Consider the following 254,256-nt stretch of genomic DNA (forward strand, 5'->3'; position numbering starts at 1 on the left):
TGAAATTGAACTGAAATTGAATTGAAAAAAAATAGCAAGCCAGCTACTTAACCCTGTTGCCCAAAGCTAACGTTATAAGCAGCCAGGTAGCTTAATCTGGCTAGTGAGGCTCGACCGTACCGGGTTATATGCTGTAAAGCTAGCCACAATAAGGATTAGGCACAATAGTGGAATTTGCGTTTTGCCTTCAAAATAAATGTATGTCATTGACAGTGATGCAAATGAATAGAAATAGTATAATTATGCCATACTTTTATTTTGAAGGCTAATCGCAAAGTCCACTATTGTGGCTAATCCTTATTGTGGCTAGCTTCACATAGATGGGTTCGACCACCATTAATCAAATAAGAATTGTCTTATAAATGAGGGTTATATTAGATGACACCAGGCTTTATTGTTAGCTAGCTAACTATACCTAGTGAAACAGATGTCGTTTTGCTATGTGTTTGGGAAAGAACATCAGGTGCTAGCTAGCTAGCATTTTTTTATGACCAGCACTGTAGGTGTGCAATACAACTCTACCAGCATCATAGCATTCGTATCGATAAATCATTGTGATATATGAAATAGGAGTGATAGTGTAATCAATGTATAATAACTACTTAAATTAATGACCGCGTTAAATTATGTGACGTGCAGTCATATTCAGGTCCTAACAAGGCAAATAAAATAACTTTTTTGGGTCAGTGTGGTGTGTGTAACTGACACGAACAATCGTTGGTTATATCATATTCTGGCATACAATCTGTAGCTATACACACCAGCATACTCCCTTAACATTTCGGGAGGGGCAGAGAAGCTTGGCACTTGGTGCTAATATTAAAGTAATACTAAAATCAGCTATTTAGCATGATACATAAACCATAGTGCAAAGTCACTAACGTTACTTTATTATGATCTGGTATATGACATTTCGCCACCCCTCGAGACAAGCTAGATACTGTTGCGTCACCGACAGCTCATCAGCGACCTGGCTGCATTTTTCAGACACTCCTTTGCTGTGACATGGTATTTAAAATTGACATTAGTGTACAAGTTAACTAGCCTACAAAAGCATCTAAAAGCACGCTAAACAGCACCGTTTGACAGCTAAATGCCTAGCCCAATGGTCACACCGTGTTGCACACAAACAAAAACAAAGTGGTGTAACCAAACAGGTGCCAAAGGCAGAACGGGTGTTGTATGAAAACTAGGAGCTGGCTAGTATCGTTAACCAATGTAGCTGGCTAGTTAGTGAGAGTGGTGGTGACCCATCAAACACACCAGCTACTAGGGGGAGATTACTACAATTGCTTCTAGCACAAGATTACGAAGTGGACTGTTCAAAAGGCAGACACATGTCAACATGTAGGTAATATACGGCATATTTTGCAGAAGCCGTGCAACATAATCCAAATACTTTAAAATATTTACATGTTGGTTTATTTTGAAAATAAAAAATTATCAGGTTAGCTACTCAGAAAGAATCAGCTGATACAACCATGACTTAGTAGACTCCACGATTTCCTCATTCGCTGTGACGCCTCCTTTCGACCAATCTTCTTCTTTAGGATTTGGTTGGCGGATCGCATCCAACTTTCAGGTGCATACAGCGCTGCCTACTGTACTCGTGTGTGAGGCCATTCACGCATACCTACATTAAATTGTTGATACGGTAATACACATTTGGGGAAAAGGAAAATTGCCCTCACAACTATTAGCTCTCTATAAAAAAAATCACCACCCCATTCCACAATTTAACCCTATCTAATCTTACTCCAGAACAATGGTCTGAGAGGACAAAACAATACCGCTCTACTGTTCCGCAGTAAATCCTCACAATCCCAAGTATTTCTCAGCTGCCACAAGTTCTATTTTCTGTGACTTCCGATCCAGTTCTGCAGTACAATTGACAACCATGGCTATTAATGCTAAAATGCCCACCTTACTGAAGCACATATTCTTCCTATAACTCTCTCTTGGTCTCTACCCTACTTACAAGAATCCTCTCAGTATCACTCACCTTCGACCAATCTGCAAAAATTATCCGTGCGAACGTTCCCACAAGCATCTCGTCATTATTTCCAGTATCTATGACCAGAGAGGAATAGGTGACGTGAGAGGGTTAACTCCAATGATTTATATATACACTAGACGACTAACTGGGGCACTGTTATGAAGCCACGACACCTCCATCTTGGCCCTCCCCACTGTTGTAAAAAATGTTTTGGAAGCTATAGAAATGCATTTTGTAATGTCTACATTTGTTTTTGCCATGTCTATTTCATTAAAGCATATAGCATACTTTCTATTTTATGTGAGCTAAACATTAAAAAATACACTACCGTTCAAAAGTTTGGGGTCACTTAGAAATGTCCTTGTTTTCCATGAAAACATAGATGAAATGAGTTGCAAAATGAATAGGAAATATAGTCAAGACGTTGACAAGGTTATAAATAATGATTTTTAATTGAAATAATAATTGTGTCTTCAAACTTTGCTTTTGTCAAAGAATGCTCCATTTGCAGCAATTAAAGCCTTGCAGACCTTTGGCATTCTAGTTGTCAATTTGCTGAGGTAATCTGAAAATATTTCACCCCATGCATCCTGAAGTACCTCCCATAAATTGGATTGGCTTGATGGGAACTTCTTACGTACCATACGGTCAAGCTGCTCCCACAATAGCTCAATATGGTTGAGATCCGGTGACTGTGCTGACCACTCCATTATAGACAGAATACCAGCTGACTGCTTCTTCCCTAAATAGTTATTGCATAGTTTGGAGCTGTGCTTTGGGTCATTGTCCTGTCGTAGGTGGAAATTGGATTCCAATTAAGCGCCGTCCTCAGGGTATGGCATGGTGTTGCAAAATGGAGTGATAGCCTTCCTTCTTCAATATCCTTTTTACCCTGTACAAATCTCCCACTTTACCACCATCAAAGCACCCCCAGAACACATTGCCTCCACCATGCTTGACAGGTGGCGTCAAGCACTCCTCCAGCATCTTTTCATTTTTTCTGCATCTCACGAATGTTCCTCTTTGTGATCCGAACACCTCAAACTTAGATTAGTCTGTCCATAACACTTTTTTCCAATCTTCCTCTGTCCAGTGTCTGTGTTCTTTTGCCCATCTTAATCTTTTCTTTTTATTGGCCAGTCTGAGATATGGATTTTTCTTTGCAACTCTGCCTAGAAGGCCAGCATCCCGGAGTCGCCTCTTCACTGTTGACATTGAGACTGGTGTTTTGAGGGTACTATTTAATGAAGCTGCCAGTTGAGGACTTGTGAGGCATCTGTTTCTCAAACTAGACACTCTAATGTACTTGTCCTCTTGCTCAGTTATGCACCGGGGCCTCCCACTCCTCTTCCTATTTTGGTTAAAGCCAGTTTGCGCTGTTCTGTGAAGGGAGTAGTACACAGCGTTGTACGAGATCTTCAGTTTCTTGGTAATTTCTCACATGGAATAGCCTTCATTTCTCAGAATAAGAACAGACTGACGAGTTTCAGAAGAAAGGTCTTTGTTTCTGGCCATTTTGAGCCTGTAATCGAATCCACAAATGCTGATGCTCCAGATACTCAACTAGTCTAAAGAAGGCCAGTTTTATTGCTTTTTTAATAAGCACAACAGTTTTCAGCTGTGCTAACATAATTGCAAAAGGGTTTTCTAATGATCAATTAGCCTTTTAAAATGATAAACTTGGATTAGCTAACACAACATGCCGTTGGAACACAGGAGTGATGGTTGCTGATATTGGGCCTCTGTACGCCTATGTAGATATTACACAAAAAATCTGCCGTTTCCAGCTACAATAGTCATTTACATTTACATTTACATTTACATTACATTTAAGTCATTTAGCAGACGCTCTTATCCAGAGCGACTTACAAAATGGCGCATTCACCTTATGATATCCAGTGGAACAACCACTTTACAATAGTGCATCTAAATCTTTTAAGGGGGGGGGGTTAGAAGGATTACTTTATCCTATCCTAGGTATTCCTTAAAGAGGTGGGGTTTCAGGTGTCTCCGGAAGGTGGTGATTGACTCCGCTGTCCTGGCGTTGTGAGGGAGCTTGTTCCACCATTGGGGTGCCAGAGCAGCGAACAGTTTTGACTGTGCTTCCTCAGAGGTAGGGGGGCCAGCAGGCCAGTGGTGGATGAACGCAGTGCCCTTGTTTGGGTGTAGGGCCTGATCAGAGCCTGAAGGTATGGAGGTGCCGTTCCCTTCACAGCTCCGTAGGCAATCACCATGGTCTTGTAGCGGATGCGAGCTTCAACTGGAAGCCAGTGGAGAGAGCGGAGGAGCGGGGTGACGTGAGAGAACTTGGGAAGGTTGAACACCAGACGGGCTGCGGCGTTCTGGATGAGTTGTAGGGGTTTAATGGCACAGGCAGGGAGCCCAGCCAACAGCGAGTTGCAGTAATCCAGACGGGAGATGACAAGTGCCTGGATTAGGACCTGCGCCGCTTCCTGTGTGAGGCAGGGTCGTACTCTGCGAATGTTGTAGAGCATGAACCTACAGGATCGGGTCACCGCCTTGATGTTAGTGGAGAACGACAGGGTGTTGTCCAGGATCACGCCAAGGTTCTTAGCACTCTGGGAGGAGGACACAAGGGAGTTGTCAACCGTGATGGCGAGATCATGGAACGGGCAGTCCTTCCCCGGGAGGAAGAGCAGCTCCGTCTTGCCGAGGTTCAGCTTGAGCTGGTGATCCGTCATCCACACTGATATGTCTGACAGACATGCAGAGATGCGATTCGCCGCCTGCTTATCAGAAGGGGGAAAGGAGAAGATTAATTGTGTGTCGTCTGCATAGCAATGATAGGAGAGACCATGTGAGGATATGACAGAGCCAAGTGACTTGGTGTATAGCGAGAATAGGAGAGGGCCTAGAACAGAGCCCTGGGGGACACCAGTGGTGAGAGCGCATGGTGCGGAGACAGATTCTCGCCACGCCACCTGGTAGGAGCGACCTGTCAGGTAGGACGCAATCCAAGCGTGGGCCGCGCCGGAGATGCCCAACTCGGAGAGGGTGGAGAGGAGGATCTGATGGTTCACAGTATCAAAGGCAGCAGATAGGTCTAGAAGGATGAGAGCAGAGGAGAGAGAGTTAGCTTTAGCAGTGCGGAGAGCCTCCGTGACACAGAGAAGAGCAGTCTCAGTTGAATGCCCAGTCTTGAAACCTGACTGATTAGGATCAAGAAGGTCATTCTGAGAGAGATAGCAGGAGAGCTGGCCAAGGACGGCACGTTCAAGAGTTTTGGAGAGAAAAGAAAGAAGGGATACTGGTCTGTAGTTGTTGACATCGGAGGGATCGAGTGTAGGTTTTTTCAGAAGGGGTGCAACTCTCGCTCTCTTGAAGACGGAAGGGACGTAGCCAGCGGTCAAGGATGAGTTGATGAGCGAGGTGAGGAAGGGGAGAAGGTCTCCGGAAATGGTCTGGAGAAGAGAGGAGGGGATAGGGTCAAGTGGGCAGGTTGTTGGGCGGCCGGCCGTCACAAGACGCGAGATTTCATCTGGAGAGAGAGGGGAGAAAGAGGTCAAAGCACAGGGTAGGGCAGTGTGAGCAGGACCAGCGGTGTCGTTTGACTTAGCAAACGAGGATCGGATATCGTCAACCTTCTTTTCAAAATGGTTGACGAAGTCATCCGCAGAGAGGGAGGAGGGGGGGAGGGGGAGGAGGATTCAGGAGGGAGGAGAAGGTAGCAAAGAGCTTCCTAGGGTTAGAGGCAGATGCTTGGAATTTAGAGTGGTAGAAAGTGGCTTTAGCAGCAGAGACAGAAGAGGAGAATGTAGAGAGGAGGGAGTGAAAGGATGCCAGGTCCGCAGGGAGGCGAGTTTTCCTCCATTTCCGCTCGGCTGCCCGGAGCCTTGTTCTGTGAGCTCGTAGTGAGTCGTCGAGCCACGGAGCAGGAGGGGAGGACCGAGCCGGCCTGGAGGATAGGGGACAGAGAAAATCAAAGGATGCAGAAAGGGAGGAGAGGAGGGTTGAGGAGGCAGAATCAGGAGATAGGTTGGAGAAGGTTTGAGCAGAGGGAAGAGATGATAGGATGGAAGAGGAGAGAGTAGCGGGAGAGAGAGAGCGAAGGTTGGGACGGCGCAATACCATCCGAGTAGGGGCAGAGTGAGAAGTGTTGGATGAGAGCAAGAGGGAAAAGGATACAAGGTAGTGGTCGGAGATTTGGAGGGGAGTTGCAATGAGATTAGTGGAAGAACAGCATCTAGTAAAGATGAGGTCAAGCGTATTGCCTGCCTTGTGAGTAGGGGGGGAAGGTGAGAGGGTGAGGTCAAAAGAGGAGAGGAGTGGAAAGAAGGAGGCAGAGAGGAATGAGTCAAAGGTAGACGTGGGGAGGTTAAAGTCACCCAGAACTGTGAGAGGTGAGCCATCCTCAGGAAAGGAACTTATCAAGGCGTCAAGCTCATTGATGAACTCTCCAAGGGAACCTGGAGGGCGATAAATGATAAGGATGTTAAGCTTGAAAGGGCTGGTAACTGTGACAGCATGGAATTCAAATGAGGAGATAGACAGATGGGTCAGGGGAGAAAGAGAGAATGTCCACTTGGGAGAGATGAGGATTCCAGTGCCACCACCCCGCTGGCTCGATGCTCTAGGGGTATGCGAGAACACGTGGGCAGACGAAGAGAGAGCAGTAGGAGTAGCATTTACAACATTAACAATGTCTACAGTATATTTCTGATCAATTTGATGTTATTTTAATGGACCAAAAAATTGCTTTTCTTTCAAAAACAAGGAAATTACTAAGTGACCCCAAACTTTTGAATGGTAGTGTATATATACTGCTCAAAAAATAAAGGGAACACTTAAACAACACATCCTAGATCTGAATGAAAGAAATGATCTTATTAAATACTTTTTTCTTTACACAGTTGAATGTGCTGACAACAAAATCACACAAAAATAATCAATGGAAATCCAATTTATCAACCCATGGAGGTCTGGATTTGGAGTCACACTCAAAATTAAAGTGGAAAACCACACTACAGGCTGATCCAACTTTGATGTAATGTCCTTAAAACAAGTCAAAATGAGGCTCAGTAGTGTGTGTGGCCTCCACGTGCCTGTATGACCTCCCTACAACGCCTGGGCATGCTCCTGATGAGGTGGCGGATGGTCTCCTGAGGGATCTCCTCCCAGACCTGGACTAAAGCATCCGCCAACTCCTGGACAGTCTGTGGTGCAACGTGGCGTTGGTGGATGGAGCGAGACATGATGTCCCAGATGTGCTCAATTGAATTCAGGTCTGGGGAACGGGCGGGCCAGTCCATAGCATCAATGCCTTCCTCTTGCAGGAACTGCTGACACACTCCAGCCACATGAGGTCTAGCATTGTCTTGCATTAGGAGGAACCCAGGGCCAACCACACCAGCATATGGTCTCACAAGGGGTCTGAGGATCTCATCTCGGTACCTAATGGCAGTCAGGCTACCTCTGGCGAGCACATGGAGGGCTGTGCGGCCCCCCAAAGAAATGCCACCCCACACCATGACTGACCCACCGCCAAACCGGTCATGCTGGAGGATGTTGCAGGCAGCAGAACGTTCTCCACGGCGTCTCCAGACTCTGTCACGTCTGTCACATGTGCTTAGTGTGAACCTGCTTCATCTGTGAAGAGCACAGGGCGCCAATGGCGAATTTGCCAATCTTGGTTTTCTCTGGCAAATGCCAAACGTCCTGCACGGTGTTGGGCTGTAAGCACAACCCCCACCTGTGGATGTCGGGCCCTCATACCACCCTCACGGAGTCTGTTTCTGACCGTTTGAGCAGACGCATGCACATTTGTGGCCTGCTGGAGGTCATTTTGCAGGGCTCTGGCAGTGCTCCTCCTGCTCTTCCTTGCGCAAAGGCGGAGGTAGCGGTCCTGCTGCTGGGTTGTTGCCCTCCTACGGCCTCCTCCACGTCTCCTGATGTACTGGCCTGTCTCCTGGTAGCGCCTCCATGCTCTGGACACTACGCTGACAGACACAGCAAACCTTCTTGCCACAGCTCGCATTGATGTGCCATCCTGGATGAGCTGCACTACCTGAGCCACTTGTGTGGGTTTTAGACTCCGTCTCATGCTACCACTAGAGTGAAAGCACCGCCAGCATTCAAAAGTGACCAAAACATCAGCCAGGAAGCATAGGAACCGAGAAGTGGTCTGTGGTCACCACCTGCAGAACCACTCCTTTATTGGGGGTGTCTTGCTAATTGCCTATAATTTCCACCTGTTGTCTATTTCATTTGCACAACAGCATGTGAAATGTATTGTCAATCAGTGTTGCTTCCTAAGTGGACAGTTTGATTTCACAGAAGTGTGATTGACTTGGAGTTACATTGTGTTGTTTAAGTGTTCCCTTTATTTTTTTGAGCAGTGTATATTTTTATAAGTACTAATGTTACTGTCCCCACTACAACAAATAAATACTTAGATATCCCTGCATGTAATTTTGTCCTTTGTCCTATTTCATTTAATTGAAATACTGTAGAATTTAATTCATTCCTATGGAGGACTGCGTCTTCTGAGGAGTGCCAATATGGCCGACCAGTGGCTTCAAAACCTCTCACGGGTCAAAAAATAGCATTAGCAATCCAGGGTTTATATACATGATTGGTTTACTCCCCCCAAAATCTGTCCACAAAAATAAGACCAGGAAGTGAGGAATTTTTGTATGGAGGTCAATGAGAGATCATTTGTTACGTGAGACTTATTTGATCGAATATCATTTTTGCAATGGCTACAGTAGGTTGTTTCGAAAGCACAGATATAAGTAGACACGTGGCATTTTGGCAACTTTGAAAAAAATCGCTTTATATTGGAGTTGTGCATGTTTTTCCACACTTGTGTTTGCCCTCTCATTGGCTAGAATGGTCCCACCTGATCTCGCCTTCTCCCGCCTGCCTTCCATCTTTGAGGACTATCTTGTCAATTTAATAGATCATCTTTGGTAAAGCCTATATTTGACCAATGGTCTGAGAGGATCCATACATTTTAATAACAATAATAATAATAAATTACATTTTTATAGCATTTTTCATAGAATCTCAAAGCTCTTCAAAAGCAAAAAACAAACAAGCGATATATCATGACAGGTTAACCAATAGGCCAGGTCTTTGAAAGCTGCATCCTCCCCGAAGATGGAGATGGTTAGTTCATGGCTTGAGTGAAGGGACCCTGACAAAGTTCTTGGTCTTTAATCCATACCAATAACACCTGCAGCAGGGTCGATAGAAACCAAAAGCTTAGGGCAAAAGCATAGAGGAAGAGGGGAAGCCTGAAAACCAGATGCTTCCAGTTTCTAATGACACCAGGAGTTTATTTTACACCTGCTACTGCTACATTAGGTAATGGTGCTTCAAGACAACTGGGAACTCAGAAAAAACAAGGCCAAATCATCCAAGTCAGTGATCGTCAAGTCAGGAAGTCTGACTTGGATGACCATTCAAAGCGATTTTTCCAAGTCAGAGCTCGTTTTTTCCCAGAGTTCCCAGTTGTCTTGAAGTTGGAAGTCATAGATTTCCGAGTTCCGAGTTGTTATGAACGTAGCATTAGACTGGATTATAGGCGCAGCCAATGATATCTTACGACAGGTAAACAAGGCTTTGAAGCAATGTGAAAACCCAGATCAAAGCCAATCAAGCCAGATCAGTGCATCTAGAATGTTGCTGGTCACAACGTGGCATCAGAGGCGGCAAGTGCCATGGGCGGCATTCTAGTGAAATGGGGGGCCAATAGAAAATCCCAGCTCAGCACAAACTCATCACATGCTATGGTGCATCATGGGGAGCTTTGTTAAAGCGGTCGTTACTTCATTTGAATCTATTGCATCTAATGCAATTCTTACTCCAGCTGATAGAGTATAATCTTCATATTGGTTGTCATAAAGACCCCATTTGGATTTTCTAATGTCATTCAATGTCGTCATTGAGATCCAGGTCATAAGATAAAACAAAAGAGGAACATCAGAGAGATAGACTGAATATGACAACAAGTCAATCACTAATATAAGAGGCAAAACACACACACACAATCATGTCATATGACTTTGTCACCTGTATGTGATGGACTTTACGTTCAGATTTGTATTTAAATAAATCAAACAGACAAGCTGCAAAAGTCGTACGTAAAGAGGTGTGTTCTTCTGTCAAGTCAAGTCTAGTCAAGACACATGAACATGTGTGTGTGCCAACAGTCAAAGACTGACACATTGTCACTCCCTATGTTTACAACACTGAGCACAGTAGTTAAGGCCTGGCACTATTTTGTTCTTGTGGCCTTCGCCTCTAATCGCCTGCTCTGACCTCAAAAGCTCAAAAGAGTACTAGTCAACAGTCATACAACCCTTCACCTCACTTATAAGTATACTACCAGCCTAGGACCTTTGACCCTCTCTCACAGCTTGGCTAATCACAACTCTCCTCCTTCCTTTAACCCACTTTTTAATGCGAATTAAGCTCAAAATTGCGCAATAGGCCTACATTCCATTTAATGAGAGAAAGAGATAGACATCTTTCTGTTTCATTGTTTCAGCCAGGGGTAAAAGTAATTTTACTGAGAATGTAAATTGAGATCTATTTATCTTCATTGGGTGTTAAAAGTGAGGTGTCCAGTGGAAATGGTTAGACAAGATCACTCTGACCAAACCTGTTTTTGAATGAGGCATTGAGTCAGCCTTTCACTCAGTATTTGAGACAAAGTGAACAGCCCATATACATTCTTAGCGTCTCAGAAATCATAGATACATTAGATTTAGATTTCTTTGTAGAAGGACTAGACTAGAAGTTTCTTTGTGTTTGTCCTCTCAGATGAATGGGTGAAGATGGTGCTACAGCTCCATCTAGAGGTGAGATGGGTGATACAAGAAAGGTTCTCAGATGAATAACCTCACCCCAAGGAAGGTTCTCAGATAATAACATCACCAGTGGAGGCTGGTGGGAGGAGCTATAAGAGGATGGGCTCATTAAAATGGATGTATTGGAATAAATGGAAGGGTATCAAACACATCAAACATATGGAATCAAGAGGGCGCCGACAGAGAGGGTCGCCTCGCTTCTAGTCCTTTAAAAACTATGCAGTATTTTGTTTTTTATGTACTATTTCTTACATTGTTAGCCCAGAAAATCTTAAGTGTTATTATATACAGCCGGGAAGAACTATTGGATATCAGAGCAACGTCAACTTACCAGCACTAGGACCAGGAATACAACTTTCTCGAAGCGGATCCTTTGTTCGAACCACCCAAGGCATTCGAATTGTTTCCAGAGGCTGACCCAAAACAACGTCTCCGCAGGAGAGATAGACGGAGCGGCCTTCTGGTCAGACTTTGGAGGCGCGCACACCACCGACCGCTTCTGAGTATTTTACTCACTAATGTCTAGTCTCTAGATAACAAGGTAGACAAAATTAGGGCTAGGGTTGCTTTCCAGAGAGACATCCGGGATTGTAACATACTCTGTTTCACGGAAACATGGTTCTCTGGGGACATGTTGTCGGAGTCAATACAGCCACCGGGAAATTTTGTGCGTCGCGCCGACAGGAATAAATATCTCTCAGGGAAGAAGGGCGGGTTGTATGTTTCATGATTAATGACACGTGATGTAATTGTAACAACATACAGGAACTCAAGTCCTTCTGTTCACCAGACCAAGAATTCCTTACAATCAAATGTCGTCCGTATTATCTCCCAAGAGAATTCTCGTTGGTTATTGTCACTGCGGTGTATATCCCCCCCAAGCCGACACCACGGCAGCCCTCAAGGAACTCCACTGGACTCTATGCAAACTGGAAACCATATATCCAGAGGCTGCAATTATTGTAGCTGGGGATCTTATCAAAGCAAATTTGAGAACAAGGCTACCTAAATTCTATCAGCTTATTGATTGTAGTACCCGGGCTGCCAGAACACTGGATCAATGCTACTCTAACTTCCGCGATGCATACAAGGCCCTCCCCTGCCCTTCTTTTGGCAAATCCAAGTCCATTTTGCTTCTACCCTCCTATAGGCAGAAACTCAAACAGGATGTACCCGTGACTAGGACCTTTCAACGCTGGTCTGACCAATCGGAATTCACACTTCAAGATTGTTTTGATCATGCGGACTGGGACATGTTCCGGATAGCCTCAGAGAATAATATAGATTTATACGCTGGTTCAGCTAGTGAGTTTATAAGGAAGTGCATGGGAGATGTTGTTCCCACTTAAAATCTACCCTAACCAGAAACCGTGGATAGATGGCGGAATTCGCGCAAAACTGAAAGCATTTAACCATGGGAAAATGACCGGGAATTGACCGAATACAAACAGTGTAGTTATTCCCTCCGCAAGGCAATCAAACAAGCAAAACGTCAGTATAGGGACAAAGTGGAGTCGCAATTCAATGGCTCAGACACGAGACGTATGTGGCAGGGTCTCAGGCAATCACGGACTACAAAAAGAAAACCAGCCACGTCACGGACACCAACGTCTTGCTTCCAGACATACTAATCACCTTCTTTGCTCGCTTTGCGGATAATACCGTGCCACCGACGCGGCCCCCTACCAAGAACTGCACCCCCCCCCCTCTCCTTCTCCGTGGCCAATGTAAGACATTTAAACGTGTTAACCCTCGTAAGGCTGCCCTGGATCTCAACCATGCCCTCTGCGATTGGTCCTGGACTACCTAACGAGCCGCCCCCAGGTGGTGAAGGTAGGAAACAACATCTCCACTTCGCTGATCCTCAACACTGGAGCCCCACAAGAGTGTGTTCTCAGCCCCCTCCTGTACTCCCTGTTCACCCATGACTGCGTGGCCACTCGATCATGAAATTTGCAGACGACACAACAGTAGTAGGCTTCATCACCACCAACAACAAAACAGCCTGTAGGGATGAGGTGAGGGCACTCGGAGTGTGGTATCAGGAAAATAACCTCTCACTCAACGTCAACAAAACAAAGAAGATGATCGTGGACTTCAGAAAACAGCAGAGGGAGCACACCCCTATCCACATCGACGGGACAGCAGCGGAGAAGGTGAAAAGTTTCAAGTTCCTCGGCGTACTCATCACGTACAAACTGAAATGGTCCACCCACACAGATAGTATGGTTAAGAAGGCGCAACAGTGCCTCTTCAACCTCAGCAGGCTGAAGAAATTTGGCTTGTCACCTAAAACCCCCACAAACTTTTACAGATGCACAATTGAGAGCATCCTGTCGGGCTGTATCTCCGCCTGGTACGGCATCTGCACCACCCACAACCACAGGGCTCTCCAGAGGGTGGTTCAGTCTGCACAATGCATCACCGGGGGCAAACTACCTGCCCTCCAGGACACCTACAGCACCCGATGTCACAGGAAGGCCAAAAAGATCATCAAGGACAACAACCACCCGAGCCACTGCCTGTTCACCCCGGTACCATCCAGAAGGTGAGGTCAGTACAGGTGCATCGAAGCTGGGACCGTGAGACTGAAAAATAGCTTCTATCTCAAGGCCATCAGACTGTTGAACAGCCATCACTAGCACAGAGAGGCTGCTGCCTACATACAGACTTGAAATCATTGGCCACTCTAACAAATGGATCACTAATCTCTTCATTAATGCCACTTTAATAATGATGTTTACATATCTTACTCATCCCAGATGAATATATTGTATTTTATACCATCCATTGCATCTCGTCTATGCCGGTCGGTCATGGCCCATCTATATATTTAAATGTACATATTCTTATTCCATCCCTTTACTTAGATTTGTGTGTATTAGCTAGTTGTTGTGGAATTGTTAGATTACTTGTTAGATATTGCTGCATTGTTGGAACTAGAAGCACAAGCATTTCACTATATGCACAATAACATCTGCTAACCATGTGATTTGATTTGAATCCCCATGTTTGACTCCATTACAATGAGCCGTCCTCCCACCAGCCTCCACTGAACCTCACCCCAGCCAGTTCATCCATCAGATGGTGAATAATGGAGCCTGTGTACACAAAGCATTTCAGTCAGAGTAACTGCTGATCTAGGATCAGTTTTGCCTTTTAAATAATAATGAATAAATGGCAGGGCCGGACACATTTTGTGTTGAAAAAATGTGAAGTTTTATAATGCTATTCTACACATTTTGTCATGAGGCTATGAGAAAATGTTGTTTTAGGGCTAATTACATTTTTTGGGTTGGGGGCCTCCTAGACGTTGGGGGCCCAGGGGCGTTTGCCCTGCATGTCCATTTGGGAATCCAGGCCTGAGACCCTATGTGAATATGGACCCTGAATATGTCAATCATGTCATCGTTATGCCACTTTTCACCAGCTAAGAGAGTGTTTATGTCACTTCTACTCCTGCTCCTCCCCTCTGGCGTTCGACGTTTGACGTCGCCGGTATACTAACCACCGGTCCTGGGATCCATCATTATGCACACCTGGCATCCATCATTACGCGCACCTGCAGAACATCATGATACTCACCTGGACTCCATTACCTTCCTGATTAACTCCCGTATATCTGTCACTACCTTGGGTTCCTTCCTCTGTCAGTATTGTTCATGCATAAACGCCACTGTTATGTTGTCTCGTTTCATGTTTTATTAGACGTTGCACCTGCTTCTCGACTCACAGCGTCTCCGTTAGTTTCAATGAAGAGTGTGTGGGCTAGGCCCCGTTTTTCTATATATCCGCCTGAATGACATGCTCAAAGTAAACTGCCTGTTGCTCAGGCCCTGAAGCCAGGATATGCATATAATTGGTACCATTGGAAAGAACACACTTTGAAGTTTGTAGAAATGTAAAAATAATGTAGGAGAATATAACACAAAAGATATGGTAGGAGAAAAACCAACCAGAATTATTTTTTGAGAGACGATGCTCTTACAATGGCAAGTATAAGGGTATACTCAATTCTAGCTCCAAGGATGCAATTCCCATAGCTTCCACAGGGGGTCAGCAGTCCATGTTCAAGGTTTCAGGCTTGTAACTTCCAAAACGAATAAGAAATATCAGTTTTAGTACAGGGACACAGTCTTGGAAATTCGTGTTTGCGCACGCCATGAAGACAAGACACACCTGCTAAAATCGGTTTCCTATTGAACATACTTCTTTCCGTAAGAAATATTATAGTTTGATTACATTTTAGGGTATCTGAGGAGTAAATAGAAATGTATTTTGACTTGTTGAAAGAAAGTTTAGGGGTAGATTTTCAGGATCCTTTCTCTGCATGTTGAACGAGTGGATTACTCAAATTGATGGCGCCAGCTAAACAGACTTTGTGGGATAAAGGATTTTATCTTACAAAATGACACTACATGTAAAAGCTGGGACCCTTTGGATGACAAATCAGAGGAAGATTTTCAAAAAGTAAGTGAATATTTAATCATTATTTGTTAATTTATGAAACCTGTGCCGGTGGAAAAATATTTTGGCGCGCCGCCCTCAAACAATCGCATGGCAGTGCAGTTAGATTAACAAGAATTTAAGCTTTCAACTGATATGACACTTGTATGTACCTAAATGTTTAATATCCATAATTTTTATGATTACTTATTTGAATTGCACGCCCTCCAGTTTCACCGGAAGTTGATTATTTCACTTATAATTCACTGTATCACAATGCCAGTGGGTCAGAAGTTTACATACACTAAGTGGACTGTGCCTTTAAACAGCTTGGAAAATTCCAGAAAATGATGTCATGGCTTTAGAAGCTTCTGATAGGCTAATTGACATCATTTGGGTCAATAGGAGGTGTACCTGTGGATGTATTTCAAGGCCTACCTTCAAACCCTGTGCCTCTTTGCTTGACATCATGGGAAAATCAAAAGAAATCAGCCAAGACCTCAAAAAAAATGTTGTAGACCTCCACAAGTCTGGTTCATCCTTGGGAGCAAGTTTTTTCTGAGGTCTTGGCTGATTTCTTTTGATTTTCCATGATGTCAAGCAGAGGCACTGAGTTTAGGGACTTCTCCTTAGTATCTGGGTCATTCAGGTGGTTGTCTAGGATATAGGGTTGTGGACCGTTCCATCAATATAGGATCATAAATAAATAAATGAAATGTATAATTTATTTCAAAAATGTAGTTCCCCATGATAGGACAATAAATAAGTTAAATGTATAGTTTATTTTAAAACGCTGTTCCACCATGATAGGATAATAAATAAATAACAATCATTATAAAAAGTATATCCATCATATGAACAACATTGAAAGCTCTTTCTCAAACCCCGATCACAGCAATACATTGGTTCTGGGATATACAACCATTTTCTTTCTCACTCAACGCCACTCTTTCCCAAACATAAAAAAACACACACCACACCATCCACACATACTGTGCCTTCTGTTTACTGAGTTTTTATCTTCACCATGTTGAATTAGTGCTTTTGTGTTCCAATTCGTTATATTTGTTGATATATAGAAAAGCTATATTTTTTGTTGTATTATTACAATCCATAACCAGGCTAGAATTGGGTTTTATTGTTATCCTCGTCTATAAAAACTTTGTGTAGTCTTTGTGTCTCTGAAAAACTGGTTATCAATATATAGTTTATCAACGAAGAGAGCTACTCGTTTCCCTTTTAACCTATTTTCCTTGAAAATTGGATAGAGAACTTTACGCCGTTTGCAATTTCCTTCGGGAACTTGTCATTCATGCCAATTTGGGTCCCAGAAAGTATTTTACCCTGGCTTTTAACCATTATTTTATCTTTAAGGGAAGCAAATTTGGCAACGATTGGGCATTCATACCTCTGCCCTCTCTGTCCGAAGCGCTGTACACGTTCGAGTTTGATTTTGTCGATAGCTTCGCGTGGAATCTGAAGCGCTGTAAGGAGGAACTCTCTAACTACAGATTCAGGAACTTCTCCTTCTTTCTCTTGGATACCTGTAAGTACCAGATTCTCTCTCATGGATCTAGTCAAGTAAGGCTTCTCTCAGAATGGTGTTTTCCTTTTAAAGTTCATTAACTTTGGTTTCAATCTTATTGACTGTCCCTTTTAGCTTGTTTGTATCTTTCTCCAATGTCGCAGTTTTTTCATCACTCATCTCGAGGCTTGCCTTCAACTCTTTTATATTCTTACTGACTAATTAAATTATACCCAGTTTGTCATTTATTGATTTTAACAGATTGGTTTCGATCTTTACCATTCCCGGTGGTATTAAATCGTCTGTGTCTGTAGAAGATTCACGTTTTTGTTTTGAAATAGGTTCCCCTGTCTTCCTCTCCGTCATGTTTGGGTGTTGCTTGTTTTTGTAATATTTGTCAATACATTTCTCTAGTCTTATGATTTGTTTTGTGATTCAGATTGAAGGTTATCACCCACCATATTGTGTAGTGCTAATATTTTGTTTAAATTACCAGTATTGAATATCACGTTTGTATCTTGAAGTGCTCTACATAACTACATGCAATGTGCCATCTTCCTGCACTGTTTTTTTAAAATGGTGGCCCACACTGATATTATTTTACCAGGCTGGCTCTCTCTCTGACACACACCAAGAACAGAGCTTTAATTTAACTATGAATACATATACAGCACCAACCTGGTGAACAGCTACAGGGGAGAGGAGATGAATGAGTTAATTGTAAGCTGGGGATGATCAGATGACTGTAATGGTATGAGGGCCAGGAAACCAGGGTTAACACCCCTACAATAAGTGCCATGGGATCTTCAGTGACATCAGAAAGTCAGGACACCCTTTTAACATCCCATCTGAAAGACAGCACTCTACACAGGGAATTGTCCCCAATCACAGCCCTGGGGTATTGCAAAAATTCTTTAGACCAGAAGAAAGGGTGCCTCCTGCTGGCCCTCCAACAGCATCTGGTCTCCCATCCAGGGACTGACTAGAACAAACCCTGCTTAGCTTCAGAAGCAAGCCAGCAGTGGGATACAGGCTGGTATGCTGCTGGCTGTGACTGTTCGTTGTGTAATAAGCTCACATAATATGAACTCTGATTTAAAAGGACGTAATTGTCGACATGACCACCCACACATACCAGTTGATGTTGTACTCCTCGTTCTGACAAAAGTAAAGAATAATACAATCAATGACTTCTGATATGGGTAGAAAACAGTTGGGGTTGCATGCAACAGACAGTATTCTTCTCCTCAGTATATTCATGTTCATTTGTATTTGTATTTATTATGGATCCCCATTAGCTGCTTCCAAAGCAGCAGCTACTCTTCCTGGAGTCCAGCAAAATTAAAGCAGTTACAATACATTCACAAAATTAAAGCAATTACAATACATTCACAGATGTCACAACACACTATGTTCCCTCAGGCCCCTACTGTGTGTGTGTGTGTGTGTGTGTGTGTGTGTGCCAATGTTTGTGTTGCTTCACAGTTCCCACTGTTCCATCAGGTGTTTTTTTATCTGTTTTTTAAATCAAATTGTACTGCTTGCGTCAGTTACTTGATGTGGAATAGAGTTCCATGTAGTCATGGCTCTATGTAGTACTGTGTGCCTCCCATAGTCTGTTCTGGACTTGGGGACTGTGAAGAGACCTCTTGTGGCATGTCTTGTGGGGTATACATGGGTGTCCGAGCTGTGTGCCAGTAGTTTAGACAGACAGCATTCAACATGTCATAACATGTCACCTCTCATAAATAAAAGTAGTGATGAAGTCAATCTCTCCTCCACTTTCAGCCAGGAGAAATTGATATGCATATTATTAATATAGCTCTCTGTGTACTGCCCTGTTCTGAGCCAATTGCAATTTTCTAAGTCCTTTTTTGTGGCACCTGACCACACAACTGAACAGTAGTCAAGGTGCGACAAAACTAGGGCCTGTAGGACCTACCTTGTTGATAGTGTTGTTAAGAACGCAGAGCTTTGCTTTATTATAGACAGACTTCTCCCCATCTTAGCTACTACTGCATTAATATGTTTTGACCATGACAGTTTACAATCTAGTGTTACTCCAAGCAGTTTAGTCATCTCAACTTGCTCAATTTCCCCATTATTTATTACAAGATTTAGTTGAGGTTTAGGGTTTAGTGAGTGTTTTGTTCCAAATACATTACTTTTAGTTTTAGAAATATTTAGGGCTGACTTATTCCTTGCCACCCACTCTGAAACTAACTGCAGCTCTTTGTTGAGTGTTGCAGTCATTTCAGTTGCTGTAGTAGCTGACGTGTATAATGTTGAGAAACTCTGGCTTTACTCAAAGTCAGTGGCATGTCGTTAAACAAGCAAGGGGCCTAAACAGCTACCCTGGGGAATTCCTGATACTAACTGGATTATATTTGATCGGCTTCCATCAAAGAACACCCTCTGTGTTCTGTTAGACAAGTAACTCTTTATCCACTTTATAGCAGGGGGTGTAAAGCCATAACACATACGTTTTTCCAGCAGCAGACTATGATCAATAATGTCAAAAGCTGCACTGAAGTCTAACAAGACAGCCCCAAAATAATTTTATTATCAATTTCTCTCAGCCAATCATCAGTAATGTGTGTAAGTGCTGTGCGTGTTGAGTGTCCTTCCCTATAATAAGCATGCTGAAATTCTGTTGTCAATTTCTTTACTCTAAAACACATTTCTTTCCAGAAGTTTACTAAGGGTTGGTAACAGGCTGATTGGTTGGCTATTTGAGCCAGTAAAGGGGTCTTTACTGTTCTTGGGTAACGGAATGACTAGCTTCCCTCCTTGCCTAAGGGCACATGCTCTCTAGTAGGCTTAAATTGAAGATGTGGCAAATAGAAGTGGCAATATCGTCTGCTATTATCCTCAGTATTTTTCCATCTAGATTGTCTGACCCTGGTGGCTTGTCATTGTTGATAGACAACAATAATATTTTCACCTCTTCGCCACTGAATTTACGGAACTCAAAAGTACAATTCCTGTCTTTCATAATTTGGTCCGATATACTTGGATGTGTAGTGTCAGTGTTTGTTGCTGGCATGTCATCCCTAAGTTTGCTTATCTTGCCAATGAAAAAGTCATTAAAGTAGTTTGCAATATCAGTGGGCTTTGTGATGAATGAGCCATCTGATTTAATAAATGAAGGAGCCGAGTTGCCTTTTTTCCCCAAAATTTCACTTAAGGTGCCCCAAAGCTTTTTACTATCATTCTTTATGTAATTTATCTTTGTTTCATAGTGTAGTTTATTTTTATTTTTATTTAGTTTAGTCACATGATTTCTTCATTTGCAGTACGTTTGCCAATAAGTTGGGCTGCCAGACTTAATTGTACCTTTTGCCTCATCCCTCTCAACCATACAATTTTTCAATTCCTCATCAAGCCAAGGGGATTTAACAGTTTTTACAGTCATTTTCTTAATAGTGCGTGCTTATTAGTAACTGAGAATAAGTAGTTTCATAAAGTGCAGCGTCTGGTTGCTCCTCATTAATTGACTCGTATGACGGAAACGTGGAGGTTTGTATTCTAGGAGTGAAGATATTTGAAAGTCATTTCCAGATGATAATAGGCTACACTGATAAGTCGTGCTTGGCTACCACATGTATAGGTGTCCCCATAATATTTAAATTGATGAAGTGTGATCATAGCCTAATCATTACAATGGTGACGAGGATGATTACCTACAGTGTGTATCACGAATGCAGATGGAGCTCGTAGAAAGAGAGGAACATTTTGACCATGTAGCACAGCAGCTAGCAAGCAGTGATGAGGAGAGTGCTGACAAGAACGAAGCACTGGCGCTAGTGTGGGGCGTCAAGAAATTCCACACATACAGTGCATTCAGAAAGCATTCAGACCCCTTGACTTTTTCCACATTTTGTTACATTACAGCCTTATTCTAAAATTGATTAAATAACTTTTTTCCTCATCAATCTACACACAATACCCCATAATGACAAAGCAAAAACAGGTTTTTAGAAATTTGTGCAAATGTATAAAAAAATGTAAAAAGGTTTATATGACATTTACACAAGTATTCAGATACTTTACTCAGTACTTTGTTGAAGCACCTTTGGCAGCGATTACAGCCTCGAGTCTTCTTAGGTATGTCGCTACTGTCACGTCCTGACCAGTAAAAGGGGTTATTTGTTATTGTAGTTTGGTCAGGGCGTGGCAGGGGGGTGTTTGTTTTGTGTGGTTCGGGTTTTTTGGTTTATGTTCTATATTTTCTATTTCTATGTGTATATCTAGTTTTCTATTTCAATGTTTTTTTTTGGCAATGACCTCCAATTAGTGGCAGCTGGTTGTCGTTGTCTCTAATTGGAGGCCATATTTAGTTGGGTTTGTTTTCACTTGTGTTTTGTGGGTGGTTATTTTCTGTATAGCCTGGGAGCCTAATGGAGCCTTACAGCCTGTTATCGTCATTTGTTTATTTTGATTAAGTGTTTTCTTTAAATAAAATTAAGAAGATGAGCACTTTACCCGCTGCGCCTTGGTCCAATCCTTACGACGCCGTTGACAGCTACAAGCTTGGCACACCTGTATATGGGGAGTTTCTCACATTCTTCACTGCAGATCCTCTCAAGCTTTGCCAGGTTGGATGGGGAGCATTGCTGCACAGCTATTTTCAGGTCTCTCCAGAAATGTTCGACTGGGCTCTGGCTGGGCCACTCAAGAACATTCAGAGACTCGAAGCCATTCCTGCATTCTCTTGGCTGTTTGCTAAGGGTAGATGTCCTGTTGGAAGGTGAACCTTCGCCCCAGTCCGAGGTCCTGAGCACTCTGGAGCAAGTTTTTATCAAGGATCTCTCCACGTTCATCTTTCCCTTGATCCTAACTAGTCTACCAGTCCCTGCCGCTGAAAAACATCCCCACAGCATGATGCTGCCACCACCATGCTTCACCGTAGGGATGGTGCCAGGCTTCCTCCAGCTGTGACGCTTGGAAATCGGTCCAAAGAGTTCAATCTTGGTTTCAAATCATGTCCAATCAATTGAATTTACCAGAGGTGGACTCCAATTAAGTTGTAGAAACATCTCAAGGATGATCAATGGAAACAGGATGTTAGCAAAGGGTCAGAATACTTATGTAAATAAGGTTTTTCTGTTTAAAAAATAATAATAATGTAATACATTTTAGAATAAGGCTGTGACATAACGTGTCATTTTCTGCCTGCTTCATAAATAGACAGTTCCGTTTTAGATCGCAACTGGCTACTCCCCTCTGTTAGTGTTAGGCAATAAGGTTCAAGCGTTTTATTTGCACTCATCTCATTTTCAGAAAATTGCATATTTTAATATTTCTTTAACAAGAAAAACATTGGATTGATTCGTAATCCAGCATTGATGCACTGATTATTCAATTCACTTGAATAATCAAGTAATCAAGAGAGGACTGACCACTGACTCTGTTTGGTTTTTTTTTTTATTGGTGTACTTTCTGATAAGTTCAGGGAAAGGGAACGACAGTAAAAAAGCTGTTGCTTTCCATTTTCAGTCCAAAGAAAGGCATGACAGTGGCCAGGTTATAGCGATACACCTTGTTCCTTGCCAGTCATATGTATGACATTGAGTTTAAGCCGATGTCCCTCCACACAAATGCAGATGGATTATCCAGACTGCCCTGTACAAGAGAAAGACAAAGGAGTGTGGATGCAGTGGACATTTTCCATACCTCTCATCTTGAGGTACTACCTGTCACAAGCACAGTTATCAAACAGGAGACAAGGAAAGATGTGACATTGTCAAAAGAACATACCTAAACCATGTCAGGATGGCCAGCTATAGGCAGAAAGGAGCTGACACCGTATTTCCAGCGGAGAATTGAAATTACAAGCAAACAAAACCTAAGACTGTTCAAGTTCAAATTAAAGATGCAAAATAACTACAACAAGTTCTGGAAAATGTATTGGGTTTTGGTTTGGTAAAAGTAACTGTGATTGTACATGGGAGGGAATGTTATGTTCTGTTAATTACTGATGTCCCCTTTAAGAACGGAGCGCCCTTGGTAATGCTTAGTTTTTTAAAATTTATTTTATTTAACCTTTATTTAACCCTTGTGTAGTCTTAACATTATGTATACTCCCCTTGTCCTAAGGGTCAAAATGATCCGCCTTCACTAAACCCCTAAAATGAAGCAGCTTAATTTAATTTTAAACCCCAAATCTATTTTGCATGAAGAAACAACCTGTCATTCATCACAAACTTTGTGAATATCTGGGTTTTCCCTCTTCACAATGCAGAAAGACTGCATTTAATCAGTGGACACCACTCCTTTTTATTACAATTGTTTTCTTTACTAAAGTAGAGGTTTATTATTATTATTATTGCTAAAGCTACTGCATAGGTGTAAACATACATTTTATTTGCAAGAAATAGCACTTGTATAGCCTAAGAAAGTAGCAGAAATGTGCCAAACGTAGTTTGAATGCATTTTATTGAAGGGAAACAATAACAGTTATTGGATAATCAAATTGCTGAAGGAGGAGGTAAAGTGTGTGGAGGTGAGTGTACATTTGTGCACATTTGTATATTTAAATCTTGCTAGTTTTTTATATTAAAAATTTGTTTTAACTCTTCTTTAGAATTTACAACAAGAAGACGGTCATGAGACATCTTGGTCACCATAGCAACAGTTGACAGGCAACAGTTGACAAGTACTGCTAAGTACAACAACAAAAATTTGGCAACATAGCGATATATTCTTATATACTGTACAATGAGGAATTAAACTACAAAATACTAGTCTTCTCCCATTTGAACCATTGCCCCCAACCACAAGGTGTATAAACAACAACAATAAATAAGAATAAAATACTAGATAAAAAACAAAAATGTGATGACCATAAATCAATCAACTCTAATTAGCACATTTTAACATTTTACATTTTAGTCATTTAGCAGACACTCTTATCCAGAGCGACTTACTGTAGTGAATGCATACATTTCATGCATTTAAAAAAAAAAATGTACAGGCCCCCCGTGGGAATCGAACCCACAACCCTGGCGTTGCACACACCATGCTGGCGTTGCAAACACCATGCTCTACCAACTGAGCCACAGGGAAGACGGTCATGAGCACATGTAGGACAATATGCAAGTGTGTGTGCATGGACTCTGCAGATGTATTTCTCACATGTGCAGCACATAGTATTTGTTTAACAGTCCTTCTTTGGGGGGCAGAATTGGCATCTCCTCCTCTTGCCTATCCCAGCTGCAGCTTCAGGTGGATCAGGACAAGATTCAGCCCCATGAACAGCTTTCACAAGTGCTGCAGAGGCTGCTGTGCGGGGGAGACACACACTTCTTTGAATGTGTGGGGTTACAAGTGCCTTTCCCAGCTGCTCCAGGAACACCCTCCTCCTGTTCTGCTTATCAAGCATCCAGGTAGGGTTGATCTTGTTTCATATCACAAAGGATATGAGGACACATCAATGATGTTATGGAAGATGACCAGGGGCCAGCGGGCAGTCATCCTCCTGCAGCTGTAAGTTCACTCACCTTGTCCAATCACCTTGTCCAGGTTGTCCACGCCTCCTTTGTTGTGGTTGTAGTCCAGGATGATGGCAGGCTTCCTGTCCTCACGATCACTGATCTCAGCCATTTTGTGCAGAGTGCTCAGGAGGACCACATTCTTCTTCCTCTTTGGGAGGTAAGAAACTAGAGTGGTGGTGGGGGTGTAGGCAAATGTTGATGAGAAGGCCTCTCTCCCCCTTGTTGCGAGGAGTTCAGGGGGAGCTCAGGCTAGTTGTTTCTAACTGTGCCAACCATGGTGATCTTCCTCTTCAGGAGCTGCTGACTGAGTTCAAAAGGGGTGAAGAAACTGTCACCCCTGACATTGTGCCCCTTCAGTCCATCTGTCACATCAAGCAAAACCCGCATCCCCTGGTTCTTCTCCAGGCCTCCACTGGTCGGCTTTCCTTTGTAGACTTGCATCTTCCAAGCGTAGCTGGATTGTGCGTCACAAGCCACACATATCTTGATGCCATACTTTGCTGGCTTGCTGGGCATATACTGCCGGAAAGGACAGCGACCTTTTGACAAAAGAGATTACTATCAGTAATTAGTATCAGTGTCACAGAAAACAATCACATAAATCAATGATATTACAGCAATTCATAATAAAATTAACAGTGAAAATCATTTACATTAAAGATATGAAAATAAAAATGTACCTCTGAATGGAACCAGTTCATCCACTGTTACTTCAGGCTCAGGGTTGTAGAGGTATGGCAGACGCTCCACCCACTTCTCCCAGACCTCTCTTATTGCCGCCAGTTTGTCTCTCACAGGTCTTGCAGGTCTTGACTCACGGTTATCAAATCACACCATTTTTGAGAAAGTGTGAAAGACTTTTAGTGGCATCGTGGCATGGAAAATTGCACTTCCACTCTCTGCATCCCAAAGACTACATGTAGCCTCGCCTCAGGACCTATACACACCCGCTAAGATTAGCAGCCCTATGTAGGCACGCAGGTCAATCTCATACATCCTTGTCTCCATATTTACGGAAACCCTCCAAATGTGTCATCTCCAGGATGATTTTTCTGATGGCTGGTGTGATGAACATGTAGAATGTTGAGGTGATGTCCTGGGCATGGGCAACTGCATGTCTTGTGGGCCCTGGGGTCATCCTTATGACATTTTGTGCTGCCATCCTGCCCTGGTTGTCCTGCCCATGTTATTTTGCTGTTCTTTGGCAAGAATGTCTCTCTTTCAGCTTGGGGGATTTCTTCTTCATCTGAAGATGATGCATCGTGCTCTGGGTTGTATTCTTCCCCATCTTCTTCTTCAGATACCTCCTCTTCTAAATCATTGTTCTCTTGTTCCTCCTGGACATCTGAAAAAATCTGATATATGACCTGTTGGGCACTGAAACGTGCACTCTTGGCTTTAGCAAAGAGAGAACTGGGGGGGACTGTCATCTGCAGCACCTTTATAGCCTCTGACTGCATTCCCCATTATTGAAGCATTGTTTACAAAATATTTATTTTGTCTGAAATTGTTTTTATTTTGTCTGTGAACTTGAATCATGTGTGGGGTCGTGGAGGGGAGATGCTGCACATGCACAGGAAGGTTTTAGTTTTGTCTGAGTTCAATCAGTAGTACACAATTTCAATTTCTTGTATATATATATATATGTGTGTGTGTGTGTGTGTGTGTGTGTGTGTGTGTGTGTGTGTGTGTGTGTGTGTGTGTGTGTGTGTGTGTGTGTGTGTGTGTGTGTGCGTGTGCGTGCGTGTGTGTCTTTGTGGTTTTTGTGGTGTGTAAATGATTTAGAACTGCCGGGTCAAAAATTACCCTAAGACAAAGACAAGCTTTCATGGAAATATGAACAAAGGCGATGTTTCACTTTTTCTAATGTTGGGGTCACTCTAGGAAAAGTTGTACAATTTCAAATTGAAAAAAATATAATTTAGGGGATTTTCTCTGCTGTTAAACATGGTGGTGGGTCATTTTTTACCCTTAAGACAACACAATGGTTAACTAGGTAAGTCAATTAAGAACAAATTCTCATTTACAATGACGGCCTACCCCGGCCAAACCCGGACGATGCTGGGCCAATTGTGCACCACACTATGGGACTCCAAATCACGGCCGGATGTGATATAGTTATTCTTGTATTACTAACTAGCTTCAGTAAATGTGAAGCTCCAGTTCACTTCCTTGTTTTCGGGAGTCTTTCTTATTATACCCTTTAGTAATGAGAGCTAAGACACTACACTTATTTCTATGGTCTGCCTACCCCAATCGTCTCTCCCTTGCTGGCTCGCCTGCTATGAAAAATGCTAGTGTGTGTTTGGTCTTCGGTCTGTTGTGAGTGGAATGCTCAGCTTACTCATTTACAGCCCCTACTTCAGTGAACATACGGGAGACATTGCAAGCTAAGAAATTGCAATACAGCATTGCCATAGCCTATTCATATTTTGATTACCAATGCACACGGGTCTGCCTGGTGCCCGACATGCCTACCTATGCCAGTCATGGCTAGAAGGGATCCAGCTTTTGTAAAATTAACGTCAGATTAGACTTTTTTTTAGCAGGTTAGTGTAATTAACGTAGCAGGTTAAGGGGAATTAGAATAAGGTTAGGAAAAGGGTTAGGGTTAGCTAAAATAAGAAAATATAAAAACACTTTCAAGCTGGATCCCTTCTAGCCATGACTACCTATACCTGTACGTGCCCCTCCCATATTTGTCTCTCCCTCACTAGATCTTTCTTTGCTGTGAAAGATATGAGAGTTTGTGTTCTTGAAGTAGCCTCCAGCAACTAGTTTTCTCCGTTGCAAAAATACTAGCGGAATCTAATCTTGACACCCAGAAATGGGAGTCGACGGGCAAGGATTCGAGGAATCGATTATTTTGGAGTCGACTCTCCTCACTATAGCGGAGTGGAACTGACATTCCACAGAGTTGCATTATTTTACATAGAATGTATAGAGCCCTGACTTGATTATCCCTTTTATACCATGGCTATAGCCTACTTGCTCACAAACACACACACATGGATATGTTTCTAATAATAATAATAATAATAATAATACGCTACAGAAAATAATTTCATTACATTAGTCCCGCATAAAGTTGTCACCCTCACAAAAAAGTCTGACAGGAATCCTGCAGGAATTCAACCTTAACCTCCAGCAGAGGAGGCGGCTCCGGTTCGGGGTGTAACCCCCGCTCCACCCGCTGATCCTTCTGCTTTAGTACCACCGGACCGTGGATCGTCGTCGGAGGAACCGGACTGTATATCATCGCTGGAGGTTCTGTGCTGCAGGCCGCTGCTGGAGGTTCCGGGCTGCAGGCCATCGCCGGAGGCTCCGGACTGGGGAGCGTCGCCGGAGGCTCCGGACTGGGTAGCGTCGCCGGAGGCTCCGGACTGGGGAGCGTCGCCGGAGGCTCCGGACTGGGGAGCGTCGCCGGAGGCTCCGGACTGGGGAGCGTCATTATAAGTTCCGGACTAGGGACCGTTGCTGCAGGCTCCATGCCATGGATCATCAATACAGGTTCCGTGCCATGGATCATCACTGGAGGCTTCGTGCCATGGATCCTCTCTACAGGCTTCGTGCCATGGATCCTCTCTACAGGCTTCGTGCCATGGATTATCCCTACAGGCTTCTTGCCATGGATTATCCCTACAGGCTCCGGACCATGGATAATCCCTACAGGCTTCTTGCCATGGATTATCCCTACAGGCTCCGGGCCATGGATTACTTCTGGAGGCTTCGTGCCATGGAACATCCCTACAGGCTCCGGGCCATGGATCATCACTACAGGCTTCGTGCCATGGATTACCACTGGAGGCTTTTCTCGTGGAGCTGGAACAGGTCTCACCGGACTGGAGAGACGCACTGAGGACCGGGTGCGCAGAGCAGGCACCGTCTGTACTGGGCTATGGAGGCACACTGGAGGGAGAGTGCGAGAAGCAGGCACATGCTCACCACAATAAGCACGGGGAGTTGGCTCAGGTCTTACCCCTGGCACAGCCAAACTACCCATGTGCCCCCCCAAAAAATTTTTGGGGGCTGCCTCTCGTTCTTCCCCGGTAGGCTACGATACCTGTCTATTACCTGCCCCCAAGTCCAGTTTCTCCTTTCGGTCCACTCCTTCATTGACCAGGTATCCATCTCTGCCGGGGCACGCCGCTTGATCCAATCGTGTTGGGTAGTTCTGTAACGTGCGTCGTATAGAGGGGACCAAGGCGCGGCGTGTTGAGTGCTCATAATTATTCTTTAATGAAAAACGAAACACTTTGCAAAGAACCCAAAATGACAGCAAACAGTTCCGTCAGGAAACAGACAACAAAACAGAAAACAACTACCCACAAACACAATAGAAAAAACCCCAACTTAAATATGAACTCCAATTATTGGCAACAAGGACCAGCTGCCTCCAATTGGAGATTAACCCAAAAAATCCCAACATAGAAATAGAAACCTAGAACATAACATAGAAATAGAAAACATAGAAAACCACCCAAAAACACCCCCTGTCACGCCCTGACCTACTCTACTATAGAAAATGACATCTTACAAGGGTCAGGATGTGACACCAAGACTCGAATTGAGGGGGTATGAGAGGGTATGCCAAAGGCAAAGTTTGAGATTTTGATGAAAATAAAACTGATCCAATTATATAAAGTGATCTATAACAGCGCTTTGGTCCGCAATGCTTTATGCGAGAAACAATCTGTAAAATACCTGGGGAATGACTCCGATGCATATGAGGATATTATTGTTTAATTTCTTTGACATTCAGAAGCTGAGCTACAACCTTCTATTGCTGAGGATACCAAAAATTGACTTACCTTGGTAAGTAATCTAATTCTGTCACTATCAATTGATTAAGATATTCAATTTCTGTACAATAGAAGATGTTTAAACCTAGACAGCTTTTAGGGAAACACTTGTGACCTTCTCTCGTTGGGTTAAGCCACAGAAGAAGACTAGCCTGCAGTTAAAGTTTAAATTTTTCTGCATCGGTAGACCTACTTTGTCTGGGGTGGAAAGCAGTGGTGGAAAAAGTGCTCAATTGTCATACTTGAGTACAAGTAAAGATACCTTAATAGAAAATGACTCAAGTGAAAGTCACCCAGTAAAATACTACTTGAGTAAAAGTCTAAAAGTATTTGGTTTTAAATATACTTCTCAAAAGTATCAAAAGTAAATATAATTGCTAAAATATACTTAAGTATCAAAAGTCAAAGTATAAAGAGTTTAAAATTCCTTATATTAAGCTAATCTTTTTAATTTACGGATAGCCAGGGGTACACTCCAACACTCAGACATAATTTACAAACAAAGCTTTTGTGCTTCGTTAGTCAGTGAGTCCGCAAGATCAGACGCAGTAGGAATGACCAGGGATGTTGTCTTGATTAGTGCGTGAATTGGACCATTTTCCTGTCCTGCTAAGCATTAAAAATGTAACAAGTCAACTCAAATTTTATTGGTCACATACACATATTTAGACTATGTTATTGCGGGTGTAGTGAAATGCTTGTATTCCTAGCTCCAACAGTGTAGTAGTATCTAACAATTCACAACAATACACACAAATCTAAAAGAGAAAGAATGGAATTAAGAAATATAAATATGAGGACGAGTAATGTCGGAGTGGCATTGATTAGATTACAGTATATACATATGAAATGAGTAAAACAGTATGTAAACATTATTAAAGTGACGAGTGTTCCATTATAAAAGTGACCAGTGATTCTATGTCTATGTCTATTGGGCAGCAGCATCTAAGGTGCAGGGTTGAGTAACCGGGTAGTAGCCGGCTAGTGATGGCTATTTAACAGTTTGATGGCCTTGAGATAGATGTTTTTCAGTCTCTCAGTCCCAGCTCTGATGCACTTGTACTGACCTCGCCTTCTGGATGATAGCGGTGTGAACAGGCCGTGGATCGGGTGATTGATGTCCGTGATAATCTTTTTGGACTTCCTGTGACATCGGATGCTGTAGGTGTCCTGGAGGGCAGGCTGTGTGCCCCCAGTGATGCGTTGGGCAGACCTCACCACCCTCTGGAGAGCCCTGCAGTTGCGGGCGGTGCAGTTGCCGTACCAGGCGGTGATACAGCTCGACAGGATACTCTCAATTCTGCATCTGTAAAGGTTTGTGACGGTCAAGCCAAACGTCTTCAGCTTCCAGAGGTTGAAGAGGCGCTGTTGCGCCTTCTTCACCACACTGTCTGTGTGGCTGGACCATTTCAGATTGTCAGTGATGTGTACGCCGGGGAGCTGTCCCGTCGGTCCCGTCTAGTACTTTTGGTTGTCAGGAAAAAGGTATTGAGTACATAATTGTCTTTAGGAATGTAGTGAAGTAAAAGTAAAAGTAGTCAAAAATATAAATAGTAAAGTAAAGTATAGATACCCCAAAAAACTATTTAAGTACTAATGTAAAGCATTTTTACTGAAGTACTTTACACCACTGCTCGAATTTACATACAGAATAATATAATAATAGGCCTAACTTTTGAAAGTACCATGCTCAGATTCCTAATGATGTCTCAGATTAAATTATTTGCAAACAGGGACAGCTGCAAACAAGACACACTGATTTGGCACTAGAGAAATATGATAAGATGAACCCATAGGCCTATCTCTCTGTCCATTCTTAGCCTGTCATTTAGGTAATTTGTATGGTATTAAAAAAGATTCTGCTAATATGTGAAATGACGTAGAATTGCATGAAATGTTTATAAAAGGCTATTTTTTATTGGACCTGCAAATATGATGATAGATTCATGCAATGTTTTACTATGAAGGAGATCTTTCCACCCCTAACTTTCTGGCCCTGTGCGCTATCAAAATTCCTGTGTTGCCATATAATTCTTACAGGACAAAGAACAGTTACTAAAACTGAATATCTAAGGCTCTGGTCTGTCCAAGAAGAAAGGGTAAACTGTAGTGTTCTCTGTATCCACTTTGTTTTAATTATTATTTTGGGTATAGGGAAGGGTCACTTTTTTTTTCAAGCGTTCAGGGAGTGTTTAGGTGCCATCCATTTTCATTTCAGAGGGGTCTGATTTTCTTAATGTAACCCTTATTATATACTGAAAGAAATCTATAAATGCAATATGCAACAATTTCAACGATTTTACTGAGTTATAGTTCATGTAAGGAAGTCAGTCAATTGAAAAAGTTTAATTAGAACCTAATCTATGGATTTTACAGGACTGGGGCGCAGCCAGTAGGTGGGTCTGGGAGGGGATAGGCCCACCTACTGGGGGGCCAGGCCCAGCCAATCAGAATGAGTTTTTCCCCACAAAAGGGCTTTATTACAGACAGAAATACTCAGTTTCATCAGCTGTCTTGGTGGCAGGTCTGAGACGATCCCACAGGTGAAGAAGCTGCATGTGGAGGTCCTGGGCTGGCGTGGTTACACGTGGTCTGTAGTTGTGAGGCCAGTTGGACGTACTGCCAAATTGTCTAAAACGACATTGCTTATGGTAGAGAAATGAACATACAATTATCTGGCAACAGCTCTGTCTGGCATTGCTGCATTCAGCATGCCAATTGCACACTCCCTCAACTTCAGACATCTGTGCCATTGTGTTGTGTGACAAAACTGCACATTTTAGAGTGGCCTTTTATTGTCCCCAGCACAAGGTGCACCTGTGTAATTATCATGCTATTTAATCAGCTTCTTGATATGCCACACCTGTCAGGTGGATGGATTATCTTGGCAAAGGAGAAATGCTCACTAACAAGAATGTAAACAAATTTGTGTAACGAATTTGAGAGAAATAAGCTTTTTGTGCTTATGGAACATTTCTGGGATATTTTATTTAATCTCATGAAACATGGGACCAACACTTTACATGTTGCATTTATATTTTTGTTCAGTACAAATAAAATTCACTCCCTAACCAGTCTCAAGTTTGACCTCCTGTGGTGGTTCTCGAGCGAGCTTAGTTTTGAAGTAAGATCGGCCACCTGTTTTTCCAACTTTTCGGTCATTGTTTTGACTGTGATGACAATATCTTCCACTGTGCTAATTTGTTCCTCTGCTTCATCCAAACGCGTGGAGTTGGCCTGAAGGTCACATTTAAGCTCACTAATCCCTGTTAGGACACCTTTGAGTTTGGTAGAAAAGTCTGCCCTCATGGCAGAGATGGCTTCCAAGACCCCTTTGCTCTGGTTCTGGTTCAGGTCATCGACATTGTTGGTTGCCATGTCGGACACCTCGTGGTGTGAGGGGCTAGCTGAGCATGTAGGGCTAAATGGGTTAGCAGAGCTAGCTGAATTATCAGGGCTAACTGGCCTAGCCAACTCGTTGCGAGTTGTTCTTTGTTTTAGGAGAACCATGTTTGAGTCCATTTATAACGGTTGTAGATACGCCTAAAATTGTCCAAGGAAATTGCTGTTTGTGTTACGAGTATTTAAAAGGAGAGATTACAAGAATTTAGCCGAAGTTGGCAGGAGAGGCCCAAAAACACATCAGCTCAGTTCAATGCCATAACCACGCCCTCGGTTGAGCTGTTCTGCTTCAGCAGGGAAAAATATAATTTGGCGATTATCCCACAGCCAGTCTTTCAGTACACCGTTGGCCAATGTTGCATTTTTTGTGTGTTGTTTTCACCTCTCCCCTCCTCTATCTCATCAACATCATTGACAGTTTTATGTCTCTTGGTTGATGATTGATCATCATCCTCGGAAGTAAATCAAAACATAGAGCAAAAGCCTCCATTGTAGCAGCTACTGTTAGCTATGGTTTTCTTTCCAATCAACGGTTTCTTTGTGTTCTTTTGAATTCATCAGAATTCTATAGCCATTTAATTCTACCGTGACGATATATCGAACTTAGGGATGAATATTTTCCCGAAAATCTACCAAGTTTTAATACTGGGAATAATTCATATTTATCCCTAGAGTCCCAAGAAATGCAGCAAATATCATGCTAATTTAACCATTTAAAACCAAGATATGGCAACTATGCCAGGGTTCTCCCAAAGCAGCAAGTAAAATGTATATTTAGTAATGATACAGTAACTTCCCCAATGACATTGTTGGGACTTGCGAAACAGGCCATTTATAAATTCAGAGCATTATCATATTCCTCAATTAATTCAGTGCATTTCAGCAGTAGGCCTGGGCTATCTCGACACAGAGCGCACTCAGGACACACAAATCACTTCTCGAGTAGGCCATAGCATTGTCCAATCATACAAACTTCGTAATGGCAGTCGAACAAAAGTCAAATGACTAAAGTTGGTAAGCTTGCTAGATAACCTCCAACGAATGACAGAATATCCCCTATTTGGCAAAATAGAGTTGATGATTATACAGATAGCAGATCAGCTCATGAATAATGGGAAGATTAAATTGTTTAAATATCAAGGTATCTTAACGGGAACCAACTCTGTTAAAAATAATATTCTTATCTACTCTCATACCGTTTGTTGATCAAACATTCTCTACCGAAGCGCTCATGGGCAGCAATACGATATTATGACAGGTGTCCTGTAGATTCTGGGTCCTGTACTTTCTACTGTTTACATTAACCATATAACATTTTACCTGCTCTTGTATGCCAATGATACTGTTGTGTATGCTATTGCCCCCAAGGTTGACTAGGCTCTATCTGAACTACAGTCTGCTTTTATTGTATTACAGATTACAATGAAATTAGTATTGAATGCAGGTAAAACTAAGTACATGTTATTTTGTAATACAATAAAAGCAGACTGTAGTTCAGATAGAGCCTAGTTAACCATGGGGCAATAGCATACACAACAGTATCATCGGCATACAAGCGCATAAATATAAGCGCATAAAAATAACTCTGATGATTTAAGCACATGTACTTTGGATGGTGTCCATATTGATCGTGTCCCTGCTTAAAAATATCTGGGCATTTGAATAGATGAAAATCTGTCTTTTATAAAGCATACCGAGGAGTTAAGAAGCTGAGAATAAAAATGGCCTTATATAGAAATATAGGCTACCTGTGTCCTGCATAACTTCATAAGGATGGACACGAGGACCAGGAGGGGATCTGCAGCTCACCGCCATGTGCCAGAGGAGAAGTATGTTGCTCTGCAGGATGTTTCAAGGATGGGGTCCAACAATGCAGCAAGAGAGGCATTCCGTGTGCGGGAGATCTTCACCTCCTACTTCTTTGAAGAGGGTGCTCTTCACTGACAACACCATAGACTGCACTATGCACAACCAAAGGAGCCATCCACATTGCAATAATATTATTCTTCAATTTAGTTAGCTGTGTCAACTGCAGTTAATCAATTCCCAGTTTCTCTCCCTTTGATTTTTCTACTTCTCAGGTGAGGGTAATGTTTAGGTTAGGGTGTGATGTCTGTGCAAAAACAAAACAGGCTATTTTAAGTCACCCATATTGAAAAAATTTAGAACAACTAGACAACCTATAACCCACACACTCATGTATCAATCCGACTTGTCACGCCTGCTCCCGCTCCCCCTCTCTGGCGCTTGAGGGCGCCAGGCGGCCCATCATTATGCACACCTGTCACCATCGTTACGCGCATCAGCACTTCATGGGAATCACCTGGACTCTATTACCTTATTGATTGCCACCCCTATATCTGTCACTTCCTCAGTTTCTTCCCACTGTCTGCATTGTCGTTTTGTTCCCCCTGTCCAGACGCTGTCCTTGTTTTGTTCCATGTCCGTTATTTATTAAATATTCACACCCTGTACTTGCTTCTCGTCTCCCAGCATCTGTCCTCACATGATTGATAGATTGTGTTGTGCAGTAAAGCAGGCTCAGGTGTATAACTGTGGCTCCTTACACCTTCAAAGAATAGGCAAGAGGGAGCCAGCCATGGAGAATAGTAAGACACTTAATTATTTCTATAACTACGCTATATTGTTTGTCCTCGTGTGTCTGTGCATGTTTTTCAGCATAAAGTACTCTGCGGTCACTTAGTGTGGACACCAGGTGAGGTCACACACACAGATTCCTGTTGAACACTGTCTCTTTAACTACCTTATTTTCCTCAATACCAATCTCTCTCCTTCACTTCATCCCTCTCTCCCCTTCTCCCTAAATCCTCTAGGTTATATCAGCTGTGTCGGTGAACCCCTCCCGCATCTGAACTGGCTACATAGAGGGCACAGCAAGATCAGAGGTGAGAGGTCACTTGGTCGGGTCAACAGGAAATATTATTAAAGAGATGCTTTACATTGAAATTCAGATAGAGATGTACAGTAGTATTCTCAGAGTTAATGATCCATGGTCAGTTTAGCATTTCACCTCCTGATGATTATGATGACTGACCGTTGTCATGACGTTGCCCTCTTTGAGTACAGGGAGCACAGTTGACCCCCTCCCCCTTGCACCATCCCCCTACCTACCTCTCCCTACCCAGGCCCTGTGAAGGTGGTCGTAAATTCCAAAGGAAATGTCCTGCCTAACAGGCCACAGTTGAGACAGAGAGGGGTTTCATAGAGAGACAAAGGAAATTCTTCCAACTCACAGAATTGGAGAACCGAACGACATTTATGTTCTGGAGAAGGTATAAAAGATCGGTGAAGAATCCAGCTACGAACTGGTCCGCTTGGTACAATTTTGTGATACCCATTGGAGACAATAGTACCATATTAACATACTAAGGTTTATATAATAGCCTCAGCTATGGGACTTGCATCTAAATGGTTGTATAAAATGTATTAATAAGGATCAAGCTATTTGGAACTACACCACGTGCTTAACTTTTAGACTATCGACAGAATAAGAACAAGTCTTTGATATTAATTATTAGTCTGCAGCTAAGTACTCGATATCATCAAACGCGAAGACCGACAAAACATCCATTCTATAACGACATTAATGAATGTCACTTTGAAAGATCCATTCTAACAGAGAGAGAACGCGGACAAAACTCTCCAACACAACAGAACTCTCCAACAAGGATCCCGACACACACTGAGCGTAAATATATATTGATTGCAATTGTTCCCGAATGAGTAAGCGTTCATGTGCAAAGGATTAGCATATCAATTATTAATATTAATGAACTCTGTGTGCCTTCTCAGCTGCCCTTTATGACCCTTTGTTTTAACCTGTTAGGGCTAGGGGGCAGTATTGACACGGCCGGATAAAAAACGTACCCGATTTAATCTGCTTACTACTCCTGCCCAGTAACTAGAATATGCATATAATTATTGGCTTTGGATAGAAAACACCCTAAAGTTTCTAAAACTGTTTGAATGGTGTCTGTGAGTATAACAGAACTCATATGGCAGTCAAAACCCCGAGACAGATCGAAACAGGAAGTGGAATTCTGAATTGCGAACTCAACTTCATCACGTTGCCTATTAATCACACCGTGAGCTATGGTTCATTGAGCACTTCCTATTGCTTCCACTAGATGTCCCCAGTCTTTACAAAGTGGTTTGAGTCTCCTACTGTTAAAACTGAATGAATGAGACGCTGTGGAACGTGGTCACACGGAGAGGGCCATCACCATTATGACGCCGGCGCCCCTGGTTACCCTCCCCTTTCGAAACGTTTTGAAACACAATGCAATCGTCCCCCTCAAATCTTATTGGCTCTCTTGTTGAAAAACGCCCTGAAGATTTATGTTATACAACATTTGACATGTTTGAACGAACCTAAATGGGAAAAAAATGCATTTTCTCGAAATGGCTGTCCCGCAGCCGACGGAGCATTTTGATCAGCCTTCAGACGCGCTAACAAGAACAAGCTCTTGGAACATAAAGGAGTAATTTTTTCGAACGAAAATACATTTGTTGTGGACCTGGGATTCCTGGAAGTGCTTTCTGATGAAGACAACCAAAGGTAAGGGATTATTGACAATAGTATACAAGACTAGATGTGATATGCGATTGTTCCAAGATGGCGCTGACCTGTAACGTTAGCCTATTTTTCAGAGTATCGCATCCCCTTTCATCGCAAAGTATGATTACCCAGTAAAGTTAATATTAAATCTGGCATTACAGGTGCTTTCAAGAGATATTCATCTATAAATCTTAGAATGACAATATTACATTTTAAAAATGTTTTCGAATAGTAATTTAGTAAATTGTAGCTCTGTTTCATCGGATGCATTTGAGGGAAAATAGTTAGTCAACGTTACGCACCGATGTAAAATGCTGTTTTTATATATAAATATGAACTTTATCGAACAAAAGAATGCATGTATTGTGTAACATGATGTCCTAGGTGTGTCATCTGATGAAGATTGTCAAAGGTTAGTGCTGCATTTAGCTGTTTTTTGGTTATTTGTGATGCATGTGGTTGGTCGGAAAATGGCTATGTGGCTACTTTTACGATATACTCCTCTAACATAATCTAATGTTTTGCTTTTGCTGTAAAGCCTTTTTGAAATCGGACGACGTGGTTCGATTCAGGAGAGGTGTATCTATAAAACGATATAATTTGAAAAAAATTTTTTTTTAAAGTATTACATTTTGTTATGCTAATGGTTTATGATTTTTCGCTGGATGTCGCCGCACAGGGGTTAATCAGTTTAATCGCGTAATAATAATTACAGGGAGTTAATTGATAAACATGTCTTCAGTTAATGGTGCCCAAAGACACGACACCGTGTTAGAATAAAAAGAAACAAGGCTTAAACAAGCTCTCATCTGTCTCTCGTCTGCACGTATGTTTTGATGTGAGAGAGGATGCCAACCCCCAGTCAAGTCATCGCCATCTCACCTGCTCTTAAGATAACTTTTGGGCTGACTGGCAGCCCAAGGCTGGTTAGGAGACACCACTAGAGACACTATTATGTAATTGTGATGAACTGAAAGAATATTAGGGTAGCACTGTAAATCATTAATCATATGCTGTCTTCCCTGCTCTTCTGTTCTTACCTCTTTCCCTTTCTGTCTTTTCCACCTCTCTCACCACCTCTTTCTTCCTGTTTTTATAATGCACACCAGATGTGCATTGAAGTACAGATTGAACTTGTATTTATAATATTAGAATTATAATATGTATAATGCATGTATTATGTATTTATAACACTTGGATAATGAACTTCTTTCAATAAAGCGTCTCACATTCTCTACAGCTTGAAATTACGTCTCTCATTTGAGTAAATACTACACCTATCCTGTGTTTATCAGATCAATGCAGATGAAGGAAATTAGATATTGAGATGAACCGGTTTTCGAGTATTTACATGATGCATAGGAAGTGTAGTGTACTGTTTAAAAAAAATACTATATATGAATTACAAATCAGCCTTTAACTTGTTGAATCATGTTTCTAGTCTATTGCATAGTTACAATGTGTAACACTGTTGAATTGTATAATTGTAATACATACATGCAGACACAGCATCATTCAAAGACTGGAATTTGATACTCCTGGTATTGGATATGACTGAAAAAGAATCTCAAAAACATTCATACCAGAACTGCACCTTTATTAGCAAAGGTAGAGTACATGATCAGTGAATATATGAAATGTACAGGCTACAATGGGGAGGGGGGGGATCTCATGCATGGTAATAACTACGTGTATATATACACGACTTGCATCCTTGGCACAAAATTATATTATATTCTACTCAATCCATAGTTTTCATTAATGTCATTCAGACTGTTTTGAAGTTGATACAACTGGCTATGATAGCTGAGGTTCATAGCTAGGTTCTGAACTAATATGTATACCAAACGTTTTAGGGTCCATACACAGATCGGCTACATAGCTAGCTACACATCCATAGGCATACAGGTATTTTTTATCCTCCACACAATAAGAAAGAAAATAGTTAGCTAGCTATGTTACTTCATCTGCAATGCATAGCAAATATCAGCAAGGCAAGCTTACAAAATTTTACATTCAATTTGCAGTAAATGTTTTAGCTAGCTAGATTCTTTACATCCACTGTTTCACAAGACGACATCCTGGTTTGCTGGTTGTTTCAGGAGACTCTAAAACATTAAACAACCAGAATTACAATTTCATACTCATGTCACAACACCCATAAAGCTAGGCAGCTAGCTGGCTAATGTTAGCTAGTCAGCTAGATTCCTAAATAGCGATTTTCGTAAATTAACTTAATGACAAAAAATTATGCATGATCGTCTGTCTCTACATTAACTAACATATTCCTCTGAACTGTAATTTTTTTTCATGATATGTTATGACGTTATAATTACTTACATTTGCTTCCATCCTAATATTTTTGTCAGCCATCTTTGCTGAAGAAAGTCTTCAGCGTTGGGTCTCATCGCGTCAAATTCGTTATGGGAACCACTCGATATGATGGGTCATCGCCCAGCAGTCGCTGTTGGTGATTTGCATAAAGTTGGGAAAAGTTTAACTTCTTCACTGCGTAAAGGTCCCCCGCACTCTCTGCTTTCCTTCCATTGCAAATTAATGGGAAGCTTTGTTTCACCGCGCGGCACCACGTGCTAGTGAACAAGAGGCATTAGTCTCCTCACTCCTCTGCCGCCTGCCTCCACTGCATTGTTCCTAACACCAGTTTAAATCAATATAGCTTTTTTCAGGTTCAGGTCATGGCTCGGGCTTCAGCTCACCGGGCTTGGGTCGGACTGGGATCGAATTTTCAGGTCTGATGAGAACTCTAAACTGCATTTGGGTCTTGTGTGGCCCAGCAGTTTCAATTATGTGTGTGCTTTGAATTTATGTTGACTTTGTGTGAAGTAAACACGCTACGCCAAAGGCTTCCATGCGACAACCTGTTGGGTAAATGTGCTATTGTATTTTTTGCCAATCTGCTGCTGCACATGTTGTGGACTTTGTGGAATTGCATTAGTGCGACATTGGGGAAAAATGTTGTAATTTCCACAGTTTTGTCACTACATTTTTTGAGGAAACGTGAAGAGTGGTGCCAGGACTGTCCCTGGATCCTGGTTACCCATGTTAATCCCTATACCGTCCGTTATAGGGAAATAATGCATTCTTTTGAATGCCCTTCAAGCCAATCAGAAAAGAGTATTCAACAATGCCATGGTATAATTGTTTTTAAATAACATTCATAAAACCTTTTCTGAATGTTACAAACGTTTTCTTGTGGTTTTCATGGAAAGTTTTCTTAAGGTTCAATTTGAGAACATGACTTCAAATAGAACCATGAGGAAAGCTGTTCTGAGAACCATATGTTTCTTAGAGCTTGGTGAGAGTGTGGTTGTTGTATGGTTATTTTGCATACAACCTTCCCACAACGTTCTGGGAATGGATAGTTGCAGGATAGTTGCTTTGCTTTGGAACATTCTCAGCCAGTTGCGATTTTAGTATGTAAATCTTGGTGGGGCCTTTTTTTTTTTATAAAGTGGGATGCATGCCAGCAAAACCACTAACACTACACAACACTAAACAATACATTAATTGCACTATAACAGTGACAAACAGTGCCCACAAAATGTTAGGGCCTACATAAAGCTGCCTTACAAGCCCAGCCCAACATCTTACCACTGCTACACCTGGCTATCAGCGGAGCCTTGTCTGGCAGCGAAACAGTTCATTCAGCCTCATTTACTGCCTTTAATAAAACATAGCTGATATGGCTGACTTGCTTAAACATACAGTGGGGAGAACAAGTATTTGATACACTGCCGATTTTGCAGGTTTTCCTACTTACAAAGCATGTAGAGGTCTGTAATTTTTTATCATAGGTACACTTCAACTGTGAGAGACGGAATCTAAAACAAAAATCCAGAAAATCACATTGTATGATTTTTAAGTAATTCATTAGCATTTTATTGCATGACATAAGTATTTGATCACCTACCAACCAGTAAGAATTCCGGCTCTCACAGACCTGTTAGTTTTTCTTTAAGAAGCCCTCCTGTTCTCCACTCATTACCTGTATTAACTGCACCTGTTTGAACTCGTTACCTCTATTAAAGACACCTGTCCACACACTCAATCAAACAGACTCCAACCTCTCCACAATGGCCAAGACCAGAGAGCTGTGTAAGGACATCAGGGATAAAATTGTAGACCTGCACAAGGCTGGAATGGGCTACAGGACAATAGGCAAGCAGCTTGGTGAGAAGGCAACAACTGTTGGCGCAATTATTAGAAAATGGAAGAAGTTCAAGATGACGGTCAATCACCCTCGGTCTGGGGCTCCATGCAAGATCTCACCTCGTGGGGCATCAATGATCATGAGGCAGGTGAGGGATCAGCCCAGAACTACACGGCAGGACCTGGTCAATGACCTGAAGAGAGCTGGGACCACAGTCTCAAAGAAAACCATTAGTAACACACTACGCCGTCATGGATTAAAATCCTGCAGCGCACGCAAGGTCCCCCTGCTCAAGCCAGCGCATGTCCAGGCCCATCTGAAGTTTGCCAATGACCATCTGGATGATCCAGAGGAGGAATGGGAGAAGGTCATGTGGTCTGATGAGTCAAAAATAGAGCTTTTTGGTCTAAACTCCACTCGCCGTGTTTGGAGGAAGAAGAAGTATGAGTACCACCCCAAGAACACCATCCCAACCGTGAAGCATAGAGGTGGAAACATCATTCTTTGGGGATGCTTATCTGCAAAGAGGACAGGACGACTGCACCGTATTGAGGGGAGGATGGATGGGGCCATGTATCGCGAGATCTTGGCCAACAACCTCCTTCCCTCAGTAAGAGCATTGAAGATGGGTCGTGGCTGGGTCTTCCAGCATGACAACGACCCGAAACACACAGCCAGGGCAACTAAGGAGTGGCTCCGTAAGAAGCATCTCAAGGTCCTGGAGTGGCCTAGCCAGTCTCCAGACCTGAACCCAATAGAAAATCTTTGGAGGGAGCTGAAAGTCCGTATTGCCCAGCGACAGCCCCAAAACCTGAAGGATCTGGAGAAGGTTTGTATGGAGGAGTGGGCCAAAATCCCTGCTGCAGTGTGTGCAAACCTGGTCAAGAACTACAGGAAACGTATGATCTCTGTAATTGCAAACAAAGGTTTCTGTACCAAATATTAAGTTCTGCTTTTCTGATGTATCAAATACTTATGTCATGCAATAAAATGCAAATGAATTACTTAAAAATCATACAATGTGATTTTCTGGATTTTTGTTTTAGATTCCGTGTCTCACAGTTGAAGTGTTCCTATGATAAAAACTACAGACCTCTACATGCTTTGTAAGTAGGAAAACCTGCAAAATCGGCAGTGTATCAAATACTTGTTCTCCCCACTGTATGTGGTTTCTAATGACAATTGAGATGTACAAACTATGGCATAAGGGGATGACAAGGGGATAAGAGGCAATCCATAATTTCAATTAAGACATTAATGAGCGAGCTAGGATGACGTAGTCAATATAACTATTTGTTTAGCACTTTTGAAATGTACAGCGACAGAATTCAGAACATGGGCCATTCTTACTGTCTTCTTCCTGTACACCAAGTCAGAACCGTAGGATAAATAAAGGGGGCATATAAGCAGACAATGAAAGCTCTTACAAAATTCAATGATTACATTTCTCTAAAACATGTTATAAACTACATGTGCACCAAGTCAGAACAGTAGGCGAAATTAAGAGGGGTAAATAGACTATTAGGGTAATAAATTATTAGGGTGAGGCGCATGGGCTACCAACAGATTAATCAAATCAAATGTATTTATATAGCCCTTCTTAACATCAGCTGATAATTCTGTACAGAAACCCAGCCTAAAACCCCAAACGGCAAGCAATGCAGGTGTAGAGGCACGGTGGCTAGGAAAAGCTCCCTAGAAAGGCCAAAATAATGCATTTTTTTGTTGCAAAAAATGTGGGGCTCAAAACCCTAAATGTGGGGTCCTGCCCGGAATGACGGGTCACCACTGTCCTCAGCACATTTAAAGAACTTGACAAAAAAAGTAATGGTATTTCATTACTTCAACAGAACATTTCCTAAAAGTTCAAACATGGCTACATTTCATTTCAATCTTGGTAATGTTTGAGGAACGTTCTCTAACTGGTTATTTTGTGGGAATTTCAGTACTTTAGCATAAAGTTTCCGACAGTACATCGGCATAACATTTCCCAATGGTTCTATTTAAAGGCATGTTCTCAAATTGTTCCAATAATGTTAACCTCTCTAGGGTAGGGGGCAGTATTTTCACATCCGGATAAAAAACGTACCCGATTTAATCTGGTTATTACTACTGCCCAGAAACTAGAATATGCATATAATTGTTTGATTTGGATAGAAAACACCCTAAAGTTTCTAAAACTGTTTGAATGGTGTCTGTAAGTATAACAGAACTCATATGGCAGGCCAAAACCTGAGAAGATTCTGTACAGGAAGTGCCCTCTCTGACCATTTCTTGGCCTTCTACACCCTCTTTATCGAAAACAGAGGATCTCTGCTGTAACGTGACACTTTCTAAGACTCCCATAGGCTCTCAGAAGGCGCCAGAACGTTGAATGATGACTTTGCAGCCCCTGGCTGAAAAACAGTAGCGCATTTGGATAGTGGTCGATCTGAGAACAATAAGACGGGCGCGCCCATGCACGTGAAGAGTCCATTTTACATTTTCAGTCTTTGAACGAAAAAGACGTCTCCCGGTCGGAATATTATCGCTATTTTACGGAAAAAAAATCGCATAAAAATTGATTTTAAACAGCGTTTGACATGCTTCGAAGTATGGTAATGGAATATTTTCTATTTTTTTGTCACGATACGCGTCTGCGCGTCACCGTTCGGATAGTGTCTTGAACGCAAGAACAAAACAGAGGATATTTGAACATAACAATGGATTATTTTGAACCAAAACAACATTTGTGGATGAAGTAACAGTCCTGGGAGTGCATTCTGACGAAGAACACCAAAGGGAATCCAATTTTTCCTATAGTAATTCTGAGTTTAGTGAATGCCAAACTTGGTGGGTGTCAAATTAGCTAACCCGTGATGGCGAGCTATCTACTCAGAATATTGCAAAATGTGCTTTTGCCGAAAAGCTATTTTAAAATCTGACACCGCGATTGCATAAAGGAGTTCTGTATCTATAATTCTTAAAATAATTGTTATGTTTTTTGTGAACGTTTATCGTGAGTAATTTTGTAAATTCACCGGAAGTTTGCGGGGGGTATGCTAGTTCTGAACGTCACATGCTAATGTAAAAAGCTGGTTTTTGATATAAATATGAACTTGATGAACAAAACATGCATGTATTGTATAACATAATGTCCTAGGAGTGTCATCTGATGAAGATCATCAAAGGTTAGTGCTGCATTTAGCTGTGGTTTTGGTTTTTGTGACATTATATGCTAGCCTTGAAAAATGGGTGTCTGATTATTTCTGGCTGGGTACTCTGCTGACATAATCTAATGTTTTGCTTTCGTTGTAAAGCCTTTTTGAAATCGGACAATGTGGTTAGATTAACGAGAGTCTTGTCTTTAAAATGGTGTAAAATAGTCATATGTTTGAGAAATTGAAGTAATAGCATTTCTAAGGTATTTGAATATCGCGCCACTCGATTCCACTGGCTGTTGACTAGGTGGGACGATTTCGTCCCACATACCCTGGAAACATTGTTCTATTGTAGGCATTTCAGTACTTGAGCATAAAGTTTCCTACAAGTTTCTTCATGGTTCTATTTAAAGTCATGTTCTCAAATTGTTCTAAGGACATTAAGAAACAACGGTCTTCTGTGGGAATTTCAGTACTTCAGTATGTTTTCCCAGTGGGGTAAAGTACTTAAGTAAAAATACTTTAAAGTACTACTTAAGTAGTTTTTTTGGGGTATCCGTACTTTACTATTTATATTTTGTCAACTTTAACTTTTACTTCACTATATTCCTAAAGAAAATAATGTACTTTTTACTTCATACATTTTCCATGACACCCAAAAGTATTCGTTACATTTCAAATGCTTAGCAGAACAGGAAAATGGTCAAATATACACATCTTGAGAACATCCCAGGGCAGTATGGACTCACTAAACACAAATGCTTCATTTGTAAATAATGTCTAAGTGTTAGAGTGTGCCCTTGGCTATCCGTAAATAAAATTTAAAATAAAATTGTGCAGTCTGGTTTGCGTAATATAAGAAATGTGAAATTATTTATACTTTAACTTTTGATACTTAAGAATATATAGACAGAAACTAAAACAGGAAACACCCGTGCTCAGGTCTGTTCAATGCTGGTCCGACCAATCTGATTCCATGCTTCAAGATTGCTTCGATCACGTGGACTGGGATATGTTCCAGATAGCCTCAGACAACAACATTGATTTATACGCTGATTCGGTGAGCGAGTTTATTAGCAAGTGCATCGGTGATGTTGTACCCACGGTGACTATTAAAACCTTCCCCAACCAGAAACCGCGGATTGATGGCAGCATTCACGCAAAACTGAAAGTGCGAACCACTGCTTTTAATCATGGCAAGGCGACCGGAAACATGACCGAATACAAACAGTGTAGCTATTCCCTCCGCAAGGCAATCAAACAAGCTAAGCGTCAGTACAGAGACAAAGTAGAGTTGCAATTAACCTGTTAGGGCTAGGGGGCAGTATTGACACGGCTGGATAAAAAACGTACCCGATTTAATCTGGTTACTACTCCTGCCCAGTAACTACAATATGCATATAATTATTGGCTTTGGATAGAAAACACCCTAAAGTTTCTAAAACTGTTTGAATGGTGTCTGTGAGTATAACAGAACTAATTTGGCAGGCCAAAACCTGAGAAGATTCCATGCAGGAAGTGGCCTGTCTGACAATTTCTTGCCCTTCTTGATTATCTCTATCCATTACAGAGGATCTCTGCTGTTACGTGACACTTCCTACGGCTCCCATGGGATCTCAGAAGGCGGCAAAAAGCTGAATCGTGGCTTTGTAGGCTCTGGTTGAAAAAAAGTAGCGCGTTTGGGTAGTGGCTGGTTACAGTACTGTGAGACTCAGGCGCGTGCCCGAGTCGACCTCATGCTTTGTTTTCTTTTGTCTGTTTACCTAAACGCAGATTCCCGGTCGGAATATTATCGCTTTTTTACGAGAAAAATGGCATAAAAATGGATTTTAAACAGCGGTTGACATGCTTCGAAGTACGGTAATGGAATATCTAGACATTTTTTGTCACGAATTGCGCCATGCTCGTGACCCTTATTTACACTTTGTTCGTGCGTTCAAGACACTATCCAAAACGCCGCTATTTTGATATAAGGATGGATTATTTTGGACCAAACCAACATTTGTTATTGAAGTAGCAGTCCTGGGAGTGCATTCTGACGAAGAACACCAAAGGTAATCAAACTTTTGTAATAGTAAATCGGAGTTTGGTCAGGGCAAAACTTGGTGGGTGTCTAAATAGCTAGCCGTGATGGCTGGGCTATGTACTCAGAATATTGCAAAATGTGCTTTCACCGAAAAGCTATTTTAAAATCGGACACCTCGATTGAACAAAGGAGTTCTGTATCTATAATTCTTAAAATAATTATGTTTTTTTGTGAACGTTTATCGTGAGTAATTTAGTAAATTCACCGGAGGTTTGCTAGTTCTGAACGTCACATGCTAATGTAAAAAGCTGTTTTTTATATAAATATGAACTTGATTGAACAAAACATGCATGTATTGTATAACATAATGTCCTAGGTGTGTCATCTGATGAAGATCATCAAAGGTTAGTGCTGCATTTAGCTGTCTTCTGGGTTTTTGTGACATTATATGCTAGCTTGAAAAAATGGGTGTCTGATTATTTCTGGCTGGGTACTCTGCTGACATAATCTAATGTTTTGCTTTCGTTGTAAAGCCTTTTTGAAATCGGACAGTGTGGTTAGATTAACGAGAGTCTTGTCTTTAAAATGGTGTAAAATAGTCATATGTTTGAGAAATTGAAGTAATAGCATTTCTAAGGTATTTGAAAATCGCGCCACGGGATTACACTGGCTGTTGCGTAGGTGGGACGATTTCGTCCCGCCTAGCCCAGAGAGGTTAAACGGCTCAGATATGAGACGTATGTGGCAGGGTCGACAGTCAATCATGGATTACAAAAAGAAAACCAGCCCCGTCGCGGACACCGACGTCTTGCTCCCAGACAAACTAAACAACTTCTTTGCTCGCCTTGAGGACAGTACAGTCCCACTGACATGGCCCGCTACCAAAACGTGCGGGCTCGCCTTAACCGCAGCCAACGTGAGTAAAACATTGAAACGTTTTAACCCTCGCAAGGCTGCCAGCTCAGACGGCATCCCTAGCCACATCCTCAGAGCATGCGCGGACCAGCTGGCTGGTGTGTTTATGGACATATTCAATCAATCCCTATCCCAGTCTGCTGTTCCCACATGATTCAAGAGGGCCACCATTGTTCATGTTCCCAAGAAAGCTAAGGTAACTGAGCTAAATGACTCACCCCGTAGCACTCACTTCCGTCATCATAAAGTACTTTGAGAGACTAGTCAAGGGTCATATCACCTCCACCCTACCTGACACCCTAGACCCACTCCAATTTGTTTACTGCACCAATAGGTCCACAGACGACGCAATCGCAATCACACTGCACACTGCCCTAACCCATCTGGACAAGAGGAATACCTATGTAAGAATGCTGTTCATCGATTACAGCTCAGCATTTAACACCATAGTACCCTCCAAACTCGTCATTAAGCTCAAGACCCTGGGTCTCGACCCCGCCCTGTGCAATTGGGTCCTGGACTTTCTGACGGACTGTCTCCAGGTGGTGAGTGTAGGAAACAACATCTCCACCCCGCTGATCCTCAACAGTGGGGCCCCACAAGGGTGCGTTCTCAGCCCTCTCCTGTACTCCCTACAGTGGTAGGCTTGATTACCAACAATGACGAGATGGCCTACAGGGAGGAGGTGAGTGCCCTCGGAGTGTGGTGTCAGGAAAATAACCTCACACTCAACGTCCAAAAAACCAAGGAGATGATCGTGGACTTCAGGAAACAGCAGAGGGAGCACCCCCATATCCACATCAACGGGACAATAGTGGAGAAAGTGGAAAGTTTTAAGTTCCTCGGCGTACACATCACGGACAAACTGAAATGGTCCACCCACATAGACAGCATGGTGAAGAAGGCGCAACAGCGCCTGTTCAACCTCAGCAGGCTGAAGAAATTTGGCTTGTCACCAAAAACACAAACTTTTACAGATGCACAATTGAGAGCATCCTGTCGGACTGTATCACCGCCTGCTACGGCAACTGCTCCGCCCACAACCGCAAGGCTCTCCAGAGGGTAGTGAGGTCTGCACAACTCATCACCGGGGGCAAACTACCTGCCCTCTAGGACACCTACACCACCCGATGTCACAGGAAGGCCAAAAAGGTCATCAAGGACAACAACCACCCGAGCCACTGCCTGTTCACCCTGCTATCATCCAGAAGGCGAGGTCAGTACAGGTGCATCAAAGCGGGGACCGAGAGACTGAAAAACAGCTTCTATCTCAAGGCCATTGAATTGTTGAACAGCCATCACTAACATTGAGAGGCTGCTGCCAACATGCCGACTCAAATCTCTGGCCACTTTAATAATAACTAAAAATTAGATGTAATAAATGTATCACTAGTCACTTAAAAACAATGCCACTTTATATAATGTTTACATACCCTACATTACTCATCTCATATGTATATACTGTACTCTATACCATCTACTGCATTTTGCCTATGCCGCACAGCCATCGCTCATCCATATATTTATATGTACATATTCTTATTCATTCCTTTACACTTGTGTGTATAAGGTAGTTGTTGTGAAATTGTTAGATTACTTGTTAGATATTACTGCGCGGTCGGAACTAGAAGCACAAGCATTTCGCTACACTCGCATTAACATATGCTAACCGTGTGTATGTGACCAATAACATTTGATTTGATTTATTTAAAACCAAATACTTTTACACTTTTACTCAAGTTGTATTTTACTGGGTGATTTTCACTTTTACTTGAGGCATTTTCTATTAAGCTGTCTTTACTTTTACTCAAGGATGACAATAGTGTACTTTTCCCACCTCTGCGTTTCCCACAGGTTTCCTCGTGGTTCTATTTAAAGTCATGTTTTTCCTAGCCACCGTGCTTCTACACCTGCATTGCTTGCTGTTTGGGGTTTTAGGCTGGGTTTCTGTACAGCACTTTGAGATATCAACTGATGTAAGAAGGGCTATATAAATACATTTGATTTGATTTGATTTTCAAATGGTTCCAAGAATGTTTTTTCTTAACGATTTACTGTGGGCATTTCAGTACTTCAGCATAACGTTCCCTACAGTTTTCCTCAATGTTCTATTTTAAATAATGTTCTGAAATTTTTCAGAGAACCCTAACAAAACATTTCCTAAAACCACAGAGAACGTTCTAAGAATAATATTAAAAACATATACATTCTGTTCTCAGCATCAACAAAGCTTCTCTAGCCTCTATCTTGTTAAGCATGTTCAGGTGTGTTGGCCGCACCCGCTAATTGGCCACATCTGATCTTAATAAGCGCTTGTTTCCTTTGAAATGTGGTTTGTTTACATAGACTAAAATGAACAGCTTTGTATGGGTAAAAAAAACATGGTATGCTAGCTCTATCCTGGTGGTGCACTTGGCTAATTCCATGGATAGACAACAGAACATTATAGATTTGAAACTCACTGACGCTGTGTCAAAATAAAAATAAATGTGTTTGCATAATTAATGCCTAAGGAAATGCATTTTGTCCTATCATATGTCCTATTCGTGCTTGGAATTCAAAAACATTAACCCCAAATAAGCTAGCAGTGTTATTAAAAGTCTTATTGGAACATTCAGTGATAGTTTTAAGTAATTATTGAAAAACCTACAAATAACCCATCATTTCTGTTTTCAGATCGTTAATAAAACATTGAAGGAAATCCTTCAACGATCCAGAGTAAAATGTTCTCAGAACCTCCCTACCACCTAAAAATAAACGTTCCCAGAACAGGCAAAAATGTAACTTCTGTTCTCAGAACGTTTATAAAACAGTCAGTTTACCGGTCTCAATGCTGTGAGTACAGGCCTCGGTGTAACGCTCATTCTTTCGACAATAAACGCGAATCCGACCATCACCCATGGTGAGACAAAACCGCGACTCGTCAGTGAAGAGCACTTTTTGCCAGTCCTGTCTGGTCCAGCGACGGTGGGTTTGTGCCCATAGGTCCTCAATGAGGAACGCCCAGCCCACCACTTCTTCCCCGTCAGACAGCGCATCACATTTAGCACCTTCTTACACTTTCCCACCACTCTCTCAATGGGTTCTGCCCAGGTCAGTCTAGTGTCAAAATATACCCCAAGGAACCTGAAGGCCCCCACCCTCTCCAAGTTTCTACTATATAACCTCAAGCATATCGCATCTCCCACCTTCTTCCTGGTAAAGAACACTGAGTTCTCTACAGAGAACCTGAATCCCCACATTAATTCCCACCGCTCTACCTAATCAATTGCTTCCTGTACCTTCCTGACTATGTATGGCACATTTCTTCCCCTCTTCCATAAGGCACCATCTGCAAATAATGACCTCCAAATATCCTGCTGTACCTGAGAGTAAACATCATCGATCATGATTGAGAACAGAGGACTAATCACGCTCCCCTGTGGTGTACCGTTATCCACCAGGTAGCTGCCTGATAGTGACTTTCCCACCCTCACCTGGATAGACCTTCCAAAAAAGAAATCCTTTATCCAGTTGTACGTTCTTCCTCCAACCCCCATAATATCAAGCATGATTAACAATCCCTCTTTCCACATCATATCATACACTTTCTCCATATTAAAAAACACAGCTACAACAGTCTCCTTGTTCACCTGAGCCTTCCTGACCTCTGCTTCTAAGCAGAGCACTGGGTCCATAGTTCTCCTTCCCTTCCTGAACCCACTCTGATGTGGCAATACTAGCCCCCTGCTCTCCAGGAAGTAAGTTAGCCTCTCCGTAATCATACGTTCCATAATCTTACATACATGTGATGTTAAAGCTATTGGCCGATAGCTTGTTGGCCTCGTTGGGTCCTTCCCAGGCTTCTGGAATGGTACCACTACTGCCTCCTTCCAACTGCCTGGTAGTTTCCCCCTCCTCCCACACTCTGTTGTACAACACCAATACCTTATCCACTACCTCATCACTAAGATGGGCCAACATAACGTAGCACACCTCATCTTTCCCAGGTGAGGTTAACCCAGTCTTACCTATTGCCCTTTTTACCTCTGCCATGGTAAATGGTGCATTCAACACATAATTTACATCCTCCCTCCTATCCAGCACTCCAGGATGCTCCTCTCTCATTCTCTCTCTCCCCCTCTGGCAAATTTGCCAAGTTATGCACATCAACAAACACTTTGGCCATCATATCTGCCTTCTCATCTGTTACTGCCACATACTTCCCACTCGCCTCTGACCTCACTCATCCTCTTAATCAGCCCCACTCTTCTCCCACAGGTGTACACCCTTCCAATAGTGTCACAAAAACGACGCCAACATTACCTCTTTCTCTCCCTCAGCAACCTAATCAACTGTTGGGGCTGATTATCCAGCCAATCGCATACTGGATCGACTTATTATCCTCAGCTGGGCTCCATTAGCCTTCCAACAGATAAGGTGCCGGAAAGGCGAGGCAACAGGACTTGCCACCTCCAGTGCCACAGTCTGTGATAGGAGAAAATGGAGGATGGATCAACAACATTGTAGTCACTCCACAATACTACATTTTAGTCATTTAGCAGACACTTTTATCCAGAGCAACTTACAGTAGTGAATGCATACATTTCATTTCATAGATTTTTTTTTTCCCTGTGCTGGCCCCCGGTGGGAATCAAACCCACAACCCTGGCATTGCAAACATCATGCTCTACCAACTGAGCTACAGGAAAGGCTGGATTGACAGAGTGAAAATAAGGAAACCTGTACAGAATAAAAATATTCCAAAACATGCATCCGGTTTGCAATAAGGCACTAAAGTAAAACTGCAAAAAATGTGGCAATGAAGTTCATGTCCTGAATACAAAGCGTTATGTTTGGAGCAAACACAACACATCACTGAGTACCACTCTTCAAATGTTCAAGCATGGTGGTGGTTGCATGTGTATACTTGTCATCGGCAAGGACTAGGTGTAACGCATACGCTAATAATCAGGACGCAAGTATAGGGAGTGAATTTAAGAAATAAACGAACATGGAACAAAACAAGAAACACGAGTAGTGTACAGACATGAAACATATAAAAATAAACAATAACACCTGGGGGAAAAAACCAAAGGGAGTGACAGATATATAGGGGAGGTAATCAGGAAGGTGATGGAGTTCAGGTGAGTCTCATGAGCGTAGGTGGCGTAACGATGATGGCAGGTGTGCACAACCAAATAATTGAATAATGAATAATTTCTGAAGGCACCGTATTTAGTTATTAAGAGATCTCTCAATAATCATTCTCATGATAGCATATTGGTTGGTAGTAGTCAGTGACAAATATTAAAGCTAGGCTGGATGGGAGACCCTGGATGGGAGACCGAATGAATAGCTGTAGATAGATCAACTTTCGTCATGGATTTTTTTTTTGTGCTATTCAAATAACCAATTTCTGTGTTCATGCAAGTGACTGATTGAACACCTGGGAGACCCACGACCCTGAGATTATGAGTCTCATTCCCCAAACTGATTCTTGTCATTGTTGGTGTGAAACTGTTATAACATGCGTTCTCTCTCTCTTCCCTGTGATTGGTTATTAGAAAAGCACAAACAGAAACATTTCCATCACAAAATACTGCCCAGACAATTTTTTTCTGATTGTGGATATAATGTTGAAGATCTGACATTGTTTCATAGTTACAAATTCGACATAATCCTGTGGTTAAAATTTCACATTGAAAACAACAGTTGATATTTTTCAAATCCAATGTATTTTCCATGTAGATCACATCACAATACATTGCCAAATTACGTTGAAACAACGTCGATTCAACCAATTTGTGCCCAGTGGGTTGTAAGTCCATAAAACCATTAACACATTGAACACAATGCGGCCTAAAGGGATACTTCAGGATTTTGGCAATGAAGCCCTTTATCTACTTCCCCAGAGTCAGATGAACTCGTGGATAACATTTTTATATCTCTTGTCCAGAATGAAGGAAGTTAGATGCAGTTTCGCCAGCCAATGCTGACTAGCGTTAGCATAATTCATGGCAGTCTATGGGTATCTGCTAGCATTCTAGCATAGAAATTATAGAAATTATATCCACGACCATGAGTTCATCTGACTCTGGGGAAGTAGATACAGGGCCTCATTGCCAAAATCCCAAAGTATTCCTTTAAAAGCTGTTTATGGCTCCTACCCAAGACGAACACAACTCAACCCAGAGTTGTAAAGGTACATCTATCACAGATGCAGATGAAAGACCAACAGTAGCAGGGAGAGCTGGAACTGAGCTAAAGTTTTGGATTGGGTTTCAGCCTGTGGCACTTTCTAACCGAGGCCCCCATCCACTACCTGTTAGGACAGGCTCCATCAGTCATTGGCATTTCAGTCTAGTGATATGGATTGGTTATGCCTGAAACAAAAAAACATTTAGCTACACCACACCAAAGGAACTGTGGGAGAAACCACCAACAGTTTCTTGGTCTTTACCGTCTTGATCTTTTGATTACACTTTTAAATATTTTCATGATTAATTGGAGCTCATAAGTTAAACTTGTGTTGTGAGGCAAGCTGGCATTTGAACATAAAACCCTGGGAGAGTATTTAAGTATTTAGCCTTGGTCTCAATAATTCAACATCAAAAGACAATAAAGCCAAAGCAAAGACCTTATCCTTTACAAAAGCTGTCAATGAGTACATCCAAGAGCCATTACACATAACAAGGCAGATCTTTGAATTAACTGCTTATGTAAAGAGAGCTTTATAAATACATTTCATTAATTGACTGAGTTGGACCCGTGTGTGCTTCCCACCACAGGGCTTCGGGGCAGGAAATTTCAAGTCTTTGTTCGAGTGCATTGAGAAGGACCAGGATGCCAGGGGCAACCTCACCATTTCTAACTAATATTACAACATGATTGTATGGCTACACCAATGAAGCTGAGTTAATACAGTGGCAAGTAAAAGTATGTGAACCCTTTGGAAATACCTGGATTTCTGCATAAATTGGTCATAAAATTTGATCTGATCTTCATCTAAGTCACAACAATAGACAAACACAGTCTGCTTAAACTAATAACACACAAACAATTATACATTTTCATGTCTTTACTGAACACACCATGTAAACATTCACAGTGCAGGTTGGAAAAAGTATGTGAACCCTTGGATTTAATAACTGGTCGACCCTCCGTTGGCAGCAATAACCTCAGCCAAACGTTTTCTGTAGTTGCGGATCAGACCTGCACAACGGTCAGGAGGAATTTTGGACCATTCCTCTTTACAAAACTGCTTCAGTTCAGCAATATTCTTGGGATGTCTGGTGTGAACTCCTCTCTTGAGGTCATGCCACAGCATCTCAATCGGGTTGAGGTCAGGACTCTGACTGGGCCACTACAGAAGGCGTATTTTCTTCTGTTGATGCCATTCTGTTGTGGATTTACTTCTGTGTTTTGGGTCGTTGTTGCATCACCCATCTGCTGTTGAGCTTCAATTGGCGGAAAGATAGTCTTTCATTCTCCTGCAAAATGTCTTGATAAAACTTGGGAATTCATTTTTCCGTTGATGATAGCAAGCTGTCTAGGCCCTGAGGCAGCAAAGCAGCCCTAAATCATGATGCTCCCTTCCACCATACTTTACAGTTGTGATGAGGTTTGATGTTGGTGTGCTGTGCTTTTTTTTCTCCACACATAGTGTTGTGTGTTCCTTCCAAACAACTCCACTGTAGTTTCATCTGTCCACAGAATATTTTGCTAGTAGCGCTGTGGAACATCCAGGTGCACTTTTGTGAACTTCAGACTTGCAGCAATGTCTTTTTTGGACAGCATGGCTTCTTCAGTGGTGTCCTCCCATGAACACCATTCTTGTTTAGTGTTTTACGTATCATAGACTCGTCAACAGAGATGTTAGCATGTTCCAGAGATTTCTGTATGTCTTTAGCTGATTTTTCTTAACCTCATTGAGCATTCTGCGCTGTGCTCTTGCAGTCATCTTTGCAGGACGGCCACTCCTAGGGAGAGTAGCAACAGTGCTGAACTTTATCCATTTATAGACAATTTATCTTACCGTGGACTGATGAACATCAAGGCTTTTAGAGATACTTTTGTAACCTTTTCCAGCTTTATGCAAGTCAACCATTCTTAATCTTAGGTCTTCTGCGATCTCTTTTGTTTGAGGCATGGTTCACATCAGGCAGTCCTTGTGAATAGCAAAGTCAAATTTTGTGAGTGTTTTTTATAGGGCAAGGCAGCTCTAACCAACGTCTCCAATCTCGTCTCATTGATTGGACTCCAGGTTAGCTGACTCCTGACTCCAATTAGCTTGGAGAAGTCATTAGCCTAGGGGTTCACATACTTTTTCCAACCTATACTGAGAATGTTTAAATTATGTATTCAGTATAGACAAGACAAATACAATAATTTGTGTGTTATTAGTTTAAGGACACTGTTTGTCTATTGTTGTGACTTAGATGAAGATTGGATCAAATTTGATGATCAATTTATACATAAATCTAGGTAATTCCAAAGGGTTCACATACTTTTTCTTGCCACTGTATGTTCTACTGTATGTTCTTAGCTTTGCTAAGAGATTTACTACCTATTTTGAGAAATGTATGGGACAAGTTGTTGAAAGCAATTACAAAGCAATCTGTGATATTTCTTCATTGTATAATCACTGTGATAACATGCACCAGCTTTCCATCTTTGACCTTTGTAAGGCAAGAACCATTATTCAAATTTTGGTATTTTTGTCAATTACATAATTGCCATTGCCAACATGATACTTCTGATAGAAATGATGTATGACTGGAAATGGAATGACCAAGTCTTACAATGAGATTTGTCAGATAAATACTTAATTTTGAAGATGAACATCATAAAATTGAGACCATAATCAGCACCAGAGGTTTTATTTCAAAATAATTTATTTGCATATAATTGGAATGAAGCCATGTTGATACATCTGTGATGGCACTTAGTTTCATATAGATATCGTTTCTATACAGAAACCATGCATTCTTTTTCAGGACCTGGACAAAAAATGGATAAATATATTAGTAAATAAATATATTAGTGACATATCACCATATTGAAATGTTCTATTATATATAAAATACAACACTTTATTTCATTTCTGTTTTTGTCTTTCTCTTTTTGTACACAAAGTATCCAAAATATACTGACAGATCCCTTCAATTTCTATCGGGATTGTGCTCTATTAGAAAAAAGGCAGTTTCAGCTCATTATGCGTTAACAAACAAAACAATAAACACAAACAAAAAACGACCCTAAAGAGGATTATAAAATCGCCGAAAACATTTCAGAGATGTTTGATTAATTTAAGTTTTATATTTCCTTGTTCTGGTCGTTGACATAGTTATAGTGCCTTGATTTGCCTTGCTTTCAGTTTTTACTGAAAAATATTGGTTGGTTGTGGATTCCAGTGCTGGTTGGTTGTGATTTAGTCATTTCAGCTAAGGCTAGGGAACTGTAGCCTGGAATCCAGACAGGTTTTGCAATGTTCCACTGTTGTTTCAAGGGAAACAATGGTGAGTGCAGTGTTCAGTCTGGTTTAACCAGGCTATATAGGACTGTTCTCTACACAAATATATATATAACAGAAACAAAACCTGGAGTATTAGCAAGAGAAGCTGTCTCCAAAAAACATTAGAAACGAGGTATCGATATATATGGGGCTGTAATCCATGATTTTCCACTGTTTGACAGCATATGATTCCATTTTCAGATTTCTCTTGTTAGGTAAAACACATTTAATTGGGTTTAAGTTTGATGGAGGAGGACTAAAAGGCACAGGTTGATTGCATTCAAAACTGTGTTTCTTTGGTAAAATAACAAGAGCTTTAATGTATTAGGTAATTTGCTGATCTTATATCATAATAAACTTCAACCCATTGACAGGAAGTAGTGAATGCAGATCCCACAACTAACCCCTTTGACAAATTAATACAGAAGGCACAATTGAAGTAAATTGCATAGACAGACTTATCTCAATTACAAATTCAGAGTGTTACTAGATCAGACAAGGTTGTTTAAGTGCTTCCAGCTCTTTCGAAAATAGTCTGGGGATCAATAGGTTTATTCAATTAAATACTAAGGCTCCATGTTAACTGTCTGTCTTAATGCAGTCTCCTTTCACATTTTCACTAAGCAATAAAATATATTGGGGGATATAACTCCGCACATTCCAAGACTTTTCTTTAGTCCAGGGCTTTTAATCTTCTAGGATGTTTCACCAGGCTTCCATTTAAGTTAACTTAAGTTCATAAAAGGCCACAGCTTTGTTAAGTCAATGTTTGGTACACTGTGAAAAATATTTATATATGCTGATTCAACGTACAATTGGAAGGATACAAGCAGCGATAGGATTGTGAGTTTTCTCCACAAAATTTTTGTTGTGAGTTTGCTCAATGCAATTTTGGTTGAGCAAATCACAATCCTATTGAAGCTGGTCAATTTTTTTTTTTACAAGGTAGTGAATAATGTATGTTCCTAAAGTTGAATGAATTATGAATTATTATGACTTTCCTCCAGTTACATAGTAATTATGTACAGTGCATTCGGAAAGTATTCAGACCCCTTGACTTTTTGTATTACGACCCTTTGCCTGCCTTGACTTCCATTTTGCCTGCCCCTAAATACACAGGAGATAATGGGGACAAACGGGAGACACCAGGTGGGGGGTGGAGACAAGCACAAGACAGGTGAAACAGATCAGGGTGTGACACCTCGAGTCTTCTTGGGTATGACGCTACAAGCTTGGCACACCTGTATTTGGGGAGTTTCTCCCGTTCTTCTCTGCAGATCCTCTCAAGCTCTGTCAAGTTCGATGGGGAGCATCACTGCACAGCTATTTTCAGGGCTCTCCAGAGATATTCGATCGGGTTCAAGTTCGGGCTCTGGCTGGGCCACTCAAGGACATTCAGAGACTTTCCTGCATTGTCTTGGCTGTGTGCTTAGGGTCATTGTCCTGTCGGAAGGTGAACCTTCGCAAGTCTGAGGTCCTGAGCGCTCTGGAGCAGGTTTTCATCAAGGATCTCTCTGTACTTTGCTCCGACTACTGAGTAGTCTCCCAGTCCCTGCCGCTGAAAAACATCCCACAGCATGATGCTGCCACCACCATGCTTCACCGTAGGGATGGTGCCAGGATTCCTCCAGACTTGACGCCTGGCATTCAGACAAAGAGTTCAATCTTGATTTGATCAGACCAGAGAAACTTGTTTCTCATGGTCTGAGAATCCTTAAGGTGCCTTTTGGATAACTCCAAGCGGGTTGTCGTGCCTTTTATTGAGGAGTGGCTTCCGTCTGGCCACTACCATAAAGGCCTGATTGGTGGAGTGCTGCAGGAACTCTGGAGCTCTGTCAGAGTGACCATCGGGTTCTTGGTCACCTCCCTGACCAAGGTCCTTCTCCCCCGATTGCTCAGTTTGGCCAGGAGGCCAGCACTAGGAAGAGCCTTGGTTGTCCTAAACTTCTTCCATTTAAGAATGATGGAGGCCACTGCGTTCTTGGAGGCCTTCAATGCTGCAGACCTTTTTTGGTAGCCTTCCCCAGATCTGTGCTTCGACACAATCCTGTCTCGGAGCTCTACAGACAATCCCTTCGACTTCATGGCTTGGTTTTTTGCGCTGACATGCACTGTCAACTGTGGGACCTTATATAGACAGGTGTGTGCCTTTCCAAATCATGTCGAGTCAATTGAATTTACCACAGGTGGACTCCATTCAAGTTGTAGAAACATCTCAAGGATGATCAATGGAAACAGGATGCACCTGAGGTCAATTTCGAGTATTTACATTTTAATTTTTATTTTATTTAACCTTTATTTAACTAGGCAAGTCAGTTAAGAACAAATTCAAATTTTACAATGACAGCCTACACCGGCCAAACCCGGACGACGCTGGGCCAATTGTGCTCCCCCTATGAGACTCCCAATCACGGCCGGTTGTGATACAGCCTGAATTCGAACCAGGGTGTCTGTTGTGACTCCTAAAGCACTGAGATGCAGTGCCTTAGACCGCTGTTCCACTCAGGAGACCCCAGTCTCAGAGCAAAGGGTCTGAATACTTACGTAAGTGAGGTATTTTTGTTTTATTTTTAATATATTTGCTAAAATTTCGAAACACCTGTTTTCGCTTTGTCATTATGCGGTATTGTGTGTAGATTGATGAGGAACAATTGTTATTTAATCAATTTTAGAATAAGGCTGTAACGTAACAAAATGTGGAAAAAGTCAAGGGGTCTGAATACTTTCCGAATGCACTGTATATCATATTTTGCTGCAATGTTCCAAGATAAGAGCACCCTTGCTGAGCTTTAGCTGCTGGTATTTGGGAAATGGAAGGGAGAGAATATCCTTGCAGGTCGACATTGATTGGGTCGTGTACTAGGACATGTGATTAGAGGTCAGGGGTGAAGAGCAGGAGACATGGCGGATGTCCTTCCTGAGCCGAGCGAAGTTTCACTCACACTGTGTGATTTTCTGAAGGCTGACCTACCAGGGTTCAAATAGTATTTGAAATTGTTCACATACTTGGAGCATTTGCATATTTTAGCCTGACTGGAGTACATGCCAGATAGGTGGGGTTTGCACTTTTGGGAAGATTACATTGGTCCCATTGAGCCAGGCAAGCTTAATCAAGCACAGCTACAGTATTTGAAAGATGTCAAATACAGTTTGAACCCAGATCTGTCTGGTGGACCCCTCCCTCCTTCACTGGCCACCAAATCAGCACTCAGATCAAACATAATAAGTAACCACTGGCAACATGAGAAATGACATGAGCAAAACTAAAATAGCTCGTAATAATAACACATTTCAGTGAATCTGGTTCAAAATTACAGACTACATTTTTTTACCGAAACACAAAGCAAACTAAATGTGATGGAAGCAGCTGCCATTATTGAATTAACCAACACAAGTCCCCATGCTAGCCTCTAGTGACCTCTCAGGATGCACACTGCTTGTAAGGCCAGCTAAGAAAATAACTGTTTTCCCCCAATGGGGCAGGTTGCCCAGAGAGAAGCTTCTAGGCTCTTTTCTATAGCTCTGAGTACCTTTGCGATACCCATGCCACTGGAACACATTTCTGAATCTGATTTGAGGCAGGCTGGAAAGAGCAAGAAACCTCTAACTGAGCATCTATGGGGGTAAAGAGGGAAAATCACGTATTACTGAGTAGTACCTCATAATATAATCGATTAAGTACTTAACCACTCAAGGAATTAGATATCCAATTTGTCCATGTGATTTCTACTGAGAGAAATAGTAGGGGAGTTTCGTGCTGTGAATCGAGGCTCAAGTCCTGAGCAGTGAGAATTCCTAGCGGTCAATAAGTCAAACTGGGAACTTGTAATATCATGTCGGTATTGAATTCTTCGTGTAATTTACAAAACAAAACAACAACAAGGCAGAAGAGAATAAAACAAATTTCCCCTTTGTGATGTAGGAGTTGTTTTCCCAGCATCTCCCAGTCAGTCTCCATCTTGAAACAAGTACACCACTTAGCGACAACAAAAATCTAATCAAACACATTGACATACTTGAATTCAACAATGAATATGAGCAATTTCAGGTCTCTACTTGACTTGTGTTTTCATTGATTTGATGGTCAAAAGAAACAAATGTTCAAAATAATCATAATCTAACACATTTTGATCTCTGTTGACAGATGTAACTCAGCACTGACTGGGGGATTCTGGGAAGTGTAGTTTGAATGCAGGTATTTCATGTGGAATTATTTGGAAGACTTGAGAAAGATGGCCGCCGATAACATGTTTGTCCATTCCGGCTCCTGTGTACGTAGCAGCGTGAGTTTGGGGATGCACCTTTCGAGTTAGTTAGTTATCACACACCGGACTCCTCCTCTGATCCTGGAGGGAGAGAAACAGACATTAGGTTTACTTACCTCTCTAACACACAGAGAGACACTCACATGACACACAGGATGACAGGAAGAATAACACAAACGGGCCTCTTTCTAAAATATCTTTCCTCGATTAATCGCATCTTCTCTCCTTGCCTTCTTTCCCAAAATGTAATGAAATTAAACTTCCCTCCAATTCGGCTGATTTGGCGGTGAGGAGACGCAAAGAATCGCGTAAAGGCGAAGTGAGATAGAGCCATAGAATATACTAGCACATTCAAGTTAGAATACGGGAGCAGCTGTTCACATCACATGTAGCTATAATATAAGGACTGATTGAACACCCACCCTGATTGTTGTGTAATGTTTGGCAGTATAAACAAAAGTCTGTGTTGCGGTCGTGCGCTGGGCTGTGGTGACCGTGGTGGCGCTTGCTGCATGGGGGTGGGGGTCTGTCCATAGGGCCCCTCAGCCCTGGCCCCAGCAACTGGGGCTCAGAGTGGGCCTGCTGCACCCGCTTCTGCCACACTACATGGTGGGGCCCTCCACAGCAGGGCCAGTCCTCTAGGCCCCCTAGGGCCCCCATGCCCCCAGAGTCCAGAATGAAAGGCACAGGCACAGGCAGGTCAGGCGGGGGGCAGCAGTAGCTGGGGCCCTGGCCGTAGTGAATGTGGATGCTACAGTCGTCCTGCAGTTCCAGGCTCTGGTGGAAGAGCACCGAGGGGCCGTCGAGGACGCAGCCGCCGAGCCGGTCTGCCCTCCGGTGGGGGTGGCCTCCATGGCCGTGGTCCTGGTGGCAGCAGGGGACTGGGGCTACTAAGGGTGCTGGTGCTACCAGGACAGGCAGGGGGCCTGACGGGGGGCTGAGGCTAAGCTCATGGTCCTGGCCCTCTATCCCGTGGCAGTGGGCCTCCCTACTGTCTGTGTGTTCTGCCTTAGGGCACTGACAGGGGCTGTGCTTCAGAGGGCACACTGGGAAGTCCTTGTCCAGAGCCGGGGGAGAACCAGAACCAGAGCCAATAGCAACAGCAGCCCCCTGCTCCTGGTCTGACCCCCTGCCTGGCCCCTGTCCCTGGGCGTGCTCCCGCTCCCCGTCCTCTCCATAGTGGTGGTGTCTGTGGCGGTGGTAGTGGACGTGGCTAAACACAGCCTGCGGCTGCTCCTCAGGGCTCCCTCGTCCTCTGTCTCTGTTCATCACTGAGTCCAGGGACCTTGGTCTCTGGGCCCCTGCCTCCATGCTGTCCCTGCGGCCTGTCCGTCCCAAACCCGGTCCATAGTACACAAACGGATCATAGTCACTGCTCAAGGAGCTGCGGAACGTGGACCAGCTACCGTACACACCCTGCAGGGACACGTCGGTACAGTTGAGCACCGAGTCACTGGATGAACCGTGACAGGGGCCAGAGCTGGAGTCACTGGCCGGCCCGTCTGCCAGGTAGCCACTGCGCTCCGTCCGGTAGCTCCCCCCAGAGCAGCTGCCTCCCTCGCCCCCCCGGCTGTGGGCCCCCCCTTCAGAAGCGCGGGGAGCAAAGGAGGGGGTGTGGTGGAGCCTGGAACTGGAGTTGCTGCGCTGGGCGGGGCAGCCAGAGCGGTAGGCGTGACAGGAGCGGTGGGACCCGGGGCCGTAGTGGGACCCCAGAGGGTGACCTGCCGTCCTGCAGCTGCTCCCGGCCTTGTGAGGCCTCCCGGGGCCCTCTGTAGGGTGGATGTATCCACAGCCGGAGCCAAGAGGCCAGCTAGGGAGGAAGCGGAGGGTCTGGGGGTCCAGGGGTGGGGAGCTGCTGTAGTGGCCCAGGGAGGGGTAGGGGCCGGAGGGGCCACGGGGGTAGTGAGGCCTCATGGAGAAGGGGATGGGATGCTGGGGGAAGGCGTGGGGGTAGGGGTGGGCGTGCAGGAAACCCTGGCTGTGCTCGGGGGTCTGCTGCAGTCTGCTCCTCTGGGGCTGACGTGACAGCTCTGTACCTGTGGAGCATAGGAACACACACAGTAAAACAGACTACACACACACACACAGTTTGTAAAACTGGATTTTTGGTGGAAAAATGTACTTGTGCTCAAGAGTGGGTAAAATAGTCTTGTGCTTCCCCCATTCTAAGGCCTGTTGTAGGCGTCCCCTAGTGGTCATGCGATGTCATTACCCATGATGTTGTGCATGCAGAGAGGACAGGTGCGGTGCTGCAGCAACCAGGGGTCCACACACTCCTTATGGAACTCATGAGCACACGAGATGATCCTCAGGTCCTGTCCATCCAGGAACTCCTCCAGACAGATGGCACAGACGGGGCTGGAGTTGGAGCTGCTATTAGACCCCCAGCCCCCACGGTGGCGCTGTGAGCCCCCGCAGCCCTGAGAGCTGTACATTCGCGTCTCCAGACGACTGATGGCTCGCATGGTCTGCTGATGGACTGAGTCCTGTGGTCATAGAGGAAGAGGCCGTGTGGGACGGAGGTTAGAGAACTGGACTTCAGAACTGACTGAGATGTTTCAAAGTTCACATTTTGTTCCTCTCTGAGGGTTTTCTGGTGTATGTTCGAGCTGTATATACAGTGGACACTTTCTTTTGTGTTTGGTCGACAGTTAGAGTTGCATAAAACATCTTAAGTTAATGTCCCCCTTATCTTTTTGCTTAAGGTTTCCCTAACTTTAAGTCAGTTGCACAAAACATATTAAGGTGAATTTTCCCTTTAAATGAAGTGAAAAAGTTGGTTCCATGCGGTCCCTTAAGTGCTTCATTCAGTATGGATATCAATGTAAACAGTATTTGTGCAATGCAGTGTCTTAGACCGCTGCGTCACTCGGGAGGCTCTAGTCCTATTCTTTAACTTTGATTCTTGGGTGAGATGGAGAGGTGAATCCAACATGTTGATTTCCTCTGCCCTGGTTTCAAAAGGAAAACATCCACCAGCTAGCTACTTAGTTAAAGTATGTAAGGTGCACAATCCATGGCTACAAAGCTGTTGTCTAGCTATCTAGCTAGCTACTCTAGGTTCACTTGATGTGATAGAAAGTAGTAGTTGAGAAAAAAGTAACTAACATAAACGCGGTTATCTTCTGAATCTATTTGTTTCACCTATCTTGAATGTAGAAATTCTATTTTGAGATTTCCCAAAATAAATGCATCTGTTTGATGAGATGTTCAGTCAGTGAATCAGGTCGTCTCCATAGTCACCAGAGACTCTTTCTGCCATATGTTCCTTCAAACTACTGTAAAACCCTTAAATTATGCCCTTACCTAAGGAAAGGTTTGAGGGGCTCTCTGCAACACCCTTAAACAATTCCCTTAGGTAAGGGAAAATGATGCATTAAGGGAAACAGTAAGATGTTTTATGCAACCGCCCAGACCTAAACCAATTTAAGATGGCTGTATTTTGCAGAGATAAAGGCTTCAGTATTGAGACTTGTGAAAAGTGTATGTGTTGTTGACTGACTCACCCAGGTTCTGTTGGACTTGCATCGGTACCGGAAGGCAAAGATCAAAACGATGGCCAGAATAGCCAGGACTATAGTGAGCAAGATACCAACATCATAGTGGGGCTGGAAAGAGAGAGAAAGAGTGAGATGTAATTACCATTTCATAGTAGAGATTGGGAAACATGCATTTAGAGCAGACCTTTGAGGGAATGTAACTAACAACTTCCATTATGTGTCTCTTGATATGCACATATATATATATAATAATAATAATAATAATAATAATAATAATAATAATAAATACAATACAAATATATGGCTATATAATAAATAGAAAACATGTATAAAAACAAATATCATGTATTTATTATATAATAATAATAATAATATGTGATATTCGGCATTTGTGTATTCTGTTCCTTACCCATTTTGGGTCCTCTTTTTTGATGTCGATGCGGACTCTAGCCTCCTCGTTCTTGTTAACCAGTCCCATCAGCTCCTCAGCATCCTCAGCCTTCACCAGCACCACCGGAAGCGGCAGGGAGTCAGACTCATGCAGCTACACGTGTGTGTGTGTTGGGAGAAGACACACAATGGATAGAGGAGGGGAAGACAGAAAATGAATCATTGATAAAGCAGTAACACTAAAACTATTTTGTCTCTCTCCATCAGGTCAGGCTATGCTACTTTATTGTCCTCTGCTCTCTCAGACGGTCTCCACCATTCCTCACCTCGAGAGCAGCGTCGTTGTCGTCGGTGACATCGAAGATGACAGCCTGAGCACCTCTCTCCAGTGCCAGGCGAGCCTAAGGGAGACGACACAGGAGAGATGACTGTTAACATAACATGTTGTTATAAAGAGGAGAAAGAACGAGAGAGAGTGAGGAGGAAGAGAGAGAAAGCAGAGAAGGTAAAGTGAAAATCTCACAATTGGATCTCACAATAGAGTGCAAAACAAAACTCCCCTGTATTTCGAGGCAGTGTAGTAATCTTCTACTGTACATGGTTTGCATAGTCAAGACTACATAAACAAAAGATATACCAAATATATCTAACACACCTTAATCATCTAATTTGGACATTGTTCTATATATGTCCAAGGTCTTGGCTAAATGACTCTATCGTGGCATTGTCTCTAATGTCATATCGAGGGCGATCCTACTTGAAGGTGGGTAGTTAAGGTACTTGGAAAAATGGCACCCTGAAGGTCAAAGCTTATATTGGGGACGTTACAGGGCTGACCTAGCGAATTCGGGAGAGGAGGCTGGGGATGCTGTGGATGGACCCCCTGATGGGGTTTCAGGATCTATTGCCAAATTTCTGAAAATCGGGATTGCTTCTGTCTCACAGGTGATCCTAGTATAAGACCTCATTCGGTCTCCATTGCACGTGTGCGCCTGTGTACGTAGTAGGTACACTCGCCAAGGGAAATAAGACCAAGAATCATGGCAACAGTCAGGATGCTGTCCGGCACCATCCAAGACAGACCAATCTTTTGGCTTGTAGTGAGTCGGGTCAACTAAAAGTGCATCATCCAGTATGCTAAGATCAACAGTCATTGGTCCCTCGTACTGGATTTGGTTTTGAATGGCTTGTGGTAACTCAAGGAAACACTTAGCAAAAGCGTCAGGCGGTTCAATCTATGTGTCTATCCTGCCGTCGGGAAGTTGGTATAGAGCGAGGTCGTCTATGTGGACAATCGCCCCCTCTGGTACCTTAACAAAAACAGTCTGGTTGGGGAGGTTCAATTGGGTGGTTGAGTCATGGCGTTCGTAAGTCATAGTGGAGGACGCGAACGGTGTGTTAACCAACCATCGATTCCCTACCACCACCACTTGTTTTCCTGATAAACTACGACTGGGGGAGTGGCAATTTTCACGTGGGTACTGTCGCGCCAAAATCCTACATTTAGAACCGTTTTCAATCTATAGATATTCTCCAGTTCAACCTACAGCAGTATCTCTAAAAATCCCATTTCATTACGATCAATATCAACATGTATTGGGATTGCCGACCCCAGACTATAGGCCAAATGTGACTGTAACGGACTTATCGTGGTTGTAGTAGCTGAGGTCAATATGTCGTGCACCATTGAGAGTGGCACTAGATATGAGGGGATTCTATTCATGGCCAAGTGGTCCATAGAAGAGCTAACATCACAGAGAAAATCCTCCAATAACAATCGAACCAATTGGACATGGGTATAGTCAGGGTTCATGACCTCTACTAGCTTTCCTACAGACAGGAGGGTTTTGTTCAGGAAATATTCAGGAACTATAATTGTTTTAAATGATATATACACACATGTATGCACATACACAAGTGTAAAGCTATGTGATAGCTGGCAATTACATTTTTACATTTAAGTCATTTAGCAGACGCCAGCCAGTGAGTAGCTTATCCCTGCCTTGGTATCACTAATGCTAGCATACATCTCTAACAATAAACAAGCCAGCAAACGTAATAGTAGCTCAAATTCCCTGAAGTAATATAAACAACATAGTTAGGCTTGAAACCCAGTCAAAAGCCACATAACTATTTAACCAAACCCGACTGGACCTCTCTGCGTAAAATAAAAGTATACAGCAAAAATGTAACTACCTGGCATAGTGTGGATGTATAGTAGCTATAGCTACACCCTTGTAAACTTAGCGAGCTGGCTAAATAACTCAGCCAACATTAGCTATGATCCAACTTTACCATGCCAGTCATTATCACGCTAGCCATCTAGCCAGCCAGCCAGCCAGCCAGTCAGCCAGTTGATCATATGTGTAATTCCGTCGTTTTCTCATGTGCTAACAGTTCACTATCCACTGTATCCAAGTTCAAAAGACAGTTCCTCGGGGTGTAGTAGACGTGAACAAGTCAGGAAGTTCTTTCCTTGTGCATGTTTCAGCCATCTTCACAGAGTCAAATGCGCTCACCATTCTTGGTTTTGATCCACAAAGTCACTGGGTAGCGAAGGCCGTATGCCAAGCTAGCCTGACGCAGAAGTCTCTTCAGTGGGGAGAAAGCCATCCTCCTCTTGTGTAGTGTGGGAGAAAGATCCGGAAAGATCATGATTCTGGCATCTCCGTACTTGAGCTCTCCCTTTGCTCGAGCAGCAGAGAGGATGCGAACAGTGTCCTGGTACCGTAGAAATGTAATGACAAATGCCCTGGGTGCAACCTGACCAGGCAGCCGCCTCCGGGCCCTCTCGATCTCCAGTGGGTGCGCAGGGGGGGGTAGATCCAGAATTTTGGGAATCCATTCCTGTAGAAAGGAGATCGCGTCTCTTCCCTCCACGGCATCCGGGAAACCTTGAAGTCTCAAATTCGAGCGCCTTTGGAAATGTCCAACTTCTTGTATTTTTGGTCCACTTCCTCGCGGACGTCCAGGATGGCAGCCTGGTGGTCAGCATGGTCTTTTTCTAACTTTGTCACTCGTCCCTTTGTAAATTTCTGGTCTTCGTGGAGATTATCGACCAGTACATTTTGCTGAGGCGTTCAGAAAGTGTCTCTTGGATTTTGTTATACCCTTGTCCATCTCCATTCTGAACCATGCTGGTGCTTCTTCTGGGCTAGCATCCGCGGAGTCCGGAGAAGGGCTGTCAGAGAGGGGCATTTTTCATATAGGCTTTGACATATTGGGCATCTTTTGCTTTGGTGATAAAACATCTATTGTAACTTCCAACTCACTATTAACGAACAGGTAAACCGTGTCAAAATGCCTTAAAATTGTTTGAAATTTTGAGGACGCTACGCAGACGTGTGTTGTTAGAGCTTCGCCATTGTCGGAAGTCCTATGCAGACTTTTTAACAGCATTGATCACTTGCACTATGTACTTTTAATGTAATCTCAACTGCAATCCAGGTCATTTGGTTGTGCTATTAGATGAAGCACAGTGATAACACATTAAGTTGTTGTATAAATACAAAATATGTAATATTGCATTCCCATTTTAACTTCGTTCTGGTTATAAATGGTTGAAAGCGCAGTGATAACACATTCAGATGACAACTAAACCCCCAAATCTGACATTGTTTTAACATTGGAATTTGGTTACGCTTTTAGATGGTTGAAAGCATCAACTTCTGGCTGTCTTTTTGAGTGGGTGAATAAAGGGTGAAATCTCATTGATCAATGTCTCAACCAAATATTACCCACATTTTCATGTTGAAATGACGTGGTGTGTCCAGTGGAAACCGGAGGACAGGACATACACTACGGCACAACTGACCCAGCACCTCCTGTATCTTAGAGCCTAACCGATATCTTTTTTGGGGTCCGATACCGATTCTGATTTTTTGTGGGTCAAAACTTTCCGATACCGATATATCTTCCAATATTCTGTTTTACAGTGGGGAAATTAAAAAGTGTAATTTTTTTCACAAACAGAATTCTCATAAATTGGGGCGGCAGGTAGCCTAGTGGTTAAGTGTTGGACCAGTAACCGAAAGGCTAATGACATCATGAGAATGCCCCCAAGTGTTCAGACAAGCATGAGATTCCCTTTTTTCATCCTATTTATTATCGGCCAATACCGATATAGCGTTAAAAGGCCAATATCGGCCAATAATATTGGTGAACCGATATTTCGGTCGGGCTCTACTGTATCTATCCCTAGCCTTTTCCCTTTCTAAAGAGCACCTATGGGCCCTGTCCTGAAAAGTTCTATGAGGTTTGCGTTATGTTATGTTTACATGCAAATTCCCCAATGTTGGGAAAATATAGCTTTCTGAATATGAATATGGCGGTGTACTCTACAATAGCCAAAGGCATTTTAAGAGTGTCCCTGAATAAATAATTTAGATCAACCTTTTCATCAATGTCTCAACACATGCTGTGAAGAGGGTGGCATTCCTGGTTGACTGACTGAATGGCTGCCAATATCTTTAATGAAGTGGAGCCGCAAGCTGAAACAACTGATCATCCAGGTCAAACACAACACTAAACAATGTCTAGCAGGTTAACATCAGCCCCAGGTGGCAGGGAGCCAAGAGGTAAACACACACACACATGCAAACACACACACACACCACAAATCCAGGTGAAGACATCACTCAGCTAACCCATTTATCACAAGTTAATGTAAAAACCACTTAGAGGAACGGCTCCATTGAACTCCGATCACTTTTTAACACTTCAAAAACCAAAAGGGAAAGTTAATACATGACTAGAAAAAAAGTTAATACATGACTAGAAACACTCATTTCATTTGACTGTATACACAAACTGTCAAGAGCTAGAGGTGCACCCCTCCTTCCCCTGTTTCCTGAGTGGGTATTGTGAGATGTAAAAGCTGTTGAGTACTGTACAGATGCCGCATCTAAACTTGATCATCCTGTTGTTGCATGAATTTTCCTGCACAGCAGGATATGCAAACTTGAAGCGTAATCAAGGTTTAAAAAGGCTTCTTAAGTTTGTAATTTGTAATTTCAGACTTGATTTGCCCTAACAAAACATTTATCAACCCCTACAAAAAAATGACCATTAATTATAATCCACATAATATTTCACATTTCCTGTTCCTGCAGGATTATTTTTCTGCTGTGAGAAACTAGGTCAAATTAAGATATGGCATCTGTCTGTGTGTGTACATGTATTATGAGTGTCTGTGTGGGAAAGTGGGGCATACTGCATATTCTAATGGTCCAGTATTCCTCTACCTCGAGCCACTCAGATGACTAGTGTTGGGATTAAAGTTCACAGTGTCAACGGTCATAAGAAGGTCAGATAGAAAATGAACATGTACATGTATCCCTTTGTTGTAGCATCCAATGCTGGTCTACTGGCCCAAGTCAACAACCTCCAACCCATAATTTCATTAGGGCTGTAATTGTAGTATGCAGCATGAGACTAAATGGGGCGCAGCGACATGAGTAAGAAGAAGCAGAGCTTCAACATGTGGGAATCTGCTTTACCTGGAGTTCAAGAGTTCTCTACCCAGCATGAAACACACATGTCTTCTAATCGAGGTAATAAATGAAGAAAAAACTATACTTGTGGTATGGTACTGAGGACAAGCACACACACACACACACACACACACAAACACAACGACACACGCACGGGGACACAGACACACACACACTCTCTCCCTACTAAATACTTTTAAATGGCCTCGACCACAGAGCTGCAAGACTACTCCACTAAAGAACCGCAGTAGCCATTTCAGGAATACATCATAATATTCTATTATGTCATTATAGTATCACAATGTGGACCGGTGGCAGTGGTCAAATGCTGGCTAATAATCCCATAGGTTTCTGTGAAGCCACAAAGCCGGAAAGGAAACAAACTCAAATAACAGAAAGAACTCATGCTATGACATGATTAATTGGAATTATATTAAACGTTTATTTTTTTTACAATCCCTTTAACAAATGAAAACTAAATGCAGAATAAAACAAGGCAATGAGAGCCAAAATGTATGTGGAAACATTCCTGTTTTGTTATGGTCGGAGGAACAGTACTGTAACAGCCAGCTTTGTGGTTAGCAAACATCCATCCTAGTGATACAACAACATGATAGGACAGATTTGATCGGTAGATAGAAAGCACCTCCACTTGGCGTTTGAGCCAAAAACAAACTCTCCACTTGTGCCATCTTGACAGATTTAACTTCATAAAAATGTCATCAATTAAAGTCTGACAAAACCAGAGCTAGCTGTGTCAATGGTATTATAGACTTATTAATACTGTACTATTCCCACAGAGTACAATTTACATTTTTACGTTTTTGTCATATAGCAGACACTCTTATCCAGAGTAGACTTGGGCGGTATACCGTATATACCCTATACCAGGGTATTTGGAAATAGCCACGGGATGGTTTTTCAATACTGCCAATACCGTTGAAACTATTTCTTTGAAGTTTATCAATACATTTTAATATTTGTAGCTACTTTTTAAATACACTGAACAAAAATATCAACGCAACACGCAACAATTTTAATTATTTTACTGAGTTACAGTTTAGATAAGAAAACCAGTCAATTTAAAAAAATAAATTAGGCCCTAATCTATGGATTTCACATGACTGGGAATATAGATATGCATCTGTGGGTCACAGATGCCTTAAAAAATGGTAGGTGCGTGGATCAGAAAACCAGTCAGTATCTGCTGTGACCACCATTTGCTTCATGCACCACAACACATCTCCTTCGCATACAGTTGATCAGGCTGTTGATTGTTGCCCGTGGAATGTTGTCCCACTCCTCTTTAATGGTTTTGCGAAGTTGCTGGATATTGGCGGGAACTGGAACATGTCGTACACATCTATCCAGAGCATCCCGAACTTGCTCTGGTGAGCATGCAGACCATGGAAGATCCTTGCGACATGGGGCCGTGCATTATCATGCTGAAACATGAGGTGATGGCAGCGGATGAATGGCACGACAATGGCCTCAGGATATCGTCACAGTATCTGTGCATTCAAATAGCAATCAATAAAATGCAATTGTGTTTGTTGTCTGTAGCTTATGCCTGCCCATACCATATCCCCACCACCACTATGGGGCACTCTGTTCACAACGTTGACATCAGAAAACAGTTGAAACCATGATTCATCCGTGAAGAACACACTTCTCCAGCATGCCAGTCGGTTACAACGCCAAACTGCAGTCAGGTCAAGACACTTGTGAGAACAACAACCACATAGATGAGCTTCCCTGAGACGGTTTATGAAATTATGTGCAGAAATTCTTCAGTTGTGCAAACTCACAGTTTCATCAGCTGTGCGAGTGACTGGTCTCCGACGATCCCGCAGGTGAAGAAGCTGGATGTGTACTATCTGCACTCAACTTATGCAATAAGTTAGGAGATAAAGCAGATCGCTTTCTTAATTTCACCTGTCACATTATTTTACATTATGAAGCTTACAGTAGTTCCCCAGAACAGTTGAGGCAGTCACATGTTTGTTTGTAAATAGCACAATGGGAGAAAGCAGGAGTCCATCTGTGTATTGACAGGGGTAGCGTTTTATATGTCAACAATGTTTTTTGCTTCAATAGCGTGATCAGGGACGTGCAACTATAGTTTTTCTTCACAGAAAATAGTGCCACACATTTGGCAGAAATCAGCTTCATTTTAATCAGATGACAACAGAAGTGCAACGCTATTTGGCTGGCAGCCACATAAGTAAATGACTTTATAATGAACACATTTTTTTTTGCAAAAACTGTGCATTGCCATCAACGTTTATCATAGAAAGAATGTAGCCAGCTACATTTATTAATGTTTTGTTTAAAGTTAATCTCGCATTTTACCGAAGAAAAGTAGGCTGGCTTCACTGACCGAGAAAGTACCACAGAAAAGCAGCTACACATCAGTCAGAGCACTATCTAGTGATAGAATGCCCATTTGTGAATTCTCATCCGAGTGGAAAAGTGCAACTGAAGCACAAAATTACTCTGATGCTGAAAATAGACGCCCAATGGGCTTTTTGCATTTTTTTTTTTGGTGCCCCCTTGTGTACTAAGCTGGTAATAACGTAAATCTCGGGCTGAGAGAAGGACTATGACGATATGAAAATCTGGATACCACCCAACCCTAATCCAGAGTGACCTACAGGGGCAGCAGGTAGCCTAGTGGTTAGAGTGTTGGGCCAGTAACCGAAAGGTTGCTGGATCAAATCCCTGAGCTGACAAGGTAAATCAAAAATAAATCTGTTCTGCCACTGTTCCCCGGTAGGCTGTCAATGTAAATAAGAGTTTGTTCCTACTGTAGTTAAATAAAGGTTACAAATTAAACTAAGTTAAGGCACACACTGTGCCTTCAGAAAGCATTCATACCCCTTGACTTTTTCCACAGTTTGCTGTGTTACAAAAGTGGGAATAAAATGGATTTAATTGCAACTTTTTTGGTCAACGATCTACACAAAATACTCTGTAATGTTAAAGTGGATGAAAATTATAACATCAATATATCTTGATTAGATAAGTATTTAACCCCCTGAGTCAATACATGATAGAACCACTTTAGCAGCGATTACAGCTGTGAGTCTTTCTGGGTAAGTCTCTAAGAGCTTTGCACACCTGGATTGTACAATATCTGTCCATTATTCAAAAAACTCTGTGAAGTTGGTTGTTGATCATTGCCAGGTAGCCATTGTCAAGTCCTGCCATTGATTTTCAAGTCAATTTAATTTAGAACTGCAACTAGGCCACTCAGAAACCTTCAATGTCATCTTGGTAAGCAACTCCAGGGTATATTGGCCGTGTGTTTTAGATAAGTGTCCTGCTAAAAGCTAAATTTGTCTCCCAGTGTCTGGTTGAAAGCAGACTGAACCAGGTTCTCCTCTAGGATTTTGCCTGTGCTTAGCTCTATTCAGTTTCTTTTTATCCTAAAAAACGTCCTAGTCCTTGCCAATGACAAGCATACCCATACCATGATGCAGCCACCACCATGCTTGAAAATATGAAGAATGGTACTCAGTGATGTGTTGTGTTGGATTTGCCCCAAACATAACGCTTTGTATTCAGGACAAAAATGAATTTCTTTGCCAAATACTGTGAAGTGTTAATTTAGTGCGTTATTGCAAACAGGATACAGGATTTGTATTCGGTACAGTCCTCTTTTCTGTCATTTATGTTGGTATTATGAAGTAACTACAATGTTGTTGATCTATCCTCAGTTATATCCTATCATAGCCATTCAACTCTGTAACTGTTTTAAAACACCATTGGCCTCATGATGAAATCCCAGAGCAGTTCCCTTCCTTTCTGGCAACTGAGTTAGGAAGGGCGCCTGTATCTTTGTAGTGACTGGGCATATTGATACACCAATCCAAAGTGTAATTAATAACTGCACCATGCTCAAAGGGATATTCTGTCACACCCTGATCTGTTTCACCTGTGATTGTCTCCACCCCCCTCCAGGTGTCGCCCATCTTCCCCATTATCCCCTGTGTATTTATACCTGTTTTCATTTTGTCACAAGAGTATTATTGAGGTCGGGCACTGATGTTGGGTGATTAGGCCTGGCTCGCAGTCAGCTTTCCAATTCATCCCAAAGGTGTTCGATGGGGTTGAGGTCGGGGCTCTGTGCAGGACAGTCAAATTCATCCACACCGATCTCAACAAACCATTTCTTTATGGACCTCGCTTTGTGCACGGGGGCATTGTCAGGCTGAAACAGGAAAGGACCTTCCCCAACTGTTGGGAGCACAGAATCGTCTAGAATGTCATTGTATGCTGTAGAATTAACATTTCCCTTCACTGGAACTTAGGGGCCTAGCCCAAACTGGCAAGAGTGTGCAAAGCTGTCATCAAGTCAAAGGGTGGCTACTTTGAAGAATCTCAAATATAAAATATATTTTGATTTGTTTAACACTTTTTGGGTTACTACATGATTCCATATGCGTTATTTCATAGTTTTGACATCTTCACTATTATTATACAATGTATAAAATAGTACAAATAAAGAAAAACCCTGGAATGAGTAGGTGTGTCCAAACCTTTGACTGGTACTGTATATACAGAATTTACATGAGCTCTCTGCCTAGGCTGCCACTACTGTAGGTGCCATGAAAACTATAGAACCATGTGTGAGTGTGTGTGTGTGTGTCTGTGTGCGTGCGCGCGTGTGTGTGTGTGTGTGTGTGTGTGTGTTGGGCCTTCTCTGATGGAGTCACTCTGTGTTCTCAATGAATAAACCTCTGATGTTTTCATTTCACACACAGTCACACGCACGCACGCACGCACGCACACAGTTACACAGTCACACAGACAACAGACAGACTGTGTCTGAAGTTTTCCATCGCCTGACAAGATCACTCTGCTTGTTAATTTGTTATGCTGAAGTGATTGCTTTTATATGGCGTGTACGTGTGTGTGTGTGTGTGTGTGTGTTTATGGCACATAGGCCCAAGCCAACTTCATTTCATCCTGTGGCATAGTCCCTTCATCTGCAGCCAGGAGAGGGAAGAGAATGGACACACACACACACACACACACACACACACACACACACACACACACACACACACACACACACACACACACACACACACACACACACACACACACACACACACACACACACACACACACACACACACACACACACACAGCCAGACTGAATCCCACTATATAAAGCAGCGTAGCTCTAAAATGCATTGACATGTAAGATTACAGGACTGGTTTACATCTGCATGAATAGGCAATAGGCAAAGACAGCAGGGAACTCTGCGTGTAAGATCCATCTCACAGTTTGTCCAATTTTCTTAAAATAACGGCTAATAAATTATAACATTAGAAACAAACCGATTTGACAGTACAGTAGTATTATTTTGCTAACCATAATACACTTGCCATGACAACAGAGGGTTTGAGGGAAACTAGAAAAAGAGAAGGAAGAGAGAGAGGAAGAGAGAGAGAAGGAGAGAGACGCTGAAAGCATTAAAATGGGTAATGACAGGGTCCAGTGAGTAGTGAGCTGGGTCTACAGGCCTACAGGTCTGAGTTAGCAGGGTGGAAGTCTCCCTCTCTCTGTCTTCTGTCAGACAGACCGGAGACCAGGTAGGCAGGCAGGCAGCTGAAGTGAAACAGTGAAAGTGAAGAGTATAGACTACACCAGCATTATAAACATATGGCAGGTGGTTATTTGGTTTAGAACATTGAAGGAATTTAAAAGTACAATATGTAAGAATTTTTCATTAAAATAACTCTAAATGGTCATAATAAAGTGGCAAGGATCAGAGAGTGTTTAAGTTTATGAAGATTAGATAACTTCAGACCCCAGTGTTGCACCTGTAGCAGCAGCTGAAATATCACTGGGTTCGATTTGCTGGCAAATCTGGCCTGCGCGCTCTGAGAGGGATGCAATACGTAAGAGGCGTGACCATTTATCTCTCTGAGGACACAAACACAAATCAAGTAAACCTAATGCGAAAATATTTGCTACCCTAAAGCGAAAGTATTTGCTACCCTTGCATACTAGGGATATGCTTTCAACAGCAGACTGACAGCAAAATATCCACAAAAAAAGTTGGATGAAAGTTGTGGAAAGACCAGGGTGATCGGACGGAGTGGATAGCAGCTTATTCGGGAATTGAAGGACCGTAATGCCTTCATCTGCAGCCATTTTCCAGGAGAGGTTAAAGTGGAGACAATAACACACACACACACACACACACACACACACACACACACACACACACACACACACACACACACACACACACACACACACACACACACACACACACACACACACACACAGGCAGACTGAACCCCACCATATAAATCCCACCATATAAAGCAGCGTTGCTCCAAAATGCATTGACTGGTTTAAATTAGCATGAAAGCAATAGGAAAACACTGCAGGTACCTCTGCATGTAAGATCCATCTGACAGTGTCCAATATTCTTAAAATATCGCCTAAATAAATTATAACAGAAACAATGTTATTATGTGTGTATAAATGTAATGGCGTGTGTGTAGGTGGCAGGGAAGTCAGGCGCAGGAGAATCGAACTTGGTATAAATGGAGTAGTTTAATAACGTTTAACAAAACTCCAAAACCAAAGTACATAATAAATAAAAGTGGGTACAAGAACCCGTTGCGCACCAATACATAATACATGAGGATAACAAACAAACAATCTCTGACAAGGACATGAGGGGAAACAGAGGGTTAAATACACAACATGTAATGAATGGGATTGGAACCAGGTGTGTAGGAAGACAAGACAAAACCAATGGAGAATGAAAAATGGATCAATGATGGCTAGATGACCGGTGACGTCGACCGCCGAGCACCGCCCGGACAAGGAGACGCATCGACTTCGGCAGAAGTCGTGACATTAAAACCGATATGACAGTACAGTAGTATTATTTTGCTTATCATAATTTGAAGGACCGTAATGCACTCAGCTTGTAAGCTAAACTCAAAACTTGGCTAACGTTAGCTCTGCTTGAAATCTATCTATCTATCTATCTATCTATCTATCTATCTATCTATCTATCTATCTATCTATCTATCTATCTATCTATCTATCTATCTATCTATCTATCTATCTATCTATCTATCTATCTATCTATCTATCTATCTCACTTGTCATCTAATGTTAATTGTACTATGTTTCAGGAAAGAGTCATATTTTGATGACTCATTGTAGAAAGATCACAGAGGAAGCTAGCTAACTACCTAACTGAGCTAGCTAGCTAGCCAAGGTAGTTAGTGAGTTAGCTACTTTGCACAAGGTGAACTCGCTATTCAGAATCTGTCAATATGATTACAAATCACATCTTCATAGTTCCATTTCGGTCCATGCAATGTAGCTAGCTAATTACCAACTGGCTATGTAGGCGTTCATTAGTAAGCATATCAATTGTGACCATCATGTTTCATTGTATTTCAACCTTTCGTCTGGAAATGGCCAACCCTGAAATTACTCGTCACAGTCAAGGGATAAGATGTGCTTCGTAACATTAATTACAAGGAAGATACTGACTTTATCTATGATTCAATTAATATTTCACCAAATATGTTTTATCTAATTTCAGTCCAGAAGACGAAGGAAGTGGAGGCTGCTGAGGGGAGGACGGCCCATAATAATGGCTGGAACGGAGCAATGGAATGGCATCAAACACATGGAAACCATGGGTGTTTCTCAAAATGCATACTACCTTGCTCCGAGCTCACAAATTGGAGTATGGGAGGGTTGGAGTCCAGATCAAAGTATGCAAAATGGAGCACAAAGGACACTTCTCTAATCCGTACTTCGTTTGTACATATTTTGAAGCAGAAATTATGTAAAGAAATATGACGTAATCACGTAAAAATTTTGCTACATTTCTTGAAATCAATGGTGGCTATTATTTGAGCTGAACCGAGAGAAAATACACCCTGACATCGAAATTAAATGTTGTCAATTCATATCTCATATGTTGCCTGACTACAATATTAATTAATAAATACATGCTGTGTTAATTTTGGTATGTTTACCTGCATGCGTACAGTAGATCACAAGCCCATAATAAGTCAATAGGGCTAACTGGCTATCTACTAATACTGTTAGCTAGCAAGATAGCCACAAAGAATTGTTAGCTAGCTACCCACGAAGAATTGAATCTATCTTGCATAATATTAGTTTTAGGTCATTTTTGCATGTTAAACTATCTGGTTGGCTACATTATTACGATTCACATATACCTAGCTGATAGTTATGAAGTAAAACGGTTGCCTTGTGTATACTGTTGACTAACCCTGCAATGAAAACTAATGGGACTGTAGCGACTGTGTCAAAGTCTGGGGTGTGAACTATGTTTCTATTCAAGCGTTGATTGACATTGTATATGGCCCGATAGTATTGCAGAAAAGTTGAAAAAACGGACCCCTCCGACACTGTATGTTAAATTGTGACGTGTCATGACGTAACGTACAGCACACATAATGCAACTCATTCTGTATCGTACAACCTCTCTCCACCAGGTGTAGCGCTTCTCTCGCAGATTAAAAATAAGAAAGGGACAGGGACAGGGTAAGGGGGGATACCTAGTCAATTGTAAAACTGAATGCATTCATTTTTTGCGTTATCACTACAAGCCATCATGACTCTCAAAAGCCGCGACAGCCGCTGTTTACTTCTGAAGATTACTTTAGCGCCGCCCTAAAAACCAGATTCAAATTCGACACAAACCTTCAAATACGTATGTAATGACACATTATCCCTATCACGCAGTAGGTTTTGCTTCCCCACCTGTCATTTAAAAAAAGGCCTGACGGAGTTCATTGCCTTCTTTAATCATGCAGAGACAGGCAGCATGAAGGTCTCATCATTGATTTTACTGGAAAGGGGAGAAATTGTGCTTTACAATGGTATTCATATTATATTTTAGTCATTTAGCAGACGCTCTTATCCAGAGCGACTTACAGTAGTGAATGCATACATTTCATATTCATTTTTTTTTCCCATACTGGTCCCCCGTGGGAATCGAACCCACAACCCTGGCGTTGCAAACACCATGCTCTACCAACTGAGCCACACGAGACCAATATTACAGTTGACCTGGAAGTATTACGTTTTTTGGGCGCTACAATAAGGTAAATTGTACGTTACGGCGCGATATACAGAGTGCGATAGCTTACAGGATCTTGTTTCGTCTCTAGTGACATTGTTGTCCTGGCTGGAAGACGGTTCAGTGAATGGGTAAGTCCAAAGTAAGTCAATAGGGATAACTGGGTAGCTACCCATGATAAATGTACATCTACCTTACATAACACTAGTTTGAGGTCATTATTGCCTATTTAACTAGCTGGCTAGCTAGATTATTACAGTTCACATATTTAGCTGATAATTTTGGAGTAAAATGTTTGCTTTGTGTATATCTTGGAAGAAGGTTCAGTGACTGGGGAGGTGAAGCGTGAGGTAATACAGTAGGGGGTGCTTCTCAAATGTATTGTTTTATGCATTCTCCACACTCTCATCCTCAGAAGAACGTACTCGTGTTCGGAGAATGCACTTGGATGAGAGTATGGAGCACGGTAGTATGCATATTGAGAAACACCCTGTGTGTTTGATGTATTTGATACAATTCCACTCATTCTGCTCCAGCCATTACCACGAGCCCATCCTCCCCAACCTCCTGTGGACAAAGGGTATAGGCATTCAAGAATAAAGAACTGTATGTACATCTCAGACCTCCAAAGAGATATTTTGGGGGAGCAAGGTACATCTGATCAGGGGATGCGAAGAAAAAGCCCAGGACTAATAACCTAACCTATGCAAAAGACAGGAGAACTAGCAACTGCCACATTGTACAACATAAACATCACTCAGATGATAGGATGGCAAGACTGTAATGTTACTGCTACCACAGGAAATATCTAAATGGTTGGATACTAGGATGTTGAGTTGTGGGTGGTGGGGTTTGATGATCCATTGTTGTGTCTCTGTATACATTTGAATATAAACTAAACCATTGATTTGCCCGTCTTCTTTATATAATGTTTTTTTATGCAATACAGGCCCATATGTATAGTAATGAAGTGAACACTTGTAATTTGCTAAATAGTTTTCATTGCTAAAGTATGAACATTTCTGCTATTAGCTGGTTTCACGTAAGATAATCTAATATATTTCTATATTTATTTAATGTTTCAAATGCAAATTGACATGTGTGCTTTAGTTTAGACAACATCTGTGTCATGTCAAAATGCACTTCTTGAACCAATGACAGAAACAGCTGATCGAGGCATGGGACAGCCCAGGCTTCTGCAATTGAAATGAGTTTTGACCAAAGCTATAAACTATATTTGGTTTACTAGCTAATGTGCGTGAGCTGTTGTAAATGTACATTATTGAACTAAGCTTTAGTTGTGTACTGCAGTGGATGAGTTGCTTGTAGCTTGCGCTATTGTTTACATGACTATACAACTCCATAGCAAAAAATATTCTACTGTAGAAATACATGTTTTTTTTGTCACTGCTATCACTTTGCTCCACGAGAGTCCAAACATTTTCTTTCGTGAACATCAATGGTGAGTCCAATTGTGAGCAGGCACTCCGTCGGACAGGCCGTCAGTCTAGCACGCTCGTAGAGCATGGGGCACGAGATAAATTGTGTTCAAGTGCAGGCATACAATTACTCTCGCTGCCACTGGCGTCAACATTGTGCCCAAAACATTTAATAGGCATAACTTCTATAATGAATTAATTCCTGAATTAAATCTTAAGTGGACCCCATGTATTTGAATTGCAATCCTCATGGTAGTAACAAATTGTATTAACTTTACACTTCGGACTAGACTGATTCTCTCACCTGCTGACATAATAAGTGTGTGTGTGCACATGTGTGAGTCTTTGTCTGTACTGTGTGTGTGTATGCGCAAGTGAGTATATGCATGCGTACTGTGTGTGTGAGTATAGTGTGTGTGTGTGGCTGTGTGTGAGCACAGGGTGCTTGGTGCTTGCCGCTGGCTGTAGGCAGCCGAGCTGGTTGGAGGAGTAAAGGGCGTTTCACCACTTGGTATCCATTACTCACAGGGCTGCTTTGATGTGGGGCTGGGGGGAGTGGCGTGTCAGGGCAGGTAGATGCTACTCTCTCAGGAGTGCCCCGACTAGCCAAAGGGGATGGGACTGAATCATAGACCGAACCACCTCTTTCAACTCTCTCCTATTCCTACTCCCTCCAACCCCTTCCTCTCTACCCCCGACACACACGCATACCCCCTTCAAACCTCGTTACCCCTCCTCTACCTTCTCTCACCCCTCTCCAACAACCCAGATACACACTCATACCCCCCTCCAACCCCACCAACTAGGGCTGGGAATTGCCAGGGATCTCACAATACTATATTATCACAATACTTAGGTGCTGATATGATATGTATTGCGATTCTCACAACTCTGTATGTATTGTGATTCGATACTGCGATTTTATTGCGATTTGATGTTCCAAACATATTGCTCACTAACTATACGTCTGCTGCAGAGAGACAAGAAAGAGAATGAGAAAAAGAGTTTTGGTTCACTATTTCAAAAGTAGATGTGGATGAACAAGCTATAGGATGAAAAATACCGGCGTTTTGGCGCAGATACCAGCCGACTAGCCCTATCTAACACTACATACAGAAGCAAAAATAATACAAAATAATAATACTTTTAAAAAAAACATACAAATCGATACTTGGAGTCAAATATCGATATAATATAGTCCAAAAATAATATTGCGATATATAACTGTATCGATATCCCTCCCCATCACTACCCCCAACCAGGTAGGCCGTCATTGTAAATAAGAATTTGTTCTTAACTGACTTGCCTAGTTAAATAAAGGTTAAATAAAATAAAATAAAAATACTAACCCTCCTCACACGTCCTACTGTAAACCCCTGACACACACTGATAATCCTGGGCTGGTCCACCTCTCCGCTCCCCTCCCCTGGAGGAAGAGGTTCTGGCTGGAAAAAGTTATTAATGTGAGCTGAGCTGCAGATACAGTATATACATGTAACTACCAAAATAAAGCAAACACCAACATAGTGTCTTAGTAGGGTGTTGGGCCACCAGGAGTGGCCAGAACAGCTTCAATGTGCCTTGGCATAGATTCTACAAGTGTCTGCAACTCTATTAGACCATTCTTCCATGAGAAATTCCATTGTTTGGTGTTTTGTTGATGGTGGTGGAAAACGCTGTCTCAGGCACAGCTCCAGAATCTCCCATAAGTGTTCAATTGGGTTGAGATCTGGTGACTGAGACACATGCACACCTACCCACCCACCCTTTAAACGTATGTACGTACGTACATATGTAGGTATGCATGTAGGTATGTATGCATGTATGGATAGTTATGCCTCTGCTCTCTGCTCTAGTGTTCCACCCCCGTGGTCAATGGGAGCATTTCACTCTCTCTCTTTCCCTCCTTTTCTCACTACTTATTTGTCCTTCTTTCTTTGATCCCTTCCTCTCTCCCTCTTTCTTTGATCCTTCCCTCTCCTTGGCTGCCTGCCGTTTCTCCCTCTCCTCTCAACACTACAGTTGTTGGCTGTGCTATGGCTGTACAGTGACACAGATTTGCAATGCAAAACACAAGGTGATAGAGAAAGACCATTGTCATCTGATAGTGTATCACTTGTTAAACACATCCCAGATACAGACATTAAATGGCTTGGAAGTGGTATGGCTGGGGGGGAGAAGGGGGAGGCGGGGGCTCCAGAATCTCCCATAAGTGTTCGATTGGGTTGAGGTCTGGTGACTGACACACACACACACACACCCTTTAGACCTTTGAGACTCCTTATTCAAATACACTGAAATCTCTTCTTCTAACCATGGTAGCCAAAATAATGGGCAACTGGGCATTTTTATACATTACCCTAAGCATGATGGGATGTTAATAGCTTAATTAACTCAGGAACCACACCTGTGTGGAAGCACCTGCTTTCAATATACTTGTATCCCTAATTTACTAAAGTGTTTCCTTTATTTTGGCAGTTACCTGTACGTACACTATGTATGTATGTATGGATGGATGGAAGGTATGGGAGGTTACTGCTCTAATCTAGCATTACAGCCCTGGGGTCAATGGGAGCATTTCACTCTCTCCCTCTCCCCCCTCTTTTCCACTCATTCTCTTTCCTTCTGTCTCTGATCCCTTCCTCTCTCTCCCTCTTTGATCCTTCCCTCTCCTTGGCTGCCTGCCGTTTCTCCCTCTCCCTTCACGCTACAGTCTTTGGCTGTGCTATGGCTGTACAGTGACATAGATTTGAAATGCAAAACACAAGGTGATAGAGAAAGGCCATTGTCATCTGATAGCTTATCACTTGTTAAACACATCCCAGATACAGACAGAGTAATGTGACCTTTCACACGACAGACCACACCAGACACTGACACTGACTGTACCACCTCAGCACAAGCATTAGGCTAATGTACATTCTCCAATAGTGTTCTTATTTTAGTGCTATTTTTCTACTATACAACTATTACTATAACACGTAATACGCACAAAGTATTTTGAAAGAAAACAAATCCTGTCTGAATCCTACTTTGGTGTGGGGCTGTGAGTGTCAGTTTAGGGAGAGTAGCCATGCTCCTGATACCTCTCTCTGTTGACTGTTCTAATCTTAGTTGGAACACAAACACGTAACCTCTCTTCATCCTTCCATCTCTCCATACCTCCTACACAGAGAGATCAGTCTTTTCTCTCTCCTCTCCTTCATACAGGCCGTCCTGTTCCAAACTACTTTCAAATCTCTGCTGTGAAGAAACATCAAATACCACAGAGGACTTATAAACCCTCTTTATTATTTGAATTGCATTCAATCAAGAGGCTCAGCTGCCAGGGCCAGCCATTGGTTCTCTTTGAGGGGTGAAATACATTTAATTCCAGACACTAGTCTGCTACATTCCTATCAAGCTGATGAAAGGAAAAACAGTGTTTTATTCTCCATGCTGAGAGATGAACCCTTCCTGTGCCCTGATTCTCTGGGAAGTGTACACATTGGATTGGTTTAAACATGGATTAGACTTGAGGGAGTTTCCACCATATATATCATATCTGTTCTTTCCTTTTCACTCCATAAAGGGAAGTAAACAAGTGCACACTTAGGGCCGAAGGGTAGAGAATTTGGATGAAGTGTAGACAGTGTGCCTCCACCTCAGTCCAAGGCCTGGCGATGAGGCCATGCTGCTGTCTCTCTCCCACCAATGGGATGGTAGCGCTGAGACTAGGGGGAAGCCAATTAGAGCGCCATTCCTGCCCTTTCAAGAGGCAGATAATGTTCCTGTTTTCATAGAGCATCCTGCTATTTAATCATAGCTGTTGGTGAGAGCCTGACTGCCACCTCTCGTCCCACCTCCACCCTACCTGTCTCCCTCCCCCCCTCTGTCCTAGTGCGAGCTTGCCACCCCTCCCTTCTTCTAAGTGAGAGCCTGCCCCCCCTCCTATAATTCACCAATCCCCGATACACCCTAGCCAGCTATCCTCATCCCCTTCCCTCCCTCCCACTACTCCTACAGTCCTACACCAACCCCCTAACCTCTTCCCTACCCTGTAGCTACCCTCGTCCCCCTCCCTCTGTCCTCCCTCCCTCTCTCCGTTCCTGTGCTGAGCCCTCCATCTCATTCAACATCTTTTGTAAGCCGCCAGGAATTCACTCTTGGAACAGGCTGTTCTGTGAGCCGTGTCTTTCTGCAGAGCAAACACACATAAAAACCTACACGCCAACTGCAGACAGCCCAGGCAGTGACACTCACACACCCACACACTCGATATACGAGGCAAGTGGAGAGGGGCAGAGAGGCTGGAAAGCTGTAAAACACCTACGAGGCCATAAGCTTCATGCTATTATACGAGGGTTAGTAGATAAGTAGAATAACGCCCCACAAATCAACATTAGCGGGGCCAAACAGCATGGAGTTTCACCAACTTCCAGTATTCTACCACTACATAAAAAAAGCTTCTCTGTGACATTACAGGGTCGGATTAAAAGTAGAAAAAAAAACATGATTTTCAAAACCAGCAACGAGTCATATCATATTATTTTTATAATTAAATTAACCTCTCTAGGCTAGGGGGCGGTATTTTCACGTCCGGATGAAAAGCGTGCCAAAAGTAAACTGCCTGCTACTCAGGCCCAGAAGCTAGGATATGCATATTATTAGTAGATTTGGATAGAAAACACTGAAGTTTCTACAACTGTTTGAGTAATGTCTGTGAGTATAACAGAACTTATTTGGCAGGGGAAACCCCGAGGACAAACCATCCAGGAAAAAATGTTTTGAGGTCACTCTGTTTTCAATGTTTTTCTATGGGGATCGAGATTTCTAAGGCACTTGGTTGCAGTTTCTATCGCTTCCACTGGATGTCAACAGTCTTTAGAAATTGGTTGATGTTTTTCCTTTGTGTAATGAAGAAGTAAGGCAGTGCACAACGAGGGTCGAGTGAAGTGTACTGTTTGTTAGAGGCGCGCAACCTGAAAGCTCGCTCCACTTTGTTTTTGTCCTGTATTGAACACAGTTTATCCCGTCTTAAATTTTATCGATTATTTACATAAAAAAATACCTAAAGTTGTATTAGGAAAGTTGTTTGAAATGTTTGGACAAAGATTACAGGTAACTTATTAGATATTTTGTAGTCATGTTGTGCGAGTTGGAACCAGTGTTTTTCTGGATCAAACACGCCAAATAAATGGACATTTTGGATATATAACGACGGAATTAATCGAACAAAAGGACCATTTGTGATGTTTATGGGACATATTGGAGTGCCAACAGAAGAAGCTCGTCAAAGATAAGGCATGAATTATATCGTTATTTCTGAGTTTTGTGTCGCGACTGGTGGGATGAAATATGATTATCTGTGTTTGTTTGATGGGGTGCTGTCCTCAGATAATAGCATGGTTTGCTTTTGCCATAAAGCCTTTTGAAATCTGACACGGTGGCTAGATTAACAAGAAGTAAAGCTTTAATTTGGTGTATTGCACTTGTGATTGTATGAAAGTTAAATATTTCGAATAATTTAATTTGAATTTGGCGCTCTGCCATTTTACCGGATGTTGTCAAATCCATCCTGTTAACGGGATTTGATCCCTAAGAATTAAAGGAGCCCCCCCACCATTCCTGAAATTAGGTAATGCATAATCAGTTTTCCTCTTGTCATGTCAGTCATTGCATACCTTATTTAAAACTTGTCAGAAATGTCCAGATCAACTAGCCCACGACAGCTAACGTTTTTTTTTGCTAGGTTTCTTAGCTCATAGATTTTGTTGTAATGTTTAAGTCATTCCCATATCACATGAATACATATTAGAAATAGCAAAACGTATAGAATTGCAAGAAAAGTAGCTTTAAAACCGCGAAATGTTCTCTGCACCCAGTGACAAAATGTGTATAATTGCAGGAAAAAAGCTTTAAACCTGCACATTTTTCTCTCCACCAACAAGAGGGGTGTGAACAGTTTGTGTCATGAACAGTGCTTGTGCCCATAGAAATAGACGTGACGCACAGGGGGGCCGCGGGATGTTCCCCAATGTGGAAGGGGGGACCTGAAAAAGTTTGAGAACCCCTGACCTAGAGCAAGGAGACAAGCAGCAGAGCAGATCCAGAATTATCTCTGAATCACAGAGCAGGGATAACAACATAGATTGCATTAAGACCTGACTGTTAGTTTGCTCTAACCTCTTAGAGATGCTGCTGAGTGTTTGTTGTTGGGGGGAAGCATTTTAGGGTGATTCGGCTTTTTACTCTACTTTCCACTAGGTGTTCGATGCTCAACGCGCCCCTGCCCAGGCCTGAGGCTTAATGAAAGAGAGGGAGAGCGAGTGAAAGTGAAGGGATAGGAGCACAGGGGAGGGAAATGTATTTTTTTATAAGAATGTTTCTCTTAATCACATAAAGGCAGCTTAAAAACCTCCATCTGTTTACACATAGCAGTTCAAATGAGGCTCCACATGCCTCTGCACACACCCTACATCCCTCCCTCCTTTGGCCATATAAAAACAACATTCAATGAGAGAGAATCAGGCCGGGCCCTAGAGATGGATGGAGGAAGAGGAGGGAGAGAGTGACGTGAGGGAGGGAGAACTGAAGGAGAGAGGGAGGAACGGAGGGAGGGATGGAGGGAGTGAAGGAGGAAGACAAGGAAGGAGGGATAGAGGAGGAGAGGGAGGGAGTGAAGAAAGAGGGGGGAATTGTGGGCGAGAGAGAGAGTGAAGGAGGGAGGGAACTAAATAAAAGCAGATAATTGAAAAACACCGGTGGCCTGGGCTGGGCCTGGCTCTCCGACGCGACCTTGGGCAATCTCTCGCTCTCTGTTTCTGTGTTGTCTGTGTGTGACTGTTACTCTTGCGTGACTGTTACTCTTTCACCACAAAGCTTTGTGTTTGCCTTTTGCAAACGATTGAGGAATGTGTGCTGTAAGGGGGACGGTTTTTATGTTGAGTCCTGAGAGGAGAGGAGCTCAGACAGAGCAGAGCAGAAAGCTTCAGGAACAGAGCCCAGCAGCCTAACAGATTTTATGGGAAAGATGTTTCATGTGGTCAACAAAGATCTATGGAGCAAATGCTTTCCCCATTTTCTATGAGACATTCAGACATAAATACACCTGGGGGAGAACAGGGTGGGCAGTGGGATCAAACATGCAGTAGATGTTAATACGTTGTGGTTAAAACAACACTATTACAGAGCAGTTACGGAAACCGAGCTGTGATAAACGGGGTCCCTTACGTAAAACTATTTAATCAAAGTCTGAATCCAAACCCAGAGGACAAACAAGTGTGTAGTTTCGTCTTGTGTTTCATCCGAGGGTCCCTTTCCGAGTCCCAACCTGTCTGTTCCTCTCTCCAATCCAGAGGCCCTAACCCCCTTTATTCACCCTAAGAGGTACTGACTGTACCCTAGTCCGTTGGATAACACGCCCCACTTTTTCTCTCAGTCAGGACAAGACCAGGCCTGATCCAAACTAGAGAACTGAAAACCTTCAATCTTCAAACAGCATTGGGGGTCAAAGGGCTAATACTGAGTAGTAATAATAATAATAATAATAAAGTGCTTTGCCTTGCACTATAATTAATCTGTGGGATCCAGTCATTTAACATCTTTAACTGAGACGTTTACAGTTAATATGAAAAAGAGGAGATATGATCATATTTATGACTGTGCTTTTGTTTGTAACATCAGATAACACAACGTTCCAGAGAGTTTGACAGGGCAATGAGAGGATCTGATTGAATGAAGCTAGTTCTATATTTCTAGTTTTGGGTTGAATAGTGGGAACCGGGTTACCGAGATTTCCCGCTCAAACCCACTCCCTTTTCCTGGTATAAATAACTGTGAGAAACCAGTCAATTATAACAAATTATTTCTATGAACAGCATGATGTGAAATGGAACTGTTAAATTCTTTGCAATCTGGCTTCTCTACGGGCCACGGCCTACTCTCTGCTATTTGCACGATCAATCATCAACGCTTAGCATGCGGACAGATAACACATCTCAGTATGGAGCACAGTTCACAATGCATGTATCATCTCATCGTGGTAACTTTTTTTATTGTGAAAGGTAGGACTACATTTACTGCAGAATAGCCTATGCTCAGTAATATAAGGACTAAATGCACGTCCAATTTACACATCTTCATCTGGCTTGCGGGGGTCAATTTATTTTTTGATTGTAAAGATGCATTTTTTAAATTGCAGCTGCAGAATTTTAAAACAGCCTATCACTCGAATATCGCTGCTTTAAATCAGTGCGCACATTAGCACTCTCTGTCTTTCTCACTCTCCATCAATTCCAATCAAATTGCATCCAAAATAGATAGGCCTAATCCTGTTCAAGATTGAGATATACAGTCCCCGCAGCTGTAAAACAACCCCACAGCATCTTGCTGCCACAGCCATGCTTCACCGTAGGGATGGTGCCAGGTTTCCTCCAGACGTGACGGTTGGAATTCAGGCCAAAGAGTTCAATCTTGGTTTCATCAGACTACAGAATCTTGTTTCTCATGGTCTGAGAGTCCTTTAGGTGCCTTTTGGCTCCAAGTGGGCTGTCATGTGCCTTTTAATGAGAAGTAGCTTCCGTCTGAGCACTACCATAAAGGCCTGATTGGTGGAGTGCTGCAGAGATGGTTATCCTTCTGGAAGGTTCTCCCATCTCCACAGACACATTTTGGAGTTTTTTCAGAGTGACCATCGGGTTCATGGTCACCTCCCAGACCAAGGCCCTTCTCCCCCGATTGCTCAGTTTGGTCGAGCGGCCAGCTCTAGGAAGAGTCTTGGTGCTTCCAAACTTCTTCCATTTAAGAATGATGGAGGACACTGTGTTCTTGGGGACCTTCAATGCTGAAGAAATGTTTTGGTACCCATCCCTGTCACATCTGCTCTTGCTACGCCCTCTGGTGTTCGTCTGGTGTCTTCTTGACCTGCAGTTCTCCCCCTGTACTCTCTCTCTCTCCCTCTCTGTTTGATTGTGTGGTTGGAGACAGGTGTGCTGGAGTCAGAGCAGATCCCTATCAGCTGCAACTCGTTCCATAAATCAAGACCTCTACAAATACTCATTCCTGCCACTTCCACTCTGCCAGATTGTAATCTCTGCTCAGTCAGTCATTATCCTAGCCTTTTGTTCGTTATCAAGATCCTGTTTCTCTGCGGTGCTTGTTTCCCTGCCGTACACCGTTTTGTCCTCTCATTGCAGTTACTTGCTCCTGTCTCCTGTACCACATCTCACCACCCAACCACCTTGTTCTGGATTTCACTCACCACCACCACCTTGGATTCCCCTCAGGACCGGTTTACCCTGTTCAACTCAGTCAACTCCAATCTCACTCTACACTTCGGGGTTTTCTGCAACTCATCTGAGCTACCCTGGATCTGCACTCCATATCTCTCTGTGTACAATAAACATTATGGTTCATTCATCACTGCTTCCGCATCTGAGTCCGCTCTTGGGTTTCCCTGTGTTCGCTCCGCGTAACAGTACGATCTGGCCAAGAGATGAACCCAGCAGACTCCCCTACTCTTCACCAAATTCTTGTTTGGCTTCTTGAGCAACATGACCAAGCCCTGAAAACCCTGCTGGAGAACATCAAGGAGTTTTCACGGAGTCTGTCTGACCTACAGGTCCGAACCGCCGCCCAGAATTCACAACCTGTCTCCAGTTCCTCTTCTCCAGCCTTTTGTTTCCGACTCCTGAGCGTTATGATGGCAATCTTGACGTTTGCAGAGCCTTTCTTGTACAATGTTCACTAGTATTTGAGCAACAGCCCTACTCTTATGCTAGTGAATGAGCCAAGATGTATTTTTTGATTGGCTGCCTTCGGGGAGCAGTGCTCTCCTGGGCCACTTTTTAGGAGAGACAGTCATCTATCTACTTCTCCTACAGTGGATTCACTGATGAGATGAGGAAGGTCTTCGACCACCCGGTCTGTGGAAAGGATGCTGCCAAACAACTTCTGTCCCTTCGTCAAGGCTCACAGAGTGTGGATGAGATGGCATGTGAGTTCCGCACCCTCGCCGCAGAGAGCGGCTGGAATGATGAGGCCCTTCAGGGAGCATTCCGGAACGCACTCACTGAGACCCTCAAGGACAAGTTGGTGTCCAGAGAGGAGCCTCATGGACTTGACGAACTAATTTCTCTCACTATCCACATTGACAACCGTCTCCGTGAGCGTCGGAGGGAAAAGGGCGGTAGGGTTGCATGTCCCATAACGTCTGCTTCTGTGCCTTGCTCAATTTCTCCAACTGCATCACATCACCAGGCAGGTTCTAATCCTGAACCCATGCAGCTCGGCCGGACCCGTCTATCTCCAGAGGAGAGGCAGCGGCGTATCAGTACTAGCAGCTATCTATAATGTGGCCAGGTTGGTCGCCTGGTCTCCACTTGTTCCCTGCGTCCAGCAAAAGAGGGGACTCAGCAGTAGTGTGGGATATACTGTTGAGCCAAATCGCTGCCCATCATCTCTCAGACCCCTGCTTGAGGCCAACCTTGTGTGTCAGAGCCAGGCTTTTCCTCTGCCTGCTCTCATCGATTCAGACGCCGACGAGAGTTTTCTGGACCGAGGGGTTGTTAATCAGTTTGGTCTGGACCCTGTTTTGCTCGATTCACCTCCGGATGCCAACGCTCTCAATGGAAAGTTACTCTTCCGTGTTTTGGAGCGAACAGTTCCTGTTATCCTGCGTCTCTCTGGAAATCACCAGGAAAAGATCAGTTAACACATAATCGACTGTTCTCACTCACCTCTGGTTCTGGGCCATCCATGGTTAAGCTACACAACCCACAGATTGACTGGCCCACCGGAAGGGTTACTACTTGGAGTAATTGTTGTCATTCTAATTGTCTACATTCTGCCCTTCCTCCTGCCCTGTCTGCACCCCAGTACCTTCCAGAACCCCCAGACTAGTCTTCTGTTTCTCCAGAATATCAGGGTCTAGCTCCTGTATTCAGTAAGCACCACAACCCATCACGGCCGCCTCATGGCCCATACGACTGTGCTATCGAGCTTCAGCCTGGAGCTCCTCTCCCTAGTAGCAGGTTGTATAACCTCTCTCGCCCCGAGCAAGAAGCCATGGAAGAATACATCCAGGACTCCCTTGCTGTCGGACATATCAGGCCTTCTTCCTCTCCGATGGGAGCTGGATTTTTCGTTAAGAAGAAGGATAGGTCATTGAGGCCATGCATAGACTTCCGTGGGTTGAATAGTATCACTGTCAGGAACAAGTATCCCTTGCCACTTATCAGTTCGGCTTTTGCCCCCCTCCATGGTGCCACAGTGTTTACTAAACTGGACCTCCGGAATGCCTACCATCTCGTCCGCATCAGAGAAGGGGACGAGTGGAAAACGGCGTTCAACACACCACTTGGACATTTCGAGTACTTGGTTATGCCTTTTAGTCTCACTAACGCCCCTGCTGTTTTTCAGAGCCTGGTTAATGATGTCCTGAGGGCATTGGGAATTTTGTTTTTGTCTATGTGGATGACATTCTTATTTTTTCGAGGGCCGTGACGGTCACAAGCAACACGTCCACCAAGTTCTCCAAAGGCTATTGGAGAATAAGCTATTTGTCAAGGCTGAGAAATGTGACTTTCATGTTTCCTCTGTGTCCTTCTTGGGTTACATTATTGCTCAAGGACAGCTACGAATGGACCCACCACCTTGGATTCCCCTCAGGACCGGTTTACCCTGTTCAACTCAGTCAACTCCAATCTCACTCTACACTTCGGGGTTTTCTGCAACTCATCTGAGCTACCCTGGTTCTGCACTCCATATCTCTCTGTGTACAATAAACATTTTGGTTCATTCATCCCTGCTTCCACATCTTAGTCCGCTCTTGGGTTCCACTGTCTTCGCTCCGCGTCACAGTACGATCTGCCCAAGAGATGAACCCAGCAGACTCCCCTACTCTTCACAATTCCTGTTGGTCAATTTTAGAATAAAGCTGTGACATAACAAAATGTGGAAAAAGTCATTCAAGGGTTTTTCTTTATTTTTACTATTTTCTGCATTGTAGAATAATAGTGAAGACATCAAAGCTATGAAATAACACATATGGAATCGTGTAGTAACCAAAAAAGTAGCCACCCTTTGCCTTGATGATAGCTTTGCACACTCTTGGCATTCTCTCAGCTAGCTTCACAACAGTCTTGAAGGAGTTCCCATATATGCTGAGCACTTGTTGGCTGCTTTTCCTACACTCTGCGGTTCAACTCATCCCAAAACACCTCAACTGGGTTGGGTGATTGTGGAAGCCAGGTCATCTGATGCAGCACTCCATCACTCTCCTTTTTGGTCAAATAGCCCTTACACAGCCTGGAGGTGTGTTTTGGGTCATTGTCCTGTTGAAAAACAAATGATTGTCCCACTAAGCACAAACCAGATGGCGTATCACTGCAGAATGCTGTAGTAGCCATGCTGGATAAGTGTACCTTGAGTTATAAATAAATCACTGAAAGTGTCACCAGCAATACATCCCCACACCATCACACCTCCTCCTCCATGCTTCACGGTGGGAACCACACATGCGGAGATCATCCGTTCACCTACTCCGTGTCTCACAAAGACCCGGTGGTTGGAACCAAAAATCTCAAATTTGGACTCATCAGACCAAAGGACAGATTTCCAACAGTCTAATGTCCATTGCTCGTATTTCTTGGCCCAAGCAAGTCTCTTCTTCTTATTGGTGTCCTTTAGCAGTGGTTCCTTCGCAGCAATTTGATCATGAAGGCCTGATTCAAGCAGTCTCTTCTGAACAGTTGATGTTGAGATGTGTCTGTTACTTGAACACTGTGAAGCATTTCTTTGGACTGCAATTTCTGACGCTGGTAACGCTAATGAACTTATCCTCTGCAGCAGAGAACTCTGGATCTTCCGTTCCTGTGGCAGTCCTCATGAGAGCCAGTTTCATCATAGCGCTTGATGGTACATGCGACTGGACTTGAAGAAACTTTCAAAGTTCTTGACATTTTCTGGATTGACTGACCTTCATGTCATAAAGTAATGATGGACTATCGTGTCTCTTTGCTTATTTGAGCCGTTCTTGCCATAATATGGACTTTGTTTTTTATCAAATAGAGCTATCTTCTGTATACCAACCCTACCTTGTCACAACACAACTGATAGGCTCAAAGGCATTAAGAAGGAAATAAATTCCACAAATTAACTTTTAGAAAAGGCACACCTGTTAATTGAAATGCATTCCAGGTGACTACCTCATGAAGCTGGTCGAGAGAATGCCAAGAGTGTGCAAATCTGTCATCAAGGCAAAGTGTGGCTATTTTGAAGAATCCCAAATATAAAATACATTTCTGGTTACTACATGATTCCATGTGTTATGTCATAGTTTTGATGTCTTCACTATTATTCCACAATGTACAGCAGAAAATAGTAAAAAATAAAGAAAAATCCTTGAATCAGTAGGTGTGTCCAAACTTTTGACTGGTACTCTATATACAGTTGAAGTCGGAAGTTTACATACACTTAGGTTGGAGTCAATAAAACTCATTATTCAACCACTTCACAAATTTCTTGTTAACAAACTATAGTTTTGGCAAGTCGGTTAGGACATTTACTTTGTGCATGACACAAATAATTTTTCTAACAATTATTTACAGACAGATTATTTCATTTATAATTCACTGTATCACAATTCCAGTGGGTCAGAAGTTCACATACACTAAGTTGACTGTGCCTTTAAACAGCTTGGAAAATTCCAGAAAATGATGTCATGGCTTTAGAAGCTTCTGACAGGCTAATTGACATCATTTGAGTCAATTGGAGGTGTACCTGTGGATGTATTTCAAGGCCTACCTTCAAACTCAGTGCCTCTTTGCTTGACATCATGGGGAAATTAAAAGAAATCAGCCAAGACTAAATAATTTTTTTTGTAGACCTCCACAAGTCTGGTTCATCCTTGGGAGCAATTTCCAAATGCCTCAAGGTACCACGTTCATCTGTACAAACAATAGTACGCAAGTATAAACTCCATGGGACCACGCAGCCGTCATACCGCTCAGGAAGGAGACACGTTCTGTCTCGTAGAGATGAACGTAATTTGCTGCGAAAAGTGCAAATCAATCCCAGAACAATAGCAAAGGCCCTTGTGAAGATGCTGGAGGAAACAGGTACAAAGTATCTATATCCACAGTAAAATGAGTCCTATATCAACATAACCTGAAAGACCACTCAGCAAGGAAGAAGCCACTGCTCCAAAACCGCCATTCAAAAGCCAGACTACAGTTTGCAACTGCACATGGGGACAAAGATCATACTTTTTGGAGAAATGTCCTCTGATCTAATGAAACAAAAATAGATCTGTTTGGCCATAATGACCATCGTTACGTTTGAAGGAAAAAGGGGGAGGCTTGCAAGCCGAAGATTACCATCCCAACTGTGAAGCACGGGTAGTGTGTGTAAACTTCTGACCCACTGGAATTGTGATACAGTGAATTATCAGTGAAATAATCTGTCTGTAAACAATTGTTAGAAAAATTACTTGTGTCATGCACAAAGTAGATGTCCTAACCAACTTGCCAAAACCATAGTTTGTTAACAACAAATTTGTGGAGTGGTTGAAAAACGAGTTTTAACGACTCCAACCTAAGTGTATGTAAACTTCCGACTTCAACTGTATATATATATATATATACACACACACACACACAGTACTGTGCAAAGGTTTTAGGCAGGTGTGAAAAAATGCTGTAAAGTGAGAATGCTTTCAAAAATAGACATGTTAATAGTTTATATTTATCAATTAACAAAAAGCGTGAGTGAACAGAAGAAAAATCTACATCAAATCAATATTTGATGTAACCACCCTTTGCTTTCAAAACAGCATCAATTCTTCTTGGTACACTTGCACACAGTTTGAAGAAACTCAGCAGGTAGGTTGGCCCAAACATCTTGGAGAACTTACCACAGTTCTTCTGTGGATTTAAGCAGTCTCAGGTGTTTCTCTCTTTTCATGTAATCCCAGACAGACTTGATGATTTTGAGATCAGGGTTCTGTGGGGGCCATACCATCACTTAAAGGACTCCTTGTTCTTCTTTACGCAGAAGATACATTTTACATTTTAGTCATTTAGCAGATGCTCTTATCCAGAGCGACTTACATTAGTGAATGCATACATTTCATACATTATTATAAAAAAAAGTAAAAAATTGTACTGGTCCCCCGTGGAAATCGAACCCACAACCCTGGCGTTGCACACACCATGCTGGAATTGCAAACACCATGCTCTACCAACTGAGCCACAGATAGTCCTTAATGACTTTCGCTGCATGTTTGGGGTCGTTGTCATGCTGCAGAATAAAAGTGGGGCCAATTAGATGCCTCCCTGATGGTATTGCATGATGGATAAGTATCTGCCTGTACTTCTCAGCATTGAGGAGACCATTAATTCTGACAATTCCCCCAACTCCATCTGCAAAAATGCAGCCCCAAACTTGCAAGGAACCTCCACCATGCTTCACTGTTGCCTGCAGACACTCAGTGTACTGCTCTCCAGCCCTTCGGCGAACAAACTGCCTTCTGCTACATCCAAATATTTCCAATTTTGACTCATCAGTCCAGAGCACCTGCTGCCATTTTTATGCACCCCAGTTCCTGTGTTTCGTGCATAGTTGAGTAGCTTGGCCTTGTTTCCATGTCGGATGTATGGCTTTTTGGCCGCAAGTCTTCCATGAAGGCCACTTCTGACCAGATTTCTCCGGACAGTAGACGGGTGTACCAGGGTCCCACGGTTTTCTGCCATTTCTGAGCTGATGGCACCTTAGACATCTTCTGATTGCGAAGGGAAGTAAGCATGATATGTCTTTCATCTGCTGCAGTAAGTTTCCTTGGCTGACCACTGCGTCTACGGTCCTCAATGTTGCCCGTTTCTTTGTGCTTCTTCAAAAGAGCTTGGACAGCACATCTGGAAACCCCTGTGTGCCTTGAAATTTCTGCCTGGGAGAGACCCTGCTGATGCAGTATAACTACCTTGTGTCTTGTTGCAGTGCTCAGTCTTGCCATGGTGTATGACTTTTGACAGTAAACTGTCTTCAGCAACCTCACCTTGTTAGCTGAGTTTGGCTGTTCCTCACCCAGTTTTATTCCTCCTACACAGATGTTTCTGTTTCAGTTAATGATTGTATTTCAACCTACATATTGAATTGATAATCATTAGCACCTGTTTGGTATAATTGTTTAATCATACACCTGACTATATGCCTACAAAATCCCTGACTTTGTGTATGTGTACCTACAAGAATTGATACTGTTTTGAAGGCAATGGGTGGTCACACCAAATATGGATTTGATTTAGATTTTTCTTCTGTTCACTCACTTTGCATTTAGTTAATTGATAAATATAATCTATTAACATGTCTATTTTTGAAAGCATTCTTACTTTACAGCATTTTTTCACACTTGCCTAAAACTTTTGCACAGTACTGTGTATATATATATATATAAATAATATATATAATATATATATAAAGGCCCTCTATTTATTTATTTATTTTATTTATTTCACCTTTATTTAACCAGGTAGGCAAGTTGAGAACAAGTTCTCATTTACAATTGCGACCTGGCCAAGATAAAGCAAAGCAGTTCGAAAACATACAAAAACACAGAGTTACACATGGTGTAAAACAACATACAATCAATGATACAGTAGAAAAAAAAATTATAATAATAATAAAAAAATAAGACTATATACAATGTGAGCAAATGATGTGAGATATGGGAGGTAAAGGCAAAAAGGCCATGGTGGCAGAGTAAATAAAGTATAGCAAGTAAAAAACTGGAATGGTAGATTTGTAATTTGAAGAAAGTTCAAAGTTAAAATATAAATAATATGGTGCAAAGGAGCAAAATAAATAAAATAGATAAATACAGTAGGGGAAGAGGTAGTAGTTTGGGATAAATTATAGATGGGCTATGTACAGGTGCAGTGATCTGGGAGCTGCTCTGATAGCTGGTGCTTAAAGCTAGTGAGGGAGATAAGTGTTTCCAGTTTCAGAGATTTTTGTAGTTCGTTCCAGTCATTGGCAGCAGAGAACTGGAAGGAGAGACGACCAAAGGAGGAGTTGGCTTTAGGGGTGACCAGAGAGATATACCTGCTGGAGCGCGTGCTACAGGTGGGTGCTGCTATGGTGACCAGTGAGCGGAGATAAGGGGGGACTTTACCTAGCAGGGTCTTGTAGATGACCTGGAGCCAATGTGTTTGGCGACGATTATGAAGCGAAGGCCAGCCAACGAGAGCGTACAGGTCGCAGTGGTGGGTAGTATATGGGGCTTTGGTGACAAAACGGATGGCACTGTGATAGACTGCATCCAGCTTGTTGAGTAGGGTATTGGAGGCTATTTTGTAAATGACATCGCCGAAGTCGAGGATTGGTAGGATGGTCAGTTTTACGAGGGTATGTTTGGCAGCATGAGTGAAGGATGCTTTGTTGCGAAATAGGAAGCCAATTCTAGATTTAACTTTGGATTGGAGATGATTGATGTGAGTCTGGAAGGAGAGTTTACAGTCTAACCAGACACCTAGGTATTTGTAGTTGTCCACAAAGTCAGAACCGTCCAGAGAAGTGATGCTGGACAGGCGGGCGGTGCAGGCAGCGATCGGTTGAAGAGCATGCATTTAGTTTTATTTGTATTTAGGAGCAGTTGGAGACCACGGAAGGAGAGTTGTATGGCATTGAAGCTCGTCTGGAGGGTCCAAAGAAGGGCCAGAAGTATACAGAATGGTGTCGTCTGCGTAGAGGTGGATCAGAGATTCACCAGCAGCAAGAGCGACATCATTGATGTATACAGAGAAAAGAGTTGGCCCAAGAATTGAACCCTGTGGTACCCCCATAGAGACTGCCAGAGGTCCGGAAAACAGGCCCTCCGATTTGACACACTGAACTCTATCAGAGAAGTAGTTGGTGAACCAGGCGACGCAATTGTTTGAGAAACCAAGGCTACTGAGTCTGCCGATGAGGATGTGGTGATTAACAGAGTCAAAAGCTTTGGCCAGGTCAATGAATACGGCAGCACAGTATTGTTTCTTATCGATGGCGGTTACGATGTCGTTTAGGACCTTGAGCGTGGCTGAGGTGCACCCATGACCAGCTCTGAAACCAGATTGCATAGCGGAGAGGGTGCGGTGGGATTCGAAATGGTCGGTAATCTGTTTGTTGACTTGGCTTTCGAAGACCTTAGAAAGGCAGGGTAGGATGGATATAGGTCTGTAGCAATTTGGGTCAAGAGTGTCACCTCTGAAGAGGGGGATGACAGCAGCTGCTTTCCAATCTATGGGAATCTCAGATGACACGAAAGAGAGGTTGAACAGGCTAGTAATAGGGGTTGCAATAATTTCGGCAGATATATATACTGATTATACAAATGTAAAATAGGCCGTATTATATTTCTAAATGAAAATCAAATTCGCAAGCTTATAATTGTAACTTTGTAGGCCGCATGTCCTGCACCAGCATCACATGTTCTCTTCCAGCTTTATGGTTTGAATTAGGTCCGTAATTCCACTCTATATAATACAGTATAATACAATACAGTACAGTCATACAGTCTACACTCAAAAAGAGCTTGTTTAATTTATTTACCTAAGAGAGCATAACTACATCTATGGGCTTTTATGTTTTTCTGTCGTGCGTAATGTGCGGTAGTCTATATCATAGGCTATGTATTGGATAACGGCATAGTTATTTAGGATTTTTGGGGCATGGGATCATAAAATGGCTTTAATGTAGGGCTCATAAAATGTCTTTAAGCTATAGCACAACAGGCTCTGGTAGCATCAGGCTTGAATTTTCATGCCGATCAAAGCTCTAATCAAATGCAGACATTCAGTATTTATATGCTTTATATGCTTTAGAATGACGCTTCCGGTTTTTGGCGGGAAATACTGGGTTACCCGGGAGAAAAGTGATTAATTCTCAAGATGGAACATTTGAAATATTTCACCCTATTCTAGTTGTATTTTTACATAATTGTAGTACTACTCTCAGTATCACTGATAGCAAGCACTCTGTTTCCTACTGACAAGAAAATGGAATCCTCTCATGTTTGATAATGAACCATAAACTGGATCAACAGCACATGAAATGTGCTTGCATGGAAGCTCCTCCACGACTCACCAACCCCAACCCAATGAGTCTAACCCAGCGTTTCCCAAACTCGGTCCAGGAGCAAGCAGATACAGTAAACACGCGAGTGCACGTGGAGCCATTCACGCACACACTAATGCTCTCACACATGCACACTGACACGCACAAATATTGCATGCACACACACATGCACACACGCAGACGCACATACACACATAAAGACACCAAACACCCACAGACTGCTGCTGCTATTTTGGGCTGCACCTCCCGCCCCGTGGCCTTGTAGCCGTCCCACAGTTTGCATATAAAAGTTGTGCGGTGGTGCTGTCAACAAACCCAAATCTGACTGCAGACCAACAGAGCTCCATGCAATTCAGCCACCATAATTACGACAACAATAATAATGTTCTGAAAGAAGAGCAGAAGGACTGTGTGCGCCAAGAGATCTCAGCTTGCCTCTCATGTGGTGTCACAGCAGAGCCAGGACAGATGCCATGGAGAGAGAGGGAAGAGAGAATGAGTGAGGAGATGAGAGGGAGGAAGGGAGAGGATGAGAGGAGAAAGGCAAAGTGAGAGAGAAACAAGCTGCCACTCATTTATAGCCAAGAAGAGGGAAAAAGAGAGAACAGGCGATCAAACATAGATCCTTAAAAGCAGACATCTCTTCCTAAGCCTTATGTTCGTAAGAGATCTGAGGGCAAGTTTTGATTTGCCTCATCTTCACATTTGAGCCTGTATTTAGAAAAACACCAGCCAACGGCAGCAGGAGCAGGACAGGATCAGACCCGGGATTGATTTTATTAGGATCCCCATTAGCTGATGCAATGACGTCAGCTAGTCTTCCTGAGGTTCGAAACTTAACGAAAAAGACATTACAGGCAAAAAGTCTTTACAATTTACATGTGATACTATTGTTCATTTACATTTAAAACTATGTTCAAATAATATTTAAAATATTTCCAATACTTCTCAATGTCTGGAGCCACAGGTGGGGAAGGGTTTGCACTTTTGGGATGTTTCTATTGGTTACATTGCCACAGGCAAGCTCAACCAAGCAGAGATTCATGATTAGAGGTCAAACGATAATGATTTTTCAACGCCGATACCGATTCCGATTATTGGAGGGCCAAAAAAGCCGATGCCGATTAATCGGTCGATTTTTAAAATTTTATTTATTGTAATAATGACAATTACAACAATACTGAATGACCGCTTATTTTAACTTAATATAATACATCAATAAAATCAAAGTGTTGGAGAAGAAAGTAAAAGTGCAATGTGTGCCATGTAAAAAAGCTAACGTTTAAGTTCCTTGCTCAGAACATGAGAACATATGAAAGCTGGTGGTTCCTTTTAACCTGTTAGGGCTAGGGGGCAGTATTGACACAGCCGGAAAAAAAACGTACCCGATTTAATCTGGTTACTACTCCTGCCCAGTAACTAGAATATGCATATAATTATTGGCTTTGGATAGAAAACACCCTAAAGTTTCTAAAACTGTTTGAATGGTGTCTGTGAGTATAACAGAACTCATATGGCAGGCCAAAACCTGAGACGATTTCATGCAGGAAGTGGCCTGTCTGAGAAGTAGTGTTTCATCTTGGCTCTTTTTATTGAAGACTGAGGATCTGTGCAATAACGTGACACTTCCTACGGCTCCCATAGGCTCTCAGAGCCCGGGAAAAAGCTGAACGATATCGAGGCAGGCTCTGGCTGAAACACTTTATCGCTTTTGGCAAGTGGCCGCTCAGACTACTATGGGCTTAGGCGCGTGCCCGAGTCGACCGAATGCTTTCTTTTCTTTTGTCTGTTTACCTAAACGCAGATTCCCGGTCGGAATATTATCGCTTTTTTATGAGAAAAATGGCATAAAAATTGATTTTAAACAGCGGTTGACATGCTTCGAAGTACGGTAATGGAATATTTAGAATTTTTTTGTCACGAATTGCGCCATGCTCGCCACCCTTATTTACCCTTTCGGATAGTGTCTTGAACGCACGAACAAAATGCCGCTGTTTGGATATAACGATGGATTATTTTGGACCAAACCAACATTTGTTATTGAAGTAGAAGTCCTGGGAGTGCATTCTGACGAACACAGCAAAGGTAATAACATTTTTCTTATAGTAAATCTGACTTTGATGAGTGCTAAACTTGCTGGGTGTCTAAATAGCTAGCCCTGTGATGCCGGGCTATCTACTGAGAATATTGCAAAATGTGCTTTCACCGAAAAGCTATTTTAAAATCGGACATATCGAGTGCATAGAGGAGTTCTGTATCTATAATTCTTAAAATAATTGTTATGCTTTTTGTGAACGTTTATCGTGAGTAATTTTGTAAATTCACCGGCAGTGTTCGGTGGGAATGCTAGTCACATGCAAGTCACATGCTAATGTAAAAAGCTGTTTTTTGATATAAATATGAACTTGATTGAACAAAACATGCATGTATTGTATAACATAATGTCCTAGGGTTGTCATCTGATGAAGATCATCAAAGGTTAGTGCTACATTTAGCTGTGGTTTGGGTTTATGTGACATTATATGCTAGCTTGAAAAATGGGTGTCTGATTATTTCTGGCTGGGTACTCTGCTGACATAATCTAATGTTTTGCTTTCGTTGTAAAGCCTTTTTGAAATCGGACAGTGTGGTTAGATTAACGAGAGTCTTATCTTTAAAATGGTGTAAAATAGTCATATTTTAGAAAAATTTAAGGTTTGCATTTCTAAGGTATTTGAATAACGCGCCACGGGATTACACTGGCTGTTGAGTAGGCGTCCCACCTAGCCCATAGAGGTTAACATGAGTCTTCAATATTCCCAGGTAAGATTCTTTAGGTTGTAGTTATTATAGGAATTATAGGACTTTCTCTCTATACAATTTGTATTTCATATACCTTTGACTATTGGATGTTCTTATAGGCACTTTAGTATTGCCAGTGTAACAGTATAGCTTCCGTCCCTCTCCTCGCTCCTACCTGGGCTCGAACCAGGAACACATCGACAACAGCCACCCTCGAAGCAGTGTTACCCATGTAGAGGAAGGGGAAACAACTACTCCAAGTCTCAGAGCGAGTGACGTTTGAAACGCTATTAGCGCGCACCCGGCTAACTAACTAGCCATTTCACATGGGTTACACCAGCCTAATCTTGGGAGTTGATAGGCTTGAAGTCATAAACAGCGCAATGCATTGCGAAGGGCTTCTGGCAAAACGCACGAAAGTGCTATTTTGAATGAATGCTTACGAGCCTGCTGCTGCCTACCATCGCTCAGTCAGACTGCTCTATCAAATCATAGACTTAATTATAATATAATAACACACAGAAATACGAGCCTTAGGTCATTCATAATATGGTCGAATCCGGAAACTATCATCTCGAAAACAAAACGTTATTCCTGTTACATTGCACAACCTTCAGTGTTATGTCATAATTACGTAAAATTCGGACAAATTACTCAAAGTGTTGCATATACCCTGACTGCGTGCAATGAACGCAAAATGACACAATTTCACCTGGTTAATATTGTCTGCTAACCTGGATTTCATTTAGCTAAATATGCAGGTTTAAAAATATATACTTCTGTGTATTGATTTTAAGAAAGGCATTGATGTTTATGGTTAGGTACAGTCGTGCAACGATTGTGCTTTTTTCGCAAATGTGCTTTTGTTAAATCATCCCCGTTTGGCGAAGTCGGCTGTCTTTGTTAGGAAGAAATAGTCTTCACAGTTCGCAACGAGCCAGGTGGCCCAAACGGCTGCATATATCATGACTCTGTTTGCAAGAGAAGTGACACATTTTCCCTAGTTAAAAGAAATTCATGTTAGCAGGCAATATTAACTAAATATGCAGGTTTAAAAATATATACTTGGGTATTGATTTTAAGAAAAGCATTGATGTTTATGGTTGGAGCAACGTGTACCTAAGTGATTATATGCAACGCAGGACAGGCTAGATAAACTAGTAATATCATCAACCATGTGAAGTTAACTAGTGATTATGATTGATTGATTGTTTTTTATAAGATAAGTTTAATGCCAGCTAGCAACTTGCCTTGGCTTCTTACAGCATTCGTGTAACCTCGTGGAGTGCAATGTAAAGCAGGTGGTTAGAGAGTTAGACTAGTTAACCATAAGGTTGCAAGATTGAATCCCTGAGCTGACAAGGTAAACATCTGTCTTTCTGCCCCTGAACAAGGCAGTTAACCCACCGTTTCTAGGCAGCCATTGAAAATAAGAATGTGTTCTTAACTGACTTGCCTAGTTAAATAAAGGTCTTAAAAAATAAAAAATAAAAATCGGCCAAATCGGCGTCCAAAAATACCGATTTACGATTGTTATGAAAACCTGAAATCGGCCCCAATTAATCGGCCATTCCGATTAATCGGCCGACCTCTATACATGATTTGAAATTATTTCAAATAGTATGTGAACCCAGGTGTGGACAGGATAGATCCCCATAAAGAGAGTACCTGTACGGACCTAACTCTAACTGATGAGCGATCTGGGGGGTTCTGTAGTAAATATGCCCTGTGACAGCCAGAGGGAGAATTATGTAATGTGCACAACTTTAGGGTGGAACATTTCCCATCACTTTGAAGTGGCAGAATGAGTGAGAGAGAGAGACAGACACAGAGGGAGAGAGGGAGCTAGGTAAAGGAAAAGAGGGGAAGAAAGGGAGGGAGGCCTGAGGAAAAGTGTTGGCAGGAGTCCAGGTTATTAATGTGTCACTGACAGGTCATAAAAGATCAGAACGGAAAGAGAACCAGAGTGTGAAAAAGGGTGTATGTGTGATTTCTCTCTCTCTATCTCTCTCTCTCTCTCTTTGTGTGTGTGTGTGTGTACGAGAGAGAGATGGAGAGAGCAAGAAAGAGGGAGAAAGAAGGAGAAAGAATGAGAGACAGAGGAGGGAAAGAGAAACAGACACTCAGAGAGAGAAAAGGGGAGAGTGAGAGAGAGATTTGTGAGAGACAGAACCCAGAGCTTCTAATCAGTCAGTCTTCTTCTGGATATTTCTGTTCATAAAAGGCAGAGATCAGTAGAGTAGCAGTACAAGGCTAGCCTTATTAATTACAGTGTACCGTCCGACTGCAGACTGGAACACACGCGCCAGAGGCAGTCATACACACCAACACATGAATGTTCACACTGACATACATGCACACACACACCACCGCAAGGGAAGTTGTTTGAACTGAACTGAAATGACCAACACCATCTGGTTGGATCATATTATATGAACATATTATATAATATGATCATATCAATGATACACAAAAAACCTACATAGACACTACAGTTATGCTAGATAATATAGTACCCTAGTAATGAAACATTACCTTCTACATTATCTGTCTAAGGTCATCACAGAACTAGCAAATGAAAAACTTTCACTATCCATTTTACCCAAACGAGGCTCTCAAAGAACTTCCTATCATCACTGGTAGCACATGTCTAGGATTGATGACTGCCTGTGGCAGTAGCCTCTCAGCTGATCTCTAGTGAATGAAGTGAATGGCAACAATGCTGCTCCTGAAGGTGACATATGGTTAGCTGTGACCTCTAACCCCTGGATTAGGGGCTAACCATGGTTTGACCCTTAGGGGTGGGGGGAGGGGCTCAGAGAAACTAGGGCCAACCCAGACAGAGCCTACAGGGGCGGGGGGTCAGACAAGTTATGACCACACCAGAGCCCACAACCAAAGGCATTCATGGGGGATTGGAGAAGGGGGGGACTCAGGCTCAATCCAGACACATCAACACCACTGGCTTGCGTGCTTCGTGGTCATCTCCTGTCTGACCCCTTAGTGACTCCGCTTGGTATGATCCATCAATTAAGCCCGATGTGATCCACGCAGGGCCAGACTGATTACCAGGACGTGTACTCAGAGCATGCGTTGACCAGCTGGCAAGTGTCTACACTTACATTTTCAACCTGTCCCTGACCCAGTCTGTAATACCTACATGTTTCAAGCAGACCACCATAGTCCCTGTGCCCAAGAATGCCAAGGTAACCTGTCTAAATGACCCCGTAGCACTCATATCTGTAGCCATGAAATGGTTTGAATGGCTGGTCATGCCTCACATCAACAGCATCATCCCAGACACCCTGGACCCACTCCAATTCGCATAATGCCCCAACAGATCCACAGATGAGAAAATCTATATTGCATTCCACACTGCCCTCTCCCACTTGGACAAAAGGAACACAATGTGAGAATGCTGTTCATTGACTACAGCTCAGCATTCAACACCATAGTGCCCTCCAAGCTCATCCCTAAGGTAAAACACCTCTCTCTGCAACTAGATCCGGGACTTCCGGACATGCTGCTCCCAGGTGATGAGGGTAGGCAACAACACATCCGTCATGCTAACCCCCAAAACAGGGGCCCCTCAGGGGTGCGTGCTTAGTCCCCTCCTGTACTCCCTGTTCACTCACGACTGCTTGGCAAAGCATGACTCAAAAAGTCATGAAGAGGGCATGACAACGCCTCTTCTCCCTCAGGAGGCTGAAAAGATTTGTCATGGGCCCTCAGATCCTCAAAATCTTCTACAGCTGCACCATTGCGAGTATCTTGACTGGGTGCATTACCGCTTGGTATGGCAACTGCTTGGCATCCGACCGAAAAAGCACTACAGAGTGTAGTGCGCACGGCCCAATAAATCAATGGTGCCGAGCTCCCTGCCATCCAGGACCTCTATACCAGGCGGTGTCAGGATGGCCCTAAAAATCCAGCCACCCAAGTCACAGATGAAACAACAGGACCCTGAACAGTGTCGACCCCCAAATAATAAGACTGCTAAATAGTTAGGTAAATAGTTAACCAAATATCTGCATTGACCCTTTTTGCACTAACTTTTTGGACTCATCACATATGCTGCTGCTACTGTTGACTATCTGTCACTTTATTCCTAGTATATGTACATATCTACCTCAACTACCTCGTACCACTGTACATCGACTCAGTACTGGTACCCTTGTATATAGCCAAATCATTACTCATTGTGTACCTATCATTACCTTCATTGTTACCTTACTTTTCTATTATTTCTTTATTTTCTTTCTCTCTGCATTGTTGGGAAGGGCCCTTAAGTAAGCATTTCACTGTTAGTCCTCACCTGTTGTTTACGAAGCATATGACAAATATAATTTGATTTGACCTGCCCCACCCCAAAGCACACCCTTAGCATGTGTTAAGCTCACACCAGCCCCAAACACAGTTAACCCCCCCACCCCCCTAGACACACCCACAGCCGTCGGTCTGCTCCCCACACCCTCCCAGTTTACAGTCACCTGCCCCCTATAACCCTCTCCACCCCCACCCAGCACACAAGAACAGTCCTAATTTCATCTGTCAAACTCAGATAATAAAAGACTGGCGGCGGCTCCAGCTCCAGCTCCCAAACCTAAATGACTCAGAAAGGCAGGCATTCCATCCCACTTGTTTTGAAGTGAGTGTGTGTGGGACAAAAGGGAGGAATGCACTTCTACCATTGAGGAGGGAACCTGAAGTATTCCAGCACTATTGTTCTGCTTCCTACAATAGCAGAGTACAGAAAGGTGTTCTGGGATAAAAGGCTTCTCCTTTACCTTACTAATCTCCATGTTACATAGTCACTCACTCAGTCCCTGGGGTTGCTAAAGTACTGTACAGTAAGGGAAACTTTGGTACTTTTTAGATACAAGAACATCAAAAACGATTCGGTATTCAAATTTTTGTTGCTCTCGGTACTGCTGTCAAAATGTGTCTCACGTAGTATACTGGTTGAGAGGACCAAGTCCCATTATAGCGCGAGTGCACCGTGCCTTTTGCCTGCTCCACTTACTCATCGCTAGAGCACTGGGAGTCTGGGCTGCAACATGTTAGTTCCCCCACTCATGCTGCACAGAAGTTAACACACTTCAATAATGCAAAACGGCATGTAGAAATGTTAATTACTGTTCACAAAAAACAATGTCCATACAGGCTAGAACACTTTACAATGCAATAAGATACCAGTAGCTTCCAGCTTTGTAGGCTAACTTTCCTGGCTAGTTTACAGCTGAAGCTATCATCAATTCACTACCCTGGTACTCTGTCTGTGATAATATGCAAACCATAACGCAAAATATGCTGATTTCATAGCGGATTGCCACCAAACATTCATTCATTCACTTAATCGTTCTCTCTCACGTCTCCCCCAAAGCTGATCTATCTTGCTTTGGGAATGAAATCATTGCTGGTTAGAGACAGAGCACACTCTGAAAAAATAAGCTACTTCTATGCAAATGTTGTTAATCAGTACAATAAAATAAGTCCCAAATGGAAGGGAAACAGATTGTTTGTCATCTGTATCCTAATGAAATCAGCCAAAACAAGCTCAATAACTCAATGCATGCACACACTCCTAATGAATAATATGCATTCACCTGTATTGTGAATAGACCTAGGCTACATTTTGATTTACCCAGTTTATAAAGAGATTTACCATTCAAATAAATAATTACCATTATGTTGTTAAGTAGTTAAAATGGTAAAAACAAAGTCAAATTGATTGTATGATTGATTCATTAATGCATTAGCCTACATGGCTGCCTCTGAAAAAAAATTACATAAAAAATGTAATGCTATTGTAATGATATTGAACTCAAAAGATGCCCAACGATTGAACAGACCAGAAGCTGAGATGATCTATCTGGATCAAGTGCCATTCTGTGACTTTGGTTAATATGCTTTTTTTGTGTGTGTGTGGTATCCCATTCATACGCACACACACGGATGCAGGCATGCACGCACGCACGCACGCACACACACACACACACACGAACACACACACATGAGCGCGAACATACACACACACACACCTTCCCTCTCGCCCACAGTTATTCCTAGGTTGTATGGACTCTCCCTGTGCCCAGGAGGTGAACTCTTCCTGGGACGATCCCCTCTCTCTTCCCTCCTAGGTTTCTGTTACACTCCTCTCTCCTAGCATTTCACATCCACACAACAGCAAAAACCTCAGTGAGCCGTTTGCCACCAGGCAAATACACATACAGTATGAAGTGACAGTGGAAGCCTCCTCTTCAATGTGAAAGAATCACTGCTCATTTCTATTATTTCAGGTTGTATCCCATTTAAAAAGAAAAGAACAACACCAAAACATTTTTTGAAAATGTCTAATTAAAGAAAGAAATTAGAGGTCAGGCAGAGAGAGAACTTTGCTTCTTTATTTTCATGGAGCTGGGGTTGGCTGACTGGCTGTGTGCTCTGTGTTTATTCACCATTTGATGCAGCCTGAGAGCTGAGGACAGAGAAGTAGATCCAACAGATCGATGGAGGGTGGGTGAATGGAGGCTAACGGGCTATTGGGATGCCGAGATTGAAGCAGATTTACTCTCTAGTCTCTGGGTGAGCCACAGAGGACCTCTGTATTTCAAAACAAATATATATGGTGCAGAATTCATATTTACAGTGCAGAAGTCATTCTTATAGAGACTTTAGCAGTTTGCTTAATGTGTGAATATGAAATATACAAAAAACTGACCGTTCAAATCTAGAATCAGTGACTAAGGGTAATGTACTGTACGTGTAGTAGAGCCTAAGTTTATGTATTTATATAACTTAGGCTAGTAGTAGGGCCTCAGTGACATCACCCACCGCCGCTCTGTCCCCCCTCTAGTAGTATCCGTTGGACCGTTCCCACGGGAATGCACTCCCCAGTCTCCGTGGCGACAACAGAAGACTTATCGCCTGGCGCGCCTGGCCTTGGACTTCAAACACAGCAGATGCTTCACGGTTAGCCTACGACAACTGGCTCCTTTTTCTCAGTGACAAGGGGCTGGCCTAGCGCACTGACTGAAATGTTGTCTGTGTGTCTGTCTGTTAGAAATAGGTTTGAATAGTATTTTTAATAGTTTCATACTGTGCTTGATTGAGCTTGCTGTTGCAATGGCCCCAAAGAGCCCCAAAAGTGGAAACTGCACCCATGTGGCACTCCAGGCAGACTAAAGCAAACGCTCAAGGATTTGAAAGATTTGAAATAGTATTCAGGACTGCCGTCTGTTTGTCAGAGCAGAAGAGCCCCTCTTTCTGTATCGCTGATGTCATCTATTCTCTATCTATTCCAGACTGCCCCATCACCCACATCGGTTATTCTATGGTCATCACAGATCTCACACTCGAAAGCTCAGTCCCAAAACATTCAGTGGAGAGAATCAAAACAAGAGATGCCAGCCGGTTTGATTGCTGTAGGAAAAATGTCATAGAGGCTACAGTAGGTAGGTGGAACACTAGGACGATACTATGCAACAAGTAAGTGGGTGCCACAAAGTACAACTAACCTGATTTAAACCTATGCACAGCTTCAGCAACGTATGGTACATCGACAATATCCAATTTAGCTAGTCCATTCCTCGTGGAAATTTTGTACACTGCAAAAAACTGAAATTGTAGAGTAGTGAAGTGTATTCCAACTGCAGCATTGAAACTGAAGATCATAGTATTGTAATGAAGTTTAACCTTTCCATAGAATAGCGCTTGTCAGAGTGTGGAGGTCAGAGGTCAGAGTGGAGGTCAGCCCTGACAGAAAAGACAAAGACAGAACCACCACCAGAGAAAGAGAGAGACTGACCTCAGTCACAACACTGAAAGCCACGGCTCGGGGCCCAGGCTAACTCTACTTTGTTCCTTCCTCCACATTGTTTGAATACTTTTTTATTTCTGGCACTGTGGAGTCAGCTTGCTCTGGAGGAGACTGCTGCTGATGTTGGCAGGGTGTGTGTGTGTGTGCTGTGTGAGGATTGTGTGTGTATGCGTGTGTGTGTTTGTGTGTGTGGTTTGTGTGTGTGTGCGGTACGTGTGTGTTTGCGATATGTGTGTATGGTATGTGGGTGGTATGTATGTGTGTGTGTGGTATGTCTCTGTGTGTGTGTGTGTGTGTGTGTGTATGCTGGTGGTGAAGGGCAGGGAGGGGAGGCCCCTACAAAGGTTCCCATTGTTTTCTTCCATCAAAAGCCCTGTGAGCGCGGCCCGCGCGTCGCTCATAATATCATCCCGTAAACGTAATGGGAGGACCGGGACAGACGGAGGGCACTGCCTGGATCGGGAAAATACCTCCACTTGGTAAATCCGACCACAACTCTATCCTCCTGATTCCTGCTTACAAGCAAAAAATTAAACCAGGAAGCACCAGTGACTCGGTCTATAAAAAAAGTGGTCAGATGAAGCAGATGCTAATCTACAGGAATGTTTTGCTATCACAGACTGGAACATGTTCCGGGATTCTTCCAATGGCATTGAGGAGTACACCACATTCGTCACTGGCTTTATCAATAAGTGCATTGAGGACGTCGTCCCCACAGTGACTGTACGTACATACTAGAGGTCGACCGATTATGATTTTTCCGGCGCCAGTACCGATGCCGATTATTGGGGGACCAAAAAAGCCGATACCGATTAAATCGACCGATTTTTATTTATTTATTTGTAATAATGACAATTACAACAATACTGAATGAACACTTATTTTAACTTAATATAATACATAAATAAAATCAATTTAGCCTCAAATAAATAATGAAACATGTTCAATTTGGTTTAAATAATGCAAAAGCAAAGTGTTGGAGAAGAAAGTAAAAGTGCAATATGTGCCATGTAAGGAAGCTAACGTTTAAGTGCCTTGCTCAGAACATGGGAACATATGAAAGCTGGTGGTTCCTTTTAACATGAGTCTTCAATATTCCCAGGTAAGAAGTTTTAGGTTGTTGTTATTATAGGAATTATAGGACTATTTCTCTCTTATACGATTTGTATTTCATATACCTTTGACTATTGGATGTTCTTATAGGCACTTTAGTATAGCTTCCATCCCTCTCCTCGCACCTACCTGGGCTCGAACCAGGAACACATCGACAACAGCCACCCTCGAAGCAGCGTTACCCATGCAGAGCAAGGGGAACAACTACTCCAAGTCTCAGAGCGCGCACTAGCTAGCCATTTCACATCGGTTACACCAGCCTAACTGTACGTGTAGTAGAGCCTAAGTTGATGTATTTATTTATATCCCAGAAACCCTAGACCCACTACATTTTGTATACCGCCCAAACAGATCCACAGATGATGCAATCTCTATTGCACTCCACACTGCCCATTCCCACCTGGACAAAATTAACACTTATGTGAGAATGCTGTTCATTGACTACAGCTCAGCGTTCAACACCATAGTACCCTCAAAGCTCATCACTAAGCTAAGGATCCTGGGACTAAACACCTACCTTTGAAACTTCCTGACGGGCCGCCCCCAGGTGGTGAGGGTAGATAGCAACACATCTGCCACGCTGATCCTCAACACTGGAGCCTCCCAGGGGTGCATGCTCAGTCCCCTCCTGTACTCCCTGTTCACCCACGACTGCATGGCCAGGCACGACTAAAACACCATCATTAAGTTTGCAGATGATCACCGACAATGACGAGACAGCCTATAGGGAGGAGGTCAGAGACCTGGCCAGGTGGTGCCAGAATAACAACCTATCCATCAATGTAACCAAGACTAAGGAGATGATTGTGGACTACAGGAAAAGGAGCACGCCCCCATTCTCATTGACAAGGCTGTAGTGGAGCAGGTTGAGAGCTTCAAGTTCCTTGGTGTCCACATCACCAACAAACTAGAATGGTCCAAACACACCAACACAGTTGTGAAGAGGGCACGACAAAGCCTATTCCCCCTCAGGAAATTAAAACGATTTGGCATGGGTCCTGAGATCCTAAAAAGGTTCTACAGCTGCAACATCAAGACCATCCTGACTGGTTGCGTCACAGCCTGGTACGGCAATTTCTCGGCCTCCAACAGCAAGGCACTACAGAGGGTAGTGCGTACGGCCCAGTACATCACTGGGACTAAGCTGCCTGCCATCCAGGACCTCTACACCAGGCGGTGTCAGAGGAAGGCCCTAAAAATTGTCAAAGACCCCAGCCACCCCAGTCATAGACTGTTCTCTCTACTACCGCATGCCAAGCGGTACCGGAATGCCACGTCTAGGACAATGTAAGGGCTGTCTTCAGGAATGGACCAAAATGCAGCGGAGTTAGTATTCATCTTTCAATTTAATTAGAAAGAACACTATAACAAACAAACAAACAAAACAAGGAAACTGACAGCCAACAGTCCTGTCAGGTGCAAACACACTAAACAAGAAACAATTACCCACAAACCCCAGTGACAAACAACTCCTACATATGTGACTCCCAATCAGGAACAACGATTCCCAGCTGTTCCTGATCAGGAGTCACAAGACACACACCAGACTGCCACGTCCTGACCCCCAAACTACTACACCAGCTCCATCTGCTGGTCAGGACGTGACAGTACCCCCCCTCAAGGTGCAGACCCCAGAATGCACCTAACCACAACAACAAAAAACCACCAACAAACAAAATCCCCAACAAAACCCTAAAACAGTAACCCTAAACAATAAGGGAGGGAAGGGAGGGTGGCTGCCGTCAACGACGGCACTGTGCTACACCCTCCCTCCCCAACCCACCTATCCTGGAGGCGGCTCAGGCTCTGGCCGTTCAAAGCAGTCTGGGCAGTCTGGCAGCTCGGGGCAGTCTGGCAGCTCGGGGCAGTCTGGCAGCTCGGGGCAGTCGGGCAGCTCGGGGCAGTCTGGGCAGCTCGGGGCAGTCTGGGCAGCTCGGGGCATCGGGCAGCTCGGGGCAGTCAGGGCAGTCTGGCCACTCCGGGCAGTCAGGGCAGTCTGGCCACTCCGGGCAGTCAGGGCAGTCTGGCCACTCCGGCAGTTCAGGGCAGTCTGGCCACTCCGGCAGTTCAGGGCAGTCTGGCCACTCCGGCAGTTCAGCGCAGTCTGGCCACTCCGGCAGTTCAGCGCAGTCTGGCCACTCCGGCAGTTCAGGGCAGTCTGGCCACTCCGGCAGTTCAGGGCAGTCTGGCCACTCCGGCAGTTCAGCGCAGTCTGGCCACTCCGGCAGTTCAGCGCAGTCTGGCCACTCCGGCAGTTCAGCGCAGTCTGGCCACTCCGGCAGTTCAGCGCAGTCTGGCCACTCCGGCAGTTCAGCGCAGTCTGGCCACTCCGGCAGTTCAGCGCAGTCTGACCTCTCTGGCGACTGTTGACTGGCGGGCAGCTCTGGCGACTGTTGACTGGCGGGCAGCTCTGATGACGACTGTTGACTGCGGGCAGCTCGACGATGTTGACTGGCGGGCAGCTCTGATGACGACTGTTGACTGGCGGGCAGCTCTGATGACGACTGTTGACTGGCGGGCAGCTCTGATGACGACTGTTGACTGGCGGGCAGCTCTGATGACGACTGTTGACTGGCGGGCAGCTCTGATGACGACTGTTGACTGGCGGGCAGCTCTGATGACGACTGTTGACTGGCGGGCAGCTCTGATGACGACTGTTGACTGGCGGGCAGCTCTGATGACGACTTATCGGGCAGCTCTGATGACGACTGTTGACTGGCGGGCAGCTCTGATGACGACTGTTGACTGGCGGGCAGCTCTGATGACTGTTGACTGGCGAGGCTGGGTTGACACACTAGACTCCTGATGCGCGGGGCTGGTATAGGACGTGCCAGCCCGGAGACACGCACCTCCATGCTAGTGCGTCTGGCGGGAAACACCGGACCGAAAGGGCGCACTGGCGGTCTTGAGTGCAGGGTTGGCATCACCCCTTCCGGCTCGATGCTCCCCTTGCCCTGGCACCTGCGGGGCGCTGGTACTGGGCGAACTGGGCTGTGCGTCCGTATAGGCGAGATGGTGCGCACCTCAGCGTAACATGGCGCCCTCCACCTCGTACGCACCTCCCTGTAGTCACGGGTAGCTGGCTTACGGCTCTTCCCTGGCCTGGCCAAGCTACCCGTGTGCCCCCCCCAAAAAAAAATCTTGGGGCTGCCTCTCGGGTTTCCTAGCCAACCGTGTTCCAGCGTAACTTTCCCGATGGTTCCTCTGTCCAGCTGCCTCCACTCTCCTGAGTGCCTCCACCTGTTCCCATGGGAGGCGATCCCTTCCGGCCAGGATCTCTTCCCAGGTGTAGACTCCCTTGCCGTCCAGGACGTCCTCCCATGTCCATTCCTCCCTTTTTCTCTCCTGTCGCTGCTCCTTCCTCTTCCGCTGCTTGGTCCTTGTTTGGTGGGTAATTCTGTAAGGGCTGTCTTCAGGAATGGACCAAAATGCAGCGGAGTTAGTATTCATCTTTCAATTTAATTAGAAAGAACACTATAACAAACAAACAAAACAAAACAAAACAAAACAAAACAAAACAAAACAAAACAAAGAAACTGACAGCCAACAGTCCTGTCAGGTGCAAACACACTAAACAAGAAACAATTACCCACAAACCCCAGTGACAAACAACTCCTACATATGTGACTCCCAATCAGGAACAACGATTCCCAGCTGTTCCTGATCAGGAGTCACAAGACACACACCAGACTGCCACGTCCTGACCCCCAAACTACTACACCAGCTCCATCTGCTGGTCAGGACGTGACAGACAAAAAGGCTTCTCAACAGTGTTTACCCCCATGCCATAAGACTCCTGAACAGGTAATCAAATGGCTACCCCCCCCAACCCCTATTTTACGCTGCTGCTACTCTCAGTTGATTTGCAACTAATTTGCATTAGAGGTCGACCAATTATGCTTTTTCAACGCCGATACCGATTATTGGAGGACCAAAAAACGTCGATACCGATTAATCTGCCGATTTTTATTTGTAATAATGACAATTACAACAATACTGAATGAACACTTGTATATTAACTTAATATAATACATAAATAAAATCAATTTAGTCTCAAATAAATAACGAAACATGTTCAATTTGGTTTAAAAAATGCAGAAACTAAGTGTTGGAGAAGAAAGTAAAAGTGCAATATGTGTCATGTAAAAAAGCTAACGTTTAAGTTCCTTGCACAGAACATGAGAACATATGAAAGCTGGTGGTTCCTTTAAACATGAGTCTTCAATATTCCCAGTTAAGAAGTTTTTGGTTGTAGTTATTATAGGAATTATAGGACTATTTCTCTATCAAATATCAAATCATAGACTTCATATATAATATAATAAAGACAGAAATACGAGCCTTAGGTCATTAATATGGTCAAATACAGAAAAAATGATTTCGAAAACAAAACGTTTATTCTTTCAGTGAAATATGGAACCGTTCCGTATTTTATCAAACGGGTGGCAACCCTAAGTATAAATATTGCTGTTACATTGCACAACCTTCAATGTTATGTCATAATTATGTAAACATTCTGGCAAATTAATTACGGTCTTCGTTAGGAAGAAATGGTCTTCACACAGTTCGCAACGAGCCAGGCGTCCCAAACTTTTGCATATACCCGGACTTTGCTTGCACTGAACGTAAGAGAAGTGACACAATTTCCCTAGTTAATATTGACTGTTAACATGATTTTCTTTTAACTAAATATGCAGGTTTAAAAAATATATACTTGAGTATTGATTTTAAGAAAGGCGTTGATGTTTATGGTTAGGTACATTGGTGCAACGATTGTGCTTTTTTCGCGAATGCGCTTTTGTTAAATCATCACCCGTTTGGCGAAGTTGAATTAGGCTGTGATTCGATGATAAATTAACAGGCACCGCATTGATTATATGCAACACAGGACAAGCTAGTTAAACTAGTAATATCGTCAACCATGTGTAGTTAACTAGTGATTATGTTAATATTGATAGTTTTTTATAAGATAAGTTTAATGCAAGCTAGCAACTTACCTTGGCTCCTTGCTGCACTAGTGTAACAGGTGGTCAGCCTGCCACGCAGTCTCCTCGTGGATTGCAATGTAAGCGGCCATAACTGGAGTCCAAAAATGCCGATTACCGATTGTTATGAAAACTTGAAATCGGCCCTAATTAATCGGCCATTCTGATTAATGGATCGACCTCTAATTTGCATAGCTATTTATTTAATTCCAGCATTCCCTTCCAGAATTGTAATGAATTTCTTAATTTCCTACACTCATTTCCCAGCCAGCACATTTGGTTCGTTGGGAGTTGTGTGAACATTAGTGTTTGGTTATGGGAACAAAGGCATAAGTTTCCTGATTGGTAAAACTGAACGTTTTTTAAACGTTCTGAGAACGGAAGTGAAAATTTAGCCTGTTCTGGGAACGGTAATTTTTAGGTTGCAAGAAGGTTCTGAGAACGTTTTACTATGGTTCCCTCAAAGAGTTTTCTGGGAGGTTTTATTAACGTTCTGAGAACAGAAATTATAGGTTATTTGAAGGTCACAAAATATCATTCTGAGAACATGTTTAAATAAGACTTTTAATAACACTGCTACAGCAGCTTAAAAACTGTTTTGAACTATAAGCACAGATAGGACACATGGAAATTAATTTGCTTAGGTATTAATAATGCAAACACATATTTTTTATGGTGGCACTGCATCAGTGAGATTCAAATCTATAATCCTCTACTCTCTATACTTGGAATTAGTCCACTGTGCCAGCAGGATGGAACTAGCATGCAATGTTTTTTTAACGCATACCAAGCTGATCATTTTAGTCTATTCAAACAGACCCCAGTTCAAAAGAAACAAGCACTCATTAAAAGGACATTTCTAAAATGTGCAACTTTATATTCATCATCTGTCATGACTTCTGCCGAAGTCGGTTCCTCTCCTTGTTCGGGCGGTGTTCGGCGGTCGACGTCACCGGTCTTCTAGCCATCGCCGATCCATTTTTCATGTTCCATTTGTTTTGTCTGGTTGTCACACTCACCTGGTTTCAATTCCCTAATTACATGTTGTATATGTTCCCTCTGTTTCCCCCATGTCCTTGTCGGGAATTGTTTATTGTAAGTGCGTGTGCTTTATGTGACTGGTGCGATACGGGTTTTGTTGCCCATGTGTTTTGTTATTTTTGTATGCCGGTAGTTATGTACATTAAACGGCTCTGGCTATTTACCAAGTTCTGCTCTCCTGCGTTTGACTTCCATGCCACCAGTTATGCATCCCTGACATCATCTCCAGCACCACCCCAACATCAACATATGTGAAGATTGCCTACTACTTGCCTACTACTTGGTTGATGATGTTACTGTAAACATTTATCTTCCTCTATCTTTTTACTACAAAACATAGAAACGAGCAATTTTCACATACACCATATATACAAAAGTATGGGGACACACCTTCAAATTTGTGGATTCGGCTATTTCAGCCACACCCGTTGCAGACTGGTGTACACAATCGAGCACACAGCCATGTAATCTCCATAGACAAGCATTGGCAGTAGAATGGCCTTACTGAAGAGCTCAGTGACATTCAAAGTGGCAGCGCTACAGGATGCCACCTTACGAACATGTCAGTTCGTCAAATTTCTGCCCTGCAAGAGCTGCCCCGGTCAACTGTAAGTGTTGTTATTGTGAAGTGGAAACGTCTAGGAGCAACAACGGCTCAGCCGTGAAGCGGTAGGCCACACAAGCACACAGAATGGGACCGTCGAGTGCTGAAGCTCGTAAAAATTGTCTGTCTTCGGTTGCAGCACTCACTACTGAGTTCCAAACTGCCTCTGGAAGCAAAGTCAGCACCGTTTGTCGGGAGATTCATGAAATGGGTTTTCATGGCCGAGCAGCCGCACACAAACCTAAGATCACAATGCGCAATGCCAAGCGTTGGCTGGAGTGGTGTAAAGCTCACCGCTATTGGACTCTAGAGCAGTGGAGTGATGAATCATGATTCACCATCTGGCAGTCCAAAGGATGCCAGGAGAACACTACCTACCCAAATGCATAGTGCCAAATGTAAAGTTTGGTGGAGGAGGAATAATGGTCTGGGGCTGTTTTTCATAGTTCGGGCTAGGCCCCTTAGTTCCAGTGAAGGGATATCTTAACGCTACAGCATACAATGACATTCTAGATGATTCTGTGCTTCCAACTTTGTGGCAACAGTTTGGGGAAAGCCTTTTCCTGTTTCAGCATGACAATGCCCCTGTGCACAAAGTGAGGTCAATAAAGAAATGGTTTGTCGAGATCGGTGTGGAAGAACTTGACTGGCCTGCATAGAGCCCTGACCCCAAACCCATCGAACACCTTTGGGATGAATTGGAACACCGACTGCGAGCCAGGCCTAATCACCCAACATCAGTGCCAGACTTTAGTAATGGTCTTGTGGCTGAATTGAATGTTCCAACATCTAGTCTAGTGGAAAGCCTTTCCAGAAAAGTGGAGGCTGTTATAGCAGCAAAGGGGGGACCAACTCCATATTAATGTCAATGATTTTGGAATGAGAGGTTCGACGAGCAGATGTCAACATACTTCAATTAATGTAGTGTATGTTGATGTTGGGGTGGTAATGGAGATCAATATGTGTTCAGGTGTGGCTAATTAGTGGGCGTGGCCAGCACACCTGAACACACTTAACAAGATAGAGTATAGAGACAGTTTTATCTTCGCTGAGAACAGAATGTACACTGAACAAAAATATAAATGCAAACGCAACAATTTCAGTTACAGTTCATTTAACCTGTTGGGGCTAGGGGGCAGTATTGAGAATTTTGAAAAAAATATGTGCCCATTTTTAACTGCCTCCTACACCAACTCAGAAGCTAGGATATGCATATTATTACCAGATTTGGATAGAAAACACTCTGAATTTTCTAAAACTGTTTGAATGGTGTCTGTAAGTATACCAAAACTCATATGGCAGGCAAAAACCTGAGAAAAAAAATAATTTTGTGGCTGTACTATTGTTTTTGAGTCATTGTTAATAGATAACACAGTGAGAAAGGATTCATTTCGCACTTCCTACGGCTTCCACTAGATGTCAACGATCTTTATAAAGTTGTTTGAAGCGCCTATGATGAACAGAGACCGGATGACAAGGAAGAGAAGTTGACCTCCCTGGGATGTCGTCACTTCATTATTGGCTGCACCTGCGCAATCATGTGATGCGAGACATTTTTCAAAAACGTTTTTCAAGACACAGGAGAGGTCGGGTTGAAACATTACTGATGTTTCACGTTAAAAATGGCTCTAAAGATTGATGCTAAACAACGTTTGACATGTTTGAACGAACGTAAATAGATACATTTTTTTACTTTTCGCCGTGACTTCCCCCCCCCCGCGCTACTTTTTAGTAGCCTACCGAAGCGCTAACAACTTGGAGTTATTTGGACATCAATTATGAACTTTGTTGAAAGAAACCACATTTGTTGTGGACCTGGGATTCCTGGAAGTGCCAATGGATGAAGATAATCAAAGGTAAGGGATTATTGACAATAGTAATTTTGATATTACATGGTTACAAGATGGTGCTAACCTGTATAGCCTAGCCTATTGTTCTTAGCACAGCACCCGGTTTATTGCAACTTGTGATTTCCCAGTAAAGTTATTTTGAAATCTGGCAATGCAGTAGCATTTACGAAATGTTAAACTATAAATATTTGAATGACAATATTATAATTTACCAATGTTTTCGAATAGTAATTTTGTAAATTGTAACGTTATTCACCGGAAGCATTTGAGAGAAAAAAAATCAGAATTTCACCGCTACTGTAAAATGCTGTTTTTGGATATAAATATGAACTTGATGGAACAAAAAATGCATGTATTGTATAACATAATGTCCTAGGAGTGTCATCTGAGGAAGATTGTCAAAGGTTAGTGCATAATTCTAGCTGGTTATCCGCTTTTGGTGACGCCTGTCTTTGAATTGACAAAACATTACACAAAGCTATTTTCAATGTACTCTCCTAACATAACCTAACTTTATGTTTTCGCCGTAAAGCCTCTTTGAAATCGGACAATGTGGTTGGATTTAGGAGATGTTTATCTTTCAAATGGTGAGAAATAGTTGATTGTTTGAGAAATTGAAATTATTAGATTCTTGCAGTTTTGAATTTCCCGCCATGGTCTCTTGACAATGAATCCCTATACCGGGCAGGGATCCCCAAGATTAAGGAAAAATAAATTCATTAGGCCCTAATCTATGGATTTCAAATGACTGAATACAGAATTGCATTCGTCGGTCACAGATACCTTAAAAAAAAGGTAGGTGCGTGGATCACCATTTGCCTTATGCAGCGAGACCTTCGCATATACACTGCTCAAAAAAATAAAGGGAACACTTAAACAACACAATGTAACTCCAAGTCAATCACACTTCTGTGAAATCAAACTGTCCACTTAGGAAGCAACACTGATTGACAATACATTTCACATGCTGTTGTGCAAATGGAATAGACAACAGGTGGAAATTATAGGCAATTAGCAAGACACCCCCAATAAAGGAGTGGTTCGGCAGGTGGTGACCACAGACCACTTCTCAGTTCTTATGCTTCCTGGCTGATGTTTTGGTCACTTTTGAATGCTGGCGGTGCTTTCACTCTAGTGGTAGCATGAGACGGAGTCTACAACCCACACAAGTGGTTCAGGTAGTGCAGATCATCCAGGATGGCACATCAATGCGAGCTGTGGCAAGGTTTGCTGTGTCTGTCAGCGTAGTGTCCAGAGCATGGAGGCGCTACCAGGAGACAGGCCAGTACATCAGGAGACGTGGAGGAGGCCATAGGAGGGCAACAACCCAGCAGCAGGACCGCTACCTGCGCCTTTGTGCAAGGAGGAGCAGGAGGAGCACTGCCAGAGCCCTGCAAAATGACCTCCAGCAGGCCACAAATGTGCATGTGTCTGCTCAAACGGTCAGAAACAGACTCCATGAGGGTGGTATGAGGGCCTGACGTCCACAGGTGGGGGTTGTGCTTACAGCCCAACACCGTGCAGGACGTTTGGCATTTGCCAGAGAACACCAAGATTAGCAAATTCGCCACTGGCGCCCTGTGCTCTTCACAGATGAAAGCAGGTTCACACTGAGCACATGTGACAGACGTGACAGAGTCTGGAGACGCCGTGGAGAACGTTCTGCTGCCTGCAACATCCTCCAGCATGACCGGTTTGGTGGTGGGTCAGTCATGGTGTGGGGTGGCATTTCTTTGGGGGGCTGCACAGCCCTCCATGTGCTCACCAGAGGTAGCCTGACTGCCATTAGGTACCGAGATGAGATCCTCAGACCCCTTGTGAGACCATATGCTGGTGCGGTTGGCCCTGGGTTCCTCCTAATGCAAGACAATGCTAGACCTCATGTGGCTAGAGTGTGTCAGTAGTTCCTGCAAGAGGAAGGCATTGATGCTATGGACTGGCCTGCCCGTTCCCCAGACCTGAATCCAATTGAGCACATCTGGGACATCATGTCTCGCTCCATCCACCAATGCCACGTTGCACCACAGACTGTCCAGGAGTTGGCGGATGCTTTAGTCCAGGTCTGGGAGGAGATCCCTCAGGAGACCATCCCCCACCTCATCAGGAGCATGCCCAGGCGTTGTAGGGAGGTCATACAGGCACTTGGAGGCCACACACACTACTGAGCCTCATTTTGACTTGTTTTAAGGACATTACATCAAAGTTGGATCAGCCTGTAGTGTGGTTTTCCACTTTAATTTTGAGTGTGACTCCAAATCCACACCTCCATGGGTTGATACATTGGATTTCCATTGATTATTTTTGTGTGATTTTGTTGTCAGCACATTCAACTATGTAAAGAAAAAAGTATTTAATAAGATTATTTCATTCATTCAGATCTAGGATGTGTTATTTTAGTGTTCCCTTTATTTTTTTGAGCAGTATAGTTGATCAGGCTGTTGATTGTGGCCTGTGGAATGTTGTCCCACTCCTCTTCAATGGCTGTGAGAAGTTGCTTGATATTGGCAGGAGCAAGAACACGCTGTCGTACACGCCGATCCAGAGCATCCCAAACGTGCTCAATGGGTGATATGTCTGGTGAGCATGCAAGAACTGGGACATTTTCAGCTTCCTGGAATTGTGTGCAGATTCTTGTGACATGGGACCTTGCATTATCATGCTGAAACATTGAGGTGATGGCGGCAAATGAATGTCACGACAATGGGCCTCAGGATTTTGTCACAGTATCTCTGTGTATTCAAATTGCCATCGATAAAATGGAATTGTGTTTGTTGTCCGTAGCTTACGCATGTCCATACCATAACCCCACCGCCACCATGGGGTACTCTGTTCACAACGTTGACGTCAGCAAACCACTCGCCCACACGATGCCATCTGCCCGGTACCGCTGAAACCGGGATTCATCTGTGAAGAGCAAACTTCTCCATCGAAGGTGAGCATTTGCCCACTGAGCTCGGATACGACGCCAAACTGCAGTCAGGTCAAGGCCCTGGTGAGGACGATGAGCACGCAGATGAGCTACCCTGAGACAGTTTCTGACAGTTTGTGCAGAAATTATTTGGTTGTGCAAACCTACAGTTTCATCAGCTGTCCGGGTGGCTGGTGTCAGACTATCCCCCAGGTGTAGAAGCCAGATGTGGAGGTCCTGGGCTGGAGTGGTTACACGGGGTCTGTGGTTGTGAGGCCTGTTGGACGTACTACCAAATTCTCTAAAATGACGTTGGAGGTTGGCTTATGGTAGAGAAATTAACATTAAATTCTCTGGCAACAGCTCTGGTGGACATTTCTGCATTCAGCTTGCCAATTGCACGCAGCTAGCAGTTCTCAGCTGTTAGCAGTTTCTTACTGGCGATAAAAACAGATGATTGCCATAATTCTTCTGAGTCATTACTGAATTATTTAATGTAACAAATCAAACATTAAAATACAGTTATATAAGGTAAAGTAAAAATCCAAACCAATCTGTGAATGAATACCAGTATATTTTTTTACCACCCAGCCCTAACACACGCATGCACACGCACACACACACAAACGCACATTGGGAGAGCAGAAAAGACACCTGAAAGAAAGCCACAGAGACAGAGAGGAGGTTATATATGAATGTTGCGGTTGCCACAGAGAAAGAATGATGGTGATAGCATGCATTGCCTAGGGTGAAAACTATTAGTCTGCCTCAAAGAAGTGCCCCCCAGTTTGATATATCGGTAGACATGCCAGGGAAAGGAAAAGAGAAGAAGAGGGGCCACTCTTTACCTTGACCCCTCACTTTCAAAGACAGAAAAAGTGAAAAACAGATAGCAAAAAGGCTGACATGTGGTTTCCATCTATTCATATAATATGAAAAGCTCATTTGCATGTAAAGCTCTCAAACAAGTTACACATTTCCGTGGTCAAAAATGTTGTTCTATTTTCTTTGTTTTGCAATGCTTCAAAGGAACTGAACGTGCTTAAATGGATTCTGCCCAGAGCTGCAGGGGCCCCGGTGCAGCCGATGGACCGGAGAGACAGAGAGACAGGAATCTGGGGGAGAGCTGAGAGGGAGGCCAGGTGCTGCTCTGGCCTGGGTGCCCCAGAAACAGGGACGGGAAATGGGCCTGGGATGGAAAATGGGAAGGGCTGCCAGTGTGGGTCCACTCACTGTGGGAACACATCTCTGGGTCCAGGGAGAGAGAGATTGAAGACACACAGCATTAAGCTATGCGGTACGTCCTGATATAACCAAATATGGGTAGTCCCAGACTCAACACTTTTGAGCTGAGTACTGAATATTATTTTATTGTCACTTACAGATCCAGACTAATGGAACTGATTCAGACAGCCACAAAAGACAGACAGCCTTTTTGCATTTAAACCCTCAAAGCCTCAGATCGGTCCCTTTTCCAGATGTTCTCAAGAGCTTTCTGCTCTTGATTCTTCTCCCCTGAGATATAAACATTTGACTTCTTTGCTACTGAACGAAAACAGGCCAAGAAGCAAAGCAGGCCACGCGTTTCCACTCCAACCCCCGCTCAGAAACCACCAGGCAGGCAGGAACAGCCTGGGGTCAGTGTCACCCTCTGTGTGTCTGTGTATCTGTGTGTCTGTGTGTGCATTCGGTCTTCAACGAGTTCTGGAGGGCCGCACTGACAATGTTTTATATTTCCATGCCGTCAAAATATGCAAAAAAATAATCCTCTATCCATCATTTTTGGAATCTTTAATGCTGCCTGACTGTCTAGTGATTATTAGGGAGCTGGAAAGTCAAGAAACTATATGAATGTTGGCCCTTTATTCTACACAGTTTAGATTTGGTTTTAGTCATTTTAAAATGTATTGAGTTCATTCACCCCCCCCCCACACCGTATGTTTGACACTTTGGGAATATTATCACAGTATGTCGTATCCAGCCCCACTGTGAGCTAGTTACATTCATTACAAACGGAACTTCCGTAGAATGTTTAGACCATGGCCTACTGGCTGTTTTGTGATATTTGCTGGGAATTCTTTTCAGCCGGAGTTTAGCATTGTTCAGGGCGTAGTTTGAGACTGAGCAGGTGGGTCCTTGCAAAGCAGTTCATTCTGGGTAAAAAAGCAGGGCTTTTGCCTATGTCAGTGTCAGCCATTTGATGTGGTGAAAAGCTGTGGAGAAATCCTGAACCAGACATTTGCATGAAGAGAACGGTTTACAAATGCAAATGGGGAGAGATCTGCATTTGAGGCTAACATGGATATGAATCTGTTTCAGCAACACTGGCATAGATAGTCTTTAACTATGGGTGTGCTGTTCCAGGAGATGGCGATTGATGGGACACCTAACTCATGCCCCACAGTCCTACAGTAGGCTTACGTACCTCCTACATTCTGGATACATAACGGAAAAAGATAGGGGCAGCCAGACCAGCAGCACAGCCAAATAGCATGTATGCTATTGCTATTTCTCTCTGTGGTTTAAAGTAAAGTATCTCTTTCTCAAAAGGAAGAGATGTTTACTACAGCAGAGCTCCATCCTTAAGAGATAAAGCCTGATCGTAATGAAACATTTGGCATCCTCTCAGCTCAGCACTGGACTTCAAAAGCTCTGCTCATAATGAATTGTGAAATCCAAGCCACTGAAGAAAAAAAAGCTTATAGAGGACATTTGAGCAAAAAGTCGCCACAAATCAGGAATCTAGCACATCCCCAGGATGCACAGTGTCTGTTGCCAGGGATAGGAACCCTCTAGAAAAAAATAAAAAATAAAAAAGGATTACAATGAAACCTTATCCCCCAAGGTTTGTAGCTGCTTCACTTTGTTTGCTTAAAGGTCTATTCTGAACGGTGTGTGATGGTGGTGGGTGCAACATGAAGCCTGGCTCTGTGGCCGACCGACCAACGTCCTGTCTGTGTATCTATCTATCTATAGATCTGCCTGCTCGCCAGGCTGCTTTAGCAAGGCTGCACTGTAAACAAATGACTTCTGACTGGAACATGGGCTATGGCTGCTGGGGGACAGACTACACAAATGTGGGCTAACAAGCAGGCTTATGTATATTATCTATCTATAACATTTCATTTAGATTGTAGGAAAGCATCTTCATCTAAACAAACTGATCATTCTACACAACTACACAGGCAGATGTTGGCTAATACATACCTGTATTCCTGTTTGTTTAGCCAACATATACCTGTCAAAATGAAATTGTATAGATAGATAGATTTTATAATATCTATTGATCTATATAAAAAAAAATGGTGTAACCGCAGATGTAAACCTAAAACCCCACTAATTCAGCCATGAAGAAGAGAAGTGCATAGCAACGAAACCCCCCATGTCTTTAAATTCATAACATACCAACATGCAGCAATTTTTTCTTGTATTTTTTGAGCATAGATTGTGGATTTCAGGAAACAGCAGAGGGAGCACCCCCCTATCCACATCAATGGGACCACAGTGGAGAAAGAGAAAAGCTTAAAGTTTCTCGGTGTACACATCACTGACAATCTGAAATGGTCCACTCACACAGACAGTGGTGAAGTAGGTGCAACAGCGCCTCTTCAACCTCAGGAGGCTGAAGAAACTTGTCTTGGCCCCTAAGACGCTCACAAACTTTTACAGATGAACAAATGAGAGCATCCTGTCAGGCTGTATCCTCGCCTGGTACGGCAACTGTACCGCTCGCAACCGTAGGGATCTCTGGACAACGCATCACCAGGGACACATTGCCTGCCCTCCAGGACACCTACAGCACCCAATGTCACAGGAAGGCCAAAAAGATCATCAAGGACATCAGCCACCCGGCTACCACCCGGTTACTCAACCCTGCACCTTAGAGGCTGCTGACCTATACACAGTTGAAGTCAGAAGTTTACATACATTTAGGTTCGAGTCATTAAAACTCATTTTTCAACCACTCCACAAATTTCTTGTTAACAAACTATAGTTTTGGCAAGTCGGTTAGGACATCTACTTTGTGCATGACACAAGTAATTTTTCTAACAATTGTTTACAGACAGATAATATCACATATAATTCACTGTATCACAATTCCAGTGGGTCAGAAGTTTATATACACTAAGTTGACTGTGCCTTTAAACAGCTTGGAAAAGTCCAGCAAATGATGTCATTGCTTTAGAAGCTTCTGATAGGTTAATTGACATCATTTGAGTCAATTGGAGGTGTACCTGTGGATTTATTTCAAGGCCTACCTTCAAACTCAGTGCCTCAGACATTGTGTTAGCATTGGCTCCCGAAACTACGGCTAACTTCCTTCATACTGGATGCAATCTCACACATGTAACAACAATAGCAACATGGGTAATTAGCGTTATCTGTGTCTATGGCCGTATCTGTATCTGTCCTGGAGAGAAGTGGAGCAGCAGGTGTCCTGGCGCAGCACCTGGCCTTACTACCCTGGCCCAGGGTCCTGGGTACAACCAGTGACAGCTGTGGCCTCAGTGACTCACATCCAGCGCCAGGAAGCATGGGGCTCTCTGCCACATCCACCCACCCCTACCACATCACATCCCTTTACCCGGACAGATCACAGCCATGGCAGCATAACATCCTCACAATCACATTCAACGCCAGCCAACATTCTACATTCTATTAACTCAAGTCTGGATCCTTAAAGCACCGTGGATCTAAGAGTGGACAGTGCGCCAGAAAAAAAGGCAGGGGAAAAGGTTTAGCACTCTGGCTCTCCTCCATTCAAATGGATAAGGTAATCTTTATCAAGGACAACTGCCTGGTTCCAACCAAGATACGCACAGTAAACAAACAGAAAGAAATAGCAAACAACCATTGTATGCTACACAGTAGAGAACATTTCAAATATTGTACGGCACAGAGTTACAGTAGATTATAGAGCCCTGAGGAATTTTTGGGGAGGGCAGATAGTGATGGGGGAAGAAAATCTATGCAGTTACATGTCACGATTTTGAACAAAATGTTTTTTTGCCATCCTATAGCTTGTTCTCCATCTTCATTTTAAATAGTAAGCTAACGTATTCAGCACTTTTATTTCTATGACTGATCAAAACAAATGTTCTCATGCTCTCGTCTCTCTGTCGCAGAGCAAAATGTTTGGAACATCAAATCGGAATAAAATCGCAGTATCGAGTCACAATACATATAGAGTTGTGAAAATCGCATTACATATCATATCGGCACCTAAGTATTGTGATAATATCGTATTGTGAGGTCACAGGCAATTTCCAGCCCGAACAGATACAGTATGGTCCGGCAAAGAAAGCCGTTCACTTGGACAAGATACTTATTCAACTGCTCAACTGTATCATTGCCACCACTCAAACCTCCCATAGCACTTCAACAGTATGCATGGGTAAAATGGTCTTACCTTTTTGAGCAGGGGCAGACACTGAGGCACCTTGCGCTCCGGGCTTTCCAGCTTGACGATGCTGATGAAGTCAGACTCCTGGCGCTCATCTTCACTGGTGTTGCACAGGGACAGAGGGTGAGACTGGAGAGGAGAGAGATCGAACAAGGATTTAGAACCAAACCAGACATTTAACCAAACCAGAGGGACAGACGAGGAACCAAATCGGCTGTGATCTTACCAAATTGCACATTACAATAGGGAACGCAATAGTGGCTCCAAACTCTGTGGTTCTATCACGTCAGTCAGCTTTGCTTTGCTGTGACCACCAAACATATAGTAGCATAGGCCTATTGATGTATCTTTAAAACATTAGAGTACATTAAGATATCAACAGAGCAAGAGAAGATTAGAATAAGGTGTGCTCATTTAACACAAAATCCAGCTCCATGAGTGTGTACTGAATCTACTGCTAGCTGTCCATACTGATGGTGTACAGTTGATATACTGTATGCATTGAACTTGCTGGACAAGTGGGCGAAGATTTGACAATCTATGGAGAAAAGAAGGTATCCTCTCTCTCTTCTCCCAGCCACTTTCCCTTAACATGACAGGGGCTCAATTAACACATGCATGTACGCACAGAAAAATGGCCTGTAAAAATACAGCACGTTTGACACATGATGACAAGAGCAGGCATGGCATGACTGGTGGTGGTGTCTGGGACCGCGGACTGGTCTGGTACAGTTGAAGTCGGAAGTTTACATACACTTAGGTTGGAGTCATTAAAACTTGTTTTTCAACCACTCCACAAATTTCTTGTTAACAAACTATAGTTTTGGCAAGTCGGTTAGGACATCTACTTTGTGCATGACACAAGTCATTTTTCTAACAATTGTTTACAGACAGATTATTTCACTGATAATTCACTGTATCACAATTCCAGTGGGTCAGAAGTTTACATACACTATGTTGACTGTGCCTTTAAACAGCTTGGGAACTTCCAGAAAATTATATCATGGCTTTAGAAGCTTCTGATAGGCTAATTGACATCATTTGAGTCAATTGGAGGTGTACCTATGGATGTAATTCAAGGCCTACCTTCAAACCCAGTGCCTCTTTGCTTGACATCATGGGAAAATCAAAAGAAATCAGCCAAGACCTCAGAAAAAGAATTGGAGACCTCCACAAGTCTGGTTCACCCTCTACAAACAGTACGCAAGTATAAACACCATGGGACCAGGCAGCTGTCACACCGCTCAGGAAGGAGACACGTTCTGTCTCCTAGAGATGAAGATACTTTGGTGCGAAAAGTGAAAATCAATCCCAGAACAACAGCAAAGGACCTTGTGAAGATGCAGGAGGAAACAGGTAAAATAGTATCTACATCCACAGTAAAACGAGTCCTATATCGATATAACCTGAAAGGCCGCTCAGCAAGGAAGAAGCCACTGCTCCAAAACCACCATAAAAAAGCCAGACTACGGTTTGCAACTGCACATGGGGACAAAGGTCGTACTTTTTGGAGAAATGTCCTCTGGTCTGATGGAACAAAAATAGAACTGTTTGGCCATAATTCACTCATCTTATTGTGGGAAGCTCGTGGAAGGATACCTGAAATGTTTGACCCAAGTTAAACAATTTAAAGGCAACGCTACCAAATTCTAATTGAGTGTATGTAAACTTTTGACCCACTGGGAATGTGATGAAAGAAATAAAAGCTAAAATAAATAATTCTCTCTACTATTATTCTGACATTTCACATTATTGAAAAAAAGTGGTGATCCTAACTGACCTAAGACAGGGAATTTTTACAAGGATTAAATGTCATGAATTGTGAAACACTGCGTTTAAATGTATTTGGCTAAGGTGTATGTAAACTTCTGACTTCAACTGTATACATACAGGTGATAAAGGAAATGCTTTAGTAAATGAGGGATACAAAGAATATTGAAAGCAGGTGCTTCCACTAGAGGTCGGCCCATTAATCAGAATGGACGATTAATTAGGGCCGATTTCAAGTTTTCATAACAATCGGTAATCGGCATTTTTGGACACCAATCATGGCCGATTACATTGCACTCCACGAGGAGACTGCGTGGCAGGCTGACTACCTGTTATGCGAGTGCAGCAAGGAGCCAAGGTAAGGTGCTAGCTAGCATTAAACGTATCTTATAAAAAACAATCCATCTTAACATAATCAGTGGTTAACTACACATGGTTGATATTACTAGTTTATCTAGCTTGTCCTGCGTTGCATATAATCGATGCGGTGCCTGTTAATTTATCATTAAATCCCAGCCTACTTTGCCAAACAGGTGATTTAACAAGCACATACGCGAAAAAAGCACTGTCATTGCACCAATGTGTACCTAACCATAAACATCAACACCTTTCTTAAAATCAATACACAAGTATATATTTTTTAAACCTGCATATTTAGTTATTATTGCCTGCTAACATGAATTTCTTTTAACTAGAGAAATTGTGTCACTTCTCTTGGGTTCTTTGCAACAGAATCAGGGTATATGCAGCAGTTTGGGCCGCCTGGCTCGTTGCGAACTGTGTGAAGACCATTTCTTCCTAACAAAGACAGCCAACTTCGCCAAACGGGGGATGATTTAACAAAAGCGCATTTGCGAAAAAAGCACAATCGTGGCACGAATGTACCTAACCATAAACATCAATGCCTTTCTTAAAATCAATACACAGAAGTATATTTTTTTAAACCTGCATATTTAGTTCAAAGACATTCATGTTAGCAGGCAATATTAAACTAGAGAAATTGTGTCACTTCTCTTGCGTTCATTGCACGCAGTCAGGGTATATGCAACAGTTTGGGCCGCCTTGCTCGTTGCGTACAAATTTTCCAGAATTTTCCATAATTATGACATAACATTGAAGGTTGTGCAATGTAACAGCAATATTTAGACTTAGGGATGCCACCCGTTAGATAAAATACGTAACGGTTCCGTATTTCACTGAAAGAATAAACCTTTTGTTTTCGAAATTATAGTTTCCGGATTTGACCATATTAATGACCTAAGGCTCGTATTTCTGAGTGTTATTATATTATAATTAAGTCTATGATTTGATAGAGCAGTCTGACTGAGCGGTGGTAGGCAGCAGCAGGCTCGTAAGCATTCATTCAAAGAGCACTTTACTGCGTTTGCCAGCAGCTCTTTGCAATGTTTCAAGCATTGCGCTGTTTATGACTTCAAGCCTATTAACTCCTGAGATTAGGCTGGCAATACTAAAGTACCTATTAGAACATCCAATAGTCAAAGGTATATGAAATACAAATGGTATAGAGAGAAATAGTCCTATAATAACTACAACCTTAAAACTTCTTACCTGGGAATATTGAAGACTCATGTTAAAAGGAACCACCAGCTTTCATATGTTCTGATGTTCTGAGCAAGGAACTTAAACGTTAGCTTTTATACATGGCACATATTGCACTTTTACTTTCTTCTCCAACACTTGCATTATTTAACCCAAATTGAACATGTTTCATTATTTATTTGAGACAACATTTATTTTATTGATGTATTGTAATAAGTTAAAATAAAAGTGTTCATTGTTCATTCAGTATTGTTGTAATTGTCATTATTACACATATATATATATATATCTTCTGATTAATCGGTATCGGCCGTTTTTTTCCGTCCTCCAATAATCGGTATCGGCGTTGAAAAATCGTAATCGGCCGACCACTAGCTTCTACACAGGTGTGGTTCCTGAGTTAATTAAGCAATTTACATCCCATCGTGCTTAGGGTCAAGTATAAAAATGGCTAGTATTATTTTGGCTAACATGGCTAGAAGAAGAGATCTCTGTGACTTTGAAAGATTGGTCTCAAAGGAGCATAGGGGGTTTAAAAACTGTGTGTGTGTCAGTCACCAGATCTCAACCCAATTGAACACTTATGGGAGATTCTGGAGCGGCATCTGAGACAGCATTTTCCACCACCATCAACAAAACACCAAATTATAGAATTTCTCGAGGAAGAATGGTGTCGCATCCCTCCAATAGGATTCCAGATTGTAGAATCTATGCCCAGGCGCATCGAAGCTGTTCTGGCGGCTCGTGGTGGCCCAACGCCCTATTAAGACACTTTGGTGTTGTTTCCTTTATTTTGGCAGTTACCTGTATCTATATAACTGAATAGTGACACAACAAAAATAAAGCTTTTCTTTCAAATAAATCAAATCAAAAAGACAACACGCTGTCACACTTAGAGAATAAAATATCAAATCTTCATGTTACTGCCTAAGAATACTCCTTAGCCATGGTATATTCAATATATACCACATCCCCAGCCCTTATTGCTTAAATAGAAGAGAACAGTCGTAACACAATCAACTCCATGGATAAACGTTCAGTTTAGCCCATTCCCTCACATTCATTTGAAGCTAGGAGGGAAACAGGAGCTAGTCTCTGGTTGGAACCTTTGATCCCATCTGAAAGGGAGGGGATATATAGCTGCTGAAAAGCTGTATTTAAGAGCTCAAGGGGATAGCAGCCAAGTTAGTGACACAAACTGCTGGAGTCAGTCGCACACCACGACACACACGACAACCAGGCCAGGAGAGACTAGGCATCATTGATAAGCAACACATCTACACAACACTACACACCATGACATCAATCAGGGTATCGATGCATGAGAGAAACCAAGAAGATAGGCAACGCCTCCTCCAGCACGACACTACACATGGGTGACTTGCATCGAAACCCAACGATGAATTGCATTGAATTCAGCATGTTGAATAAAATTACATTTGAACATACTCAACCGGCTGTTACCGCTGTTGGTCTTTTTGTTGGTAGGAATGTGAGACAATATAGCCACAGGAAAGTAGAATTAAATCACCTAATCAAAGTGCTGGCATGCGCAGACCATGTAAACACGTGCAGGAGATCGGCAGGTATGCATGCGTGGCGTGCATGTATTTTCATCTTGTGTGCATGCTTCAGGTGATAGAAATCTTAACGCACTACCAGCGCTTTGAAAAGTTGATGTAATTATACTTTCCTGTTGTCACGCCCTGACCAGGTGAACTCGGGTATATTGGGTCAGGGTGTGTCATGTTAGGTATTTTGCATTGGTTTGTGTTTGGTTTACGTTTTAGCCTTGTGTAGGCTCTAGGTGGGTTATTTCTATGTTGGGTTCTGTCGATTCCCAATCAGAGACAGCTGTCGCTAATTGTCTCTGATTGGGATCACATTTAAGTTGCTGTTTTCCCCACGCTGTTTGTGGGGTGTTGTCTCTTTGTTTGAGCACGTAACGTATCTGCATTTTTCTTGATTTTTGTGTACATGTTTAATTCCAGTGTGTTGAATAAACATGTGTTCGCTCCCAGCTGCGTTTTGGTCCGCTTCCTCGTCACCAGGCGACGAACGTTACACCTGTGGATATATTGTGTCGCATTCCTATCTACAAAGGGACCAACCGCATGGGCAACCAACAAAGTCATTTTGTAAAATATTCTACATTCTGGCTTTTAGAGGTCATGAGAGAAAACTTTCCTCATTCAAACGCTCATTTCTGCCCGATGTAGAATTCAATCCAATTCAACATTGGGTTTCCAGGCAAATGGGTGACCAGTGCGTTTGTCATTCCGAGAGGAAAATGCCTCAATGTGACATCAACAACAAGGGCAGAAATGTAAGGCTGTCTGTCAGTGTAAATCTCTCAGCCAGATCCCGCTAGCACCCACTCTCTCCCCCACCCCACCCCACACGCTGGTCCCTTCATGTGGCTGTGGGCTCACTGGGCTGAGGTCATGGGACCATGGGACTCCCACTGATCTGATCTCACCCAGGCCCCAACGAAAATCCCCAAATTAAAAAGACCCAGGGGTGACATCAACAGCTGGCACGAACCCTGAGAAGGGATAAGGGGCCTGACGTCATGAGTCACGCACGGCTATAGCGTGTCAGAGGAAAGGAGAGAGGGAGGAGAGAGAGAGAGGAGAAAGTGAGAGGGAGCGAGAACAAGAATGAGAATAAGAGAAGAGAGAGGGAGAAAAACATCCAAAGTCAACCACCTCACGCATGGGTGGGGCCCTAGTTTATGACCACTGTACACGTGCAACAACTGATTGATTACAACTATGGACATCAGAGCACTGGCAACGTAACTAAAACTACAACACCATTGATCATTACAGAGTGACTTGTTCACTAGCGAGCCAAGAAGTCTGTCTGCACCAGATCAGGGTTAGACTAATCTAAACAACGGATCTGTCACAAACGGCCCCCTATTTAGTAGTACACTACTTTAGATCAGGGCCCATGGGGGTCTGGTCAAAAATAGTGCACTATATAGGGGACGCAGCTAACATCTGGCCTTCAGATGCAGATGCAGCTGGGTCGTCCCCAAAACACAACAATAACAGAAGCTAAATCAGAGAGAATATTGTAAACTGGATGTGAACTATGTATTTACAGAGACGGACAGGGGGAGATGTTATTGTAAACAGAGGACAGTGTGAAGTCACAGCTACAGCTGGAGACACATACTGTACACACACACGCACACACCCATATGCCGGGCCAAATCCGCCCCCTAAAATACCTTGCTCGACATGCTCTAGCTGTGTGTCTCCCATACGACAGATGGACAGAGGTTGCTACTGAAATGAAGGACCAGTCTGAGTAGCGAGGAGGAAGCTTGAACGCCTGTCCTGTCCCTGCCTTGCCCTGAGACATGGCGTTATTCCTATGGCGCCATAGGATTCTACAACCCATAGGAATCTCTAGTCTAGAGCCATGTCTGAGGGCAAGGCCCAACCTTGCCACGCTAGACTACATTATGAAGCCTGGCAGCTGCTTTCCCTATCCATGTTTACTAGGCCCAAATTAGAGACCCACAGCGGAACTTGGTCCTTTAACAAAGAAAAAGGAAGTAAAAAATAAAAAGATAATGACAACTACTACTCCGCCATCACCACACCCTGACATAGGTTTAGAGGAAATGTCTGGAAATAATATCCTTATTCAGGGTTTTAGCTTTTAATCAGGTTTCACTATCTCTTTTTATTGTATAGCCTATACCAGTAGTCCCCAAACTTTTCTTAGTCAAGATCACTTTCTGAGTCAAAATGTAAGTCGAGATCTACCGCTCAGTAATAGATAGCATGCTTTTTTTACTGGACTGATGGCCTGCATCTGAAGGTCAGTCTGAGGGGAGGGAGGGAGCAGCAGAGCTGCCTCTCGCTGAAAAAAGGGGACACAGTCTTCCAGCTGATGGTGAAACTTAAGTCCCACCAATGCATGTTGTTACTCCTATGACCAGAGAAAGTGGAATATTCCTTGATATTAAAAAATACACAAGCCGCAAATAATACCAATGCAAGCTTATTGAAACACTTTGCTATACTCACTAATTGCAGCTGCAGTGCTGGTTGGTTGTAGAGATAGTGGAAGTAGCAAATGAGCATTTTATGACTTAAAAAACTGTTGAACAAAGTGTTGACAGTGCTGAATAACAACTTAAACATGAACTTACTAATAAAACAGCAGCTATTCATTGAGTCTCTAGTCATGGTTTTAAAAGTTTTGAAATCTCACATTATCAACTTTGCTGTGCGCTCGAGGCTTCTTTTTACAGTCTATTATCACGATCGACCAGTTGGTGACCACTGGCCTATACCATATGATCATGTTACACACTTGTATATGTTCACATGCAACACAACACCTAGCAATATGGAAGTTGTGGAATTACTGATATAAAACGACTGATATCAAAATCTGTCAATAATGGGAGGAGAAAATATTTCACTTTCCTTGTACTGTATCCAATACTTGCTAACTTTGCAAATTCAGTATCTAATCTTCGCCCACATTGAACATTCTACACTGAACAAAAATACAAACGCAACATGTTCATTATTTTTATTTCACCTTTATTTAACCAGGTAGGCCAGTTGAGAACAAGTTCTTATTTACAACTGGTAACCTGGCCAAGATAAAGCAAAGCAATGCGACAAAAACAACAACACAGAGTTACACATAAACAAACATACAGTCAATAACACAATATAGAAATATATGTACAGTGTGTGCAAATGTAGAAGAGTAGGGAGGTAAGGCAATAAACAGGCCATAGAGGCGAAATAATTACAATTTAGCATTAACACTGGAGTGATAGATGTGCAGATGATGATGTGCAAGTAGAGATACTGGGGTGCAAAAGAGCAAGAGGATAAGTAACAATATGGGGATGAGGTAGTTGGGTGTGCTATTTACAGATTGGCTGTGTACAGGTACAGTGATCAGTAAGCTGCTGTGACAGCTGATGCTTAAAGTTAGAGAGGGAGATATAAGACTCCAGCTTCAGTGATTTTTGCAATTCGTTCCAGTCATTGGCAGCAGAGAACTGGAAAGAAGGGTGGCCAAAGGAAGTGTTGGCTTTGGGGATGACCGAAGAAATATACCTGCTGGAGCGCATGCTATGGGTGGGTGTTGCTATGGTGACCAGTGAGCTGAGATAAGGCGGGGTTTTACCTAGCATAGACTTATAGATGACCTGGAGCCAGTGGGTTTGGCGACAAATATGTAGTGAGGGCCAGCCAACGAGAGCATACAGGTCGCAGTGGTGGGTGGTATATGGGGCTTTGGTGACAAAACGGATGGCACTGTGATAGACTACATCCAGTTTGCTGAGTAGAGTGTTGGAAGCTATTTTGTAAATTACATTGCCGAAGTCAAGGATCAGTAGGATAGTCAGTTTTACGAGGGTATGTTTGGCAGCATGAGTGAAGGATGCTTTGTTGCGAAATAGGAAACCGATTCTATAATTAATTTTGGATTGGAGATGCTTAATGTGAGTCTGGAAGGAGAGTTTACAGTCTAACCAGACACCTAGGTATTTGTAGTTGTCCACATATTCTAAGTCAGAACTGTCCAGAGTAGTGATGCTAGTCGGGCGGGAGGGTGCGGGCAGAAATCGGTTGAAGAGCATGCACTTTGACTAGCATTTAAAAGCAGTTGGAGGCCACGGAAGGAGTGTTGTATGGCGTTGAAGCTCATTTGGAGGTTTGTTAGCACAGTGTGCAAAGAAGGGCCAGATGTATACAGAATGGTGTCGTCTGCGTAGAGGTGGATCAGAGAATCCCCAGCAGCAAGAGCGACATCATTGATATATACAGAGAAAAGAGTCGGCCCGAGAATTGAACCCTGTGGCACCCCCATAGAAACTGCCAGAGGTCCGGACAACAGGCCCTCTGATTTGACACCCTGAACTCTGAGAAATAGTTGGTGAAGCAGGCGAGGCAGTCATTTGAGAAGCCAAGGCTATTGAGTCTACCGATAAAAATGCGGTGATTGACAGAGTCGAAAGCCTTGGCCAGGTCGATGAAGACAGCTGCACAGTACTGTCTTTTATCGATGGCTGTTATGATATCGTTTAGGACCTTGAGCGTGGCTGAGGTGCACCCATGACCAGCTCGGAAACCAGATTGCATAGTGGAGAAGGTACGGTGGGATTCGAAATGGTCGGTGATCTGTTTGTTAACTTGGCTTTCGAAGTTTTTAGAAAGGCAGGGCAGAATGGATAAAGGTCTATAACAGTTTGGGTCTAGATTGTCTCCCCCTTTGAAGAGGGGGATGACCGTGGCAGCTTTCCAATCTTTGGGGATCTCAGACGATACGAAAGAGAGGTTGAATAGGCTAGTAGGGGGGTGGGGGCTTGGGCAAGTTGCTGCAGGGGGTGCTGAGATGTTGGCCGGGGTAGGGGTAGCCAGGTGGAAAGCATGGCTAGCCGTAGAAAAATGCTTATTGAAATTATCGATTATCATAGATTTATCGGTGGTGACAGTGTTTCCTAGCCTCAGTGCAGTGGGCAGCTGGGAGGAGGTGCTCTTATTCTCCATGGACTTTACAGTGTCCCAAAGTTTTTGGGAATTAGTGCTACAGGATGCACATTTCTGTTTGAAAAAGCTAGCCTTAGCTTTCCTAACTGACTGAGTATATTGGTTCCTGACTTTCCTGAAAAGATGCATATGTAAAGTGTTGGTCCCATGTTTCATGAGCTGAAATAAGAGATACCAGAAATGTTCCATATGTTCCATATGTCACCCATTGAGCATGTTTGGAATGCTCTGGATCGACATGTACGACAGCGTGTTCCAGTTCCCGCCAATATCCAGAAACTTCGCACAGCCATTGAAGAGGAGTGTGACAACACTCCATAGGCCACAATAAACAGCCTGATCAACTCTATGCGAAGATCTGTCGCACAGCATGAGGCAAATGATGGTCACAGCAGATGCTGGCTAGTTTTCTGTTCCACGCCCTTACAGATACCTTAATGATTATCTGTATTCCCAGTCATGCGAAATCCATAGATTAGACCTAATGAATTTATTTACATTTACTGATTTCCTTATTTGAACTGTACCTCAGTAAAATCTTTGAAATTGTTGTATGTTGCGTTTATATTTTTGTTCAGTATAAAATGCTGTTGTTTGTGACAGTGTCTATGTTTTGCATTGCTTACAAGACTATGCATTATCTTCTTTTTTAGATACGCCCACACTTCACTTACAATCAACCGACTGTGAACATTGTCCAGATGCCACTATTTGTACCTTCGTCCGGTTAGCAGCAGTCTGGCGCTGGGCTATAAACAGCATCAAACATAGACACAGACAGACACACTGAAATGTCTTCATTTGGTTTTTGTACGGGCCTGAGAAAAAGGGGGCCTGGGAACCAAAATCACTGAGTCTCCATTTCAAAGGGACTAGAAACCGCAGGGCGCACACACATTTCCTTGCTCTGTTAACAATGGTCACTCCTCCTCCTCCTCTTCTCTGTCTACTCCTTTTCTCCTCCATCTATATCTGTTTAAAAAGCTGGTGGAGAGAGATCTCATCCTCCTTCTTCTCTCCACTCCTTTGTAGCCACGATTAAAGACATTCCTATCCAGCTCAATCAAAGTCTGACTGTCTCAAAATACTCCAAGGCAAGAATCTAACAGCCTCAAAAACAAACAGACCATCAGAAAAAATGTGAAAATGAATAGTAGCTGTGGTGAGAAGTCAATAATTTCTTTCCCCCTCTTTGCCCTGTGGGTCTTCTTTTTTCATGTGCCAATAAGCGGCAGCTCTGCGACTGAGAAGCGTTCTACTTGGTCATCTGCTGCCAGGCAGGAAGGAGCTGAGCCTAGCCACTTATGTTAGGGTGAGTTAGAGGAGAGAAGAGAGGGGGAACCAAAATAAGACATCTTGGGGAAATGTTAAGAGAGTGGGGACCGTTAAAGAGGGGGAACCAGGCAGGAAGGAGTTGAGCCAGCTACTTATTTCAGGGTGAGACAAGAGAGAAGGGGAACCAAAAAGAGACAGGGGAATAGCTAAGAGATGGGTCCCAAAAAGTAGGGGCGTTAGAGAAGAGAGTATGGCGGAACCAAAAAGACAAAAAAGGGAACTAAGAGTTAAAAGAGAGAAAGAGCTTGCACCTCTCATTGACAGCCTCTACACTTCAATTTCCATCCATTGACTCAACAAAGCCCAGGGCTTTCAAAGGTCGATCCGCCTACACGATTGATGTGTGTGTGTGTGTGAGAGAGAGTGTACATGTGTGTGCTTGTGCATGTGTTTGCGCACGATGTGTACAAAACATTAGGAACACCTGCTCTTTCCATGACATAGTGAAAGCTATGTGAAAGCTATGATCCCTTATTGATGTCACCTGTTAAATCCAATTCAATCAGTGTAGAAGTACCTTTGAAGAGGGTATGGTAGTAGGTGCCAGGCGCACCGGTTTGTGTGTATCAAGAACTTTAATGCTGCTGGGTTTTTCATGCTCAACAGTTTCGCGTGTGTATAAAGAATGGTCCACCACCCAAAGGACATCCAGCCAACTTGACGCAACTGTGGGAAAAATTGGAGTGAAAATGGGCAAGCATCCCTGTGGAATGCTTTTGACACCTTGTAGAGTCCATGCCCTGACGAATTGAGGCTGTTCTAAGGGGAAAAGGTGGGTGCAACTCAATATTAGGAAGATGTTCCTAATGTTTTGTACACTCTGTGTTTGGTGTGCGTGTGTGTCTGTGCGCATGCATGTGTCTGTGTTTGCATCAGCCGGTCAGCTGAATGCCTGTGCTGCTGCTTCACAGCTGGCCTCCAGCATCAGAGCGACACTCCGACTCTGTGAGCCTGATCCAAACTGCTCTGGCTAACTCAGCCAGGTCGCTCAAGATACAATTTGAAATCCGACGTCTGTCCAGGTACCCAGGACATCGGGAGATGCATTCAAAACCATCCATTAGGGGCAACTGTGGACGGCATTGAGGACGGAGATGGCGGATTGGCATAAACCGCAAGCTCCAGCTCCGAGGGTCACGTGTTCAAGCCCAGTGAGGCACTCATTTTTTTTCAATTTAGTTTTAACCCTATCATAAACGTTAACTCTTAGCTTAACCATTCATAATGAATGACTAAACATAATGAGCAGCAGCTGCAGCAGGAAGAGCAACCCAGGGTGTCCAAAACATCTCGAAATGTGACGTTTGGAGCAACTTTGAAATTTGACCTTTCGACAAACGTGGACAAATATCAGAATCTAAAGTCAAATTCGTCAAACCATGAGATGTTTTTGGCCTGGCTGGCTGGCTGCAAGGCCAGACTGGGACTCACTCCACTCTACCATCAAACAGACACCTGGCCCAACACACACACACACACACACACACACACACACACACACACACACACACACACACACACACACACACACACACACACACACACACACACACACACACACACACACACACACACACACACACACACACACACACACACACAAAGACCGGAGACTGGATTAAAGGGTCAGGATCTTCCAAAAGGACTGGAGAAAGTGGAAGGGGAGGAAAGCAGAGTCAAGAAGAGAGGAGTAACATTCGGGAGTTTCAGCAGAGGGTCTGTGGTTTAGCCAGTCTAGAGCCTGTGAGCATGTGTGTGTTTCCCTCTAGATGCCCAACCTAGGGAGGGTTGAGAAGTAACCCAACAACGTGCTGTGTGGAGGAGTGAAGCTCAACCTCAGGGTTAGGGGAGGGGAACGACCCCTTTCCAAGGGACCAATAATCATCCAGGACATCCAGGAATGTTAATTTTTCTACCATAAGCCGCCTTCAATGTTATTTTAGAGAATTTGGCAGTATGTCCAACCGGCCTCACAAGTGCATACCACATAACACGCCAGCACAGGACCTCCACATCTGACTTCTTCACCTGCGGGATCGTCTGAGACCAGCCATCCGGACAGTTGATGAAACTGCGGGTTTATCAACTAAAGAATTTCTGTACAAACTGTCATAAACCGTCTCAAGGAAGCTCATCTGCATGCTCGTCGTACTCACTAGGGTCTTGACCTGAATGCGGTTCGGCGTCGTAACCAACTTCAGTGGGCAAATGATCATCTTTGATGGCCACTGGCATGCTGGAGAAGTGTGCTCTTCACGGATGAATCCCAGTTTCAACTATACCGGGAAGATGGCAGACAGCCTGTATGGCATCGTGTGGGCGAGCATTTTGTTGATGTCAACGTTGTGAACAGTGTGCGCCATGGTGGCGGTGGAGTTATGGTACGGACAGGCATAAGCTACGGACAACGAACACAATTGCATTTTATTGATGGCAATTTGAATGAAGAGATCCTGAGGCTCATTGTCTTGCCATTAATCCGCCGCCATCACCTCATGTTTCAGCATGATAATGCAAGACCCCATGTCACAAGGATCTGTACACAATTCCTGGAAGCTGAACATTTCTTAGTTCTTCCATGGCCTGCATACTCACCAGACATGTCACTCATTGAGCATGTTTGGGATGCTATGGATCAACGTGTACAACAGCGTGTTCCAGTTTCCCCCAATATCCAGCAACTTCACACAGCCATTGAAGAGAAGTGGGACAACATTCCACAGGCCACAATCAACAGTCTGATCAACTCAATTCGAAGGAGATGTGTCGCGCTGCATGAGGCAAATGGTGGTCACCCAGATACTGACTGGTTTTCTGATCCACGCCCCTACCTATCTTTTTTTTAAGGTACTGTATCTGTGACCAAAAATATGCATATTTATTTTCCCAATCATATGAAAACCATAGATTAGGGCCTAATGCATTCATTTCAATTGACTGATTTCCTTATATGAACTGCAAAAATCTCTGAAATTGCTGCATGTTGCGTTTATATTTTTGTTCAGCGCAGATAGATTACAGACTGAGACCAGGGACTCCTGATTGAGGAAAACTTTACTTTTCTATTTCTGAGTTCTACAGAAGCATCTGGAAAGTTGGTATTGACTCTCAACTCACAGCCCCTTTTCTCTCCTTCCAAATACTTCAGGAAAAGGAAGCATTACCGCTTCAGCCCTGTCAAAAGAAGAGGCCTGGCTGGCCTGTGTACGTACTGTATGTGTCAGATTTCCCCCTGGCTTTATTGACACTGTCAGTCCCAGATCCAGTAACGCTCCCCACATAGAAAAAACTCGGGGGAAAACAGATCCCATAATGAGGACAAAATAATTATCCCCGGCCAGCCAGCCAGCCCAGACCCAAATCTGCGAGGGTGCTTTTTTAAAGTATGAGCTCTCCCGATCCTGACTCGAATCATGACTCCTCTCACAATGAATGCCGGCCGGCGCGTCAGACTGTCTCTCCTCACTTAGAAGGGGATTAGCATTAGAGGAAGGAGGAGGGTCAAGGAATGAAAGCAAACACAGGGAACTTGAAGGTTAATTATCATTAGTGATGGGAGAAAAAATCTATACAGGCACATATCACAATATTATTTTGCACTATATTATAATGATACTTGACCTCAAGTATTGATTTGTAAAAAATAAATGAAAATGTTTTATTGTTATTGTTTTTGCTAGGTAGCGTTATCTAGTGCTAGTCGGCTGTACCTGAGCCAAAACTCCGGTACTTTTCATTCTCCATCTTCTTTTTAAATAGTGAGTCAACATGTTTTCAGCACTTTTATTCCCATGACTAATCTAAACTAATTTTCTCATGTTCTCTTTTGTCTGTCTGCAGCAGACATATAGTGTGCAATATATTTGGAACTTAACATTTTAATAAAATTGCAGTATCGAATTGCAATTCATATAGAATCGTGATAATTACAATACATATCGTATTGGCACCTAAGTATCGTGATAATATCGTATCGTGAGGTCTCTGGCAATTCCCACCCCAATTCCCTGGCAATTGACAGACCGAGTGGCAAAGGTTAGGTCACCAATAATGAGTGTGATGTTCTGAGACAATTGTCTCTTATTGAAATTAAAACACACATGACCCTACTACCTGTGGCTTGCATCTGTGTGCACGGTGTGTGTATTTCACATATGACAGAGTGACACTACAGGCTCTTTAAGGCCTAAGCACCCCAGCCAGCAATGAGCACTCTTGAATAAATGGGGTGAGAGACAGTGCAGTTACACAGAGTTGCCAGCAGTGTTTACATCCAGCCTCACAGCACTAAAAGGGACAAGAGGACCGAACACAGGGTCAGAAATGCATTACTGCACCACTGACCTGCCTGAGTCCCCAGCTAAAAGTGTGACACAACACACACACACGGACATCACACACACACACACACACACACACACACACACACACACACACACACACACACACACACACACACACACACACACACACACACACACACACACACACACACATAACCAAACACTCCGATTGGGCAGAGAGGGGTCAGACAGTCACCCCTATTGGTTAAGTCTACAGTCACTCACAACCCACTGGTGCAAAAACGGGTTGAAACAACATTGTTTCCACATCATTTCAACCCCAAAAATCAATGTGATGACATTGAACCAATGTGGAAAACTGATTGGACTTGCAAAAAGCCATTAATGTAAGGGCATTTAGTCTTTCTTTACCCAACTTTTAACCTAAATCTAATGACATGCTGAAATGTTTTGTTGATTTCACGTTGAATTCACGTTAGTTGATAACTCAACAAAATGTAAATCAAAACTAGACGATGAACTGACGTCTGTGCCCAGTGGGAATTACCTACCTCTGTCTGTCTGTCCCCTAGCTCCAACATTAACACTTCATTCATTCCTCAGATCTCTCATCTATGGTGTGTGTCAACCAACCAGCCTTGAGATACAAATAGCAGGAAGTGATAGAGTTGAAAGGTCACAAGGATTTACCGTATTGTACAATATGAGTACAATAAGAGCATTCTGAGAGGATTTCATACAGTGCCTTCGGGAAGTATTCAGACACCTTCCTTGACTTTTTCCACATTTTGTTACATTACGGCCTTATTCTAAAATGTATTAAATCGTTTTTTCCCCTCTTTAATCTACACTCAATACCCAATAATGACAAAGCAAAAGCAGTTATTTTTTTTATTTTTTTTTTTAAGTACAAAAGTATTCTGACCATTTACTCAATACTTTGTTGAAGCACCTTCGGCAGCGATTACAGCATCGAGTCTTCTTGGGTATGATGCTACAAGCTTGGCACACCTGTATTTCTCCCAGGTTCTCCCATTCTTCTCTGCAGATCCTCTCAAGCAGTCAGGTTGGATTGGGAGCATTGCTGCACAGCTATTTTAAAGGTCTCTCCAGAGATGTTAGATTGGGTTCAAGTCCGGGCTCTGGCTGGGCCACTCAAGGACATTCAGAGACTTGTCCTAAAGCAACTCCTATGTTGTCTTGGTTGTGTGCTTAGGATTGTTGTCCTGTTGGAAGGTGAACCTTCACCCCAGTCTGAGGTCCTGTGCGCTCTGGAGCAAGATTTCATCAAGGATCTCTATGTAGTTTGCTCCATTCATCTTTGCCTCGATCCTGACTAGTCTCCCAGTCCCTGCCTCTGAAAAACATCCCCATAGCATGATGTTGCCAACAACATGCTTCACCGTAGGGATGGTGCCATGTTTCCTCCAGACGTGACACTTGGCATTCAGGCCAAAAGAGTTTATTCATTGTTACATCAGACCAGAGAATCTTGTTTTACCATCTCTGCCTTTTACTGAGGAGTGGCGTACGTCTGTGTCACGGCTGTTGTCGGTGAATGAGGACCAATACGCAGCAGGTACGTGAATGCTCATCTTGATTTTTAATTATCTTTCAAAACGAACATACAAAATAACAAAAACACGAACGATCAACAAAAACAGTCTGGTAAGGCACAAGGCGAAACACAGAACAATCACCCACAAATCACACATACAAACACACCCTAATATATGGAACTCTCAATCAAAGGCAGATAGACAACACCTGCCTTCAACTGAGAGTCCCAACCCCAATCAACCAAACATAGAAACACACAACCTAGACTAACCATAGAATACTAAACATAAACCAAAACCCGGAATTACTAAATCAAACACCCTTTACACAAAACACACCACCCCGAACCACAGAAAACAAATACCCCCTGCCACGCCCTGACCAAACTACAAAACAATTAACCTTATATACTGGCCAGGACGTGACAGTACCCCCCCTTAAAGGTGCTACCCCAGAAGCACCTTAACAAAAAAATAACCCCAAGCAACACCAACAAAAAGTCCCCTTTTCTAAAGGGAGGGAAGGGAGGGTGGCTGCCGTCAACGACGGCACTGTGCTACACCCCCTCCCCAACCCACCTATTTCTGGAGGTGGCTCTGGATCCGGCCGTTCCAGGCTGTCGGGCCACTCTGGCCTCGCCGGGGGCAGTCGGGGCAGTCTGGCAATTCGGGAGAGTCTGGGCAGTCTGGCAATTCGGGACAGTCTGGGCAGTCTGGCAATTCGGGACAGTCTGGGCAGTCTGGCAATTCGGGACAGTCTGGCAATTCGGGACAGTCTGGCAATTCGGGACAGTCTGGCAATCGGGACAGTCCGGGCAGTCTGGCAATTCGGGCCAGTCTGGGCAGTCTGGCAATTCGGGACAGTCTGGGCAGTCTGGCAATTCGGGACAGTCTGGGCAGTCTGGCAATTCGGGACAGTCTGGGCAGTCTGGCAATTCGGGACAGTCTGGGCAGTCTGGCAATTCGGGACAGTCTGGGCAGTCTGGCAATTCGGGACAGTCTGGGCAGTCTGGCCACTCCGGCAGTTCAGGGCAGTCTGGCCACTCCGGCAGTTCAGGGCAGTCTGGCCACTCCGGCAGTTCAGGGCAGTCTGGCCACTCCGGCAGTTCAGGGCAGTCTGGCCACTCCGGCAGTTCAGCGCAGTCTGGCCACTCCGGCAGTTCAGCGCAGTCTGGCCACTCCGGCAGTTCAGCGCAGTCTGGCCACTCCGGCAGTTCAGCGCAGTCTGGCCACTCCGGCAGTTCAGCGCAGTCTGGCCACTCCGGCAGTTCAGCGCAGTCTGGCCACTCCGGCAGTTCAGCGCAGTCTGGCCACTCCGGCAGTTCAGCGCAGTCTGGCCACTCCGGCAGTTCAGCGCAGTCTGGCCACTCCGGCAGTTCAGCGCAGTCTGGCCACTCCGGCAGTTCAGCGCAGTCTGACCACTCCGGCAGTTCAGCGCAGTCTGACCTCTCTGGCGACTGTTGACTGGCGGGCAGCTCTGACGATGACTGTTGACTGGCGGGCAGCTCTGACGATGACTGTTGACTGGCGGGCAGCTCTGACGATGACTGTTGACTGGCGGGCAGCTCTGACGATGACTGTTGACTGGCGGGCAGCTCTGACGATGACTGTTGACTGGCGGGCAGCTCTGACGATGACTGTTGACTGGCGGGCAGCTCTGACGATGACTGTTGACTGGCGGGCAGCTCTGACGATGACTGTTGACTGGCGGGCAGCTCTGACGATGACTGTTGACTGGCGGGCAGCTCTGATGATGACTGTTGACTGGCGGGCAGCTCTGATGATGACTGTTGACTGGCGAGGCTGGGTTGACGCACTTGTAGCCTGGTGCGTGGTGCTGGTACTGGGATTACCAGATTATGTACACGCACCTCCAGGCTAGTGCGGGAGCGGGAACAGGACGAGTCGGACTGGGTTGACGCACTTCCGGGTCCGCACGAGAGACAGGAGCTGGAAACCCAGGGCTATGGAGGCGCACAGCCGGTCTAGATCTTACCTCCTGCACAACCCGCCTTGGCTGGATGGAACTAGTAGCCCTGTACGAGCGGGGTGCTCGTACAGGGCAGACTGGGCTGTGCAGGGGCCTGATGGTAGCCGTGCGTAGAGCGGGAGTTGGGTAGCCTGGTCCTCGGAGGCGTACCGGCGACCAGATGCGCTGCGCAGGCATCCTCCTACCAGGCTGGATGCCCGCTCTAGCACGGCACCTGCGAGGGGCTGGAATAACGCGCACCGGACTGTGCGTGCGTATGGGTGAGATAGTGCGCTCCTCAGCGAAACATAGCGCTCTCCACCCCATACGCTCCTCCATATAACCACGAGTAGCTGGCTTCCGGCTCTTCTTACGCCTAGCCAAACTACCCGTGTGCCCCCCCCAAAAATTTTCTTGGGGGTGCCTCTCGTGCTTCTCCTTCAGCGCGTACTTGGCCTCGTACCACCGCCTCTCTGCCTTGGCTGCCTCAATCTCCCCCTGCGGGCGTCGATAATCCCCAGCCTGATGCCAGGGTCCGGCCCCGTCCAGAACTTCCTCCCAAGTCCACTTCTCCCGCCAGTCCAACTCGAACTCCGTCTGCTCCTTCCTCTGCTGCTTGGTCCTTTGGTGGTGGGTGATTCTGTCACGGCTGTTGTCGGTGAATGAGGACCAATACGCAGCAGGTACGTGAATGCTCATCTTGATTTTTAATTATCTTTCAAAACGAACATACAAAATAACAAAAACACGAACGATCAACAAAAACAGTCTGGTAAGGCACAAGGCGAAACACAGAACAATCACCCACAAATCACACATACAAACACACCCTAATATATGGAACTCTCAATCAAAGGCAGATAGACAACACCTGCCTTCAACTGAGAGTCCCAACCCCAATCAACCAAACATAGAAACACACAACCTAGACTAACCATAGAATACTAAACATAAACCAAAACCCGGAATTACTAAATCAAACACCCTTTACACAAAACACACCACCCCGAACCACAGAAAACAAATACCCCCTGCCACGCCCTGACCAAACTACAAAACAATTAACCTTATATACTGGCCAGGACGTGACAGTCTGGCCACTCTACCATAAAGGCCTGATTGGTGTAGTGCTGCAGAGATGGTTGTCCTTCTGGAAGGTTCTCCCATCTCCACAGAGGAACTCTGGAGCTCTGTCAGATTGACCATCGGGTTCTTGGTCACCTCTCTGACCAATTTTTTATTTTTGTACCCATTCCCAGATCTGTGCATCGACACAATCCTGTCATGGAGCTCTACGGACAATTCCTTCGACCTCATGGCTTGGTTTTGCTCTGACCTGCACTGTCAACAGTGGGGCTTTATATAGACAGGTGTGTCCTTTTCCAAATCATGAATCATGAATTTACCACAGGTGGACTCCAATCAAGTTGTAGAAACATCTCAAGGATGGTTAATAGAATAGATGCACCTGAGCTCAATAGATGCACCTGAGCTCAATTTTGTGTCTCACAGCAAAGGGTCTGAATACTTATGTAAAATAAGGTATTTATGTTTTTAATACATTTGAAAAAATTTCTAAAAACTGTTTTCGCTTTGTCATTATGGGGTATTGTGTGTAGATTTCTGAGAAAAAATAATATTATTATAATATATAAAATGGATAATAATAATATTATTATTATTATCCATTTTAGAATAAGGCTGTAACGTAACAAAATGTGGAAAAAGTCAAGGGGTCTGAATACTTTCAGAATGCACTGTATGAGACACACTCACACACACTGCTTCTTCTAACAATGAAGTAAAAGATGAATGACACAGCAAAATGGCAATGTTCCATTTCTATAGGCTCTTTGTGTCGTGTCACAATGCTTTCAATACAAGCCACAAGTGGGTCAGTAACATGCGTATCGCCATGGAGATGGCTTGGAGACAGCTTGGAGACAGTGACCTTTGCCCTCCCTCCTTAGTTCTTCACAGGTTTAGTATCTCTGCCACACACACAGAGACTAGAACACACACACACGCTGGAACACACTGGACTAGAACCCACTATCGCCACTCCATCAACCCCCAGGCCCACACTATCCATGTCAAACCTCTAGGTCAGGGATCATCAAATAAATTCAGCCACAGGCCAATTTTTTTCATGAGCGGATGGTCACAGGGCGGGAACATAATTACAAATAATTTGTAGACTGCAAATTGACCGCAAGAAACCCAAACAGATATAACATCGGACTAAAACATAATAATTTCAAACCTTGCTTACATTTGTACACAATCACATACATCTCTCTATTATGTGTGGGAATACTTTGGAACAGATTTCAAAAATTGAAATTACTTGTTTATACAGTTTTCTATGTCCAACAATTAAAAACATATATTTTTTTTTCTTCTCAGAAAACTTGAAATCACCCGCGGGCCAAAATTGTCTCAAGGGCTGCCAGTTGGGGAACCATGCACCTATACGCTAGTAGTAGCTGTGACAGTCAATCACTATCAGTAGTATAGCAGCAGTAGTAGTTGTAGCTATACACTACCGTTCAAAGGTTTGGGGTCACTTAGTAATGTCCTTGTTTTTGAAAGTAAAGCAACATTTTTGTCCATTAAAATAAAATAAAATTGATCAGAAATACAGTGTAGACATTGTTAATGTTGTAAATTACTATTGTAGCTGGAAACGGCTGATTTTTAATGGAATATCTACATAGGCGTACAGAGGCCATCACTCCTGTGTTCCAATGGCACGTTGTGTTAGCTAATCCAAGTTTATCATTTTAAAAGGCTAATTGATCATTAGAAAACCCTTTTGCAATTATGTTAGCACAGCTGGAAACTGTTGTTCTGATTAAAGAAGCAATAAAACTGGCCTTCTTTAGACTAGTTGAGTATCTGGAGCATCAGCATTTGTGGGTTCGATTACAGTCTCAAAATGGCCAGAAACAAAGACCTTTCTCCTGAAACACGTCTTCTTGTTCTTGTTCTGAGAAATTAAAGCTAGTCCATGTGAGAAATTGCCAAGAAACTGAAGATCTCGTACAACGCTGTATACTACTCCCTTCACAGAACAGCGCAAACCGTCTCTAACCAGAATAGAAAGAGGAGTGGGAGACCCCGGTGCACAACTGAGAAAGAGGACAAGTACATTAGTGTCTAGTTTGAGAAATAGATGCCTTACAAGTCCTCAACTGGCAACTTCATTAAATAGTACCCGCAAAACGCCAATCTCAACGTCAACAGTGAAGAGGCGACTCCGGGATGCTGGTCTTCTAGGCAGAGTTGCAAAGAAAAAGCCATGTCTCAGACTGGCCAATAAAAAGAAAAGATTTAGATTAAGATGGGCAAAATAACACAGACACTGGACAGAGGAAATCCGAGCATCCTGGAAATCGCCTCTTCACTGTTGACGTTGAGACTGGTGTTTGGCGTCGTGTGGGCGAGTGGTTTGCTGACGTCAATGTTGTGAACAGAGTGCCCCATGGTGGTGGTGGGGTTATGGTATGAGCAAGCATAACCTACGGACAACAAACACAACTGCATTTCATCGATGTCAATTTGAATGCACAGAGATACCGTGACGAGATCCTGAGGCTCATTGTCGTGCCATTCATCTGCCGCCATCACCTCACGTTTCAGCACGATAATGCACTGCCCCATGTCGCAAAGATCTGTATACAATTCCTAGAAGGTGAAAATGTCTTCCATGGCCTGCATACTCACCAGACATGTCACCCGTGTACGACAGTTTGTTCCAGTTCCCCCCAATATCCAGCAACTTCGCACAGCAATTGAAGAGGAGTGGGACAACATTCCACAGGCCACAATCAACAGCCTGATCAACTCTATTCGAAGGAGATGTGTCGCGCTGCATAAAGCAAATGGTGGTCACACCAGATACTGACTGGTTTTCTGATCCACACCCCTACCTTTTTTTAAGGTATCTGTGACCAACAGATGGATATCTGTATTCCTAGTCATGTGAAATCCATAGATTCGGGCCTAATTCATTTATTTCAATTGACTGATTTCCTTATATGAACTGTAACTCAGTAAAATCTTTGAAATTGTTGCATGTTGCGTTTATATTTTTGTTCAGTGTAATATAGTAGTACACAGGGTCCTCCAAAGTGAGATTACTGGGGGATATAGGTAAAAATCAAGCCTTCTCTACATCATATGATTCGTCTAACAAACGGAAGTTGGAAGAAAAGTGGAGGGAGAGAATTAGCCTAGGAGGAGGCAGAGAGGGAGAGAAGTCGGTGCAGTGGAGGCAGGGCAGGCGAGAGACATATGGAAAACGTTGCTGGGATGGGTGGATCTGAGGAACGTGCCGGGCCGAGCCGTCGTCTGTAACCAGCCTTGCCTTTGGACCTGCTCTCTCTCTCTCTCTTCTGTTCATCTCCAGCTCTGTGCCACCTCCTCCTCCTCCACCTCCTCTCCTCTAAAAAAGCCCTAACCACCCGGCCACATCGCATCAGACAGACGCCCATGTGCCAAAGCACCACTATGAGCTGTAGTGTACTGCACCAGTCACCGCTTTCTAGGTTGGAAGCTGGAGAGGGACCATACATACACTAATGTTTCTTATTCTTTTTAATATCAGGGACCGACAAGCTGTGTTTTTTCCTCCTTGGGGGCATACGAATACTGCGACATTTTGTGAATTAAGCCCTTTTTCCTTCTTACCGAGAGTCAGATGAACTCATGGATACCTTTTTTACTTCTCTGTGTGCAGTTTGAAGGTAGTTGAAGCTAGTTGATGGAGCCATTGCTAACTAAAGTTAGCGCAATGACTGGAAGTCTACAGGATCAACTAGCATGCTATACTAGCATATCCCTTTAAACTAACACTGTAGAACTGACTAAATTAGTGCCAGTTAACCATCTCAGGGCCCGGTGTCGGTCAACGGGGGAAGTGGAGAAGCACTGCCATACATTATGCCCTTATGGAAAATCCATAGGAATTCAATCACTTTTTGACAGAAGCTGTTTAATTTAAATAAAACCTTCCATACATGTTTGCCCATGTAAGAAGTGGTCAGAAAGATAATTCCAAAACATTCAGGAGATAGAGATGCTCAAAGTTGACCCTTTTTGCATACCCCACCATACCATGAGACATACCAGTGTCTTCATCACTGGAAAAGATAAACGGTTGAGTGTGATATAATTTAAAAGTTTACAAACAGGGTTGTCAAATTATTGGATAATTTCTTGAAAAATATGTTTTTGAATCAAAATTATGACATTTCTTCATCTTTAATGTCAATGATCTAAAACATGTAAACTCCTGTTTTCTTCATATTTGCATATGTCGTAGCATATGTGCCCGCCTTCGGTTGAGACACAACATGCTCTTGAATACAGGGTGGGTGTCAATTCAATCATAGAAATAGAGTTCATAGAATGGACCTATCCTTTCAGACCACAGCAATTTAACTGGTCCACAGCAATTTAACTGGTACACCATTGAAATGTAAATGTAACTACAATTTTCACTTCTAATTACTACCACAAAGATGGCCGCTGGTCCACCCACCGTCGAATGTCAACATAAATGGTCATGTCTATTCTAGTATCTATATTTCTAAGATTTCAATAGGTTTTCTATAGTATAATTTAAAATAACAGACATTCCCATTCAAGGCAACATTCTCAGACGTGTCGACCTCCAACCATCTTTGTGGTACCATTTGAAAGTCTAAATGTCTATGTTATTCCCATTTTAGTACATTTATCAGCCAAAACATGCCACCCACCCAGTATTCAAGAGCATGTTGTGACTCAACCGGTGGCGGGCACAACACAAAAACATCAGATGATGTAAAATAGGGTCTAAGTTATAACAATATATATACGAATATGAAAGTTTTTAGATCATTGACATTTAATGTAAAAAAGTATAATAAAAAATAATAATAATTGGAAAACAGTTTGGCAACCCTGCTTTGTAAGCTTTTAAATTATATCAATCTCAACTGTTTTTCTTTTCTGTATTGGTATGGCAAAACAGGTCAACCTTGAGCACCTTAATCTCTTGAATGTTTTGGCATTAATGTCCAAAAAGTCACTGTCTGAGCACTTCTACAATGAGCAAATATGTATGGAAGGCTTTGTTCAAATCAAAAGGGGTGCCGTCAAAAAGTGATTGAATTCAAATGAATTTACCCCTTAGCGACTATTCTAGGGCCTGTGTTGTTGTTTGGGTCATTATGGTTGAAGTCAGGACTCTCGTCTACTCTCTACTGTTAAGTAGAGTAGAGCGTAGCTATAAGCCCTCCTGTGTTGCTCAGTTGGTAAGAGTGTGGCACTAACAACGCCAGGGTTGTGGGTTCTATTCCCTCTGGAGCCACAAATGTACAATATGCACTCACTGTACTTTAAGTTGCTTTGAATTTGAAATAAAAACTCTAGTCTACTAAATGGTATATTATTAGGACACAACCTGGCTGTTGGCTAACCAAGGCTACTGTGTAGAGTCAGTCAGCCTAAATAAAACCCCCGCATAAAAATAAAAGCCTGCGCCCATATAAAGACACACACAGGCTGGCAGATGACACTGAGAGAGAGCAGAGCAGGGTTGGTTTTAGTATGCTCGCCTTTAACGAGAGACAGGTGCGTTTTTTACACACATCCACATAAAATAAAAAATGATGGGCTGTCGGGCGTTTTTAATATCCTCCTTTCATTTGCAGATGAAGCACTTTCACAATACACCCCCACCCTCACACACCCTCACTCACCCTCTCTCTCTCTCACACACACACACACACACACACACACACACACACCACTCTATACAGTGCTTGTGTGTAAGGACCTTGTGGAATTTCTCTTTTCTATTCACAAGGGCAGTACAAAAGGCTGGAAACTCAGCACCTGAGACGGAAAATAAGCTCGCACGCACACACACACACACACACACACACACACACACACACACACACACACACACACACACACACACACACACACACACACACACACACACACACACACACACACACACACACACACACACACACACACACGTTCTCTTACACACTCTCTCACACACACAGACACACACACAAATGTTCACACCCACGTGCATGCACACACCCAGAGAGCAGGTAGGGAGTAAAGGCAAGGTGCAAAACAGCCATTTACCCCACAATACACCAGTGTTATGTTAATCCACCATAGGAGGGGAAGTTGGTGTAATGTAGAATACCATTCATTATGCAATTCTCTCTTCATATCTCCTGTCTTCCAGCCAGCCTCCAGCACATCCCAGATGTACCACAGGTCAGGTCAAGGGCTTTAGATGACAGTTACTGAGACTGTGTGTGTGTGTGTGTGTGTGTGTGTGTGTGTGTGTGTGTGTGTGTGTGTGTGTGTGTGTGTGTGTGTGTGTGTGTGTGTGTGTGTGTGTGTGTATATGAAGGTGTTTAGAATTCAGATGATGGTTACTGAGACTGTTTTGGGAGCCTAACGTAATGTAGTGGAATGCTACAGTGCCTGTAGTGACTAACACCTTCGGAGACGGCAAGGAGATCATGTTTCTACTGGATAGCCAGCTAAACTCACACATACCGACACACACACAACCACACGACTCAGCTTTTACAGTCTCCAATAAAGACACAAAAATACAATCTGGATTATGTCAATACCAACACTTTCAGATGTCCATTGATAGGTCAGATTCTGTCTGCCTGCAACATAGCGGTACGACAGTGACATTGAGTATGTACTGTATGTGGCATTATCATTAGCTAGCAGTTATTCCATTGGAAATCCCCTCCCTCTATGGGTTACTGAAACATGTTTTGAGTAATTGAAGAGGATGGAGGAACTTGTGGAAGAAAAACACATCAAACTAGACCCAAACGCTGACGTCTTCCTGCACAAAAACGCTCTCTCTCTCTCTCTTCCTCTCTTTCTCTCTCTCCCCCCTCTCTCTCTCTCCATGTGACTCAGGACCTCTCCATCCCTTCATCCATTCCTCTGCTCCAAAGTGGAACCCATAATCAGTCTTCTGCAGTCTTTGTAGGAAAGACGGAGTCATGAAGAAACATAGGCCAATTAAAAGAAGAGAAATTAAATCCCTCGGTTGTTATTGTTGTTCTTGCTGCATGTGAATATGGCCGGGACACAAACAACAGCCTTGACAGTAAATACACATTAACGAATCAGCTGGGTTCGCTGTGATGTGGTGACGACTCTTACAACAGCTTGTAATTGGGAGGAGTAATTATTATTTACACATCATTATTTCATTTTCCCTTTAGAAAGCAGGGAGGTAAAGCTTACTGTGATTGATGACTAGTGAGAATACATTGAGAAATCCTCTACACTACTTTCAGAATAAGAGTAAACAAGGTGTAGGCTGTAATGTGAGGTACACTCTTAGAAAAAAGGGTTCCAAAAGGGTTCTTAACGGGATAGGGTAGGCATAGGGTTCTACCAAGAATCGTTTTGATCAGAAAAACCCTTTCTTCCAGAAAGGGTTCTTTGATGATTCTTTGGAAGGCAAGAAGGGTTCTACGTAGAACCATATATAATATTTCCCAGCATGCTCTATTGCAGGGAGATTTTTTGAATTGTTTGTTTTATGTGTCATATCTGTGTTTTTCCATTGATCGGTTGATTTTTATGCTACACAAAGATACATCTGTTGGATTTAATGCACCCATTACTGAGATACTTGTTCCAGTTTAGATGATTGTTGGTAGTCTCAGTATTCAATCTTCCCTACCCTGGCAGTCATTATGAATGAAGGTTGTGGGTGATTAAAAATGGCACTTCTTGGATATCCTAACTCTGGCTGGATTCCAATAGGAATTACACATCACTTTGCAAGCCAGTGTAATGTGACTTGCAGGCCTGATATGGCCTGTAAACCAGGAGATTCCTAACACCACTGTGTTAGGGTATAACTAGGCCCTTAAATAATGAGATATGTAATTATTGTCATAAATTATACATTTTAAAGGCTAATAAGGCTGGTTTAACTATTCAATGAGAGTTCTAGGAAAGACCCCTTCGTAGATGGTTCTAGGAAAAACTTTAGATGAAAAAATGGTTCTTGGTAGAACCCTTCATAGAAGGTTATAGGCAGAACCATTCAGAGGGTTCTAGATAGAACCATATATAGGGGTTCTTTGAAGAATCCTACTGTACATAGAGGGTTCTAGATAGAACCCTTTGCGAAGGGTTCTATCCAGCACCAAAAAGGGTTCCCTATGGGGACAAACCAAAGAACCCTGTATGGTTCTACTTAGCACCGTTTTTTCTAAGAGTGTAGTGAATGTCATCTGGTTCTGTCCAGGGAATAACTGACGACAGGTAGAGGGAGGCAGAAAGAAGAGGAGGAGGATGAGGAGAACGAGGAAGGAGGAAGAGGAAAAAGAAGAGGATGGGGAAAAAAAGAAAAATAATTGGAGAGTGACAATAAGGAGGAAGAACAGAAGGAGCACCCGGCTGAACCCTCACCCCACCCACCTCAGAAGGCTTCTGTGGTGCCCTGATGCATGAGACCCTCTCCCCCACCTCTCTCCCTGGGTCACTTTGTTGAGAGTGGTGCATGTGCTCCGTGCTCCTCTAATTCTGGCCTCGTCTCGCTTTAATGCAGCGAAGGAGGTTGGGAGAGGGGTGGAGGGGTGGAACAGAGGAGTGTAGTAGGGGTTGGGGGTTAACGTCGCTGAGCCCTTAGGCACTCGGCCAGGAGCATGGAGCTCCTCTTGGTATGCCATGGAAAAATGAGAGGCAGGAATGCAGACTCCACTGAGCAGTGTAAACAGCCCTGGTCGGGAGAATGCTGCCACGCCACTTTGAAGTCACTGATCGCCCCCCTCCCTTTCTCCTCCCTCCGTTCCTCCACCCTCCTCCTCCTCTCCTTATCGCCCCGTGATCAGCCCAGATAGCAGGACAAAAAGAGTTGAAGACAACGAGGGAAAGGCAGCAACAAAACTGAAACCCTGTTGTATTACAGTTGCTTCAAGCTAGTTAGCTGAACAGATCAGGGAAGAGAAAAAAGTAAGCTCCCAAAAAAACGTAAACAGTGTCTGATGATATATCTCATGCGGTATGCACAGCAAATATTACCCCGCACAGTGCCACGTCCTTGGTACTGTAATGTAGCAAGCACACACACACGCACTCTCACTCACACAAGCGCACAAACACACACACACACACACACACACACACACACACACAAGTCCACACCTGCTCTCCCTCTACACCAAGGCTTCCAGCCCATTGACGACAGCGGACCCATATAGAAAAATGTATTTAGCTTAACCTAAAATGTATTTCAAATACATGTACATACACTTGCATCATTGCTAAAATGCATTTAAAATGTATTCCAGAAATGCTCAAATGCCCTGACAATTCCAGAAATGCTTTGGTTATGGTGAGTAAAAGAAAACTGTTTGATCTCACCTAATTTAACATTATATCAAATGTTCAACTTCATAAAAAACACATTTTCCCATCTCAAGAAGTTAAATATATATTTTGAAATACTATAGTAAATGCCTCTCTTCAGCTTAATTAAATAATAAAAAAATCTAGTACCTGAGATGTGAAAGAGATGGAGTCCCCACATGATCGATAATGTATCATGTTTTTAGTCATTTTTGTAGTACTGGTGCTTTTGGTGTGTCAAGTTAAATAAAAATGCATTTTGACAAAATATATTATTGCTGCTGCAGCCTATTAGAGGATCTGGATGCGTGACTTGATGGAGGTGTGGCTCTCTTTGGGCCACCCATGGGAGAAAGTGTAATGCCAGTTCAGTTGTTATGTTGTACTGTACTCTGTTAATGATGGTTGAGCTTGTTCTGTTCTGTAGTGTTAATGAGACTGACATAAGTGATACTAAAGAGCTCCATTGTTAAGACATTCATCATTTCATTACAATATGGTTTGGCCAAATTTTTATATTTGCCATACTTTTTAATGTAAACATATATTTCTTACAAATACAAAGAAGACATTTCCAAAAACATTTTTAAATGTATTCAAAAATACATTGTTCATTGTATTTCAGAATGTATTTTGAAATACATTTTTCGATGCATTTAACATACACTGAGTGTACAAAACATTAAGAACACCTGCTCTTTTCATGGCACAGAGGACCGAATGTCTGCGGGATGTTTGTTTTTGCTTTAAATGAAGACCTAGACAACCAGGTGAGGGGAGCTCCTTAATAATTAGTGACCTTAATTCATCATTCAGTTCCTTAACAATTAGTGACCACCATTAATCAATCAAGTACAAGGGTGGAGAGAAAATCCGTAGACACTCGGCCCTCCGTGGAATGTGTTTGACACGTGACATAGATTGACCAGGTGAGTCCAGTTGAAAGCTAAGATCCCGTATTGATGCCACTTGTTAAATCCACTTCAATTTGTGTAGATGAAGGGGGGAGACAGGTTAAAGAAGGATTTTTAAGCGTTGAGACAATTGAGATATGGATTGTGTATGTGTGCTATTCAGAGGGGGAATGGGCAAGACAAACGATTTAAGTGCCTTTGAATGGGGTATAGTAGTAGGTGCCAGGCACACCGGCTTGAGTGTGTCAAGAACAGTTTCCTGTGTGAATCAAGAACAGTCCACCACCCAAAGGACATCCAGTTCCTAATGTTTGGTATACCCAGTGTATATTGTGATATACATTTTACATACTGTACATTAATATATACATTCTAAATACATTCCGTAATATATGTTGGAATGTATTTAAAATGTATTAAATATAGTTTTTTTAAAGACATTATTTGACCAATTTTAAATATTTCACATGTATCCTAAAAATTGTAGCTAAGAATGAATAGAATGTGTTCATTTTTTCTGTATGAAGATTTATGAGGCCAGTCATCTGAAGGCATCTGTATGCTTCCCATCTGAAATCGTTCGGAACAGTTATTTTGTGATGTTTTTGTTCATTTTGGTCTAAGGCAAGGTTTTTTTCCGTTGTTCGTGCACACACATTGTTTTCTAGAGGCAAGCCACATTTTGGTAAGCGAAGTCTACGCCCCTTCGTCAGTCATTGGTCAACAGTAGGGATTCTTCAATTAAGTGTTTGTTGTCATTCAACAATAGACAACTTGTTTTTATGCAAATTTTTTCTCTTGAGAAATACTTAATCTTAGTTAGATGTAAAAATATGCGACTAAGATCTCTTCGGCAAAAATGTATACTATATAAGCACTATTGACATTTTTTTAATTGTTTTTCAAGCAAAGGTCTTTTAAGGGAGTATGCAAGCACACTTGTTCGGTTCACCTAGCCAAGTTTGTGTAGGCGCCAGCCGAACCGAAGCATGCGAAGCTTTAACTCCCACTCCCTCTCCATTCCCACCCCGCTCTCCAGAACCCTCTCCCTGTTTCAATATGGGATTTCAACATCTTTGTTGGGCGCAGGGCAGTGATATCAGGGTAAGAATGTGTCCAGTGTAGACAGTAGACAGGCAGGCACCAGAGCCTCTAGCTGCCCTAATGTCTGAGACAGCCAGCCCAGCGGGTGGAGGGAGGGATACACTGGAAGTGGTGGGCAGTTAGGTAAACACACACAGTTTTTGTTTGTGTGTGTGTGTGTGTGTGTGTGTGTGTGTGTGTGTGTGTGTGTGTGTGTGTGTGTGTGTGTGTGTGTGTGTGTGTGTGTGTGTGTGTGTGTGTGTGTGTGTGTGCGTGTGCATCTATATACTGTATATGTAAGATAACAACAGATCCAGTCATAAATCATAAGCTATTCTCCCAGTCATAGACAGTCTAATTGAGTCAGAGATTAAAGTATCCAACACCCAGACCTGCTAATCGACTCAAAAACTATTATTATCTCTCATTACTGAAGGCTTTGAGACTGGAGATGGAAGCAACAAAAACTCCTCTGATTACTGCTGCTCTACTAGTCATCTTATCTGCCTAGTGCAAGCAAATTCTTCCTCTCTAATCAAGGGCTGATTTAGATCTGGGACAACAGGAGGGTGCAATTAATGATCAGGTACAACAGAAAACCAGAAGTACTCCAGATCTCCAGGCTGGGATTTGAATCCCCTGGCCTAGTGTCTACACAGACCATATCACAGACCAATTCAGATACATAGAAAGCCCTCTCTACTGTATACCTACATCACACCTTCCCTGGTACAGTACAGTACACACAGTGTACACAATTGAGCTGAGGCTGCAGGAGATTTGGACACCGTTTCCATTTTTACAGGCAAGTGCCACTTCAGGAGGATAGAGAATTCTGGCGTCTTTGAACGTCAGCAGACAGATTCAGCTTGGATGAATGAATAAATACACACACACACACGCACACACGCACCCAGAGTGCAGTAGCCTTCATACTGACTGACTGCCTGTGTGTCTGTCTGACTCCTCTCTGGGCGCCAGTGGAAAAGCCCATTTAAGAGGACAAGGGAATGCAGACGACTGGCTCCAAAATATCCTCAGAAACTGCACAAAAGAGCAAAATGGCCGTTTGGTAAATGACATTTATTTCGACATCATTCCTCAATAAAATATATTTTTGACATAATTACAGAAGGGAAAACATCTTGAGCCATCTTCCAGGCAGGCCTTCGCACTCGGCCTCTCTCTGCCTCAGACAACAAAACACAGGGCGCCGTTGTACCACAAGACAGCCCAATATTTTCTGTCATATTTTAGAGGATTTGAACTTCAAAAGTTTCTCAGTCTGTTGTTTCCTTCGAGTCAACAATGTCAAGCAGCATTTGGGTTGTGATGTGAATGACGGAACGATGAAAATTGGGAAGGGCAGAGAACACAGGATACATCCCAAATGGCACCCTATTTCTTATTTTGTGCACTACTTTACCACCTATGGCCCCTGGTCAAAAGTAGTAAAAAAAAAAGAGGGAATAGGGGGCCATTGGGGACAAAGCCACATCCAGACGTTGAACAGAGAGCCAGTGAGCCCATTCATCCCAATTGCTCTTTCACTGTGATATCATGGTTCTTGTTTTTAATTGGTACCCATCATACATAAAGACTAGAGCAGGGTTCTCTGAGCTGGTCTGTCAGCCGGGGCACTCTGGTGCCCAACAGATAAATCTCTCTACCACTGAAACAGACTTTATTATATAACATGACTGGTAGTCTATGATGCTAGTCTATGATTTAAAGTAGATGACTGGAGATAGCAAGAACAGGCAGGCACCACTCCACTCCACTTTGAATGAGAGTATAGGGCCTAGCTCCAGTCTGGAGCAGTGTTTCCCAACCCTCTCCGCTGTTCCACTTATTTGATGTAGGCCTATTCCATTACTAGCACACCTGATTCAATTAGTCAACTAATCACCAAGGCAAGTCCGTCATGAGTTGAATCAGGCTAGTTCGGCTGCTCTGGAGTACCACAAACAACAACTCCAGCAGCTCAGCTACTTCAGGTATGCTGCCGTGAACTTTCAAACTCTAAAGCTGGCCAGTGATGGTCTGGGAATGTTTTTCAGGAGATTCCTGGCAGGGAAGGAAAGCAGCTTCTCAGATACACTCAGAACCTGTCCATGTTTTGAGCTTATTTTTTTCTTCTTCTGTCGTTCGCTGGCAGCATTTCACCGTAAACTGAGATTGTGTATGCTCGTTTGCAGTCTCCTCTCTCCTCAAAGAAAAAAACAACAATGCTACGACGCTGGCAGAAAGTTAGCCTCTCTCTATCTCCAACCCCTTGGATTCTGACAGATGACTAAACCAGGGTCAGTTCCAATTCCAGGGGGCTCCTTAAATAATTTCCTGCTGGCATATATATTTCAATCTCTGCTCTTCAAAGGGTCAGTCCTCCTCTCCTCTCTCCCTCATCCATTGCCACATTCCCTTTCTCCTCTCCTTTCCTTTCTTCCTTGTCCACATTCCCTCTCCCTGTCCTCACCTCGTCTTCAGGGTCAGATTTATTGTTTTCTAATATTGCAGCTCCTCTCAAGCCTGGCCCACTGACTCTCACAGGCCATCACTCACTCACTCACTCACTCACTCACTCACTCACTCAGACAGACAGACAGACAGACAGACAGACAGACAGACAGACAGACAGACAGACAGACAGACAGACAGACAGACAGACAGACAGACAGACAGACAGACAGACAGACAGACAGACAGACAGACAGACAGAGGGAGTTGGCACGTCCTCAATGGCACATATCTCCCCTGTCTACCCTTCCGTTGCTAACGCACATAAACAGCAGGCTACAGCTGCTAGCCTAGCACTGTTGCATTCATTTCAGGCTCACGGATACTTGGTCACATTGCACAGACTGTCAACAGATTGTTCAGTTGACCTGTAGATGATTGAGGCCCCTGTGGAAGTGTACTCCTGTGTACTCACTCATATTGGAGGCTTGGGAAATTGAATAATATTGAGATTAAAATGCTCCAAATGTAGTGGATGTCTTGATTTACATAAAATAAAAATGTCCCTTTTAATGAGAGAGGTTGAAACATTTTCCTCAATGAGCTCATGCGTCCTTATTTTGAATACAATGGAATTGAAACCGCCATTCATTCATCCGATCTCAGGGCAGATCCATAGGTCTGACACCCCACTAGTAGAGAGAAGAGTCTCATTCATAGAGACACAGCTCAGGCCATTCTGATCCTGACAATAGAGAGCAGCTCCTCTCCTCCTGCAACCTGATCTAGTCTCAGTCCTTTCCCTGTCACTCAACAGCCTCACATTAACCTCTTACACTTCCTCTGTCTTCTTCCTGTGGCATGGCATTTTCCTCTAGCCCTCAGTGCAGCGGGACTGTGTGTGTGTGTGTGAAGGTGTGTGAACAGGGTTGAGGAAGTGTGTGTGTGTGTGTGTGTGTGTGTGTGTGTGTGTGTGTGTGTGTGTGTGTGTGTGTGTGTGTGTGTGTGTGTGTGTTTGTGTGTGCGTGTCCAAGGCCAGGACAATAGGGGGCGACCTCTTAAGAGCTCTCTGAAAGGCGACTCCTGACTGACGAGTTTACAGAAGAGAGAGAGAGAGAGAGAGAGAGAGAGAGAGAGACCGAGAGAGAGACCTTCCATAACAAAGCCCGCACCTACAGAGAGATGAACCTAGAGAAAAGTAACCTCAGCCAGCTGGTTCTGACACAGGGCCCCAGGACAGAAACATAATTAGACCCAACCAAATCATGAGAAAACAAAAAGATAATTATTTGACACATTGGAAAGAAGTAGCCCTTTCCTGCAGTCAAATGACCTAGTGGCCTCATGGGTGAAATATTATTCATATTTTTTCATAATTTCATAATCAATAAACATTAATAAAAAATAGAAATCTGGTGTTTTGGCTAAATTGACTAGAAGAAAAGATCTCAGTGACTTTGAAAGAGGGGTTGTGTGTGTGTGTGTGTGTGTGTGTGTGTGTGTGTGTGTGTGTGTGTGTGTGTGTGTGTGTGTGTGTGTGTGTGTGTGTGTGTGTGTGTGTGTGTGTGTGTGCCTCTGTCTCAGTCACCAGATATCAACCCAATTGAACACTTATGGGAGATTATGGAGTGACGCCTGAGACAGTGTTTTCCACCACCATCAACAAAACACCAAACAATGGAATTTCTCGTATAAGAATGATGTCAGATCCCTCCAATAGAGTTCCAGACACTTGTAGAATCTATGCCAAGGTGAATTTGAAGCTGTTCTGGCATCTCTGGCGGCTCGTGGTGGACCAACGCCCTATTAAGACAATTTTTGTTGGTGTTTCCTTTATATTGCCAGTTACCTGCATGTTTCCCATGCCAAAAAAGCCACATTGAATTGAATTGAATTGAGAGAGAGAGGGGTGCAAAAGCAAAACATTTGCCTACATTGATACAGATGTAGGATCTTAATTTGAGCCAAAGCAATCCTGCAGCAACAGGAAATGTGACTTATTATGAATTATTATGTGGATTATAATTATAATTCATCTTTGTAGGGGTTGATACATTTTTTGTAATGGGAATTCAAGTCTGAAGTTACTATTATTTTTAAACCTCAAACTACACATTTAAAATGTTCTGCATTTCAGGAAAGTTATCCTACAACAGGTTGATCAAATTAAGATCCTACATCTGTATTTTAATTCTTATAGGGGGGCCTGATTTGTTATTGGGGGTTCCCAAGCAACCGCTCCTAACCCCTCCCCCTCTGTATTTCAAACCACGCATTTGGTCTCCAATGAGGACCACCATCTTAAGAGACAGTGCTACTCTAAAGGCAGAAATAAGCTCTGTAGAGGTGACAACATCAATGGAGTCAGCTATATAATAACATATCCGTAATAGCTTTTCTTGACGCAGTGGGTGGGTTAGTCAGGGGGTTGCTTTATGACATTTTTCTCTCTCTGAGGAAAGGAGGGGAGGATGGGGGGAGTCCGTATAAAGTGGAACCAGAAATTCCTGATCCATCTTTAACACTGGAGCCTTTGTAGACAAACCAACACAGCGCCTGGGTCAAGTGCACACACACCTGCAACGGAGAGTAAAAAAAACCCCACTAAACTCTCAGATCAATCCAACTTCCCAGTCAACCACAGTAAATAACCACAGAAATTATACTCCTAGTCCTGGCAGTGAAACGATAATGAAGGATAGAGGGAAAACACAACATTCTTTCAGTCTGTCCATTCAAGCTGTTGCCACGTGGGTGGGCCACAAGTCAGACCCAGCCTCACAGCCATCCAGTGCTATGTGGCACAGATGTAGCCTGGTCCCAGATCTTTTTGTGCCATCTTGCCAACTCCTATGGAAATTATCATGCCAATTATCACGCCAGTTATCACACCAATCAGATCTTGGACCAGGCTACATATTGGCTTCAACTGTAAAAGGACAGTCATTCTGACATTTTAGACCTAGCCTGGTCCCAGATGTGTTTGTGACGTCTAGTCAACACCAAGGCAATACAAACAGAGCTGGGACCAGGCTAGCACATGGACAGGCTAGTAAGGCCACTACTCCAACACAGGCCACAGTAATAACTTGCACTGTGCCAGGACTGTTATTATCATGATAGCAGCACAACCACCCATGGCTCAAACGTCCTAACCTTTCAGACCAGTCATCAACTAGTAATAGTCCCATCTCCATTCAGGCCTGCTTATCATGACAGTGTAAGAGTAGAATAACACAGCCTAGAACTATGTGAACAGACAAGACACAGCATCAATATTAGATGCTTTACTTAAACACACTCAAACCATAACTCCCCTTAGCCAGTTATGACAAGATGTGTGACGTACACTACATGGCAAAAAGTATGTGTGTATTAGTCTATTTCAGCCACACCCGTTGCACCATCATAGGATGCCACCTTTCCAACAAGTCAGTTCGTCAAATTTCTGCCCGTCTGGATTTGGCGGATGCCAGGAGAACGCTACCTGCCCCAATGCATAGTGCGCACTGTAAAGTTTGGTGGTGGAGGAATAATGGTCTGGGCTGTTTTTCATGGTTTGGGCTAGGCCTCTTAGTTCCAGTGAAAGGAAATCTTAACGCTACAGCATACAATGACATTCCAGACGATTCTGTGCTTCCAACTTTGTGACAAAAGTTTGGGGAAGGCCCTTTCCTGTTTCAACATAACAATGCCCTCGTACACAAAGCGAGGTCCATACAGAAATGGTTTGTCGAGATCGGTGTGGAAGAACTTGACTGGCCTGCACAGAGCCCTGACCCCAACTCCATCAAACACCTTCGAGATGAAATTGGAACTGCGAGCCAGGCCTAATCGCCCAACATAAGTGCCCGACCTCACTAATGCTCTTGTGGCTGAATTTAAGCAAGTCACCACAGCAATGTTCCAATATCTAGTGGAAAGGTGTCCACATACATTTGTGGCATTGAGAGGTAAAATTGTTGTCTCTTAATGATCAAATGTTTGAAACAACAAATAAGGGAGATTTAAATGTATTCGTCATGTTTGATACCCCTACTGCTGTGAGAGGTAATTTCACCTACTCATAGGCAGCGTGTGAGTTTCAAGTATGGGAAGCTTTTCACCATGATAAAGAATGCATTTATCATTGCATTTGCAGACTAATGTAAAATAGCCTCCTATTCCTAATGTGATGAGTAGATTGGATAGTCATAAATTAGGATTATAACATAACTCACTCACTGTTCGCAGATTCTTTTAGGAGGATCCGGGAAAATGTGACGTTTTATAAACACTTTTCTTGCAATTCTACGAGAGTTTACATGACTTCAGACATATTAGCAGAATCCTAATCTTTAACAAAAATTACAGGTTAGCCTACTCCGCTGACAAAACAATAAAAATTACCTTGTCTTGAATTCATGAATCAGGCCTTCATGGTCGAATTGCTGCAAAGAAACCACTACTAAAGGACACCAATAAGAAAAAGGGACTTGCTTGGGCCAAGAAACATGAGCAATAGACATTAGACCGGTGAAAATCTGTCCTTTGAACTGATGTGTCCAAATTTGAGATTTTTGGTTCCAACCGCCGTGTCTTTGTGACACGCAGAGTAGTGAATGGATGATCTCCGCATGTGTGGTTCCCACTGTGAAGCATGGAGGAGGATGGGTGATGGTGTGGGGTGCTTTGCTGGTGACACTGTCAGTGATTTAATTAGAAATCAAAGCACACTTAACCAGCATGGCTACGACAGAATTCTGCAGCGATGCATCATCCCGCCAGGTTTGCGAGTTGCACATTTGGGGAATATTCAGAGGTGGACACTTTCCGTGAGAATTAATGGGAATATATGGGAATTAACAGGAATATATATATATTAATATATGAAAATGAATATTAATACCATTTAAATGTAGATGTTTTTGAATTAGATATACAGTTGAAGTCGGAAGTTTACATACACTTAGGTTGGAGTCATTAAAACTCATTTTTCAACCACTCCACAAATTTCTTGTTAACAAACTATAGTTTTGGCAAGTCGGTTAGGACATCTACTTTGTGGATGAAAAAAGTAATTTTTCCAGCAATTGTTTACAGATAGATTATTTACCTTATAATTGTCACGTCCTGACCAGTAAAAGGGTTCATTTGTCATTGCAGTATGGTCAGGGCGTGGCAGGGGGTGTTTGTTTTGTGTGTTTTGGGGTTTTTGGTTCTAGGGGATTTTGGTTCTAGTTTTCTATTTCTATGTTTCATTTTCCATGTTTGGCAGAGTATGGTTTCCAATCAGAGGCAGGTGTTTTTCGTTGTCTCTGATTGGAAGCCATACTTAGGCAGCCTGTTTTCCTTTGGGTTTTGTGGGTGGTTGTTTTTCGTATAGTCCTTGTGTCCTTACGGAACTGTTGTTTGGCGTTGGTTTATTTTGTTTAAGTGTTCACTCGTAATAAAAAAGATGAGCACTTTACACGCTGCGTCTTGGTCCCCTTTCATCGACGCTTCTGACAATAATTCAGTGTATCACAATTCCAGTGGGTCAGAAGTTTAAATACACTAAGTTGACTGTGCCTTTAAACAGCCTGGAAAATTCCAGAAAATAATGTCATGGCTTTAGAAGCTTCTGATAGGCTAATTGACATCATTTGAGTCAATCGGAGGTGTACCTGTGGTTGTATTTCAAGGCCTACCTTCAAACTCAGTGCCTCTTTGCTTGACATCATGGGAAAATCAAAATAAATCAGCCAAGACCTCAGAAAAAAATGTGTAGACCTCCACAAGTCTGGTTCATCCTTTTTCCAAACGCCTGAAGGTACCACGTTCATCTGTACAAACAATAGTACGCAAGTATAAACACCATGGGACGACGCAACCGTCATACCCCTCAGGAAGAAGACACGTTCTGTCTCCTAGAGATGAACATACTTTGGTGCGAAGGGTACAAATCAATCCCAGAACAACAGCAAAGGACCTTGTGAAGATGCTGGAGGAAACAGTTACAAACGTATCTATATCCACAGAAAAAGCCCCTGCTCCAAAACTGCCATAAAAAAGCCAGACTACGGTTTGCAACTGAACATGGGGACAAAGATCGGACTTTTTGGAGAAATGTCCTATGGTCTGATGAAACAAAAATAGAACCGTTTGGCCATAATGACCATCGTTATGTTTGGAGTTAAAGGGGGGAGGCTTGCAAGCCGAAGAACCCCATCCCAACTGTGAAGCACGGGGGTGGCAGCATCATGTTGTGGGGGTGCTTTGCTGCAGGAGGGACTGTTCCCCTTCATAAAATAGATGGCATCATGAGGAAAGAATATTACATGGATATATTGAAGCAACATCTCAAGACATCAGTCAGGAAGTTAAAGCTTGGTCGCAAATGGGTCTTCCAAATGGACAATGACCTCAAGCATACTTCCAAAGTTGTGGCAAAATGGCTTACGCACAACAAAGTCAAGGTATTGGAGCGGCCATCACAAAGCCCTGACCTCATTCCTATCGAAAATTTGTGGGCAGAACTGAAAAAGCGTGTGCGAGCAAGGAGGCCTACCAACCTGACTCAGTTACACCAGCTCTGCCAGGAGGAATGGGCCAAAATTCACCCAACTTATTGTGGGAAGCTTGTGGAAGGCAACCCAAAACATTTGACCCAAGTTAAACAATTTAAAGGCAATGCTACCAAATACTAATTGAGTGTATGTAAAACTTCTGACCCACTGGGAATGTGATGAAAGAAATACAAGCTGAAATAAATCCTTCTCTCTACTATTATTCTGACATTTCACATTCTTAAAATAAAGTGGTGATCCTAACTGACCTAAGACAGGGAATTTTTACTAGGATTAAATGTCAGGAATTGTGAAAAACGGAGTTTAAATGTATTTGGCTACGGTGTATGTAAACTTCCGACTTCAACTGTATTTACATTATATAAATATCATAGAAATAACACAGAAACATAAACCTTTTACCTTATCATAAGTAGACATAATAGCAAATGATTCAATCCTTCCAATAGAAAAATTTTTTAGTTACAAATTGAACTTTAATTAAATGAGTTCACTCTTCACATGGGATGATTTCACTGAACAACAAAATAAAGGGAATATTGAATGATCCCCAATGATCCATCGCATCTCCCAAAAATGTTTTCAACATACATTTGTAAAATGATAGTCTAGAAACTAAAGCTTTGGTTGTCTTCCTCTCAGGATTCCATGTCTTCTCCCTGGACCTACTCAATGTCCACCTCTTGAACATCAGACTCTGAGGCCTCATCTTCACTGTCACTTTCCAACCTTGTTGAGGATGGCGTTGTCAGGCTCACAAAGCCTCAAATTTGCCCAGATGGCCACCGATTTTTCAACTCTTGTATTGGTCAGCCTGTTTTGTGCTTTGGTGTGTGCGCTCTGAGGTAGCTGATGTTGGTGGGATTTGGAGGATGATGGAGGCAACAGGGGAAAGAGCCTCAGATCCACAAAGTCCCTTCCACCAGGTGGCTGATGAGATATCCTGGCACGACTGCCATATTGCATCTCCATCCTAAAGCCCTTGCTTGGAAATGTACTTCGCCAGACTGCCAAGAAACTTGCCCTCATCCAGGCCAAGGTGGCAAGAAACGGCAGTGATGACACCATAGGCCTTGTTGATCTCTGCACCAGACAGGATGCTCTTGTTAGCATACTTGGGGTCCAACATGTAGGCTGCGTATGGGCGTCAGGCAGAAGTCTTCACACTTTTTGATGTATTTCAGAACTGCAGTTTCCTCTGCTTGGAGCAACAGTGAAGTGGGCAGGGCAGTACTGATTTCTTCTCTTACATCTGCAAGCAGAGTCTGAACATCAGACAGGATGGCATTGTCTCACTCAATCCATGCAATGGCTACTGCTATAGGTTTCAGGAGTTTCAGGCTGCTTACCACTGTCTCCCAAAATACATCATCCATGAGGATCCTCTTGATGGGCCTGTCCATATCGGCAGACTGTGATATGGACATTTCTTGGAGAGACTCCTTCCCCTCCAGGAGACTGTCAAACATGATGACAACACCACCCCAACGGGTGTTGCTGGGCAGCTTCAATGTGGTGCTCTTATTCTTCTCACTTTGGTTGGTGAGGTAGATTTCTACTATAACTTGATGACCCTTCACATACCTAACTTTGGCTCTCTTGTAGAGTGTATCCATTGTTTTCAGTGCCATGATGTCTTTGAGGAGCTGATGCAATGCATGAGCAGCACAGCCAATGGGTGTGATGTGAGGGTAGGACTCCTCCACTTTAGACCAAGCAGCCTTCATGCTTGCAGCATTGTCTGTCACCAGTGCAAGTACCTTCTGTGGGCCAAGGTCATTGAAGACTGCCTTCAGCTCATCTGCAATGCAGAATGGACAACGGTGTGTCCGTTGTCCATTCTGTCTGTGCTCTTGTAGAATACTGGTTGAGGTGTGGAGATGATGCAGTTAATTATTCCTTGCCCACGAGCATTCGACCACCCATCAGAGATGATTGCAATGCTTTCTCTATGATTTGCTTGACCTTCACTTGAACTCTGATGAACTCTGCATCCAGCAAATGAGTAGATAAAGCATGTCTGGTTGGGGGAGTGTATGCTGGGCGAAGAACATTCAGAAATCTCTTCCAATACACATTGCATGTGAGCATCAGAGGTAAACCAGTTGCATACATAGCTCGAGCAAGACATTCATCAGCATTTCTCAGACTACGTTCCTCCATTGAGTCAAAAAAACTTCTGATTCCAGGAGGACCATGAGCTGTTGCTATCGATAAGGTGTCTGATTCATAATTTTCACCTCGAATAGAAGTAGAGGGACTTTTGTCAGAAGCTTGTTGTGAGCACTGAGGGAACTTTATGTACTTGGCCAGATGATTCAGCATTCTTCACATATGATTTGGCACAGTATTTGCAAATGTACACAGCCTTTCCTTGTACATTAGCTGAAATAAAATGTCTCCACACATCAGATACTACCTGTGGCATTTTCCTGTAAGGATTAGAAAAAAAAATGTAAAAAAAGAAAATATACAATTCCATGTACAGATAAATAGTTAAGCAGTTAGAATTAAACAACTCCTTTGTAAGATAAATGTTTTAAAATGAAACATGTATGGAAACAGGTGAATAAGCACTCCTCAGTTAGCAGGCTCAAGCAAGCTAAAACCCACATGGTAGCAAAAACTAACTAGCAGAAATTGTTAACACGTTAGAAATGATTTAAATACACTTTGCTGTAGGCTACTACTTACTAGTTAACCTGTTAGGGCTAGGGGGCAGCATTTGCACGTCTGGATAAAAAAAATGTACCCGATTTAATCTGGTTACTAATCCTACCCAGTAACTAGAATATGCATATACTTATTATATATGGATAGAAAACACTCTAAAGTTTCTAAAACTGTTTGAATGGTGTCTGTGAGTATAACAGAACTCATTTGGCAGGCAAAACCCTGAGACATTTTCTGACAGGAAGTGGATACCTGATGTGTTGTATTACCTTTAAACCTATCCCATTGAAAAACACAGGGGCTGAGGAATATTTTGGCACTTCCTATTGCTTCCACTAGATGTCACCAGCCTTTACAAAGTGTTTTGAGTCTTCTGGAGGGAGATCTGACCGAACAAGAGCCATGGAACGATGATGTCCCATTAGACACCTGGCGCGCGAGTTCATGTTGGGTACCCTCGTTCCAATACGTTATAAAAGAGTATGCATTCGTCCACCTTGAATATTATTCATGTTCTGGTTAAAAAAGGCCCTAATGATTTATGCTATACAACGTTTGACATGTTTGAACGAACGTAAATATATTTTTTCCCCTCGTTCATGACGAGAAGTCCGGCTGGCTTAGATCATGTGCTAACAAGACGGAGATTTTTGGACATAAATGATGAGCTTTTTTGAACAAAACTACATTCGTTATGGACCTGTGATACCTGGAAGTGACATCTGATGAAGAGAATCAAAGGTAATGGATTATTTACATAGTATTTTCGATTTTAGATCTCCCCAACATGACGTCTAGTCTGTATCGCAACGCGTATTTTTCTGGGCGCAGTGCTCAGATTATTGCAAAGTGTGATTTCCCAGTAAGGTTATTTTTAAATCTGGCAAGTTGATTGCGTTCAAGAGATGTAAATCTATAATTCTTTAAATGACAATATAATATTTTACCAATGTTTTCTAATTTTAATTATTTAATTTGTGACGCTGACTTGACTGCCGGTTATTGGAGGGAAACGATTTCCTCAACATCAATGCCATAGTAAAACGCTGTTTTTGGATATAAATATGAACTTGATAGAACTAAAAATGCATGCATTGTCTAACATAATGTCCTAGGAGTGTCATCTGATGGAGATTGTAAAAGGTTAGTGCATCATTTTAGCTGGTTTTATGGTTTTGGTGACCCTGTCTTTGACTTGACAAAACATTACACACAACTCTTGTAAATGTACTGTCCTAACATACTCTAAATTTATGCTTTCGCCGTAAAACCTTTTTGAAATCGTAAAACGTGGTTAGATTAAGGAGATGTTTATCTTTCAAAGGGTGTAAAATAGTTGTATGTTTGAAAAATTTGAATTTTGACATTTATTTGGATTCAAATTTGCCGCTCTTGAAATGCACCTGCTGTTGATGGAGTGCACCACGGGTGGCACGCTAGCGTCCCACCTAGCCCATAGAGGTTAACTAACAAAAAAATAATGTATGTCATATCAAATATATTTACCCCACCCAGTAGAGCAATCACAACTTACCAGAAAGCATGTAGTCTTTGGCTCAGTCAGTGTAGCAGTGTGGGCTCAATAGCATCTCATTAGTGTGAAAGATCTTGAGAATCAGCTGTACATGTGATGGAAGAGTGCACTGCACATGTGATGGAAGAACACACTGTGCATGCAGAGGGTTGCAATGCCATTGAATTGGGGGAAGTTTAACCAAAATATGCAGAAAAAAAAACCGTTCACTGTTATAAGATAATTTAAGCAAAATTCCCCAAATTCCCAGGCTTAACTTCCATGGAAATTTCCCGGAAAGTTTCCGACCCTTTGCAACTGGACTATCATTTGTTTTTCAACAGGACAATGACCCAACACACCTCCCGGCTGTGTAAGGGCTATTTGACCAAGAAGGAGAGTGATGGAGTGCTGCATCAGATGACCTGACATCCACAATCACCCGACCTCAACCAAATTGAGATGGTTTGGGATGAGTTGAACCACAGAGTGAAGGAAAAGCAGCTAACAAGTGCTCAGCATATATGGGAACTCCTTCAAGACTGTTGGAAAAGCCTTCCAGGTGAAGCTGGTTGAGAGAATGCCAAGAGTGTGCAAAGCTGTCATCAAGGCAAAGGGTGGCTACTTCGAAGAATCTAAAATCGAATAATATATTTTGACTAGTTAAACACTTTTTTGGTTACTACATGATTCCATATGTGTTATTTCATAGTTTTGATGTCTTCACTTATATTCTACAAATTAGAACATTTAAAAAATAAAGAAAAACCCTTGAATGAGTAGGCATGTCCAAACTTTTATCTGGTAGTGTATATTATTTTATTTTTTTGCTAGGTAGAGTTAACAAGCGCTAGTCGGCTGTACCTGTGCCACAACTCCGGTGTTATTTATCTTACAGATTGTTTTCCATCCTCTTTTTAAATAGTGAGCCAACATGTTTTAATAAAAAATTAAAATAAGCTCTTACTTGTCTATCTGCAGCAGACATTTAGTGAGCAATATGTTTGGAACATTAAATCGCAATCAAATCGCAGTATCGAAATTAGTGATGCACCGATATTACATTTTTGGCCGATACCGATATCCAATGTTTTTCTTGCCAAAAAAACCCGATAACGATAATCAATATTTAAAATTTTAGCGGCCTTTTAAGTTGTCTCGCTGAAATTTTCTTACTCTTTCAAATGACTCCTCGACTTGTTGACTGCTCGATCCACACAGCAGACATTGTGAGCTAGGGTAGGAATGCTGTGTTGCACGTGTAGCGCAAAATTTTACGTGGCGTCATTATGTCAAGTACCTACGTTAGATAGGTATGCACGGTAGCTTTGACATTGGTTTTTAATATCGGCGTTAAACTAGACATCAGGCCGATACCGATATATTGTGCATCCCAAATCGAAATGCATTACATATAGAATCGTGAGAATCGCAATACGTATCGGCACCTAAGTATTGTGATAATATTGTATAATGAGGTCCCTGGCAATTCCCAGCCTTAATATCCTACCTTGTTCCCTTGGACTTGCAGCAGGCTATTGAGGGAGATGCAGCAGATATGTCAGTAATAAGAGATACATGAGAAGGGGAGAGCCCTAGAATCTAAATCAGACCATGACAACAAATTAAACTTCCTCATGACAAACGAAAAGTCCTCTTATTGTCCCACGGGGTGCCTTGCCTTCAGATCCCTTGACTTTTTCCACATTTTTTAGGTTACATTCTTATTTTAAAATTGATTTAACCTTCGACAGCGATTACAGCCTCGAGTCTTCTTGGTAAGACGCAACAATCATGGCACACCTGTAATTGGGGAGTTTCTCCCATTCTTCTCTGCAGATCCTCTCAAGCTCTGTCAGGTAGGATGGGGAGCGTTGCCACACAGCTATTTTCAGGTCTCTCCAGAGACGTTCGATCAGGTTCAAGTCCGGGATCTGGCTGGGCCACTCAAGAACATGCAGAGACTTGTCCCGAAGCCACTCCTGCATTTTCTTGGTTGTGTGCTTAGGGTCGTTGTCCTATTGGAAGGTGAACTTTCGCCCCAGTCTAAGGTCCTGAGCGCTCTGGAGCAGGTTTTCATCAAGGATCTCTCTGTACTTTGCTCCGTTCATCTTTGCCTCAATTCTGACCAGTCTACCAGTTCCTGCCACTGAAAAACATGCCCACAGCATGATGCTGCCACCAACATGCTTCACAGTAGGGATGGTGCCAGGTTTCCTCCAGACGTGACGCTTGGCATTCAGGCCAAAGAGTTCAATCTTGGTTTCATCAGAACAGAGAATCTTGTTTTATCATGGTCTGAGAGTCTTTAGGTGCCTTTTGGCAAACTCCAAGTGGGCTGTCATGTCAAGCAGGCTGTCATGCCTTTCCTGAGGAGTGGCTTCCGTCTGGCCACTCTGCCATAAAGGCCTAATTGGTGTAGTGCTGCAGAGATGGATGTCTTTCTGGAAGGTTCTCCCATCTCCATAGAGGATCTGGGGAGCTCTATCAGAGTGACCATCGCGTTCTTGGTCACCTCCCTGACCAAGGCCCTTCTCCCCCGATTGCTCAGTTTGGCCGGGCGGCAAGCTCCAGGAAGAGTCTTGGTGATTACAAACATTTTCCATTTAAGAATGATGGAGGCCACTGTGTTCTTGGGGACCTTCAATGCTGCAGAAATGTTTTGGTACCCTTCCCCAGATCTGTGCCTCAACACAACCCTGTCTCGGAGCTCTACGGACAATTCCTTCAACCTCATGGATTGGATTTTGCTCTGAAATGCACTGTCAACTGTTGGACCTTATATAGACAGGTGTGTGCCTTTCCAAATCATGTCCAACAATTGAATGTACCACAGGTGGACTCCAATCAAGTTGTAGAAACATCTCAAGGATGATCAATGGAAATAGGATGCACCTGAGCTAAATTTCGAGTTTCACAGCATAAGGTCTGATACTTATATAAATAAGGTATTTATGTTTTTTGTTTTTAACACATTTGCCAAAATTTCAAAAAAATCTGTATTCGCTTTGTCATTATGGGGTATTGTGTGTAGATTGCTGAGGAAATAGTTTTATTTAAACCATTCAAGAATAAGGCCGTAACGTAACAAAATGTGAAAAAAGTCAAGGGGTCTGAATACTTTCCGAAGGCACTGTATATGTGTTATGCACATCACTTGTTAAGGCAAGAACAACAAGGCACCTCACTGCAGCCGATGGCTGTTTCTCTAGTATAGTCCACGAGGCCTGCTCATAATGGATGTCATTTGAGGTTGGACTCCTTATGTATAATAATAACTGACGAGTAGGTCGTTAGTTTATACAGTCCAATTCTTCCATGACAGCCTTCATAATTAGTTAGGTAGGCAGGGCCGCTCCTCAACTTCAAACACAACTCCCTTCAGTAGTGTAAAACCAACAACTCATTAAATGCCTTTAGAATGATCCTTAACATAAAGAGACATAAAGTTGAGTCATCTTCCTAGAACTCCAACTGCCAGTCTGCCATCCCAGCGACAAGGGAAAAGTCGTCTGCCCTCTGTGTCATACTGAACGGTATGTAGTACAGTGGTTTATTGTTCCAGCAGAAGCCTCTTCAGAACCCAGCGATAGGAACAGTGGTTTCACACACGCGCACACACTGGTATGGCTTTCTCTCTCTCTCTCTCTCTCTCTCTCTCTCTCTCTCTCTCTCTCTCTCTCTCTCTCTCTCTCTCTCTCTCTCTCTCTCTCTCTCTCTCTCTCTCTCTCTCTCGTTCTTGGCAAGCATTTAGGCTTAATATTGTATTGAGCTGCCAGGGAGACATTTATTCAAAAGGTTAAAAAAACAGATAAATGCAATAAGGCCAGCCAACCGACAGACAGACAGACCGTTCCTGTCCATAGGGAATATCCTCTACTGTCCCGCCCACGACTGTCTATAACCAGCCAATTGAAAAACGATTTGTTGTTCAACCCAATCTGTCTTTCTTTGCATTCATGAACCACACTAGTAGTAGTCATTGGGGTATCAAAATAATAAATAATGTTCCATAGTGAGTATACCCAACTTTCAACATGTACATCTTACACCACCCACACACACTAGTGGCTAGCAGGCTACATGAGACATTTCCTGGAAGAGCAGTGGTGATGACGCTCGACTGCATAACAGAGCAGACAAGCAACCCCACAGTGACAATATTACTCAGCATTAATTAGCCTGGGGCAGCCTTTAATGTGGCGGCCATCTTGAAATCACAGTGTAACTGGTCGGTTGGTTCCTCCCTGTGAAATGGGCGACTCACATTGACTCAGCACCGAGTCATTATACTGCCTCCAGTATAATCAACTCAGTCAGTCCTCCTATGATCGCCTATGGGCCCTGGTCAAAAGTAGTGCACTATTTAGTGAATAGGGTGCCATTTGGGATGCAAACAAAGAAAAGCAGGGGGCCGAGGAGTGGTTCCCTGAGGAACACCACCACATACGGCCCAGGATATGGGTCTTTCTCCTCCCTACCCCACTTTCATAGTGCCTCCTCCTTTCTCTAATAGCACTGAACACTGAGCTCTGATGTACAGATCACAAGAGAGAAAATTACAGTTTGACCAATGAACAGACATCTCACTATCTGGTGTGAGGAGGAGCAATTTAAAGCCCAGGAGCCAACATCTGTATAGGTGGAGAGAACTATACTAGACCTCACTTCAACATGGACTGGAACATTAAGGAAAGGTATTCACTGACAATGCATAACTCAGATAGTCTGAAATAATGTAAATCTACTTCTCTATGGTGTGCTCTGGCAAAGGGATCAGAAACTTCATATCAGAATTGGGCACCACATGAGAAGAATTGTGGTACAGGTGCTTTATCTCGATTCAGAGCTAGGCGTTGTGTTTGTGTCTACTTGGAACCACAGCTGCTGGCTGGCTAGACCGAGTTCCCTATTGGTGGTTTACTCAAGACGTCCTAGAACACACACGCGCGAAACCCGAGCGCACACACACACTCACTAACACACACTTGCATATTTGGTTTGAATATGACTGATGTTTGTGTTGACTGCTCTAGAGTGAGTCCATGTTTGTCCCATTAGTAGGAAGCCCTGAGAGAGACAAGGATAGCGTCCCACATGGCACCCTACTCCCTACATAGTACACTACTTTTGGCCAGAGCCCTATAGGGAATAAATAGTGTGCCATTTGGAACGCATCCAAGGAGAGACGAAGAGGAGAGGCAGATCTAATAAGAAGACGTGACTGTCGCCCCGGAGGAGAGATGAATGCGGTGGGATGGGAGACCACGGGGAAGAAGGCGGGAGGGAGGGAGGGGAGGGCTGTGTCTCAACATGCAGCCCCTCTGGGGAGAGTGGCAAGGACGTCCAAAGAACTTCCTCCTTCCCCTGACATCTACAGAACATGTTGTAAAGGTAGAGATAGATAGACTGGGAGGGGAGAACTTCACACAGACAAACATTCATCTCTATCATCTTTAAAGCTTATTGATGACACGCCTTTAGGCCCTGCAGTTTAAATATTAGTGGATGAAAGTTCACTTGAACTAACTCTAGCTCAAAGGCTAGACTGCCAATTTAACTGTTAGGATTTATCTATGAAGCACAAGTTTGAATTTGTGTCTGTGAGAGTGAGTAGGCATGTGTGAAAACAAAATAAAAATTCTGTATTTGTGTGACTGAGAGAGAGAGAGACAGAGACAGCCTTGGAGCAAACTGCCAAACAACAAACCACCACTCACTCCCTCAGCCAAGCGGCCAGGGCATGTGGCTTTTGACACAAACACAAAGTGAGAATCTAGACATTATCTCCACAGTAAAGAAATCCCTTCGGAAAAAAATGGAGAAATATTTGACAAAGGGCGAATTCTGTGGAAATAAACGTCTAATCGCCAAGGGATTATAAAACCAACTGGCATGCGAAGCCCGTATCGTTTGAGAAGGAAGTGGAGCCGGCTCTGGGTGTTTTCCACATTACATGCAGCCCAATATCAAAGGAGATAGCAATTCCAGCTGCACCCTGCCGCTCTGCACTGCTACACACAACGCTCATCTGGAGGAGTCATCCTAATCTTGTAACAGTGATCCCGCTACTACTGACCCACGGATACACACCGTTCACATATACGGATACACACACACGGATACACTGTACACACCGTACACACACAGGTTGATTCAAATAAACATACACTCGCACACACAACTTCTCATAAACAGTTTCCTTTTAATAGGAATAAGTCTGACAGACGAGGAGTTTCCAACAACACATTCAACAACAACATATAAAAGCAACATGTACACACAAACAGATCCAGCTCAAAGCTTAAAAAAATATATTTTGTTTCATTAGTCCAATGTTGATATAGTCCCAAAATGTTTTGCATCTCAGCAATCAAGTTTTCAAGATATATAACTTTCAAAATACAGAAATACAGCCAATATGATGGATGTGGCCCAAGGCACATCAAGACTGGTCGGTCTCCAAGACTTTAATGATCGATCGTCAAACATTTCTGTAAAAAGCCCCAAAAAGCCCAATGATAAACCCTTGCGTTCTTATTTTTTTTCACACTGTTTGTGGTAGGTACACTTGATTCAGCTGCCCTGCGTGCCGGGTAGTCAAAGTGTTCCCACCTACCCGGCCCGGAGACCAAATCAAGTGCACCTATAGGCCTACCACTGGCCAATCAGATACAGTGCCCTCCATAATTACTGAGACAGTGAAGCATTTTTTTATCTTTTGGTTCTATACTCCAAAAGTTTGGATTTGAAATCAAACAACAATTTCAGGGTATTTTCATCCCTATCCGGTGAAACGTTTCGAAATTACAGCCTTTTTGTACATACTCTCCGCATTTTAGGGAACCAAATGTATTGGGGCAAATTCACTTATGTGTATTAAAGTAGCAAAAAGTTAAGTATTTGGTCCCACATTCATTGCACGCAATGACTACATCAAATTTGGTACTCTACAAAGTTGTTGGATGCATTTGCATTTTTTTGGGGGGTTGTGTTTCAGATTATATTGTGCCCAATAGAAATGAATGGCAAATAATGTATTGTGTCATTTTGGAGTCACTTTTATTGTAAAGAAGAATATAATATGTTTCTAAACACTTCTACATTAATATAGATGCTACCATGATTATGGATAATACTGAATGAATCGTAAATAATGATGAGTGAGAAAGTTACAGACGCACAAATATTATACCCCCCCAAAAAATGCTAACCTCCCCTGTTATTGTAATGGTGACAGGTTAGTAGGGTTGGGCGGTATTACCGGCAGTACACACAAGGGGTGCTATTTCAAACAAACAAACAAAACGTTTTTGGTTTGTTTGTTTGGACACAAAACAATTTTGGCAACAGGGATCTTGATCCAGGAAGGGATTGAATGTCTCTGCTGTAACCAAGAAGCTTGATCTTGACATCTAGCCACTTAGCTAGCAAGTTAACAAACCAAATGCATAGCTGGAGCCCTGAGCTAGATATCATTTATTTGACACATCTTTGATTTAGTATAGTTATAGATAACTTATAAGCAATGGCGTTGCACGCATCCCAGCTGTCCCTGCGAAGCGGTATTGAAAATCATACCGTCGGTATTTTGAAATACCCCAGTATAAACGGTATATCGCCCAAGCCTAGAGGTTAGCATGTCTTGGGGGTCTGATACTTGTGTGTCTCTAACTTTCTCACTCATCATTATTCACTATTCATTCAGGATTATCCGTAATCATGGTAGAATCCACATTAATGTCGAAGTGTTTAGAAACATATTCTATTACTACTCAGCCTGCATTTTGAGGGATCTTGCCTCAGAAAAGGTTTGGTGACCACTGGTGAAGATCTACTCAAAGGCACACTGTCTTGCTGAGAGAAGCTAAGAGAGAGAGGGAGGGAGAGAGAGAAGAGAGGGGGTTACAGGTATGCAGGGAAACATGCATGCCAGCCTTGGAGACCCCATGCAGGCAGGTAGCAGGAGAGACACTGAAGACCATGATAGAGGTAGAGCAAATAATAGTATACTCCATAACCTAACAAGGAGGCCAACTACCCAAAGTACTACCTAACTACCTGGCCTCAAACATGCACTGCTGATCAGCCACAGGCTACAGAGCAAAGGGCACGGAGGAGGCGTACAGGAAAGAGTCTCCATTCCCACTCAGAGCAGTCAACCTAGTCAATCAACAAACCAATTTACACCCCCCAAAACACACCAAAACAATCAGTCTTATCCTGTGTAGAGCCGAGACACATTGCTTGGACTAAACACTAAACCCTGATTTTTTGAGAATGGCGTCCTCCCTTCGAAACAGCCTGATGTCAATAATACAAGGTGTATGTTATGCTTAGGCAGCATACTTGACTTGATAGAGCTGAGAGAGATGATCTTTAGTGAATGTCTAATCTTTGTTTTTAGGAAGTGGTAAATCAGGCTGATTATGAGCATGAGAATGACGTGTCAAGGTGATTGTTGGGTTTTAATGGCGGTAATGTTTGTTATCTGTCCCAGAGAGGTCCATAAACGTATGGGGTAAAATACAAGCAACGCTTTTAATCACAAAGGTAAACAATAATGCCTTTTCTAAACAGCCCTATCTCAAAGCTTACAATTGGCCTTTTGTCTTTTTATCAACTGGCTTAACCTCTGTAATGTCTGTGTGTCAGTTACTGTGGTTGTTGTTGGCCATCTAGGAATACAGAAATCAGACTGTTCCACAGAGAGGGGGCACCAGAGATCTCTGTCTCACACATACAGACACATACAAACCCCTGGGCTAGTGTTTAGTTGGCCAACACATGCCTCTCTTTGTGTAGGCTACTGTACATATACATTACAGCAGAGTTTAGCTAGAACAGAGGAGATGGAATAGTAATCTGAGGGGTGGGTGAATGGAGAAATGCATAACACTCTGCACATGGGGGTTTTGGCCAGTCCTGTTAGAGTAAGCAAAGATGACGTTTGGCAACTGTCCAAAAGAGTGTTACACTTTCAATTCAAAAAGCATAAATCATACATTTCACCATGAATTTCCTAATCAATTTCCCATCATTACAATTCATAAATTCCCAACTGGTGCTAACTATGAAGCGATTTCAGTTCCAACAGAAATTGTATTTGAATTCCATAATTTTGAATAAGTATTAGAATATTTAATTACAATTTAATATTTTTGAATTTGTAATGCACAAATTGAATAATTGATTTCCTAAATTAAATTAATATTTCATGATTTTAAACTGAATTGAATGAGTATTGAATATTGTATTCTGTTTGAAAATTCTATTTCACTTTAATTGAATACCCAATTTGAATATTTATATATGCAGTTTCAATATGGGAGATATTGCATTCATTGTCTGTGTATCAAGTATACAAACTATAATTTCAGGTTTATCAAAGCTTCATATCTTCAGATTTAGTTTTCACATTCAGATTCAAAACCAGTGACAACATCCTGGTACTTTGCCCACTAGGAGAGGTCGAGGAGAACAGATGGAATCAAACACTCTCAGTGGTAAACCGAAGCTTCTGGCGGTTTCTGAAGCCAATGACAAGCTCAACGTCAGCAAGACAAGGAAGCTGATTGTAGACTACAGGAAATGGAGGGCCGGGCACTCCCCCACTCACATTGAAAGGGCTGTAGTGGAGTCGGTCAAGAGCTTCAAGTTTCTCGGTGTCCACATCACTAAGGATCTATCACGGTCCAAACACACCAATACAGTCATGAAGAAGGCATGGCGGCGCCTCTTCCCCTTCGGGAGGCTGAAAGGATTTGGCATGGACCCTCCAATCCTCAAGGAGTTCTGCAGCTGCACCATTGAAAGAATCTTGACTGGTTGCATCACTGCTTGGTATGGCAACTGCTTGGCATCTGACCGCAATGCACTACAGAGGGTAGTGCGGACGGCCCAGTACATCACTAGAGCCGAGCTCCCTGCCATCCAGGACCTCTATGCCAGGTGGTGCCAGAGGAAGGCCCTAAAAATTGTTGAAGACTCCAGCCACCCAAGTCATGGACTGTTCTCTCTGCTACCGCACGGCAAGCAGTACCGATGCACCAAGTCTGGAACCAACAGGACCCTGAACAGCTTCTACCCCCAAGCCATAAGACTGCTAAATAGTTAACCAAATAGCCGGACTATCTGCATTGACCCATCACATACTCTGCTGTTACTGTTTACTATTTGTCACTTTATTCCTAGTTATACAGTATGTACATATCTATCTCAATTACCTCGTAACCCCAAAACATCAACTCGTTACCCCTATTATATAGCCAAGTTATTGTTGTATTTCTGATGACTTTTATAATAATACTTTTCTATTATGCGTCTATTGTCTTTCTCTCTGCATGGTTGGGAAGGGCCCGTAAGCATTTCACTGTCAGTCCACACCTGTTGATCACAAATCATGTGACGAATAACATTGGATTTTATGTGGTATGTTGAATTTGGTTGTAGCATTTGAACCGTTTTGGCTATAACCTGTTATGACCCCATTCCTGAAAGCTAAGACTCTCTGGAACATTCTGTCCCCCCTATGATGATCACAGGTCGACAGGACACGTTAGAAGGGAGTGTGACAAAAAACGCAATTTGGTCCCCATTAGAATATAGTTGAATAGCCCTCCCTATTTAATCTTACTCTTGTGGCTGTGTTCGAACCAGATCTCCTGCATGTCACAAGACTTTGTTAGTCCGCTTAGCCAAAGCATATAGGGATCAGATCAGGAAGTTAATGTAAAGGACGACACGCTGCTTGCTTAACATGTACCGCTTCCCTCTGATTCAGCTCAGACTCGAACTCAGGACTTCTGCCTTGCAAACACGTGACCACCCTCCTGAAGCGTTTCAACCCAACGTGCTATTAAAAAGGGCCTTCTTCAATTGCGTAAGGGGTGAAACTTCAGGCTGATGAGTGAGTTTAACAGATCCCCATCTGCTACGTTGTATATACCTCCCAAACTCACTCCATAGCGACCCCAGTGGTTGAACCAGCGCAACTGTAGATCTGAGTCCAGTGGCACCATTGTAAAGGATGTCATGTTACCTGCTTAGCGAGTACAACTTAGCCCTGATTCAGCTCATACGGAGACTTGAACACAGGACTTCTGCCTCCAAAACACACGTGACCGCCCTCCTGAAGCATTCCAACCAATCTTGCTATTAAAAAGGGCCTTCTTCAATTGCACAAGAGAGACACTTTAGGCTGAGGAGTGAGTTTCACAGATCCCCTTCTGCCACACGAATACAAATCTTCAAGATCCAGCAAGGTTACTCATCAAAAGAGTGTGTTGATGGTCCATGCTTATGTGATGAGCAACCTTGCCTGAGACCTGAAGAAATGTGTTAGTTTGACATGTGTTAGTTTCAAGTCTCTGGCAAGGGTAGTCATTATAAGGGTAACGTAACGTGACTGACTGTTAGCCTGCTGAGCTAAAACCTAGGCATTGGTCCTATGACTTGGATGGGTCTCTTCAAGAAGGAGGTCAAAGGGGGGTGAAGTGTAACAGGTGGTTTGGTAGGGATGGAAATTGTCAGGGACCTCACGATTCGATATTATCACGATACTGTTCTCCTCTACCTTTCTTGGCTAGCAAATTACCAGGATAGTGGCTGGTTTTGAATCTGAATTTACAGAACTGAATTTGAAAACTGTTGAATACATGAAACTTTGATACACTTGAAATTATCATTTTTAATCTTGATAAACAGACAATGAATGTAATATCTACCATATTGAAATTATTGAAAATTCCGTTTCAAATCATGAAATACTGTACAAGTTACATTCAGGAATTCAATGATTCAATTTCTGCACTACAAATTCAAAAATATTACATTCAACTTCAATATCTTAATACAAATTCAAAATGAAATGATCTGTTGGTCCTGATTATAAAATGACTTATTATTAATTGAAACGCTAGTTGCTACTTTACTATTAACAGTATTTAGCATTTTCCAGTCACAGTTCCGGTCAGTCAGCCAGTCACAGAGTCAGTCAGTCAGCCACAGGTTATTCACAAGGCCTATGAAATTCCAGGCTTTTCTGGAAGGGAAAAAGTCAGGTTAAAGATTAATTCTTTATTGGAGCACACAGAACACATTACTGTCAATGCTCGCATGGAAATGAGCCACACTGGCCGGCCAACACTTTCCTTCTCTCTCTCTCTCTCTCGCTCTCTATCTCTATCATTCTTCTTCATACTTTCCACCTCTTTCCTTCCTCCTCACACCTTCCATCTCTCTTTCTCCCCCTCACACCTTTCAACTCTCTCCCTTCCTCCATCTCTCCCCTTCAGTCTCCTTTATGACAGCAATATTAGTAGAAAGCACCTTGTAGGTTCAGTGGGTAACTTGGCATTCCTACTATGTTTGGAGAGACCTCACTGCTTTTGGACCAGGGCCTTGTTTGCTGGGGCCTTCGTGAAATATAAAAGGTTGCCGACTGCAGAGTGAGGGAGGAAAAAGAATAAAGCTTTCACATAAAAGGGATAAGAGATGTGGAATACTGATAAGAGACAAAGGGCTGTACGTGCAGAAACGCGCCAAGAGCAGAGAGATGGAGGACTGAGATAACAAACACACACACACACACACACACACACACACACACACACACACACACACACACACACACACACACACACACACACACACACACACACACACTAAAGGTGGCAGAACAGTGGGGTCTGGAGAGAGGGGGGAATAGAGGCAGGGAGAGAGAGAGAGAGAGGAGTGAGAGAGAGAGAGAGAGAGAGAGAGAGAGAGAGAGAGATACAGAAAGAAGGAAATAGTGAGTGTGTGTGTGAGACAGGGAAGGAAAAAGGGAATTATAAAGGGCCCAGGCTGTCCCCTCTTTGCACCTGTGAGTAATCATCAGTCTGTCAGTCTGTTGGTGCATTGGTTGGTTGGTTCAGCAGGCAGGCAGGGACCTCGTCTATAGGCATCACTTCCTCTCAATAGACCAGATGAATACATAATCTGTCTTCATTCATCCTCCTCTTTTATTATGAACCCTGTCCCCTTTGACTGCTCCTGTACTGAGCTCCCAGTCGCATGGAAAGAACCCGGACATGACACATAACACAAGTCACACAAAGGCCTGGAGACACCGGAAACAATACTGTACTTGAGACTATACAGACACTAAGCCAAAAGCACAGGACTTCGTGATGTGATGTTTACACACATACTCGATTATACAAAGTTTTAGAAATGTATTAGAAATGTCCTGCTATAGAGACACAATAATAACATAGAAGAACACTTTGTCCATTTTCTTTTCAGATCAGGGGGATTTCTATGGCCCTTTGAGGACTGACTGTCTGTCTGTCTGGCGTGTCACAGTGGTGATGATGTATGAGCCAGTCCTGTTAAGCGTCTATCATAGTCCAAAACTTGGACGCATACGCACAGCAGTGTTCTAGAATATTGGACTGTTGGCTTTCATACTTTTTTAATTCTCAGCACAGCTCAAGCAATTTCTCCAACTGTCAGCTCATTCAAGTGAATAGAGGACGTGTACCGGAGCTGCGTTGGTTGGGAATTGTGGGGAGGTGTGCGTTCGGGCTGTGCCCCCCATGCGGATGGTGGTCTCAGAGCTGCGTAGCTATGTCACAATGAGACACCGGACTATCGTGTCTCAGTTTCTGTGGACTATGATTTCCGTTTTAGTCAAAGCACACCTCTGTCTCTTCTGTTGTCATGTGATCAGTCAGGATGTCGGGGTACAGGTAGGCCTATGTCAGGGGGAGAAAGTAGGGGAATGGTCCATTTACAGTAGGCACAGCCTAATTCTGTTCACCAGGGCTTTATTACCTTCGTCAGGAAACCAATGTTTTTTTGGGGGGGTCCGATACCAATCCCGATTTTTTTGTGGAACAAAACATGTCGATATACTGTTTGACAGGGGGGAAATGAAAAAGTGACATTTTTTCACACTGAATTCTCATAAATTGCCATCCAAATGAGCAATTGTCCAATAATTATGATTCAAATGTTGATTTCATACATTGTGACAATAATGGCATCATGTGAATGGCCACTAGTGTTCAGATCAGCATGATATTTCATTTTTCCATCTTATTTATTGAATATCGGTTATCACTTGAATTATCGGCCAATACCGATATAGTGCTAAAAGGCTAATATCAGCCGATAATATTGGAGAACCGATATATCAGTCGGGCTCTACCAGGAAAATACAATGAATTGTTTCACTACCTCACGTGCCCACCCCATCCCGAGGCAGAGACAGCCCGCTGGGCCAGAGGCCTCCTCTGTGTAGAGGAGGGGCCTAGGGGCCTCCTGACCAGGAGATGGGCCATGGGGATAAGGGCCTCATGTTTTGACTGTCAACAGTATCTGACAGGCAGGCAGTGATAAAAGGAGAGGGGCTGTCTGAGCGACAGGGAGGGGGCCGTAGGTAGGGGCCCCACATCTATCCTAAAGAGGTATAGGTAAGCCATGCAGATCTCCAGTATGTGGCACACAATGGACCAAGATGGGGAAGAAAGTTCAATTGTCCACTGATATCAACAAAGCTCAAACTAAAGATGTCAATAATACTATATACTAACTGCTACGGGTCAGATCAGTCTTTTCAAAGATGCATGACTATAAACCAACGCACAATGAACAGTCTCCCTCATTTGCCTCTATTTTGTCTTGCAGTCCACAGATTACTTTGTAACTGGGTTATGAAACCAAAGCAGTGTGTTAGAGCCGGAGGATACCCAGCCTCAGCAAGCTGTCCTATGTTCATCAGCCCACATCAAGCAGCACATCAAGACCATGCAGCGTGTAGCACAACGTTACCCGGCCAGCCTGTCCTGACTTCTCCTCCTCCACCACCTCCCTCTCTCTCTCTCTTCTCCTCCTGTTTAAAAAGAAGTGGAGTGGGGCTGATGACAGGCGCCGGGCCAAATACGCCGGATAGTTTCATCCACAGCTGCAAGCAGGCGGTAGCCCCCAGAAACAATGGCCTTCTCTTATTAAAGCTTTCCCCACCGACTCCCTCACACAGAGAGAGAGGGGGGTAGAGTGACGATGAAAAAGAAAAACAACAGAAGGAAAGAAGGAAATAAGGAGAAGAAGAAAATAAAAATGTCCTTAAGACCTGGCTACTTTTCGCAAGAAGTGTTTCTCCCCCCTCTCTAGAAATCTGCAAATGATTTTTTGCGGCGACTGTTCTTCGACAGCAAAAACAACTTTGTTCCAATGGTGGACAATATTTTAGTGGTGACGCCGAAGCAAAACCAGAACCAAGATAGGCCAAGGTTGTGAGTCCAATTCCCCCAGACATATGCACTCACTCTAGGTCACTTTGAAGAAAAGTGTCTGGCATATGTGTATATCATATAATAATATGAACCTTTGACAACGTTTATCAGACAGCAGGGATAGAGAGTGTCTGGTCAAGGATGGGAAGAGTGCAGTAGCTTAGTTAAACCGGGCTGAATGGTGACCAACCATGATGAACACAGTGTTGAGTCTGGTTGAAGCAGGCTAGCAGAATACAGCAGGTGTGTCCTCCTCGTCACAGCTATGCTCTGCCAGGCTCTGCTGTAAGTGAGTTCATAAAGGCAATGGAAGCGTGTGATCAGATAATATCAGATATTATCAGACGGTATCAGAGAAAGCTGTGGCCCCGGGCCAAGCAGAGCAAAGCAGTGGAGAGGAAGCCTCCAGCCTCCCTCCCACTCGACGCAGAAATAAAACAATGATCAAAGGGTCCCCGTCTGCCACCATAAGCAATAACACAATAGTAGCCACCACTGTGACAGACAGACCAAGCCAGCTAACTAATGCGTTTACATGACTTGTGAGAAAACAAAACACTAACTCCAATATTAACTCAGACAGGCTTGATGGGTGTTTCACATCAGGAAAAATTTAAAATGAAATGAAGTACTTGAAGTGAACACAAATAGAGGCTTTATAATAGCACTCAATCAGTTAAAACAAGTGTATGTTTTGGAACTGTTATTGCATGTATTATTACATTTAAACAGTGCTTATTATTCTCATAGCCTATTCATTCCCCAGGACATACTTAGATGTAGCTGTGTTGGACAGGATACCAATGTCTATAATGTTATAACAGGCTTTGAGGATGCTGCCTGGAACCAGTCTTGAGGAATCTCTCCCAGTTGGCGACGCTGTGAGACTGAACATATAGACCGCCTACATAAGCCATAATTTACTTCAAGGAGTCCTCTAAGGTTGGAACTTCAACTAAATAGCGGCCAGTCGCATCCCGTGTTTTTTCTGGGACTACTGCAACATTAAAGGGTATCGCTCTCTATTTCGGTCATATGGTTCAAATGTACAAATTTGGGTCTTTACCACCGAGTCGAGCGGCCTAGGCCCCCCCGCCCAGGGCCCCCAGTCAGTTCTAGGCTGTGTCCCAAATGGTACCCAGGACTAAGGGGGGGGTGCACTATGAAGGGAACAGGGTTCCATTTCTGATGCAGCCTTTCTCTCTCTAACAGTGGGGAAATATCTTGGTGCTGCACCCGGGTAACCTGACGCCCGCTGATAATGGCATTTCATGCTTTCACAGAAGCGGCCTGGCTCTCTCTGTGTGAGGGGGTGGGAGGGGTCCGGGGGTGTGGGATGGGGGGACGAGACGGTTGGCGCACATTGGTAGTGTGGAGTGGATAACGGAAGTTTGGGCGGCAAGGCAAGGCGGCATAAGGGCGGCAGGGGGTGGAGGAGGGCGAGGGGCAGGCAGGATGGAGGGAAGAACAGCTGGTCTTTCATTGACAGGCTTTGAATGCTGGCAGTTAAGATTTAACTGCAGGGAGGGAGGGTAGAAAAAAATCACACAATTCCCATTGACATTGTTCCAGCGGGAGTCAACTGTGCTTAGAAAAGAAAACGCGAGGAAGATCCGGTTGGGCAACGTAAGAAGACATGTTTGAGAGAGGCTCCCAATTTAACTTTTATTTTAAAGATTTTACAGGCCAAATCTAGTTTTCCTATTGATATATTGTTTGGTTATATTCTTCAAAATGTAGTGGTGCCACGGTCAAGACCAACCCAAGAAGAACAGATATGACCAACGCATCCACAAAGGCCGACTCAACTGTTCGAGCACTGAAAACGACTGCCGCGGCCAGCCCTGCAGCTGCAGAGACTTAGTCTATGACCACGCTTCTAGCTGAGCTAGCTAAATAGCGAAGTAGCCTAAAAGAGGATATGGCTGCTCTCATCAGCACCTCGCTGGCACCTCTCCAAACTTCCATTCATGCTTTTCGGGAAACAGCCAACAAATTTGGGCGACGTCTCATAACACTGGAAGGTTCCACCACTGACAACACGGAGCGGATTATTGAACTGGAGACAGCTGTCACACAGTCTGAAAATGGACAACACAGCTCTACTTTCAAAGTTAGATTCATTGGAGAATTATACCAGGAGGGAATGTTAACATGGTGGAAGGAATTGAGAATGGGAGTTAACCCTGTGAAATTTGTCTCCGACATATTGATAGAAGTCATGGGCAATGATGTCTTTGACAAGCCGCCGGAGCTCGACCGAGTGCACAGATCCCTCACCCCTAAACCCAACACAGGGGAGCGGCCTAGGGAGGTCATAGGTCACTTTCATCACTACCTAAACAAGGAACGTGCCATGTACTGGGCGAGGGAGCATCACCCAAAATTCCATGGCCAAGATATAAATCGGCAAAAAAAGAAACGTCAACTGCGTTTATTTTCAGCAAACTTAACATGTGTAAAAATGTGTATGAACATATCAATATTCAACAACTGAGACATAAAATGAACAAGTTCCACAGACATGTGACTAACAGAAATTGAATAATGTGTCCCTGAACAAAGGGGGGGAGGTCAAAATCAAAAGTAACAGTCAGTATCTGGTGTGGCCACAAGCAGCATTATGTACTGCAGTGCATCTCCTCCTCATGGACTGCACCAGCTTTGCCAGTTCTTGCTGTGAGATGTTACCCCACTCTTCCCCCAAGGCACCTGCAAGTTCCCGGACATTTCTGCGGGGGAATGGCCCTAGCCCTCACTCTCCGATCCAACAGGTCCCAGACGTGCTCAATGGGATTGAGATTCGGGCTCAATGGCAGAACACTGACATTCTTGTCTTGCAGGAAATCACACACAGAATGAGCAGTATGGCTGGTGGCATTGTCATGTTGGAGGGCCATGTCAGGCAGAGCCTGCAGGAAGGTAGCACATGAGGGAGAAGAATGTCTTCCCTGTAACGCACAGCGTTGAGATTGCCTGCAATGACAAGCAGCTCAGTCCGATGATGCTGTGACACACCGCCCCAGACCATGACGGACCCTCCACCTCCAAATCGATCCCGCTCCAGAATACAGGCCTCGGTGTAACGCTCATTCCTTCGATGATAAACGCAAATCCGACCATCACCTATGGTGAGACAAAACTGCGACTCGTCAGTGAAGAGCACTTTTTGCCAGTCCTGGCTGGTCCAGTGATGGTGAATTTGTGCCCATAGGCGACGTTGTTGCTGGTGATGTCTGGTGAAGACCTGCCTTACAACAGGCCTACAAGCCCTCAGTCCAGCCTCAGCCTATTGCGGACAGTCTGAGCACTGATGGAGGGATTGTGCATTCCTGGTGTAACTCGGGCAGTTGTTGTTGCCATCCTGTACCTGTCCCGCAGGTGTGATGTTCGGATGTACCGATCCTGTGCAGGTGTTGTTACACGTCGTCTGCCACTGCAAGGACGATCAGCTGTCCGTCCTGTCTCCCTGTCTTAGGCGTCTCACAGTACGAACATTGCAATTTATTGCCCCGGCCACATCTGCAGTCCTCATGCCTCCGTTCACGCAGATGAGCAGGAACCCCGGGCATCTTTCTTTTGGTGTTTTTCAGAGTCAGTAGAAAGGCCTCTTTAGTGTCCTAAGTTTTCTTAACTGTGACCTTAGTTGCCTACCGTCTGTAAGCTGTTAGTGTCTTAACGACCGTTCCATAGGTGTATGTTCATTAATTGTTTATGGTTCATTGAACAAGCATGGGAAACAGTGTTTAAACCCTTTACAATGAAGATCTGTGAAGTTATTTGGATTTTGACTAATTATCTTTGAAAGACAGGGTCCTGAAAAAGGTGCGTTTCTTTTTTTGGTTCGGGCTTAGCGGGACTATCATTTATTTTTCAACAGGACAAATTCCCAACACACCTCCAGGCTGTGTAAGGGCTATTTGACTAAGAAGGAGAGTGACGGAGTGCTGCATCAGATGACCTGGCCTCCACAATCCCCCGACCTCAACCAAATTGAGATGGTTTGGGATGAGTCGGACCGCAGAGTGAAGGAAAAGCAGCCAACAAGTGCTCATCATATGTGGGAACTCCTTCAAAACTGTTGGGAAAACAAGCTGGTTGAGAGAATGCCAAGAGTGTGCAAAGCTGTCATCAAGGCAAAAGGTGGCTATTTAGTTCAGTTACCTTTGCTTTCTTGGGTACAGGAACAATGGTGGACATCTTAAAGCAAGTGGGGACAGCAGGCTGGAATAGGGAGAGATTGAATGTGTCCGTAAACTCTCCAGCCAGCTGGTCTGTGCATGCTCTGAGGACATGGCTAGGGATGCTGTCTGGGCCGGCAGCCTTCCAAGGGTTAACACGCTTAAATGTCTTATTCACGTCGGCCACGGAGAAGGAGAACCCACAGTCCTTGGTAGCGAGCCACGTCAGTGGCAGAGTGTTATCCTCAAAGCGGGCGAAGAAGGTGTTTAGCATGTTTGGAAGCAAGACGTTGGTGTCCGTGACATGGCTGGTTTCCCCTTTGTATTCCATGATTGTCTGTAGACTCTGCCACATACATCTCATGTCTGAGCTGTTTAATTATGACTCCACTTTGTCTCTGTACTGACGTTTTGCTTGTTTAATTGCCTTATGGAGGGAATAACTACAATGTATGTATTCGGACGTCGTGGAATCGGCTTGAGAGGGAATATACACGGCTGTGACTATAATCGAAGAGAATTCTCTTGGGAGGTAATACGGTCGGCATTTGCTTGTGATGTATTCTAGGTCGGTGAACAAAAGGACATGAGTCCAATCACACCATGAGTAGTTAATCATGAAACATACACCCCTGCCTTTCTTCTTCCCGGAGAGTTTTTTATTCCTGTCTGTGCGATGTACTGAGAACCCAGCTGGCTGTATGGACGGGGACAGTATATCCTGAGAGAGCCATGTTTCCGTGAAACAGAGTGTGTTACAATCCCTGACGTCTCTCTGGAAGGAGAGCCTCACCCTGAGCTCATCTTTATTTTGGTCAGTATTTTTATATTTCCTTACTCATTTATATAATTATGTATGGATTTATTTATTCATTTATTTATCAATTTATGTGTGCATTTTTTTTTTTTAAATCTAATTTATTTCTAATTATGTCAGGTTTGATCCTCCACAGGGGGAGCGGCTTAGTGTGTGTGTGTATATGGGAAGCTGCATACAGCACAGGGGAAACACTCTTTTCACACCACTTCGATATCAAAGTGACTTTTTCACAGCAGGTTAGGAGAATTAACGTAGCATGTTAGGAGACTGAGGTTAAGGTTAGGAAAAGGGTTAGAGTTAGCCAAAATGCTCTCCTAACCTGCTAAGAAAATCAGTTACATGCTGTCCTGACAACCAGCATGCCCCCCACAGTACTAGGCCACCCAGCTCCCAGCTAAGACATTAACATGCTGATTGTTGCGTTACACAAAAGACCTCTCTCCATTGGACTATCAGTGGTAGTGCTGTGCAGGTCGGTCCGCTTTGATGATGGCCGCTGCGTGTGTTTAACAGGTTTGGGATGCAGCCAAAGTACACAGCAGCCTTTCGTAACAGTTAACAGAGTGGGAAAACAGTGGAAGGAAGGCAGCGGTGTGGAGACGAGGAGATAGGTCAGGGAACTGCATTACACACAGCCTCTCTTTCTGTCTGTCTGTCTCTCTCTCTCCCTCTCAGCCCCTAGTCAACCGGCCTCCAGCCCTGCTATATGCATGTATGTACTGTATGGGGTGTGCAGTTTTTTCCCACACTCTCCTGCTACAGTGTACCAGCCTCACTGTTCCACTCGCTTCCCCCACCTTTACCCCGCACCGGGGCCAACAAGGAATGACATCACCATGTATGGGCTCAGCATATATACACACACACAACCACCATCCCCCAAGGACACCGGATCTCACAATGCTGCCATGCAACTGCCAGCATGGGGCACAGACACAGCTCTGCAAACCTCATCCACTCCACTCCAGCTGAAACACCTCAAATCAACACTGCTGATTCACCAACCAACAGAGATGGTGCACCAAACAAAAACAATACACAAAAAAACTCTACGGATTATCTCATTTCTCCATCCCAGTTTTTAAATCTGCTCTCTCCTCTCCTATGTCACTCAGTCAGTTTTAAACCTTGAACTCTCTGGCATGAAATCTGCTCTCTCCTCTCCTCCTCTCCTATGTCACTCAGTCAGTTTTAAACCTTGAACTCTCTGGCATGAAATCTGCTCTCTCCTCTCCTCCTCTCCTATGTCACTCAGTCAGTTTTAAACCTTGAACTCTCTGGCATGAAATCTGCTCTCTCCTCTCCTCCTCTCCTATGTCACTCAGTCTTCTGCTCCCCTGTCCTCTCCTTGGCTGCTTGGCAGAATAGAATGCCCTCTCTGATCAAAGGGATCCAGGCAGGTTACAACTAAGAAATGCACCTATCAGCACTGTTTGTTTACGCTGCATTGTCATGACAATATCAGATAACAGATCTAAAAATAAAAGGGGGTAAAGAGGTGGGTATAATGTGGCAGAGTGGCATGCACGTCACACTGACTGACTCTGTATGGCGGAGGGAGGAAACTCTAGAAGATACTGTTAAAAGGAAATGCCTTCGTCTTACATCGCTATTGGATACAATCACAGGGCAAAAACAACACAACCCTGGTGAACTGAACTGCATAGTTTCTATGTATATTTACTGTAGTAGTTACACTCCCATTGACAGTGAATGAAGGAACATTTCAATGTTTCATTCCTATTGATATAACACATTTATCATGCAGCAGGTACATAAAATAACCTTATATACAAAGAGTAACCAAACCTGAACTTGAAACAAATATTAATTTATGAAGATAGATGTGTAAATTATCTGTAATGGGGTAAGGGGCTGTCACTGTCAGTTGTCACTCAGAGAGAGTGAGACAGACATGCAGATTAAAGCAGACAGATTTCAATGGAGGGTAATACAAAGCCCCCAGCCTTGCAAAGCTGAACAGAGCAGAGCCTCAAATCAAATCAAGGTTTATTGGTCGCGTACATAGTTTAGCAGATGTTATAGCAGGTGCAGAGAAATGCTTATGTTACCTGCTCCTAACAATGCAGTAAAATGTCAAACAAGTATACAGATAATCCTTAAAAAAGAAATCAAGAAATGTCGGAACGAATCCAATTAACAACCCAAATAGCTCTGTAACAGTAATTCAAATGCAATCTATAGGTTTATACACCAGATGACCAAGATATACTAAGAATGAGATACAGCAGTAGATAGCTCACTCTAATATATGTCAAGAATCCAATATATAAATAAATATGCGGTGAGTATAAACAGTGTAACTAAAATGCAATGTCCAGTAGTAGAAATATTAGCATGTGCTATGTTGAGAATACAGTATTTAAATACACCGTACAAAACCCCATGGCAAAATGGATAGAATTGCAGGAAATTAGCTTCCGGACCAGAGTCAGGAATATAAATATACATGTATGTGAATGATGTGTGTAGACAGTATGCACAGTATGTGAATAGAAAAGGTGTGTTTATCAGTAGTTATATAGGATGAGCCATGACTAAAATACAGTATATACTGTACATATAAAGTGGGTAAAACAGTATGTAAATATACATTTAAATGACCAGTGTTCAATGACTCTACAGTGGTTCCTCAATTAAAAGTTTAGAGCTTATGCCGTGACGTTTGTGGTAGATGGTGGCAGATTGTGGTAAATTGCATCATTCTGTCATTGCGCCACACTATCACAAGGGGGAGATAGAACGCTGATTATGGTTTGGTTTATCTCCCTCTAAAAACAGAAAAAAATCATTCTAAATAACAAACTGGCTTCATTTACCACAGTGTGAAAGACTGATAGCCCCTCTATATAGAGTTTCTGAAACAGAGTCCTTCTTTGCTGATGTGAAGAAGAAAGTGAATGAAAGAGAGTCTAATGAGGATAGGGAGGGGAAGAAAGTTGCCCATATTTTCAAGACCTGAGCTACTTCATTTATTTCTGAAATGTAGTAGTTTATTTAGGCAACTAAATATATTCATTTAGACTTGGTCTATTTAGCAGGCTATTTTGCAGCATAAAGCTATGTTTGTCAGCATAAAGCTGAGTGACTCACTCTTTTGTGGCTTTGGATCAAAATAAATAAGTACCAACATTCTTTCTGATAGTCTTTAAAAAAGAAATATTTTGACCAAGTTGTATGTACATAGGACAGCAGTCTCTAAGGTGCAGGGTAGAGTACCGGGTGGTAGCCGGCTAATGACAGTGTAAGGTTCACAGCAGTGTACTGGGCGGAGGCCGGCTAGTGGAGACGGTTTAACAGTCTGGTGGCCTGGAGATTGAAGCTGTTTATCAGTCTCTTGGTCACAACTTTGATGCACCTGTACAGTCTCTACCTTCTAGTGGTCCTTTGTAGCTCAGTTGGTAGAGCATGTCACTTAAAACGCAGGGTATTTGGTTCGATTTCCGGGACCATACATAAAATGTATGCACGCATGACTGTAAGTTGCTTTGGATAAAAGTGTCTGCTAAATGGCATATATTAGATGGTAGCGAGTTGAACAGGCTGTGGCTTGGGTGGCTGAGGTCCTTGATAATCTTCTTGGCCTTCCTGTGACACCGGGTACTGTAGTTGTCCTGGAGGGCAGGCAATCTGCCCGATGATGCGTTCGGCTGACCGCACCACCCTCTGGAGAGCCGTGCGGTGCAATTGCCGTTCTATGCGGTAATACATCCTAAGGAGGCTGTATGGAGCGCAATGGCGATTGCGTCAACCGTGGATCTGTTGAGCCTGGCTGTAACCTTAAAATAGCCAACTGGAATTGAGAACCTGTCATCTATTTACATTAGATAAGTCTTCCAGATCAAAATTTGAACAATGAGCAACGCAACGTTTCCAAGTTTCTCAAACGGTGGATATGATAGAGATGAAAAAGACTATGGAAGGAATTAACGATAATGTACAGTATATTAATGCAATCCATTTGGGATATAGCCTCGCTAATGTATAGTACAATACAGTCCAAACCAATATTAGTGCAGTATAACAGAGCACAGATTCATTACCACTGACCCAAAGAGAAGTCTATTAAAAACACTGTGGTTATTTGCTCTGCTTTGATAAATATGAGTGAAACGGCTTTTTGACCTCAGCTGCTATTAGCCACACTGATCACACTCTTGTGTGATAGGCCTATGTTGGATATGCTTTCACATGATAGGCCTGATGAAAACACCGCCCACTCAAACCTTAGGAAGAACAAGACTGGAGGGAGGGAGGTATTGAGAGAGGAAGGGCGGTATTGAGAGGGAGGAGGGAGGGAGCATGATGCAAAACACAAAAGTGTGTCAAATGTGTCCCGTCTTTCCAGAAAGCAATGGTCCCAGAGCAAGCCCAACGAGGGATGGGGTAAAACGGGGGTTGTGTTTGGAGCTTAGGTGGAACGCACCTGCCCTGTAGTACAGTACAGTAGCTACACCAGAGACAATGAGTGATCTCCCTAAATGTATAACCCTGAAAAATTATTAACAAGAGAATGGCAGGCCGTGGTGTTAGCTGTTGCCTAAACAGTGGGCTATATTACATACAAGTAATTGCCAAAATAAAGGAAAAACCAAGATAAAATGTCTTAATAGGGCGTGGGCCACCACGAGCCAGAACAGATTCAATGCACCTTGGCATAGAATTTATGAGTGTCTGGAACTGTATTGGAGGGATGCGACACCATTTCTTCCACGAGAAATTACATAATGTTTTGTTGATGGTGGTGGAAAACGCTGTCTCAGGCACCACTCCAGAATCTCCTATTAGTGTTCAATTGGATTGAGATCTGGTGACTGAGACGGCCATGGCATATGGTTTACATAATTTTCATGCTCATCAAACCATTCTGTGAACATTCATGCCCTGTGGATGGGGGCATTGTCATCCTATGGGGGCATAGCCATGGTAGCCAAAATAATGGCCTGCCCAGCATTCTTATACATGACCCTAAGCATGATGAGATGTTAATTGCTCAATTAACTCAGCAACCGCACCTGCTTTCAATATACTTTGTATCCCTCATTTACTCAAGTGTTTCCATTATTTTGGCAGTTACTTGTACCTCTGAAGAATTGAGGAGTGAGTGGGGGAAACACTAACTCATGGCTAGGGTTGCCTCCCTTGTCATTCTAAACCATGGCCCTGCAATACTATAACCACAAACAAGGCAGGCCTGACATTTCACCCTAGCCCACTATTTATTTTCCGACAGACTTTATTACCTGTTGTCTCTGTCTATCTCTCTACTCTCTGGCCAGCCAGGGAGGATGTATATGTTCCAAATGGCACCCTATTCTTTATATAGTGCACTACTTTTGACCAATACTGACCTACATAGGGAAGAGGGTGCCATTTGGGACTAACGCTTGGTTCTTCCTTCCATTCCCTTTGATTTCACAGTAGATGGAGTCCCATTAAAAAGGTGTCAATTGCCTAACCGGGTCAATGATTGCTGGGGCCAGTGGATGAACTTTGAACCTGTGAGGCAAAAGCTCTCTGCTCTCCCTCAGCTGCACTGGAAGGAGGGGGGACGGGGAGGGGGGAGGGTATGGGGGCATGGTGAGGGGTTAACTCGTTTACGATACGCTCCATAAAGTTTCCTGAAAGGTTGGAGAGGCTGAATAAGCAGGAAACTATACTGTGTGTGTGTGTGTGTGTGTGTGTGTGTGTGTGTGTGTGTGTGTGTGTGTGTGTGTGTGTGTGTGTGTGTGTGAGGGTGTATGTAAGGGTGTACGTATGAGAGTGGGTGTTTGTGTATGTGTCTGTGTGGACACTATCTCTGGACCCACTGGCTGCTCCAGTTATTTGTGAACCTGACCAGTCTCACCTTTGAAGATCAAATACGAGGTGGTATTTAATACACGATACCGGAAGACTTGTAATGTAATCGCAAGGTACAGTGAAATTCTTATGCTCCAAGCTCCAACAGTGCAGGTCAAAAAAAGAGAAGTGAATAAGAATAAATAAAAAATAAAATAAAATAGATATACACGTATGAGGAGGAAGGGGAGGACCATCCTCCTCAGTGAATTTCATAAAAATAAAAATGGTAAAACATTTAATCCTTTTTAGATAAAACTATACTAAATATAATCATGTCACCAAATAATTGATTAAAACACATTGTTTTGCAATGAAGGTCTACAGGAGCCTCAACAGCACTCTGTACGGTAGCACCATGGTGTAGCCGGAGGACAGCTAGCTTCTGGCCTCCTCTGGGTACATTGGCTTCAATACAAAACCTAGGAGGCTCATGGTTCTCACCTCCTTCCATACACAGTAATTATGACAACTTCCGGAGGATGTCCTCCAACCTATCAGAGCTCTTGCAGCATGAACTGACATGTTGTCCACCAAATCAAAGGATCAGGGGATGAATCTAGTACTGAAAGCATAAGCTACAGCTAGCTAGCACTGCAGTGCATAAAATATGGTGAGTAGTTGCCTTAAAGAGAAAGACAATAGTTGAACAGTTTTAAACAAATTCATTTCTTAAAAAATGAAGGAGAAGCAAGAGAGACATTGTCAATTTGTTCACTTTCAGTTTAACCTGTTAGGACTAGGGGGCAGTATTGACACGGCCGGATAAAAAACGTACCCGATTTAATCTGGTTACTACTCCTGCCCAGTAACTAGAATATGCATATAATTATTGGCTTTGGATAGAAAACACCCTAAAGTTTCTAAAACTGTTTGAATGGTGTCTGTGAGTATAACAGAACTCATATGGCAGGCCAAAACCTGAGAAGATTTCAAGCAGGAAGTGGCCTGTCTGAGAAGTAGTGTTTCATCTTGGCTCTTTTTATTGAAGACTCAGGATCTGTGCAATAACGTGACACTTCCTACGGCTTCCATAGGCTATCGGAGCCTGGGAAAAAGCTGAACGATATCGAGGCAGGCTCTGGCTGAAACACTTTATCGCTTTTGGCAAGTGGCCACTCAAGAGTACTATGGGCTTAGGCGCATGCCCGCGTCGACCGAATGCTTTCCTTTCCTTTGTCTGTTTACCTAAACGCAGATTCCCGGTCGGAATATTATCGCTTTTTTATGAGAAAAATGGCATAAAAATTGATTTTAAACAGCGGTTGACATGCTTCGAAGTACGGTAATGGAATATTTAGAATTTTTTTGTCACGAATTGCGCCATGATCGCCACCCTTATTTACCCTTTAGGATAGTGTCTTGAACGCACGAACAAAACGCCGCTATTTGGATATAACGATGGATTATTTTGGACCAAACCAACATTTGTTATTGAAGTAGAAGTCCTGGGAGGGCATTCTGACGAAGACAACAAAGGTAATAACATTTTTCTTATAGTAAATCTGACTTTGATGAGTGCTAAACTTGCTGGGTGTCTAAATAGCTAGCCCTGTGATGCCGGGCTATCTACTGAGAATATTGCAAAATGTGCTTTCACCGAAAAGCTATTTTAAAATCGGACATATCGAGTGCATAGAGGAGTTCTGTATCTATAATTCTTAAAATAATTGTTATGCTTTTTGTGAACGTTTATCATGAGTAATTTAGTAAATTCACCGGCAGTGTTCGGTGTGAATGCTAGTCACATGCTAGTCATATGCTAATGTAAAAAGCTGATTTTTTATATAAATATGAACTTGATTGAACAAAACATGCATGTATTGTATAACATAATGTCCTAGGGTTGTCATCTGATGAAGATCATCAAAGGTTAGTGCTACATTTAGCTGTGGTTTGGGTTTATGTGACATTATTTCTAAGGTATTTGAATAACGCGCCACAGGATTCAACTGGCTGTTGAGTAGGTGGGACGCAAGCGTCCCACCTAGCCCATAGAGGTTAACTTACTTAGCTAGCAAATGCAGCTAGCTAGATTAGCCTACTCAAAAAGATAAATAGCTAAATATCCTAGCTAAATATCCTAGCTGGCTATTAGCTAGCTGGCTATGTATTAGCTATTAGCTAGCTGGCTATGACTATCCAACACAACACTGGAACTCTTCCAAGTCAAGGTAAGCTTTTGGTTTTACTCATGTATTGCCTCCGGGGCCTGCCGGTGTAACTGCTAAACTGCTTACTGACTACACATTGTAAAGTTACTGCATGATTGTAGCGGATTTACTAACGCGTTAGTTATATTAGCCATGTTGACTATGATGTTACTTTAGCTAATTTGGTGACAACGATGTAAGCTGTGTGTAGCAGTTATGATATGATTTGGCTTGGAAAGGTTTTTCCGCCTGGTCACATACAGCTGATGTGTTGTGCATTGAAGTCCACACAGGAAGGGAAAAGGTGGGAGGAGGAGAGCACATAGATGCGAGAAGTAATACAACATGGCTGCTATGAATGTGAACTGTGTTTATGTGTGACCAGAGGTGTATTCATTCCTCCAATTCTGTTGAAAATCATTTCTTAAACGGAACGAAACGGTGGTATACATACCTGAATTTGTCCAATAAAAATTATTGTTTGTAAATGATTACACCCTAGATCAGGCAAGAGTATGCAAGGCAGTACTGAATCTCAACCCCATCGAACACCTTTGGGATGAATTGAAACGCCAACTGCGAGCCAGGGCTAATCGCCCAACATCAGTGCCCGACCTCTCTAATGCTCTTATGGCTGAATGGAAGCAAGTCCCTCCAACATCTAGTGGAAAGCCTTCCCAGAAGAGTGGAGGCGGTTATAGCAGCAAAGGGGGGGGGATCAACACCATATTAATGCCCATGATTTTGGAATGAGATGTTCGACATACTTTTGTCCACGTAGTGTATTTTCAGCTGTAACAATGATACATGTCCATTGGGGGGTGTGAGTAGAATATCCATAGGGGGAGCAACAAAAAACTGTCAGACTGGCCAATAGCTTCTACCCCCAGACCACTGAATAGACACTAGGCCGCTAGCTACCTGGCCAGATCCACCTTCACTGGCCTGAAAGCTGGTAAAAGTGACCAAAAGGAAATCATTATTGGAGACAACAAAAGCACTGAACCCTTTTGCAGGCAGGCGTGGAGGGTCCCCTCCAAAGGTCGCTGGTTTACCCCATCTCCTCGGCTCCACTCAGGTCATTGCAATTATGCATATGTGTGTATGGGGTTTTCCACTTTCTCTCACACTCACAGACTCTGCCAGATCAAGTCATCCCAAGTGTCCATGATTGTCCCCAAATCAGGGTTATAACCAACCCAGCGACACCGTGCTGAATCAGAATCAGAAACCAACCCTTTAACAAAGTCTGCTGCCACTGCTGGGTTTCCACTTACCAGCCTGTAACAAAAGCCTCATGCATCCAACACTGGCTACTTTATGCTCATTATATAACCAACAACAAAGTCACCCGAGTCGCAACAACCAAGCCTGAAATAAAACTCAGTATGGAATATACACCTAAAGGCACAGAACATCGCCATCTCTGCCTCATATTGTACATCTAGCATCTGTACCTGTTTTGTAACTTTCTGATCTAACCACATGCGATAAGTGGACACACATACACACACATACTCTCAGAATGACAGACAGAAAGACACCAAGAATACATGCCCTGTGTTTGTTGACAAATCTATAGCCTATCCATGTCTAGTGTAATATTGTAACAAAGTAAGTCCCCTCACCAAAATTAGATCAGAGCCCGTATCCACAAACCATCTTAAAGTAAGAGTGCTGATCTAGAATCTGTCTGTATAATGTTATTATGATCTAAAAGTCTAAAATGATCCTAGATCAGCACTCCTCTACTGAGACACTTTGTGAATACGGGCCCAGATCCACTTCCTGTCCCCGTGACTTCTATGGTGGACCTCTCCACACCAGCCAGACAGAAGCATTGTTCCATGTCCCTAGGGGTTAGAGGAACAGAACAGTCAGCAGCTCGCAGCTCTTTTATTTTGACTTACATTATTTAGCATTGGCTCTGTGTGTGTGAATCATGTATTCAGGTCACTGGATGAAATAGATAGGCTCTGCCTACCTATACTGTAGTTACAGAGAGACCCTCACCCACGACTTCCACCCCATGCCCTCCACAACCTCCCAGCCAGGGCACGGCAGCCCAGCCCTCCCAGCCCAGCCAGGGCACGGCACTCTGACTTCCTCACCCTATTTTTTTCTTTCCCTCCTGCTGGCATGAAAGGAAAGGCAGAGCGGTGATGAAAGGGCAGTGAGGTAACAGCCACTAAATTGATTCCGATTGGCAGCGATAAGGGCTCCAATGAGAAGGTCCCGTCTCCACACCCTGGTCTGAGTGGAACAGCCAGCGCAGCACCCCAACTTCCTGCTAGGGAGAGGAAGTCAGAGTGCCGTGCCCTGGCTGGGACTCAAAGAGGTTGTGGAGGGCATGGGGTGGAAGTCGTGGGTGAGGGTCTCTCTACTGTAACTACAGTATAGGTCTGGCTCTGGAGAACACACAGGACCATGGTGGTTCTCTAACATCACACACAGCAGCTAATTGGAATTAGAAAAACGTTATTGTCCACGCAATGTGGAAATTTGTCAAATTCACTATTTGTCTCAAATTAGCTAGAGCTATGCTACATAGCTGCACTTCAGACGACCGCTATGTTATGGTCATTGTTCATATACCAGTTAGATAGAATCATACCATCCTCCTCAGTTCCATACACCAACACAACCACAGCTTGAGTTGATATAACATTAAAGTGAGTGCAAAGTTAACTGTGTCATAAAATGAAATGGAGCTGCCTACAAACAAGCAGCTAGAATCCACCTGAAGGTAACCTTGTAAAGCAAAATCTGTCAAACTCCCCCTTAATGTAATTCTTTAATACCCCCAGAACTGTTCATCATCATCACTCAGAAAGCACAGCTAGAGTGGAGGTGATCTGCTTTAGTTTTCAGACCTGGTGGCACCACACAGTAAATATGGAAAGGGGAAATAAAGCCTTGTTGAAGCAAAGAAAATAAGAAGGAATACATCCATTAACCAATTAGCCCTGGTAATGTAGGAAATATGAGTTTGGGCAAACACACACACGCACACACACGCATACACACACAGGCTCTTTGATCAAGCAGCAGTTAATAATGAAGAGGGAGTGAGTGAGGGGAGTGGGTGAGGCACATGCAATGGCCAGGTTAGTGAATTTATGTGTGGTAGAGACAGAGAAGGGGAGAAAGAGAATGAGAAGAGGAAAGAGAGAGGTAGTGTGATGAGAGATAAGTAAGCGGTAAGGAGATAACAGAGAGATGGAGAGAGAGGTTCTACTGTGCTGTGCTGTGGTGCTGACCATAGTGACTGAGCCAAGCAGAACCAAATCAGCTGTCTTGTCTGTCTGTCTGTGGGTTGTTAGAAGGACTCCAGCCTCATAGTCCATGGGCCAGAGGGCTACATTTGATGATGGTGATTTTTATTAAGGTCCATGTCTGTGGGTATATTTTGGTATGATAACCACTTATCGGAGGTAGCTAAATGTGGTTATCACTGCATTATATTTTATGACCCCTATGTGGTTAGTTATGCCAATAGGATTGAGGGTATGAAATGTAATTTAGCATTATCAGGGAACTATCATCTCATACTAAGGCAAATTATATATTATTAACTTCCTAATACAACACAAATTAAGGTAGGAAACAACTGGATTGATAATGACATCTCTAGGGGCCCACCTTGGGGGTTCAAATGTCATATACAGTATGTATGAATTTGGGGGTACATCGAGACAGAATGGGCAGCACTGGGATGCACTCTACACTGTAAAATCATGAACATGACACGTTTAGAATGCAAACATTTAGAATGCAAGATTAAACATGCTTTTTTAAATCTAAACTAATACAATCTGTAAGGGTTTGGACTTATTGCACCCATTACTGCGACAGTTGAACCAGTTTAAATGGTTTAGGTAGTCTTAATTGTCTTTTACCATAGCTAGCAGTCATTCTGAGTGCAGGTTGTGGGGGATAAAATATTCAAATTGTTGGATAGCTTCCCTCTGGATGGATTCCGATAGAAATTACTAACCACTTCAGAACCCAGTGTATTGTGACTTGCAGGTCTGATGTGACCCAAGAACCAGAATTCTCAGACTACAATTTGGAGGATAAGTAATCCATAACTAAAGGCCTTATGAACTGTATAGTATGTAGTCATAAAGAGTTTACTTTTAATTGAAACACATTCACTTAGGCAGTCACTTGGTGAATGCTTCAGGATTAGGATTGACTGAATACAACAACCATGTCTCTCTGTCATTAACAAACAGTCATGGGTAGGTCTCTCACATCCACTCGAAAGGCATGCTGGGAAATATGCAAATATGGCCTTACAACCTACAGTACCATAGAAGATAACTACACCAAATTTCACACAGAACAAGGAATCCCATTTTTGATATTTAATTTTTTTTGCTATATAGAGTCATCATATATTTTGTCTATAATCAGTCCCAGCAGCCTATTTTCAAGATGGCCACCATTCATGTCAATGGGGAGAAACTGCATTGGCTTTGCATAGCTGAATAAATAAATGCGGCTAAAACCATATGAATTTCACATGTGATCATGTGTTTCACGTGATCTTTTGTGAAGTGAATGTGATAACATGTAAAAGCAACATGTGATACCATGGAACTAACATGTGATTTTTTTGTTGTTGCACATTATTTATTTTTGTACATTTTAGTCATTTAGCAGATGCTCTAATCCAGAGAAACTTACAGTAGTGAGTGCATATATTTCTTTCTTTTTTCTCTGTACTGGTCCCCTATGGGAATTGAACACACAACCCATGCCCTGCAACCGCCATGCTCTACCAACTGATCCACACGGGACCAAATCAAATTGTATTTGTCACATGCTTCATAAACAACAGGTGTAGACTAACAGTGAAACTCTTACTTATGAGTCCTTCCCAACAATGCAGAGGAAAAAAAGATAAATAATACAAAAATAATAACACAAGGAATAAATTCACAACGAGTAACGATAACATGGCTATCTATATACACGGGGTACCAGTCCTGAGTCAATGTGCAGGGGTACAAGGTAATTTAGGTAGATACAGTATGTACTTATAGGTAGGGATAAAGTGAGTAGGCAACATGATAAATAATAAACAGTAGCAGCAGTGTATGTGATGAGTCAAAAGAGTTAGTGCAAAAAGAGTTAATGCAAATATTCTGGGTAGCTATTAGTAAACTATTTAACTAACTATATAGCAGTCTTATGGCATGGGGGTAGAAGCTGTTCAGGGTGCTGTGAGTTCCAGACGTGGTGCATCGGTAATGCTTGCCGTGCGGTAGCAGAGAGGTAGCAGACAAAACAGTCTATAACTTGGGTGGCTGGAATCTTAGACTATTTTTAGGGCCTTCCTCTGGTATAGAGATCTGGTATAGAGGTCCTGGATGGCAGGGAGCTCGGCCCCAGTGATGTACTGGGCCGTCCGCACTACCATCTGTAGCGCCTTGCGGTCGGATGCCAAGCAGTTGCCATAACAAGCGGTGATGCAGCCAGTCAAGATGCTCACAATGGTGCAGCTGTAGCAATTTTGAGGATCTGAGGAGCCCATGCCAAATCTTTACAGCCTACTGAGGAGGATGAGCAAGTGTCGTGCCTTCTTCACAACTGTGTTAGTGTGTGTGGACCATGATAATTCCTTAGTGATGTGGACACTGAGGAACTTGAAGCTCTCGACCCGCTCCATTAAAACCCTGTTGATGTGACGTGAAATAAATGTGACAACATGGGGATGCAAATTTCAACATGTGATCCCATGAAACTACACCTGTGACAACATTTGAACGTTTTTCACATATAAAACTACAAATTCGATTTTCACATGTGAAATTTTCCTACATGTGGAACTGCAAATAAGATTTGTACATGCAATTCCACCTGTGAGAGTTAGGTGTTCACATGTGAAACTGCAAATCTGTTCTTCTCCTGAAATTTGTAAATGTGGTGTTTACATGTGAACTTTAAATGTAATACATGTGAGCGTATGGTTTCATGGTTTACCTCACATATGTCTCTTTTGTTTTCACATGTGAACATTTCAGCTCAACATGTGAAAACAGCTGTTTTACATGTGAAAACATGATTTCAAATTTCACATCTTTTTTTGTAAGTGAAGTAATGACATTTTATTAGAGTTTTAAGGTTTGAAGCCCAAAGTGTAGGAAAACAGGTGAAATCAGTCATTAACACAGACATGGTGGCGTATCTGGACGATCGGAATACAGTGAGCCAAGAGGGTGTGAGTTCAAATCCCAGGTGAGGACATGTTGAGCAATAATTTCTATATAAATAAGCATAAATAATCGTCTGTGTCAAATATGTAAGGTGAAAACACTGTGACTATTTCATGACATTCCAGGGAAATCCTAACCCCAAAAAATTCCTTGCACTGCATCAGCTGTGAAATCTCATGTGAAAATTTGTATTAACATCTAGAAATGTGAAACCTGCTCTGTACATTGCACTCTATATGAAATCCCATACGAATGCATTACGTCCAGCAAAGAGGTACAGGGAACCCATTTTTTCACAAAATGTCTTCATAATGAGTGCACCAAAAATCAGTTACATGCTGTCCTGAGAACCAGGCCTGTGCTGCGCCCCCCACAGAACTAGACCACACAGCTCCCAGCTAAGAAATTAATGCTGATTGTTGCGTTCCGCAAGGACCTCTCTCCATTAGTGGTAGTGCTGTGCAGGTTGGTCCGCTTTGATGATGGCCCGCCAGTCGATGCGTGTGTTTAACAGTTTTGGGATGCAGCCAAAGTACACAGCAGCCTTTCGTAACAGTTAACAGAGTGGGCAAACAGTGGAAGGAAGGCAACGTAGTGGAGAGGAGAGGTAGGTCGGTCAGGGAACTGCATTACACACAGTCTCTCTCTCTCTCTGTCTGTCTCCCTCACTCCCTCTCTAGTTTGGATGTAGTGAACTACTTTTTCAAAGTAACTTTTGTTAAGTAAACTATGTTTTTCTAAAAGGTAGCTTCAGTGTAGCGTAACTTCTTCCAGTGTAAAGTAATTGGTAGCTTGGTAAACTATATTTTCTGTGTCACAGTCTCACACCATCATACCACAGCACAGCACCATGCCCACATCAAAGGGCTGCATAAGAACACTATCTATTTGAGCATCTAATAAATGTTTCATTGCCCCATATCTTGAAAATTAAAAGATGACACATCTGTCACAGTCTGTTTTTATCATGGGGGACCGTAAGCCTTGTCATCTTTAAAAGTGGCCATTTTGTGGGTTTCGGGATTATTTTCCACAGACATCAGGACAGACACAGAGGATTTGTCCCAAATGGCACTGCATTCCCTATGGGCCCTGGCCAAAAGTAATGCACTATAAAGGTAAAAGAGTGCCATCTGGGGCACAGGCAGAGTGAAGTATGAGAAGTATGAAAACCGCTGAAAGTACCATTACGCATCCATTACAGATTACTTGAGTATCAGCCCTGGCTGTGAAGACATTGATGTGTCGAAACATTACATTCTCTTTGGGAAGGGAGCACACATTCCTCTCATGTCCGAACACACGTGTGTCTGTGAATGTGCGTAAAATAGAAGGAATGTGAAACTGTGTCCTGAGCGAATCCAATGCAAATTGAGCCCCTGTATTAATGCAGATGTTTTTATCTTAATATCAAATCATTTCTGGATAACAATTAAGTACCTTACTGTGATTAATTTAAATGAAAATGGTAAAAAATAAACAAAAATAGCTTCTTAGAAAAGAGATATTTCTCAAGCAAGAATTTTGCTACGACTATCGGAGCGGTCTGAGTGGGGAGGGGAAAACTAAGTAGAGGTTTGGAACTCTCTTTCTCATTGGTCTATTAACGAATTTACCGCATGGTGATGTCACAAGGCAGGCTAAAAATTCCATCCCACCAAAACAGGCTGAAATTTCAGGCGGCCTTTTCAAACAGCTCTTACACTAAAAAGGCATTGTCATAATGTTCACAATTTCACAGTATTACTTCAACCTCAATGTAAATACAGTTGAAGTCGGAAGTTTACATACACATTGGCCAAATACATTTAAACTCAGTTTTCACAATTCCAGACATTTAATCCTAGTAAAAATTCCCTGTCTTAGGTCAGTTAGGATCACCACTTCATTTTAAGAATGTGAATTGTCAGAATAAGAGTAGAGAGAATGATTTATTTCAGATTTTATTTCTTTCATCACATTCCCAGTGGGTCAGAAGTTTACATACACTCAATTAGTATTTGGTAGCATTGCCTTTAAATTGTTTAACTTGGGTCAAATGTTTTAGGGTTGCCTTCCACAAGCTTCCCACAATAAGCTGGGTGAATTTTGGCCCATTCCTCCTGACAGAGCTGGTGTAACTGAGTCAGGTGTGTAGGCCTCCTTGCACACACACGCTTTTTCAGTTCTGCCCACAAATTTTCTATAGGATTGAGGTCAGGGCTTTGTGATGGCCTCTCCAATACCTTGACTTTGTTGTCCTTAAGCCATTTTGCCACAACTTTGGAAGTATGCTTGGGGTCATTGTCCATTTGGAAGACCCATTTGCAACCAAGCTTTAACTTCCTGACTGATGTCTTGAGATGTTGCTTCAATATATCCACATCATTTTCTTTCCTCATGATGCCATCTATTTTGTGAAGTGCACCAGTCCCTCCTGCAGCAAAGCACCCCCACAACATGATGCTGCCACCCCCGTGCGTCACGGTTGGGATGGTGTTCTTCGGCTTGCAAGCCTCCCATTTTTCCTCCAAACATAACGATGGTCATTATGGCCAAACAGTTCTATTTTTGTTTCATCAGACCAGAAAAAAAGTACAATCTTTGTCCCCATGTGCAGTTGCAAACCGTAGTCTGGATTTTTCATGGCGGTTTTGGAGCAGTGGCTTCTTCCTTGCTGAGCGGCCTTTCAGGTTATGTCGATATAGGACTCGTTTTACTGTGGATATAGATACTTTTGTACCTGTTTCCTCCAGCGTCTTCACAAGGTCCTCTGCTGTTGTTCTGGGATTGATTTGCACTTTCGCACTAAAGTATCTTCATCTCTAGGAGACAGAACGCGTCTCCTTCCTAAGAGGTATGACGGCTGCATTGTCCCATCATGTTCATACTTGCGTACTATTGTTTGTACAGATGAACGTGGTACCTTCAGGCGTTTGTAAATTGCTCCCTAGGATGAACCAGACTTGCGGAGGTCTAAAATGTTTTCTGAGGTCTTGGCTGATTTCTTTTGATTTCCCCATGATGTCAAGCAAAGAGGCACTGAGTTTGAAGGTAGACCTTGAAATACATCCACAGGTACACCTCCAATTGACTCAAAGTATTTCAATTAGCCTATCAGAAGCTTCTAAAGCAATGACATAATTTTCTGGAATTTTCCAAGCTGTTTAAAGGCACAGTCAACTTAGTGTATGTAAACTTCTGACCCACTGGAATTGTGATACAGTGAATTATAAGTGAAATAATCTGTCTGTAAACAATTGTTGGAAAAATGACTTGTGTCATGCACAAAGTAGATGTCCTAACCGACTTGCCAAAACTATAGTTTGTTAATAAGAAATGTGTGGAGTGGTTGAAAAACGAGTTTTAGTGACTCCAACCTAAGTGTATGTAAACTTCCGACTTCAACTGTAGATATAAAATACAGAAAAATCTAGTTTTTGACTGCAGTGGGGCTTTATGCATTCATCAGGCCATCTCAATCACCACATACTATGAGCATGTTCATCATCACCTGGCAGTCAGCGTCATCATCATCATCACCTACCTCTTCTAATACACACAGCGTGCATCTGAAATTGCCTCCTATTCCCTTTATAGTGCACTACTTTTGACCAGAGCCCACAGGGACTAGTGCACTTTATAGGCAATAGGGAGCCATTTGGGACACAGACACAGTCTGTATTACAAAACCACTACAACTGGAGGACAGAAAAACAAAGCCTGAAAGGAAATTATCAACTGAATGCTGTGCTGACTAGTACAGAGTAAAATGGTATTACTAAAAGCCTTGAGATGAATGAGAGCTTATCTGGGATGTTGTGATCAATTCTCAGTGCTGCTTGACCATGTAATGACTAATTTCAGCATGGAACATCAACGTCACAGCTTCAAATGTTGCTTTAACCACCAAAGAGACATCTTCTCAGTTCATTATTTAGGCTACGACAAGGAGAAGTGTCTTTCCACAGCAACACACACACACACAGACTATCAAATCATTTAGACCAGTGGTTCGCAAACTGTGGGGTGAGAGGGGTAGTGCATCATCAATTTTCCTCTTGTCATGTCAGTCATTGTAGACCTTAGAGAGCTATTTATTACTTTTCAGAACTGTCTAGATCAACTGGGGGGAGGCAGATGTTCCCCAATGCTGGAAGGGGGGCCTGTGTGAAAACGTTTGGAAACCCCTGATTTAGACTATGGTCTAAATTAACATCAATTGGCATTGCTGTGGGAGTAATGGTGTGTGTGAGTGTGTGACTTTATATGGTCTGAATTAACATCAACTGCCATTACAGTGGGATTAGCGGTGTGTGTGTCGGTTGCCTGGTGGTGTTGGTGGGGGGTTGATAAAGTGGCACTGCGTGCTGCCACCACCACTGTCGCCTGTCCCAGACAGTCCAAGGACTCAAGAGGGCAGACCAGATGTGTCATCAGCCCAAACTAAACCAGACAACCTGGGACTCTAATCTTGGAGCAGGCAGACCAAACACACTACTAGGACAAACAGCCTAGTTAGCCTTGAAAACTGAGCTACGTCTAAAGTATCCCAAGAACACATTCTTAAATGGAAGATGTTTGGAACTACCAAGTCTTTTCCTAGAGCTGGCCGCCCGGCCAAACTGAGCAATCTGGGGAGAAAGGGCCTTGGTCAGGGAGGTAACCAAGAACATGATGGTCTCTCTGACAGAGCTCTAGAGTTCCTCTGTGGAGATGGGAGAACCTTCCAGAAGGACAACAATCTTTGCAGCACTACATACTTTTTTTATTTGACATAAATTAGCAAAAACTCATAAAAACCTGTTTTTGCTTTGTCATTATGGGGTATTGTGTGTAGATGAATGACGGATTTTTTTTTTTAAATCAATTTTAGAATAAGGCTGTAACGTAACAAAATGTGGAAAAAGTCAAGGATTTTGAATTCTTTCCGAAGGCACTGTATTAAGATATGTTGAATTCTGGGTGTAGTTAGCCTTTAATGCAATTGTACACCAGCCAGAGACTGTTGGTTGTTTGGTTAGAGGCATTTCTGTAGTACTGATGTGATTGCAGAGTTTGCAAAACAAATGGCCACTGGATTGATGCAAAATAATCACGATGTCATTCTGGCAGGTAGGCATAGGCTAGTTGATAGTTAACATTTTTTAAGCTTCACAAAGTGTAATTACACATACACAACACACATACAGAGGCATTCCTGTGCCGTTTCAGAAAGTTGCAGAAAAAAATATGAATCACTGATGCATTTTGTTCATGTCATGATTAAGTTCAATACATTCAGTTGATTTCCTACTAAGTTCAATAAATGTTTTAATATTGTTTGAATTCCGTTTTAATGTCTGGACTCTGTGATTCCGTCTGCGTTTTCTGCAATGCAGATTTTATATGGCTCTAATTTAGCAGCAGTGCAAAAATGTAATAAATAATCATGTAGATGTATAGATGTATGCCCCAGGAAGACTGCCATCCTATAGCTTATTCTCCATCTTCTTTTTAAATACTGAGCCAACATGATTTCAGCACTTTCTCAGCACTTACATTTTGTCATTCTCTTTCTTGTCTCTCTGCAGCAGACGTATAGTTAGTGAGCAATATGTTTGGAACATCAAATTGTAATAAAAACACAGTATCGAATAGCAATACATATAGAATTGTGAGAATCGCAACACACATCGTATCGACACCTAAGTATCGTGATAATATCATATCGTGGGGTCCCTGGCAATTCCCAGCCCTTGTACACATCACAGCAGACTGCTGTGTGAGAGAGAAAAAGAGAGAGAGATGGAGAGAGAGGAGAGAGCGAGAAAGAGAAAGAAAGCGGGGGGAATGAGAGAGAAAGAGAAAGAGGAAAGCGCGAGAGAGGGAGGGAGCGAGAGAGAGACTCATGAAAGAGTGCGAGTGACTGGTGAGAGTATGGCCCCTGGTCTAGAGAGTAGATGAGTCCATGAGGGCCCAGCAGAGAGGACAGGCTAGAGGGCAGGGACAGCAGGCAGGCAAGGCCTGTTTACTGTAATACTTATTTTGTAAACTCTAACACAGTTACCGCCACAGTTACCGCCTCTCTCTCTCCCTCAGGTCGCTAAATATCCTACACAGCCAATCACCAAATAATGCTTTTGGTAACGGTCAGAAAAGGTTAACTTCAACCTATGGAGGCAAAAATGACATTGTTGAAGTTTAATTCAATAAGACTGCTGTCTGGAAAAGGAGAGTTGAAAATAAAGAGAAAGGAGGGCCAGAAAAGTTATGTTTGGAAAAGATTTGGTGAAGTGGTGAAAGAGGATGATAGCAGTGAGAGTGACTGTTATGACGTGTGATGATTGTGAGGCTCTATACAAATTCAACAGTCACAAGACAGGACTTCAAATAGGCCTATGGCATGTCAAGGGAACTGTAGCCTACTGTTTAGATGGGTTAAATGGAAACTGAAATCTGGACATTGACTAACCTACTGTTTTTTGGAAACTTCCAAAGTCCTGTGATAATACTAGTCCTGTGCGAATCGACATCCCTGTGTTTTGAGAGAAATGTCTGAGTTTGACAGGTGTTGCTCGCGGTTTGAGAAAGAAAACAATAACTGATTTGATAAATTGAGTGAAGTGCTGCGCATACCCTATATATGAAGGGTCTACATGTATCGACTTTCACAGTGACTGCTTTTGTTCATACGTTTTCTGCGAATTAATTGAACGTCGCCAAATGCATCATAAAAAAATATTGAGCCTATTTAATGCAACCCTTGCTGTTAATAAATCGCAAAGCATCATACAACTGAGCTAAACGTTTGAACAAGTTCACATTCTCATCCATAGCCTAAAAACGCATATCAAGTGCAAGTTAGCCGTTTAGCTCACATCTGAAGTCTGGGGGTCATTTAAATCAAATCAAATTTTATTTGTCACATGCGCCGAATACAACAGGTGTAGACCTTACAGTGAAATGCTTACTTACAAGCCCAACAATGCAGTTTTAAGAAAAATAAGTGTTAAGTTAAAAATAGATAAGTAAAAAATATAAATAAATAATTAAAGAGCAGCAGTAAAATAACAGTAGCGAGGCTATATACAGGGGGTACTGGTATAGAGTCAATGTGCGAGGGGCACAGGTTAGTCGAGGTAATTGAGGTAATATGTACATGTAGTTAGAGTTAAAATGACTATGCATAGATAATAATAAACAGAGAGTAGGGGGGACAATGCAAATGTCTGGGTAGCCATTTAATTAGCTGTTCAGGAGTCTTATGGCTTATGGCATCCTATAGCTTGTTCTCCATCTTCTTTTTAAATACTGAGCCAACATGATTTCAGCACTTTCTCAGCACTTACACTTGTTAAGAAGCCTTTTAGACCTAGACTTGGCGCTCCGGTACCGCTTGCCGTGCAGTAGCAGAGAGAACAGTTTAGGGCCTTCCTCTAACACCACCTGGTATAGAGGTCCTGGATTGTAGGAAGCTTGGCCCCAGTGATGTACTGGGCCGTACACACTACCCTCTGTAGTGCCTTGCTGTCGGAGGCCGAGCAGTTGCCATACAAGGCATTGATGCAACCAGTCAGGCTGCTCTCGATGGTGCAGCTGTAGAACTTTTTGAGGATCTGAGGACCCATGCGAAATATTTTCAGTCTCGTGAGAGGGAATACGCTTTGACGTGCCATCTTCACGACTGTCTTAGTGTGTTTGGACCATGGTAGTTTGTAGGTGATGTGGACAGCAAGGAACTTGAAGCTCTCAACCTGTTGCACTACAGCCTGTCGATGAGAATGGGGTCGTGCCCGGTCCCCCTTTTCCTGAAGTCAACCATCAGAATTCGTGCACCAGCTGTTGTTTACAAATATACACAGACCGCCACCCTTTGTCGGCTGTTCTATCTTGCCGATGCAGCGTAAAACCCGCCAGCTGTGTGTTATTCATGTAGTTCAGCCACGACTCGGTGAATGTCCCGTTGGTAGGATATTCGTGATCATAGTTAGTCTATTTTGTTATCCAATGATTGCACGTTGGCTAATAGTACTGATTCTAGACAAGTTGACTAACAAATAGCCCACCAAAAATGCCGGGAATTAATTAAGCAGAAACATATCTATATCAGGCAAAACAAAATTAATAATCTGCACCCCTTGTCAAAAAATCGTTCTGCAGTCTTTGACTGTAGCCTATAGCGCATTTTCTATTTTTGCGGGTTAAGGTTGCGTGTGGGCCTCAGATTTTCAGTTAATCACATATAGCCGGCGGTTGCGGATGGGTTATTAGCAATTGCGGGTGGGTGTGGGTGAACAAAAGCTGACTTGCGCACCACCAGTCTGTGCCCAGTGGGAGTTTGAATGAGAGACCATTACTACTCTAGCCAACACCAGACAGCATCTCTCACCAGAAACATCCACAGCTCCTTCAGACGATGACACCGCAAATTAAATGCTACTCGCTCCACTTTGCAACTTACAAGTGTCTTATCCTTGGAAGCGGCAGGGCGTGAGTGTTATTTTTTCCTCCAAATGAAACGGCATTTGTTTAAGTGTAAGCAAAGAAACTGTCATGGTAACTAATCTTCACAGGGAATACTGTTTTGACGAACCAACGGCACCTTTTCAGGGGCTTCTAGTAAACGGCCAGGTGTTGGGGCTGTGTGTGTGTGTGTGTGTGTGTGTGTGTGTGTGTGTGTGTGTGTGTGTGTGTGTGTGTGTGTGTGTGTGTGTGTGTGTGTGTGTGTGTGTGTGTGTGTGTGTGTGCGCACATGTTTGTGTATGTGACTGTGTGTCTCAAAGCCTTTGATTTGTTAAGCAGGGCAGGATATTTGAGCAGGGCAGGCCTAGGGTAAGCTGAGCACAATCATAGAGCCAAAGATACACTAAACGCTTTCTGAGAATAAGGAAACAAAAAGGTCAGAAACAGGACATGCCATTTCTGCTGGATGTTTGGAGGAGGTGACCATGTGACTGTGGAGACATAAAGCATTTTCTGTCAGCTTTGGTATTTTCCTGGATCGGGGGTTACAATATGTTTTTTGTTGCCATGGCCGCTCGCTTCCAGATCTAAGTCACTTTGATCCTGCGGTTAATAGAGTTTGGTAAACGATCACAGAGTGCAGGGGCCAAGGCTACAGTCTCCTTCATAGTTCATACACAACCTCTCACACACACACACACACACACACACATACACACACACACACACACACACACACACACACACACACACACACACACACACACACACACACACACACACACACACACACACACACACACACACACACACACACACACACACACACACACACACACACACACACACAAATGGGAGCTGTTTTTAATTCTACTGACCGAGACATGGGGTTTAGGCTGTAAATTGAGTTAGTCTGAGATTCAGAGATTGATATGGATTTTTATTAAAAAAGCCACTTACACTGAGAGAGACAGAAAATGTGAGAATGACTGAATGAGAGACACAGAACGAGAGAGAGAGAGAGGCGGAGGGAGTGACGGAGAGAGACAATGAGAAGACAGAGGGAGTGAGTTTGTCAGAGAGCATTATGTGCGGTATGGTAATGACTCTTTTCCTCCGCTCTCTTAGCAAACCAAGTACTTCCTGCTAGGGATGTGACAAATGGAAACATTTTCTTAACGTTGAAATGACAATTCTTTATCAATTTTCTGTTAAAAATGTAAGAAAAAAAATCATAAAATTCCACGTTAATTCACAATGCAGATGTTCTACATCACGCTTCCAGCAGAGAGAGAAAAGGTGATATTTATGCTGCTGGTCTCTTGCTTTTCACAACAGTGGCGCGTGTAGCTTGTTGTTGTCGTCGTCCAATCACAAGTCATTAAACCGGCTCTAGGCTACAGTCATAGAGCTAGAGCCTCCGTGTGGCAAGTTATTAGGAGATATCTCTAGGCTAATCAATGGAAGATGGAATTAAAATGACAGAACTAAAAGTTAATTGAGAAGGACAGGCTACGTATGACACCAAGAGCCAACAGGTAGGCTGCTACTTTATAATCTGAATGGAGTTGTTGTTATTTACTGTAGGATTTGGAAGGGGAGAAAGCGCACAGTTCAAGTTATGTAGTCTCAATTAGCTTAGCTAACTAGCTTTTCTCGGTTTGATGCAGTCAAGACAGGTACTATATGGTTTATAAAGCTAGATAGCAACTCTACTGGTGCCAGAATTTGACTGTATATCATTTAAAATGTACCCTTTTCATCTATGGCAGGGTTCCCCAACTGGGGGCCCCCCGGACGAATGTGGCCGGGGATAAGAGCGTCTGCTAAATTACGTAAATGTAAATGTTAATGTGGTTGTATTTGGCCCTCAAAGCCTTCTGAGCGGAATGTAAAAACACCAGGAAGTGATTTAATAAAAATAAAAAAATAATATCCAAGTATTCTCACACATAGAGAGACACGTGATCATATACAAATGTAAGCAAGGTTAAAAATTATAATGTTTTATTCAAACATTATATCTGTTTGGGCAGTCAATTTGCAGTCTTACAAATTTTGGTAATTATGTTCCGGCCACCCGACCATCCGCTCAAGAATAAAATAGTCCCGCAGCTCAATCTAGTTGATGATCAATGATCTATGGCAAAGATACTTATAAGTTTCCCATTTCATCTGTGTCTGGTGTTAGCTAGTTACTGGCTAGCTAGTTCTTCAGCCAGCATGGATCAATAGGGGGGTAAGGGTCATTCAAAACTCAGACACAAGTCAACACATTTGTCAGTGCTTCTGTGAACATCACCAGAGACATGCCAAATGGTAAATGTATAAAAAATTATTATAACATTGATACAATTTCAGTGTTGTTTGAGTTGCTTTGAACTACAGTGCCATACAGTACAGAACAGTATGACACAATATTAGGACTGGGATGGTCATGGAATTTTGGATGATGGTAATTGTCCAGACAAATGACTGAAGTATAGAATAGCATATTTTCTCCTTTCCTCTGCTCGTGACTGCATGCGTTGCCATAGAAATATAATGACTAGAACAGGCGTCGCATAATGGGTGGACTGGCGGCCATTGCGTGTGTACCCATAATAGCGAAGCTAGGTCAAAAATATACAGGTTAAGACAACGTCGTCACAGATCTGGGACCAGCGCCGTTGCTAACTACCAGTACCGTTGCTAACTAGCGTAGCTGGTCCCATTGCTGCAAAGAGTTATGGGATATTAGAATCCCGTTGTCTTAACCTGTATTTGTTCAACCTACAAGCAAAGCAGGAAGTAAAAGCAGGAAATGTACCCATCAATCTGTGATGTGATTGTTGATTCAACTCAACTGACATTACGAAAATACATTCCATTGCATGAGCCACATCAGTTAACATCATTTGAATGAACCTTCTACATTACCATAGAAATTACTGCATCGCAATACCAGGCAGCCATTGCGAGTGCGCCCATAAGTTTACCAGTCAAATTAGCAAGGTTACAAGTAATGTTGGACGGTATACCGAAACTTCTGTATTTTTTCGATACTAGAACATGAAAAATGGTTCGGTACTAGAATTTGTTTTACTTTCGGTACATCTGTCAAATGTGTCTCACGGATCAACTCTTGTCTATCAGTACAGCTGATTTCCCCCTTATAGCGCGAAAGCACTGCGCCTGCTCCACTTAGGCTGCACTGGGAGTCTGGGCTGCATCATGTTAGCTCCCCACTCATGCTGCACAAAAGTTAACACAATTGAATAATGCGACACAGCATGTAGAAATGTTGAAACTGTTAATTATTGTTCGCAAAACAATGTCCATACAGGCTAGAACCCTTTACAATGCAAAAAGATACCAGTAGCTTCCAGCTTTGTAGGCTAACTTTTCTTGCTAGTTTACAGCTGAAGCTATCATCAATTCACTACCCTGGTACTCTGTCTGTGATAATATGCAAACCATAACGCAAAATATGCTGATTTCATAGCGGATTGTCACCAAAACTTTATTAATTCACTTAATCATCCTCTCTCTCACGTCTCTCCTAAAGATGATCTATTGTCTCAGTGAACTGACTCTGGGCCGCCCCCCTCTTGTCATGGGAATGATGTCATTACTGGTTAGAGACAGAGTGCACTTTAAAACAATAAGCTACTTCTATGCAAATGTTGTTAATCAGTACAATTAAATAAGTCCCAAATGGAACTTATTTGTCAGAGCGTTGGGCCAGTAACCAAAAGGTTGCTAGATCGAATCCCCGAGCTGACAAGGTAAAAATCTGTCGTTCTGCCCCTGAACAAGGCAGTTAAATAAACCAACTGTTCCTAGGCCGTCATTGTAAATAAGAATTTGTTCTTAACTGACTTACCTAGTTAAATAAAGGTAAACCATTTTTTTTATCTATAGCCCCATGAAATCAGCCAAAACAAGGTTGATAGCGCAATGCATGCACACACTCCTATTGAATATGCATTCACCTGTATTTTATTTACCCAGTTTATCAATAGAGATTTACCATTCAAATAAATTATTACTATTATGTAAGTAGTTAAAATGGTAAAAACAAAGTCAAATTGATTGTATGATTGATTCATTAATGCATTAGCCTACATGGCTGCCTCTGAAAAAAATGTACATAAAAAATGTAATGCTATTGTAATGATATTGAACTCAAAAGATGCCCAACGATTGAACAGACCAGAAGCTGAGATGATCTATCTGGATTAAGTGTCATTCTGTGACTTTGATTAATACAGATGAAGTCGGAAGTTTACATACACCTTAGCCAAATACATTTAAACTCAGTTTTTCACAATTCCTGACATTTAATCCTAGTAAAAATTCCCTGCCTAAGGTCAGTTAGGAGCACCACTTTATTTTAAGAATATGAAATGTCAGAATAATAATAGAGAGAATGATTTATTTCAGATTTTATTTCTTTCATCACATTCCCAGTGGGTCAGAAGTTTACATTCACGCAATTAGTATTTGGTAGCATTGCCTTTGAACTGTTTAACTTGGGTCATTTCGGGTAGCCTTCCACAAGCTTCCCACAATAAGTTGGGTGAATTTTGGCCCATTCCTCCTGACAGAGCTGGTGTAACTGAGTCAAGTTTGTAGGCCTCCTTGCTCGCAAATGCCTTTTCAGATGAATGTGGTATGAACGTGGTACCTTCAGTCATTTGGAAATTGCTCCCAAGGATAAACCAGACTTTCTGAGGTCTTGGCTGATTTATTTTGATTTTCCCATGATGTCAAGCAAAGAGGCACTGAGTTTGAAGGTAGGCCTTGAAATACATCCACAGGTACACCTCCAATTGACTCAAATGGTGTCAATTAGCCTATCAGAAGCTTCTAAAGCCATGACATCATTTTCTGGAATTTTCCAAACTGTTTAAAGGCAGTCAATTTAGTGTATGTACACTTCTAGGCCCACTGGAATTGTGATACAGTGAATTATAAGTGAAATAATCTGTCTGTAAAACAATTGTTGGAAAAATGACTTGTGTCCTGCACAAAGTAGATGTCCTAACCGACTTGCCAAAACTATAGTTTGTTAACAAGAAATTTGTGGAGTGGTTGAAAAACGAGTTTTAGTGACTCCAACCTAAGTGTATGTAAACTTCCGACTTCAACTGTATGCCTTTTTTTCTACAGTGGTATCATTTTGGTATCGTTTTGTTTTTGAGTATTGTGATGGTATCGAGAATCGTGATAATAAACATGGTGTCGGTACCGTGACAACACTAGTTAGAGATTCCAAGCCCATTCTATTCATCATTTGCTACAACACCTTGCTAGTTTCAGCAAGGGGCATCTACGCAACACTGACATCTGTTATGAATACCTCCTTTGAAATGACAAGACCCATAATCCACCAAGGTCTGTCTGACTCACTCTGACCAACTATTTGACCCCGTGACCTTGGGATAATTGAATTCCACTGACCCGACTCCACCCTGACCTGTTTCTCAGCGTCACAGCTTTCCCTCCATGGAGTGTGTGTGTGAGTGTGTTCAGTAGTACTCAGGCAGTGAGGTGAGTGTCTCACCACACACACACGCAATAGCACAACATAAGGAGATCAGCCTACACTACAGACTACAGTCACTGACTGGTCCTTTAGTGAGTGGAGTGATTACCTAAAGATTTTTTTGAGCCATGAAAAACTTAACATATGGCACTCAGAAATAATGAACGACAGGTGACCGTTCCTCTAACCGACCCCCGGAAGTGTTATCTAAGCTGTCTATAGAGTGTGTGTGTGTGCGTCTCTCTGTATACGTGTCACTGTGTGTGTGTGTGTGCGTGTGTGTGTGTGTGTGTGTGTGTGTGTCTCTGTGTGAGTTTTTGTCTAAGTGTATGTTTTTGGTTTTACTATCCTTGTGGGGACCAGAAGTCCTCACAAGGACAGTAAAACAACAATTAGAACATTTCGCTGGTCCCCACAAGGATTAGGGGTTAGATTTAGGGTTAGAATTAGGGTTAGGTTTAGGAGTTAAGGTCAGGTTTAGGGTTATGGAAAATATGATTTTGAATGGGAATCAATTGTTTGGTCCCCACAGGACAGTAAAACATTCATGTGTGTGTGAGTGTGAGGCTGAATCCCAAATCACATGATTCCCCTTTCCCTCACCCATTGGCCCTCCATTTGCACATTCCCGTGCGCCTCAAAATTAAATGGTTAACTGTTACTGAGGTTTATATCTTGCAAAAAGACAAGGGGAATGGTTAATTTGAATATAATGCTTGTTTTATTATTTCATTGTAAAATGAGTGTGTCCCGACGTTGATGGGTTTATTGATGCCCTCGCCACTCTCTGGAAGTCACCCTCGGCCCTCCATGCGAGTTGGTAGGGGCGAGGGGCTGATTTGGGATTCACCCTGAGTGTGTGTGCCCAGCGCAACAGATGGTCTGTTTCCCAGTCTGTCTACACACACAGGCTCCAGGTGAGGATCATTCAGGAACCACCCCCTCTCTCGCTCTGCATTGCAACAAAACAGTGAGAGGAGAGGGAGCGAGAGAGAGAGAGAGAGAGGAGAAAGGGAAGGAGGGGGCCCCAGTTCAAAACAGGTTACAGGCTAGCTAGCCAACCCTCCAAAACTAACTTGGCATGTAGACTGTTTGTGGAGATAAACTAGCGGGTGATAAGGGTGCGGGAGGGCAGGTCACCCTTTAATCTGAGCGGGCTGATTTGGTAAGGCTGGGTGTGTTTCAGCGTGTGTGCGTCTCCCACTTCCTCCCTCCCTCTCTCTCGCTCTCCCTCCCTCCCCCTCTGGCTCACCCCATCCGTGGGCCGGTTCAAGGATAAGGCCAATAGTAATGCCTTTAACATATTGAGTGCTGTGTGTGTGCTGTGTGTGTGTGTGTGTGTGTGTGCTGTGTGCTGTGTGCTGTGTGCTGTGTGCGTGTGTGTGTGTGTGTTGTAGTAGTAGAACGTAGCAGCCACAAACATCAGCAGAGAGGGACTGGAGTCCAGGCACCATTTGGCCCGCCATAGTAGATGAGTGTGAGTGAGTGAGAGTTTGTGTGTGTATGTGAGTATGTGCAAATATATGTAAGGAAGAGAGTACTTTTGTAAGAGACAGTGTGTGTATGAGCAGTTGTGTGTGTGTGTGTGTGTGTGTGTGTGTGTGTGTGTGTGTGTGTGTGTGTGTGTGTGTGTGTGTGTGTGTGTGTGTGCCTGTGCCTGTGTGTGTGCTTGTGTACAGGACAGTCAGGAAGAGTGATGGAAGCCTTCCGTGTTTTTTGCGTGGGGAGAGACATGAAAAAGGGGAAAAAATGTGTTGTAAAACATGGGCCTGACAGACGCAAACACATTCAGGAATTCAAGGCCGGGTGGGGGGGGTGGGGGGGTGCAGTGGGATTATTTAAGATACTCTTTGAAGAGGTAGGGTTTCAGAAATTTCCGGAAGATGGGCAGGGACTCTGCTGTCCTAGCTTCAGGGGGAAGCTGGTTCCACCATTGGGGTGCCAGGACAGAGAAGAGCTTTGACTGGGCTTAGCCTAGCTACATTTTAGCTTGAGAAATTGCTCATCGCTAAGAAGCTATTTTTGTTCATTTTGACCATTTCAATTGAAAACAATCACAGTAAGTTACTTAATTGTTACCCAGAAATGATTTGATAGATAAAAACGGCTGCATTGGAGATTTGCCATTTTTTCCCCTTGTCTGTTCCTTTTGCCAGTGCCTTGAGAAACATCTCAACAGTACAGCCAGCCCCAGTGGAACGGGGACGAGACAGGATGAGACAGGACTCACTATCCCCTTTTTTCCTGTCTACTTGCAATCGGGATATTTTGTCAGATCCATTTCGGGATAACACATTAAGGGAAGGGTGAGGGTCAGAGGGTCTGTCTATTTGTCTGAAATGATTGTCTGATAATGTCGAGACCATGACTGAGCAAGGCATCTGTTAGAGACATGGGAAAGGGAGAAGGGGTGAGATTAGATAAACCTGAAGCCACTGCATGGGTGAGACTAGTGAGTGAGTGAGTGAGAGAGAGCGAGTGCTCAGTCAGGTCAGAGAGAAAGATAGTAGGACTGTCAGGAGTAGAGGGAGAAAGAGATACAAGTCAGCCAGCAGTCAGGGATAGAGAGAGATAGCTAAAGCGTTAGTCCGGGAAGGCAAGGGCAGCAGATGCCCTGGGAGACAGACAGGATAAAGGAGCAGGGTCATCATCTTGTTATCAGACTGCAGTAAAGGGTGGGATACAGTCTGACTCCATCTGTTCTTCACTACACAAATCAGCTACTTTGACCAATTGGCCAACAACTTAGACAAAAAGTTAGAGGATATGACATCTTGGTCTACTTCCCTGTTATTCAAATCTGAAATTGCAACACAATTATCTGGTTTTTGTAACCGCATCAACAACATTTTCTGTAACTTGTCATGAACAACTGACATTTTGACCACTTTTCTTACAAGTTAGACAAAAAGTTAGAGGGTATGCTTCGTCTACTTCTCTGCTATTTAAATATGAAGTCGGAACAAAAATATCTGTTACCAATCTAGATGAAGATGTTTTAGTAAGCGCATTTAAAAACTAAAAATGTTATCCTCAAACAACTGACCTTTTGCAGCACTTTAGACAAAAAGTTAGAGGAGTGGTCACCAACTGGTCGATCTTCAAGGTATTCCCAGTCGATCATCAAACATTTATGTAAAAACGCCAACGATAAAAGCTTGCGCTCCTTTTTCATTATTATTCGTTGCGCTGTTGGAGGTAGGTGCACTTGATTCAGAAGCCCTGAGCATTACTAGGGAAAGGGAAATTAGGTAGGCAAAGTGTTCCCATTTTGAACCATTTCATTTTTCTGAAAAGGCAAACTCCACCTACCCAGTGGACCTGAAGATCTATTGCTAAACCGAGTGCACCAACTGCGGTGGCCAATCTGATAGCTCAAATCACCGTGCCTACAAGTTTAATACTAGCCTACGTGAGATTTCATAACTTTTAAAATCATGACCAGAGAGAGACTGTCAAAGAATATGGCAAAGAGCTGCTGTTTTTATGAGTGAGTTCAAGTTGAATGTTTTATTCAGCACTGTCACTGTTTTTATTCAACACTATTACAAAACATAAAACACCTTCTCCCTACTCCCAGTCGCGCTGCACCTACAATGAATGAGTAGCCAAGTGTATCGATAGACCTGTGTTTTTATTATTATTAGCAGCTTGTCATGATTATTTCACTTTCTCTGGTCATAGGAACAACATGAATTGCGGTGTGACTTGAGTTTCGCCATCAGTCTCAGTCTGGCTATTCTCACCAAAGGAAAGGAAAGAGAGAGCAGCTGACCCTCTGTTGCTCTCTCCCGCCTTCCGCTGAGATTAATGCCGTGTTCAAACCAACTGGGAACTGGGAAATCTCAGACTTCAGTGTGTTCAAGAAAAATAGACCCGACTGGGAAAAATTGTTTTGAGCGGTCATCCAACTCAGAACTCCAAGTCAGAAACTCGGGCAATCTTTCTAGAGCCTCGACTTTCCAACGTGAACATCACTGATTCAAACTTGTTTTAAATCAGCTTTGTCACACTTACAGGCACCATAATTTTTCCCTGTGGGCATATAATATTAAAACAACGCAGACTACGGAGGGTTTTACACACATTCAAACTTTTTACAGTATCTGGACAAAGATCCAATATAAAAAGAAAGGGAGAATGTCCATTCACCGTTATACGGCTCCCAAATAGGCCTATGTTTTATGAACATAATTGGAACCATCTTAAGGATCAGATCGTATTCACTTATCTCCAAAAGATGCATTGGCAAGCGCGCCACAGACGTTGTCAGCATTAAAAAAGATATGCATTGCTGTTGAACCAGCCTTCATTATAGTAGGCCTAAGGGAGGGCTTGGGTTTTGAAGAGATAAAAATGGAAAACAAGCCATTTTTTACTAGGGATGCACCGATATGACCTTTTTGGCCGATACCGATATCCGATATTTTCCTTGCCAAAAAACCCGATACAGATGACCGATATTTAAAATTTTAGCAGCCTTTTAAGCAATCTAGTACAGTTAAATAGTTCACACACACACACACACACACACACACTTACTTGCTGTGCTGTTTCGTTGTTCATTCTCAACCAGGATTTCATCATGCATGTCAAGCAGTGAAGTTTCAGCTCTGTCTGTCCGTGGCATCTCTTCCTCGGTGTGCACTGTCACTATGTCCGTTTCCATCTTGTCCAGTTGTGTCTGTAACATTTCATGTAAACCCTGTTTCTTGTCTGCATCGAAGTAGCGGTTCTTGTACCTAGCATCGAGTATGGTGGCGACACAGTAAAGAAGCTCAGAGAGAATACCACCAAATATCTTGTTCACAGCCGAGTACTTTTGCAAATTTTAACCCCACGGTCTGTCGGCAATTTTGTTGAGCAGGCGTTTCAATTTCATGACAGAGGGTATCACGTCTGCTGCAGATGCAGTTGATGAGCTTATTTCTCGAGTCAGTTGTTCGAATGGAGCTAGGAGTGTGTTCATGTTTCCAAGTTTCAAACATGTTCTCAAATGCCATTGAAACGGCAGCAGCGGTATGAGAACCAGCATATTCTTGAGCATGCAATACGGCTTTCTTCAGTAGGAAATCCTCATCGACCCACTGCTGTCAGACTCAGCATGCTCATGGGGCTGACATCGCTGGTCAAAATGTCAGTCGTGAAGCTAATAGCGGTGACACCCATAGCAAGTAGCCCATGGATGTGCGTTTCAACAATACTGTGTAACTCCGGTAGGGCAACATCTGAAAAATAGCACCTAGTGTGTACCGGGGCTCGAGGTGCTCGACCAGTCGGCGAAAGCCAACATCATACACGACAGAGAACGGTGGATTGTCAAGGGCAATGAATTATATTATCTTGGCGTTAATGGATTTCGCCTTTGAGTTGTCTCGCTGAAATTGTCTTACTCTTTCAAATGACTGCTCGACTTGAACTTGTTTAGTTGTTGGAAGTGTGCACTTAATATTGTTCTGCTTTTGTTCTGTGTAGCGCTGTATTTTTTGTGGCGTCATTACGTCATCTACTTACGTTATATAGCTATGCACGTCAGCTTTGACATCGGTTTTGCACATCGCCGTTAAACTAGACATAGAGCCAATGTTGGCATTTGTATCTAATGTCGTTCGTTTCCAATATGCTTACCGATATATTGTGCATCCCTAATTTTTACAGGTTACAGATAACTTCGAAATACAAGGTTCACCAGTAATCACCGAGGTACTCATCTCTCATTTCATGATGGGCATGGACACATAGACTACATCATGGAGGGGGTTTAACACACGTCCAAAATGGGACCTGCATGACTATAATAATGGGCCTGACTACAATGCATACAGTTGAAGTCGGAAGTTTACATACACTTACGTTGGAGTCATTAAAACGTGTTAACCACTCCACAAACTTCTTGTTAACAAACTATAGTTTTGGCAAGTCGGTTAGGACATCTACTTTGTGCATGACACAAGTAATTTTTCCAAAAATTGTTTACAGATGGATTATTTCACTTATAACTCACTCTATCACAATTCCAGTGGGTCAGAAGTTTACATACACTAAGTTGACTGTGCCTTTAAACAGCTCCTGGAAATTCCAGAAAATGATGCCATGGCTTTAGAAGCTTCTGATAGGCTAATTGACATCATTTGAGTCAATTGGAGGTGTACCTGTGGATGTATTTCAAGGCCTACCTTCAAACTCAGTGCCTCTTCGCTTGATATCATGGGAAAATGAAAAGAAATCAGCCAAGACCTCAGAAAAAAAATTGTTGACTTCCACAAGTCTGGCACATCCTTGTGAGCAATTTCCAAACAACTGAAGGTACCACATTCATCTGTACAAACATTAGTACGCAAGTATAAACACCATGGGACCACGCAGCTGTCATACCACTCAGGAAGGAGACACGTTCTGTCTCCTAGAGATGAACGTACTTTGGTGTGAAAAGTGCAAATCAATCCCAGAACAACAGCAAAGGACCTTGTGAAGATGCTGTAGGAAGCAGGTAAAAAGTATCTATATCCACAGTAAAACAAGTCTTATATCAACATAACCTGAAAGGCCGCTCAGCAAGGAAGAAGCCACTGCTCCAAAAACACCATGAAAAAGCCAGACTACGGTTTGCAACTGCACATGGGGACAAAGATAGTACTTTTTGGAGAAATGTCCTCTGTCTGGTCTGATGAAACAAAAATAGAACTGTTTGGCCATAATGACCATCATTATGTTTGGAGGAAAAAGGGGGAGGCTTGCATGCCGAAGAACACCATCCCAACTGTGAAGCACGGGGGTGGCAGCATAATGTTGTGGGGGTGCTTTGCTGCAGGAGGGGCTGGTGCACTTCACAAAATAGATGGCATCATGAGGAAAGAAAATTGAGGATATATTGACGCAACATCTCAAGACATCAGTCAGGAAGTTAAAGCTTGGTCACAAATGGGTCTTCCAAATGGACAATAACCCCAAGCATACTTCCAAAGTTGTGGCAAAATGGCTTAAGGACAACAAAGTCAAGGTATTGGAGTGGCCATCACAAAGCCCTGACCTCAATCCTATAGAAAATTTGTGGGCAGAACTGAAAAGCGTGTGCAAGCAAGGAGGCCGACAAACCTGACTCAGTTACACCAGCTCGGCCAAAATTCACCCAACTTATTGTGGGAAGCTTGTGGAAGACTACACAAAACTTTTGACCCAAGTTAAACAATTTAAAGCAATGCTACCAAATACTAATTGAATGTATGTAAACTGCTGAAAGAAATAAAAGCTGAAATAAATAATTCTCTCTGCTATTATTCTGACATTTCACATTCTTAAAATAAAGTAGTGATCCTAACTGACCCAAGACAGGGAATTTTTACTCTGATTAAATGTCAGAGTTTAAATGTATTTGGCTAATGTGTACGTAAACTTCAGACCTCAACTGCAAGACAGGTAAATTGCCGAACATGGCGTTACAGCTGGAAAATGCCAGTGCGCCAATTTTTACATGACGAAATTGCAAACTAACTAAACTAACATTTGACACTAGCACTGTCTTAACACCAGATGAAACTAAAGCCCTATATGTTCCTGAGTGGCAGAGTTACAGTTTTGACTTAAATCTGCTTGGAAATATATGGCTAGATTTGAAAATGGCTGTCTAGTAATGATCAACAACCAACTTGACAGAGTTTTAATTTTTGAAAGAATAATATGCAAATATTGCACAATCCAGGGGTGCAATGCTCTTAGAGACTTAACCAGAAAGACTCATAGCTGTAATCGCTGCCAAAGGTTACTCTAACATGTATTGAGGTGTGAACACTTATGTAAATTAGACATTTCTGTATTTCATTTTCAATCAATTAGCAAAAATTTCTAAAAACATGTTTTCACTTTGTCATTATTGGATATTGTGTATAGATGGGTGAATTTTGTATTTATTTCATCCATTTTGAATTCAGGCTGTAACACAACAAAATATGGAATAAGTCAAGAGGTATGAATATTTTCTGAAGGCACTGTAGATACGTATCGAATTGTCTTGAAAGGGAAAGATGTACATCCCTGCTAAAAGTGTAACAGAATGCATTATAAACAAATAATACACAATTTGCTTCAAAGAAAGCGATACGTCAACATTACTCATTAGATAGATAACAACAAAAGGCTGTGCACACCATAGAAATAGAAATACTAGAACGGATAAAACCCCTGAGATCATTTAATGGATATCTGTGCTAGTAATTCTATGGTGTGCACAGTGGCTGCACACACATTCAGAGGGCAGAAGAAATCAGCCAGCCCAGCCCCCAGATAGAACAGCTCATCCCACCAGGGCAGCATAGTGAGGAGATGAGGAGCCCTGGAGAGCTGTTATCACATCCAGGGAGATAGGAAAGGAGAGGGAGGAAATACGGACAGGAAATCCATGAGGCGGGGAAAGGAGGGGAGCTGGGTGTGTATCGGAAGTGCAGAGTAAACAGACTCCTTTTTTAATCATCTCAGCTCATGTTTTTTTAACTGAACACACACTTTGATCTTCTTCTCCCTCAGCCCCCCTCCTCTCATCCCTGGCCTACTAACTATCAACCTGACAGGCCAAGCCTCTCTGTCTAGGCTAGGTGAGCCTGCCTGCCTGCTGGCCACAGAGAGAGATAGTGGTCTACATTGGGACTCCTCTGGTCTGAGGGGAGAGGTGGAGGCTGAGAAACAGGGCCTCCCCAGGGGTCGTCAGGCTAGGGAGGAAGGGATGAAAAGCCTGCTTGCCATACAGTGGTGCAGAGTTAACAAGTATGCACTGTCTAGTGCCCTGCCTGCCCCAATTATACCTGATGTTTTTGTGGGCCCTTACAAAGGTCAATCTGACCTTTCACTGGGACAAAGCCCTCGACAGACAGAGGAGAGAGTAAAGAAGAATTCTAAAGGGACTTAGTGGAAAAAATAGCCCTTTTAAAACCATTTAGCTTATTTTAATTGGACAGAGAGCCCATCAGAGGATTAACTTCAAAAGGAGGTGCGGCAGGCGTAACCTCCTCCTCTTCCTCCTTTCCACTGGGCCCAGAGGACAGCTGGATTTCATTTCAAGTTCAAAGTTATCCCAGCAACCTTTTCACTTCTTCTTCTCCTCCACTGGCTGGCCCTTCATAGCCACTCGACTGGCGTTGTAGCGGGAAAGGCGGAGAGAGGGAGTCAAAATTCCTGACCGCTCGGAGTCGTCCAAACATACAGTACAGGCCTGAGCCAACCCAGGCCAGCCAGCCAGCCAATGTAGGATATGTGTGTGTCCTGAGGACATCCTACCAGAGAGATTAGACCGTTGGATATTAGTTCTGAGGGGTGAATGTGGCAACAGTCCCCTGACCTGAATACACTGAGGGATATGAAATAGATAAGAATAGCAAACAGCATGTTAGAGAGTCCTTTATGTGGCTGTGTTTGTTTATTACCAACAAGTGTTGGCTTGGCACATTCTATTTCAGCTGAGTGTACAAAACCTTAGGAACATCTTCCTAATATTGAGTTGCACCCCCTTTTGCAGCCTCAATTCGTTGGGGCATGGACTCTACAATGTGTCAAAAGCGTTCCACAGGGATGCTGGCCCATGTTGACTCCAATTCTTTCCACAGTTGTGTCAAGTTGGCTGGATGTCCGTTGGGTGGTGGACCATTCTTGACACACACAGGAAACTGTTGAGTGTGAAAAACGCAGTAGCGTTGCAGTTCTTGACATAAACCGATGAGTCTGGCTCCCACTACCATACCATGTTCAAAGGCCTTACATCTTTTGTATTGCCTATTCACACATACATAATCCATGTCTTAATTGTCTGAAGACTTAAAAATCCTTATTTAACCGGTCTCCTCCCCTTCACTTACACTGATTGAAGTGGATTTAACAGGTGACATCAATAAGGGATCACAGCTTTCACCTGGATTCACCTGGTCAGTCTGTCATGTAAAAAGCAGGTGTTCCTAATGTTCTGTATACTCAGTGTATATCAGGGAAAATAAAAGCACCCACATCCCCCTACTGCTCACATTTATCAAATATTATATGACAGGCATTTAATACCAACAATGATTTCTCTGTATTGTCGAACAGTAAATCATAACATTCTAAACACTGTATTCTATATAATGACAAAGAACGGAAAATAAAAACTCAATATGAGGGGCCGAGGCGGGGGCAGCAGGTAGCCTAGCGGTTAGAGCGTTGGACTAGTAACCAATAGGTTGCAAGATCAAATCCCCGAGCTGACAAGGTAAAAATCTGTCGTTCTACCCCTGAACAAGGCAGTTAACCCACTGTTCCTAGGCCGTCATTGAAAATAAGAATTTGTTCTTAACTGACTTGCCTAGTTAAATAAAGGTTAAAAATAAAAATATCCATGGGAAAAAACCCAAAGGCTGTGGTGCTTGATAATTCATCAAATAAAACTTTTCATTTTTCCTCATGCCAGATCTTGCTTTTCTTCTGTGATCAAATAGAGAGCGAGAGAGAGCGAGAACCTGTGGCCCAGAGAAACAACATGCTTAAGAAGATCAAACGTGGCCAGAGAGGTGTAATTACTGTGGGTTATGAAAACTGGCTGTCATGCTCCACCACGGTTGAGAGAGTCAAATTCAGAGTAGCCTGAGGAGCTACAAGTCAGGCACGCCTGAGTGATAACAAAAAAAACAGAAGGATACAGAGAAAGACAGATCTATCTAGTGCTGCTGGATACTGGACAGGTGAGTTAGGCTAAAGCTAAGACTGTGTTTCTCTCTTAGAAGACTCAGAGCTGTTGCACTCTACCCAGCCCTGAAGTACTTTAATGTAAACACAAACACCTTTGATAAACCAGTTATATGTGTAGCCTATTCATTGAATCCAAGCCATTAATGGAGAGAAAGGGACAGACACAACCTCTTCCTTTCTAACCTCCTTTCACCCCCCCCCCCCCCATCTCCTCTTTCCCTGGAAGGAAGACAGGAACATAAAGCGGTGAACATAAAGCAGCGCTCAGAGGCAATAGAGGCCTGTTTGAACAGGTCTACTACCCTGCACTGCAACAAAGACACTTCATCGCACAGGGTGAGGCTGAAATGGAACCCTATATGGTCAAAAGATGTACACCAAATAGGGAATAGGGTACCATTTCGTACTAGGGCTGGGAATTGCCAGGGACATCTCGATATAATATTATCACAATACTTAGGTGCCGATACGAAATGTATTGTGATTCTCACGATTCTGTACGTATTATGATTCGATACAGTGATTTTATTGCGAACCGAAGGTTCCAAACATATTGCTTACCATATGTCTGCTGCAGAGGGACAAGAGAGAGCCATGAGAAAATGAGTTTATCAGTCATGTAAATAAAAGTGAAGAATCCTAATTGTCTCCCTATTTAAGAAGCAGTAAAGGAAAGCTACTGGAGTTTTGGTGCAGGTACAGCAAACTAGCGCAAAAATAATATTCCGATATTGTCAAAACGATATGATACACCGTCAAAAATAATATCAAAATATGTACACTACCGTTCAAAAGTTTGGGGTCACTTAGAAATGTCCTTGTTTTAAAGAGAAAAGCAAATTTTTTGACCATTAAAATAACATCAAATTGATCAGAAAAACAGTGTAGACATTGTTAATGTTGTAAATTACTATTGTAGCTGGAAACGTCAGATTTTTTGTGGAATATCTACATAGGCGTACAGAGGCCCTTTATCAGCAACCATCACTCCTGTGTTCCAATGGCACGTTGTGTTAGCTAATCCAAGTTTATCAATTTAAAAGGCTAACTGATCATTAGAAAACCCTTTTGCAGTTATGTTAACAAAGCTGGAAACTGTTATGCTGATTATAGAAGGAATAAAACTGGCCTTCTTTAGACTAGTTGAGTATCTGGAGCAACAGCATTTGTGGGTTCGATTACAGGCTCAAAATAGCCAGAAACAAGACGCTTTGTTCTGAAACTCGTCAGTCTATTATTGTTCTAAGAAATGAAGGCTATTCCATGCGAGACATTGCCAAGAAACTGAAGATCTTGTACAACGCTGTATACTACTCCCTTCACAGAACAGCGCAAACTGGCTCTAACCAGAATAGAAAGAGGAGTGGGAGGCCCCGGTGCACAACTGAGCAACAGGACAAGTACATTAGAGTGTGTAGTTTGAGAAACAGACATCTCACAAGCCCGCAAAACACCAGTCTCAACGTCAACAGTGAAGAGGCAACTCCGGGATGCTGGCCTTCTAGGCAGAGTTGCAAAGAAAAAGCCATATCTCAGACTGGCCACCAAAAAGAAAAGATTAAGATGGGCAAAAGAACACAGACACTGGACAGAGGAACTCTGCCTAGAAGGCCAGCATACCGGAGTTGCCTCTTCACTGTTGACGTTGAGACTGGTGTTTTGCGGGTAACATTTTAATGAAGCTGCCAGTTGAGGACATGTTAAAATAAAACAATTATAATAAGCGATCAAAGTTCATTCGTGTTGCCTCGTCATTAATTATCCTTCCCCCACAAAAAAAGTTATTTGAAAAAGTAATTTTCAGCACGTGCCTGATATTGTAAGAGATGATTTGAGGTGTACCGGCACAGGCTTATGTTTTGAGCAACATTGCAACCTACATTTGAAGTCGGAAGTTTACATATACTTAGGTAGGAGTCATTAAAACTCGTTTTTCAACCACTCCACAAATGTCTTGTTAACAGTAAGTCAGAAGTTTACATAAACTAAGTTGACTGTGCCTTTAAACAGCTCCTGAAAATTCCAGACATTTTTTGTCAATTGGAGGTGTACCTGTGGATGTATTTCAAGGCCTACCTTCAAACTCCGTGCCTCTTTGCTTGACCTCATGGGAAATTACAAATAAATCAGCCACGACCTCAGAAAAAAAATTGTAGACCTCCACAAGTCTGGTTCATCCTTGGGAGCAATTTCCAAACAACTGAAGGTTCCACGTTCGTCTGTACAAATAACAGTATGCAAGTATAAACACCATGGGACCACGCAGCCGTCATACCGCTCAGGAAGGAGACGTGTTCTGTCTCCTAGAGATGAACATACTTTGGTGAGAAAAGTGCAAATCAATCCCAGAACAACAGCAAAGGACCTTGTGAAGATGGTGGAGGAAACAGGTACAAAATTATCTATATTCACAGGAAAACAAGTCCTATATCGACATAACCTGAAAGACCGCTCAGCAAGGAAGAAGCCACTGCTCCAAAAACGCCATAAAAAAAGCCAGACTACGGTTTGCAACTGCACATGGGGACAAAGATTGTACTTTTTGGAGAAATGTCCTCTGTCTGGTCTGATGAAACAAAAATATAACTGTTTGGCCATAATGACCATAATAATATTTGAAGGAAAAAGGGGGAGGCTTGCAAGCCGAAGACACCATCCCAACTGTGAAGCACGGGGGTAGCAGCATCATGTTGTGGGGGTGCTTTGCTGCAGGAGGGACTGGTGCACTTCACAAAATAGATGGCGTCATAAAGAAAGAAAATGATGTGGATATATTGAAGCAACATCTCAAGACATCAGTCAGGAAGTTAAAGCTTGGTCACAAATGGGTCTTCCAAATGGACAATGACCTCAAGCATACTTCCAAAGTTGTAGCAAAATGGCTTACGGACAACAAAGTCAAGGTATTGGAGTGGCCATCACAAAGCCCTGACCTCAACCCTATAGAAAATCTGTGGGCAGAACTGAGCAATGAGGCCTACAAACCTGACTCAGTTACACCAGCTCTGTCAGGAGGAATGGGCCAAAATTCACCCAACTTATTGTAGGAAGCGCGTGGAAGGCTACCCGAAATGTTTGATCCAAGTTAAACAATATAAAGGCAATGCTACCAAATACTAATTGAGTGTATGTAAACTTCTGACCCACTGGGAATGTGATGAAAGAAATAAAAGCTGAAATAAATCATTGTCTCTACTATTATTCTGACATTTCACATTCTTAAAATGAAGTGGTGAACCTAACTGACCTAAGTCAGGGAATTTTTACTAGGATTAAATGTCAGGAATTGTGAAAAACTGAGTTTAAATGTATTTGGCTAAGGTGTATGTAAACTTTCGACTTCAACTGTATGTTTGAGACCAAAGTTTGAGAAGTAGAGGTCGACCGATTACGATTTTTCAACGCCGATACCGATACCGATTATTGGATGACCAAAAAAGCCAATGCCGATTAATCGGACGATTTTGTTTTTACTTATTTATTTGTAATAGTGACAATTACAACAATACTGAATGAACACTTGTTTTAACTTAATATAATACATCAATAAAATCAATTTAGCCTCAAATAAATAATGAAACATGTTCAATTTGATTTAAATAATGCAAAAACAAAGTGTTGGAGAAGAAAGTAAAAGTGCAATATGTGCCATGTAAAAAAGCTAACGTTTAAGTTCCTTCCTCAGAACATGAGAACATATGAAAGCTGGTGGGTCCTTTTAACATGAGTCTTCAATATTCCTAGGTAAGAAGTTTTAGGTTGTAGTTATTATAGGAATTATAGGACTATTTCTCTCTATACAATTTGTATTTCATATACCTTTGACTATTGGATGTTCTTATAGGCACTATGGTATTGCCAGTGTAACAGTATAGCTCCTACCTGGGCTCGAACCAGGAACACATCGACAACAGCCACCCTCGAAGCAGCGTTACCCATGTAGAGGAAGGCAAAAAACTACTCCAAGTCTCTGAGCGAGTGACGTTTGAAACGCTATTAGCGCACACCCGGCTAACTAGCTAGCCATTTCACATGGGTTACACCAGCCTAATCTCAGGAGTAGATAGGCTTGAAGTCATAAACAGCGCAATGCATTGCGAAGGGCTGCTGGCAAAACGCACTAAAGTGCTATTTTGAATGAATGCTTACGAGCCTGCTGCTGCCTACCATCGCTCAGTCAGACTGCTCTATCAAATCATAGACTTAATTATAACATAACACACAGAAACACGAGCCTTAGGTCATTAATATGGTCGAATCCGGAAACTATCATCTCGAAAACAAAACGTTACATTGCACAACCTTCAGTGTTATGTCATAATTACGTAAAATTCTGACAAATTACCCAAAGTGTTGCATATACCCTGACTGCGTGCAATGAACGCAAAATGACACAATTTCACCTGGTTAATATTGCCTGCTAACCTGGATTTAATTTAGCTAAATATGCAGGTTTAAAAATATATACTTCTGTGTATTGATTTTAAGAAAGGCATTGATGTTTATGGTTAGGTACAGTCGTGCAACGATTGTGCTTTTTTCGCAAATGCGCTTTTGTTAAATCATCCCCGTTTGGCGAAGTTGGCTGTCTTTGTTAGGAAGAAATAGTATTCACAGTTCGCAACGATCCAGGCGGCCCAAACTGCTCCATATACCCTGACTCTGTTTGCAAGAGAAGTGACACATTTTCCCTAGTTAAAAGAAATTCATGTTAGCAGGCAATATTAACTAAATATGCAGGTTTAAAAATATATACTTGTGTATTGATTTTAAGAAAGGCATTGATGTTTATGGTTGGAGCAACGTGTACCTAAGCGATTATATGCAACGCAGGACAGGCTAGATAAACTAGTAATATCATCAACCATGTGTAGTTAACTAGTGATTATGATTGATTGATAGTTTTTTATAAGATACGTTTAATGCTAGCTAGCAACTTACCTTGGAATTCTTACTGCATTCGCGTAACCTCGTGGAGTGCAATGTAAAGCAGGTGGTTAGAGCGTTGGACTAGTTAACCGTAAGGTTGCAAGATTGAATCCCTGAGCTGACAAGGTAAAAATCTGTCTTTCTGCCCCTGAACAAGGCAGTTAACCCACCGTTCCTAGGCCGTCATTGAAAAGAAGAATGTGTTCTTAACTGACTTGCCTAGTTAAATAAAGGTCCAATTATTTATTTTTTTAAATAAAAAAATCGGCCAAATCGGCGTCCAAAAATACTGATTTCCGATTGTTATGAAAACTTGAAATCGGCCCTAATTAATCGGCCATTCCGATTAATCGGTCGACCTCTAGTGAGAAGCGCACCTGTATCTCTCACAGAACTAAAATGAGATTCACTTTATATGATCTCTCTCCCTCTCTCTACTCTGATGTACATGAGCCTGCAACTCTCATCTCTCCAGTGTTGCACTTCAGCATTTATTTCCTTACAGAATCATTGCTGAAGGGTTCTGGAGGAACTGCATCACGCCTGATAGATTGACATACATTTGCCAAAGTTATTCAAAGCTTGCACCTCCATCACTGGGTCGCGTCATCCATTGTTATCAACGTTCTCAAGCCGCCCTCTATCGGCAGCACCATAGTGGTGCCCTAAAGTGGTGATAAGCCTAGTCATTCTGGACAGAGGCTAAGTACTGTTTCGTCTAAATTACACTATAATGCCTGGAAAATACGATGACATTGCTAAAGTAGTATATTTAGTGGGAAACAACTTTGCCAGCAGTATCATGTTGTCAAATTTTATTTAGACAGATGGCAGTCTAAATAAACTTAGCTAGCAAAGTTCGTCAACAATAGCTAGCAATGCTAACGTTAGCCAGCTAAAATCTGATTGCGGTACGAACTGAATCGGCCCTTGAGCGAACCATGGTGTGTTGTGCGCCCCCGAGTGCGGATAGAGTGTGCGCACCAGTCCAAACAAGCTGAACTAAGGGGGTAAATGCACTCGGGGGTGTGAAAACCACCTAAGTGATGCTATGGTTCGTTCTTTTTCTTGATTTTTGAGTTTTGTACAACGTGTTGGAATATTATTTTTCCCCACTGAAGGCCTAGGTCCAGTAGTTACGGTTTGCTACTGCTTTAGACACATTTTCATAATGCATTGTAGTCAATGGCAATTGATGACAGCTAAATATGTCTACCAATTTTCTCTATAATTAAATAAAATATCAAACAACAGTTGGGGAACAGACTGCAAGCGCAAAGAGTAAAAATTACATTAGCTAGCGCTAGCAGGCTAACTAACTGCGCCAAAACTCTGGTATTTCTCCTTCTCTAGCTTGTTCTCATCTTCTTTTTAAATGGTGAGACAACATGTTTTCAGCACATTAATTTTTCAAGGCTCGGTCTTGTCGCTCTGCAGCAGAAATGGTGAGCAATATGTTTGGAACATGGAATCGCAATAAAATGGCAGTATCGAATCGCAATACATATCAAATCGTGAGAATCGCAATACATATCGTATCGGTGATACTATCCTAGCATTAGGTCCTTGGCAATTCCAAGACCTAGTGGTGTTGAAATTTCTTCTCTTCTGAAGGAAAAATAAACAGGGATCTTATCATCGCTGGATTAGCACTGTCACTATCCCTAGGTAACCGAACTGAGCTGAGTGAACAACAGCAGATAGAAGGGAACCAGTATGAAGCCTAAATATGCATCACTTCACACCATCAGGGAAATACTGTAATGTCAGCAATCACCTCCACCACCCTGGCCCACCAATACTCAGAACGCAGCCTAAATAGCACCTTATTCGCTATATGGGGAATTCCGACCTGAGTTAAGCTCGCGTAAATGGAACGTAATTCCCTTTTGATGCACTTTTCTCTCTAAGTGTATTCTAACCTTGAACTTAAGCATGAGAATAGCATGCTATTCACCCGCTATTCGCTGGGTGTCGAGATGAAATAAATGAAGGTGTGGCGGAGGTGTGTCTACAGATACTCCTTATTCTGATTCCACCACCTTTACAAGCGATGAAACGATGAATAAGGTCGAGCAACCTGTCAGTTCTAAGTGGAACAACATCTCATTTATTTTTTCCCCCTATAAATAACACCATTCTCCATGCACTGTAATTTACAAATTGATAAGATCTATTGATAAGAAGTAAATGAGGAAGCCATTTGGATAAGGGGATTGAAAATATAAATGACAATTGTTTTAGATCTATTTTACCTTTTAAACACACAATAATGATCACTGGAAACCAGTCATATAGCAGCAAACTGAAGCATATCAACATATCACCTTTTCCACAGGGAAGTTTTTGAAATCCTGCTCTTATAACTTGGGATGAAATTTGGGGACCCAAGCTATAGGCTTCTGTAAATGACAGTATATCACCAAACCTACCGAGTTGATTTATGATTTCTAGACTGTTTTAATTATATGCCCAGACTTTCACTGTATTTATTTGTTGACAATTTGTATTGTGTTAAATATTGGCCACTATCGGTAGCCACCATCAGTTATACCCACATACGTTTATAACTGTCACTGACTAGAGTTAGTTTCCTAACAATTTGCATCATTCCATTACATCGTTAGTTTACCTTTCTTCCTGGTTGAATTAAATGTTTTCAGCGCGAGCAAAGAAACCACGCCTGCAAAGCCCATTACTCACCTGCATAAGGTAAGTCTGAATACAAACTACTGAGAAGTGCGTAGGAAAGGCGTAATGATGTACATGTCCTTAGTCTGAATCGGCCCTGTATACTTAACTATGGGCCCTGGTCAAAAGTTGTGCACTATATAGTGAATAGGATGCCATTTGGGATGCAGACTCAGTAAAACAGTAATCTAGGAATCACTTTCTGACAGACAGACCTAGGTCTACACCTCAGTGTTGTTGTCAAACTGTAATCCACTCCTCCTTCAAGGTCAGGTCAAATGTTATCACTCATATCTAAGGTGAGATATCAAAGAAACACTCAGTGCAAAGGAAAGGAAAGGCTTCATTGCCTCAATGTAAATGAACAAAGACCCGGAAAGCTGACTTATGCCTTTGATCTTTTCAGCAGCACTGCTATGCAATACACCTCTAAAAAATCAACATCACACACACGCAAGCACACACACACACGTGCACACACTTCGACGTACTGAGTATATATTTTATATTAAATTAATCTACTGTCATCATTTTCACCGCTATGTCTAATATTGGACATTCCCTGTGGAAAAGGCTGTGTAGGCTAATTCATTATCAATTATGGCCATCTGCAGCATCTGGTTGTCCATTCAAAATGCCTTATGCACCTGGTGAGTGAGGACAGACAAGACTCTATGTATCTCATATCTGTCGTCCCTCTTTCTTCTCAGACTGGAAACAAATTGACTTAGCCTTGCTTTAGTTCCCCAACAACCTTAATCCATGCATGAATCCAAACTATGCATCACAGAGAGCGCAGGAACTGGCCTGGCTTGCAGAATAGGAACATTTACAGTACAGCCCACATGTATGCATTTCCATTATGCACTGTGTACAGTAAGGGCACGAGCAAGTTAACTTTTTTTTTTAAACAATGCAGCTTTTGATCTCAACTGTTGAACTTGCATGGAATGCATTGTTTGGTATTTAATCACACTGTTCAGTAAAAAAAAAACATTAAAAAAGGGAGTTTTTTGGCAACTTCTGGGCATGGCTGTCCCTAATAATTTAGGTTCTACAAATCCCTCAGTTTGATAAAAGGTTTGGGTGGAGAAGTTGGCACTCTCACCCCTAACCAGTATTTTATTGGCAGGCAGGAAGAAGACAAATGGGAATAAGGTAAAATTAAAACAAACAGAGCTCTATAAATATATATGTCAACACTGTTGTTAATGAGGAATGTTGATATAGAGATCCTATTCAATTCTAATTCCTAATTCTATGGTTGACACAGACAGCATGCATGAGACAGAGTGACAACGAAGGGTTATATGCCTAGCAGCTCAATAACCTATTACATTATAGTGACTGAGATCAACAACAAGATGACAAAAAAGTTGGCCTGAGATTTAACACTGCCATGGGGGTTTTGTGGTTTAGGATATGGCACAGTGTTAACATCAGAGCTTACCAAGGTGAATCTGCCAAGGTGAAGAGTCAGGGTGGCAAAAATGGTAAAACCAAATCTTGTCAAAACAAGCCATAACCATCAGATCGGACAGGCTTGATGCCTAAAGTGGTCCTCTGGAGGATGTTATTTCACAATGTGACATACTGTACCAAGCAATGCATAAAAATCTGAAACAATACTCCACAGTCCAATGGACTACCAGGCCAGCCTATATCACAAGATGTCTCCATGGACTGAATTCATGTGACATAATTGATTAAAGATGCATGAGGTATTTTAAGCCAATAACCACTCTTTGCTAAACTTATTACCAAAGAGTTATTGAAAGCTAACCAAGAAAATGTAGCCAGTATGCACTTGACTTGCATTGCACATGATCAGGTGGACCTGGAAACCTATATGACCGTGACACATACCTGCATGAGCTTCCCCTCTGCAGAACCGGCGCTCCCTCCGACGAACAGCCCTTCCAGAGTGATGGGCTTCCCAGTGGGCTCGTGTCTCAGCAGTGTCACCTTGATGACAGCCCTTGGGGCCGAGCGCTCCGTTTCTACGGCCGCCGCCAGCTCCAGGCCCGTCTGGCCGAACACCACCTGCAGGGCCGCTATGAGCAGCCACGGCCAGAGCCCGGCCAATCGCCGCTGGGGAACGGTCATTGGATCGGCTGCAGCGGCGGGCTCCGGCCGCACATCGTGGACTTCAAAGCTGTCAACAACCGGAGTTGATTTAGGAAATATATGGCCCAGCAACGGTCCTCCTCTTTGTGGGTTCTAAAATGTAAAAACCCGTGAAAACTATTCGATAAACAGGGTTAAATCCAACGTTTTAAGGCTCACTGACTGCCATGTTGTCTTTGTGGATGCATGTCTTGTGGATTTCTGATTAATTCTTACCCCGCTTTAAAAGTTTGTTCCAGTTTAAACAAGTTAATGATTTCACTCTTCACATACAACACGAGCTCCAGTCCTTACACGAGATAAACAGTAGCCCAGTCCTCATTTTCAATGTGCAGGTTGAAGTTGTCAGTCGGTTCAGTCCGGACACTTCCAAAACACCGGCTCTTGTAATCTTCAACCACTGGCAATATTTCAAAAATCTTTTGCAACAATGTTGATAATTAATTATGTGACCAACCCACTATAAACATGCTACAGTTACGTCTGGTTTAAAAAGTGTATCCAATTTACCGGTATTCCATGTCACATTTCCAGAGCAAGGAAAAAATTGGTAAAATCTCGCTGACGGACTCCAGATGCAACAAGTACCTCAAAAGCAATTCCCCCTACTATTCTTTACGCTAGATGTGTGAATGTAGGCTATCCCCAACGCACTGTATCCCTATAGGTTTCAAACGAATGGCAAGGTTTGTTGAACTTCAGAAACCGAGATGAACAAAGTCAAATTGATGTTGATAAGACTGATTCCAAGATGACAGTCGACCATACAGTAAACAACGACGGAAATGCTATAGCAACTTTCATAAGCTCTGTAGCGACTAAATCTCGACAAAAATGCCACCATAAAGTTGACAACGGAGCATTCCGGACTTTTGACATGTTTAACTAGCTAATCCAATGGAACCGTTGACATTATTTACATAGCATGTTATAACTAGTTAATTAATTAGCAGTAGAAATCACGTGTCATTTCTGCAGCCGACGCATTCACGTCTATCGCCTGCTTAAGTTGTTACGCATCTAAAACCAGTTTTCTTCCTGCCATCTTCCAAAAAAGTTGTATCTTTTCCCGAGTACCACGTCTGACATTTATAACAATTCTGAAACGAAACTTCCCGCGGTTGCCGAAAAAATATATATACGCTAAACTCCAGTAATTTACTGAAGTTACTGAAAATGTAGAACAAATGTAGAATCGAAGGAACGCAAGTCATTAAAACACTGTTATTGGTCTTCATAAAAAAACATTGAAAAGTTGGAAAAAGACACTGTACATTAAGCGAAGTCCCGAAGCCTGCCTCTCGTAGTCTCCCTCCCCTGGGCTTTCATTGACCGTCTACCTGCTGACTGCCTGTTACCGAGGGTGGAGCACGAGCTAGTGACACCACAGACTAAAGAAGACACGGGGCGGCCTCCAGCGGACAACCCTGGTAACAGCCAAGCGCCACTTTTTGACCTCGTTTAGATCGAAGATTCTGGAATGTAGACAATCCACCTTTGAGGGCCCCATATAAAGAACTACATGATGCAATAAATGAAATGCAAATATCCAATTAATTATATCACATTTTAATCATAATAACGATAGAGATTTTTTTTGAATGACTCAAGGTTAAAATAGATTTGTTGCTTTTTTTGCATTTCAAAATTGTGTAAAAATGTCACTTTTTGGTGTCAAACTAAAACAAATGAGGAATAAACATTAAGGTTACTTGTGCTTTAACTAAAAACAAAAAAAGACAAATAAGTCTTGGTTATGTATGGCCGCAGGAAGATTATCAAAATGATTGGATCCCTTGATAAATATGAGCAAAAAGACTGTAAAAAATATATACAAATACTGAGCTATAGTGTATGTAAAAAAAAAATAATAATTATACTAACTTAATAGAATTGCTCAGAGAAAGAGATTGTTTAACAAGAAATTACTTCTTTAAAAAAAACTCCCCTTGCCAGGATAACAACACAGCCTTTTTCTAAAATGTTTAATGAGATTGGAGAACACATTGGGAGGGATTTTAAACCATTCCTCAATACAGAATCTTTCCAGGCCCTTGATATCCTTTGTCTGTGCTCATGAACTGCCCTCTTCAATTCAAACCACAGATTTTCAAATGGGGTTCAATTCTGGAGACTGAGACTGCCACTGCAAACTGTTGATTGTGTGGCCAATTAACCATTTCTTTGTGGATTTTGATGTGTAATTGGGGTTATTGTCTTGCTGGAGGATCCACTTTCAGCCAAGTTTCAACCTCCGGCAGAGGAAACTAGGTTTTTGGCAAACATTTCCTCTTTGTACTTGGTAAAGCTCATGATGCCATTGATCTTAACAAGGGCCCCAGGACATGTAGAAGCAAAATAACCCCATAACATCAAAGATCCACCACAATATTTTACAGTAGGGATGAGGTATTTTCTGCATATGCATTGTTCTTTCGACGCAAAACTCTTCACTGTTGCCAAAGAGCTTTATTTTCATTTTCATCTAACCATAGCATTAGTTGCAATCCAAGTGCCAATGCCGTTTAGCAAACACCAGTCATATACATTTGTTGAATACATGGATATAAAGCTCTTTGGCCACACACACCATTGAAAGAAAGTTGCATATGCAGAAAAGAACCCCATACCTACTGTAAAATATGGTGGTGGTATCATGAACTTTACCCAGTACCAGGACATTTGAACTGAAAACCTGGATGCCTCTGCCAAGATGCTGAAACTTGTCATGTAGAACACTGAAACGTCACGCCTTCCCTGTGGCTCAGTTGGTAGAGCATGGTGTTTGCAATGCCAGGGTTGTGGGTTCGTATTCCCACGGGGGGCCAGTACAAAAGAAAAAATGTATGAAATGTATGCATTCACTACTGTAAGTTGCTCTGGATAAGAGCATCTGCTAAATGACTAAAATGTCAAATGTAAATGTAGAACACTGCAGACCTCTGCATCCACCCCCTTGATCTCCTTTACCTCCATCTCCTTCACCTTGGTGATGTACTTGGATGCTTCCTTAGGGCACTGGGATAAATCACAGCATGATCAACCTCTTATTATAAAACAGAGTTCATCAGGATCACTGACCATCCATACGATACATGTTTTTTTTTACATTTATTACCAAGGAATACGAACTGAATATCTTTGCTTTTCTTTTACACTCACAATTCTACATTATTTAAACTCCAAATTATTAAACTTTACGATAATGAGCTTAGGTACACTGGTTTGTTTCTTGATGAATAATAGCCTCTATCTACCATGTTTTTACTAAGCTAGGCTAGCTAACTTTCTTATAGGCGTCGACAGGCAAAGGTTCCTCCTCCCTCTTGAATTGGCTGCTCCGCTGCATGACCACCGACCATGATGGCAATTCCCTGAGAAGGAATGTTCACCAGGACTGTTATAATGATGGACCCTCGTGGAGTCACTGTGCTGGCATCCATCAGTATTGTGCCAGGCAGGAAGCTGGAGTTGACAGAGGAGTCAATCTGGGAAGAGACGGTGACTGTGTGAGGGGAGCTGTTGATATGTGTGGTGGGCTGGGGCCCTGACGATGTAGAGGTGGCCAGGACCGGCTGCTGGCGCTCTGGGGTTTACACTTTGACCATGCGTATTTTGGGGGAACTGTGGTGCAGTTCGTCCACTATCTGGAAAACTGTGTCCAAGTTGACATCACTCTTCTTGGCCTTCTAGTTTTCCCTGCTCTGCCAGTCCTGGTTTTGATTGCCATGATACAAAAACCCCACAGGACAGCTTGGCTAGAAATCAGGATTAATCATATCAATTTTATAGCAATGCATAAAAGGCCGGCAATTTCATATTCAAGCATTACATTTTGACTTATATGCTCCCCATATTTCCACACATATGAATTTTAGATCTAACTGGGCCGATTCACAGACATGCTGCTATATGAGTAGGCCTAGCAGTTTGATTTCATCCTACCTGGTAGTAGCTGTAATGAGAGTATGAGGGAGTTGTCTGGTGGACACTATGGCAGTTTGAGTCCATTGAACCTAGGGGGCTGCACTGGCACAACAATGCTGAAAAAACAAACACAATCAAAAAGTATGTTAATTAAACTTCTATGGCAGTTTGTGAGGAAATCACAGTGTTTCTGTGTGTAATTAATGGGTGCTTCCATGGCACGGTTTATTATAGTTACCAGGGGAATAAAAACCAGCATGGTGAGGGATGAAGCTGTTGAACTTGGGCCTAGGGTTTGCCAGGCTTTGTGAACCATGCTGGATGTGCGCAGTAGTCGGACTGGACTGCACAGAGCAGGAAGTGTCTGAAGGGAAGTGGTGGATGACGGATATGGGGATTCCCTTGTCTGTGTAGATGGTCGTAGGGGAGGGGGCATCCCCATGACCCATGATACAGCCGCGGGGTGGGATGGGGGTCCGATCATACTCCTTCATGGTCTGGGTTCTGCTTTGGTTGTACTGTTGGTAAGGAGATGGTCGGTGTACCTGTCGAACAAACATGTAACCTGTGGAAACATCGAATTATAGCAAGGCTGAGAAATTAAGAGAAAACAAGTTATGGCACAAATAAGAATGTTCTTTGAGTTATTGGCAATTAAATTACTGTAGTTACTTGTTTCGTTTTAAATACAGGGTATAGACATGATTGACAATTTGAGTGAAGCTCTTTTCTCTACTTTGACCTCCTCCTCACCATTGGCCATGAGTCGCCGGAAACTTTTGGGGGACCGACAGTTCACTTCTTGGGCAGCCTCCATCCTCGCCTTGTTTTTGCTTGTCAGCCTCTTTAGATTCACCAGCAGTTCGGATGGATCTTGTTTGAAGTTGGGGTTGTGGAAGTGGTGTTGTATCCTGTCCGTCGAGCAATCACTATTTTCCCGAGCCCCTGTGGCCATCTTCCTGAACCGATAAAGATTCAGCTGGCGGTTTAAACTTGTAAAGTTGGTCATTTTGAAACAGTCGATGGTGATGAACATTTGCTTCTGAGGTGACAGCAGCTCTGCTTTAAACACCACAGGGATCCTGTAATGGGTTCGTGCTGGTGGCAGGGAAGTCAGGCGCAGGAGAACAAACTTGGTATAAACAGAGTCGTTTAATAAGTGCTCACAAAACTCCGAAAACCAAAATATACAAAATAATAAAAGTGAGTACACATACAAACAAACAAACAACCACCGACAAGGACATGAGGGGAAACAGAGGGTTAAATACACAACATGTCATTGATGAGATTGGAACCAGGTGTGATGTAAGACAAGACAAAACCAATGGAAAATGAAAAATGGATCAGCGATGGCTAGAATGTAGGTGACGTCGACCGCCGAACACCGTCCGAACAAGGAGAGGGACCAACTTCGGCTGAAGTAGTGACAGTACCCCGATGCGTGGCTCCAGCAGCGCATCGACACCGACCTCGGGGACGACCCGGAGGGCGAGGCGCAGGGCGATCCGGATGGAGACGGTGGAACTCTCTCAGCATTGAAGGATCCAACACGTGCTCCACCGGAACCCAGCATATCTCCTCTGGACCATACCCCTCCCAGTCCACGAGGTACTGAAGGCCCCTCGCCCGACGTCTCGAATCCAGTATGGAACGAACGGAGTACGCCGGGGCCCCCTCGATGTCAGGAGGGGGCGGAGGAACCTCCCGCACCTCAGACTCCTGGAGCGGGCCAGCCACCACCGACCTGAGGAGAGACACATGGAACGAGGTGTTAATACGGTAATCGGGGGGAAGCTGTAACCTATGACAAACCTCGTTCACTCTCCTCAGGACTTAAAATGGCCCCACAAACCGCGGACCTAGCCTCTGGCAGGGCAGGCAGAAGTGCAGGTTTTGGGTCGAGAGCCAGACCCGGAGGCGGTCTGCGTTCTCTTTTTGGCGCAGCACAGCCTGCTGAAGGTGAACACGGACAGCTTCCCAGTCGTCCACCTCAGGAGCCTTGGTCTGACTCTGATGCCAAGGCGCCAGAACCGGCTGGTACCCCAGTACGCACTGGAAGGGAGAGAGGTTAGTGGAGAAGTGGCGAAGCGAGTTCTGTACCATCTCGTCCCAGGGCACAAATGCCGCCCACTCCCCCGGCCGGTCCTGGCAATAGGACCGCAAAAACCTGCCCACATCCTGGTTTACTCTCTCCACCTGCCCATTACTCTCGGGGTGAAACCCTGAAGTAATGCTGATCGAGATCCCCAGACGTTCCATGAAAGCCTTCCAAACCCGAGACGTGAATTGGGGACCTCGATCAGACACTATATCCTCAGGCACCCCGTATTGCCGGAAGACGTGTGTAAACAAGGCCTCCGCAGTCTGTAGGGCCGTAGGGAGACCGGGCAGAGGGAGGAGATGACAGGACTTCGAGAACCGATCCACAACGACCAGGATCACGGTGTTACCCTGTGAGGGGGGAGATCGGTTAGAAAATCCACCGACAGGTGCGACCAAGGCCGTTGTGGAACGGGTAAGGGGTGTAGCTTCCCTCTGGGCAGGTGCCTAGGAGCCTTACACTGGGTGCACACTGAGCAGGAGGAAACATAAACCCTCACGTCCTTAGCCAAGGTAGGCCACCAGTACCTCCCGCTCAAACAGCGCACTGTCCGACCGATCCCAGGATGACCAGAGGAGGGTGACGTGTGGGCCGAATAGATCAACCGGTCACGAACAGCGGAAGGGATGTACAGATGCCCAGCGGGACACTGGACGGGAGCGGGCTCTGCACGTAACGCCTGCTTAATGTCCGCGTCCAGCTCCCACACTACTGGCGCCACCAGGCAGGAGGCGGGGAGTATGGGAGTGGGATCCATGGGCCGCTCCTCTGTGTCATACAGCCGGGACAATGCATCTGCCTTCACGTTCTGGGAGCCTGGTCTGTAGGAAAGGGTAAACACAAAACGGGTGAAAACATGGCCCACCTTGCCTGACGAGGGTTCAATCTCCTCGCTGCCCGGATGTACTCCAGATTGCGGTGGTCAGTCCAGATGAGGAAAGTGTGTCTAGCCCCCTCAAGCCAATGTCTCCACGCCTTCAAGGCCTTTACGACAGCCAACAGCTCCTGGTCTCCCACATCATAGTTTCACTCCGACGGGCTGAGCTTCTTCGAGAAGGCACAGGGGCGGAGCTTCGGTGGTGTACCCGAGCGCTGAGAGAGCACAGCTCCTATCCCAGCCTTGGACGCATCCACCTCCACTCTGAACACCAAAGAGGGATCCGGATTGGCCAGCACAGGAGCCGAGGTAAACAGAGCCCTCAGGTGACCAAAAGCCCTGTCCGCCTCAGCCGACCACTGCAAACACACCGGGCCCCCCTTCAGCAGTGAGGTAATGGGAGCCACTACCTGACCAAAACCCCAGATTAACCTAGTAGTTGGCAAACCCTAAGAACCGCTGCACCTCCTTTACCGTGGTGGGAGTCGGCCAATTACGCACAGCTGAAATGCGGTCACTCTCCATCTCCACCCCTGAGGTGGAAATGCGGTACCCTAGGAAGGAGACGGACTGCTGGAAGAACAGGCACTTCTCAGCCTTGACGTACAGGTCATGCTCCAACAGGCGACCAAGCACCCTGCGCACCAGGGACACATGCTCGGCGCGTGCAACGGAGTATATCAGAATGTCATCGATATACACCACTACACCCTGTCCGTGCAGGTCCCTGAAAATCTTGTCTACAAAGGCCTGGAAGACTGATGGCACATTCATCAACCCGTACGGCATGACGAGGTACTCATAGTGCCCTGAGGTGGTACTGAAAGCTGTCTTCCACTTGTCTCCCTCCCGGATACGCACCCGGTTGTAAGTGCTCCTGAGATCTAGTTTGGTGAAGAAGCGTGCCCCGTGCATTAACTCAATCGCTGTGGCTATGAGCGGTAGCGGGTAACTATACCTCACAGTGATCTGGTTCAGACCCCGATAGTCAATACACAGGCGCAGACCTCCCTCCTTCTTCTTCACAAAAAGGAAACTCGAGGAGGCGGGTGAAGTGGAGGACCGAATATACCCCTGATGCAGGGATTCGGAGACATATGTTTCCATAGCCTCCGTCTCCGCCTGTGAGAGGGGATACATGTGACTCCTGGGAAGTGCAGCGTCTACCAGGAGATTTATCACACAATTGCCCCGTCGATGGGGTGGAAATTGAGTCGCCTTCTTTTTGGAGAAAGCAAGAGCCAAATCGGCATATTCAGGGAGAATGCGCACGTTGGAGACCTGGTCTGGACTTTCCACCGTAGTAGCACCAAAGGAAACCCCTAAACACCTCCCCAAGCACTCTCGCGACAACCCCGTGAGAGCCCTCTGAGCGCCCTGCCTGCTGCCTCGATACCCAGAGGAACCAACCAGGCACCGACTGGCAGTGTGACCTCTGCGGCCACAGATGGTGCACGAGCTGGAACCCCCTCTGGTCTCCCTGCGCACCGCCCCTCCCAGCTCCATTGATATCGGAGAGGGGGTGCGAGGGGATGGAACCAACAGACCCCGATCTGAACGTCCGTGGGTAGCCAGCAGGTTATCCAGCCGGATGGACAGGTCCACCAGCTGGTCGAACGTGAGGGTGGTGTCTCTGCAGGCCAACTCTTGATGGACGTCCTCGCACAGAGTGCAGCGATAATGATCGATCAGGGCCCTGTCGTTCCATCCCACGCCGGCAGCCAGGGTCCGAAACTCCAGGGCGAACTGCTGGGCGCTCCTCGTCCCCTGCCTCAGATGGAAGCGGCGTTCACTCCTCAAACTGGTCCAACGCCTCATCTCCCTCTCTCCACACGAAACTCCGGTATCCCGGTGAGGCACGAGACGAGGGTGGCCACCCTCTCACGGCCGAAGGAGCCGGGTGGACGGTTGCCAGGTATAAGTCCAGCTGCAAGAGGAACCCCTGGCAGTTCGCAGCCGTCCCATTGTATTCCTGGGGAAGGGAGAGACGAATCCCACTGGGACCAGGAGAAGGAGGGGCGCGTAGTGGAGACCCCGGGTGTGCTGGTGAAGGCGCTGGGAGAACTCCCTGTCTCTCCCAGCGGTCCATTGTCTGGACAACGCGGTCCATGGCGGTGCCAAGATGGTGGAGCATTGCTGTGTGCTCCCGGACGCGCTCCTCCACCCCAATACCCGGGATACCTGCTCCTGCTGACTCGATAAGTTTGGTCCAGAATTCTGTAAGGGGTGCGTACTGGTGGTAGAGAAGTCAGGCGCAGGAGAGCAAAAACTGATTTACAATGGTGCTGTTAAAACCTCTTATGGACAGACGTTCCGCTAGCGGAACGCCTCACCAATATCCAATGGTAGCGCCTGGCGCGAAATACGAAAAACCTTAAAAATGCTATAATTTCAATTTCTCAAACATATGACTATTTTACACCATTTGAAAGATAAGACTCTCCTTATCTAACCACATTGTCCGATTTCAAAAAGGCTTTACAGCGAAAGCAAAACATTAGATTATGTCAGGAGAGTACCCAGCCAGAAATAATCACACAGCCATTTTTCAAGCTAGCATATATGTCACAAAAACCAAAACAACAGCTAAATGCAGCACTAACCTTTGATGATCTTCATCAGATGACACTCCTAGGACATTATGTTATACAATACATGCATGTTTTGTTCAATCAAGTTCATATTTATATCAAAAACCAGCTTTTTACATTAGCATGTTTTGTTCAGAACTAGCATACCCACCGAAAACTTCCGGTGAATTTACTAAATTACTCACGATTAACGTTCACAAAATACATAACAATTATTTTAAGAATTATAGATACAGAACTCCTTTATGCAATCGCGGTGTCAGATTTTAAAATAGCTTTTCGGTGAAAGCACATTTTGCAATATTCTGAGTAGATAGCCCGGCCATCACGGCTAGCTAATTTGACACCCACCAAGTTTGGCCCTCACCAAACTCAGATTTACTATAAGAAAAATTGGATTACCTTTGCTGTTCTTCGTCAGAATGCACTCCCAGGACTTCTACTTCAACAACAAATGTAGTTTTGGTTTGAAATAATCCATAGTTATATCCAAATAGCTCCGTTTTGTTCGTGCGTTCAAGTAACTATCCGAAGGGTGACGCGCCGGCGCATTTCGTGACAAAAAAATGTCAACATATTCCATTACGGTACTTCGAAGCATGTCAAACGCTGTTTAAAATACATTTTTATGCTGTTTTTCTCGTAAAATAGCGATAATATTCCAACCGCGCGACGTTGTATTCGTTCAAACACTGAAAGGAAAAAATGGAGTCGTCTCGTGCATGCGCGCCTCAGTGTCATTGTTCCCAGAAGGACCACTCACAAAAAACCCTGCTGTTTTTCGCCCAGACTGAAGAGCTCTCATTCCACTTTCTGGCGCCTTCCTAGAGCCAATGAAAGCAGTAGAAAATGTCACGTTACAGCAGAGATGCTCTATTTTTGTTAGAGATGCCCTAGAAGGACAAGAAATGGTCAGACAGGGCACTTCCTATATAGAATCTTCTCAGGTTTTGGCCTGCCATATGAGTTCTGTTATACTCACAGACACCATTCAAACAGTTTTAGAAACATTAGAGTGTTTTCTATCCAAATCTACTAATTATATGCATATTCTAGTTTTTGGGCAGGAGTAGTAACCAGATTAAATCGGGTACGTTTTTTATCCGGCCGTGAAAATACTGCCCCCTATCCCAAACAGGTTAATAATAAAAACACCGTTAACAGAACAATAAATCAAATGGGTACAAAACCCATCAACCACCAGCATAACGTGCACAAGCACTTACAACAAACAATTCCGGACAAGGACGTGGGGGGATCAGAGGGTTAAACAACATGTAATGATGGAATTGAAACCAGGTGTGTGGGAAGACAAGAAAAAACAAATGGAAAATGAAAGGTGGAAGACCGCTGACGTCGACCGCCGAACGTTGCCCGAACAAGGAGAGGGACCGACTTCGGAGGAAGTCGTGAAAAAATAGTTTTTTTCCCTCATCGATCTACACACATAATGACAAAGCAAAAGCAGGTTTTTGGATTTTTTTGCAAATGTATTAGAAATAAAAAACTGAAATATCACATTTGCATAAGAATTCAGACCCTTTACTCAGTACTTTGTTGAAGCACCTTTGGAAGCGGTTACAGCCTTAAATCTTTTTGGGTATGACGCAAAAACTTGGCACACCTGTATTTGGAGAGTTTCTTCCATTCTTCACTGCAGATCCTCACAAGCTCTGTCAGGTTGGATGGGGAGCATCACTGCACAGCTATTTTCAGGTCTCTCCAGAGATGTTTGATAGGGTTCAAGTCCGGGCTCTCAGAGACTTGTCCCAAAACCACTCCTGCGTTGTCTTTGCTGTGTGCTTAGGGTCGTTGTCCTGTTGGAAGGTGAACCTTTGCCCCAGTCTGAGGTCCTGAACGCTCTGGAGCACGTTTTCATCAAGGATCGCTCTGTACTTTGCTCCATTCACCTTTGACTCGATCCTGACTAGTCTCCCAGTCCCTGCCACTGAAAAAGATCCCCTCAGCATGATGCTGCCACCACCATGCTTCACCGTAGGGATGGTGCCAGGTTTCCTCCAGACGTGACGCTTGGCATTCAGGCCACAGTGTTCAATCCTTGGTTTCCTCAGGCCAGAGAATCTTGTTTCTCATGTTCTGAGATTCTTTAGGTGCCTTTTGGCAAACTCCAAGCGGGCTGTCATGTGCCTTTTACTGAGGAGTGGCTTCCCTCTGGCCACTCTACTACAAAAGCCTGATTGGTGGAGTGCTGCAGAGATGTTTGTCCTTCTGGAAGGTTCTCCCATCTCCACAGAGAAGCTCTAGATCTCTGTCAGAGTGACCATCAGGTTCTTTGTCACCTCCCTGACCAAGGCCCTTCTCCCCCGAGGCCACTGTGTTCTTGGGGACCTTTATTGCTGCAGAACTTTTTTGGTACCCTTCCCCAGATCTGTGGCTCGACACAATCCTGTCTCGGAGCTCCACGGACAATTGCTTCGACCTCATGGCTTGGTTTTTTCTCTGGCATGAACTGTCAACTGTGGTCAAGGATGATCAATGGAAACAGGATGCACCTGAACAAAATGTTGAGTCTCATAGCAAAGGGTCTAAATACTTACGTAAATAAG

The 254,256-nt window shown here is 43.2% G+C and overlaps 1 protein-coding gene across 1 annotated transcript; it reads right to left on the bottom strand.

The window, feature by feature from the left end:
* Positions 1–59,446: 59,446 nt before the first annotated feature.
* LOC106567400 (E3 ubiquitin-protein ligase RNF43) lies at positions 59,447–243,536 on the bottom strand. Its single transcript, XM_045693380.1, has 8 exons — positions 241,930–243,536; positions 128,625–128,747; positions 65,310–65,384; positions 65,003–65,137; positions 64,600–64,701; positions 63,306–63,579; positions 61,516–63,129; positions 59,447–61,174 (listed from the first exon to the last, which is right to left on the bottom strand). Exons 1-8 carry the CDS (start codon positions 242,167–242,169, stop codon positions 61,149–61,151), a joined length of 2,589 nt encoding a protein of 862 aa, XP_045549336.1. The 5' UTR covers positions 242,170–243,536; the 3' UTR covers positions 59,447–61,148.
* Between the last annotated feature and the right edge of the window lie 10,720 nt (positions 243,537–254,256).

Source organism: Salmo salar, chromosome ssa13 (genome assembly GCF_905237065.1).
Source record: "Salmo salar chromosome ssa13, Ssal_v3.1, whole genome shotgun sequence".
NCBI lineage: Eukaryota > Metazoa > Chordata > Actinopteri > Salmoniformes > Salmonidae > Salmo > Salmo salar.

What these genes read in the sequence shown, in the direction of transcription:
- LOC106567400 (XM_045693380.1), bottom strand. Translation starts at nt 242,169, where the DNA reads ATGACCGTTCCCCAGCGGCGATTGGCCGGGCTCTGGCCGTGGCTGCTC. An exon ending in GTCTGCCCCTGCTCAAAAAG is followed by an intron (nt 65,385 to 128,624) that starts GTAAGACCATTT and finishes CGTCTCCCTTAG; the next exon opens with GCTCGCCTGGCACTGGAGAG. An exon ending in AAAAAGAGGACCCAAAATGG is followed by an intron (nt 64,702 to 65,002) that starts GTAAGGAACAGA and finishes CTCTCTTTCCAG; the next exon opens with CCCCACTATGATGTTGGTAT.